Genomic DNA, 288,358 nt, shown 5'->3' on the forward strand with positions numbered 1-288,358 from the left:
ACAGAAACAGTCCCTTCAGCCCATCATGGCCAATCTGATCATCGAGAACCTATCTTTACTAGTCCTAGTTACCAGTATTTGGTCCATAGCCTTCTATGCATTGGCATTCAGGTGTTTGACTAGACACTATTTACATATTGTGAGAGTGCCTGCCTCCACAATCCATTCACACAATATACTCTGACCCTTTGGTGAAAAAAGTTCTTTTTCACATTCCTGTCTAAACCTCTTCCCCCTTCACCCTAAACCGATGCCCTCTACTTTTAGATACTTCTGCTAGTTTCCACTAACTATTCTGTTTATGCCCCTTGATTTTGTTCTTCCTTTCACTGAAAACTATGTAGCAGTACTGAAATTTATTCTGACACTATTTAGCTCTTGGAGTTTGAGATTTTCTTTCTAAATTTTCCAATTATTCTTAAGCATGGAACATGTGAGGAGGGCTCATGTTAACTCATTGACTCCAGGGAATCATGCACTGGTGATAATATTTTAGGTTCATCCAAATCAGCAGCAGGAAATCCCTGGGAAATCCCCACAAAATTGGGTGGAGACCCTGCTGTTTCATGTCATTCTAAGCAGAGTTAAACATTATTCACATTTTATAAACTCTATTAAACATTGCAACATTTCCATTAATTTGACCTCAGAAATTAATAATAAAGATTAGATACACACAAATTCAATACCGTTAATGTTCCAATACCTATAATAAAGTGAGGGTTTATAATGGTTCATGAAACTGAAGTTAGATTATTGAACCCAGTGAACCAAGAATAACAGACTACAAACTAATTCTAATTCTTGGCACTTTTCCAGCACTAGCAACAGATTAATTTACAATTCTTGTAGGAAACATATTTTTCCAAAAGATCACACCTTATGAAGTGTTTACCTGTTATTGTAAATTCACTTGGTAATATTTGTTACTCTATGAAGTTTTTCCTTGGATTAACCTGTAACAAGTTTGATAACATTATTGCAGAATAATAATCATGGGGCCAAATATAAATTCTGAGCAAACTGTGAAAATGTCATTATTCAGTCTTCAACAGATATATTACTCATTCAACAAAGTAACATTTTTGTCACATTTTGCAGTTGACAACTGAAAGTAGTTTGTGAATTTCATTACACCATGAAGAAATTAACCAAATCAAGGTATTAGTGTCTTCTTAAAACTGAACACTGCATTTTCACCTATTTGATCACTGGCTGAGTTGAAAGGAATAAAATACTGTTAAAAATTTATAATAAACTAATGAAATTTGTCAATGTTTCGCTGATTTTTTTCAAAAGGTTTTTAAAGTTGATCAGTATTGAAACGATAATTCTCTGGTCTTATCAGCTTGTTTTCAATATTATTTGTTATCAAATGGTATTCTTTGATGTTCTAGAACTATTGATTTTTTGAAATACATCCTTGAAAAGCTCTTTCCCCCTCCCTCACTCTCATGACCTGCCCATCTATTCCCCACCTCCTTCTCTTTATTCCATGGTCCACTGCCCTCTCCTACCAGATTCCTCCTTCAACCCCTTTGCCTCTTCTACTTATCACCTCTCAGCTTCTTAATCTCTGCCCTCCCCCATCTTCCTCCGTTTCCCCTCTCACCTTGACTCACCTATCACTTGCTTGCAATGTACTCCTTCCCCTCCCCCAACCTTCTTATTCTGGCTTCTACCCTCTTCCTTTCCAGTCCTGATGAAGGGTCTCGACCTGAAACGTCGACTGTTTATTTCTCTCCATAGAGGCTACCTGACCTGCTGAGTTTCTCCAGCATCTTGTGTGTATTGCTTGAAAAGCAGAAGCATTTTTTGACGGACAGGAATTCCCGATTTCATTTTTAAAGGCACTTCCTACTGCTCCCATCAAGAGTAGTTACCACTGCATCAGCTAATTTTCCCGTGTAATAATTAACTCAGCAAAAATAAAATCTTTTTAAATCAAAAATTCACATTTTTGCAATCTGAAGAGAATGCTACTATTGAGAAAGCTCAATAATTGTTTCAACCCTACTGAACTGGCTTTATAAAATTTATGTAATGCAACTGATTAAATTCATATGCCAAGACACAAGTTTTTAAATATTTAGCTATCACCTCCGAAGTCACCACTAAGCATGAATGTGCACTAGCTACAGAAGAAGATGCTATGAATGTTTTAGCATGGCCCAGATCCTTTATTGTTGAGTGTGGTATGGAAAATTATTTTAGTACAAAAGAATTGGATTCACCTCGTCAAGTTTCCATAATCAGGTTACCATTTGGCAATTGTCCACCCCAATCCCGTACACAAAATGCATAAATTAGGCAAAGTGCTGGACTTAATCAGTGTACAACGTGCATATGTTTTCTACAAAAAAGTGATATTACAATTTTACAGGATGTACGCAATTCCTGATTTTCTGTAGTGCACAAAGTCAAACTAATTGGTTTTCTTTAAAAAGTAAGACCAGCAGAGTTTTGGTGTAAAACTTGTAAGGTAGCAAATGCTTATCCTGTAAAGTAGAAAATGTCAATTAAAAAAAAAAGTTTGTCTATGTGTCTGCTGCTTGTTTCTTTTTTTCATGTAATCGCCTGAGATTCTTTTAATTGAAAAGTTGATTTTCAGGTGGCATTGAAGAAAGCAGCTCTCAATATTCAGTGTCTGAACCTTCTCCAGTGTCAGCATTCCTGGATAGCATGTAGTTGTCCATGTCAATTGATCTGCAGTTCTGAATAGCATATCGCAAACGTTCTGCCATCACCTGCTGGCTTGAGTACGGGGGTAGCCGAAGCTGGAAGAAGCAGGTCTGAGCTGTAGGAAGACCATCGACAGGCTGCACAACCAAATAAAACAAAAATGTTGAAAGTACAATAAAAACATAAAAATTGATGTTAAATTTGGAAATTAATTATCTGGAGGAAAAGATACAAGATTACATGTGAGACTATCTATTCTGATGCATCAATGTCTCATGTATGCTTGGGTACAAAATATTTGACCAGAAACAAGTACCAGGATTCAGAAATCCAGACACAAAGCACATTTTCTTCCATTGCGATGTGTCTGAAAGTTACTCACTGCCCGAGTGGAACACCATTTCTATCACTGAAAACCCAACTTCAAGAAATTGACTGGGTATTCCTGGTCATGATTCTCCTTCTTTGTGAATCATGTAAAAGTTGTCATGCCTGGTGCAATGATCCTTTGGAAAGTTGCCCGGAAAATTAGATCACACTTCTTTGTTTTGCACTGTTCTAAGGAGGGCCCATTACAGAGCATCCCTGGAAGTGTTTTCATGGCACAATTGCTTCTGCAACAGCAGCACTTAAAGGGGGGCACCTGGAGCAGTTGTGCCTAGTACTGGGAAACAGGAGCTGGTACATGTACCCTTTTTGTGCTTTAAAAATGCATCTGCTCTTCCCAGGCCCAACACAATCTTCTGATGGCCCACAACCACCTCCTCCCCAGGCCCCGATCTTCTTGCACCAATCCCACAAATCCAAAATGCCCTAATCCCCCTATATCAGCTTAATCGCTTTTCCTTACATCACAGAATTTTTCAGCGGCAGACTCATAACGAACACTGTTGTGAAAGTGCAGCACATTGCCCCTTTTGAATGCTTGTTATGGCTCAGATCAATTTCTAAGCCCAGGTATTTTCAAAATAAGGAACAGTTTGGACTCAGGAGGCTCATGTTTGTTTGAAATTCATTTAGAGCTAATAGAAGCATTATAAGCTGGACAGTTCTACCTTGCATCACAAGTAGGGCAGTTCTGTCAATGGTGGCAAAAACTACAGCCCCTTGAAATTTTTATTGAGTTAGTACAACTGGAGTAATCTGTACATTCTCCCAATCAGCAGTGCACTGTTATATACAATAAATCATTGATGCACTGCTTTCAGGATGCAGAATTTAATTTTCTTTTGAAGAACTGGACTTCCCCATACTATATTTTAAAATGTTTGGGTTCCCACGATTGCTTGATAAAGGGAAAACATGGCTGTCTGAGTTTTGTGCGTTAGTGCCTTGCAATTTAGTACTAGTAAGGTGTTCCATTCTACATGTGTGCGCTTACACTCGAGTGACCATTGTTCCATCATGCAGCAGGATAGTAGCTGATCAGAGCAAAGGATATGACCACTAGTCCAATCATTATTTAATGCACTTGCGCAAGGCAGGCAGAGCGATCCAGTTAAAGCATGGTTGATAACACCACTGTGGAATCAAAAAATTGAGGTGGACAAAAGTTTGAATGAGGCTCAACCCTCTGAAAGTACAGTAAAGCGCCAAGTATCCAGCATATTTGGGACTTTGATCGTGGTGGATTTTCAAGACTGGATGTTATTACAATTCCTGACAATTACAATGAACGTGTTCATCAGACCCAAATGAAGTCACTGCATTTTTCTTCATTCAACATATGTGGACATCCATTTATATCCTGTTCCAGCACAGTAGCCTGTTACAAATGGTAAAGTTTAAATACAATTCCAATGGTTAATTACTGTAATAGAGTTGGGTGCAATACATTTTTCTTACACAAACACACCTGCCTGTGTCTTTGCACACAAAAGTTTCCCACTTCCTAATGCAGTGCTGTTTTCACACTTTACCCTCGGGGACTGACTGATGAGAGTAGTTTTGCTTTATCAGAAGTACTGTACACTGTCACCAAACATGATGAGTCCTTGGAACAGCAGTTTTGCAAGGTCTGCATGGGTCATTTGAACGTGACAGCAAATCATGCTTCTGTTACAATACACGAGGCCAATGAAGAACTGCACTGAGTTATGACCATATGTAAGAGACACATAGTTAACGGAGCTAGGACCACTTTAACAGCATTCCTTCGAGAATCTAATTCTCTTACAACAAATATCAAGGTGCATTCTATTATAGATAACCATAGTAGTATCATGGCCTTCATGAATGCAATTTAATAACATCAAATACCACAAATGATTAGATTAGCAAATGTCTCCTTACTAAGAGTTGCATTCAGAATGGTGTTGCACAAACTCCAAAAAAAATCAAGGAATTATGTATGCTCTGAAAGCAGCATTCTTTATCAGCAAATGCAAGTGTTGTAGCCAACATAAATTTGTAACTATGACAATTACAGCTGTTCTTAGTTGTGTGCTTATTTCAACATGGCCCACTCACAAATCATATTTTAGAGGTGCTTGGATTTAATACTTCGCTGTGAAGTAACTGATCTTTGGAATCTGGAGCTAAAATTCTTGCTTACACCAGTTCAACAGGTGCCCATGTAGCATCAGACTGGCTAAAAGAAACTGGAACCTTTATGAGAATTAAGAGTTAAATTTTAATGCACTGTACATTCAATATCACCAAATATAGATCATTAAGATGTGCATTTGAGAAGTGGATAAATTTTTCTTCACCTAGGGAAATGTTGTGATCTACAACCCTCTTACTGAAAAGGGAGGAAGGGCCTGAATGCTTCATCACATTTAAGTAGCACTGTGATGTGCACTTGATATGCTGTGGACTGAGAACTGGAAGAAGGGATGGCCCATATAGTTCTTGATTTGGCTGCGTGAACACTCTGGCCCAAATGATCTCCTATGGCCTCAAATCCTCCTGTGTCATACAACATTTCTATGATTTTTACGGTATGATACATATAAAGCACCAGAGCAGGCTTTCATTGCAAGGCACCTACCCTGTCCACTTTGATAATCTGAAATTTCTGTGTGATATCGGCAGGGTTTGCTGGCAGCCTGGAGCGACCAGAGACAAAACGAAGAAATAAAACTCTCTCTTCATTAGAAAACTCTTGCAGTGTTTGCCAGAGCCAGCCCAGCAGCTGATGATTTTCAACAATGTCACGGTAACGGACAACTTTTTTTAAAGTATCTACATTCACTTCTGGCATCCCACACACGAGTTGTTCAAGCTGTCTTTCTGTAAGCAGAGACAGGAGAGGTACAGGGACTATAGCTGACATTCCCTGTCTTATTGCTGCTACCTGAAAAATGATCAAAACAAAGTAACACATATTATTAAAACTGGTTAACGTGCCTTCAACACTTCAAAAGGTGAGATGTTGGTTATACAGGTATATGCAAGCCAGGAACATCTGACATTACTAAGGTGAGTTATTGAGTGCATGTATAACTCTTTGCAAGGTCATTTTCTTTCAAGTTTCCTCCCTCTTATATGGTGTAGATGATAGTTTATGCACAATTGTGTGTTTATATCTACTCTTGTATCTAACTCAAGGTTTTACAATGTGGCAGAAAATTATTTGAAGAATGGAGGTGTCCATGAAAGAATGAATATTGACTGAACATATATGAAGTATAAGCTTCAGCACAATAATTTTAATGCAATCAAAGCTAGAGATGCAGTTCAGTCACAAGAGCCTACACCATTATCCTGGGTGAAATCTATTAACAATAGTGTAGATTTTGGCGTTCAAATCTTGGATCTCCCGATTTTCATTGTGATTTGATACAAAGCTGTATCTGTCAAGCTCAGCATTTATTGTCATTTCCTTATTCAGAATGAACTGAGTGGTCTGCTGAGTCATTTCAAAGGCCTGTTAAGAATCAACTGCATTGGTGGATCTGGACGTGCACATAGGCCAGACTGGGTAAGGATGTCAGATTTCCATCGCTAATTGACGTTAGTGAAAGAGAGATTTTGATAATGATTTAGCAATGTCATAGTCACCATTATTGATGCTACTTTTTAATTCCAGATTTATTTATTTTTTTTATATAATTAGTATGTGGATGTTGCAGCCAAGTCCAAGATTTCCTCAAAATGGAGTGGCTTGCTAGGCAACTTCAGAAAGCAGCTATGAGTCAACCACATTGTTTCAATTCTGGAGTCACAGAATGGCCAGATCTTGTAGGAATAGAGTGTTCCTCAAATAAATATCAGTGAACCAAATTATTTGAATTTGAAATTTCCTGCTTATCATGGTGGGATTTGAACTAAACTCTCTGGATTGACAGTATGGACTTCTGGATACTAGTGCAATAACTTAATCACTATGGTGTGGTGCAAACTACATTCAAGGGGGCTTTCGCCAACTTCATTGTCAGGTTGAAGAATATAGTGCTAATATAACACAAAGGTTTAAGAAACTATCTTCATATGACAGAGGTATTGGAAGTCTATTACTACATGTTCAGTCAGAAAATAAAATTGTTTCAAAGTGCCTGGATGCTCACCTGTTGATCCAATTCATGCAACCTATATTCAATTGCTCTCTCTACATACTCCTTCCTGTTTCCAAAAGTCAAAGGTATGCTGCTTCCTCCAGGAATTATTGGAACAACCCTACCATCCGCACTCTGGCCAACAAAAGAATCCAAGGGGATCATCTAATAAAATAAAACAAGTTTGGGAAAGTGATCACAATGTTAAACTCACTTGTGGTGAAATGAACTAAATTTAACCAGTAAGGCTCATGTTATATTTACCAATAGATATGATATGGACAATGTGCATTAAACTACAAATTGGTTCATTTGGCTAAGCATTAACTAAAAGCATTCAAGGAAAGCAAAAAATCTTCCAAAACCAGAGCTCTCTGAATTACTGAAGATAAAGAGATTAAAATGAGAATGCATGCAAATAGATTACATGGTAAAATAAAAGGAACCCAAGCGTCTTTTAGAAATGCTTATAGAATATGTATTAGAATGTAGCCAAATAAAGCGTGGGAATGATTAGGGACCAAAACTATAGTAATGGCTGAGTTATAAAATGAGTTTTCTGTATCTGCCTTTAACTATGAGGAAGATAATGTCCATATGAAAGTGAATGGGATTAGAGAAATTTAATAGTATGAACCAGTTAGAGAAGGTAGTTAAAGAGATGACATCAGTCAAATGAGAAAATCAGTGGGCCCATATTAGCTTGCTAAGGAAAGTAAACATGTGCATAGTGGAGGCTCTAACCACAATCGTTCCAGAGTGCTGGACGGGTGATAAAAGGGGTTATGGGTACACATGGCAACCAGAGGCTGATCAGTATAATGTTGGTGGGTAGGAAACTTGACTTGATAGAGGAGTACAAGATGATAAGAGGCATAGATTGAGTGGATAGTCAGAGACTTTTTCCCAGGGCGAAAATGGCTAATATGAGGGGGCATAATTTTAAGGTAATTGGAGGAAGATACAAGGGGGGATATCAGAGGTAAGTTTTTTTTACACAGAGAGTGGTGGGTGCGTGGAGCGCACTGCCAGCAGAGGTTGTGGGGGCAGATACATTAGGGACATTTAAGAGACTCTTAGACACATGAATGATAAAGAAGTGGAGGGCTATGTGGGAGGGAAGGGTTAGACAGATATTAGAGCAGGATAAAACGTTGGCACAACATCGTGGGCTGAAGGGCTTGTACTGTGCTGTAATGTTGTATGTTCTATGTAAACTAATGTGACAAAACTGCCATTTGGAAAGTTGGGTTATTAAATGACAGATGACATTATTTACTTAAAGGCAAATTATGTCTTACAACCCTCACTGATATCGTAGATGCAGCAACTGAGGGGTTGGTGGAAAAGAAAATAAAAAGCCTGCAGATGCTGTAAATCTAAAATCAAAACAAAAAAGTGTTGGAAATACTCAACAGGTCAGTCTGCATCCGTGGCAAGAGAAACAGAGCTAATGTTCAGGTCAACACACAGATGTGACCTTACCTGCTAAGTTGATGGATGTAGTGTGTTTAATGTTTTATACATTCAAAGGGTTTTTGATATGTGCCACACTTCAGATAACTTAGCAAAGCTGAACCCCTGGTATTAAAATGGACAATGGCAGTGCTATTACAAAATCAAGAATGAGACACGAAGCAAACATGAAGGCCTAGAAGTTCTACTGAACTCAAAAAGATGTGCAAGATGGGCATAGACACAACTGAGGCTACTGTGGTTATTGAGGGTAAAAAGGAGGATTGTGTTTACGCCTTGGGTTAGGGAAGGTTAGAGGGACGGCAGTTGAGAAGAGGGATGGGGATTCAGGATAGGTTTAATGACTAGTTATGGACTACAGACAGTGTTGAGATAAGTGGAGATGATAGGAAAAGAGTTGGGAGTTGAGGCCTCTATTCAAGTCTTGGGGAATTGTCAGGAGAGGGCTGTCAGTTATCAGGCATCGGAGAACTGGAGCCTGGACCTTGGGGATGAGCTGTGACTGGGGATGGGGGAGTTGGAATGTGGGGAGAGATCAGAAGAATGAACATGCCTGAAAGATGTCCCAATCCAGAAATTCTTGGGAAGAGCCAGCAGTTCCAGGAGTAACTGGTAGAACTGTGGGAGTACTTAGTTTTCAACATTCTCTTCCATTGAAACAAATAATTTACTTCCTGTTCCATGCTTCCAGGAGACATTGGAAGTTCAAATTATTGAAGGCAGGTGCCTGTATTCGTAATGCTACTATTCAGAAAACTGACATATTATATTGTTTATTTCAATAGTTCAAGTTTCTCAATGTTGTCATGTTTGGTAAAGGGGGTTAGAAAATTCGACCAGAAATGTGGCACAGCCCTCACCTCCAGAAAATTTTCTTCCGTTATCCCACTATCATCCAGATGTAAGATTCCATACAAGTTCCGAATGTAAAGCAAGTCAACCTCCTCCAAATCTTCAGAGATGAGTGGGATTGAGCACAGTTGTTTCCATACAAGTGGTGCTAAGTGTAGATCCAATGGTTTCTTGGTCCGAATAGCCACAGCCATCAGTATCCCCAAAAATTTAAACTGCTGGAGGTGGTCTTCAGTGCAAGCTGATGGGTTTAGTAAAAATCTTAAAGAGAAAGTAAAGGGGCATAATTTGAGAATTTTAATTTGTTTCCCAGCAAAACTTTAAGCCTTCTGGTTTCATATGCCATTTAAAAGGCCAGTAGTATTACTGACAGATTTGTTCAGAGTTGTTACTGCATAGGAGGCCACTCAGCCCACTGAATCAATGGCAGCTACTCAGATTGCAGATCCATCCATCCCATTCCCACTCCTCTTTTCACCATGGCTTTGCAATTTTTTTCTCTTTCAGGTGCCCATCTAACTCCCTTTTGAAAATGATTCCAGTCCCCTCACAGGAGATGAATTCCTGATACTAATTACTTTCTTGAGTGAAAAAGATTTTCTTATATTAAACCTTGTATTTGTTTTCCATAATTTTATATCTGTGCTCCCTGGTACTTTGTGGCTCCAAGCCTTCTGCATAAGATGCACATGAAATTTGATTAGCTATTCAATCTTCTCCTTTGACGAATTTCTTGCTTCTTTCAACATTGTGGCAAGATCAAAACGCACTAATTCCGATGTATACAGTATGTGAACCTTGGCATTTTTGCCTTTGTCAGAAGTTTAGGAGTTTCAGAAGTTGAGCAAGTAGCACTAATGGTGGTGCTGTATTATAGTTTAGACATTATATCAAGAAACTGTTTGAACAATCAGATAGGTATAAAAAATTCCATGGTAAAAGAAGGGGGCTTATTAGAGTGACTGACTATTGTTAGATATTTGTGGGGCCTTGCATTTAACAAATTGTTCGAAATTATTTACAACATTATACTATTTGAAAATGTTTATGCCATCTATATATTTGCCGATGCTTCCACTGTTGTTTGTAGAATCTCAGATGGTGACGAGATGTATAGGAGTGAGATAGATCGGCTGGTTCAGTGGTGTCACAACAACAACCTCGCACTCAAGGAATTAATTGTGGACTTCAGGAAGGGGAAGTCGGGAGAACACACTCCAGTCCTCATTGAGGGCTCAGTGGTGGAAAGGGTGAGCAGCTTCAAGTTCCTGGGTGTCAACATCTCGGAGGATCTATCCTCGGCCCAACACATTGATGCAATCACGAAGAAGGCACGCCAGCAGCTCTACTTCATTAGGGGTTTGAGGAGATTTGGTAGGTCACCAAAGACTCTTACAAATTTCTATAGATGTATGGTGGAGAGCATACTGACTGGTTGCACCACCGCCTGGTATGGAGGCTCCAATGCACAGAATCGCAAGAGGCTGCAGAGGGTTGTAGACTCAGCCAGCTCCATCACAGGCATAACTCTCCCACCATCGAGGACATCTGCAATAGGCGGTGTCTCAAAAAGGCAGCATCCATCACTAAGGACCTTCACCATCCAGGACATGCCATCTTCTTGCTACTAGCCTGGGGAGGAGGTACAGGTGCCTGAAGACCCACACTCAATGACTCAGAAACAGCTTCTCCCCCTCTGCCATCAGGTCCCTGAACGGTCCATGAACCCAAGGACACTACCACATTAGTCCCTTTTTTTGCACTATTTATTTATTTTTGTAATTTATAGTAATTTTATGTCTTTGCACTGTACTACTGCCACAAAACAATAAATTTCACATCATTTTAAGTCAGTGATAATAAATCTGATTCTGATGTTTCTTAATAATACTTTAAGCCTGGTATCACATGATACTTAGTGGCCAGAAACTTCACTGCAACTTGCTCATATTTACAATCACAGAATTGTTATGGCACAGATGATGGCCATTTGGCCCATCCAATGTATGCCAGCAACCAGTAGATCAATTTCATCCGTGCCATTCCTCACAGTTTCCCCATACCCCTGCAATGACTCCCACTCAAGTGCTTGTCGCTGAAAAGGGAAGTGCTAAGATTGTGAACAGTGCCTTTTAATGCAAGTTATTTTCCTTTCTTTTATAATTATAGTAAACCATTTGCTTTACCTGTCTCTGTTGCTACCAACTTCTGCAACACCATTTGGTGTTGAAATCAGTAGATCAACCACTCCTTTCTCCAACTCCTAGAAATTGAAAATAGACAGAAATTAAATTGTTGTTTAAATAAACTGCTGTTGTTATTGAACAAATTTGTTTAAACATTCACATTTCATATTAAATAAAATTGAGAACATTTTCTTGATGCGGTAGATGATTCTTAATAAAGAAATTTTAAAAACTGAAGCCAAATCACACAAATCAAAAATAATCAGAAATATGCAATAAGGGCTGATTCATATGAAATAACTACTTAGACAAACATACAAAGCTCAAATAGACATGCTTCAGGAACATCACTCCATCTTTTGCTTACTATCAATAAAGTGCTCTAAGTAATAGCTCGAAGTACCAAACCACAATTATTATCCTTGTATTCATTCTGCTGCATGTCTATTGTGACAGCCACAAGTCTTTCAGCAATTTTGCCAATCTGGTAAATGATTTATCTGAACAAAGAGCAGGCCAGTGATTCCTCTCAGCTAACAAAATGTCCAGGTAAACAAATCATAAGTTCAATATTCACAATATCCAAAGTATAAAATAAAATTGGATTGCTTAAGAAGTTGCTTAAATAGTTTGAAGACTTTTTACCATTCACATCAGAGCTTATGTGCTGGCAAATGGAAGGTTAAAGCTGAGAACTTGGTAAAAGCATGGCTTTCCTTCCCTTCATGATCACAATTAACTACTTACTGAATAAGGTGGACATCAGATTTAAACAAGTTCGCATTTAGCCAGTTTCTATTCAGAATATAATCAAGTCATAAGGCCAGGGAGCACCACAGACTGCATTTGGAAGCTCTTATCACATGCCATTAAGTCAAGGAACATCAATGACTACATTTGGGAACTTTCATGAAGGGGACTGATGGATCAATTATCTGCTATGGTGAAGGGAGCACAAAATTGTTATTAATTAGAAAGTCCGGAGACAATAAATCTGAAATGGTACTAAAGGTGCCCGAGTGGGTCCACAGTACTTAGTCTGAGAAAATGTTTACCTCAGGCTGGAGAAAGACAATGAGGATGTGTATCTCATTTCTCCAGAGAACCACTGAGGTGGATAGCAGTTCAGATTGAACTGATGAATGAAAAACCTGACAGTACTGGGAATTAACTCTATTTTTCGATTCTGGGGACAAAATTATTACTTCCAGTTTTGGAAGAAAAGAACAGAATGCCATGTTGATAGGGTGAGACAAAGTAAGGTGGTAGGAGCTACAGGGGGCACTTAAACACAAACTTCAACCTTTGGGCTGAATGGCTTGCTTTGATGCTTTGTATACCGTGTAATTCTTTGCAAATCAAAACTTACCTGGCACATTTCAGTAATTGTGTCATCAAATACTCCACCGGCATCATCAGCACCTTCTCCAATCAACTTCACTTTCCATGCTCGTGATGGAAGCCTCAGTTCTGAGGCATTGAGCTGCACAACTTGTTTGGCAATCTGAATGAAGATGGGCTTGGTTGACCGGCCCCTGAAGTAACATATGGACAAAAATAAACAATGACTGAACATTAGGAAATATGAATAAATTATTTTTAACTATATTTTGACAAAAGCAGTGCTGATTTTCAAAATCAAGTTGCCATTGCACGTGATGCAAAACCTGTTCGATCTGATCTAGCATTGTTGTGGCAATGTTCAAACAGAGAAAATTTTTAATGCTAGCAGGAATCGTGAAGTATATGAGTGGCAAATTTCAAGAATATATTCCATGGTGGGTTTGCTGACCTAATTATGCAAGTAATACTGAAAATGAACCAAAAAAACTGCTGATTCTGGAAGCCTCAAATAGAAACAGTAAATGCTCGTAGCACTATGTCAGGGAGTATGTATGGAAAGAGAAACTAAGTTAATGTTTCAAATTGAAGACCCCAAAGTAGAAATGGGAAAGTGAGAAAATAAGTTAGTTTTAAGTTGCAAAGAGGGTGGGTAAGGGTTGGATAGGACAAAGGGAATCTCTCTGAAAGTGTGAGGCCAGGGTTGCTGTGGTGATAAGCTGTGACCAAGCCATTGCATTGAAGGTTAATGAGGACAGTTAGGAGTGAACACAATGAAGGAAACGTGAAAGCTGTGAAGCGCAGAACTGTAGTAAGTGCACAGCAGGGTCACTGCTTCATCTGGATAGATTGTTAGGGTACTTGATTTCGGAAGGAAAGAGGTAAATGGACAGGTATTACATTCCCTTCTTCCTGAATGTAGGCTTCCCTTTGACTATAGTTGACAGAGCTCTAAGTCACAGCTCATCTATTTCCCACACCTTTGCTCTCAGTACTCTCTTCCTGGACAGAGGAGTTCCCAATTCCTTGTTTTCCGCTCCACCATACCTTCAATGAGATTCCGTCACATATTCCCCACTCCTTTCAGAATTCCAAAGGGACCATTCTTTTTGTGACTCCTGGTCCACTTTGCCATCCCCAAATGCCTGCCTTTATCAAGGCAATTTCCCTTGCAACTGCAGGAGATGTGACCCAAAAAATTATCTCTGCTTCCTCTTCCACAGATGCTGTCAGATCTGCTCAGCATTTCCAACATCTGCTGTTATGTCATTTTTGCTTGTAGTACAGATTTTCAGATGAAACTTTCTGTCTAGAACTTAGGGCATTTTCAAGTGTTTATATGCATAATTTTTGACAGAAATCTGAATATGAAATTTGCTTGAAATAACTTTTTGAAGATATCATTGTCATTTGACCTCACCCTTTATGAACATTCAAACAACTAAGTGATCACAGCAACATGTTCCTTTTATATAAAATCAAGTTAACCAGTTTCCAGGCCACTGCCCTATTTGATAACTTGCTCCAGTGATCAATTACTCACTCAAGGTAATACTTCTTGACACCAGTTTTAAAGCATCTTTTGTAACAATGAACTTTGTCCTACTCTGCTGGCGTATCAGAAAATATTTTTTTGAGTTTGCTGTCTCTCTCCTGTTAAATATTCCTTTATACCTGGTTAACTTCCGTTAATGAATTGAAGGGATGCCTATCATCTCCACTCTCCCCAATTCCTGACACTGAAGCAATTTACAGTGGCCCAATTAATCCACCAAACTGCATGTCTTTGGGACATGGGAGGAAATTGGATGTCAAGCTTTCTGAGTGAACTGAAATCACCTAGACACAAGGAGTATTCCATCATGTTCCTGGCATTTTGCCTGTTGACAGCAAAAAGGCTTTAAGGAGTCCAGAGGTGAGCCACTTGATAAAGAATACCTAGCTCCTGACTCATGCTTGTAGTCACAATTCGTAAAGAATTAAAAGCTTTCAGTCAGTAGTGATTCCCAGAATGTTTGTCAGGAATTTGAGGAGGGGAATGCTGTTAAATGTTCACAATAGATGGTTATAACATCCTGGTTCAAGGACAGTCATTGGCTATAACTTGTGTGGCACACATGTTAGCTTCCTGAATCGGCTCATGCCTGTATGTTGTCCACATTTTGCTACTCATGAACATCTCGATTATTGGAGATAATATTACAAATGAAATTGAATAGGATGCAATCATCAGCAAACATTAATAAATTTATGAAGGATAGTCATTGATGGTGGTACAGCCAGGGATACAGCTGCGAGAAACTTCTGTAGCAGTGATATGTGCTCAGATGATTACTCAATGAAGAACACAGCCAACTTCCTTTGTGCTGGGTATGCTACCAGCTGGTGGAGAACCATCCCCAGTTTTCATAGGCTTCAATTTCATTAGAGCTACTTCTTGCAACACATTGTCAAATATTGCCTTGAAGTCAAGGGTAGACGATCTTTCCACATCACTAGACTTTTGATCTTTCATCCGTTTAAGATTCGCAACGAGGCCTGGAGAATTGGGGTTCCAAGAGACCCAAATTAAACATCAATAAACATGCACAGATTGCTGGAGGCGGTGCACCCTCCTTTGCTTCCTCATCAGCTGGTGATTAACCGTAAGCTGACGAGGATGTAGGTGGTCAGATTTGATTTCTGTGGACAGGACATGTGTGGGTATTCTTCCATCCCGTCAGATAGTTGTGCTTAAGCAATTTGGTCTGAGATGTGGATTGTTCTGGAGCACATTATCAAGTGCTACAACAAAGGTTCTGTCAAAACCATCATATTTGCATTTCTGCAACTCCATGTGCTCTTATTTCTGTTGACAGTTTCCTTTAAGGAAGTACAGATTAATAACATCCACAGGCAAACGTTTATTTATCATGCTGGTGACCTCCACAAAAAATATGAATTCGATTCGTTAAACATTACTTTTACAAATCCACATTAGCTCCCTCTGATCAGTTCATATTTATCGAAGTAGTCAGTAACTTCCCACAACAGACTAATTATAGAGCTACAGGCCCATAATCCTAGCTCACCTTTCTGATCCTTCTTAAATAAAAATAATATCATATTACTACCAAGTAACATTGAAGCTGCTGCTAAGGAAACACACAACAGGAGGCTATTCAGCCCTCAAGCTTGTTTTAACATTAGATCATTGGGAAAAAAATCTAATGATCTTGATCTTTGGAAATTTCAATTTACCCAGCTTTTTAGGAGAAAGAATTCCAAAATGTGGGGAGCACAACAGAATTCAGTGGCCTAATTATGTTTTATTCCTCTCTTTATGATGCTAAAGTATATGTAATCCTAGGCTTCATAAACAAAGGCATTTAGTGCTAAAGTCATACAGCACTGAAACAGGCCGTTCGGCCTAGTTCATCCATGCCGACCAAGGTGCCTATCTGAGCTAGTCCCATTTGCCTGCATTTGGCCCAGATCCCTCTAAACCTTACCTATCCACATATCCATCCAAACATCTGTTAAATGACAAAATTGTACCCACCTTTACCACATCCTCTGGCAGCATGCTTCATATACCCATCACCCTCTGTGTGAAATACTTGTCCTTTCGGTTCCTTTTTAAATCTCTCTCCTCTCACCTTAAACCTAGGCCCTCTAGTTTTAGACTCCCCTATCGTGGGAAAAATAAAACTGTGACCATTTACCTTACCTGTGCCCCTCATGATTTTATATACCTCTGTAAGGGCACCTCTCAGCCTCCTTCGCTCCAGGAAAAACAGTCCCAGTCTATCCAGTCTCTCCTTATAACTCAAGCCCTCCAGTCCCAGCAACATCTTTGTGAACCTTTTCTGGACTCTCTGAAGCTTAATCACATCCTTCCCATAGCGTTATGACCAGAACTGCATACAATACTCCAAGTATGGTCCCACCAACATCTTGTACAACTGTAACATGACATCCCAACTCTTGTACTCTAGTGCCCTGATCAATGGAAGGCAAGCATGCCAAATACCTTCTTCACCACTGGCCCCACTTTCAGGAAACTACAGCAAGACAAGTTTTTCACTGTACCTTGGTACATACAACTGTAAGGAAAGAGTTAAATTAGCCAAAAGTCATTTCTGATTCCTCCTTAGTATGTGCAGTAGTGCGTAACACAAAATGGTGTCAGCTCGAAATGTGGGAATGTTTTGAGAACTTATGGGAGTACTGATGCACATCCTTGAGATTAGATACTGGTGAAGAATGCTTTCTTCTTTACAGACCTGTTGTCTCTGTTTCTAAGTTTGGCTTTTAGGCTGAAGGTTGTGAGTGATAAGAAGGTACGGGCTGGTACCATCAAGGAATGGAAAAGTACTGCAGTAAAAATTAGGTTAAGTTTTTGAGGGGTATAAAAGGGGGCACCTTCTTTGTGCAAATCGGGACCTTCCCTTAGGCTGGGTCATGGCCGGTGCTAAGAGACAGAGAGAAGGCTGCGTGAAAGGCTGTTAGACACCTGAGGTTCCCTCTGGCATTATATAAATCAATTCATTGATTGGTTGATAAGTATCAGTTTGCTTCCTTCTGTATTTTAAGTATTCGTCTTCCTTTGTGTATTTTATTCTTTATATAACTCTAATAAAGTAGTTTCTATAACCTTTAACACATGGATAGTGCCTCCTTTGTTTGTAAATAACTCTTGCTGTTGAATCAGGAAAGAACAAGGAATGCATTTTAAAATATTTTCGTTTCAGTGACAATAAAAAACCAATTTACTATGCACTTGTACTCCTATGTCTCTGTGTTCTACAACACTCCCCAGGACCCTGCCATTGAGTATGTTCTGACCTGGTTTAACTTCTCAAAATGCATCACTTTGCACTCATCCGAGTTAAATTCCATCTGCCATTCCTTGGCCCACTTTCCCACTTGTAACCTTAGACAACCTTCTTCACTGTCTGCTATACCAGCTGCACCAGCTCTTCAGCCAAGCAATCCTTTGCCTTATTCTCATATTTCTACCCCCTTGAGAATGTTCTGCAAACGCTTGGAGATATCCTTGACCATGGTGCCCGGGAGGCAACGTACCATCCTGGATTCTCGATCATGGCCACAGAATCTCCTGCTTGTCTCTCCAACAAGCGAGTCTCCTATAATTAAAACTTTCCTTGACTCCATCCTCCCATGCTGTGCATCAGAATCAGTTGTTGTGCTACAGACCTGGCTGCTGTCGCTGATCTCCTCTGGAAGGCCATCTCCCCCAACAGCGTCCAAAATGATATACACTTTTACGGAGGGGAATGGCCACAGGGAAATCCTGCAATCCCCGTTTACCCCTTCTACTCAACTACCTGTTGCCTGTACCTTCAGCATGACCACCTCACTAAAACTCTCAGCTATGATGCTCTCGGCATTGCGGATGCTCCTGAGTGCAACTTCATCAAAGCACATTCTCAGCTTGTCATAGCATCTTCGATGACTTGTGCATAGTTACTCCCTGGTTTCTTTGTTCCTGTATTTCTTTAGAATTGTGCCACTTATATTATCTCCCCACTGGTAAAATGTAACATCTAAACTCAAAGGAGTACAAGCCAAGTTGTATTCTCTCCTGCCCTCTTAACATGGCCAGGAAAGTCTGGCATCATCATTCTGCTACACCTGGGTGGTATCTCCCTCAAGGACAGATCTTTCTGAGATGATATATCGAAACTGAACGTAGGGGCCTTAGAAATGTGTCACTTATAAAACCCATATTCAGTTACACTGAAATATTTTTCTGTAGGGACCATTTTGAAACCATAACTTAATCCATCAATTGTTTACCCAAATTCAATCTTTTTCAAATTTATCTCTCAGAATATATTGCACATAATAAGAATTGAAAAAATGTTTCTTATTTTAAATATTAATAGCAATTTGATAGATTGTTAGCAATGTGTTTTCTACCTTGTGTCTCTAAGGTTTCCTGTGAGGTAAATTGAAAGCAAAACTATTCAATATCAATTAGCAGAGTTGCTCATCAAGCAATATACCTTGCAGAAATTCTCTTTACTGTGATCTGAGGTCCATAGGTCTTTCCCTGAATCATAGTTTTTCCTATTGATCGCACTAGTGGCAGAATGTTGACTTTTGGAGACAGGAGTCCTCTCAGCCGCCCTTGAGCTATTGCTGAAGCTCCGATATTATACAGGGATGCATTCATCTGCAGAAAAGAGATAAAAAACTTACCAATAACTTTTTTTTTAAATGTTTACTACAATTATATTTTGTTCAATTTAAAAAATCCTGCAGGAGAAAAGAAAACAATGCCATTTTTTATTAGACCTTTCACAGGTAAAAAAAAATTGATCGAGCAAAAATGCACATTACATGAATAATGGCAGTACGAAGGTGGGATGAACATAATTCCTAGGGAACTCAAAACCTACATTAGAAAGAATCTTGCAGATTGCTGTGCTTCCTCAGTTAGTGACTATCTACTAAACAAAGAAATAAGTGAATAAAATGATGTCTGGGTTATAAAACAGATTACAATGTGCTTTTTGTTAAAACTGAAATTGGATTTAAAGTTTTGAGGAAGGGACCCTGTTCTAAGGAATGGTCCCAGAGCCAAAAGGTTAACATGTTTCTCTTTTCACAAATGTTGCTTGGCTGGCTGAGTTCTTCCAGCATTTTTTGCTCTTGTTTAGATTGCAAATTCTGCAGTTTTATTTGTTTTCTCACATTTAAAAAGGCCACAGAACATCAGCCCTTTTTGCTTAGGTTAATGATGTATTTGTTCATCCATACCCTGCAATTCCTTCAGGCACTTGGCTAATCTCAGCTGGCAACAAGTCACCAATATATGATAGTGAGATACAGTATATCTCATGGTGTTACTTCCAGTTACTACCAAGCTGCAAAGATAACTTTATAGATTAAGGCATCTCTGGGCAGTATAAGCATCAGAATGAATTCCCAGTAAGTGCCTGCATCATTTCTAATCTGCTGCTTTGCTTGTTGAAGTGTATTCTAAATAGAATTGTTTGGAAAACAGTGGAAGCTACCAATGGTGAGACTGATACAATATAAATTTAAGCATCCAGCGTATGTCACCATTCTTGTTTTTGCAAGTGAATTTGGCCAACTGAATGACACTGGCAAAGTGAACACTGATTTCAAGAATAGGGTCTTGTTCTTGTTTTCAACTCAACATGCATAATACTCTCCCCTTACAAATTTCTCCTTACTCCCTGTGTGTTCCCTGCCATGATTATACTTAATGGACATGCTAACCCTCCAAGATTGTACTAGATTGGTATTGGTTTATCACTGTCATTTGTACCGGAATACAGTGAAAAACATGTCTTGCATACTGTTTGTACAGATCAATTCATTACACAGTGCATTGAGGTAATACAGGGTAAAAACAATAACAGAGTACAGAGTAAAGTGTCACAGTTACAGGGAAGTGCATTGCAGGTAGACAATAAGGTGCAAGGTCACAACAAGGTAGATTGTGAGGTCAAAAGTCCACCTCATCGTATAAGGGGACTATTCAACAGTCTTATCACAGTGGGATAGAAGCTGTCCTAGAGCCTGGTGGTATGTGCCTTCAGGCTCCTGTATCTTCTGCCTGATGGGAGAGGAGAGCAGAGAGAATGACCTGGGTGGATGGGGTCTTTGATTATGTTGGCTGCTTCACCAAGGCAGCAAGAGGTATAGACAGAGTCCATGGAGGGGAGGCTGGTTTCCGTGATGTGCTGGGCTGTGTCCACAGCTCTCTGCAGTTTGTTGCGGTCCCCTGCAGAGCTGTTGCCATACCAAGTCGTGATGCATCCACATAGGATGCCTTCTGTGGTGCATCGATAAAAGTTGGTGAGTGTCAAAGGGGACATGCCAAATTTCTTTAGCCTCCTGAGGAAGTAGAGTTGCTGGTGAGCTCTCTTAGCCGTGGTGCCTACGTGGTTGGACCAGGACAGGCTATTGGTGACGTTCACTCCTAGGAGCTTGAAGCTCTTAACCCTCTTGACCTTAGTGCCATTGATGTAGACAGGTGCATGTACACCACCCCCTTTCCTGAAGTCAACCACCAGCTCTTTTGTTTTGCTGATATTCAGGGAAAGGTTGTTGTAATGACACCATGTCACTAAGCTCTCTATCTCCTTCCTGTACTCCGACTCATCATTATTTGAGATAGAGCCCACTACGGTGGTATCATCTGCAAACTTGTAGATGGAGTTAGAGCAGAATCTGGCCACGCAGTCATGAGTATATAGGGAGTAGAGTAGAGGGCCAAGGATGCAGCCTTGTGGGCACCAGTGTTGAGAATAATCGTGCTAGAGGTGTTGCTGCCTATCCTCACTGATTGCAGTATTTTGGTCAGAAAGTCAAGGATCCAGTTGCAGAGGGAGGTGTTGAGTCCCAGGTCTTGGAGTTTGGTGATTCTTGGAGATTCCTGAAATTAATGATTTTTCTCAGGCACTGTTGCAGCCAGCTAAAAAAAAATCATACTGACATGTTCTTTTGCACTTTCCCTTTATTCCATCCTCTTGTCATAGAATGCAGACATTGGTGATTGGCTAAGTCTATAGCATCCAGCATCTGCAGTCTCTTGTGGCTCCATCAGCCAAGTCTACATCCTTTTTTATTGTGTAAATCAGAGGAGTGCATTATTCCATTACCGGTAGCTAGTTCTAATAACTTGTGAGTTATGTTGGAAGTCTGTCCTGCCTTAGTTCAGGTAAAAGTCTGGATGTAGTTTGAGCATATTCACTACAAAACAAAAAGTCTATACCTGTTGGTTTGGTTTGGATGGTAGAGCAGTAATTTAGAGTGGATATTTCAAATATGCCTGTTTGAGCTGTGGATGGATACGACAAAGCACCTTTCTGATCGAAGGTTATCAACTTGAAACATGAATTTTGTTTCTCTCTCCAGATGCAGATCTGCAGATCTGGTGAATACAGCAAGTTGCTTGGACAACAGTAGGAAGTTATATAGGGACATAAAACAGTTGAATGAACAAAGATTTGGCAATTATAATTCAATATGGAGAAAGAGACAAGTTCAATACTAACACAGTATACATTTTCTTTTCCAAATTCTGGCCTGGTTAGCAACAACTACATCCCATTAATGAATTATATTAAAAAAACTAAGAAACATCCAATTAATAACCACTATACCAAACTCATTCTTTTAAAATAAGAACAATGACTTCAAAAGAAATACCTGATTATTTGAGTTGAGATTTAGTAGTCGCCAAGACTTGTGCATCAGGTCAGAGAAGTGAAACAGAACCCGTAACCTATTTGTGAGGGTTTCTGGACTGCACTCTTTAAGCACGCTGTACTGAGGAGGTACCATCTGCGGCATACCAAGTTGAATGGGAACTGTACTTGCTTTAATTTAAAATAAAACATAAATTATATCTTTAAATTCATCCAAAGTTAATTCAGCTGTACTTCTACCACCCAGCAGAGAAAAATCAGCCTAGAGTCTGAAATTGTTCCCAAGTAAAATTATATTTTCTATAAATTAAAAGCTTGCAGTATTGTCTAAAGTGTCAGGCCACCCGTCTGACAAAAGTTCATCTTTCCTATAGGTTTTAACAGAAAGAAATGTATTAAATATTTTAGCAAGTGTTCTTTATATCAGTGTTACAAAAATATGTTGTCATTAATGATACAACTTTAGCTACATCAATGATAACAAGCATTCCATAAAAGCCAGCTTGACCTTAATATTATTCATTTAAAAGAAAATGTTCTAATGTTCTCAGGATGTAAATACCACCAGCAAGGATGCATTTGCTGTTATCTCAAAATGTCTTAAGCATGAACTGGGTGTTCTTCAATAACAAGATGCAGAATCAGCTCAGGTTAAGCGCTCAAACTGTACTTATGATGCACACCCAAAGGTAATGTGCAAGAAAGAAAAAGATCAAGTAAATACTCAAAGCCAATATTCTTTAAACTGTTGCTCTCATCCTTATTTCTGTGCCTTCAGCTCCCATGCCACCCCAACACCACAAAGTTTCCTCAAATGCTATTATCAAATTACTTCAGAAAGCCCATAATCTGATGAGAACTAATTACCTTCCAGCTATAACATAGAAAAACAGCAGGAGCAGGTTATTTAGTCCTCCTAGCCTGCTTCACCTTTTAGTATGACCACGGCTGATAATCCAGATTCAATTTTCCTTCCTGATAGATCTTACAAAAATATCCAATTCCTTCTTGAATAAATTTGCCATCAATGGCTCTGTGTGGTAGAGAATTCCACAGGTTCACCACAATCTGGGAGAAGAATTTTTTTCCTTATTGCAGTCTTAAGTGACCTACCCCTCTTCCTTAGGCTGTGAGCTCTGGTCTTGGACCTCCCCTCCCCCACCTGTAGCAAACAGGAACATACTTCTTGTATCTAACCTGTCCATTTCCATTAGAAGTGAGATTCCCTCTCAATCTTCTGAACTCTGGTGAATATAAGACTAATTGACACAATCTCCCTTCATACGTCAGACCTGCTATCCTAGGAATCAGTCTGGTGAACGCCCTCTGTAGCAAGAACACCCTTCCTCAGATAAGGAGATGAAAACTACACACAATACGGAAGGTATGGTCTCACCAAGGACCTCAACAATTGCAAAATTGCATGAACTATGACCATTGAATAACTTTGATACACTCTCAGTTCTCTACACTAAGCCATAATCTGATCATGCATGTTCCATATACTTCTGTGTAGTTTCATCAATACTTCTTGTGTCTCAAGATTAGAATAATTGTTACCAGGAGTTCTAGGTGGAGGAGGAGGGGTGGTCCATGCAGCACTGTGACACCGGCCAGCTGAAATCTGACGAATATTCTTCCCTTGAAGTGCAGTAATTAATGTTGGTTCTTTAACTTGATTGGTATGACTTAGACCAAGCTATTGAAATGAGTTTAAAAAGAACTGTATCACCATCTTACATTATGGCTACGTAATTTAGAGATTCCCAAATGGACAGAGGAAAAGATGCAAAGACGTTTTGATTAAAAAATCCCCAAAAGCTAGAAACAGAAAGCAGGCTAAATACAACCAAGAGCAACAAGGTCCATTCAGTTTAATTTCCACTGTTCTGGCTGTCATAGGATAAATCGATAATGGAGACCCAGATACAAGTTTTGGGAACCATGGACTTAAAATTACTGCCTGCTGCTGTTCCTGTACATTCACTCCAACTTTTATTTCATGAAATAAATACCATTTAAACCAGGTAAGTCATTATAAGTATTACAAATATTTGTTGAATAATTCTGCTTTCTCCATTTTCTTAAAAAACGTATTTTGTTTTAGGAGGAGATGGGAAAAAGAAACAGAAGTGGATGGGAATCAAATCTTTTCCCAGGAAATACAAAGCAATAAGTACCAAAGTTAGATACACCAGTGGTGATAATTATGGCTAGTTTTGCGAAGGCCACAAGAGAGTATAGTATAGGAATCCTATTTGAACATTCATTGCCCTAACAAAGAGGTGCTGAATCCACTGAAGTGTTTCAGCTGTTGTCCAATCAAATCATATAACTCAAGACAGCAGAAAAAAGAATATTTTTTATGAAATTTCTGGCTGCAGTGGCTCAGTATTATGAAAAACGGCACAGGCCAGATGATCAAAGGAGTTTAACGATTTTTCAGAATGCAAACTTCTACTGTTTTTGTTTTGTACTTCACTTTAGAACAATCATTTGGATGAAACTGGTTATCATTTCCAATGGGTTAAAATGCAACTTTGTAATGTACTGTCAAGTCCAATTAGGTAATTGTATTTTGAAGAAATAATTTCCTATGCATTGAATGTAGATAACCTACCTGGCCTTCAGAATTACATCCCCAAGCAAATATATCCCCTGTTGAGCACAAAGCAAGTGTATGCTCTGATCCTACTGCAACATCTTCAATGAACATCGATTCCAACGCAGGCACCTGCTGTGGGCGGTTGTGATTACGCAGCATTGAATCTGGTAAGCCTATAAGACGCTCTAAAGATAAAAAACAAAGTATTCTGAGGAGACTTCCCAGTTCTCAACCTTTAAATTATAGCTGGTTGCTGTCTGGTTTGGTTTTCTTGGAGATAATTTGTGTTTGGCTTCATGTAAGAATTCCCTCCAATATGCTCTGCTTTTGGCAGTCTGATGCTGTGGCCTCTTTGTGCTGCTGAGACCTCCTTTCTACTTGTGCACTGCTCTGCTTTGTGGAATGGCTACAATGGAGGCTAAGGCCTCAATAACACTGCAAGTTGTGTTGGCTCTAAAGATAGGTGCAGAAGGCAAATAAAAGGCACAAGTCAGGTCAAGCACATTCCAGTCCACTGATACGAGTGTAACATTTTCTAACCTGTTACTTTCCTGGTGGTCCTGAGTTCTGACATTGAACCAAGTGGCTTCAGAATATGAGGAATCACTCAAAGCACCTTTAACTGTCTCTACTAATTTACTAACTTAATGTTATATCATTATTACTTGCAATAAAATGACGAGACGGGAAGAGATAGAAATGTACCTTGTCCAAAAGTGAATACACGTCCATCCTTTGTTAGTACAACAGAAAACTGGGTTCCACAAGCTACTTTCTTCACTCCTTTATTGCAAAGGGCCTCAATTCTCTGCTTGGTAAAACAAAAAATCAAAGCTGGTGATAAAATATTGTCAGAAATTATCTATCAGCATATCAGAAACTGATTTAATCCTCAATTTAAGCAAAAAGAATTAGTACAGTTATCTATGACTTTTTTCATACAAAAAGATATGAAATCTCAAAATAGATAAAAGAACCTTAATCCCCAATATAAAAGAGAAAAAAATCTGAACCACTGTATTCAATGTGATCTTCATGCAGTGGTGTTAACGGTTACAAACAAGTTAATTTGAGAACAGTGACTTTATTCAAATCAACTATTAACAGTTTCCAAATAGTACCAATACCAGTACCAAATAGTAACACAGTACCAGTTTCTCCTCGACCACAATAAAATATATTGATTTTATAATTGGAATGGGAAACTTGAACAAACAAAAATAAACCTTTGCTCCCAGTTGTTTACACAATATTTTCTTGCTCTGTTTCAAGTTGTGCATTTTGAAAGCCAGGCTAATGAATCATTGCAGGACATACATTACAATCTTGCAGAATGTTCTGCAGTACCTATCAAAGCACAGTTAACAAGTCTGATAGTCAAAATTGTTGGTCATAGTCCAGTTAACAAAATAGCCGAGCTGTCAACAAAACCATGCTGATAGTTTTTTTTTCCCAAAACACCACTAGGTAAACTCTTAACATTGGATATCTATGCCAGAGAAAAGGAAGAAACAAAGTAATTGTAATTATTAGATGTTAAACTACTTTAAAATATTTTTAGATACAGTATGATAAACAACTACAAAGGCATTTTTGAAATTAAACCAAATACTTTATTGTAAAAGCACAAAGTGGCATTGGTCCTAGGAACTTCCAATAAAAAGCTGGCACTACATATGTGCTTTATGCAAAAGGCTAAGATATGACTCTTGTCTATATGTTTTATTCTCACCTGTGGACAGCATTTAACAGTACATGCTCCTAAGCCTAGCTTTCCATAGTCTCCATCACCAAACGACCAGACTGTCATTCCGTCTGATGAAACAACTAGGGTGTGATTCAATCCACAAGCCACCTGAGGAAATAAAGGAAACATTACCTTTGCTTTATAACAACATGGAAATAGCTTGTGAATTTACAAATAATACATTATTTGTATATTCACAAACTCTTTTAATTTTGCTCAGAGCCTTCAAATACCCTTTTCTATGATGAATATTGAATATTTGACAATTAATATGGGAATAATCTGAAAATTTCTGGTAACTCATGAATAGTAAGTAACGTGCCATTCATCTCCTGTAACCTGTTCTATCACTAAACTCTGGCATTTCCATAGGAGGAATTTCAGGGCTCCATCTCAATGACAGTTTTGGAGGTAAAGCCTCACTGGCTATCAAGACAGTTAGATATGAACAAATAAATTAGGAGGAGGAATACACCTTTCAAGCCTGCCCTGCCATTTAACAAGATCATGGCAGATCTTCTACCACCATGTCATTTTCCTGCCATATCTCCATATACCTTGATTCCTTTAATATCCAAAAAAGTACCTTGAATGAAGTCAATGACTACTTCTGCTTTTAAAAATATTCAGATTCTATTACTGCCAGTGAGGCAAGGGGCTCTGAAAACCCAGGACCCTCTGAACCGTTCCTTATGAGGCAACCAAGTATCAGGCTAGTAAACATTCTTTGAGAAAGTAGTCACTATTTATGCATGAAGACGCCCTGCATTTTGTCCGTCCTTGTCAATCAGCTTCCCAATGGAATGCACCTAGGGATTTGTTCCAGGTAAAGGCAAGTTTCCAGGACAGGAGGAAGATCCTTTTGAAAAAACAGAAGCGCCCATTTCAATTTTTCGAACATCTGTCCGATTTAATGCTCTTCTCATTTGTCATATTTTCTTATGATATAGGAAATGATCATTTGGCCCATTAAGTCTGTACCAGCTCTCAGAATTCCCATTTTCTTGTAACCTATTCTTTCTCTCAGGTTCCCATTAACACCTTCTCCCTCCCCTACACCCCCCAACTACCCCAGATTTCCTATCACCTATATACTCCAGAGGTAATTTACAGCAGTCAATTAACCTTGCAGCATTATCTGTGGGATGTGAGAGGAAGCCGAAGCACCCAGAAAAAAAAACAGGGAGGATGTGAAAATTCCACTTACACAGCACCAGAAGTCAGAATCTAATTCAGATCGCTGGAGCTGTTTTGCTGCAATGCTAAATACTGCACCACTTGCTGCCCAAAACCCTGCAAATTTATGCTCTTTGGTCATTTTCTCTTTCTTTTAATTTAGGAGATGAGGGTCATAATGGCAAAACTAGCATCCATTGTCCATTTACTGACCTCAGTAGCTATTTATGAGTTGTACAGTATATTGACCAGATGGGGTAGAATGGCAAATTACAATGAACTCAATCTGTTGTGGAGTGAATAAAGCAGATGAACTGAGGGTACTGATAAACACAAGGAAGTATGACATTGTAGCTGTTATGGAAATGTGATTTAAAGAGGGAGAAAACTGGCAACCTAATATCATTGATTGCAGAGTATAGCGGGGAGAGGGAAGATTTAAAAGGAGGGCAGTGTGGCAATACTAGTTAAAGAGGCAACCACTGCTCTGAGAGGGGATGATGTGTTAGAGGATCATCAAATAAGGCTATGAGATGGACTAATGAACAAAGAGGCAATCACTGCCAGGAGCTTACCGTACTTTGCCAAACAGGTACAAGGAAAGATAGGTGAGGAAATCTGCAAGCAAATTCCTGATAAGTGCAAGAGCACTGGGGCAGTAAAAGTAGAAGATTTCAATGAACCTAATATTAAATGGTTTAGAGTCAATAGAGGCACAGAATTGCTGAAGTGCAACCAAGGGAAGTCTTTTTGCTGGTATGTTTCAAATCAGTAAAAGAGTAAGTACTAAGTGGTTCATCATTTTAGGAAGTGGATAAATTACCAGGCCCAAATGAAATATATCTCAGGTTTTCAAAGAAGCAAGGTGGGTCATTATGCAATTGCACATTATAATTACTTTATAGATCTAATAATTTCTCGATATCAGTACCTGTCCAATTGAGTAATCTTCCAGTGCTGTCACCTTTTCAGGCAGCATTTTGTTAGATGTGCTCCTGAGACCCAAGCGCCCATAATCTCCACTTCCAAATGTAAAGAGCTTTCCATCAACTGTTAACACAGCGGAATGTTTAAATCCACATGAGAGCTGTTCAAAGAGGAAGAAACATCATTTAGTTCAATTTCTTGGAAACAACAATTAAGAATATTCCTTGAAAAGCTGCCCAAGTCCACAATCTGCAACATATTTCATTGACTTAATGGATAATGGATATAGAGAGCCATGCTTGTGGAGCTGAAACATTACTGCATCAGTACAATGACGGAGGGATAAAGTATGCCAATTTTGTTTGTGTAGTTGGAGATTACTCCAGGCCACCCTGCATAAGACCAGCATAAAAAAAGGCTCTGCACTCAACACCCACTGCGATGAGAGTATCTGTGTGAAGACGAAAAGTGTACAACAAAATTTTCTCATTCTTTTCAATGTGAGTGAAATAGTTTGCATACCTGCACTATGTCTTCTCCCTGCAGGGCCTCGATTTGCCTTGGTCTGCGCTGTCTTTCACTGTTTCCATGTCCAAGCTTTCCATAATCACCATCACCCCAGCTGAAAACCTCCCCACTCTCAGTCAGAGCCATTGAATGACCATCTGATCCACACGAGGTGACTAACTGTGTCACAACATAACCTGGCAATGAAAAAAACAAAATACTGACTTCTATCAATGGAACCAAGAGCAAGACAATAGAAAATAAACAAACATAGAATGCAACTGCAATATACACCATACGTCTATAAATATAATTATTTATAGTCACTAAGTAGTAATGTATCTGAACATTAAACCAAAACCAAATTCATTATAATTTTTACTTAAAACACAAGGAAGCACAACCTTATGCATTTTCCCAATTCTACTTTGCCACAAATTTTGAATTTCTCATTTCACAAGTTAATTCCCAATTCTGTGATTTCACCTTGGATTTAGTTATCAAAATCAAAGGCCCAGGTTTGAATAAGGATGAACTTGCTAGCCGAACATGCCACGCAAGAATGAAAAATATTGCAGGCCTAGAAATCTGAAAGCAGAAAATGTTGGAAATACTCAGCACATCAGGCAGCATCTGTGAAAAGAGAAACAGTTAATCATTCAGGCCCAGGACCATTCATCAGAACTGTTTTTATTTCAGATTTCCAGCATCTGCAGGTATTTTTGTTTGATTTTCATTTACTGTTGGTTTCATTGCCACTTCTCTTCCAGGATGGTAATATTGAAGAAGTTCCCCTCTTCAAGTTCCTGGGTGTTAATATCTCAGAAAATCTATCCTGGGCCCAACACGAAGAAGGCATGCCAGTGGCTTTACTTCGTTAGGAGTTTCAGATTTGGTATGTCACCAAAGACTCTTGCAAATTTCTATAGATGTACAGTGGAGAGTATTCTGACTGGCTGCATCACAACCTGGTATGAAGGCTCCAATTCCCAAGATCAAAGCAGGCTGCAGAGGGTTGTAGAATCAGCCAGCTCCATCATGGGCACAACCTTCCCCACCATTAAGGACATCTTCAAGAGATGGTGCCTCAAGAAGGTGGCATCCATCATTAAGGACCCTCACCATCTGGGACATGCCTTCTTCTCATTACTGCCATCGGGGAGGAGGTACAGGAGCCTGAAGACCCACACCAAATGATTTAGGAATAGCTTCTTCCCCTCTGCCATCAGATTTCTGAACGGCCCATGAACACTACCCCGTTTTTCCTTCTTTTTGCACTATTCATTTACTTTTGTAATTTACAGTAATTTCATGTCTTTGCACTGTGCTGCTGCCACAAAACAACAAATTTCATGACATACAAGTCAGTGATAATAAACCTGATTCTGAATCTTTTCTCCAGCTTCTATCCCACTGAATTTATGTCTTAAAAAAAAATCCCTCTTTCCCAGTTCTGATGAAGGTCCTAGAGCTGAAATATTAACCCTTTCCCTTTCCACAGATATTGCCTGATATGCCGTGTGTTTCCAGTATTTTTGGTTTTCATTTCAATTCTACAGTGCCTCTTCCAGTGGATGCTGACTGCTGCTTGAGTCCTTGATAAGCTTCCTTTCATTCTTGCTCTCAGCAAGGTGGGCACTTGGGTGCTAGGGGTGCAGATGATCATGACAGGAAAAATGAATCTATCACGTCATGGTTATCAACTCCTGCCCTCATTCCACCTGTCATCCGTTCTCTTTAGCTCTGTCAAACCCCCACCTTCAGATACCTTGAAGGTATGGTGCAGTTTCCAATCCAAGAATATTGTAATGACAGTTAATTAGCTCTTGGATCTCTTGGTCATTCTGATTAAACTAGTCCTGTTTTTTTTGGTAGGTAAGCCAGGAATCTTTCCTGGTGCGAATTATGGTGGACTTCAGGGCAATCCAGATGCTATGGAGAGACCATGACTTCTGCTGGCTGGGGTTGTCAGGTTGTTTGTGAAAGTCACTGTCAGAAAAGAGTTAACTCTGTTGGGTCCCTGAAACGTCCAACATTGATTTTCTTGCAGCAACTTTTCTGTTGTCTTTGTTCCTCTCACTGAGCAGATTAAGCAGTTGCCAATCCAACAGTACTTACCATGCTGCAGGTGATGTACCTGTCCTTGAGGTCTCTTGCTTACATAATAATACAATTTCAGGTGCTATTGCCTGAATGTGGAGTGATTTCATGAGATATTCTACTCATCTGTCTGACTGGATATTGGTTATGACACTCTTAAAGCATTTTGAGACAAGGAGAGCTCTTTTGGAGTTAGCCTTCTCTACTCCTTGCCAATTAAACCTTTCCAAAGGATTGTGTCTTTTTCGACCTTGGCATTGAAATCCTTCAGGAAGATCAGTTTGTTTCCCTTAGGATGCAGGCTGTAGTTTTTCTAATGTCAAAGTATAAGTCTGCCTAAGTCTTCTCTGTAGATTCCAGGGTTTGGGTGTTTGAACTAATGACTATGAGCAATGCATGTCAGATCTTTACAGAAATCCAAACTGCATAAAATAATTCTGTCTAACTAGTTATAATCTGGATTGAAAATTAATATTTAAGCAATTACTTCAACTGTGGAGTGTTGCACATGCTTACCCTGCAATGTTGCAATGACAGTGGGAGTGTGGAGGTCATCAGAATTTCCTTGACCTAAACGTCCATAGCTGCCTTCTCCAAAAGCTACAACAGCTCCATTGGCCTGAACAATGAAGGTACAGTTCTGCCCGCAGACCACCTAGTCACGAGACAAGCAATGGAAAGATTACACAGCATATTACATTACATAACACTTACTGTTTTTTTTAAAAATAGTGTTGGTGTTTTCTGAGGAGACAAAGACTTGAGTCAGCTGTAGTACTATGTGACTACATGTGAAACAAGACAGCAAAGGAACAGCTGGTCCACTGAGGCAAGGCTTCGAGGATTCCAATAAAATATTGAGAAGGCCAAAACCATTGCTTCAATTCCTGCCACAAATACTGCTCCCTTGCCGCTAACATCAGTGAGTGTTAAGCCACAGGCAGCACTATTTAGAATCTGCATTGCTCATTCCATGCCATTCTTTTTTGCTAACTAATTCCACAAGAAAACCTAACTCATCCACTTCATGGTCAAATACTTGTATTTAAATACTTCACTCTACATTGTTTTGCTGCTTTCCTTTTAAACTCTTAGCCAGGAAATTAGTAAAAGAGCCTAAAATGCTTCAGAAGACTGTTTTCAAACAAAATTTGGTACTGAGCCACAAGCAGAAATTAGGACATGTGTTCAAAAGATTGATCATGGAGTAGCTTTTAGTTCTTAAAGGAGATAGTTAAGTGAGAGAGAGAGAATTCCAGAACTGCAAGTCCAGGAAGCCAAAAGCATGGCAACCTTTTGTTGGCAGCTCCATAGAGAACCAATAGCAATGTCCTGTTCATCGGTTAGCTCTTCACGAACTTCTGCACTTGCACATTCAAATGCAGAAGCCAGTGCTGGACTCGGCATTGCACTTCACAGCTGGCCACTCAGCTTTATGTCAGGTGTGGCTGGCGTAATGTACTTTGACCCCATTCACTTGAATAGGGTCACCAACCCCAAATGAAGCAGTAAGTACAGATGGTATTTTATTTTACCTTTTTAAAATTTTATCATTATGTTTTAATTAATTTCAAGTAGGCTAATATTTTAAGTAACTGTATTTTTAGTTATTTAGATCTATCCGTGCTGTTTATGAATGTTTCTGATTATCAGAGACATTTGAAAATATTCCACACACCTTTGAAGTGGCTCAATAGCTCCCACAGGATTGCATAAGGTACATCCGCCAGGTGGAAATTACAGGGGTGAGCACAGGCTGGATTAAGCATGATCTGACACCATATAGTTGTAAATAAAAAGCATATTCAAGCTTTTCACAGATAATCATGCATAGATTTTTCCACAATATTCTAAGTTTCCTGCAATTAATTTTACTTACCTTGACTAAAATACAATTATTTCCCATTATGTAAGTAAACAAAAAGTTACACTACTACGTCAAAGTTTATCGTCAGTGGCAAAGGGACTTCAGCTGCAGTGCCGAGCAGCCAGTCACAATGAACCAGGGAGCAATTTTTAATTAAGTTTTAAACATTATAATGCAATAATAAGTATTGAAAATACACTTTAGAGGGCGAAAACATGACTTAATTTACCAATAAAAACTTAATTAGACCTCCTACAAAAAAGATTTCCAAGCTATTTTACTATGGGATTAATTCTTAAGATGCCTCAATTGATGTACGATGGTGGTGGCTGCAAATACTTCATTCTGTGAAGACATGTTGGATCATTGGCATCAACCTTGGGATTTCCATGTTAAAACAAACATGCAAGAACATCCTTTAGTTTCTGCCACTTCAAAGGAATAATGGCCCTGTGTAACTGTAATGATAGTTTCACCATCATTACCACAGCAAAACTGGGACAAGATTTATTCATAAAGATATTACCAGAAATTAGTACAAGTGAAGTTGTAATCATTTCCTGCAGCTACACTACAGATGTAATGCCAAGGACTCATTTAGAATATGGCTTTAGCCAAATGTGGAAAATATTGAGATCAGGAGAGTTTGAAGACAAAATTCAAGGAGTTCTCAAGTATGTTAGCTGCAATTGCTTAATTTTAATCTTAAAACTTTGTTTTACATTGAACAGTTTCTCATGTGGGACTTCTGATTGAAATAAAACAAAATCTTCACCTGCACAGCTTGTGTCAAAGATGGTGCAAGAGTAGGTACTAAAGCACTGCTTCCAGCATCAGCCAGCTGTCCATGACGTCCACCTCCCCACAGGAATACATCACTTTTACCACCTAGTTGCCAGTCCTAAATAAAGTAAATGTTACTTTATGCACATATGATGATAAGGAAAAGACGACGCAACTGATTATATACAAATCCTTTTGACTTTATGATATAAAGATGAGTACAATCTATTTGTAAGTTCTGTGTGCAAGGGTCCTTTATTAATTAAACTAGGTAGTCTCAAGCCCATTTTTGACACCTTTAACCTAACAGCATTGAATTGACAGAAATTCTACCAATCTGGCAGTCTTACTTAATACAACTAGCATGAAATTCAGGGGTAAAGAATAATCCTTTGAGCTGAAACATTAACCATCTCTCTCTACAGATGTTGAGTATTTCTAGTATTCTCTTTTTTTTACTCTTCTGAGGTAGTTACAAAGGTATTTTGAAGCAAAGGGCAGCATACAACCAGCTTTCCAGATAATGATACTAGACACAGAGTAAATAATGTTTTATGCCATCAAATATCCTGAGTCATATAAAATTAGGAAAATAATTTTCAAATGTCTGATATTGTGCAGATGTTTTAATGTTTTACCTCTGGTCTAGATGTGGCCCAGGTCATAAGCTGCTCATCCATTACATAACTCCATTTATTGTTCTCCTGTTAAATGAAAATATTTGCTGATAATCATTTGAAATAGGAAAAGGAAATCTCTTGAACAGTGGCAATTATTTGTATGATTGTGCCATTAACTTCATTATTATTGTTATTGTTTAATTTTATAGCTCAAAAGCTTCAGTTACCAATCTCAAATTTAAAAAAAAATGAAATTTTACTCCCTTGAAAGACTGTAGATAATTTAAAATATAGAAGTCGGCCATTCAGCACATCCCAGTTAATGGAAAACTACTCAGCCTAAATCCACATGCCACCACTTGGTCTTAAGCTTTGCAGGTCAAGGCTCTTCAAGTCTTTTTAAAAATATGATGATATATTCTGCCTCTACAACTATTCTGGTAGTGAGTTCCACATTCCTACCACCCTCTGGGTGAGAAAAAAATCCTCCTCTCTCCTCTACCAATCAGTTTAAATTTATGCTGCTTGGCTTTTGACCCCCTCTGCTAAGGCAAATAGGTCCTTCCCACTTTCTATCTAGGCCCATAAGAACTTTATACTCCTCAATCAGCCCCCATAAGCCTCCTCTATTCCAATCCAATCTTTCTTCATAGCTACAACTTTCCAATCCTGGCAGCATCCTTATAAAACTGCTCTGCAATCACATCTTTCCTGTAATATGGTAACCAGAACCAAACATGTTCAAGCTGTTGTCTAACCAGCAATAATCTCCCTGTTCTTATATTCTATGCCCCAGCCAATAAGGAAAATGCTTTTAAGCCTTTTTGCCTTATCAAACTGTTCTTATAAGGATCTGTGAATATATATACCTCAAGATGCCAGCATTCCTACACATCTCAGTATCCTCCAATTTATTGTGTATTCCTAACCCTTGCCTTGTTGAACCTCTGAAATGCATTACTTATTGCAAATGGGAAAGCAAAGATATTACTCTCCACAGAATATCTACAGACTACTAACTCTACCCTCCATATTTTCTTCCTTTTCCTAAAGGATCAACTTATGCCATAATTTCATAGGTATTGGACTACATTGCATGCATGAGTATAAGCAGTCTACTTGATTGAGAATGTGTAATTGGTTTTATCGCCAACATTGCCAGTTGTATCAAGATACAGATCTAAATATACTAAGTTAAACCTAGGATACAGCAGGAAAGCTACAAGAGTGAAAGGTTGTGGAATTCTGTTACTTAGGAAATGTGCAGCATTTTTAAATCTAAAGCGGGAATCACTCTGGATTCACTAGCCTTTTTGGATGTGCTTTACTGTAAAATATAAATCAGCAAATCAGATCATAAGCTAGCTGTTGGAATTCGATGGGAGTACCACAGGAACTTGCATTTGGATGGTACCTTTTACATAGCAAAATGACCATGACTCAAGTCTAGTGTGCAATCAGTTTTAAGAAGTGTATAGTCTGTTGACCTGAATGCTTTAGAAGTTTAGTCTAGAGTCTTTTCACGTTATTATTAGACAGCAGAAACTGCGGCCTCTACGTTTGTAACATTAAAAATACTTGTTGAGCCAATGTGTCTACTGCAGGATTATAAATCACAATACAACTTCAATTCAGCCAGTTTGTCATTTCTTTGTCACTTGCTTCAGAGGCATAGTGTAGAATAATTGCAGCTTATGATTTATTTTCTCATTGCCTGAGAGTATAATCACAAGAGCCACAACAATAAAAAAAAAGTAGTTACTCAGCTGCCAAGACAATCAGCTGGAAGAACTCGAAACAACGGATGAACAATGATCTGTGCTGAATTAACCAACGTCACTTAGTTGAGTGTGGGTGCCACAACTTTCCAGCATGCCTTGGACTACAAAGGAAACAATTAGAACCCTATTCTTATTTGATGATCTATAATCTTTGCTGGAAGTATGTGTGAAGTCATGATCAGGCTGAACAATGATACATACTAAAATTCATAGACATCAACATGTCAGTGGAGCATCGCTTGAGCAGAAGTCTGCTTCTTATGTTAAGAAAGTGAGATACATTTTCAAAATGGTATTAGTATTCTGAAACAGTGCTGTATCTAGGCAAATGTAACTGATACAGTACTCGACTGAATCTATCCCTTAGGCATACATTATTTCCACACATATGCAAACTAGCATAAAAGATATATATTTTAGTTTGCTTCTACAGCACCATTAAATCACAAGACAGTGGGTTTAACTCCAATTCCAAGATGTGAGCATAACAAGGCTATAGTTAGTGCAAAATTAAAGAAATACTCCAATTTTCCATTTCCTTCCCCAGGTAGAATTATAATTCGAAAAAAGAAAGTTTCTCTCATTAAAGGAATTTCTTTGAGACAATATTCATCCCTCAAGAAACATATCCAAAATCTGTTAACTTATTCTCATTGCTGTTTTGGGGTTCTTGCTGTGTAAGCTGTTTATGCCTACATACTCAGCAATAATTTCAAAAGTAATTAGCTGTCTGTGAAGTTTTTTTGGCAGATCCTGCAGATGTGATGGATGTTATAGAACACTATTTCTTTATTCACAGAAAGAAAACTTATTAAACTCTAGATTCAGCATTGCACATATGCAAACAATTTATCTATATTTCCTGAAGCTGAACAAATATAATTGTATTTTCCTGTCATTTGAAAATTAAGCCATATATAATCACAACTAAAATCTCAGATAGCAAGTTACTTAGCTATCAAGCTACTACAGTGATGGAAAGTACTATCACTTTTGCAGAAAAACCAAAGATGGATAGGAAATGTTGGGACTAGCAAAACCTTCACCATAACACAGTAAAAAAATGAGCATGATCATAGTTAATTCCGAAGTTGCAGAGTTAAGTTGACAATGTAGCAGTTGCCCATTAATAATTAAAGATGGTTGATAAATATAACTAATCATAACAATTCTTTTTTGGAGAGGGTAAAAAGAAAACAAATATCCATTCGTGGAGCGTACATATAAAAGTCAACTTTTAACATCCTACCAGTGCTTTGATGAATTCTGAATCTGAAACCTGACTGAAGTCTGGAACATTAAAGGTTTCTGGGAAGCTGGTTCCTTTTGCCAATGCTTCAGCACTCTTAATAGTAGCAGAGAAAGTTGCCAGCCAAGCCCATTCAGGTGAAACTGGTTCTGGGGTACTGATTTTATGGTGAGGTGGATCAGTTGTTCTGGAAAGGAACTGATCTAAACCAAGACCAACTGTCAGGGAGGACAAACTTTGTAGAAAGATGCTGTGCACCAGTTGATCTCCACAGGTTACATGCGGCTGAAAAGTAAAAATTCCAAACACATGAATTTTATTTCTACAATGACTACAGATACATTTTTAGCTGGTTATCAACAGCTGCCATTATCTCCAATAATTTACTGAAAAATCTATATTTATTTACCAGATAGGTCATCATGCAGACATATCACACTGCTGGAGTTTAATTATTTTGTTACGTCTATATAACAAAAATGCAAGAATTAGGTGGGCATTCCTTGCTTTGTTTTGCTTTGCAGTAAATTGGGATAAAAATTGATGTTTATCAAAAAAGTTTGAAATTTGTTGCTTCCGAAGGACTAAAAAAATCCAAACTGTCATGGATTCATGAACTAGGGGGTGAACATTTAGAGCCAAGATTTTTGAATATAAAGCACTGAAATTGTCACCCAATTATCCAGTGAAAATTCCTAGGTTTTGACTTAAAATTAATCTACATTATTTAACCTTGATCAAATGCATTGCAAAGATCATTTTTCAGAACTGCTGCCAAAGTGATTTTTTTTTTGTGGAGTTTGCTTTGCTGATGGGGAGTATAAATGAAAACCCACACAATTTCTACTAACAACAAATATTTAAAAAAGATGAGAAATACAACTGTATTTCTTGATGTTCAGCCAATGGTTCAGCCTTTTTGGAAGCAACACACACTTAGAAAATGACCACTTTAATGGTTACAAATTAATTCAGAATCCATGCGATGCTTGTCATAACCTTGAGTGTAGTTCTTGCACATATAGTCAAGAAACTACTTTTATTTTTATTAATCAACATAATCTTAAGTACATTTAATAGAACCAAGTACACAGATTCATTGTTCTAGAAAGTATTTTTTCAGGCTCTTGCACCAGAATTTGCCAGTTCTCTGCACTGAGCTGTGTAACCAGAGGTCAAATTAATCAACTGGTGCCCTTGACTTTGACATGGCCCCCTAGAGATAAAGAATGCTGAGAAATTTACCAGTGTTTTAAACGTGGCTTTACAGTGTTCTAGAAAAATGGTTCAGCACAACTTCCCTGCTTTTATATTCCAGGCCTGTATTGATAAAGCCCAGAATTGTGTATGCCTTAACTTGCCCTCAGTCTGTTCTTCTCAACTTGTACTTTCTTAACCTGCCCAACCACTTTCAGTGATATATGCACACATACATCCAGGTCGTTCTGCTTCTGCACTCCTCTTAGAAAAGCTTAGGGCAGCATGATTCTCAGCTCCGGCGACCCAGGTTTCACCCTGAGCTCAGTTATAGTCTGACAGCATGGGTTTTTGCTTAATAAGTTATCACTCTTCCTCTGAGAACTCCTTTACTACAGGGTAATTTGTTGATCCTGTACATCTCCACAATATTAGATCTAAAATAGCCCATTTTCTAGTTGGTTCCCCAACAGTGATCCAAAACAAAAATACCTTGATTGCGTTTCATGATCCCATTATACAAACCTGGGGAAAATATTTAGTGTGCTGGGAGAAAAAAAATTCATATGTCTGAGTCAGTGGATTAGTAAAAACATATCAAGGACATATTCATGATAGCTCTGCTCTCAGAGAAGACCTGAAATGTCAGCTGTTTCTCTACCCACTGATGCTGTCTGACCTATTAAGTATTTTCAGCATTTCCCCTATTTCAGACCGAGAAGTGGTTTAAACCTAAACAAAGGAGTGAGTCGAAACATTAAGTTTGGGAAAGGGAACATATAATTGTGCACAAGCAATAATATTTAATTCACAGAAAAGATTGTAAAAATTAGCAGCTTAATCCTTATGCATATATACAAACCAAAATCAAACATTACCTTTTCATATGCATATTGCGCGTGCAGGAGCAAAGGTAATCTTTCAATAAAAACCTTCATACATGGAGCCTTATTCAGTCCTACAATCCCCTGTGCTCGAAGAGCCATTCGACAGGATGGTAAGATGTGGTTCTGTGAGATCCACTCTGGCGAACATCTTATTAGGAGAACATCCTGTCAAAAAGGGACATACATTTAGAATTTGCACAATTCTCTGATAAAGTTTTCTCACGTATTTGTTACAACTTCGCCTGGAGTACTACTATTTTCTAATTTACAGCCATTTTAAAATTTTGTTCTGACCTTCCCATGCTCAAAGTCAAAGATCCTTTTTGCAATATTTTATTTGTCTTCTAAAGATTCTCAACACCTTAGGGTGAAGAACTTCCTTAACTCAGTCTTAAACAGTATTATTTCACTAAAGTTACTCTGGTTCTACAGTCTCAAGCCTGGGGAATCATTGTTCCAGAATCAATCATTTCTCAGTCTTCTAAACCCAGCGAGTAGGGGTCTATTCTATTTCTTGTCAAACTTTAATTCTCTCCACCCATGAATCAATCTGAGCAATTAGGAAGACTCCCATTTGGTTATCTTGTTCATACAGATCCCCAATTCCTGAATTCCTTCACTGTGAGATTGCAATTTCAGTGTAAAATATGAAACTAAACAGGCAAGATCAACTCTAACCAATGGCAGATGTTGTTATATTCACCCCTACAACAAACTGTGCTTATGTTTAACCAAACTACTACTCTAAAGAGTTTTCAAAATTTCATTTGTTTCACTTTCCAGTTAAGGAATGAATGATGTATCAGGATTGTGATATGGGGATACAAATTAAATTCTTGTAGATGGGCAAGAACCTCAGATGCATATGATATCTTCTGAAAATCAAACAGGGAGTTCCATAATGCATGGAATTTAAATATCCTTGAAAATAAAAAACAACAAACGTTAGAATAATTTTCATTACTAGATTGAGGAACATAACAAAAAACTGTTGATTCAAAATGAGTGAGATGCAACTTTGTGCAGAAAGTGATTCAAATCTGATTTACTAGCAAAATAGCTTATAAGTTTCTACACCCAGATTTCACCTGCAGCTCTCCAACTAAACTTTTCAAGAATACAATAATATGTATGTATCTAGGATCAGCAAATGGAAATTGTCTATTAGTAAGGAAGTTATTCTATGCCAAGCTGGTGCCCAATCCTTCAAATAACAACTATGAAGAGAGCTGCAGCAAATTTGCTCTTTCAAATGTCAGAGTACACCTTGTTTATATGAAATTGTTCTTCTTCAAAACAATGATCTGTTCTCCCCGCCCCTTCCCTGAGAATCGTCAAGATACCTTTTTAAATGTTGAGTGTTTCTGCCTGCACTGCCATCTCAGGCACTCCATTCCAAGTTCTAACCACCCTCTGGGTGAAAAAAAATTCTTCCTTCTATCACATCTGAACCATTTACTCCTCACTTTGAACCCATGTCCTCTGGTTGTAGACACTTCTGCTTTGGGAATAGTTCACTATCATCTACACCTCTCATAATTTTGTATACCTCTATCAGGTCACCTCCCACCCTCAGCCTTCTCTGCTCCAAAGAAAACAAACACAACCTATCCAACCTTTCCACATAACTGAGACTCTCCATCCCAGAGAACATCCCTGTGAATCTCCTCTGCACTTTTCCAGAACAATAATGTTTTTTCCATACTGAGGTGACCAAAACTGAACACAACTTTTCAGATGTGGTCCACCAATGTTTTATAAAGCTGTATCATTACTTCACTGCTCTTATATTCCATGCTCCAGCTAATGAAGACTAGTATCCAATATGTCTTCTTTACCATCCTATCTATCTGTGCTGCCATCTTCAGGAATCTTTGGACTTGTACACTGAGGTCCCTATGTTCCTCAATAATTCCTAGGGCCTGACCATTCATTGTGTATGTACTAGCCTTTTTGACGTCCCAAAATGTATCACTTTATGCTTATCAGGATTAAATTCTACCTGCTATTGCTCTGCCCAATGTCCTAGCTGATCACCAACGTTAAGGCTCTCTATAGACTGAGAAAAACAGAGAAACTTTCTTAGGGACCACTCTCTCTGCAACTTCCTAGTTCAATCCTCCATCCCCACCCCGAGGACTTTCCACTGCCCCCGCCATAGGTATAACACCTGCCCCTACACCACCTCCATCCAGGGACACAAACAGTCCTTTCAGGTGAGGCAGAGATGTACCTGCACCTCCCCTAATATCATCTACTACATTTGGTGCTCCAAGTGTGGCCTCCTCTACATTGGTGAGACCAAATGCAGACTAGGTGACCGTTTCATAGAGCACCTGCGCTCCGTCTGTAACCACAATCTGCATCTCCCTGTTGCCAGTCACTTCAACTCCCCCTCCTACTCCCATAACAGATGTGTCAGTCCTCGGCCTCCTCCACTGGTGGAAGAAGTCCAAACGCAAACTGGAGGAACAACACCTCATTTTCTGTCTTGGGACCTTACAGCCTAAACATCAAGTTCTCCCGCTTTAAGTAAACCACCCCACCCCACCCCCACCTTGCCTGTTCTTTTCTTTTCTAGTCTCTCTCTCTTTTTTCTCCTCACCATTTCTTTTTTTCTCTCCTTTTCCTCTCCTCCCCTCATGCCACCTGCCTCCATACCTTTGACCCATCCCCCGGTTGATCTGCTCTCCCCTCCTTCCCCGCATCTGCTTATCACTATCTCTTACCTGCATCTACCTATCACCACCTTGTGCCCACCCCACCTACCCTCTTTGGTCCACCTATCACTGCTCTGTTTTCCCCCTATATATTGGGCTTCCCCTTTTCCTATCTTCAGTCCTGAAGAAGGGTCCTGACCTGAAAAGTTGACCGTCTGCTTTTCTCCAGGATGCTGCCTGACCTGCTGAGTTCCTCCAGCATCTTGGTGTTTTTTCTATAGACTGAGAATATCCTCCCCACTATCCACACCACCACCAATTTTTGTGTCACCTGCAAACTTACCAATCATAGCCCCTACATAAGCATCTTAGTCTTTAATGCAAGTAGCAAACAGTTAGAGTCTCAGTACCAATCCCTGTGGTACAGGAATTGTACAGTCACAGGCTTCCAATCACAAAAGTAACCCTCTGTTATTGCCCTGCCTCCTATTACCAAGCCAATTTTGGATCCAATTTGCCTTGGATCTCATGGGCTCTAACCTGTTGGACCATCCTTCCATGTGGAACCTTGTCAAATGCCATTTTGAAGTCCATGTAGTCTACATCAACTGCACTACCTTCATTGAAGAACTCAGATTTGTAAAAGATCTCCCAAGCAGACAATTCACTGCAGTGTTTAGGGAGTTCAGGTTACATTTTCAAATGGAGGTCCATTTGAGAGGGTTGGTAGGATGTAAAGATCCTACACCCTCTATATAAAGCTCAGACCTTCTTGGGATAATGCCCAAAAATTATCAATTAACATTCCCTGAACAGATCATATAGATATTGGTGTTTGTGGGACCCATGTGCAAATTGGGCATACATTTTAACAGTGAAGTGACTGCATTTTAAAAATAAATCTTTGGCTTTGAGTGGTAGAATTCTGTTGTAATAATCATAATATTAAGCTTCACACTGTAATACTGGACTTGCTACTTTAATGATTAAAAATAATAATTATGACCAACTTACCTTTGATCTGCTGGAGCAAACCGTTACTCCAACGTCTGGAATCCAGGCTATTCCGACTACTGACCCTAGACCAGTTACCACTGTCTGCAGAACTGAACCATCCTGAGAGGAAGAAAGAGACAGGCACATTTGTTCTTAATTAACAAGCTGCTTGATTCAATAATTATTGCTATATATAACATTTCCTATGAAATGTAAAATTCAGAAGTTACAAAAGGAGAATAATCTCAAGGTAGATCTGCAGACAAAAGAGACTGCAGATGCTGGACATCTGGAGCAACACACAAAGGAGCTGGAGGAACTCAGCAGGTCAGGCAGCATCTACGGAGGGAAATGGACAGTCAACATTTCGGGTCGAGACCTTTCATCTGGACTGGCATAGATTCATACATGCTGGCTGACCCACTGAGTTCCTCCAGCTCTTTTGTGTGTTGCTCAAGGTAGATCTACAGTCTGGAAATTCGATTATATGGAACATCATTTTTGATACACAATCCAATTTCAATAAAAGCAATTGCAAAGGAAACGGTGGATCATGCAATCAGATTTTCCTCCACATTTTACATGTTAATACATGGAACACAGTCACATGCAGTGGCTTCCAAAACACACTGGATGTCACTTCTGTGACGTTGGTCAATGCATAATGTGGGTTGCTTATGCAAAAGAAAACATTCTCAATACTTGTTACTTAAAGACCAACCTGTGCTGGGAACCTGTTTCAGGTAGATTTTCTTTAATTAATGTACTTACCCATTGAGGTGGCACTCACTCATGCCCCATCTCTTCACCACCAACCATGACCCTCACTTCCACCACACTCCCAGCTATCGCCTAGTCTGACCCTTACTATGAACCAACCATACCAAGGGCCTTCCTCCTGAAATGTTAATTCTGTTCCTCTTTCCACAGATGCTGCCTGACCTATTAGGCGTTTCCAGCATTTTGTTCTATTATTCCTGAAACAATAATGCCTCCTATTTCCCACCCATTGACCTCCTGACTCAAGTTAACTAATGACTGCCTGAACCAACATCACCCCTGTCACTGCCATACTCCATGCCCACCTATGTCACCAACTGGTTCCCAAGGATCAAATCCCTTCTCAACTGATGCCCAGCAATGCCAACTTTCCTCTGCAATCCTCCTCCTATACCACTCCATGGACTGCAGAAAGGAAAGCCTTTTGTGGGTCTGAGTACGATTCTGTAACAAGTGAGGTGTTGGGACTTGTGCATTATTGACTTTTGCACTAGCAGGCTCACACACCAAATGGCTGTTGGCTGGCCACATACCACCTCATCAACATGCCCTTACAATTCTATCTTGGTTTAATTTCCTCTATTGACAGAACACAAAGGAATAAATCTGATATGTTATTTAAACAAAAACAATTTAAAAAAAGTTATTGGCAATGACAGACTTAGATTCTGTGGTCAATAGTTTGCTGCTGACCTTAAATCAAATAAAATTTGACTGAGCTTCTATTTTATATGGAATCAAATGGGATGGTCAAAAGAAGCCCATTCAAGCCCTTGATTTAGCATGAACTCTCAAAAGATTGTCAGATACTAAAAACAGCAAGTGGTTTTGAAACACTTAAAAAGTTTATAAAAACAAGGAATTTAAAAATTAAAAAAAAAATCCCTACAGATCTGGATCTTTATTTATCATGTATAATATTTCGTATACCCTACATCTTCTTGCATGTAAATTTCAAAATCAAACTGCAGCAAAATCCTTACCTGCAGAGACCAAATATTTATCAACCCTCCAATTCCTCCAGACAAAAGCGCTAATCCATTGGGACTGAAGGACACTGCTACCACTGCAGTTATGTGAGCATTGAGACGAAACACACATTTGGCTTTACCTTTGAACTGAAATCTCTCCTATAATAAATAAAAAGTTAGGTTAGAAAACAATTCCTACAGTACAGAATACCACCTTGATTTAAATTGCTATTCAATATTTAATTATTACCTTCTCAGAATGAGATCAATTCAGGTTTGAAAGACTCATACCACAGATCACAAAGTCACTTGCTTCTCTTACCTCAGCTTGCTTTTCTTGTAGGTCAGAAGAATGCAAGAGGTTTGGTAACGAAACTGCAGTTCCGCCTTGTGCTAGTGTCCAAACATAAACTAAGCCATTCTGACAACCCCTGGTGCGAAAATAAAAAAAATCATCTTTATCAGCTGAAATTTTAATTTCAGACTTTCTAATTTTCTTTTTAATATAAACATTTTAAGCTAGGTCGCTAGACCATCAGAACATTCTGCTTAACATAAAATTCTTTGCCATAATGGAAAGACGTCTTTCAGGACAAAGAGGTCCTTTAGGTCCTCTGACAAAGTGTCTTTGGACTGAAATCTTAACTCAGTTTTTCTCTCTCTCTACAGACGCTACCTGACCTGCTGAATGTTTCCAGCATTTTCTGTTTTTATTTCAGATTTCCAGCAGCTGCAGCTTTTTTGATTTTCAGAGATTCCAATTAGGCTTATGCTAGCTCCAACATGACATGTTTATGCTAAGTGTTTTGTGGAATGTGATAACTGAATACGTGTGCCAGGCAAGTCCAAAATACTTCAGTGTACTACTGACCATTGATCAGCCGGTCTTTCTTTATAGTTAAAAGACAGGGGTACAATTGGTAATTGTTTAATATTGTCACATGTATCGCGATACAGTGAAAGGCTTTAGTTTGTAGAATATAGTGTACAGTTACAGAGAAAATGCAGTGCAGGTAGACAAATAAAGTACAAAGGCCATGATGAGGTAGATTGGAAGATCAAGAGTTTATCTTTTAGTTTATGAGAGGTCCATTCAAGAGTCTGATAACAGTGGGATAGAAGTGATCCTTGAGTCTGATGGTTTGTGCTCTCAAGCTTTTGTATCTTCTGCCCGACGGGAGAGGGGAGAAGAGAGAATGATTGGAGAGGGAGGGGTCCTCGATTATGTTAGCGGCTTTCCCAAGGAAGCGGGAAGTGTAGACCGAGTCAATAGAGGGAAGGTAGGTTTGCATGACGGACTGGGCTGAGTTCACAATTCTGCAATTTCTTGTGCTCTTGGGCAGAGCAGTTGCCATACCAAGCTGTGATGCATCCAAATAGGATGCCGTTGATGGTGCATCTATATAAATTTTTAAAAAATCAGTAAGAGTCACTGTGGACTTGTTGAATTTCTTTAGGCTTCTGAGGAAGTAGAGACATTGGTGTGCTTTTTTTGGCCATGGCACCAATGTGGCTGGACCAGGACAAATTGTTGGTGACATTTACACCTAGGAACTTGAAGCTCTCCACCATCCCTGCCTCAGCACTACTGATACAGACAGGGAGTACACTCCAGCCCACTCCAGATCTTAAGAACTGACAGATTTGGGAATCTAGACCACCAGAGCGAGTGCAGCAGCTGGAAGCTCAGGGGAAGTTTCCATTGTCTCAGAAAACGTGGATGCTGGAGAGGACTCCAGGTAAAACTGAAGCGCAGGGCCCTAAGGCCCCCCCTCCCTCCCTCCCATCTTCCTGGTTATTGTACAGTCTCTGGAAAATAAAATTGAAGACCTCAGAGCAAGACTGTAGTACCAGAGGGACATCAGGGACTGTTGCGTACTCTGCTTCACTGAGACATGGCTCACTTCCAGCACTCCAGCCTGAGGGCTTCACTATCCTCCGCATGGACTGGACGGTGGCATCAGGTAAAGGCAGCGGCGTTTGCTTCATGATTAACTTATGGTGTCACAAACCAGCAACAAAAGAAACACACTGAGCATGATTCAGTGTTAAAAACTATTTTATTAATCACTACTATTGATAATACGTAAAATAAAAGTAAAAATGTTAGTATGTTAGAATTCAAGAATGTTAAACCTCGAACGTTAACCCCAAAACTAAACTCTTCGTGTGTGTGTGTGACAAAGTCCAAAACTCCCAGTTCCTGAATGGTTCTTAAAGTTCAGTTCCGCAAGCCATAAGGTGAAACATGAGCAAGGGCTTCTTCAACAACCACCGTTGTCTGAAGATAAGATGTAGATGTAGAAAAACATAGAGAGAGTACATACGAAATCCAAATGTTCCACGATGGAACCCAAACGACACTTCAGTGTTTACTCGGTAGTGACTTCCTCACCCCGAAAAGCATCCGAACCGTGGTCGTCCACATACAAATACCTGTTTCCTTCTACAGGTCAGCAACAAAGTGAACTCCACCGGATTACTTCCAACTTTTCCATACATGGATTTCAGTGGTAAACACAGTTATTGTTTCTCATCCATCGATAGAGAAAAACAAGCAGGCTGGTGTCTCTCTCCCTTCTCTCTCTCTCTTTCTTCTTCTTCTTCCACAACGTCATTACGTCCTTTATCTTCTATTGACGTAAGCACGCCCCACACACACATACACACACACTCTCTATCTTAAAGGGACTTTCACTGAGTCCGTAACACCTCCCACCTAAAAAAAAAATTTTTCCAAGAAAATTTTAACCGCGCATACAGTTAGTAATGTTAATAATTATCATGCTACACAACTACAGACTATCAGATTAGTACAGATACATGTTTCCCATTTAACATCGGGAAAGACAATCAGCAATCACATTATCTTTGCCTTTAATGTGAGTTATCATGAGATCAAACTCTTGCAAAATTAAACTCCAGTTTAACAGCCTTCTGTTCTTGTTTTTGACTCGGCTCAGAAACACCAATGGGTTATGATCTGTATACACAGTCAATGGTTTCTGAGCGGTGCAAACATATACACTGAAATGTTGCAAGGCTAAAACAAGCGACAGTAATTCTTTCTCTATGGTGGAATAATTCTTTTGATGCTCATTAAATTTCTTTGAAAAGTAAGCTACAGGATGGTCAATATCATCAAGGTCACCCTTCTGCAACAACACAGCTCCTGCAACTTCATCACTGGCATCTACTGCTAATGAAAATGGCTTTTCAAAGTCAGGTGTTCTGAGCACAGGATGGTAGCATAAAATGGCTTTCAGCTTCTCAAATGCTTCTTGACAAGAATCTGTCCAAACAAACTTTACTCCCTTCTTCTGAAGATTAGTTAGGGGAAGAGCAATATCAGCAAAATTTTTACAAAATTTTCGATAATATCCAACCATTCCCAAAAATCTTCTAACAGTCCTCGTACCTGTGGGAATAGGGAACTCAGATATTGCTTGAACTTTTGCCTGAACAGGAGCTTGCTTGCCTTGACCTACAACATAACCAAGATACGTCACAGTGGCATGGCCAAATTCACTTTTAGCCAAGTTAACTGTAAGGTTAGCCTTGGAAAGTCTTTCAAACAACCTTTCTAACGCAGAGATGTGATCTTCCCAAGTATCATTCCCAGTCACTAAGTCGTCAATGTAGGCATCTGTATGTTTTAACCCATGAATCACTGAATTAATCATTCTTTGAAATGTTGCCGGAGCATTTTTCATTCCAAATGGCAAAACATTGTATTCATACAATCCAGAAGGGGTTACAAAGGCTGAAATCTCCCTTCCTCTATCTGTTAATGGAACACACCAGTACCCTTTTAATAGGTCAATCTTTGTAAGAAATTTTGCCTTTCCCACTCTGTCTATGCAATCATCCACTCTAGGAATAGGGTAAGCATCTGACTTTGTTACAGCATTCACTTTCCTGTAATCTGTGCAAAATCTAACAGTTCCATCAGGTTTAGGTACAATAACACAGGGCGAACTCCAATTTGAAGTAGAATGTCTAATAATATCATTTTCCAACATGTATTTGATTTCCTGATCAACAAGTTTACTTTTTTCCACATTCATTCGATATGGGTGTTGTTTGATTGGTTTTGCATCCCCAACATCAACATCATGGGTAATTATCGATGTTCTGTTTGGAACATCTGGGAACAGATTTTTAAATTTTAAAATTAATTCTCTCATCTGTTGTTTTTGTGAAACTTGTAAATGGTCCAACTTCGTTTCAAGGTTCTCCATGATATTTTGGTTTTTCAGTTTCGATGGAACAATATTTGGTCTAAATTGGCCTTCCTCAACATCAACATCAGGCATTCTAGAAACAACCTTTACACCATCCACCAAGGCCACAACTGAATCCCTCTCATAATAAGGTTTCAGCATGTTTACATGACAGAGTTGTGTTTTCTTGCGTCTATCTGGTGTTTTGATTATATATGTTAGATCAGTCACTCGAGATTCAATAACATAGGGTCCAGAAAAACGAGCTTGCAAGGGATTATTTTGGCTAGGGAAAAATACCAACACCTTTTGCCCCACTGCGAATGTCCTAGGCCGAGCACGTCTATCAAAATATGTCTTCATTCTTATCTGGCTTGTTTTCAGATTCTCTCTCGCTAGCTGGCAGACTCTCTCCAACTGAGTTTTAAATTTTTGGACATAGTCCAACAGACTCAAGTGAACTTCCTCATTAACCCATTGCTCTCTTAACAACTCCAAAGGTCCTCTCACCCTATGTCCAAACACAAGCTCAAACGGACTAAATCCGATTGACTCCTGGATCGATTCTCTAACGGCAAACAAAAGTAAATGGATACCTTCGTCCCAATCCTTGGTGTTTTCAAAGCAATAAGTCTTCAGCATATTTTTGAGAGTAGAATGAAATCTCTCCAGAGCTCCTTGAGATTCTGGGTGATATGCAGATGATACAATCTGCTTTGCTCCCAGCTCATAGACTATTTGTTGAAAAATTTTTGACATAAAATTACTTCCTTGATCAGATTGGATTTCTTTTGGCAAACCAAACAAGGTAAAAAATTTTACAAGAGCCTTTGACACAGTCTTGGCCTTAATATTTCTAAGGGGTATTGCCTCTGGAAATCTGGAAGTGGCACACATGATGGTTAACAAATACTGATTTCCAGTCTTAGACTTTGGTAAGGGGCCAACACAGTCCACAATCACCTTCGAAAAGGGTTCACCAAAAGCAGGAATTGGCTTCAAAGGAGCCACAGGGGGTTTTTGATTTGGTTTACCTACCATCTGACATGTGTGGCAGGTTCGACAAAACATCACCACATCTTTTCTCAAACCAGGCCAATAGAATTGTTTCAAGATCTTCCCTACAGTTTTATTCACCCCAAAATGACCACCCAAAGGCATACTATGGGCCAGGTTTAAAATCTCATCCCTATAAACTTTTGGAACAACAACCTAATGAATAACTTCCCATTCCTCATTAACAGGAACATGAGGAGGTCTCCATTTCCTCATTAACACTCCATTTTTGACATAGTATCCAGTTGGCACCTTTTCAATCTCCTCACATGAGAGTGCTTTTTCTTTCAATTCTGTCAACTCAGGGTCCTTTGTCTGTTCCACCATAAAATCCTTCCTCGACAAAGACAAATCTTTAAATTCAGGCTCACTGTAAGGATGTTGATCCTCCAGTGAAGACAGAAAAGTCTCAGATAAGGCATCAAAATTTTCTTCCTGTTTAGGACTGTCACAAGGAACTACATCAGACTGCACCGGACTGTCTGTCTTGGCTAATTCTTTAGCTCTAGCTCGAGTCACCGCACATGATGGGTAAACATCTGAATCATCCTCAGACTCATCAATCCTTGGTTTGGTTGTTAACCGTACCACAGGATCACTTTCTCCATTTGCAAGGTCATTTCCCAATAACAAAGAAACTCCTTCCACTGGCAAACTAGGTCTTATCCCTATCTCGACTGGTCCTTCTACGAACTTTGACTTTAAAATCACCCTGTGAAAAGGGACAGACATGGTCTCACCTGTAACGCCTCGTACTAGATTTACTTCACCAGTGTCACTTTCTTCACCAAAATTTAAAACACTGTCCAGCAAGAGAGATTGACTAGCCCCAGTATCTCTAAGAATTTTCACTGGCACCTGGGGTGACTCATCATTCAGTGAAACAAAACCCTCTGATACATACGAACAGAATTCTTTTCTCACCTCCTCCAACTTTTCCGCTTTTCCCTCTTGCAAGGACTGATCTTTAACAGCATCTTCTAAACCTTTTTGATTTTTAATTGCCTGAAAACAAGCATTGGGCCCAGCTTCCTTCTTTTTCTTCAAAAGGGCACAATTAGATATCACGTGGCCAGGTTTCCTACAGTAATAACAAGTACGCTCAACAGGTTTCTCCAGCCCTGGCTTCTTTTCATCCTTCCCTTTTTGATTACCTCCCAATTTAATCTCCGGTTTACCTGGATTGTCTTTGTAACTCCTTTGAAAGGTTTTAGGTTGTCCCCATTTGGATTTATGGGTTAAAGCATAATCATCTGCCAACCTAGCAGTTTCTTGTAAAGTTTCCACTGCCTTTTCATTTAAATATGTTGTTAATTCAGCTGGAACACATCTTTTAAAGTCTTCCACTAGTATCAATTCTGTCAATTTATCATAATCCCCATCTACATTTTTAGCCAGGCACCATCGTTCAAAACATATTCTCTTTCCATTGGCAAATTCCATATAAGTCTGATCTGCAGATTTCCTCAAGTCTCTGAATTTTTGTCTATAAGCCTCAGGGACCAATTCATAGGCCTTCAATATAGCTTGTTTTACCTTGGTATAATCAGCTGCATCCTCAACAGACAAAGCAGAATAAGCTTTTTGAGCTTTACCTTTAATCACACTCTGTACCATAAGAGCCCATCCTTTCCTTGGCCAGTTTGAACTCACAGCAACCTTTTCAAAATGTTGGAAATACTGATCAACCTGATCTTCTTCAAACGGAGGGACTAATCGAACCTCCCTGCTGGCTGAAAAACCATCATCAGAATCAGATTCCGAACTCCTACGCTTCATTTGTAACTCATGCTGCCTCTGTTTCTCCTTCTCCTCACTATCCAGCTCCATCCTCTTCAATTCCATCTGCTTCATTGCTAGATCAGCCTCTATCTTCATCTGAGTTAGCTTTTGTTCGGCCTCTAATTTCTTTTGTTCGGCCTCTAATTTCTCTCGCTCGACCTCTATCTTTAACTGGGTTTGCTCTCGTTCGGCCTCTAATCTCTTTTGTTCTCGTTCAGCTTCTAATTTATTTTGCTCTCGTTCAGCCTCTATCTTTGCCAGCTGCACCTGTGCCTCAGAAATTGCTATTTCACTGCCAGGAAACTGTTTTAACACTTCCTTCTCAAACACCTTCTTTTCCACATAATGGCCAGCTATCAGTCTCTGAATATCTGCCTTTCTCATAGACTGCTTTACTTCTGTAAGGTTTAGCCTTGTAGCAATCTTTATCAAATCATCCTTTTTTGCCACCTCCAATCCCTTTTGGGTTGGTGACTCCAAAAATGCCTTAATATCCATTGCTGCTGGTTTCCACACACACAAGCCAATTAAAAAGAATTTATCAGACCTCCCTCAAAAATCTTTGGATTGAATCTCGAACAAATCTCGTCAATCTGGGGTACGATCCCAGACGACACTCGTTAACCTTGGGAACTATCCCGGACGAGCCCCCAATTTTGTCACAAACCAGCAACAAAAGAAACACACTGAGCATGATTCAGTGTTAAAAACTATTTTATTAATCACTACTTATGATAATACGTAAAATAAAAGTAAAAATGTTAGTATGTTAGAATTCAAGAATGTTAAACCTCAAACGTTAACCCCAAAACTAAACTCGTCGTGTGTGTGTGTGACAAAGTCCAAAACTCCCAGTTCCTGAATGGTTCTTAAAGTTCAGTTCCGCAAGCCATAAGGTGAAACATGAGCAAGGGCTTCTTCAACAACCACCGTTGTCTGAAGATAAGATGTAGATGTAGAAAAACATAGAGAGAGTACATACGAAATCCAAATGTTCCACGATGGAACCCAAACGACACTTCAGTGTTTACTCGGTAGTGACTTGCTCACCCCGAAAAGCATCCGAACCGTGGTCGTCCACACATAAATACCTGTTTCCTTCTACAGGTCAGCAACAAAGTGAACTCCACCGGATTACTTCCAACTTCCATACATGGATTTCAGTGGTAAACACAGTTATTGTTTCTCATCCATCGATAGAGAAAACAAGCAGGCTGGTGTCTCTCTCCCTTCTCTCTCTCTCTTTCTTCTTCTTCTTCCACAACGTCATTACGTCCTTTATCTTCTATTGACGTAAGCACGCCCCACACACACATACACACACACTCTCTATCTTAAAGGGACTTTCACTGAGTCCGTAACAATGGTGCCTCACAGCTGTGGCGGTTCTGTCTCAGTCCCGCTCCCCCGACCTGGAACATCTGGCAGTCAGGTGTCGTCCGTTCTATCTGCCGAGGGAGTTCTCCACCATCATCCTGGCAGTGGTGCACATTCCACCCTTGGTAAATGTCAAGCTGGCGCTGGAGGAGCTGAGCACCGTGATCAGCAGTCACAAGACAGCGCACCCTGATGCCTTCCTGATCATCACTGGGGACTTCAGGCCAACTTGAAGAAGTCTCTGATGAACTACCACCACCAACATGTCACCTGGGGAACCAGAGGAGTCAACGCACTTGGTCGCTGTTGCACCACCATCAAGGATACTTACTGTACCATCCCACACCCGCACTTTGGCAAGTCCGATCACCTGACTGTACATCTATTTCCAACATATAGGCAGAGACTGAGGACCGCAGCACCAGTGGTGAGGACAGCAAAGGTATGGTCAAGGGAGGTGGAGGAGCATTTACAGGATTGCTTTGAGTCAGTGGACTGGATCACTTTCAGGAATTCATCTTCGGATCTGAATGAATATGCCATAGCCAACACCGACTTCATCAAGACCTGCATGGATAAGTGTGTGCCTTCGAGAACATATGGAGTTTTCCCAAACCAGAAGCCCTGGATGAACCAGGAGATTCACAGTCTGCTGAGGACTAGATCTGTGGCGTTCAAGACTGGCGATCCAGAACCCTAGAAGAAGTCCAGGTACGATCTATGGAAGGACATTGTGAGAGCGAAAAGGCAATTCCGTGTGAAGTTAGAGACACAATCGAACACATGACAGCTGTGGCAGGGTTTGCATGCCATTACTTCCTACAAAGGTGAAACCTAACAGCATGAATGGCAGTGATGCTTCACTCCCTGATAAGCTCAACGCCTTTTATGCATGCTTTGAAAGGGAGAATAACACTACACTTCTGGAAATCCCCACAGCATCTGGCAACCCTGTGATCTCTGTCTTAGAGGCCAGTTAAAATATCCTTCTAGAGGGAGAACCCTTGTAAGGTATCAGGCCCTGATGGTGAACCTGGCAGGGTACTGAAAATCTGTGCCAACCAACTGGCTGCAGTGTTCAAGGACATCTTCAACCTCTCACTGTCATGGTCTGACATTCCCATCTACTTCAAAAGGGCAGCAATTATACCGGTGCCCAAGGAGAGCAGTGTGAGCTGCCTCAATGATCATCACCTACCATAATGAAGTGCTTCGAGAGTTTGGTTATGTCTAGAATTAACTCCTGCCTGAGCAAGGTCCTGGACCTGCTGCAATTTGCCTACCGCCGCAACAGGTCTATAGCGGGCGCAATCTTACCGGGTCTCCACTCTGCTTTAGACCACCAAGGCAGCAGCAAAACATACGTCAGTCTGCTGTTTATCAATAAAAGCTCGGTGTTCAATACCATCATCCCCTCAGTACTAATCAACAAGCTTCTAAACCTGAGCCTCTTTACCTCCGTCTGGATCCTCGACTTCCTGATTGGGAGACTGCAGTCAGTACGGATTGGTAATAATATCTCCTCCTTGCTGATAATCAACACAGGCGCACCTCAAGGATGCGTGCTCAGCCTACTGCTCTACTCTCTCCCATGACTGTGTGGTTAAGCACAGCTCAAATGCCATCTATAAATTCGCAGATGACAACACCACTGTTGTCAGTAAAATCTCAGATGGTGACGAGGAGGCATACAGGAGTGAGAGAGGTCGGCTGGTTGAGTGGTGTTGCAACAATAACCTCGCACTCAACGTCACCAAGACAAGGAATTGATTGTGGACTTCAGGAAGGGGAAGTCGGGAGAGCACACACCAGTCCTCATTGAGGGGTCAGCGGTGGAAAGGGTGAGCAGCTTCAAATTCCTGGGTGTCAACATCTCGGATGATCTACTCTGGGCCCAACACACTGATGCAATCATGAAGGCGGCACGCCAGCTGCTCTACTTCATTTGGAGTTTTATGTCACCAAAGGCTCTTGCAAATTTCTATAGATGTACGATGGAGAGCATTCTGACTGGTTGTATCACAGACTGGTATGGAGGCGCCAATGTAGAAGATCACAAGAGGCTGTAGAGGGTTGTAGACTCAGCCAGCTCCATCATGGGTACAACCCTCCCCACCATCGAGGACATTTTCAAGAGGCGGTGCCTCAAGAAGGCCCATCTATCACTAAGGACCCTCACCACCCGGTACATGCCCTCTTCCCGTTACTACCATCGTGGAGGAGATACAGGAGCCTGAAGACCCACACTCAACATTTTAAGAACAGCTTCTTCCACTCTGCCATCAGATTTCTGAATGGTCCATGAATCCAACCTCATTATTCCTTTTTTTGCACTATTTATTTATTTTTGTAAGTTATGGTAATTTTATGTCTTTGTACTGTACTGCTGCCACAAAACAACAAATTTCATGTCATACAAAATAGTGATAATAAACCTGATTCTGATTCCTGAAGTCAATGACCAGCTCCTTCATTTTGCTAACATTGAGGGAAAGGTTGTTGTCTTGACACCATGCCATTAGACTCTCTATCCCCTTCCTATACTCTGTCCTGTTGTTGGTTGAAATTTTGCCCACTACGGTGGTGTCATCTGCAAACTTATAAATGCAGTTAGAGCAGAATTTGGCTACACAGTTGTGAGTGTAAAGGGAGTATAGTAAGGGGTTGAGGATGCAGCCTTGCAGGGCATTGGTGTTGAGGGTGATCGTGGAGGAGGTGTTGTTGCCTATTTTTACTGATTGTGGTCTGCTGATTCAGAAGTCAAGGATCCAGTTGCAGAGGGGAATGTAGAGTCCTAGATCCAGAAGTCTAGAGATGGGTTTGTTTGGGTTTATGGTGTTGAAGATGGAGCTACAGTACAGTCAATAGATTGTGCACTGGAGTAATTCCTACTTGGTTCCAAATAACTTCAAATCATACTGTGTGGGACAGGGCTGCTGGACAAGTGCTGTGTCTGAGTACTGTGTTGTTTATGGTGGTTAAAGTCTAGCAGTATTCCTTGTGCGATTTTGGGGAAACTCAGCCTTTGGCGTGTCAACCTGCGCTGAAAACTCTTTGGAGTTAGGCAAGTGAAGAGACTTACTTCAAAGGGCAGGGAAATGAGTAAGAGGTTCTGATCAAACAAACAAAAGCATTACTTTGTAGTGGATTTCCCTGGAGCTTGGATTGTAGGTTTTTAAATGTTGGGATAGATTTGTGATCATGTTAGAGATCTGGGACAACAGACAAAATCTAATACCATCCTTTAACTTTTTAGTAGCCTTTTTTTTTACAGAAAGGTCTGTTCCTGTTTCAGTGTGGATTGCGAAGCAGGAAATTACATTAACACGATGAGAATTTAATTTATATTTTCATAAGCTTACTTCACGTAGTAATTCTCAGAATACGAGCATCACTGGCAAGACATCCATGTATTTACTAGGATTGCTCTGAGGTGATTGTTTCAGGGCTTCTTGAACTGCTGGACATAGCATGGATGCTTCCACAAAGCTATTTAATTATTGCTGCAAGTGAGTGGCACATCAGGCCACTTCAGACAGTAGTTAACAGTCAATCACTAAATAGCAGCCTTGTATTCAGACCACAGGAATGGAAGTAGGCCACTTAGCACAGTCATTGTATTCCACCTATCAAATTATGATTGATTTCCATTTTCCAGCTGTTCCTCCATAATCCTCGAGGCATTTAGGTCAGCAAAAATCCGGTTAACCTCAGTTTTGAGAATTGTAACTAATGTGGCATCCACAGCATTTCAGTGGACAAAAGGATTTCAGGTTACCACCACTCTTTACATGATTTTCAAATGCCCTAGTTCTAATTTTAAGATTATTCTTTTTTATTAGATGTCCCCACAAGACCAAAACTCTGATCAAATGAAGCATTACTTCTTCCTCTTTGTAATCCAATGACCTTGCGATTTTCTTTTAATCACTGTTTGATATGATGCAAATATCATTGGGGAATTCCAGTAGTTTATTCTCCATTCCAAACTGCCCCTGAACTGAGGAGGCAGTTCAGTGTCAATCACATTGATGCGTTTGGAGTCATATATAGGCCAAAAGGGTATGGATGGCAGTTTTCCTTCCCTGAAGGATATTAGTGAACCAGATGGGTTTCAACAACAGTCTGTCAGTTTTCTGGTTACCCTTTCTGAGACTAATGATTTAATTCCTAGATTTATTCAATTACTTAAATTTGTGTAGCGGTTAACATAACACTATTACAGTGCCAGCAACCCAGGTTCAATTCCAGCTGCTGTCTGTAAGGAGTTTGTATGTTCTCCCCATGTGTCCGCATGGGTTTCCTCCGGGTGCTCTGGTTTCCTCCCAAATTCCAAAGATGTATGGGTTAGGAAGCTGTGGGCATGCTATGTTGGCACCAGAGGTGTGGCGACACTTGCGCGCTGCTCCCAGAACACTCTATGCAAAAGATGCATTTCACTGCGTGTTTTGATGTACATGTGATTAATAAAGATATCTTATTTTATCTTAAATTCTCCAACTGTCATGGTGGGATTTCAATTCATGTCACTGAATGAATGGTACAGAATGCTAGTCTAATGACTTTGCAGATTTGGTACTGCAGTATTCAAGGCCAATATTCCATTCCATTAGTGTACGATTTATTTTCTCTACACTCGTGCTAACATTTAATGATTTATATACCCAGATACTTAACACCCTTTGTTGTTCTATAATTCTTCTTTTTTCTCTATTAAGGAAGTATGCTGAATTTGTCTTTCTCTGATCAAAAGTGGATAATCTTATACTTAAACCCAGTGTTGAACTCCTATATTTTGTAGTTTCATCCACTTAGACTGTCACTTACCAACTTTCTGCTCCAATCTACATGACTTTTTGTAAATTTGGATATATTTCTAGATCTTACAACTTACTAATGAAATATATATATGATTAAGTTTTGATCCCTGGGGAACAGAAATTGTCAATTCCAAAATTGTAAAAACATGTGATAGTTTTTGGGTGCTGCTCTGGAGTCTACTGGCCAAAAGAGCAATAGGTTTTAGTTTTAAGATATGGTTTTCCTTACATTAGGATAACATCAGATATATAACACAGAAACGGACAATTCAGCCTCATGTGTCTGCTGAGCCACGCCTAAATGTATTCACTTCAAGTATGGTAGCAAATTCCAAGGGTACATCATTCTTAGGGGAAAGAAGTTTTCTTTGAATTCCCCATTACATTTCTTGGTAAAATTGTATGTTTTTGTTTAAAAAACAGAAATGGCACATTAAACATATTTTAGTTTCCTTTGATACTTACACTGCAAGCATTAGTCTTGGATCCAGACCTTTCCCTGGAAGTGGACACCATGCTGAAGTATTGACCAACGCTGAGTGAAAAAGAGTTTGAACTGCAAGCCAGATACTTCCTATTCTTCCCCATACTTTCACCATCTCTTGCTTGGAAACTGCAAGGAGTAGATGACCAGTTGGATCCCATTTCAGGCTTGTTACACTTTCCTTCACCAGAAATAAGAAAAAGACAAATCCAACATTATACACCAAACTAGATCTGGAACATAGAAAAGCCTAAGACTTAGAGATCTTACTTTTTAAAATTCAACCACACAATCTGTTATATCTCTCAGTTACTCTGGTTCTGCAGATACTTCACTCATCATATTCATCATTTTCTGCTTTCTTTTCCAACACAGAAAGTAGCCAATTCTGAAGAGAAGTCATTGACCTATACTGTTACTTTGGCTTCAGAATCCACATATGGTGTCTGATATGCTGATCCTCCCAGTGTTTTTTGTTATTAATTTTGGCAGTGTGGCACTTTTGGAAAAAGAGGCATTGTTTAATTCTGGGATGGAAAAGGGGCAAAGAAAACTATGATTTACCTGAAATGAATCTAGTATCACTGGTTCTTCCACATTATGAGGTTCCCTTGTTCCAAGTAAAATTTTCCCATCAGAGTACCCAACTGCAATTGGTTTACCTTCACTGTACCAGGCAATGCACTGAACAGCAACTGAATAACAATTAAAAAATATATTGATTATGGGTTATAACACCAAAAGTACAATGCATGTATGCATCATTAATTAGTTTGGGAGGGGAATGTAAATACTTGGAAATACAGTAATACACATGTAAAGCTTGTCATAATTAGCCAATAAATAACTAAAATCTATGCCATTGTTATGGTACGAGTGCAAGATCTTGAATTATTTAAAGATCAAGCCACAAAATGCATGATATTCCCAAATTCCCCTCCAAGTTAAACACCATTCTGACTTGTAAATATATTACCAGGACTTCACTGATACTGGCTCCAAACCCTGGAACTCCCTATCCGACACTACAGTGGGAATACCTTCTCATGTAGTAGTTCAAGACAGCAACTCACACCACCTTCTCAAAGGCAATGGGCACAAACACTGTAATGCCCAGGTGCCAAAAAATGAATAAATAAATTTTAAAAAGTGACACTTAAAATTATCAAGCCATGTAACGCATAAGACCAAAATACTAGTATTGATGAAAGAAATTTTTATTGTTACTATGTTGCAATACCAAAAGTAACTTCTGGAGTCTATATGTGAGGTTAAAAGTGAAAATCCAGAATTTGCAAACAGCGATACCTTGTTCTACCTCGGGCTGTGCTGTGTTGTAATCTTTCCCAAAGTAATCATTAAAAAATCAGTGCTCTGTTGAGAACTTAAAATATCCAAGAATATTTCACTTTGTAGTATGAACTATGAGTCTTTAATGGCCTGATTAGCAACCTTCTAGCTCTAAACAGGAAATGTAACATTATTGACATTCCCTTGGATAACCATTTCAACATTCTCCCTTCCTAAAAGAAATATATATTTTGTTGAAAGTTTATGATACTTTAGCTTCCATGTTAAGCATGTATATTGCAAGTTGTATTTCATACTCCCTAAAATGATTCAAAATAGAAACTATTTTTTTACTTCTGAGAATTCTTCAATACAATTGGCTGATTGTTTGATGACATCACGATTGATGAATACTACAAAGCTCCTAAAGCTGACAGCAGCCAACATTGGAAAAGGTGAAATATCACATTAGAGTGATCACCAAAACTTAATGCGAAAGTGTCTTTCAGGCCAGTGACAAATACCGTCACTTTGTCACCGGCCTTAAAAATAAAACCCAGGCCATTGAAAATAGTATCTGGAAATACTAGTGTCTTCTCCCCATTTTGGAATGCAAATCAATGCATAGTTGACAGGATGGACAATTGGCCTGCTTCAGGGACTCTGCAAATCTGTGCCCATTGGTTATTGACAGTTCCCCTGTTAGAGATAGTTTCTCTTTACTTGTTCTATAACAGTCATTCATAATTTTGAACATCACTATCAAATCTCCTCTGTTTTAAGGAGAATAACATATGTTTCTCCACTTAACAGAAATATTTCAGTCCTGGTATCATTGTTCAAAATCTCTTTTGTATTCTTCATAAAGTGTAGTGCCCAGAATTGAACTGCTACTTGCTTCCTTCCAGTCTGAAAAGCAACTGTCCACTCTGCTTTCTGTCCTTACATACTCCCTCAACTGCAGTCCTTTAATCCAATGACATCGACTGTTTATTCCTCTCCATAGGTGCTGCCTGACCTGCTCAGTTCCTCCAGCATTTTGTGTGTGTTGCTCCAGAGTCCAGCATCTGCAGAATCTCTTGTGTCGGCATTAACATTAACAAGACTACAATATATGACTTAATCAGACTCATTCTGAAAGTCCATACATGCATCAACCATAGTACCCTCATCAACTGAAATCCATCAAGTTAGTCAAGCTCAATTTTCTTTTGACAAATCCAGGCCAATCTTCTTTTATTATCTTATATTTTTCCAAATGCTGATTAGTTTTGTCTCGGATTATTGTCTCAAAGTCTTCTCACCACTGATCTCAGGTTGACTGGCTTTCAGTTGCCATGCTTATGAAATGTTCTAAAATAAGCATCTAACATTTGCAATCTTTGGACCTTTGATATCATCCCTCTATCTAAAGATAATTAACAAAATGTGGCCAAAGTCTCTGCAATGTCTACTCTCAGTAATCTGCGATGCCCCCTTTTTAGAAAGGGAGAAATTTCTACTTTATTAAGGACTACCGATATCTTAAGTACCTCCATTTTACTGTTTATTTTATTCTGTTCAATACCTATTACCTCCTCTTTTGCTCTATTTTTAGCAAACTCTTGGAGAGGTGGCAAATGTTAGGATTAACATCAGTTCCATGTTAAACAATGATTGTTTGACCCAACTAAAAGGCCAAAGCTAAGTTGGTGCAGCTTTATGAAGAAAGACCCAAAATAAATGCACTCCCAAAAATTACATCACAAACTATTTGATTACAATTGCAAATGGATTCACCACATCTGCTACAGTGCAACAACGTTTTCAAGGATCAAATGATGTTGGCATCATTTAAAACATACCATCTTTTCTCTGGCAATGCACTAGGTCAATCGTGTCAGAAACAATATTCTCTGTAGCTTCGATGCAGCCAACTGATCCATCCAGTCGTCCTACTAATAGAACTTCAGCTTGTTTGTTATTGTCTTTATTTAAGAATGGTGCTTGGATGTCTGCCCATGTCAAAGCAGTTACCCAGGAAGGCTGAATTTTCATATGGATGTCATTCCCTTTGAAAGAAATATAACAAAAAGTCAACTTCTGGAGCAGCAAAGTATACAGGAGAGGCAGAGGTATACAGGAAGAAAGTGGATAAAGGCAGATATAGAACGGTACAAATACATGAAGGAATAATGAGAAAAAGACACAGAAAACAACATAATCAAATTGAAAATCGCAGAGAATAAATGAACTGATGCAGACAGGCATGTAAGAGCAGGTAATTGGGTAGGTAATGAATGCGTACTGTTTAAAGGTAGAGGCAGTAGGAGGTAATATCTTCTACGATTCTTTATGAGCAATACTCATGCATTGCTTCCAAATGTACAGGAATACATCTTTTTGACATGACCAGCCAGTTTTACTAAAAAGAACAATTATCTTCTGAGGAAGGGTCCCAGGCCTGAAACTGCAACTATTTCTCTTTCTAAGGATGCTGCCTAGCCTGCTGAGAACTTCCAACATTTTCTGTTTTTGTTTCAGATTTCCAGCATCTGCAGTTTTTTTGATTTTCATTTACTTTCTCCCAACTCTTAAGGCTTCTTGTCAAACATTAAAGCTATTTGGAAATACCAATGCAGCATTAAACTTGGCCATCTGTGTAATGATTATTTCAGCTTGCAAGCTTATTGATACTATTCAATACAACTTATTTGAAATAAACCCCTGACACAAAGCTCGTACTTATAATTAAGTAGACTATAACAGAAAAGCAACTATGATTGATGGGGAAGTAGCCTGTATCCAATTTTTGAATGCATGCTCTAGTAATTTCTAAAATGTAAAAAGTTTGTTTTTTTTAAAAATCAAATTCTATTTTCCACTCATTTCCACATATAGCACAAAAATGGACCTTTTTGCCCATCAACATTAATGCTATTTGCCCTCATTACAACAGTATCCATCTATGCCTTGCCTATTTAACTCTTGTGTATAAATGCCCCTTAAACATAATTCCACCACCTTTTCTGGAAACAAGTTCCAGAGATCAACCACTCTCTGTGTGAAAGACACTTTGATGCATTGGTGATGCATTTTGAGAAGTTAAACAGGGGTAGGACATATACAGTAAATGATAGAGCACTAAGGAATGTTGATGAACAAAGAGAGGGTCCAAGTTCAGAGTTCCATGAAAGTGGCAACACAGGTAGGTACGGTGATGACAAAGGCATATGGCATGCTTGCCTTCATAGGTCAGAGCACAGAATATAAGACTCGGGATGTTATGCTTCAACTTTACAAAACACTGGTTAAACCTCACTTGGAATGTTGTGTGCAATTCTGGTCACCACATTATAGGACGGATGTGGGTGTGCTGGAGAGAATGCAGAGGAGAGTCACCAGGATGTTGCCTGGACTAGAGGATTTTATTTATGGGGAGAGATTGCATAGGCTGGGCTTGTTTCCCTCGAGTGAAGGAGATTGAGGGGTGACCTAATCAGAGTTTTATAAAATCATAAGCAGCATAAATAGGGTAGATGGTCAAAATCTTTTTTCCCCATGTTGTATTTGTCAGGAAGACTGAACAGTATGAAGGAAGGCTGAGGAGTGACAGGATAGATACCTTTAAAACTATGGAAGAAAATTGTAGAGAAGATACTTCCTTTGAGTGAAACTAAAACCAGAACCGTTAACACTGGTCGAGACATTGATCCACAAATCCAGAAGAAAATTCTGAGGAAGTTTTTATTAACCAAGAAACTGGCTAGATCATGAAATTCGCTTCTGTAAAGGGTGGCTGAAGGGTATAGAAATTATGAATTTAATTTGAAGCTAGTGAAGCACAAAGGGGAAATGAACGAGCAGGATATGCAGATGTGCTTAGAAAAGGGAAAGTGAGAGGAGATTCCTGTGTATACACCCGCATGGACCTATTATGCTGAATGGATTATTCCTATACTGTAAAATGTAAAATTTTGTAATTGATTTAGGCTTTTGACATTTTGACAAAAATACTGCATCAACAATATGAAATTGATGCGACAAAAGGAGAATAAGTTTGCAGAGTATACAAGGGATTAATTTGCTTACCATCAACTTGATATACATTGATGATTTTATCTTGTGAAGCTGCTAAGAATCTGCCACTTGCACTCCAGTATACTGGAGACAAATTGAAGTCACCTGTAGGGCTACAAGGCCTTTCCTCTGAGTCCTCACTGGCACAAACATACAAGGAACAGGAAAAAGATTCATATTATCAAAAAAAAAGATAGCTCTCACCTTAATATATAAACAAAACTAAATGGTCTGTATGATTCTGGGAAGGATTATGGACCATTGGAAAATGCCATAAGAATGAATCTCCTCAGGCCTTTATAAAGTTAATAGGAAGAAATGATTAAAATGATGCCTCCCGTTCTTAGATTAAAAGGTGTTGATCACGTGGGCTCGTGGTATGACCACTTGGGGAGTGGAGTGGAGGGACAGTAGAATCGTTGGCTGAGAATAGTGGATTGATTGGAGGGATGAAACATCAAGAGTTAGGTGGAACTGGGCTTAACTAACATTGCACTGTATTACAACAGTAATGGTGAGATTATGGGTTGGGCTTGTGGGCCTGGGATCACAGACCAAGGGCCATAAGAAGTCCTTCTGAGGCACAGAAGATCCTGGGAGGAGCACAGGCTGTGGGACAAAATGTCCTCCATTGAGTTGTGTGAAATATCTTAATGTGAAAGAGGAAAAGGAAATATAATACAGAATATACCAATTGCAAGTTCCTGAAATTTGGCCATTTTTTGAAAAGAGAGCAGTCTTCAAAGTGTATTTTTCATTCAGAGGAAAGCTCTCAAGGTAACATTTTACAGCATTTAAAAAGCAAGCTTTTCACACCTTCCTCCAAGATGGCAAAAATTTCGCACTCACCAAGGTAAGGAAATTGATTCCTAGTGCCGGGCCCAGACTAGTCCCTAGGTTCCTGGCCCCAGGCCTAGCCAGGTCTTCTGATCCCTGATTCTAGGACAAATCAGGCCCTAATCTGGCAATGAGATAGGTTGACATTATGGGGCATCAAGTTTTCATCTTGGGTTTTCATCACAGCCTCTGTTGCTCCTGTTCAATACCTCCCTCTGGGCTTCTAAATTCACGTAGCTGCTGTGATAACATCATGAGCCACTGAGGAATTGAGGCTGGTCTCTTGACTTCAGGCCAAGCCCCCACAGCCTTTTTGGCTTTTAGAAACAGTTGCACACCATAACAATATCACAGGATCAGCCAATTTTCTTTTTTTTAACCATATGAGTTTTTAACCATACAAGCTTGCTTGCAACTCAAAGTGACCCACATCCTAGATTGGTGGGAGGGACTGGAAAGACCAGAAAGGCAATTAGAAGAATGAAATGGTAGAGGGGATGGGGGTCAAATGAATGATAGGTATGTAGAGGAATCCAGCTAAACTGCATTCATTGAGTTAAGTCAGACTTGAGTACTAAATGGAAAGACACTTGAAAGGTGATTACTTGCTTTATCTATCAGTGATCATTTCTGTTTAGCTGCCAGGTCTCTGCAGGTCCTAGAGACCTGTTCAGCCAGGATAAAATGTTAAGTGGAGAGTAAATCTGAGTCTGCTGCCTTTTTAAAATTCTGTCTCCTGGGAATGTGTTTATTGCCTTGTCCTCATTGCCAGGTTCTGTTAAAGTGAGTTAGCAAAAGAGAGTGTGGTTGTGGGTGTGGGGGGGGGGGGGGGGGGGAGCTGAGGGTGGGTTCAAGTTCTTAACTTCTTTTTATCCATTAGATCCAAAGCCACATATTTTATGGGGAATTAAATTCCATCCATCTGACGCTTGCCCCCTGAATCAAGATCCACTCAACATTTAAGTTAATGTGAAAGCTCAGTACACTACTGAAAGTATTCAGACAAGGATTCGTTCTGTCCTTCAGATGAGATATTGAACAGATGTCTAAAGAACCTAAACATAAAAAACTTCCATGGCACTATGTAAAGAATGGCAGGGGTATTATTGTTGCACTACAACAATAATTGGTTAATTATTTCACCCCTCCTGGTGGGATCATTTGTGAAAATTGTCAGCCATGATTATTTATTTATGAAATCATTAATTCACTGTGAAATATTTTGGGACATCAAAAAAATAGTGCCACTTCTCCTAAAAAGTCTTATTAGTTTAGGAAGTCACCTGAACATAGTATCAAAATGGCATCAGAAAAAAATAAGCAAAAAATATTGTCGCTTTAATCACTGATAGTAAACTACTTATTTTTGTTTTTTTGCATGTTATAGGGTAATAGAGTCATACAGACCCAGACAAACAAGACACCTTGTCTGCACTGGCCATCAAGTATCTATCTAAACTACTCCTGTAGCCTTCTATATCATGTTTCAAGTACTCATCCAAATACTTCTTAAATGCTGTGAGAGTACATGCCTCCACCACTCCCTCAGGAAGTGCATTCCAGATTTCAACTTCCCTCTGGGTGAAAAAATTTCTAGATCTCCTACCCCTCACCTTAAACTTCTGGTTATATACCTCTTCTAGGGAGAGAAGCTTATCAAAACCTACCCTCTCTTTAACACATGGGAGAAGGTTGTTCGGCTTATTTGAGTTTATGCTCTCTCACAGAGAAATCTCATTCACGCACAAATTTTCCCCATAATCTATTCAACTTTCATTCCCTTCAATTCTGTCACACTAGGGGCAATTTGCAGTGGCTAAATGACCTACCAACCCCTTGAGGTATGGGAGGAAATTGGAGCATCTGGAGGAAACTTATTCAATCACATCAAGAACATGCAAACACCAGGCAGACAATGCCCACAGAAGAGGATTGAACTAAGGTCAATGGCTCTTGTAACTTTTTATGAATTCTTCAGACAACAAAACTGAACAAAACATCATGCAGATCAGGAAACATTAGTGAAACGTACGAGGTTGGGATTATAAATCACGACTTTGACTTTTTGTCAGTTCTTATGCTGCCAGATCTTTGAAGTATTCCTGGTATATTCTGTTAATACTTCAGACTTACAGCATCTGCAGTATTTTGATTTCTAATTACAATTGTTTCTCTGAGAAACTTGTCCAAAACAAATCTCATTTGACAAAAATGCTGAGAACACAGCAAGCAGAGGTTTAGACATTTAAGAATAATTTACAGTGGTAAAATGAAGATTGGGGCAGTGTCATACAGTCATACAGCATGGAAACAGGCTACTTGGCCCACCACGTCCACACTGACCAGTGGGAACCTATTCATATTAATCTCATCTTCCATCACTTGGACTGTAACCTTCTCTGCCTAGGCAATTTAAGTGCTCAACTAGACACTCCTTAAATGCTGTCAGTGACTCTGCTTCCACCACTCTTTCCCACAGTGCATTCCAGGTACTCACCATTCTCAGGGTGTAGAAGGGTCCCCTCAGATCCCCTCTAAATTTCTGACCCTTTACCCTAAATCTACATCCTTTAGTTTTATTCACCTCTGGTAAGGGGGTAAGTTTCTTTTTTTTTATATATACCTCAATCACTTCCCCTGTTAACTTCCTCCCCTCCAGGGAAAACAGACCTAACCTCTCCAGGCTCTCATCATAACTGAAGCACCCCATCCCATCCAAAATCCTGGTGAATCCCCTCTGCACTCTTTCCAACATCATTCCTATAGTGTGGTGAACAGAACTGCATGCAGCAATGTTTTATAAAGCTGGAGCATTATCTCCTTGCTCTTGTATTCAATGCCCCAATTAATGAAGGCCAGTATCCCATATGCCTCTTTAACCATATTATTTAACTGCACTGCCACCTTCAAGGATCTTTGGTCTTGCAGGCTAAGGTCGCTCTGTTCCTCAATACTCCCTAGGACCTTACCATTCATGGTGTTTGTCCTAGCCTCATTAGTACTCCAAAAGTGCATCACCTCACATTTATCAGAATTAAACTTCATCCACCATTTCTCAGTCCATTTCACCAACACATCAATTATCATCCTGTAGCCCAAGACTACCCTCCATTCTGTCAACAACTCCCCCAATCTTCATGCCATCTGCGAATGCACTATATTGTGATAGAGTGTGAAGATGGTTGAAGCAAATATAGCTAGTGTTCATGGAGAACATGCCTAAAAATATATATTAACAGTGAGTCAGTTTATGTTAGAAAACACATATTTTCCTTACAGGATTCTCATTTACTCCAAGTTAATATTAGATACATTAAAACAAGATATTCTGCATTTTTTAAATTCCTAGGAAGGAAAACATTGGCCCACATCACATGGTTATATGTTATACCTGCTGTGATGTTTAGATGATGATCTTCTTGATATATACAGGATTCAGAGGGGGATTGACATGGTTGATGGTGAGATGCTGTTTCCTTTAGTTGCAGGGTCCAGATCTTAATTGGGGGGGGGGGGGGGTTGCTGAGGAAAGGAGAATTTCTAAATACAAACTGGCATTCTCAACCATAGAGCACCATGCTTGCTCAGTCATCAGGTGTATTTAAGGCTAAGATGTTTAGAGTTTTCAATACCAAGGGAAACAGTGGGAACATGGTGGGAAAATGGACAAGGTACAGAATCAGCCATGAATCTTCTTGAACAATACAGAAGGCACAAGGCATCACATGGCCTATTCCTGCTTTTATTTCCATTGCTATGTTCCCTTGTCCACATTAAAAGTAAAAAGAAATCATTGTTCCAATTTCTCCGATCCAGCAGCACTTCCCACCAACCCTGAGTTACAAATTTCTGCAAACATGTCATTTGCAGACTTCCTTACTGTGGACTTCTAACGTCGGGGAGTGTTTAAAACATGGAATTTGATTAAGTGGTAAATACAATAGTAGAGTCTGGAGAGAGTTGAAGGGAACGTGGGAAGAAAAAAAATGGGATTGGTACAGGATGTGTAAATGGGTGGATGATGGTTGGCACAGACTTGGTGGGTGAAGGGCCTGTTCCATTCTTATGACTCTATGATCAAATGTTATAATTTATGCTTCTATGGTCTCATTTTGGCATAGGTGATCTTAGTTGTGGCTCATCTGTTCATGTTCTCATGCCTTCATCAGGTTGTTTGTTCGTTTCACTCCAGAGACTTGAAAGCTTCCCCATCTATTTGTAAAATTTGCATAATTTGTAAAATCTTGACCTACACCGTACTGCATTGGCAAATGGTTTAATCACAATATGAAATGCAGAAGAGACTTAAAAAGGGAGGAAAGGACTGAGTAAATACAGCCTGAGTACAGTGAAAATTGAACAGAGTCCAAATTGAGTCCTGATGAAGGGTTTCGACCCAAAAGGTCAACTATTTATTTCCCTCCATAGATGCTGCCTGACTTGCTGAGTTCCTCCAGAATTTTGTGTGTCTTGGTATTGGTTTATTATTGTTACTTGTACCAAGGTACAGTGAAAGCTTGTCTTACAAACCGATCATACAGGTCAATTCATTACACAGTGCAGTTACACTGAGTCAGTACAGAGTGCATTGATGTAGTTCAGGTAAAACAATAGCAGTACAGAGTAAAGTGTCACAGCCACAGAGAAAGTGTAGTGCAATGAGGTGCGAGGTCACAACAAGGTAGATCATGAGGTCATAGTCCATCTCATTGTATAAGGGAACCGTTCAATAGTCTTATCACAGTGGGGTAGAAGCTGTCCTTAAGTCTGGTGGTACGTGCCTTCAGGGTCCTGTATCTTCTACCTGATGGAAGAGGAGAGAAGAGAGAATGTCCCGGGTGGGTGGGGTCTTTGATTACGCTGGCTGCTTCACCAAGACAACGAGAGGTAAAGACAGACCCCAAGGAGGGGAGGCTGGTGTTGCTCCAGATTCCAGCATCTGCAGAATCTCGTGTGTCTGAGTAAATAAATGTCAGTTTGTCTGATATCAGAAGTGGGCAAATTGTTGGAAAAAGTTCTGAGGGTAATGATAGATAATCAACAGAGATTTGTGAAAGGAAACCTGTGACTGACTAACAATTGCACTTTTATAGATATAGCAAGGAATGTCTGTGAGGGTAGGGTACTTGATGTAGTAGACATGGATATTATCAAGTAATCATAGATTGATCAAAACATTAATAGCTCATGGACCTAAGGAAAAATACCAAGTGAATTAAAAATCAGCTCAGTTGCAGAAAGCAAAGGGAATTTTGTTGACTGGAATGCCTTAGGGTTCATTACAAGGTACCTTGATTTTCATGATACAAACAATGTGAATTTAAATGTAGGGGCCATAATTAAGCAGCTTATTGATACTAGTATATTATATTGGCAGTTGATAGTGAGAAGGTCTAGGCTAAGGGCCTCATGAAAATGATTAAAAGTGAAGTAAACATTTTAAAAAAAGTACATAAATAAATATTTAAGAAAAAAACACTTTCCTGACCCATTATATAGACTGAGGATTTCTCATTCAAATAAATGGAGTCCCAGATCTTGCACCAGGTCTGACCTAATAGCCTAGCCTAGCAGAACAAGATGTCAACACTGGACTTCGTATGAGCTGCAGTGATGTTGTGTGGAGCCAGATCCCAACCCATCTGTTAAAAAGCAAGTTGTAGACTCACAGCAGATCTGTTTAAGTCTCAGAGTTAAACATATTGTTAAACAAGATTTTCCCAGCCACCCACCTCCTGCCCACTAGTTACCTTTCAATCAGCATCACTGAAAAAAAATTTCATCTCATTGTTGTGTGCTGTGGACAAATTAACAGTCGATACAGTACTTTAAATGTTCATTAGTTTAAAAGTGTGTTGGGATATCGTGAATGGGATATCGTGAAGGGGATATCAAAGGCCCCCTTGCTGACCTAGGGTACTGACACTGAGATCTTACGCTAGATCAGACTAGGCCCTTGGGGAGGAGGTTTAGTAGAGAGAGGTTAAAACATGGTATCCCCCTCTTTCTCCTTTGAAATTTTGAATATATTTTCCCTCAGGTCTCAACTTCTCTACCACTACTCTTCAAACCATTACCCGTGGATTAAAGAGCAGTTCCATAGCATGCAGATGAGGAAAGCAAGACAGTGAATATATTGCCATTTCAGGAAGTTTTACTTTATTGGGAAGTGAAGTTGGTGGTGAAGGGGCATTAGGTACTCTAACAAGACTCTTGGTGCTTGGACTAAAATGTATCCGTTCGTGTTGGAAAAAATTAATAAATCTACTGTCCATTTCACATTCATTTTTTGGCAAAGTATAGTAATTGCCTAACTTGAAGATTTCACACACTTGCATCTTCTAAAATAGTTCTGACGTATGTATCATAAGACTAAGAAATGACAAATTTTTAAACATCACAAACATACCAAGTTTTAAAGTAAACAGTCTGTATTAATGCAACTGCGTTTTTGGTTAAAGTCCACAGGCGAATGGTTCTATCCAGGGCACTTGTGGCTAGCAAACCCTTTGCAACTGACCAGGAAGAACTTGTAACCTGTTATTGAATCAAAATAACTAGAGATTATAACCTTTTTCAGCATTCCACAAACAAAATCATTATTACTACCCTAAGCTACACAAATAATACTATTCTGCCATATTTCCTCACTTATGAAATGTCAGCTTATTTAGCATTAATAATGCAACAGCCTAACTACATGTTTATTTGAAGCAAAACACATTAAGCAGCATTCAGTATGAAATGAATAAACCCTTATTTGATTTCTTATGAAAAACTACAATCAATGGAAGTTTTGAGGCAAAGTGCTGAGAACTTGCTTCTTCTAAAGTATGCAGTCTTCGGTCCAATCATTTGTCTTTAAATTATCTGTAATGTGAATGTTTATGTGCAAAATAAAGCTCAGCTTTCTCACAGAAACCACATGCATCACAGAAATCATTCAGTAAACCAGGATGGGTACAAACAGACAAGCATCTTGTTCCAAAGCACTCCACCTTATAACCAATTTAATAATATTAATTTGCAGATTATCTTAAACAAAATAATTCTGTTTGAAATTTATTTACATGTTACATATAACAGTAAAATCCATATCTACTTAAAATCTTACATTTTGGAAATTTCCAGTCTGTATCATTTAATTTCCTAATGTTATAATTGGATGCCAACTTTTCCTAGAACATAAATTCCTATATCTGCAACATTTGAGTTTTAGCTATATAAACTTGTCGCATTGAATGTATACATGAACAGAAACTTGGATATGTACAGCACCTCTCATCCAAAACTGTTCCACAGCCAATGAAGTATGTCAAAATTGTGCTAACTTGTAATGTAGGAAAAATGGTAGTCTAGGAAAACAAATAAAAGTGCAAATGCTGGAATCTGTAACAAAAACAGAAAATGTTGCGAGAAATCAGCCAGTCAAGCAGCATCTGTGGAAGGAGTAACCAGCTAATCAGATCAGGAACTCTTCCTCAGAAAATGGTAGTCAGTTTAAATAGAACAAGCTCTCACAAACAGAAATGCCATAAGACCTTAGTACCTGTTTTTGTGATGCTGACTGAGGGATAACTATTGGCAGTTCACCAGGGATAACTCTCCTACTCTTCACAGAGATAATGCTGTGGAATCTTTTAATGTGCACCTGAGGGGGCTGATGTTTGATGTCTTAATTAAGAGACTGATATCAGACTTGAGTAGGTACCAGCCTCAATTATTATGCGCAAATCTCTAATGCAAAACCTGAAACCACAATCTACTGATTTCTGAGGTGAGTATTCTACTTATTAGGCCACACCTGACAAAGGAAGACAGGCTGTCTGGTGGCATTTATTTGCAATCTGTAACTATCTTTTCAGTTTTATCCCAACTGTTTAAACTAAAGATGAATCTAGATATTGCTGAGAGAGAGAGGGGGGGGGGGGCGTGAGAGAGAGAGGGAGGGAGAGGGAGAGGGAGGGAGAGAGATAAAGTGATCTATTTCTATTTATTCTACTCACATAAACGGAAATCATCTACTCATCATCAATTATTCCCTCACAATGAAATGCAAACAAATTTATTTTCATTGACCACTGCAGCTTATCATTTTGTATTGCTGATCCTTTGTTACTGTAACTGCAGCTGACTAGCCACTCACACTTCAAAATTTGATTCACTGGTCAAAACTCAGATTTTCAGATACAGATTTATGATCAGGGCAAAATTGTGGTGGGAAGTGAATATTTTTCTCATTTTAGCACACAATACAGTAGACACTTTTAAGTTATCTTGAGTACTTTATACACTATTCCTCAGCATTCATAGAAACCTATTTCATAAACTGAATTGTTAATTTTATCTTTGATTTTTATGACCTCCAAGTATGACAAATAAAAACTTCAAATTCAGGTACTCGATGTGAAAATAGTTTTTCAATTTCCTGTACTACCCTGCAGTCCTCAACATTTATGCTATTTAGCATTTTAATTTAAGTGTCATAATGTAAATCTGGAGTAGAAATCACATTAAAATATTCAAAAATGGAACTGTACCCGGTTCTCATGTGCTTCCAGCTTAACAGTGGGGCATTTCCGAAGATCCCCTACCAAATCTGCATAAGTTTGAGGTCTAAGCTGGTTGTTCCTTTCTGATGTAGATAAGACCTGTACAAGATGCTGTGCGGCCCCACTGACGATGTCCAGAACTCAGTCTCCCAGACAGGCAGCAAGCTGCAAGTGCATTGGCTAGCTCCAAGGGTCCAACAAGCGATGATGAGTAAGAATATGCAGATGAAGTATGTGGAGCATCTAGAAAAGATAAAAATTATTTTCAACGTAGAATCATTGAATAAAATCTCAAAACTGTTCAATCAAGGAAGGAGCCAACTGAGTCATACAGTCACAGAGCATGGAAACAGGCCCTTAGGCCCAACTTATCCATGCTGACCAAGTTGTCTCCCTAAACTAGTCCTATTTGCCTGTGTTTGGCCCATAATCCTCTAAACTAGTTGATTCTGGTTCAAAAGCAATCTATTCAGTCTTTTTGAAAATCCTTATTGATTCTGTTTCCACCATCCTCACAGGCAGAGGTCCATACCATCAGCACAGGCAGAGGGCCATACCATCCTCACAGGCATACATTATCTTCTTTGTCCTTAGTTGGCCCCAGTCCTCTTTTGCTACCCATTTACTTTTTGCATGACTATGAAAGACTTTTGGGTTCTTCATGGTAACTGTCATTTTATTTTCATATCGTCTTTTTGCCCATCTTCTTTTCCTTTACTCCTCCCCTGTCAACTTATTATATGTATTCAGCCTGTATCTCAACTGAATTAATCAACTGACACAAAACCAAAAAAGTGTGAAGTAAGAAGCTATTTCCTTTCTCATCCAGGAAGCTCTGGCTTTGGTTCCCCTATCTTTCAGATTCCCTTATGGGAATGTGCCGAGCAGATCTTCACTTTTAAGGTATGATATTGCCAATCTTAGCTTCCACTTTACACTGGCCAGATCACTGTTCATTTCATCGAAGGCAACCCTACTCTATTTAAAAGGTTCTATTTTAGATTGGTCCCTGCTTTTCTCTATAGCCATTCTAAAACTTTTGACACAATCATATTTCTCCACATTTTTCCCACACTAGCCCACTCTAATTCCTCAGAATGAAGTCCACCAATTCCTCCTCCTCAGTTTCCTGAAAAATCCTGATCAAGGATCGTGTACACTTTTCTAAAATTCCTCCCTCAACTACATTATCTCAATCAATACTGTGATGACTGAAGTTCCCTAATATCTACAGTTTTTACATGTTTCTGTAACTCCATTGCAAATTCGCTCCTTGATCATCCTCTCACTTTTTGGTTCCCTGTAGAGTATCTGAGTAGTGTGAAAACACCCATCTTGCACCTTAACTTTAACGATATGGATTCTGTCCTTTAATGTTTCTCTGTATCTCAGTTCATGAATTCTTCACCATCTTTCTTAACAGTGGATGCTAAATGGATCAACCTCCATTTAGCATCCTTATAAACAATTTCATTAAGGTATCTTATTTGGTTTACTGAACCGAATATATTTTACTCATTTCCGATTACATCTAAAAGGTTTAAAGCCCACAATTATTGGAACAATCGAGTGAAACTAATGCTCTTCACTCTTTTTTGTTTACATTTATGATTTTGCAGTCACCTTTGGGAATTAATATGTAGCAATGTAGGTTTCACGCATTCAGTTTGTCCCCAGATATTTTAAGTGCTAGTGCTGGGATTTCCTCTCCAGATAACATTCATGAATATATTCTACAAAGCATGGAGAGTTCCAAATCATTTTCATGGCTAAATATCACAATAATAACCCAGTAATATCTGACAATACAGCAAATATTTTAATGAAATCCTATTTACTTGGTTGCCTCATATTTTATTACCTTATGGCAATTGGAATGCTATTTAGCTCATTAAGTCTGCTAGCTCTCTGAGTAAGCCTATTCCCACATTTTCCTTTATTTGCTCTCACATGCCCATCAACTTGACCCTGATTTTCACTTGACCCTGATTTTCCTGCCATCCACCCACATTGGAAGTAACCAATTAGCCGATCAACCAAGTGTTTATTTCAGGCTTCCAGCATCTTCCCATGCCCCTTGATACCTTCCTTGTGTCTAGATACCTATCTACATCGTTCTTAAATATATTCAGTGACTTTTTCACCACTTTCTGTGGTAGAGAATTCCATAGGTTCACTATCCTCTGCCTTAAAAAAATTCCTCTCATGTCAGTCCTAATCATCTTACTCTCTATCCTGAGACCGTGACCGTCTTGTTCTTGACTCAGCAGGCAGGGGAAACATCTTCTCTGCATACGGTACATATAGTTTCTGTTAGAATTTTGGATGTTTCAATGGGATCTTCTCTTATTCTTCTAAACACTAGTGAATATAGGTCTATTTTATCAATCTCTCCTCATGTGATAGTCCTGCCATCCCAGAAATCAGTCTGGTGAATCTTCACTGCACTCCCTCTGTAGCAAGTGAATCCTTTCTTAGGAGAGGAGACCAAAACTGTGCACCATGCTCCAGGAGTGGTCTCACTAAGGCCCTGTATAATTGTAGTCATGTATTCTTGTTCCTGTACTCAAAACCTCTTGCAATGAAGCCAATCTACTATATTTCTTTGAAATTGCGTGCTTCAATGATTGAAAGCATACTATATTGCTTCATTGACAGATATTGCTTTCAGTACTTTGGATATTAACCTGGAAAAATATGGCTCCGATCATTTAGAAAGCATATAATTTTATAGAACCTGGTATGAAGTCATTAAAAGTGCAAAATGCTATTAAAAATGTCCACTTACAGTTACTTCACATATTAGAAAATGAGGTCTGACATGTAACATTCCCTACCCTTAGATTCTGCTTCTTCCTTGTCACGACTGGATTGATGTCGAAAACCTTTCTCTGTAAGCAATGCTACCAAGGCTTGGGTTACCAGGAAGTTGGGAGAGCCAGAAAGTTTATTGTCTTTTGCTGGTCTACGGAAAAGGTGAAGCACCCTGTTCTTTTGCTGCACATCACGAATTGCGCCTATATGTAGGCCTGTTGCAGCAGCAATTAAATCCTTGGGAAAGAAAGAATTAGAATAGAGATGTTTAAATTTGTTTTTACTACGAGGCAACACAAACTTTCACAGAATTTAAACACTGTTACTTGTGAAGATACTTATTTAAGTACGTTGCTTTTTACCATAACCAAGCCTCGGGTAGTTGATGGAAGTCATACATTCCAGCCCCAAACATTGCTACAGGAGTTGAAATGGATATTGATAGGATAACAAAGTGGGTGAGAAGTTGGCAGATGGAGTATAAAGTGGGAAAATGTGAGGTAATCTACTTTGGAAGGAAGAATGATAAAGTAAGTTATTACTCCAATGAAGTGGGACTACAACATATTTTGGTACAATGGGACCTACAGGCCCTAATAAACATAACACAGTATCAGTAGACAAAGCAGGTAATTAAGGCAGCTAGTGGTATGATGTCCTTTATTACAAGGGGTATGGAGTATCAAAGTGGGGAAGTTTTGATGCAGCTTTACAGAGTGTGGGTGACATTTTGATCTTCATATTTATTAAAGATGAGCTTGTATTGGAGGCAGTGCAGAGAAGGTTCATTGGATTATTTCCTGAGGTGAAGTGTGAAAAAAGGTTGAGCAGGTTGCATTTTACTGAAATATACAAGATTCTGAGGGGTACTGACAGGGTGGAAACAGAGACGATATTTCCCCTAGTGGGGTTATCTAGAACCAGGGGCAGAGCTTCAGAATAAGGCGTCATCCATTTCATATGGAGAGGAGGAGGAATTTCTTCTCTCAACAGGGTCAGATATCTTTGAAATTCTCTATCCTAGAGAGCCATGAGAGTGGAGTAATCAAATAAATTCAAGGTTGAGACTGATGGGCATTTAAGTTGAGTCGGTGGCTATGGGTAGACAGCAGGAAAGTACTGTATTCAAAATCATAGAGTTATACAGCACGAAAAAAGGCCTTTCAGCTCAGGCACCCATTTACACCAGTTCCATTTTTTATTCTCTGCACATTTCCATCCACTTCTCCCAGATTCTACCGCACACCTACAGACAAGGAGCAAATTCCATGCAGACAGCACTGGAAGCAGGATTGAACCTGGTTTGCTGAGCTGTGAGGAAGCAGCTCCACCAGCTGTACCACTATGGTCCCCAGGACTGGATTAGCCTAGAAGATTAGCCATGATCTTGTGTAGACTCATGGGACTGACCAGTCTACTCTTGCTCTGGTTAACAATGTTCTTAGTTCCTCAGGTCTGTGACCTAGGCCTAACCATTTTCAGCTGCTACATCAATGAATTCCCTTCTCTCAAAAGGTCAGAAGTAGCAACATTTCACAGATGAATGCACAATGTTCAATTATATTCACAATTCCTCAGCTGGTAAACCATTCCATGCCTACAGGCAGCAAGGCCTGCATAACATTCAGGAATGGGCTGTTAAGTGGCAAGTAACATTCATGCCACAAAATCGCCAGGCAAAGAGCATCTCCAATAAGAGATTGTCTAAACACTTAGCCTGATATTCAATGACATTACCATTGTTGAGTCTTTCATCATCATTCTGTGGGTAACACTTACCAGAAACTCAGCTGGACCAGCCAGATAACTACAGTGGCCAGAGATCTGGTCAGAGCCTTGGTATCTTGTGGCAAGTAACTCACATTTGTCAACTCAAAGCCTTTCCACCATTTTCAGAGTGTGACGGAATACCCTCCACTTCCCTGCACGAGTGCAGTTCTAACAATTATTCAGAATCTTGATACTATCCAGGACAAAACAACTTGCTTGAACTGTACCCCACCAATGATTCCTTCCATGACCAGTGCACAGTGAGTATGATCTACAAATGCAATGCAGTTACTTGCTAGACTACTCCAGCAGCACCTTCCAAACCTGCATACTCTAACACCAAGAAAGAAACGAGCACCAGGTGCATGGGAACACTGCCAGTTGTAGATTGGAACCCCCAATGTGCACATCATCCTGATATGGAAATATACACTCCATCCTTCATCAGGAGTGTCAGGAGAATAGTTAACTGCCACAGGACACCCAGCCTCTGATGGGCTCTTCTAGCCACAGCATTAATGTGGTTGGTCCAGTAGAGTTTCTGGTCAGGGGTGACCCCTAGGATGTTGCCGGGTCTAAATCCTACCAGAAAAACTACAATGAATCTAAAAGATTGTTTACCACCAAGTTCTCAAAGACAGTTCAGGATGGGTAATACATGCTGGCCTTACCAGCAATGGTCACATCCTGAAAAATGAATTAAATAATGCCTCCAAAATTCAGAGAATATCAGTTATAAATCTGGATAAAGTATATTAGAAGAACTGCAGTACTAGCTATTAAAGAACACATCTACAAATATAGCACTGTCACAAATAATTTCAAGTTGATAAGGTGACTTAATATGATTAATACTATAAATTAAAAATAAATTGTAAGTTGCAAGACCATGATCATTAAATTGAGAACAAGTACCTTTACCTGGAAAATACAACAGATCATTTTATAACAAGTCCAAATAGCATTTACATTGAAAGATTGAAGTTAAAATGCTACAAACACTTAGCAACAGGTCAGGCAACCTCTGTTGAAATAAAGGTTTGTATTTCAAATCACTGTCCTTTCATCAGATCCCTAAGGATATTGAGCTGAGACTCTGTGCTGTCTGATCTGCATTGCTTGCAGCATTTTCTATATCATTTATAGGTCATTTTGTTCCTCATATTACCTGAGTACAGACATTAACCAATGCCCTGTAAGCTGTGGGGCTGTTTGCAACTAGACAGCCAATAGCTGAACTCATGTACATCAAGCAAGAGCTTGTACTCCACGTTGTTCCTTTTGAAGGTCTAAACTGAGTACTTGAATATAAATGTTCTGTTCCACTATTTGCCAACTGAGCCCTGCCTCCAGCTGCAAGACACATCAATCGAACCAAGGTACGGATGTCAGTTAATCCAAGAGCTTCCAGTCCACTTGTCTGACTGCATACAGAACCACTGTAAAGGCATATTTTGAAAGAGAAACATTTTACCAAAGTTTTATTACTATTGTATACTTCAATATATTCTAAGGGACTTTATATTTATGTAAATAACAAAGCAAAAAAATCATGCCAGGACTGAACTACTTACATTGCCCTATAAGTTTTAGATTTGGCTTTGCTTTAATATGCTTCTAAACTACTTGGTTTCCTTTTCTCTGAACCCATGCAGCTTTAATAGATGTCATTGTTATATACTGTAAATAACAGGTCACATTAATTATAGGTATTCCAAGAATGTTTATGTGAAATAATGATGGGTGGATTCTTAAATATGTCACAAACTTCTTAGTAAGAGAGGGTTGATCTATCTTTCCTTAAGAATTAATGCAATTGTCATCTATTCACTCCCACAACATTAGAATCCTGGAACAAAGTAAAGGATTTAACTGTACCAATTAAATCAGTGTCCAAACTGCTGTAGCTGGTCAAAGGCTGGGTATCTCATGCTATATAGTTCATCTCCAGACTCCCCAACACCTCTCTTCCATTTACAAATGACATGTCAGTTGTGGGATGGAATTCTCTCCACTTACCTGGACGGCCAGCTACACAGAGTGTCAATTACTTTTTACTGAGTCTTTTTTTAGAATGCTGAGAGACTTAAAGGTAGTCAGAGTGACCTGGGTGGCCTTGTATATGAATCTCTGAAAGTTAATAGGCAGGTTCAGTTGGCAATTGAGGTGGCAAATAGTAAAATGGCTTTTATTGCAAGAGGAATGGAAGATCAGCGTAGGGATGTCTTGCTCAAGTTAAAGAATCCCTGTGAGAGCTTGTGTTGGATCAGGTATCCCTACCTAAGGAAGGATCCACTCTGCAATTGAGGGTGTGTAGGCATAGACCAATTCCAGGGATGGAGGGTTTGTTATGAAGGGAAATTAAGCAGACTGGGCCTATACTCTCTAAATTTTTGAAGCATGAGAGTTATATCATTGGAATGTATAACATGTTCTTATGTTCTTCATAATGTAGCAATTAATACTGATTCAATGGTATTGACATTTACAAAGTAAATCAAATAAAATTTCATCAGTATTGATTAAACACTGAGAAACTGTATAGTTTCTGACATACCTCACAGAGATAAGTGATAAAGCTTTCATAACCATGGTGTGTGCTAAAAGAATTTGCATCGCCATTGTGATTCGTTGGAGAGCAAGAACTCTTTCTTTGGTGTCTTGGAGAGATGCAGCTTGCTCACCCAAAGTCAGTCTAGAACATGTTTTCTCATCAGACTTGTCCACACCTAACAATGGAAACATATTAAGATGCCTTCAAATCCTATGACAACACTAAAGCACACATTGAAATCAGATTCAATTTCTTCTATCACAGAGTAAAACTTTTATTCATTACTGGACTACTTTCATGCAGTCCTCATGGTCTGTTTAGAGAAATCTGTCAGAGGCTTAGGAACACACTCCTTAATCTCCTGGTCATATGAGTTAGTGGAAGTTGGCAGTGAAGGAAGCAGTGGGAGGCATACATTCTTTGCTTCTTTGGTCAACTTTAGAAGATAAATTATCAATTAAATTGAAGTGTGGTGAATATGTACAGAAAGCTAACTTTTTTTAAAATAATGAAACAGGTGCTTTGCAAAATCTGGTGTGATCCAGGTATGCTCTGTGTTTCATTAAGGGAGTTTGCAAAAGTTCCAAACTGCCCGGTGCCTGTAGCAACTTAAAAACCATTGCAACTAGTGACAACTCAGTTTTTGTATCTCCATGGCCTTTATTTATTGCCTCTGGGCCTCAAATAAGTTGATTAGTAGGTTACATTTTACTAAACTATGATGTAATTTCATTAATAGTGACACAAGGACAGTGGCATAGACATCTTAGATATATCAAAATGGTTTCAGTTACCTTTCTTTAAAAGTATCTCTTCTGTATTATCAGTGGTAATTGATGCTCCAAGAGGATCCTGTTCTGGAAATTGGACTGGATCTGGAATCAACTTGCTGTCATTCAAACCAAGTGGCCCAGCTAACGAGGCAAAATCTTCCAGTCCTGTAAGCTGCTCATTTCCTTCAGCATCTAATATATCCCAGTCCTCTGTACAACAAAAATGAATATCCAAGTCATATATCAACAGGTTTAAACAAAACAGTATAATAGCTAGAATATGTAATAGAAGTCTAATTGCAAATTTGTTTCCCAACAGTTAAGCAGATATGTGGCAAATTGGCTCAGAATTTGTGCTCAGCACTCACCAATGACTGGCAATAAACATTCCCACCAATTTAGCTTGCATAGTTTCCTTGGCAGGAACTTGTAGAGGGAAGTTTATGCAATCCTCAGCTACAAGACCCAGCTTTGTATATGACATAAATCCCACTGCAGCAGGAGAGGGTGGCAGATCAAGTCCCATTCACAAAACCGCTCCAGTAAACTTTGTTAGCCAGCTAAATGATGCCCTATGGCTTAGCTGGCTGCCAAAATGGTTAACGACAATGAATATTCCTGCGATCCAGAAACATCAATATTATTCAAATAATTGAATTTAAAATTGAAAGCACTTAAAATATTCAAATCATTATTAAAGGAACCTGGAGGTACAGTAGCTATATTTACTTTGGTTCCTTGCAGCTATTCTTCTCCACTCAAATTAAGGGAAATAAAATTGTTGTACTATATCTAATCTGCCACAGAATGTTGAGCAAATCTCTAATGCAAGTAATAGCAAACTTCCACAACTTCATGCTTCTACTCTTAACTCCACAAGGAGTCCAATGGTGACATGTAGTCAAGTAAATGCTGTCAGCAAGTTCAGGACTTCCATGCCATGCATGTGTGCTGAATCTGGTAACATTTTGCTGCAAAACCTTGGCAATGGACCCCAACTCAATCCTATAATTTATCTTTATGGATTGTGTTTTCAAAATGTGCTTTATCTACCAGTCAATCCATTTACAGAAACATTAATAATACAAACCAAATGAGACTTTTGGTTCAGCTATTCAAGTAAGTTTACATTTATATGATCATAGAATGATCTGGGAAGGGTTTCATGACACTTAATGAAATTTTCATTTCTGCACAAAATTCTTTTTTATACACATTAATGAAAAGTTACTCTTTAGATCTATAAACTAAATTATATTTAAACAAATCAAAAAAATTTACTCAAAGACATAGAAGTAACAAGGTCAGAGGATTACTTTAATCAGACATAACGTTTTCAATTTAGCTAAATGAATGTTCATCTTCTGTTAAGACGTGGACGTATGTCAGATGTGTGTATGTAATACTGATACTTGAAACAAACTAAATTAGATAATATTAGTTACTGAAATAAATAAAATTTAGTTACATAAGGAGGATTGTAGGCCACACTAACTGAATGGAAAAGTTAGCAAAACATACATTAATTAGCAGAGGAAAATTGCCAGTAAGGATAAAATTGCAATAAATATTCCTACCAGTTGAGGTATGATGCACAAGTAAATTAGTAAATAGAAATTAAAGGTAAAGAAAAAACTTTGGAGACATGTTATAGAGCTGAACATATGAAATACATGTAATGCCCTAAAAAAATGTTCTTTGTGTCCTCTAGATGGAATCTGCATTTACAGCGTCAACACTGGACTTCTTATTGGGAATTGAGGCAGGGCAAGTGACTGAAATGTCAGTCAGGGAGCACTTTGGGACCAATAACCATAACTCTATTAGATTTTAAATAGTTATGGAAAAAGATAGGACTGGCCCACAAGTTAAAATCCTAAATTAGGGCAAGGCAAATTTTAAAGGCATTAGACAGGAACTTGCAAAGGTTAATTAGGAGAAGCTGTTTGCGGGTAAAGAGACATCTGGCAAGTGGAAGGCTTTTAAATGTGAGATAGGGAGAGTTAAGGGGCAGCACATTGCTATTAAGTGAAGGGCAAGGCCGGCAGGATTATGGAACCCTGGTTGACAAGAGATATTGAGGCTCTGGTCAGGAAAAAGGAGGCATATGTGAGGTATAGGCAGCCGGGATCAAGCAAATCCCTTGAGTATAAGGACGTGGTTGTCTATGTGTAGAGCCATAGGGGATGGGCAGGTCTTAAATGAATATTTCTCATCTGTATTTATCATGGAGAAGGTCATGGAAGCTGAGGAATTAAGGGAAATGAATAGTGATGTCTTGGAACATATCCACATGACAAAAGTGTTGGTACTGGCAGTCTTAAAGCATATTAAGGTGGATAAATCCTGGGGGTTGACTAAGTGTATCCTTGGACATTGTGGGAAGCTAGGGAAGAAATTACAGGGGCACTGGCAGAGATACTTGCATCATCTTTAGCCACAGGTGAGGTACTGGAAGACCAGAGGGTGGCTAATGTGTCTTTATTTAAAAAGGGCTGTGAGGACAAGCCAGGGAACTACATGCCGGTGAGCCTAATATCAGTAGTGCGAAAGTTACTGGAGGCGATTCTGAGGGACAGGATCTACCAACATCGGAGAGGCAAGGACTGATTAGGGATAGTCGGCATGGCTTTTTATGTGGGAAGTTACGTCTCAGAAATTTGATTGAGTTTTTTGAAGAAGTTAATGAAGAGACTGATGAGGACAGGGCAGTGGATGTTGTCTACGTGGACTTTAGCGATGCCTTTGACAAAGTCCTGGATGGTAGACTAGTTCGGAAGATTAGATCGCATGGGATCCAGGGTAAGCTAGCCAACTGGATACAGAATTGACTTGGGGAAAGGAGTCAGAGGGTGGTGGTGGAGGGTTACTTTTCAGACTGGAGGCCTGTGATCAGTGGTTTGCCACAGGGATCGATGCTAGGTCCACTATTCCTTGTCATCGATATTAATGATTTGGATGAGAAGGTAGTTGGCATGGTTAGTAAGTTTGAGGAGTTGGTGGCATAGTAGACAGTGAAAAGGGTTTTCTAAGACAATGAAATCTGAATCAAGTGGGGAAGTGGCAGATGGAATATAATTCGGACAAGTGTGAGGTATTGCACTTTGGTAAGATAAACCAGTGAACCACTTGCACAGTAAATGGTGGGACCCTGGGTAGTGTTGTGGAATGGAGAGACCTAGGGGTACAGGTACATAGTTGTCTGAAAGTGGATATGCAGGTAGACAGGGTGGTGATGGCGGCATTTGGCACACTTGCCTTCATTGGTCAGGACATTAGGATGTCATGTTACAATGGAACAAGCCATTGGTGGGACCATGCTTGGGAGTGTTGTATGCAGTTCTAGTCGCCTAACTATAGGAAAGATGTCATTAAAATGGAAAGGATGTAGAAGACATTCACAAGGATGTTACCTTGATGGCTTAAGTTATAAAGAGAGGCTGCATAGGCTAGGACTTTTTTGCCTGGAGCGTAGGAGGCTAAGGGGTGACCTTTCAGAGGTATGTAACGTCACGAGGGGCATAGATAAGGTGAATGATTACAGTCCTTTTTTCCCAGGGGATGGAAGCATAAAAGTAGAGGGCATAGGTTAAGGTGCAAGGGGAAAAATTTAAAAGGGACCTGAGGGACAACTTTTTCCACACAGAGGGTGGTGGGTATATGTAAGGAGCTGCCAGAGGAAGCTGTAGAGGCAATTACATATGTTTAAAAGACATTTATACAGACACATGAATAGAAAAGTTTAGAGGGATATGGGCAAAACACAGGCAAATGGGACCAGCTAAGGTGGACAACTTAGTCGCATGGGCTGAAGGGCCTGTTTCTGTGCGGTTTGACTCCAATGATCTCTAAGAAACTGAAATGATTACTTCTAATTAAACCCAAGATGACTTATGTGAAACAAATCATTCCTACAAAAATAACCCAAGACAAATCAATATCATCAAGTACTTTCAATGAGTAAATAAAATTGTTTCCACAGGGTCAGTAATAATTGGGTGCAGACTTAAGACAACTGGCAACAGAGCCACAAGTGAGATGAAGTAAATAATTATTAATCATTTTAATTTGTTAATGTTTTATAAATAAATTAAAAACATAGCACAATAATAAATTTTATTAATAATAAAAATTATTTTATTCTTTTTATTTTTGTTTATAAAAACGCAGCCAATTCTTGTGATCCTATGGCCTCTTTCAGTGTTCTACCTACCTTCAGGCATATTTTCATGCTTGTTGATTAAATCAGGCGCTAATCCTTTTGCTTTGCTGAGGATGGAGATGGGGATGGGAGAAGGAAAAGAAACGATGTTAGGAACTAGATGACATTCTATTATACATGTTTCAAGAATATTCAGCAAGCAATGCATGATGTCAGTGATTACTCCTTTCTGTCACAATTACTTTTAAAATGAATTAGAAGTACGACAAAGTCTCTCAGATGGTGCTTGTTGGTTGGAGTCAGCGATTCCAACAATTAAACATTTTTAACAAAGTCCAAGACTTTATGACTGTATGGTAGTGCCACATCTATCACTGAACTGTTAGATTCTGCATGGAGCTCAGTGGCAGAGCTCTGCTTTCTGGGATTCTCCAGCATTATCCTGGGGGAAGGGGAGGGGGTGGGGGGTGGGGGGTGGAGAGAAATCACCTCCCTGATCCTAGGCCAGGTCAAACCAGGCATAGGATCTGATACCCCATTAACTTCAAAGGTGAATTTTAGGCCTTAGGAAAGCAGAGGGCAGATAAGTGCTTTTATACATTTTTTTTTGGTTTTTGTTTAATCCTTCTAGTTCCATGTGCTATGTTTTTAATTTATTTATAAAACATTAACAAATTAAAATGATAAATAATTATTTACTTCAATTTTAATAGTTGTTAAACGGTGGCACAGGGACACAGTGGTTAGCACTGCTGGCTCATAGCTGCAGAGATTTAGGTTCAATCCTGATCTCTGGTATGTTCTGTGTGAAGATTGCACATTCTCCTTGTGACCATGTGGGTCTCTCCCAGGTGCTCCAGATCCCCCCACACCCCAAAGACACGATGGCAGATGAACTGGCTGCAGTAAATTGGTTGGAGAATCAAGGGTGTGAGGGGGAGGCAGTTGATGGGCATGTGAGGGAGAATAGATTGCAGAGAAATAAGTGGGGCTATGGAACTAAGAGGAATCTGAGGGCGAGCACAGACTCAATGGGCTGACTGGCTTCCTTCTGTGTGAGTGGCAGAGTGGTGCAGCAAGTAGAGCTGCTGCCTCTTAGCTTCAGCCACCTGGGTTCAATCTTGACCTTTGGTGCTGTATAGGTGGATGCTGCATATTCTACCAATGACCACGTGGGTTCCTTCCGAATGTGATTAAACTTTGCAGTATTTTGGATGTATCATGAAGATATGAAAATAAAATTTCTTTTTATACAGGATACTTCCAATGAACTTCTGTTCCTGGCACAAAGTTTCACCTGCTGGATAACAAATTGGGAATTTAGGTGCAGAATTTCCCATCCAATAATGTCACCCGAGAAAAAACTAGAGAAGGTCCAGGACACACAAATTTGTATTATAGCCTCTGACTACAAGGTTTTTTGATGAAAATGCAATTTATAAAATCCATTCCAGAATAAATAGGGAATACTAATTATTAACTATTATTCTATTTTAACTATGTTACATTCGGTAGAGATCTATTAAAGTGCCTTTGCAGAACTGTCAGTAATGGAGGCATCCACATTTCATGGAGAAATTGAACTACTATAGAATTAGATAATTTTGTATTTAAAGAGAATGTAAATACCAGAATAAGATACCTGAATACTAACCTCTTCACCTCAAAACTTACATAAAGTTCTTCCAGGGAAGCATAGATTATTACTTCATTGTGTTTAGTACCTTCAATACCTGTCCAAACTGAAGGTAATGACATCAACTTCTATAGACTAATTAATTCCAGTCCAAAGTCAAGTAGTAACCAGACTATAATGTGCAAAAGGGACTGGACAGAAGACTAATGGTTTCTATTTTAATCAAATTTCACTAATAAAAAAGTGTAATTTAGATAAGCTAGAATAATTAATACTATAAATAGAAAATGCTGGAAACACAAGCTATTTTTTGATCTTTATTTATAATAAGAATAATTAAGTTTGATATTCTAGATCCACCCACAGCCCCCTTGCTTAATAATATATAATTTATAATAAAACAGATCAGAGGTAATGATAGTTGGAAAGTGCAGGTACAGAAAAGGACCTGCCAATAGAGCTTCTATCCATGGAGACCTTGCACTGATTCATTATTCAGAAGACTATTCGTCTTGTAAAATATCCTAATCAAAGTAAACTTCAGGACAGATGAGAAGAAATTTCCTCACCTAGAAGGTAGCAAATCTTTTTTAGAATTCTCTATCCACGAGAACTGTGGCCACTGAGTCAGAGTACATTAAAAACACCGATCAACAGATTTTTAAAAGATATTTAGGAAATCACGGTATATGGGGTTATTTCAGGAGAGAGGTGCTAAGGTAAAAGGTCAGTCATGATGGCACTGAATGGACGAGCAGGTATGAGGAGTTGAATGGCTTAGTTCTGCATCTATTTTTCAGCATATTTAAGTAATTGTTAGACATTTGCATAACCACAACAAATTCACTAACAATTCTGATCGAGATGCTACACACTTCTTTGTACAGTGGTCTCAGGGAACTTTGAAATAATATTCTGCCCTTAATATACAGAATCACAATTAAATATTTAATTAACACTTGTTCAAGCAGACTACACTTTCTTTTGCAAAAGATCAAAAGTATTTTGCCACTTGGAAAACCACAGCAATTTCTCTAAGTGAACTCAGTATTAGCTTGAACAGATTCAATGACACATTTGTTCTGATAACAATAATATCAGGCAAAGTTGTTGATTGGTCACCTAAAGATAATTTTTAAAATATAAAAGTTATTACCCTTTATTCCAGCATTTTCCAAGTTATAAAGATACCTCTACAAAATATTAATGGTTAATTCAATTACTCATTTTCATTTTTGGATTTTTATGAATTATAAAATAATATTGACTTCAAAAGTTTTAGAATGTTGTCTTCTTTGCACCTCTTAATTGGGCTAAACATTTTAAAAAACTCAACAAAAATGAGGATCAAGTTAGTTTTTTAATATCCTCACCGATTTAATTTGACTTGCTTGTGTCTTGGTTTCTCAGCCAAATATTTTCCATGGCAACTGTTGCACATCAGATAGTATGGGCTCCCTGTGCCACACTCTCCTCCAAACCAACCATCAACATAGGCTCCATTACTTCGATATCCCATGTGGCCTGCACTCTCTCCACAACCAGGGTGATGCCGTTTCATATGATTGTTGAATTGCGTTGTACGAGTATCACACAGTTCACAAATCACAACCTCCTCTGCATCTGAGCTATCCTGGCACTGAATGAATGCACAAAGCAATTTGAAGTTCCTTTAAAAAATAGCAAAAAAAAAAAAAAAAAAAAAAAAATAAAAAATAGCAAGAAAATCTACAAATGCTTTAATGTATTCTATTTAGTGAAGAAATTCTAATATAATTTTCCATTTAATTTAGGAAATATTACTAGTAAAATGCCCCAAGCAATTCCAGTCACTTTATACAGAAATAACACAGTAATTTAAAACACATAGAATGAACATCTGAAATAACTTAAATGGTGTTTTACTGTTTTTTGTTTTAAAAGATGACACGAAACAGAGAAGTTTAAGATCATTAATTATTTTGGTCTCTGTTTTTAGCTCCTGTTGTGAACTAATTCACAGTGCAGTGTCAGTGAAAGCCAGCACTGTTAAAATGGCATTTACCATGTGCCTGCTGGACAGCATAAACAGGCACCACAACGAAGGGCTGTATGAAGTTTATTTAAGAAGGATCTACTGTGTTGTAGCTCCTTATCCATGATCCTCTGTCTTCCTCCCCAATTGGGATTACAGAATTACACTGGGATTATTGAATGTAATCTTTTCTTGGCCAATATTCAAATTTTCCACCAAGGACCATTTAATTCAACAGAAAAGAATGGAGCTGTCGACCTTCCGATCTGCATTGCTAGGTGATCCATTAGCCAGTAACACCCATCATATGTTCACGGGAGCTCCTGACAGCAGGATATTACTTTAAGAAACACTATTCTACACTGCAGTAAATTACATTTCCATGAGCCGCAGAAAAATGACTTTGGGCTCCTAATAAGGAAGCTCGAGTGGACAGCTTCTTAACTGGATGAACAGTTATTCGATCTTCCAAATGTGGACATTCTCTCAATGAAGATGGAGCAGAATAGAAACAACACTCAACCTGGAGAATTTTTTTTTGCTATATAAATCCGATTCTCGCAACGAAAGCCAAGAGAAGTAAGAAATATGTCAAGAAAGAAAAGATGCTTTTTTGAGATTAAGCCCAAGAGAAAACAGGGTTAGATTGTGTTTAATACACTATCTAATTCTGTAATCCTGATGGGGAAGGAAGACAGAGGATCATGGATAAAAAGCACAGTAGATCCTTCTTAAATAAACTTCATACAATCAGGACTTGGAATTACCTGTCCTTTTCATGTACAAAATAGCATATTTTTCCTTTTTTTCTGTATGGATGATAATAAAGATACTCATTAAGTGCAACAATGGATACAAATACCCTGACTAGTTATTTGAAAGGAACAAAGAATTAAACTACACAATAAAAGTACTGCGATTTTACCATGTTTGGCCAATCCATCATCTCAGACAACCAAATGCCCTGTGCTTCATTTTCAGTACCACATTCAGAAGGAAACATATCCTCAACAGAACCTTCAGATAGTGGATCCTCCGAAAAACAGAGCTCCAACTCTCCATCCAGATTGCGGTCAGACATTGCATCAGTTTCCTGCCACCCTGCAGTTTCAGGCTCTCTTCGTAGCGATGACTGTACCATCGGAGGAGATCTGGATCCTTTACGGGACATAAGTATGTTATGCATTTGCTCATCAAGAACGCAATATAGTAGATTTAGTCAATCATTATAGGGTTAATCAATAATAATATATCATCTATGTAATTCTCCAAACATCAACATCGAAACAAAACATAAATGTATAAACTATTGATACTTTGTCTGAAAGAACAACTTGAGCAGTGATTAATTTACTTCTTGGAATTCTAGTCAAAGAATTGATGGAATACAAAGCAGTGTCAGTTGGTATCTATGTAGAGAAAAGGCACAACCCTTGGAAAGAATGCTTCCCCACAACTAAACAAGTCTTTTTTTTATCCTCCATGTACTTCTACTGCTTCTGCCTTTGTTTCAGTTTTATAACGATTGAACTTCAGTTTCCTTTCAGTAAGATTCTGCACTCATTATAGGGAACAATGCAAAGTCAGGGAACAGAACCATTTTCCACTATGTGTCTGGTATAGTATTATTCAGTAAAATGTCACGGTGAAATGCCACAGTGCCAAGGACTCTTGTGTAAAACTAAATCCATCCTTATCACGAAACTATATTTAAAACTGTTAATTCAGTAGTAGTTAGCATCAACAGAAATATCTCTGTCACAGACTCAGACTAACTTGAATCTAGACCAAACTACTCAAAATAACTCCAGTTGGGAGTTACCATTGGAGAATGTCACTGTGTGCTATAGACTTCTTTGTGCATTTTCAATCCTGAATGAGTTGGAATTTTCTTACGTTAAAGACTGGAAAAACAAAAATATCTTTAGTCCCTGTCACAAACTCCATACCCTCACCACTTATCTCTTCATCTAATAGGCCACTACTTCACACTGCTACATTGCTTCGCAGTTAATTTCATTTCAGCAAGATAGTCTGCTTCCATATCTACCTCAGCAGATCTGCTGCCAAAATCATCAGTGGGTACAGGCAGGGTGGAATTTTGAAATCCAAAAATGATTGAACTTCTGTTTCTCGTCAATTCAATTTCAGTAAAACTCCTCTCTCATAGAGAACAGAACCATTTTCCACTTTCTGTCTAGTATATTATGCAGTAAAATATCATGGTGAAATGCCAGAGTGCCAACCACTCAACCGTAAAACCAACTGATCCAAAAATATCAGTTTGATTGGGGGCCGAGGGAGGGAGAACAGAGGAGTGGGTGGAAATAGGGTGAAAAGTTTAAGGTTCTGATCCCCAATCTGACACCTCCAGATTTTCGGGTCAAAGTACAGGGAACTAACTCACCAAAGAAGCAGTTTGACAATTTAAATGTTTTTTTAAAAGACCTGATTTAATTTATTTTGCAGGTTTAACATTGGTTGCCTGGGTTTTCAGTCAATAGGAAACTCAGCAGACAAAACAAGACAAAGGCAGACTCATGAAGGCAAGTGCCTTTCCAGCATTGATTTGGACCAGAAGTGCTTTCCCTCTGGTTCCCAAACTTACCACCATAAAAAAAAATGGGTGGGAAGTTTGGGAACCAGAGCTTCAGCCTCAATCACACATCCCCTTCCCTTCCATCCTATCTCCCTTGGAACTGGAAGTCACATTCTATCTTGGGGGATTTGGGTCCTGTGGTCTGCTCTGGAGAACTACCCAACTCTGCTACTCTTTTTTAACCTATTCCCTAGACCCATTATTCCAATGGTGTCCTGACTAACCTCTCACTCTCCTTTCAAGTTTTAACTCATCCAAAATTGTACCTTCTATAATCTATCCACTCCACACCCATCACTTTATCATTAGCTGACCCAAATAAACTCTCAGTCTCCAAATGGCCCAAATTTAAAATTCCCATCTAAACATCTCCCTTCTATCAAAGTAATCTTAACTGGACTCAGGACTCCTATGCATTTCCCTCTCTTTGACCCATCACCAATGATAATCTGTTCAGTTTTCCGGTCTCACACCTCAGAAATTCCTCCCTATATCCATTGGCTTGAGACCTCATTTAAGATCTTCATTTAATTATGTATCTTTATGCTCACTCTCTTCAATTTCTTCCTCTAGCATCCATTTATATCTCTGCAGAGCACCATGGGGCATTTCCTTCATAGAAGCAAGCAGTTTTACTTGCTCTACTAGACAAAACTTCAACCCAATCGTCCAGTCTATGGTTAAAAACCAAATACCAGGATGGAAAGTTCCAATCAAAACCCTGAATTTCTGCCTTTAAAATGATTATTTAATGTTATTCAGCTTGTTACATTACAGTCGGTCTTTGCATTTTTGTAATTAGGTGCAGATAGAATTCCAATTAGAACTTGATAAAAAGCAACAGTAGGATCACAACTCATACTACTGGCTTATATAACCACGTCTTACCAGCCCTTATGAAGGCAGATCTCTGTCCTTGGCTTGCTCTGTGTCTTCGAGCTGGTGGAGGCCTATTTCTAGTCAAATGCACATCAATAAAGTTTCCTCTTTCTATCTGATCCAAACCATCAGTAGTTCTGCTTGTTGATGATAGGGAGCAGGGGAGAGGGTGTGGTTATGGGATCAAAGGGAGTTGAAGGTGAAAAGAGACAGGTTTGAAACACGACATCAATAAATAAACTTTGTAGCATGAAAGCAGCAACTACTTGTATACACTACTGGTAGTTTTGCAGTCTTCAAATTTCTCTAATTTGTAATGTTAACATAAGAAGAATGATAAAAAAAACATAAGAAAGGGCCATTGGCCCAAAAAAACAAAATCACAGAAATCTATGACACAGAAGGTCATTATGCCTATTATGACTATGCTGGAATATGATTCTATTCCAAACCACTGCATTTATGTGCTGGTTACCTTGCTTAAAAATTATTCCATTATTAAAAAGCAAAGATTTCAGTTGCATTCTTGCGCTCTGTTGAATTTACTTCCTTTACGCTATTTAATACTTACATGATGCTTCCTATACTGCCCGTTGGCTTAAATTTCCTTATTCCTTCCTTACAGTTTATCTCCTTTATATCTGGGAGTCCTGTTTGTTAAACATCATTTTTAACTAAAGCAGATCTTACTCTGGCATAGTGACTAACAAAATCTAATCCTGTTATTTTTAAGCTTTAGTCTGACATCTGTAAACATGTTTTACTCTTCTATGTATTCCAGTATGCTGCTACATTTTTTAAAACTTAATTTTGTTCACTGTGCGGACAATGTATTGATGTGCTCATTACTACTTATAAACCTCTGTGTTCCACACATTGTATATCCATGTCTGTCATTTTTTTTGATCCCACCCATGCAAATTTAAACATAATGTGTCATCTGTCTGCCTAATTGAAAAACCTATCAACTTCCTTTGTAAATCTTTAACCATCTATTTTGTCTCTAGTGTTCTCCTTACTTTCTTTGTTACCAATTTGGTACATACATCTAATCATTGCACTAAATTATATTCGACAGACACAAATGTTAATCACAAAAGTGGTTAAATGTGTTGTTTTACTGATATGTTTTACATAAAGAAATCCAAATGTGATGATTTGGAAAGTAACTTACAGACTCTAGGTAAGTAATCTTCCACAAGATAAACAGACATGGGCTGGTGACTCCCAATTGTATGTTTGCTATTTTACAATCCAGCATGCATCACTGTATAAGGCCTACCATTCACACGGCAAAGCTTTTGTAATGGATTTGGTTAAAAAAAGGCCTAAGAGCATGCGTGTTATTAAGGTTGTTTTATATTCTAGCCCACTTAGACATAAATTATAGGATGCCAGAGACTCTAAAGGACATCCCCACTTTCTCAATTTTACTCCTCTACCCTTTAGAACATTTATTTCATGTATTTGTCCATTTCCCATTTGCAAGTTATTTGGATACTGTGTCTGCACTGTTTCTTACAGGGCAATCCATGTAGTAAAATTTTAAAAAGAATTAACCTAATATTTCAGTATTTTTTGTTGGCCGTTTAAATTTATTTCCTCTAGTCCACTAACAAAAGGGAAATATGATTGATGATTTATCTTACTAAAATATCTCAGAATTTTTCTTACTCATTTTTCTTTATTCTAACAGGGTTATAATTTGTTTTGCCCTGGTTTACAACCAAAGCCTTTTTTGATCACCAACTTCAATGTTAATTCCAAACTCCCACTGAAAATTTTATTTTTAATAAAATAAAATGAGGATGATGATTTACTGTGATTAATTTACAAATAGATCTTAGCCAATATTAGTTGGGGGGGGGGGTCGGGGGAGGAAGGGTTGACAATAGTTCAAAGACCAACTTTTACACATTTGGATGCTTACCCTTCAACCGCATCTTCCCTATCAACACTGTCAGGAGACACAGGCGTAGTTGATCGATTGTGCACTATAACCTCAGACACCACAGGTGGCTCCAAATCATTGTCCATAGTTGCTGAGGAATAGACAATTACTTCTTGTTCTTCTGCTAGTGGATGTTCTAGCATCCAGCTGGCTAATTGCTCAATTGATTGTGGGTCTGCATCTCCAGAAATTCCTGCCCAAAAGGAAATCAACAAAAGTCACCTAAATCTGTACACACTGGTTAAAAAGGCACACTATAAACACAGATAGTGAGCCAGAGGAATGGTATCCACATCTGAATCTCCCTTTTACTGCATTGCTATTTCCACTCTAGTAGAAATTAGTTACTGGATCCTTCTGGTCTGTTAAGAGTCAGGAACTCATGAACCATCCAGCCTTCATATAAAAATTAAAATCAGAGGATTGAGGATTTGGAGTCAATAGGCTTAGGTTGATGTACAGGCCTCACCAGATGCCTGTGATTTGGTGGGGCTCCTCAATCCCTCCTTGGACTCCTGCCCCACTAGCCCCATAATAGGATAGCCTAGTGCTTTGTCTCTCCACTCTCCTACATGGTTCAGTGTCTGCCAGCTGGTGACATTTCTCATGCTATCATGGTCTAGTCTTTATTCTGCAGTTGCATCTGCATCCCCAAAGTCCATCTCTGATAGATATGTATGGATCGCCTCCACCCTTCTCACCTTTCCTTCAGTCTCTGACTTGTATTCATCACTACAGCCAACCCCATCCTCACCCTGGAGACACAAGAGACTGCAGAAGCTGGGAAGTGGAACAAAAAACAAACTAATGGAAGAACTCAACTGTAGTACCCAGGCTTTAACATTATGGGTCTTGATCCATATTATGAATTCCTCCAACAGTTTGCTTATTGCCCCATCCTCACTCTCCCAGTCCCCTGCCCTCAAAATCAAGTTACATTCCAAGCTAATTCAGGTACAATAGACAGCTTAAAAGATGACTGGCAAGGGACAAGATCACATTGTGACATTGATCAGAAGTAGTGTTGGTTTTGGAGATGACTTATGATCTGGAGATCATTGGGAGGGTGAAGGGATAGGTTATCAACTGTGAAGATGATCAGGAAAGTTGGTGGAGCCTGTGGGAATTGGTGTTAAAGGAAGAAGTCAGTTGAAGGGATGAGAGAGGCGTGGTAGGGAACCAGTAAGAGAATCAATTGTTGGGGATTGAGAATATTAGCTCAGTTCCCTGGATTTCAAAATAGCCAAGAAATCTCCCTCATCCTAGAAATATAATGACACAATTTCCTGAGGTGGAGAATTCCAAAACCAATACTCTGAGGGAAAAACTTCCACCTCATCTGTCTTTTATCATAAGGCTATGACTCCTAGTTCTAGATTCCTTCACCCGAGTTCTTTTTAGTTTAAAAACTATGCCACTGCAAACACACACACACACACAGAGAGAAAAAGCAAGCCCTGCACTACCTTACCTTAATTCTAACCTTTTCCTCGGCCACTTCAGGCTGAATCACATTATTCTAACTTCATCATACTTTTGATTCTAAAAAGAGCTTCCTACGAATATTCCCCTTTCCTTCATCAGAGTCTACCTACTTGTGCAATATTTCTCACCTCTGCCCCTACCTCACCAATGTTTTGCTGGTTCTTTTCCTGTCCTCCTCCCTGCTTAATTTTATTGAAAACTGTGCCAGAGTCCAGCTCTGTGATGGGTCTTGAAGACCCATCATCCTTACTGACTCCTGTGCACCAATACCTAAAATAAAAGCTCTTTTTCTCGTGTTTAAATGCTCCCATAGCCTTATTTCTCTCGTTCAACAATCTTTTCTAAACATATGAACCAACCTAATCTCTGTTCCTTTGATTTTTCTCTTTTGTTCCTCCACCATTGACTGCTATGGTTTTAGCTTTCTAGATCCTAAATCTGGAATTTCCCCTTTCAATCACTTTATTGATCTCTAAATTCAACCCTTTCGACTAAATTTTTTATCTTTCCTCCTAATCCAGGTTAGTTCATTTTCCCTTGGCAAATCTCCTTACATTTGGGATGGGCTGAAATGTAGCAAATAAATGTCATAACATCCTTGAGTAACAAACATACTGATCTTCAGAATGAAAACCTGACAACACTATATAGAAATATAGTTACACTTGATATAATGCACATTGGGATATTTGTTCTTTCCATTAATTGAGAGTGGAGAATATTGAGGAGATCTTTTAGTGTCGTATTGCTGGGTACCGTTTTTGTGGGATTAAATAATATTGGAAATTTATGGGTATCTCAAAAATGTAGTATAATAAAATGTCATTAATATAAGGTCAAATAATTACTGAATATGCATGAATAATAAATGCACATTGCCACGAGATTTATTTGCTACCAATACAAATGTGTAAAATCATTAATAGCACTACCCTCTCAAACTGATTGGCTGTACCTGCAGCATCAACTGCTTTGCAAATGTGTCTCAAGGAAAAACCCATTTCTAGTAAGGGGACAGCAACAGGTGGTGGATGCTCAGGAAGATCACTTCTAGAATCTATGAAAGTGAAGGAGAAATTACGGATTAGAATTTACACTCTATTAAAAGGTTTATCACTTATAACTGAAGATGTCAAAGGTTCTCACAAAAAATATTGTGAAATTTCCTTACACAAATACAACTTGCTCAAAAAACTTAAGGTATTTTGCTTTCAAAGTGGAGTTGAAATGATGGTGAAGCTACAGGCAGGTTCAAACAATAAATTGCCCGCATCATTGTATACATCTTGAATATGGTATTATTGTGATTTTAAAACAGGCTCTCCTAACTGTTTTGTGAAAATAATCCTTTAGGTAGGGGAAAACTAACTACTCTACTGTTGTTTGCCCATAACTTAATTACAATGATTTTAAATATTTAGAGAGATCAGCGTAATGCAAACTATGACCTGGGGAATACCCAAGTCATTGGCTATTTAAGTCAGGTGGTACAAGCAAACAATCATAAGGCCAGTAGCCTGAGGCCCGAGATCAACCTGAAAAGCAAAATTAAAGAATAAAGATTGACTGATTAGTAGAAAATAACTATCTTGTTAAAGGTAATGCAGTTTGCTCTTAATGGTGTGGTGTTGCTGATTTCTACATTCCACATTTCTACATTGTAACCTCTGACCAAGTCAATTAATTCCTGCTTGTCAGTATAAATCAAGTCAGGAGAGAGCATAATTGTTTTAAGAAATGATGAGAAAGGAGAATACACAGAAAAGTATACAGAATATTCCGAAAAAGTAAAATATACTGAAATTAAACCATGATAGGAGACATAAACCACCTTTTAAAATGACTGCTGTGACTTACCAGGTGAACTACATTGTCTGTCAGAAACAGAAGGAAATGAAAAATAATTCCTTTGCTCCCCATCATCATCTGAAATAGCAGGTACCACATTCAATCCAGGGAGTAATAAAGGATTGTTAAGCAATCCAGAGAGTGAAGGAAATCTGACAAAAACCATTTGTCTGTGTGGAAAAACAAAATGCAAAACAATTTAATTAAGGCTTTAATTTTAATTAACTTAGAAATTATACACAAACAAACTAAAAGCTATTCAGGCTTAATATACAAGCGTGAATAACACACTCAAAAGTTTTGTGTAAACTTAAACTTTCTAGACTTCTCTATCAAAAGGCCAGAGGACTTGTATGCCAAAAATTTAAAGATACTCTAACATGGCATGTTTGCATGCAGCATATAGATTCATGTACATTTTTTCTAACATCAAATTATTGAGCCATTTTATAAACCAACAACAATGCACTGTTGGTGATGCTTGTTGGTGATGGCTGGAGGTATACAAGGCCTGCTCCAGTATGACTCCCATTCTGATTTTCCTCCCTGAGGAATTCAGGAAAACATCAAAAAATGAATAAGGGTAACTGCTTTCCTATCTATAATTCAAATCCAAAGCCTATTTTGTTAAAATTAAAATTTCCTATTCATCAGAATCAGTTAATCAGAAATATGATTTATACTGAATTGAACTGAGACTTTTAATTGATCATGCATGCAATCTCATTTCTCAAACGCTATTTTAATTATTGAGAAATGGAGGCCTCTATCCCCACTGTAACTCATTACTAGCCAATGACAACATGTTATCATTGTTAGTAAATCTGCTGACACTTTAAAATAAAATACAAATTGTTTTACAATTATACCAATACAAAAACAAATTTAGGCAGTATTATAAAGCTATTATTTTGTACTGCTGCCTCTGACCTCACTAGCTGAGTTGCCTCAGATGTCACTGGATCCATAGACCTAAAGGAAAATGTTGAAACTGAAATCAAGCTGACAATCAATAAAGAACGTGGAAGTTCATACAACAAGTTACAACTGAGGAATGAATCTTACTGGAAACAAACTGTGTTGTTAGAGTGCCCTCAATTAAAGCATACATCAGCTGTGTGTTCCAAAATAATTTTTTTATTAAGGAAACATACATTCTCTATTCTACCAGCAGTGTTTGCAACAATGCTAAATACTGAAGTTTAGAAATGGATCTGCAATCTTAAAAATAAATCAATAAGATACTTTAAGCAGCACACTAAACAGGTTAAATGTTTTCTATTGATCAATAAAACAATAGGATTCAGAGTATAAAATGCATTACCAATCTTTTACTCACTGTAAGACATTGACAGGCAAGAAAGGATTAAAATTTTCCAATCCATTTGCAGAGACTAAAGAACCCAAATTAGTGGCCGAAGAAGAATTTGAAGCTGGCACTGAGATGGGAACACCTGTACTTTCCTCAGAAGAGTTAGAATACAGTGAAACTGTACTAGATGAAGTTGATGCTGCTTGAGAGTGAAGTTTGGAATTTTCTGTTAATGATGCATCTAAAGTTAGGATTTAAAAAGCAAATATTTGAATCAATATTTCTTTTAAGCAAATGATGCATATAATTTTACACAATGAAGAAAAAAAATGTTGTTGACCAATGGGCTTTAAATCTCTAGCTGTAAATAAAACTCAATGAACATTTCCTGCTGTTAGTTTTTTGTGACAGTATGTCCCCTTATGAAACTCTGGCACATCATATACTAGAGGCTCCTAACAACCCTGGTGTCTCCTTTGTCAATACATGTTTTGTAAATTAATGTAAAAAATGTCCAGCAAAATTATAAAATATTGTCTGATCTAGTCATTTGTTCCTAGTATACTATAAATCATAAAAAAAAGTCCACTTAATTTTCTGTAACTTAACCATACTTAGAAACATTATTGAATTCTCCATTTCTTAATATTATGACTCAATTATGTAACTTGCATTATTTCTGCTAGATGGAAACTTTTTTTTCCAGTAACTGAAAGTCAAAAAACTGCCAGTGCTGAAAGTCTGAAATAAAAACAAAAAAAAACTGAAACATTCAGCAGGTTAAGCAGCATCTGGGGAAGGGGAAAGAGAAAATGCTCCAAAGATGCAGTCAGCTGCTATCGATTCTGCTGCCACCCATCTACACTGGGAGTAATTTACAGTCATCAATTAATCAGCAACCTGCGCGCCTTTGGGACTTGGAAGGAAAGTCACACAATCATAAGGAAAACATACAAGTACACACAGACAGCATCAAAGGTCAGGGTGGTTGCAATCCAGAACACACGGGCTCACAAGGTGATGGAGGCAAGTATTCTCACAACAATTGAAGGCCTTGGTGATTCACAGGCTGGTAAAGGGGATTAGGATAGATGGGTACTTGATGATCAGCACAGACATAGTGGGCCAAAAGGCAAGTTTCTGTGCCCTATGACTCAATGACACCAACAACTTGCAAGAAATATACAGAATACACTGCACTGTGGTACTTCACGGGGGACTCCAAAATTCTGCTCTACAAATTTGCAAAAAATGAGATCTTTATGGAGTTGTGACAAATAGCATTTGGGTGACTTACAATCCTCTTATAAGGCCCTTAGAGTATGATAAAGCAATTTCTAGGTTGGGAAATATTTCCATACACCAATTGAACTATTGGATAAATAGAGGTTTTATTCTTTTTGATCAACAATATCCAAAATATAAAGTCAAGCTGAAATAGCCCAATGGATTACCAATAAAGACTTGCATTTATACTGAGCCATTTATGACTTTAGAAGGTCACAAAACCCTTTACAGCTAATTAAGTATTTCCAAAATAGTCAATGTTGTAAATTTCAGAAATGGCTGTCAACATGCCCATGGTAAGCTTCCACAAACAGCAACATAATATTGATCACTTATCCTGTTTTAGTAGTAGTGGTTGAAAAATAAATATTTTACACCAGCAAGAATTCCCCAAGTCTTTTTTGAAACAGTGCCATGGGATTGTTCACCCTTGACTTAAGAGGGCAGAAGGGATCTCAGTTTGATATCCCATGTAAAAAAAGCATCACCAGCACTCCAAAGGTGCTCCGAAGTATCAACCTCAATTTTGTCTTTTGTGTGTGAATTGAACTCAAAAACCTTTTGACAAGTGAGCCGTAGCCAAACATGCATTATAACCATACAAAAGACTGAACTTTGATGATATAATATAAAGTTCACCAGAACTTTGGATGTTGTTAACCCTAAATATACTTAACCTTGTTAGTGTGCACATATTAAAAAAAACACTTAATGGCATGTTCATGAATGTCCGGAAGTCAAAAACCACTTACTCATTCTGCCACTTATGCAATTAAGAAAGCATGAATGGAATTAGGAAAGGCATTTGGAACCAAATGAACTAGTTCCCCGAAATAACCTCAAATAACTTCAGGCACGGTAGTGTAGTGGTTAACATAACGCTTTACAGCGCCAGTGACTCGGGTTCAAATCCGGCCACTGTCTGTAAAGTTTGTACATTCTCCCCGTTGGTTTCCTCCGGTTTCCTCCCACATTCCAAAAACATACAGGTTAGGAAGCTGTGGGCATGCTACGTTGGCACCGGAAGCGTGGCAACGCTTGCGGGCTGCCCCCAGAACACTCTACGCAAAAAGATGTATTTCACTGTGTGTTTCGATGTACATGTGACTAATAAAGATATCCCATAATAGTATACTACAAAATTATTTAAATGAGGTTTCTCATAAGAAAGTGTCATGTCAGAAACTGGGTCCCAAAAACAGAATTCTGGCTAAATCTTTCTTACCTTTACTCTCTTTGGTCCTGTAATCTTCCACCAAAGAACCCAATGCAGATTTGAATATCATGATATGCGCACGTTCTAGATCAGCTAGTGAAACTACCCGTTTAATTGGACATGGTCGTACTGCCCATTTTACCATACACCTCATTATATAATGAAGCACCACTCTTAGTTCGGCATTCTCTGGGGAGCCAGCAGTGGCTTTGGCATACTCTGAAGTACATGGGCTGCTTGCTATGATGCTGGGAATAAGGAGCAAGTCTGCATATTTGCTGTAACTCAGTATAACACTGAGTGTCTTCATGGCCCCAACAGACAAGTATGAAAGTTGCACAGCTCGTAGTTCAGCTAAAAATAATTCATATTTTTGTACAGTTCTATCACATGACTTTGGGCAGGTTTCAATTAATTCAGCACTCCCTTTTATAGCACATCCTTTACGAGCCTCACTTTCTTCATTAGGATCCAGTAAGTCTTTGGAGAGAACATTTGAAGATTCTTCACTTTGTATGCTGGAGGGATCTTTGTGGTCATCATCTACCATAAATTTTGCAATTTCTTCATCCAGCTTTTTTTCCATTTCATTCTTGACAGCTTTCTCAGGAAGGTCTTTATTTTGTGTCATCTTGTTGCATATTTCAGGCTCTTCGTGTACTCCTGTCAAGTAGGTCAGGTCTAATAACATGGATGGCATAAGACCATGGAATCTAGTCATGTCAAAGCAACAAGACTTGCAGGGTTCCAGAGAGGAGAGTGATGTGTCACTTGGAGAGCAAGAAATCAGAAAACTTTGTTAGCATATATTATAATACAATGAAGAAATGAGAATAAAAGCAAAAAGGAAAAATAAAAAAATGAAGAGGGAGTACAAATAGACAAATACCAAATGGTGTAAAAAGGAAAATGCATATACATAGAACGGTTGAAAATTGGACAAGGGAAGAACTAAATTACATAGAAACAACACTCTTATTAATCATTCATAATGTTCATCAGTCTAACATTTTCTGTATTTATCTATGCAACATTGAAAAAGTGGATTTACAATAATTATATTTGTTTTGCCAACTGTGAAAACTGCAGCATCTACCCTCCTGCTAAAATGTTGCCAGTTCAAACGAGAGCACAATCTAAAATCATTCTACACTCAAACCACCAGAGGTACTGTTGAGTAGTACCAGAGATGGTGAGTCAGAAAAAATTGGCAGAGATTGGCGAACCCACCTCTCAGCTGAAATGTATTCTTTGAAGTAAACTGAGACCTAAAGGGCATAAAGTAAGGCAGTCTTTGGAACAGTCAAAGTCACTGTTAGGCGTAAATATTTGCCTGGTCCAGTCGAGTGGATGCTACAGCCAAGAAAGCACACCAGTGCCTCTATTTTCTCAGAAGGCTAAGGAAATTTGGCATGTCCTGATGACTCTTACCAACTTTTACAGATGTACCATCGAAAGCATCCTATCCAGATGCATCACAGCTTGGTATGGCAACTGTTCTGCCCAAGACCACAAGAAATTGCAGAAGGTTGTGAAAGCAGCCCAGTCCATCACACAAATCAGCTTTCCCTCCACTGACTTGTCTACACTTCCCTCTACCTCAGGAAAGCAGCCAATATAATTAAGCACCCCTCCCACTCCGGTCATTCTCTGTCCTCCCCTCTCCCATTGTGCAGAGGTACAGAAGTTTACAAAAGCTTGAGAGCACGTACCACCAGACTCAAGGATAGCTTCTATCCCGCTGTTATCGGACTCTTGAACGGACCTCCTATATGCTAAAAGACTAACTCTTTATCTCCCAATCAACTTTGTCATGGCCCTTGCACTTTATTTGTCTACCTGCACTGCACTTTCTCTGTAAATGCAACACTACATTCTGCATTCTGTTTTTCAAGTTTACTACTTTGATGTACTTATGTATGGCATGATCTGTCTGGAAGGCATTCAAACAAAAGCTTTTCACTGTATCTCGGTACATGTGACAATAATAAATCAATACCAATACACAGACAGAGAAATACAAATAGCAAATAATGCGAAGGTTCCATTCAAGAGAGGAAGATAACAATTTGGAGTAAATATTTTGATTTGGTCACCAACTAGATCCATCCAGTACTAATCTTATTTCAGAAGTATCTCAGTCTTCCACATAGAACATTTAGGATGCACCTTTCACATCTGTAGTCAATAAGGTAATTTTGAAGTCTAATCACTGCTCTATGCAGGAAATGAGTACTCAGTAATGAGGAATTACAAACTGAAAACATAAATGACCTGATAATCTGCCCCTGCAGTGCTAACTGGGGGATAAATGTTGGTCAGAACACATGCAGAATTAACTCCCTCTTCTTCAAACAAGTCAATGACAGCTTCTATGAATACAAACAATTAGCCTTAATAGCTCATCTGAAAGATAACTCTGCTGTCAGTGCAGCAGCACCATAGTACTTCAATATGAAATAGTAGTACTGTTCTGGGTAAATATCACTACAAAGACAATATATCTATAATATTTATACTAAAAAATGAAAACAAAAGCTGCTTAAGATAAAAAAAGAACTGCACACACTGGAAATCTGAAATAAAAACAGAAAATGCTAGAAACACCTAGCAGCATCTATGGAGGGAGAAACAGAGTCAAGTTTTCAGATTGGATACCCTTTGTCAGAACTGGGAAAGGGAGAAAAATTAGCTTTAAGTTGCAGAAGAGGTGGGGGTGGCTGAATAGGATAAAGGGAATATCTCCAATAGGGTGAAGCCAAGTTGCCATGGTAATAAACTGTCAATGAAACCATTTCTTTGAATGATTATTGAGGGCAGTTAGGGAGAGAGAGAAAAAAAAGTAACATGTAAAAGCTGTGAAATATGGGTCAGAGCTGGAGGAAATGCCTTTCAAATCAGGCAGTGTTAGTGGAGAGAGAAAAACTGAGTTAACCTTAAAGCAAAACTGACCAATTCTCTGATACAAACAGAGAAAGCGAGTTGGCTGAAATTGTTGAATTTGATATGGAGTCCTGAAGGCTGCAATGTACCCAAATGAAAGATGAGGTGCTATTACTCAAGCTTAAATTGGGCCTTGTTAGAACAGTGCAGGAGGTCACTGACACACGGCTCACTGTGGCACAGGGATGGGGAATGTAACTGGGAGCTCAGAATCATCCCATCAGATAGAACACAACTGCTCTGCAAAGCTGTTTCCAATCTGTGTTTGGTTTCTCAAATACCCTAGATTGGAAGAAGTGCAAAGGAATTGCTACTTCATCTGAAAGAAATACTGGGTCCCTGGATATTGGGAAGGGAAGAGGTAAAAGTCCAGGGAATGTGCCATGAGAAGGGAGGGGCTGACGGAGATGGAAGAGAGGATCAGGGAGTTGTGAAGCAAACAGTCTCTTCCAAACACTAAAAGGGAAGGGAAGGGGAAGATGCATTTGGTACTGAAATCTCATTGAAGGTGGTGAAAATCGTGAAGAGTGATCTGTTGAAGTTGGAGACTGATGGGGTAGAAAGTGAAGACTCAGGAACTCTATCCTTGCTTGTTCCAGGAGAGGGGGTGAGAGTAGAGCTATGGGAAGCAGATGAGATGTGGTCAAGGCTCAGTCAAATATGCTCTGAAGTGTCTTCCTTCTTCCTTAATCATGGCTTGCTGCTGAAGTGCTGTGTACAAGGTGCAAACCGAAGACAAAGGATTTGAGGAGAGAATAATGAGAGACGAGCAGATAGAAGTGAATAGTGACCAATGAAGAGGTTTCAAGGAGGAAATGAGCTGCAGACATGATGACAGATAAAGAAAATTATTTTGGACTCAAGGGAAAAATGTCCTTCTTATTTGCTCTACTTAATCTCCTCATAATTTTGTAATTCAATTAAGTCTTCCCTATTCCAAAGAAAACAACACCAGCCTTTCTCATCTTTCCTCCTCACTAAAATTTTTCACTTCTGGCTGGCAACATCCTTGCAAATTTCCTCTGCATCAGCTAAAGTGCAATTGCATCTTTCTTGTAAAGAGTTGCACAGAACTGCACACAATACTCAAGGAGTAGCCTAACAAGAATGAATCTCATGCAAGTTCCCTGCTCTTCTCTACTATGCTTCAGCTAATTAAGAAAAGCATCCCACATGCCATGTTAATGACTGACCTGTTCTGCTATTTGAGAATCCGTACGCACATTTTGTAAGGTCGCTGTGTTTCTCCACATCTCTCAATATTCTCTGATTTATTGTATATTCCCTTGTCATGCTATACCTCCCCAAATGCATTACCTGACACTTCTCTAGCTTCAAATCCATTATAGATTTAAGATCTGATGGGAGAGATTTAAAAGGGACATCACGGGCAGCTTCTTCACACAAAGGATGGTGCATATTTGGAATGAGCTGCTAGAAATAGTGGCTGAGGTGGGCACATTAGCAACATTTAAAAACCATCTAGATAAGTACATGGATAGAACAGGTTTAGAGGGCTATGGGCCAAACACAGGCAGATGAGACTAGCTAGCTGGGCCACACAGTCGGCAATGGATGAGTTGGCCAAAGGGCCTGTTTCCATGCTGTATGACTCTATGACTCTACTCTTTTGCTCAAATGACCAGATCATCCACTTCATCGGGAAGTTGAAAGCTTTCCTCCTAATAACCACAAAGCCAGTTTCTGTATCACCTGCAAACGTCCTTATTGTATCTCTCATACACAAGGTTGAATCATTAATATGTTCAATGAACATCAAGTGACAGGGTATTGAGTGCTGTGGAATCCCACTTATAACAGTTCACTAATCACAAATGCATATGTCAATCATTACCACCTGCTTCTGGCCACTGAGTCAATTCTGGATCTAATCTGCCACTCTTCCTTGGTCTTGCACACCTCTAGTTTTCTGACCAACTTGTCATGCAGGACCTTGTCAAAAACCTACTGAAATCCAGAGAGTATCAAACATAAAATAAAATCATTAAGACTAGCCAGAGATAATCTTCCCTAAATAAATCCATGTTGAATGTCCTTGATTAATCTATCTTTCTAAATGAATTCTCTTAGAATTGCTTCCATTAACTTGCCCACCACTGACTGCTCTGCAATCGCTAGGTTTATCTCTTCCTGCCTTTTCAAGTACAAGTATGGTGTTATCAGTTCTCTGATCCGTCAATGCTCTAGCACTATTCTCGTAGCCAAGAATGAAAAATAATGGTCAGAGCGCTACAATTTCTACCCATGTCCCCTTTTTTTAAAGCAATATGACATATTTCATCTGGGAACAGCCATTTCTTCACTTTCAAAGATGCTAAACCTCTTTTACTATGTTAATCCCATCAAATATTTCACACTTTCTCCTTTACTACAACATCAACATTGTTCTCTTTCATAAAGATAGCTGGAAAGTATTCATTTCTTGATCCTTAGTGGACCTTATCCCTAGTAGACCTCAGTTGTTCTTTATTAACTGAAATAATCTTTGGATTTTCTCTCATTTTATTTGTCATTTCATGTCCTTTTTTGCTCTCTCAATTTTAGTTTTAATTTCAACTCGACATTTCCAATATTCTTCTTGGCTTTCTGCAGTTTTTAGTTCCTGATACCTGACATAAGCTTTTTGTTTATGCCTCATACTGTCCTCTGCAGATTTGGCATCCAGGGTCTTTGGATTTGGCAGCCCTGATCTTTCTCTTTGTGGATATATATTTAACTTGAACCCCCTGAATCTCCTTCTTGAATACCTCCCATAGCTCTGTGACTGATTGACCATTCAATAGATGTTTACAGCTCACTTTTGCAAATCACTTTTCAGCCTTATTCATTTTAGAATTTTTTTCTCCTTTTTATGGTTGTCCTTTGCATTGGTGTATCTATTTCCAGAAAATTCTGAAGTATTTGTTAATGGCAGGTGCCGAAAATTCTAATGATTATCGCTTGGTATTTATGCTTAATGATGGCATGTGCCATTGACCTTGAAGGGCATTCTCACAAAGATCTACTGATCTCTTTGGTATAGACTTCCCTTTCCCCAATCTCATTTGTTGACAAACATTTATTTGTTCAATGAGATTCCTGACCTCCAGTAACAATGATGTTATCAAGCTGGCTGAGCAGTCAATCATACTGAAGAATTCTGGTAAACAACAAAACAGGAAGTTCAAATCATCCATTTGTAGTTGATTTGTATTTTAAATATTTTGCAAAGCAAGAAATAAGACTGGAACTCAATTAAGATGGAAGTCAAAATATCTCAATCAAGTTTCTTTAAAAACAAAAGCTAACTTAAAGTTCCATTTTATTTTGAAATATTTAACTGAGGGGATTACAACCTGCCTATATTATAGGTTTTTGTATCGCTGGTAGCAATTTCAGGATTTCCTATCAAACTATCCACATGCATAAATCGATAGATTGACAGATTTGTGGTGTTATGAGGGCAAACGTTATCAGTGTCTTTGCATCTGCACACAACACACCCACATTTTCATTGACTGTCAAGAGGATCATTGCAGTGTCAAGCTACATAGGACAAATCAAAAAATACCTACAATTGGGCAATGGAATTATGCCTGGTCTCTGTTTAAAAAAAGGAGACCGTTCTGCTTACTGCATCCTCTCTGGCTAAAAATTATTAGACAAATTCAATTTCTTGTCCATTTACTTTTTAAATGCAATAAGATGATTGAGGAAAAAACTTTCAGGTTGTGACTTACAGAATCCCCCCCAACCCTAACCACTCAAAAATTTTGAGTGAAAATTGTTTTCATCACAATCCCTTTAATCCTTTTACCAATGGTCTTGGATGTGTCCCTAGCTATTCCTGTATTAGGCCTGTTTAAAGTTTATAATTTTATAAACTACAATTAAATCTGCCCTCAGACTTCTTTTTCCTAAATCAAAAAACACTTTCTCAAATAATCTCATAATCAAGACTTTCCAACCCTCTGAGATCATCCTCATAAGAATATTACTGCTAAAATCAAATCCTTAAATATTGCATATAACATCACTTGTCTCAGATCTTTACACAATGTTTTTACTAAACTGGAAAGGAACATTGGATTATTTTCCTTCTTGACATGACGGCAATTCCTATTTCTATGTGGAAACTGGACAAATAATGAAGAATGAAATCAATAAAGTCAGAAGCTGCTGGTTAGGTGCAGTGGAAGCACACGTGATTCAGACTGATGACCTACCATTGGAACTCATTTATTCTGTTTCCCTCTCCAGAGAAGCTATTCATCTCTTTTAAGTATTTCCAGCATTTTCTGCTTTTATTTCCAAATGAATGAGGAACAATATGCATAAACTTTCACTTTTACAATTCTACTCTCTCCTGGTCCTTCAGATACTCGTCACAACCTGCCATCAACCACCCCACCCTCCCACATCCCACTGAGATTCCATCTTTCCACGACAGATAGTGAAACTGAATGGCCTCCTCCCTAATATTTCTTGGGTACAAAATACATTTCGTCCAGTAACATTCATTTCTAAATTGATGTGATATTTGTACCTGATGGCAATTTCTGCATCTTCCCACTGTAGTCTTGCAAAGGTGCCTCCTGCTTTTGTAACTCCTAAAAGGGTTGCTTTGCGACCTGAAGGCCTATGTAAGCATTGACCACCAACTCGGAGGCCGCCATCTATTCCACCAACAACTGCCAGAACAGGCCAGACTTCTCTGCATAGCATTCGGAGTTGTAGTTCAGCTAAGTCTGTGATACACTGGATCTTATCTTCATCCTTTAATAGGTTGTCCTCCTGCCCTCTCAACTCTCTTTCCTCGAGGGTGCTTTTCTTGATGGAATATTTACCTCGAGTCTTATTCAGTTTCAAAATTTTTGCTTCTTTCATAATAGAACCAATCAACTCTAGCCTACAAAGCATATGGTGGTTAATTGCAGACATCCAATTGTCATTTCCATGTAGTTTTCGGATCAACTGTACAGTTGCCTCTGCCAGTGCAGTCATAAGAGGACTGCAAAATGGTTCACCAGGTAGAAGGTCTCGAGGCATTCCACGCATTTGCATGTCACAAAGTGCCACCTGAAAGAAATGGAAAAATGTCAAGACTTTCCATGAAAAATCCTGTAAATCGATTGCACTCATGATTGTGGGTAAATCATAGGCCTGCATACCTAGACTGTGGCCTAAGTACAGGATGAAGATTATAAACCTAGAAATTCAATTGCGTTAATGCTGATTATTTTTTTTTAAGAAAGAGTCTTGTGACTGAAGATTTACTTGGAGAGAAACATGATGACAGTTTCTAGATCATTTCACATCTCTCTATAAATTTGATCAGGCACTTCCAGGATTTAATGTGGGCAAATAGGATTAGTGTAGATGGGGAAAAAGACTGGCATTGATATGGTGGGCTGGAGGACCAGTTTCTATGCTGTCCAACTCTATGACTATGTCTGACTCAATTTCTGCAACAGTCACACACTGGATGATCTTATTTCCATGTGGACTGTCATGGAGGAAATAAGTTGTTGTAGAAGTAGCCATTTGAAGAACAACTTCGTGTTATTAAAATAGCACAGAATTGGACTGTGAGGCATATCCCAAATAATCTTTGATCCTTCAGGGACTACATCCTCCAAATCAACTTGGTACCAACCCACCCCTTCAACCCACCATTCTCCCCCACTAAGCTGATACTCAGGCCCCAACCCTTGAAGGCCATGATTCCCCCCCATCATTTGCTTTCCATACAATGACCTCCAATTGACCTGCCCCCCAATTACTTACCTGATAGTTACTTGTCCTACTTGCAGACCACTGCCCGCAACCACCACCCCCCCCCCACAACTCAGATGCATATCCAGTTCCTCTTGGGAACCATATTTCCAGCCCTGATCCTTCTTACAGGCCCCTCAGACTTCCTGAATATTTACTTTGCTTGTCAACACAATCTCAGACACAGATTGGGCTGATGACCGTAAACCCTCTTTCAATATTAGGCCTTAGTCTTAGATGGCATATTTTCAATTATGAACATGTACAATACTCTCTCAGAAACACCTGCGACCATTATCAGTATCTCACTGAATTTCTAGGCCATAATCCTTAAAAACAAAAGTGTTGAAAATTCAATTGGATGTAAATTGCAATTTAGCACAAGTCTATTATGTTGAATAATTAGCATTTAATTTTCACAATTAGATAAGTAAACCGAAATATGCAAATAGAACATTGATACCTAAACAAGATCACAGAACTGTTGTAAGAATCATAGATGCAATGTTTATGGACCACAATATAAACAATGATAATTTGTTATGAATAATTAAAACACAGATTTATATCAATCAAAATTTACAATATGCAAATCTCTGAAAGTTGTGCTGGACTATTAATTTACACACACATAATAAGAAAAGTACTGTGAATGCTGGAAATCTGAAGTAAAAAATATAAATACTGAAAATACACAGCTGGTCAGACTCTTTGGAGTACTAAACAGAGCTACAAATTCATGGAAGATGCAAGCTTGTGGCTAGGGCTGGGAAGAACTTTAGAAGAACAACCCAATGTGTTGGAAGAAGGAAAGGAATCAAGAAAAGACAGCAGACCAAGATTACCTCAATTTTAAAGACAAGGAATCAGTGAATCCTTCATGCTTATTATTGTTGGAGGTGGGGTGTGGAAATGAGAAGAGAAAGAAGTACAAGGTAGCTATTTGGATCAAAGTAACAGCTGCTGGGAAGATTTATTAGCTTTGGCCGATGACAGTAAGGTCTAATTGAGCTTTGTGCATTCCTGTCAGGCTAAACCAGTTGTCCATGACATCCATTTAAGTCGACATCTCTTGTGACGTGTGATTAGATGCGAGTGATCAATTAGTGCAAGTGACCAGAGTGAGAGTAATGGTTTTAATGGAACTGGGCATGAAAGATGAAGCCCAGTGCTGGTTGAGCTTATCAGTAGCTGCAGAAATGGTGTAGCAAATGAAAAGCCAAAAATTTGACAGTTTAAATGTTGAAATTGGAACTGGAAGTGAATTTTGGTAGAAAGAGAGAGAAGTGAGACTGGAAGAGGGATGAGGATGGAGAACATTTTAAAGTGCAAGTTGTCACATGGTGCAATGATGAATGAGGAAAACAGTGGTGGCAGGTTGGAGAATATTTTTTCTCATCATAAATGGTTGGGCTGTGGAGGATTAAGTTTTTAAAAGAATGGGTTAAAACAAGGTGAGATGCTTGGAAAAGAATAAAGCATCAGAGTAGCAGGGAAGCAGTGCTAGCGGTGGCACAATGGTACTGCAGGTACTGTAGCAGTCTCAAAGCTCTAGCAGCTCTGGTGCAGTCTGTGTGGAGTTTGTATGTTCTTCTTTCAACTGCATGCGTTTCCCATGGGTGCTCTGGTTTCCTCCCACATCCGAAAGACATGTTGGTTGGCAGGTTGATTTGGCTACTGTAAATTAAGCCTCGCTTTGTTGGCAATATTATTGGGCCAGTGAGAGAACAGATTGTGAAGGAATGGGATTGCTGTGAGCTGGAATAAGCTAACGGCTTCTTCTATGTCATAAGGAAAATGAAACAATAATTAAATTTGCTGATAAGAACCACACTGTTGCTGCAAAGGTTTGAGCAGGGCAAGTGTAAGAATGTATAGCCATGCGTGGAGCCTACAATTTTAGGGAAAATGTTATTACCAACAATCAATGCTTCCCTTAAGGCCACAATATGTGTGCAATCATCCACAATAACCTTATGAAGGATTTAGGCTTTTGGAGGACCTCAAGACTGTTGAACCATTGCTAATAGCATTGTTTATATTCATGAACTTACTTGAATACATGAAAATAGATAACTCAGTTACCTTTTCTCCAGGATTACTGCTATAAAACATCACACAAGGATACAATTCAGTTGCATCAACATCTTCAAAGGCTAATTTTGGTTCCTAAAGCAAATAAGAACAATCACTTTTACTATAATGGCTGGTATACTTCAAAAAGTCACCAAGGGCCCAAAGTGGAACAATTTTCCCATCCTTTTCTCAATGCAAGTTGAAGTGACATTTGCATCCTTGCTAATAAAAGTAATAAAATTTGCAGGGCCATCTATCTCCTAGATGTGGGAAAGGTGAGGAGAGGCAGACATGAGCTGCATTACAAATATTGGAAAAATTACACAAAGTTTGTGGTGAACTCATGATTGCACCTACCTCAGAACTTGTGCTACAAGTAACTGGATTGGCATTCCCCTGTCACCAACAGAAGGTGCTTCAGGTATAGCTCATGAAGAACATCAAGGAATTGTGAAGACTAAGCAACCAATAAATGTGTGGTATCCAGGAACAGATCAGTTGGTTGGATACAGAATTAACAAATATCTAGAATATCTAGCAATCACAATGCAATTATTTGGCCCAATAATTTGATAATGAATCTAACATTAATGTGTCAATCACTTCCCATCTAATTAAATTAATATATGAAGCTTCAATTAAAACATGTGTATAGTATAATAATACTATTTTTATAGACTAAAAATTCTGTACCATGAAATCATGAAGCATAATTTTGTATTTAAACCTTTAAAAAAAACCACATGATTTCAATGAAGGCAAACCATTACTTGTTACACAAGGATCATTTTAAAAACTCTATTTTTGTGATCAGATTGTGCTATATGTTGTCATCACATTTGTGCGTCAGTGGGAAAATGCTGCACGAAGAAACTAGATTTATTATTAGTCTTATTAAGCAATCTCTTAAAACAAGACATTTACCTTACCTCATCATTCTTTCCAAATGAAATTGTTCTTGCTTCCACATCCAGAACACAAGTTATACAATCTCCTTGTGTATAGCTAGGTAGAGTACAGCCTTGCTCCCCATTGTGGTAGAGATTCCCACTATAAGCTCTGTAGAGCCACATATCTGATGTTGTACGATGATTGAAATCTCTGACTGGCCACCGTGAGACTCCGACACATGTACCTTCATTACCTTTATTTTCCCTGGTTACGTAAAACTGCACACAAATTAATGAGAACAGAATATAGACTTATGTGTGGGAGTGGATTACCGACTGCCTCATCAACTATACCATTGAATAGTATTAATCAAGAACATCCATCTTATAATAGTAATTGAGGGGCTTTAATCTTCATATAGCCTGGACAAATTATAATGGCAAAAGTAGTTTAGAAAGCAGGTGAATTGTTTTCAATTCATTCATGAGTTAAGGGGGTGACAGCAAGATCAGCCTTTGATGTTCATCCCTAATCACTCTTGAGAAAGTGGTGGGAACCACCATTTTGAAATGCTGCTCACTACAGTGTAGTTAATTAAGGGCATTCAAAACCATTCATAAAACAAGGGCAGCTTCTCTCCCACTGTCATAAGACTCTAGAATGCACCTCTTGTACGATAAGATGAACTCTTGATCTCTCAATCTACCTCATTGTGGCCCTTACATCTTATTGTCTACCTGCACTGCACTTTCTCTGTAACTGTAACTTTAACACTATATTCTGCATTCTGTTATTACTTTTCCCTTTGTACTACCTCAATGTATTTATGTTTTGGAATGATCTGTATGGATGGCATGCAAAACCAAGTTTTTTCACTGTACCTCAGTGCATGTGGCAGTCATAAACCAATTACCAATTACCAACATGGCAGCAATGCAGTTAGGAAGGGAATTCAAAAATCTTTACTGCTGTTACAGGTGGACAAGCCGTGGGCTGTCATAAGGTCTTTCAGCTGCTTAACGTGTGGGCTTTGTTCCGGATTGGCCACATTGTGCGAGGCAGAACCTCACTGTTTCAAATCCTCACCTTTCACCAAGTTTTTAATCAGGAAACTGCAAAATGCGAACTCTGAATTTTTTTCCACATGTCAGGGCAAGAATGTATGGATTACAACTGTGAGCGGGTTCTGGTCCAGTTTATTTGGATTTTCAAAAGATGTTCAAAAAGGTCCTACATAAAGGGCTACTACATGAAATAGTTCACGGGGTATTATATTGGCATTAGTGATAGGACATGAACAAATTGGCATGTTTATGGTGCCACAAAGATCACTGACAGTACAGTAAATAAAACTTTACTTGTATAGGATAGTATGGCAAAAACATCTCACGCACCTCAAGAGTGTTATCAAGCAAAGAATAAGAGGAGCTGGGATCAAGAATCAGCCATGATATTGAACTGCAGAACTGACTCAAGGGGCCAAATGGCCTACTCTTGCTATTATTTCACCTTATAAAGCATTTATGGCAAATACACATTGAAGATTGACCAGCACATTAAATAATTAAACATCTCAAGTAATTTTTAATTGATATAATTTATAAATTAGATCACATCCTCAATCTATTGATTGAAAAAAAACACACTGAATTGGTGGCACATGTTTTTAAAGGTATTTGAATACTACTAAAGGTAAAACTGATTATAAGTAAAACTGATAAATTAGAGTGTAGGTCAGTTCATTATTGTCTACTATCTATTATTTAATTTCTTTATGTTACACACTTGCCTTCCATTGAAAACATCCAGATGTTATGGCTGTTGATGCTAAGCCATATCCTTTACCCCCTGTACCATGAGATAAAACATTTCCTGCTTCCATTACACAGCAAACCATTTTTTCCGGATCAAAGGAAAATTCTTTAATAGGTATGTTGTCACTTTCTTTATCCTGTGTTTGAAACAAAACGAAAAAAATAGGCCAAAGGGAAATCACATTCAGGTACTAATTTTAAATTTCTCTGGTGTGGTCAGAATTTTCTAATCTATTGGAAAGTCATTTCTTGAAACTGTTTTGAATACCTTCTGCCTTAAAGGACTACTTCAACCTTTATCAGATTTAAAAGCTGATTTGACAGAAATGGCAAGTTGGTGAATGTGATACAAATTCAAAAGGAAATCGAATTTCAAATAAAGTTCTGTGGAAGGAGACAATATGAAACATTTGGAAAATCCACTCTAAAGTACTAAACATACAGGTGCAGGCTTATACGCAAATATTCACTGTTCAATGAACCTTCATTATGTGATTTTTGAAATACTTCATTATTTTAGTTACAAGAAACCAGCTCAGAGAAAAGTAAGGCTATGCTCATTTCTTTGACATAAAATTATTGATTTGAATTTATTGTAAAATTAATTTAAGCTATATGGTCAATCAACAAACATAGAACCTTATTGAGATCTCCGTAAGAGAACTGTGGAATACTGGACTCTGCACTATAGAAAGTTTTAGAAAGGGCACAAAGGAAGTTTACTCGTATGCTGCCTGGTAAGAAAAATATTAAAATACAAAGGATGAATAATCCAGTCCTTTAAAAAGTAACAATTCTAAATGATACGAGTTTTGTAATTATGGATGGATGAGATAGACTAGATGACAGCATACTATTTTCAGTAAAGACTCTAGAACAATGATCATAGATTTTGATCAAATACACAGATTTGAAATAAACACTTATGTAAAGTCAAGGCAGTCAAATTCACTTCCAGAGTGAGATGGAAATTACATCAACTTTTGATAGATAAATGTAAACAAAGACAATTCAAGGGACACAGGAACATGCTATGTACAGTCAATTTTGATCATTTGCTTGCCTAGTAGATTAATATCTACATGGATTGACTATAACTTGCCTCCATTCCATGTAATATTTAACAAAGTTGTGTTCTATAAAATTCAGATACCTTTACCCTTCAGAAAATATTTCTGCCGTACCTCAAATGATTTCTCTACTTTTTCCAGTTTGCTTAAAGCAAGTGGCATGTCCCACATACAAGCAGAAAGTGAACTGAAGAGTCCCTCCAAAGTCTGAAATAAGAAACTTGATGAGCAATATAATTTTGTTAAAATTGTGTTCAGTGATGATAAACTGTTGGAAATGATAGAAAAATCAATGAAAATCTAGAATAACCAGAATTATAATCTGCTTTCAAAACACCATTATTTTGCTACTTTTTTCTAGGAATGACACTTCCAACCATAAATCGCTAATTTCAATTAAAATCACCTATTAACATAAAGTATCTCTATTCACTGGTATTACATTTGAACAACGTCTCAGATCAAGACGAGTCCTTCACTGTGCATCCCTCTTTTTTCACTTCTTTCCCCCTTTTTGCAACCTTCCAATTCCACCCCCTCACCCCATTTTTCCACTTGTCTCTGTAACTTGCGGTTCCTATTTCATCCAATGCTGCTACTGCTCATGATAGGAGTGGGAAAGAGAAAAAGACCAAGGATAAATATGGAGTGGTGTTATGGCAATATGGGTAATCAAGCTAATAAAGTAGCCCAGAGCCCGGAGATATTAACTGGAGATAGATGGATTTGAAGTTTTCTGATCCCCATCCTCCCTAGGTTAATAAGTAGATCAAAATTATGAGGTTTAACTCCTTCTGCCACATGGACCCCAACACTAACTACTATCCCGTCTCTCCTCATAACACAATTAGTAAGTTTTCAAATGACACAAAAATGGGTAGAGTTGTTGATAGTGATAAAGAAAGTAGTAGGCTATAGGATGATGTTAACCATTTGGTAAGATGGGCATAACAATGGCAGATGGAATTTAATCCATCGCAGGCAAAATTCTGGTGAATCATCTCTCTATCCTCTCCAGTGCATTAACATCCTTCTTACAGTGTGACGACTAGAACTGTACACAGTACTCCTGCTGTGGTCTTTATAAAGTTGTACCATACCCTCTTATATTCTATGTCCTGGTTAATTAAGACAAGTATCCCATATTTCCTCTTCACTAGCTTATCAACTGGTGTAGCCACCTTCAGGAATCCTTGGACTTGTACATCAAGATTCCTCTGTTCTTCAACATATCCCAAGACCCAATCATACATTGTGTATTTCCGACCCTTATTAGTCCTCCCAAAGTACATTACTTCATACTCATCCGGATCAAATTCCATCTGCCAGTGCTTTGTCCATCTTACCAAATGATCAACATCATCCTGTAGCCTACAATTTTACTTATTGCTAGCAACCCTACCCACTTTCGTGTCATCTGTGAACTTACTAATTGTATCTCTACATTCATATTTAAACAGTAATAAACAGCAAAGCTTCCAACACTGATGGTCACAGGCTTCCAATCATAAAAACAATCCCCTGCCTCTCATTACCAAGCTAATTTTGGATCCAATTTGCCAATTTGCCTAGGATTCCTTGCCTAAGCTTTTTGACCAGTCTCCCATAAGACCTTATCAAAGGCCTTACTGAAGTCTATGCAGACTACATCAACTGCACTGCCCTCATCAATAGACTTTGTTGGATCTTCAAAAAATTCAATCAATTGGTCAGACAGGATCTTCCACGAGAAAACCTTACTGTCTTTGATAAGTGCAGATCAGTTCTATCCCTCAGCATTTTTTTAAATCAATACTTCTCTACTGCTGACATTAGATTCACAGGACAGTAAAAATCTGGCTTAACCCTGCTGCCCTTCTTGAACAAGGGTACTGCATTTGCTATTCTCCAGTCATCAGGCATGTCACTGTGGCCAGTGAAGATTTAAAGCTCTCTGTCAGAGCCCCAGCAATCTCCTCCCTTATCTTCTATAGCAGCCTTGACACACTCATCAGATCCTGGGGATTTATCCACCTGTAGGTCTGCTAAACATCTCTTTTTTAATGATAAGATGTTCTAGAATTTTGCTGCAACAGCCCACCCCTCCCCGCTCAGTCACACACACACACACACACACACACACACACACACACACACACACACACACACACACACACACACACACACACACACACACACACACACACACACACTCTCTCCTTTTCCTTAGTGAAAACAGATGAAAACTACAGGCAACTCCTGCATTATAGCCATTCGGGCAATGGAAATTTGACCTTAAAGAATTCACAAATCACCACCCAAAAATTTGCGATACGGAATAAAATTCCCTCTCAAGGAATTTGTGTAAAAAAAAGTAGATAAATAAACAAAACTTTTTTTTCAACTCGTGTTTCTTGACACATGCACAGACGATGCAGCTTTACAGAAAATTGAGGCAAGGACCATTTTCTAGGAACTCCCTCCCGTAACACGGGGGTCACCTGCATTCATTTAAGACCTCACTTGTGTCTTTTGGCTCCATGCACGTATCACCATTTTGATCCCAAATAGGCCCTATTTGTTCCCTGGTTACTGTCTTGCCTTTAATATACTTATAAAATACTTGTCCTTAATCTTGTCCAACAGTAATATTTCATGCTCCCTCTTTGCCCTCCTAATTTCCTTTTTTAAGATGAAAGTACCTCCCTCTGCTCTTTGTACTCATAAAAGGCCTCCATTGTCTTCAGTTCACTACACCAGCCATATGCTTCTTTTGTTTTCTTTATCTGGCCCTCAATATTCTTTGACATCCAGGATTCCTTGGGCTTACTGTCCATACCTTTCACCCTGGACTCTCATGATTTCATTTCTAAATTACTCTAACTTATCTGATACAGACCTACTTGCAAGTAGCTGCTCCCAATTTACTTTTTCCAGGTGTTGTCTTATGATATTGAAATCAGCCTTCCCCCATTTCAAGACTTAATTTCTGGACCATTCTCATCCCTTTCCATAATTACGTTAAAACTTAGAGTTATGGTCACCATCTTCAAAATGTTGTCTCACTGTCACTTCAACCCAATGCCTGGCTAAATTCCCTAAGATTAGGTTCAGTACTACCTTTAGAAGAACTATCTACTTATTGAACTATCTACTTCAAAAGAATCTCCTGGACGCATTTTAAAAATTCCACTGCCTCTACAAGTTCCACACCAAAGTGAATCCAGTAAATATTGGGGATTCTGAAATTCCCTGAAATCCCCTAGTACTACAACCCTATCACTTTATAATCCTATCTCCCTGAGATTTGTCTACATATCTGCTCCTCTCATCTTCTGCTGACTGTTAGGAGGCCTGTTGTATATACCCCCAGCAAAGTGATCGGCCCCTTTCATTCTTAAGGTTTATTGCTATGGCCTCATTTGAAGAGTGTTCTAGGATATTCTTATTCATTACTGTGGAAAAGGATTTCTTAATCAACACTGCAATCTTAATTCAGGGAAGTATACTCTAGGATCATAGTGAAATCTATCCTTTTTCGCTGAGCAATCATGAATGTTTAAGTGCACCAATAAATCTTACCTCCTTTATTTGGTTTGGTTCAAAACAGGCAGACAACAGCGACTCCAAAATATGTAATGCTAGCAACTTGGTGCGTAAATTATGGATAAGTGGAACACCTGGGGGATAAAGTTATTGTGTAATTTTCATTACTGGTTCATTAACCCATGAAGGAAATCAGAAATCCTATTTGGTACTTTTTGAATGAGAAGTCTCAAAATTAGAAATGTTTAAACTACGTAGCAATCTAATCAAGAAACATTTATAATATAGCACAAGTTTAAATTAAACCACTGAAGCAGCAGGTAACTAAATGGGTTGTAAGGGGACATTTCTGTGATTTAGGTTTCTATGATTCTTTGAACATCACAAAATAAATACATCTTGTATTTCATATCAGATCAATAAATGGTTTTAAAGAACATTTCACTACTTCCTTCATATAACATGTTTTATACTATAATTAAACATTCATTTAACAAAAGCTACAAAACTAATGAATCAAAACATGCAAACATTTGTTGGTTAGTGCAATAATGCTGATCATCTCAGCCGCATAGACAAAAGCAGATTCATGATTACTTGCAAGCTATTTTCTTGAATTTATGGTTTTATTCATTTGTGCAATTCTATAATATCAATATTTGCAGATTTTCTGGAACTATATAATGCACACTACTTATCTCTCAGTACAAGCAGTTATTGTAAAAGGGAAAAGGACTTTTCAGATTACCAGAGAAAAGTTAAAAAAAAAATTGCAAAATATTTTGTTCTCATATAATTAAAAGAACCATTTTCCTGTAAAAATGCTGCATTGTTACAGACATTGATTTTCAGTACCCAACTACAACAGCAACCTGTATTTATATAGCAGTTTTTAAGAAGCAAAATGTGACAATGCACCTCTTCAGAGTATCATCAAACACAACATGATTCTGAGCCACAAGGGGATAAGGGCAGATGACCAGCTTGATGAATGGGTGGAATTTAAGGCATCATAGAGGAACGAGTTGCTACAGAGGTGAAGAGGTTTTGGAAGGGTATTCTACAGCTGAAGGCAAGCCTATCAACAGTGGAGCAATTAAATTTTTTTTGGAGCGGGAGCTTTGAAAAGGGGTGAGTCTCTGACCGTGTGCTTGTGAGTTTCACCTTGCAAGAGTCTCAAAGAGGCACGTTTGCAAATTGTTAATAGTTGATTGGCTAATTAACAGCAGTGAATAAAAGGAAGGTAGACATAAGCGGAGCGGCCATTATTGGAGTGGGTCAGGGTTAGAGTGGAGCACTTGAGGCTTTGGCTCAAGGGGCTTTGGCGAGAGGAGGCGGAGGCTAAGGTAAGTCTCTGATAAGTTTCTTTCTTTCTTTGGTGTTTCCTTTAGTGCCAGGCTCGAGTAGAAAGAAAGGCTCCAGGGTCAGTGGTGTGTTCATTTTGTGAGATGTGGGAGTTCTGGGAGACCTCCAGTTTCCCTGATAGCTAATCTGCACGAGGTGCATCCAGCCGCAGCTCCTTACAGACCATGTTAGGGAACTGGAGCTGCAGCTGGATGATCTTTGGCTCCTATGGGAGAACAAGGAGTTCATAGACAAGAGCTACAGGGAGGCAGTCACTCCTAAGCTGCAGGAGGCAGGTAGCTGTGTGACTGTCAGAAGGAAGGAAGGAGAATAGGCAGGTATTGCAGTGCACCCCTGTGGCTGTTACCCCGAATAACAGGTATAGCCCTTTGGATACTGTCAGGGGGCACGACCTACCGGGGAAAGCCAGAGTGACCAAGTCTCTTGCACTGAGCCTGGTTGTGTGGTGCAGAAGGAAAGAATGGAGAAGAGGAGAGCAGTAGTGATAGGAGATTCAATAGTAAGGGGGGCAGACAGGAGATTCTGTTGATGTGAAAGAGACTTCCGAATGGTACATTGCCTCCCAGGTGCCAGGGTCAGGGACGTCTCGGATTGGGTCCATGGCATTCTGAAGGGGAAGGGTGAACAACCAGAAGTTGTTGTACATATTGGTACTAATGACATAGGTAGGAAAAGAGATGAGGTCCTGAAGAGGGAATATAGGGAACTAGGTAGGAAGCTGAAAAGCAGGACCTCAAGGGTAGTAATCTCTGGATTGCTTCCTGTGCCATTTGGGAGATGAATGTGTGGCTGAGGAGTTGGTGCAGGGGGCAGGGTTTCAGATTTGTGGATCATTGGGATCTCTTCTGGGGAAGGTACGACCTGTACAAAAGGGACGGGTTACACCTGAACTGGAGGGGGGCCAATATTCTTGCAGGCAGATTTGCCAGAATTATTGGAGAGAGTTTAAACTAATTTGGCAGGGGGATGGGAACCTGAGTGATAGGTCAGAGGTTGGTGCATTTAGTATACAAGTAGATGCAGAGTGTAGAAAGACTGAGGAAGGATAGGCAGTTGAAAGGGCAAAATTGCAGTCAGTTGGATGGGCTGAAGTGTGTCTACTTTAATGCGAGAAGTATCAGGAACAAGGCTGATGAACTTAGAGTGTGGGTAAGTACGTGGAACTACAAAGTTGTGGCCATTACAGAGACTTGGCTGTCACAAGAGCAGGAATGGCTGCTGGATATTCCGGGCTTTAGTTGTTTCAAAAGGGACAGGGATGGAGGTAAAAGAGGTGGGAGAGTGGCTTTGCTGATCAGCGGCAGTATCACATCTGTAGAACAGGAGAATGTCCTGGAGGGATCATCCACTGAGTCAGTGTGGATGGAAGTCAGAAACAGGAAGGAAGCAATCACTCTATTGGGAGTATTCTACAGACCCCCCCCAACAGCAGCAGAGACACTGAGGAGCAGATCGGGAGGCAGATTTTGGGAAGGTGCAAACAGAACAGGGTTGTTGTCATGAGTGATTTCAACTTCCCTAATACTGATTGGCACGTCCTTAGTGTAAAGGGGACAGATGGGGCAGAGTTTGTTAGTAATTTCGAGGAGGATTCCTGTTCTAGGGGAAGTGCACAGCAGAAATATGGAGATAGGGGAGGTTCTTAATGAATACTTTGCTTCAGTATTCACCAGTGAGAAAGACCTTGATGATTGTGAGGATGGCGTACAACAGGCTGATACGCTAGGGCATGTTGACGTGAGGAAAGAGGATGTGCTGGAACTTCTGAAAAACATTAGGATAGATAAGTCACCGGGGCCAGATGGGATATATCCAAGGTTATTATGGGAAGCGAGGGAAGAGATTGCTGTGCCTTTGGCGATGATCTTTGCGTCCTCACTGGCCACAGTAGTGCCAGATGATCGGAGGATAGAAAATGTTGTTCCTTTGTTCAAGAAAGAGATAAACCTGGGAAGTACAGGCCAGTGAGTCTTAGTTCAGTGGTGGGCAAATTATTGGAGAAGATTCTTAGAGACAGGATTTATGGGCATTTGGAGAAGCATAAGCTGATTAGGGACAGTCAGCATGGCTTTGTGAGGGGCAGGTCATGCCTCACGAGCCTGATTGAATTCTTTGAGGATGTGACAAAGCACATTGATGAAGGTAGAGCAGTGGATGTGGTGTACATGGATTTTAGTAAGGTGTTTGATAATGTTCCTCATGGAAGGCTCATTCAGAAAGTCAGGAGGCATGGGATCCAGGGAAACTTGGCTGTGTGGATTCAGAATTGGCTCACCTATAAAAGTCAGAGGGTGGTTGTAGATGGAGGGTATTCTGCCTGGAGGCCAGTAACCAGTGGTGTTCTGCAGGGATCTGTTCTGGGACCCCTGCTCTTTGTGATTTTTATAAATGACTTGGATGAGGAAGTGGAAAGGTGGGTTAGTAAGTTTGCAGATGACACGAAGGTTGGTGGTCTTGTGGATAGTGGAGAAGGTTGCTGGAGGTTACAACAGGATATTGATAGGATGCAGTCCTGGGCTGAGAAGTGGCAGATGGAGTTCAACCTGGAAAAGTGTGAAGTGATACACTTTCGAAGATAAAATGTGAAGGCAGAATACAAGGTTAATGGCAGGAATCTTAGCAGTGTGGTGGAACAGATAAATCCTGGGGTCCACATCCATAGATCCCTCAAGGTTGCCACGCAAATCGATAGGGTTGTTAAGGAGGCATATGGTGTGTTGGCTTTCATTAGTTGGGGTATTGACTTCAAGAGCCGCCAGGTAATGTTTTAGCTCTATAAAACTCTGGTTAGACCACACTTGGAGTATCGTGTTCGGTTCTGGTCACCTCATTATATGAAGGACGTGGAAGTTTTAGAGAGGGTGCAGAGGAGATTTACCAGGATGCTGCCTGGATTGGAGAGCATGCCTTATGAGGATAGGTTGAGTGAGCTAGGGCTTTTCTCTTTGGAGTGAAGGAGGACGAGAGGTGACTTGATGGAGGTGTACAAGATAATAAGAGGCATAGTTCAAGTGGACAGTCAGAGACTTTTTCCCAGGGGAAAATATAGCCAACACGAGGGGGCATACTTTTAAGGTGACTGGAGGAAGGTAATAGAGTGGATGTCAGAGGTAAGTTTTTTTTTACTCAGAGTGGTGGATGCATGTATCGCACTGCCAGCAGAAGTGGTGGAGGCAGACACATTAGGGACATTTAAGAGACTCTTAGATAGGCACATGAATGATTGAAAAATGGAGGGCTATGTGGGAGGGAAGGGTTAGATAGATTTTAGAGCAGGATAAAATGTCAGCACAACATTGTGGGCTGAAGGGCCTGTACTGTGCTGCAATGTTCTATGATTGAGAAAGCACAGATCTTGGAGCATTATAGGGCTGGAAGTAGTAACAGGGGCCGAGCAGGGTAAGGAAAGGCCATGTAGGGATTTAAGAATAATAATAACCTAATATTGTTAATGAACCTGGAACTTTTTGTCAGTGTGCAGAGCAGGAGGAGTGATGGTCGAGTGGGACTCTCAGAAGAGACCAAAATCACAAACAATCTGGTTTAGTTGTAAACAACTGGTAAGGAGAGGGATGGAGTCAATGCCTAGGGAATAGAGCTTGGTGATGCGACAACATCAGTTCTTGCAATATTTTGTAGGATGAAATTTCTTCTCATTCAGTACCATGCATCCAACAAAACAATTTAGTGACTGTGGAGGGACAAAAGAGAAATGAAAGTACTAAAGGTGCATCCTTAAGAGCACCAGCGGTAACAATACAGCTATAAGTTTGGAATACACATGGCCAAGTTAGATTCTACCCAGCTGGATGATCGAAGAAAGGCACTTGAGAAAGACGATGTGGTCAACTGTGTCACAGGCTGCAGGTTCAGAAGGAAAACCTGGAATGGATTACCTTTGTCACTAGTTGTCAGGATGTTGTTAACTGCTTTAACTGAGAGTTGCTTTTGGTACTGTGGCAGGGTTGCAAAAAACCAGCTGAGGAAATTCAAAGTAGTTCGGGGAAAGTTGGGTACAAATTTGGGAGGGTACAACACTTTCAGGAAAATGGGGCAATAGTTTGCAGGATTAGAAGTATAATTATGAGGATAATTTAACCATCTCACCTGATGCACTCATCCCTGAAGCTATCAATAAAATTGGGTCAATCCATTTCACAGAAACCATATTATTCTGCATGCTTCTGATGGAGATAACACGACGCAGAAAAACAAGGAAGTCTCCCAGCTGGGTTTCTACAATTCTTCTGTTATTGACAAAATCTATTTAATGAGAGAAAACATAGAGGTGTTATTAACAAGGTAAAGTAAACCTGGTATGATTAAGTTCATAAAATTTCTATTTAATAAATGCATTATAAATTTCACATAAAATATATTGAGGATGCATTGATTTAATGTCCTAGTTTAAAGATGAAAGTATATGCTTTGTGTAGCAATGGGAAATAAATACAAATATTGATCCAATTGCTAATGGGCATGAACAAAATACAACTCTGCTCTTAATGCAACCCTTAAAAGGCAACAGCAAGGATATTTTATGAAAAAGGAAAATGTAACATTGATTCTATAGGATTTGTTGTTGAGAAGTTGAGGTCAAGGCATACGGTTGAGTGCAAGGAACTGTGCTTTACCAGGTATTTTTGGGCTGGGAACATCACATGTTAGGATGGGATTCCAGGCATTTGCAATTAATCAGCACACAAGTACCCGTCCATTGAAAACAGCATTGCTGACTCACTCTGCACAAATAAATATACCATGTTCCATCTTCCTCATCTTGATCAGTACAGAATTCAGAAAAAAAGTGCACATTTCCCAGGTAGGTTAAGTTGATTGTACATCATATTCTAAAGCTACTCCTGGAATAAAGGGTCACAGACCTTCAAATAGCCAGAACACATTTCCAGAGTTGTCAACAGTACCAGATGCAATTTAAATATATTGTAAAAATATTCTTAAGTCTATTCAAAGGAAAATTACAAATGCTTAAACTGTTATAAATGACATACCAATCACCATGTTTCTCTGCTCAACTTTTTTCCCGTGCTTGCTTAACAAAGTAGCTCATCCCAAGCCATCAGTTGTAGATTTTACATTATTTCCAAATAAAATGATTTTGTTTATATTATTTCATATGCTTTGTATTAATGGTGGTTAAAATTCATTCAAACTGCAGAATGCTTTTGGTGTAGTTAACATCTCACTTTATGGATTCCGATGCAAGTCAAATAATCTTTTTCAAAGATTAGCCCCATATAAACCAACATACTCATTTCTTTGGGGTTTCAAATGCTGGCATTGCTGATCAAACAACAACTGCATCAGAATTGAGTTATGGATTCACCTCTTATTAACAAATAACCTTTGTGCCATATAAAAACCAAGTGCTGGAAAAATTCAGCAATCTGGTGGATTTTCTCTGATAGAGTGAGGCCTGGGTTATCCTGCGGATAATCTGTGGACAAGGTCATCAGGTTGAGTGCAGTTAGAGAGAGAATGTGAACAAAGGAACAAAGAAAACACTGAAATGAGGGCAGTTAGTGAGAAATGGAACACAAACGAATGTAAAAGGTGTGAGAGACGCAGAAATGGAAGAAATGCCTGGCTGGTCAGGTCATGCTAACGGTAAAAGAAAAACTGAATGATATTGCAGATGGATGACCAGCAGCAGAACTGGGCGGGTTCTGATACGGAGAAAGTGAGTTACCTGATGTTGTAGAATTTGATAAAGTCCGGAAGGCTGCAACACGTCCAGACAGAAGATGAGATGCTTACATTGGCCTTGTTATAACAGTGCAGGAGGCCACAGATAGGTCAGTGTGGGAGTGGGAGAACAAAAGCGGCAGGAAACGAGTAGTTTAGGGTCACTCCTAAGGACTGAATACAGGTGCTCTGCAAGGTGTTCACCCAATCCGCATTTAGTTTCTTCAACGTAGAGGAGTCCACATTGGGAGTACCAAAAGCAACACCGAAGATTGGAAGTGCAAATGAAACATTGCTTCATCTGGAAGAACTATATGGGTACCTGGATGGCAGGAAGGGATGAGATTAAAACAGCTGTTTCACCTCCTGCGGTTGCATAGAAGGGAGTGGTTGGTGGAGGTGAAACATTGGCCTAACCTTTATGCCATGTGTCAGAATGAGAAGCAGCAGCATTTCTCTTGACCAATACCTTCAGTGGAGATTGTAAAAGGAGAAATGACCACATCTATAAATAGGCTCTTTAATGTTTTTTCCTGTCTAACCAGCAAATATTAAAATTGTATAAAACTGGTTTACCAATGGAAAAGGAAACTAATTCCAAGGTGGCTTTGATAACATCTGGTTTCCGGTTATTTTTCAGAATGGAAGTCACCTATATTTCATATGCAAATGATAGCATGAATTATATGGAGCCTAAAATATACAATAGGACAAATAATGCCATCTACAGTTGGCTGCCTAGTCTTTTCAATTTATGAAATACAGAAGACAGGTCCATAATAAGGAAATTCAGACCTCTGAGTTTGCTTGCTGCTGGACTGCAAATGGAGTCCACTGGCATAGCCCAATCTTATTCAGATTCCTCAGCATTATGCTGAAGAAATCGCCACTTGGGTCCTGTACTGGAATCTAAAATACAATTTGTAGGGCACAGCTCGGAGACAATGGGGAAGCAAACACTTTTTTAAAATATTGCTGGAAGAACTGAACTGGACAAGTAACACCTGTGGAAGAAAAAGATACACGTCCATGTTTCAGGTCCAGCCCCTGCATTAGGTCCTGATGCAGGGTCTAAAACTGAAACATCAACATTCACCTTTTGCCTTCACAGATGCTAAGTTCTTCCAGCATTCTATTTTTTTATTCCAGATTCCAATATTTGCAGTCTCTTTTGTCTCAGTCTTTTTTAAAAAATAGTATTTGGCTTTACTGTTTATAGGCATTTCTAAATGTTGCGCTATAGTCAATTGTTTTTTTTTAAATTTTACTTTATTTACTTCAATATTAGTTTTTAAAATTTGACCGAATGTCAGAAGATTTAAAAATTAAAATCAATGACAGTTTTGACAGAAGGCAAAACTCCACTCGCAGATTTCCAGGCTTCTTTTGAACAGGGCCTCTGTATTATGCTGCCTTCAGCCCAGTCATTGTCCAGGCCATATGTGTGGAGGCAGCAATTCTGGCTGGGGGACTCAGTCCATTGTCCCTCTGCTAACTATTCTAACACATTTGAATGTAATAATAATGGTCCAAACTAGATCCAGTCCTTGTGGCACTGAAATAAACAAAGAAATAATTTGTGGTAACAAATAATAATTTTAAGCCCTTCCGGCTCAGTGGAAGCTGAACAGCATAGGCCGCTAAAATAGAGTGGGGGACTTGCTCACTGCCCAGTTATCCTGAAATGGCTAACTGCAATCTTAAATAACAAGGTTCAAAGATATCAGTACCACAGCTTAATTTTTGACTCCACTCCCACCACCACCACCACCACCCCCTTCCTCCCCAACTTCCTGCCCACCTCCCAACCCCTGATTGTCAAATAAGTAGCAATTCCCAAGAGGTTTGGGTGACAATGGAATTTAGAAATTTGGGGCAGTATGCAAAAACATCACCAGTCTTCAGGCAGTATCAGCAGTGAGCTTGTTAATCACCTTGTCCTGCTATCTCCCACAATGCATCTCTCCTTACCTAATAAAGATAAGGACATGCACAATAATGCTCTGCTCCCTCAGTAATATAATGATGTGAGGGTCTAATGATTTAAATTTAGAGGTAAGCATGCCACAAATTGAGCCATAGTCAGCAGTCAGTCACCAATAATTTGGACAAATGACTGAAGCTTTTATCATACAAGAATTCTTTAATTTACGAACATTCTAGTACAAATTTTCACTATAAACCCACTGATTCTTTACAGTGCTTATCCTTGATTTATGAATCTATTTCTTCCTACAACAAACAGCATGCCACTCTTACAGAAATACATTACTTCAAAATATCCATAATGCATTTTTAATGCATGAAATTTCATTTAAAATGATTTCTAGGAATACAATTCCCTTGTAGATCACAAATGCCTGAATAAACAGAAAAGGCTGAAAATATTAAGTAGATTGGGTAGCGTCTGTGAAGACAAATAGAGTCAACAGCTCAGGTTGATGAATTTTCATTAGAAATTTCCTGAAGGCCGTTTATCACAAAAATTAACTCTGCTTCTCTCCCCACAATTACTGCCTGAACTGCTGAGTATTTACCTCATTCTTTCATTTCTGATTTCCCTCATCTGCAGTATTTTTCTCTTAGATCAGAAGAAAGACCTGTATTTATATATAAATGCTTTAAATAATAACATTGGACCCAAATACCTTTCTTTAATGCTGTGAAGGTATAGGAAGTACACCCGGGGACGTTCCGTACCAATGGTTTACCATCTAGCCTAGAAATAGAGCAGAACCTTCCCAATCAGGACAAAAGCACTTTATCTATCTAAATGAATACTCTTGAGCTGGGGCTTATTTCGGTCATCTAACAAGTTAGTTGGAGCTTTTGTCCTAATTTGGAGAAAGCCTCCACTTTAAAAGTAAAGTGAAAATTTGAAAATAGCAGCAAAAGATATTATGCAGGTCAGATATTGGTTCAGGCACTTGCTGATGATGACTTAACCAAGATTCATCTGACTGGTTAGGGTTCTAGGTTGCAAGGAAATCAAACTACAATGAAACAAAAGCAAAAACACAGAGTACATCACTTCCATCAGCAATGAAAATATAGAATACACATTAACTGGCTGGATAGAATGCAGCTTATAAGAGGAAGAGTGGTGATAATGCTAAAGAAAACAAATCAGGTTCAAACTTGAACAAAGCTTAATGTGCAGGAAAATTGGTGAATAGGCCATGATCTTAAATGATTTACCATGATGGAATGATTAGACCACATGCAAACAGATGTGCAGTTTAAATTGGCATCATGCTCAGCACAGACATTGTGGGCCGAAGGGTCTGTTTCTGTGCTGTACTGTTCTATGATCCAAGTGTGAGACTGAACCACTGAAAAACATTCAAATCTCAACACAGAGAGAACAAACCATCTCGCTATAGAGGAATTTGATTACATAGAAGCTTTTATTTCACTTTAAAATTTAGGTAAGGAAATTAACAACGAGGATGGCTTTGATGGCTAAACAACAATGAAACCAACCAAGACACACACATGCACATATGCATATTGTGCATTGTTCATCCTTAACATGGCATCATGGAATTCTGCCATTGTGACAGTGCAAGGTGCAGCACTTTGCATGATTTTAATGGAGCAGGCTTGTTACTCATAATTACAACATAGCAGAATTTGTCACACCAAGGGGAGATTTAAACAAAATATCCATCGACTATTTTTAAAATGCAGATCTAAAGCACAGAAAAATTGTACCAGGGGGTCTAGATAGATCTGCATGGTACTTACATCTCCTTTTAAGCTATTGTGGTAGAGAAGCAGCCAATTTGTTTGGAAATACATCTAACTATAATATTTCATTCCCTTCATCGCCACAGAAATCTGATTAAAATAAAATCAAATGCCTCCACAAACTTAATCAGTGAATGACATGCTGAGAAATCGTGGTAAAAGGTTGAAAATGGAAAATTAAGACAAATGCAGTCACTAAAACAGCACTGGCAGCACTTTAGAATCACAGTGGGGGAAAAACACATGAGATTTCAGAACCAGAGGGTCAAGCATTCCAACTTTACCAGCAAAGCAACAGAGGCACAAATGTAATTAATTAGAAATTGGTCTGCATGCGCAAGGAGGAAGTCACCATAATAACCTTACTGGTTCCACATACTGTATTTCTTGCTTAGTAACAGGAGAAAACAAGAAATGTACAAAGGAAAACAGATATGACATACCAAAAATAAAAACAGGAAAGGCTGGACATACTCAGCAGGTTGGGCAGCATCTATAGAGAGTGAAACAGCAATGGAATTCCAGGTCACTGACCTTTCATTGGTTAGGTCATTGCCCTATAGCATTAATTCTGCTCATCTCGCCACAGATGTGGCCTGACCTGCTGAGAATGTTCTTTTATTTTAGATTTCCAGCAGTACCAGAAAGTCTTACTACAAGAGTGCTCTAAAGAAAATGTAAAATCATAAGTGGTCTTACTGAAAGTGTATCAAAAGTAAACAAAATTATATACATACAGATTAAGTGAACAAAGGGCCTGTTGCTTCAGAACAAAATGATTTGTTTTCTTTCAGTCCTGTCAAACTTTTTCTATTATCTCATGTCCAATATTTTTTCCATATTTAAAAACTTGCTCCATAAATTAAAAACATTATAATTTCCATAGCAATTTTTGGCCATTTCTAGTGTACAACAGCTCCTGAAAATATCATATATGTAACCGACTTTACTTCAAACCTAAAGAATCAGAAGGAAGACCTTTTCCATCATAACATGACCAGGCCAAAACAGTATTTTGGTAGAGTTGCCAGTAACAGTGGTGGTCTTGAATTTTTCTCATTTAGTGAGACAAATGGAAAAACTTCACCAGCTATAGTGGTAGAAGCAACATATTCAATCTTGCAGTATAAATAATGTAGGGTTTCTACAGCATATTAAAAAAAAGCCAAATAATGAATAGACTTGCACAGTCAGCTGTTCAATTCTTATACTATATTTCAAACCTACTAGTTATATCGTGATTCCTTGATTAAAGATATGACTGTTTAAATATAAACAGATCATCATTGCTAAGGTTGGATTGTGGCTAAAACCCCAGGACAAAACTGAGCATTTAAATTCAAAATACACAAAAAATTTTGTCAGTAAATTTGAAATAAATTTTGCAATATTGTTAAATCTTTCAACAATACTTCAGGAGCAGTGCCCATAGACAATGGCAATTTTGCCCAGAAAGACACAACACTATTCCCACAAAAACTTCAATCATATCACTACTTATGTTCAAATAATTTTGAAGAAATCATTGAAGTTTTATTTCTTATAATTTAACTTTATTCAAAAATAATTAACAGGAGCTCTCAGCTATTCCAGAATAGAGCAGTAACAATCCACCTCTTGCTTCTCAGGGCTCCTCGCTTTATTATACATCAGTGAATTGCTTTCTTCCATCCATTACTCCGCAGCATTATAGTCTTTCAGGGTTTCAGCAGAAAGAGTTGAATTTTATGCTATTTTCAATCCGGCTTCCTCCTGCTGAGTCGGGAATGAATTGTCCCCTTCAATGGATCTCTCAAATAAGCAAAACCCTACTGTTTTATAGTCTTAAATCCTGTCTATCATCCACTTAAGCTCTGCTTTTCAGTCAGGCATTACATACTAGGAAGCCTATTGATAGGAAGAAAGTTAGTATGCTGAAACACATGTAAAATCAAAAGCTAATGACGGTAAAGTGGTATACAAAATGTACCAAATATTCCACATACATATTAATCAGAATCAGCGTCACATCTCCTCCATTCCACAATTAATAAAAAAAAGCTTAGCATGCTATTGACTTTTTTTTAGTACACAGATATTAGTAGTAACAGGCAGTGCATACATTTGAGACACAACTCCCCTCAAATAATAATATTCCATCTGTTTATTAATAGCAAATGACTGGTTGAGGTTGGGAAATTAACCTCAGGGATCCAACACAATGCTGCCAGTAGACTCAAGCAAACATTCTGCAAAAGATCCTTTGTTAGTGGTGCCTGAAATGGATCTTATAAAGTGGTCCATTTGCAATGCTTTCAAGATATTTTTTTAGAAAGTTAAATTGAAATACTCAGATGATTGCTTATTTTGTTTTAGCTATGCTCTACTCTAAACCAAAACGAAAAACATCTTAATAGGCCTCCACTCTTATAATAGTAAGATCTAATGACATTGATAAAGCAGTTTTAACAGTGCTTTTATTTTCAACATTATTTTTCTATTCCCACCTTTACTTTCCGATCTGGTGCTGGCTCCACAGCCATGTGGCTCTTTGCATTTGTCTCCAGTTACTTCACATTCTGCATTTCCACACATTGCATGCAAAAAATTTTGCAACTGGCAGCACAACACGTCCATTGGTGCTTGAACTACTTCTGGGCACAAAGTATCTGCATAGGAACTGAACATAGCAGAATAAATCTAAATGAGTTTTTTTTAAAACATGCAATTTACAGACTAAATTTAACTTTGCAATATTTTCAGTGCATAAAGCATCTGGAGATTTACGAGAATGTTGCCAGAATTCGAGGGTCCGAGTTACAGGGTGAGGTTGGGCAGGATAGGACTTTATTCAGTGTTTAAGAGTTGGGTTGTCAATTACCTAGGTGGAATATAAGGTGCTGTTCTTCTAATTTGTGTTTGGCCTCATTCTGGCAGTGGAGAAGGCAGAGGGCAAACAGGTCAGTGTGGGAATGGGGAGGGGGTTGAAATAGCTTGCAACTGGGAGCTCAAGATGGCCACTGCGAACAGACAACAGACACTTGCCAAATCAGTTGCCCAGTCTGCGCTGGGTCTCATCGATGTAAAGTTGGCCACATTGAGAGTACCGAATGCAATAGATGAGGTCGGAAGAGGTGCATGTGAATTGCTGCCTTGCCTGGATGGGCTGTTTAGGTCCTTGGATGCTGGTGAGGGAGGTGGTGCAGGGACAGCTATTGTACTTTGTACAGTTGGATCTATGTTCTAGAAAGAAATGGAAGGTCCTAAGGCATTCCTGATGGGGAATGGAGGTGTATAGGGACTGGACGCTCATGGGGAAGATGAGGCAGTGGGGGTCAGGGAATTGGAAGTTGTTAAAATGGGTTGAGAGCATGAAAGGTGTTCCGGATGTAGGTGGGAAGGGACTAGACAAGGAGAGATGAGAATTCAGTGGGGCAAGAGCAGGCAGAAACAATGGGCATACCAGGGTGGTGCTACTTGTGGATCTTGTTGAGGAGATAGAAGTGGCATCATGGGGCAAGGGAACTATCAAGTTCGAGGCTGTGGAGAGGAGATCTGATGTGATGAGGTCTGTGATGGTGTGGGAAACAGCTTGGTGTTCATTGGTGCGGTCATGATCCAAGGGTACAACTGAGGAGGAGTCTGAAAGCTACCATCTAGCCACTGCAAGGTAGAGGTTAGCCTGCAGAAATTTGGCAGTAGAACCTTTGGTGCAGCTAATAAGTATACACAATTTTTAAGGTTATAGCAAACCATTGAAGATTAATGACTAATTGTATGTAGAAATTTAGATCTGCATTAAGGTAACAGATACAAGCAATAAAATTAATTTCCCTTTGAGTAAATCAAGTCAGCCAGTGTTCAATTTACTATTCTAGTTAAACCACAGCAGGCCAGGAAAATTGAAATTAGATACTAAAATGGCAAGTTATGTGCTACATGCAGAATTAAATGCAAACCCATATATGCAATCGCGCAGGTAGAATTTTGCAGTCAATGGATTATTTGCAAATACAGTGGTCCTTTGGTTAATCCCCATCAAGTTTCAGCACCGTGTATGGGCTACCTACCTAGCAGTGATAGCCAAAATCTGCAAAAGCCTCGCACCAGCCAGTTTTAATGCCAGATTTAGCTGGGAATGGCCAGACACTGAAGCCATCAACCACCGCTGGTTTACCAGAAGACAGGAGTTTGTCAGCTTTGAAAGAGCGTCTAGAAGACCACTGTTAATGACTACTGTTATGTCAGTAGGTTGGTATCGTATATTTAAGGCAAATATGGTAGCCAACAACAGATGCTGCTGGGCTCCTGCAACAGTAAACACAATTTTATGGAATTCAGAGAAACAAAGATAAAACCATTATTCATTAAATCATAAAAATAATTAAATAGTATCAAGTCTGAAGATAATTTACAACTGTCCTAAATAAATGTATTCCCGTCTAATAAACTTAAAATTAAATATGCAAGTGTAACTTAAGAAGATTGTTTAAATAAAAACATGTTAGCACTTAGTAACTACACACTTTAACAATTCATTGGTGCAGGGATTAATAGATGGTGAATGACCATGGTGGTAGGTGGGGGGAACTGAATCATCAATTTTCCACCTCCCCAACGAGTGATTAAGATGGAGGCCTACTATACTGAACATGCTATCCTCCTTGCTTCAGCTTTCCTCTTGAGCTTCTTTGCCTTCTATCATTGTCTACATCAGTTTTGTGAAACTTCAACTAAAATGAGGAATGATGCACATTTTCTGTTTTTACCTCCAACCCTTTGTGACTTCTTCTGTCTCACAGATCCTGACAATTAGGATCACTTACTTATGGCTAAGGAATAAGTACTAATTATCCAAATATCAATTAAAGCATGTGGATAACTAGCTTTAATACTCAACTTTTGGTTTGAATTGAAAATAGAACAAGATACATTTTCCAAACATGTCTTGAACAAAGAAATTGCAATGAATATACAATCCTATCCAGATGCCTGAAAGCATGTACCACAGGCTCAAGGACAGCTTCCATCCCGCTGTTATAAGACTATTGTACTATCCCCTTGTACAATAAGATGGACTCTTGACCTCGCAATCTACCTCTTTATGGCCTTTCATCTTATTGATTGCCTACACTTTATCTGTTCTCTGTAACTGCAAGACTTTATTCTGCATTCTGTTATTGCTTTTCCTTGATGAAATGATCTGTATGGATGGCATGCAAAACAAAGTTTTTCACTGTACCTCAGTACATGTAACAATACTAAACCAATATGCCAATCATAAATCCCTCTCTCACTCTTGTACATAGGCTTACTATTGAGTTGTGTAAAACATCCATTTATTTGTTATCTTAATTTCTGGAAAAGCTAAATTGGAAATGTTTAAAATTAAAGAAAAATACTGCATCTGCTCAACTAACTACACAGTGCTAGTTCTTTTCAGGCAGACCCGTTCCTTGGGATTGTGGATGACTTGCTTCCAGCTCCAGTTCAGTGAGTTCTGAGATGGCTGATGTGGGACCTGCAAACTCCACAAGAAGTGGCAGTATGTGCTTGATGGATCAGGCAAGTAGGTAGCTTGAGCGGTGGTGCTTTCCACCCATCGTCAAAGCTGGGCTTCTGTGCACTACTTATGCCTGGCCGCTCTCTTCCTCCATGGCATGGGACTTAACAGTTTTACTTCAAACTCCATCAGATGCCTAATACACTCTTGATGTTTGCAACATTGGATCCTTGAACAAAAAAACTGCTCACCTACCGCAATGCACATTTAACACAACTTTCCAGGCACTGTAGAATTTTCTAGGTGACCAACTGTAGAAATTTACTTCCTGTAAAACTTTACAGAAAGTATGGGAGAATGGAAATGTTGTTGTGTTGCAATTAGATATAAAATGTAGCATTATTTCCTGGTGTATTAAATACACCTTTCATGACAATTTTTTTCCACTTCTTGCATTTTTTGTGAGATTGGTCAGGAGGGGAGTGAGGTAGTGTTTGAGCACATGGGTTAAGTAATAAAAGCAAAACTGGTTCAAGTTCATCCCTTTATTAATGACTAGTAGATAAAGTTATTTTAATTTATTAAATCATTATTATCCCCAAATTAATACAATGATATTTAAACCTGAGAGTTCATTTCCAGTTGCAAGTCCCCTTTCCAGAGCAGAAACCAGATGCTGGTAGAGCTTATGTGCTGCAGCCTGAAGCTCCTTCTGTGTACTTCCACAGGCAGCATGTGTTACATCCTAAGGCAGAAAAGAGATTTCATAAAGAAAGCAACAACTGTTATCTCATTATGTGGCCAAACAAGTCCCGACTGAATTAATTATATTCCCAAGCAAGGAACTTGCTTGTTGCCATTTAAGGGAAATGAATAATATATACCCATATTTTAATTCAACACACAATACCAGGGGTAAATAGTTACATTTAAATCATGCATTTGTCATCTTTCTCCTTTGTAGGATTGAGATTTTTTTAACCTGATAATGTTGGAGCTTTCCACAATTCTGCTTGATGTTTGCTGTGTTTGCTGTTCCCAAATCAAAACAGCCAGTAAGAAATTGTAGCTGCACTGTTGTTAGGAGACCAGTAGACTTCAATGGTGCATCTGAAGTGTCCATAGAGAAGTCACTTCTACCCTCCATTTCAGAGAGAAAAGATGAAATCTGACAAAGGGCTTCAAGACGAAGCTGTAAACAACAAAAGCAAGATTTTACTTTCAAATTCAAATAGAGAGATAAATTACTAGATAGCAGTAAGAAGTCAGTTAAGAGAACATATGAATTAAATAATGAAATTCATCACCGGCTCAAATGCACCCGCATAGTCTTTGGCCTTTTGATTAAAAAAAGTGATTGAAGATTAAGATCTCAAAACTGGCACAAAGTTCATGGTCTATCAGAGTTGAAATTCCTGTTCTCCAGAATGCACCTCAAGACACCAGACAGGCATCATCAATGCTGCCTCGGCAAGATCCTCAAAATCGACTGGCAGGAGGAGCAAATTAACATTAGCATCCTATTCTTGGCCAACACCCCAACATCAAGGCTCTAGTTATACTCAGGCAATTCTGAGGGAAGGCTGACACCAGATTCCCAAAAGTAAGTGCTCTGAGCTCCATCACACCAAGATAATTACTGGGATAGAGGAAACTCTTTAATGATGTTCTCAAAACCTCCTTAATATGATGCAACATCCTTACTGGCTCCTGGCAGAGTCTGCAGACCCCATATTAGCCTCATCGGCCATCTCAAACCTAGAAAAGTGGAGTGAAAGCACGGCAATCTTGACCCAGAGGGAATGCCTAAGATGATGTCCTATACCAAAAGAAAATTATATGACTTCAGAATTATGAGTTCTAACAAAAAGAGAATAATTATAACTATCGGGCATAAGTTTAAGAGCATTATGAAACAATATGCAGAGGCTAGATAGGACAGAAGGCTGAGGAGAAGGAGATTGCAAATTAAGCAGAGGACTTAACTGATAGTCCCCCTTCAATGTAGTATTGGACGGATCTAGTTGTCCTGGGGCAACGTGATGTAAGTACCTCTGCAATGTTCCAAAAGGAGCATTGATTGAAGAATGAAATCTTCTGTGCGGCTCAGAGACAGCTATTACTTCAGCATCATGAGGGTGACTTATACTTGGAAGTAAGTGGTTGAATTTCCATAGTGATGTGAAACAAAACCCAGAAATGATGGTTGTTGCATTTCACTTCCGAAAAAAAAATGATTTTCATTTGGATTCTAACAAAAAACAAACATGTCATGCAATTGAATTTCTAGGCAGAGATGTCCTATCTGAAGCAGCAGTGTTATCAGAAGCCATAATAACTTTTAATGGGGACACAGATCAACAATTAGAGAAAGAAAAGTATTGAGAGAACTCATTAAAAACTTTCACAGAACTATGAAATGAAATGAAATGAAAATGATATGAAACTATCATTTCCGGCTACAATTCAGTGAAATGTTACTCATTAGTTACTGTAACAATATATTGAATTGAAATTAATAGTGGGTTAAATATACCAATGTGATAGTTTTTACAGAATCAATCCAAGAACCGTTTCTCAATGTCCCCATTTATTTAGTCATACATATTTGTAATATCTGTGGAAAAGATATTCCTGACAACTACGCTGATATTACCAAACAGATTAGCATTCCTACCTCTGCTCTTTTTTGCTGGTGACCCATTGCTGTGATAACCACCTTAGGGTCAGCCTCTTTGCCAGTTTCTTGTTCTACTAGATTTGAGGGTTGAGTAAGATGCCCACACAGGAACTGAAAGATATCATTCAGCAATGGAGCCAATGTAGATGCTTGGGTACTCTCTGGTGGGCTAATACACTGTCGTAGCAGGTGCCAAGCATCTTTCATAATGCCTCGTGAACACAATGACATTCCTGTATATAACAAAATTTGATGAAATATAAACAATTTAATCCAATAAGATCATAATCAAATTTAAAAAATGATTCTAATTTAATTCACGCACTTGCACTTTCAAAATTTATACTATATCCCAAATTTAGTTTAGGAAAACTTGCATAGTTTTATAATCAAATATTCCACTACCCTCTTACATTGGCTTAAAGTTTCACATTGAATAGTTACTTCTATTATTAAACAAATACTTGCATTCACTTTTCTTAGAAAATCTAAATTATTCAAGGATTACATGGTTAATAGACACAGCTGATAAGTTGTTTGGAAAACATACCTAGTGTGTGGTCAGATGATCTTGTCTGTGTTCCTGTTTGTCCTTCGGTAATCTGGAATACAAGGCATTGAATCATTTTTAGTCTACAAGATCCAGTGAAAAATAATACATTAAGGCATCAACAAGAGAAGTGGGAGTGGAGAGTCAAATCCTCAAACACTATAACTTCTATCATAACAAAAACCTGTTTGTGCTCCAGGAGCAAATACAAGAAACAGAGTAGATATCAGATAGCTATTTCATGCAAAATCTCTATATATTCAATAACTATGATGATGTACCTTACGAAAAACAAGGACCCAGTCAATAACAAAAAAACATTCTGAGATTATTTATGCCGTGTTTCCATTTACAAGTGCACTATTGATTGTGTTTCTAATAGCTGAGAAAAATTCCAAGAAATTTTCAACAGCTGTTTGATATCAGTAGTGCAAATCAGATCTCCACTCATTTTAACCATCAATACTGCAACTATTATATCCCTGACTCACATAAACAGATTCAGATAATCAAGAGAACACATAGATGGCACATTATTAAACAGGGATCACTAATGTTGTGGGTAACACCAGAATGTAATACCTAATTGAAGGGGGGCTAATTTCAGTGGGCTGAAAACAGATCAGAAGTCAAACATCAGCGGGCAAAAGTGTAAACGAATAATTGTTAGCTATTAAAGAGATGGTATGGGTACAATAATATATTCCCAGAACAAGGAAAGATAGGGTAACCAAAGCTAAAGTGAGCTGACTGAAGGAAAAGATAGAGAGAAAAATAAGTGCCAGATCACTGCTAGGTAATACAGGCGAGAATCAAGTATGGAAAGATTGGAGGGGAAGTGTAAATTTATATAAGTGGGAACTAAATGCGAATATGAGAGTAGAGTGACAGCTAACAAAACAAAATTCAAAAATCTTCTAGGAGTACAAATAATAAATTTCTTTTTACATTTTGGTTGGGGGAAGAAGAACATTGGGAATCTGGTTGTAAATTTAGAACAGATTAATGGGATGCCACTGCCAAAGAAAATGACAAAACAAATCACCTACAGCTCCATTAGTCTCACTTCAGTCATACAGCCTGGAAACAGGTCCTTCAGCCCAACTTATCCCTGACAACCAAGTTTCCTACCTGAGCTAGTCCAATTGCTTGTAATTGGCCCATACCCCCCTAAACCTTTCCTATACATGTACCTATTCTAATGTCTTTTAAACATTGTAATTGTACCCACATGTACCACTTCCTCTGGCAGCCAGTTCCACATACCTACCACCCTCAGTGCGTAAACATTGCCCCTCAAATCCCCTTTAAATATTTCCCCTCTCATCTTAAGTCTATGCCCTCTAGATTTAGACTCCTTATCTATGCCCCTTATGATGTTATAAACTTCTATTAGGTCACCCCTCAGCCTCCTGCACTCCAGAAAAAAAAGCCCCAACCTGTCTAGTCTCTCCTTATAACTCAAGCCCTCCAGTCCTGGTAACATCCTTGTGAGTATTTTCTGCACCCTTCCCAGCTTAATAACATCTTTTCAATAGCTGAGTGACCAGAACTGTAAACAATACTCCAAGTGTGGTCTCACCAACGTCTTGTAGTTGTAACATGATGTCCCAACTCTTGTGCTCAGTACCTGACCGATGAAGGCAAGTATGTCAAATGCCTCTTCACCACTGTCTACCTGTGTCGCCACTTTCAGTGAACTATGTATTTGTGCTCCTATGTGTCTCTGTCCTACAACACTCTCCAGGGCCCTGCCACCTATTGTGCAAGTCCTGACCTGGTTTAACTTACCAAAATGCAATATTTTGCACTTGTCTGAGATAAGTTCCATCTACCCACTTTCCCAGCTGATCTAGACCCTGTTGTAATCTTAGATAACATGGTTCAGTGTCCACTATACCACTAATTTTGGTGTCATCTGCAAACTTACTAACCAGGCCAATTACGTTATCATCCAAATTGTTAATATGGATGACGAACAGTAGTGGACCCAGCACTGATCCCTGCAGCACACCATTGGTCACGGTCCTCCACTCTGAGACAACACTCCACTATTGGTATCAGTATTGGTACTGGAACAATTATAGTAAGGGTAGTGAGTACATCTGTAGAGAGCAGCTTGTAACAAGTCACCACGCACCTTCTAATTCAATTTTGTATCCAAGATCAAGACTTCAAGACCATGAATTATCAGCAGAAAACTTGAGTATTACTTATGCAATAAAAACCCAGTAAACAATATTAAACATGGATTCAGAATAGAATTAACAACCTTCTTGGCATAAGACGGTGAAAACTCATGAAATGTAGTGGAATGGATATCTAAAATACATTTGACAAAGATCTAATAAAAGATTTAACGGTTAATGGGAATGCACAAGTTTGGGATAAAAATGGTACATACACATGGTGGAAAGCAGGGGATTGTAGATTTCTTCCAGGAACAGCATTAGGATTATTATTGCATCCAAATTAAATCAACATTTTGGATTCAGTAATGTAATTACAATTTGATTAAATATAGAGATGCTAACAGCTGATGCTAAAGCAGAGCTCTTATAAAAAAAAGCCGCTAAACAAATATAGAAGTAGTCATATCTACAGATCAATTAATATGCTTTTGACAACAGATTGGCAGCTTTGAGTGATCAGTGGTCTGTACGTTACTAGATCCATGCAACACATACTTCTTTATTCACTTGTTTCCTTGCATCGGAATCACTTTGATTTTGTCTAAGTCTTGCCCGAGATGACTGTTCCTCTTGGGTAGAAGTTTCGTTTCTATGAAAAAGTACAATGACATCTAATTTACATCTTCCAGCCATCAAAATGTTTGGTCTGCCACAAAACAGAAAGGAAGTCCGAAGAGATGACAAACATTTTTGTTTAAAACCTGTCCCCACTTTAATTTCCACCTACAAGCAACGCAATAGAAACAGAAAAGATAAGTTTGACATGATACAGTCAAAGCACCTGATCCAAGTAAAATTAACCCATATTGCTTCCCCAAAAGAAAGTGTTCTGCACTGTTGGTCTTGCTTTCTAAAATGAAAGAGAAAAATGAATGAAGCAAGAGAAGCAGAAACAACTGGAAAAAAGAGCAAGTGGAGAAAGGAAAATATGTGGTAGGAGCAGGAAAAAAAGAGGAATTTTGGTGACTTACCTAGATTTAACTGACGTTGTCTCTTCTTGATATACATTTTCCCACCACATGGCCCTTACTCCAAGAATAAGGAATGCACAACGAACAATTACGTAGTGGCACACAGAGATAGGGGAATACTGGTCTTCTGAATCTGTTCTTTTCTCTTTTTGAGCAGCTTCACTTTCTGGAACTTCCACACTGCCTGTACTGTTGGGTCGGGTGCTTGTGCCCGAATATTCATACACGGTTTCATTTTCATGACAAGCTGCCTTTCGAGCAAGGAAACACTCCAAAACCTCTGCAACACAGGGGATGACAATTAACGTCTTAACTACTTAACATCTCTTTTCGCAACAGAAATTGTAAATAAAAATTGAAAAGCAAAAAACTGTAGATACCAGAACTGAAATTAAAAAAGGAAATGCTAGAGATACTCAGCATGTCAGGTAGTATCTGTGGAGGGAAAAAGAGTTTACAATTCAAAACAATGATCATTTGATTATTGGTCATTGATACAAATTATCTGTTTCTCTCTCCACAGATTCTGAGCATCTCCAGTATTTTTTTTGTTTTTAATAAAGATTCATTCCCATTTTCTCTATTCCCACCACCCCCCCCCCCATGTTAAATTACTACAGCAGTATCATGGAAACTTTCTGTATAATAGCACATTCTATATAATAGCTTTCAGATACTTTACATTAACTAATACATATTTCATCACTGCATCCCTGTCAGCATTTCTTTTTTTTTTGAGCGTCAGGTAAATCAGGACATCCACTAAAGTGTACATGAATTTAGAGGTTCCAATCTTCCTCCCAGTGTGGCAGCACAAATTTGCTCACTGAACCTACACCGTGTTAGGCATATGGAGCATTCATTTCAAGATATGCATCAGATAAATCACATTCTGCTAAATTAAGTTTACTTAAAATGTTAATTTTTTTTGGTGATTTACTTTTTCATACTCTTCTATTTATGTTTTATTATCTTTAATAACTTTTGATGGCACTCATAGCTAACTTAGTCACTTTTCCTGTATTTTGGTAGGTGGTGCTTGTTCTAGTTCCACCATGTGATGGGTCATGTGATCATTGTGAAGTTTTGTGGAGGATCCACATAGGGAAGGTTGGACTCAGCAGGTAAGTGGGTAGTAGGCGTGGGTGGCTTGCTATTTCAAAGAAATTCTTGGCCCAATGATTTTGAGAAGCATTATAAAAGGCTACGTTATTTCTTTATTTTGTACACGATAAATGAAGTTTTAGAAAACCTTTGTAAATATTTTCAATATAGTGTGTGGATGCTACACTTTTGCACAGGTTAAGAGGGATATTGCACATCAAAGGAGTTATAAAGCTGGCAAAAAATTCAAGGCAATCTCCGTTTACACACTGCTTATCTTTGGAAAATCCTCTGTGTCCAGTAAGACAATCTCCCTTTCCATATTGTACTGTGGTTCTTCTGATCGTCTATTATTCTCATTTGGCTTAGCAGAAGTACTACAATTTTCTTGCAGCTCATCCTCAACATCATCTGAGATATCTGAAAGCTAAAAGAAATAGACCTTAACATACAGGGAACACTAAATGCATTACATTTAATTAATACTATATTTCAGGTTTAGCACTCTTTCTCAAAGTATAGCCATCCTCTTCAATCTTTGATTACATTGGTTTGCAGTCACAATAAGTCTGCTGTCTTATAACAAAATTCACCTGGCCAACAGCCAATCTGGTGCTTTTGAGTCAGTATCAATTGTTAGTGACTTGATGGGAAAAACACCAGTAGCATTTTATGAATCTCATTGATCTTCTTTGCTTCTCCTCTTCTGTTTCCTTCTATTTTATCATCGAATCACAGAAACAGGTTGGCAGTGGTCATTTGGGCTCCGAATCCATGCTGGTCATAGAACGGTACAGCATAGAAACGGGGTCTTTGGCCCACGATGGCTGTGCTGACCACGAGGCCAAATTTAATCAACCCCATCTGCCTGCATATGATCCATATCTATCCATTCCCTCCATGCTCACGTGCTGTCTAAATGCGCCTTGAACATCTCCATCATATCTACTTCTACCACGCACTCCTGGCAGCATATTCCAAGCACCTACCACTCTGTTTAAAAAAAACTTGCCTCGCACATCTCCTTTAAACTTCCCCCTCCCACCTTAAAGCTATGCCCACTAGTATCTGACATTTCCACTCTGGGGGGAAGAAGACCAGGACTCTCTATCCTATCATAATTTTATAAACTTCTATCAGGTCAGCCTCCAATGCTCCAGAGGAAACAATCCAAGTTTATCAAACCTCTCCTTACAGCTAATACTCTCTAATCCAGGCAACATCCTGGTGAACCTCTTCTGCACCCTCTCCAAAGCCTCCACATCCAACCAGAAACTAACTGCACACAATACTCCAAATGTGGCCTAAACCAAATGTGGCTTTATACAGTTGCAACACGAGTTCCTGACTCTTATGCTCAATGCCATGACCAATGAAATCAAGTGTGCCGTATGCCTTCCTAACCCCCCTATTTCTTTGTGTTGCCACTTTCAGGAAGCTATGGATTTGCACCCCAAGATCCCTCTGTATATCAATGCTCCTAAGCCTACAGCCTCCCAAAGTGCAACACCTCACACTTGCTCCATCTGCCATTTCTCAGCCCATATCAACAACTATTCAGCTGTATCCTTTGACAATCTTCTTCATCATCTACAATTCCACTGTTTTAGTGTTGTCTGCTAACTTACTAATCAACCATTCACATTTTTGTCCATATCATTTTTATATATCACAAACAACAGACACCCCAGCTGTGATCCGTGTGGAACACCACTGGTCACAGACCTCCATTCAGGCAAACACTGTTCCACCACTACCCTGTCTTTAATGGCCAAGCCAATTTTGAATCCAATCTACCAAGTCACCGTAAATGCCATGTGTCTTAATCTTCTGGATCAGCTTACCATGAGGGACCATGTCAAATGCCATACTAAAGTCTATGTAGGTGACATCCAGTGCCTTGCCTTCATCATCTTTGTCTCCTTCTTAAAAAACTCAATTGGTTTGTAAGATATGACCCGCCCCTCACAAGCTCTTTGCTGAACAATTTGATTAGTCCCATTGCCTGACTCCTTACTCATAGCCCTGCAAATTATTTTCATTGTATACCAAATCAATTCCCTTTTGAAAGCCCTGACTAGGTTTCCATCTCCTTTACAGCCAGCGAGTCCTGGATCATAACCATGATCAGATTAAATGCTTTTCTTCCAAAAACATTATTTTCTTACATATCTCCATCAAATTTCCTCTCCACTTTCAGTCTAGCCCTACAGCAGACATTTCTTACCCCGGAACTATTCTAGTAAGTCTCTTCTGCACCTTCCCTTGGAGTTTCACTGGCCAAACTGCAGTGACTTGAAATACTCAGAACTCCCATCTTGGCCTAACAAGTGTTTTATAAAGCTTCAATTTAATTTATCCACTTTTGTACTCTGCACCTCTATTTATGAAGTTCAGGACCCTTTGCGCTTTACTAAGCAATCATGGAACATGCCACCTTCAAATATTTACATACATGTACACCCATATTCCTCTGCTCCTACTGACTCTTTAGATCTGTGCCTGCTAGTCTAGATTGTCTTTTTCCCCTCTTTCAGCCAAAATACATCACTTCTCACTTATCTGCATTAAATTCCACGTCTGGTCATTGTTCTGCCTATCTTTGTTTTCTAGCAGTTTATTACCACTTTCCTCACTGTTTATCACAACCTCATGTTCTGCAGATTTGGATATGGGTGTAAGAATAACATGACAAAGTCACTTATGTAATAAAAAAGGAGTGGCACTAACCCATGGGGAACACCATTGGCTAAGACCCATCTGAAAAACAACTGTTTATTGTCACTTTCTGCTTTCCTTCCTTGTCAATTTTTTAAATCCATTTTGCCACTGAATCTTTTATTCCATGGGCCTCAATTCTTTAAACCAGTCCTTTATGCAGGACTTCATCAAATGCCTACTGAATATCTATCTAGGGAACATTCATTTCATAAACCTCATGAAAGATTTCAATCGGGTTAGTTAAACATAATTTATAAGATGTAGCGGTTGCTACCGCAAAATAAAACAAGACGCTAGTCGGAGGATTGTCGAACAGAAGTGGTTTATTTTCCCGCCTTGCGCGGGCCCTTTAAGGGAGACTGTTCCCGCCCAAAGCAACTGGCAATGACGTAAGTACTACGTCATCAAGACTTTCCCGCGCACGGGTTCTCCCCGTCGCTTGGGAAAGATGAGGCCCGCCGCCATCTTGGGCCTCATCGCTCGGACGCCGCGCGACCCGACTGCCGAGCCAGTTCGCCCGACTAAACGGTGAGTCGCCACAAAGATAAGATTTATTAGTCACATGTACATCGAAACACAGAGTGAAATGCATCTTTTGCGTAGAGTGTTCTGGGGACAGCCTGCAAGTGTCGCCACGCTTCTGGCGCCAACATAGCGTGCCCACAACTTCCTAACTCGTATGTCTTTGGAATGTGGGAGGAAACTGGAGCACCCAGAGGAAACCCAAACTCCAATGAGAAAAATCAAACTCCTTACAGCCAGCGGCTGGAATTGCGCTGCAATAGTGATACGCTAACTGCTACACTACCATGCCTTTAATAAATCTGTGCTGGATATCTTTTTTAACTCGACCTTCTCCAAACACCTATTAACATTTCCCTAATGATATCTTCTAAAAGCTTTTCACCACCAATGTTAATCTGACAGCCTGCAGCTACCAGGTGCCCTCACAATCCTTTCTGAACAAAGATATACAGTAATTTGTAGAATAAAGGCAATTCAATGGATGTGGTGTATTTGGACTTTCAGACATCCTTCAGTAAGTTGCTAGAAAAATAAAATTATTGAGCACATGGGATTGACAATAACATGCAGGTGTGGACTGAGGATGGAGAAAACAAAGTAGGGATAAACAGGACATTTTCAAACTGGGGGTGGCTGTGACTTGATTAGTGTCACAGGGATCAATGCTGGGTGCTCAGCTGTCCACAATCTATATCAATGATTCAAATGGGGTTCCAAGTTTACCGATGCTACAAAGTTGGGAGGCAGGGTGAGTTACAAGGACAATGCAGAAGAGTTTCAAATGCATATCTTCTTTTCAGACTGTCAATGACATTGAGAATCCACATCAGTTTTATGGGTTCTAAGTGATTGACAAGGCCAATGTAGGAGCCACAGACTCTCCCATAAATGCAGTAGGAGGGGGTTGGGAGGGTGGTGGGGGGAGACAGAATGTTAATTAGCAAGGACATGACAGATAGCATATAATCAGGAACAATATGAAGTCACCACTTTGGTAGAAGTAGTAAAAAAAATAAAGCGGAGCATGTTTTAAAATGAAAGGTGTTGGTGTACAGAGGGATCTGGCCATCCTTCTATATGGATCACTAAAACACTAAAAAATTAACCCAAGACCACAAGACATAGGAGCAGAATTAGGCAGTTCGGCCCATCGAGTCTGCTCCGCCATTTGACCATGGCTGATTTATCTTTCCCTCTCAAACCCATTCTCCTGCCTTCTCCTCGTAACCTTTGACCCCCTTACTAATCAAGAACCTATCAACCTCCACTTTAAATATACCCAGTGACTTGGCCTCTACAGTTGTCTGTGGCAACAAATTCCACAGGTTTAATCACCCTCTGGCTAAAGAAATTCCTCCTCATCTCTGTTCTCTGAGGCTGTGCCCTCTGGTCCTAGGCTCTCCCACTACTGGAAACATCCTCTCCACATCCACTCTGTCCAGGCCTTTCAATGTAAGGCAGCAAGCAACAAGACGACCAATAATTCACTTTTTTTGCAAGAGGATTGTGTGCATGAGTAAAGATGTCTTCCTGAAATTATATATAGCCCTGCTGAGGTCATACCCGGCATATTGTAACCAGGTCTGGTCTTCCCTACACAAGAACATACTTGTCAGAGGAGATATTATGCAAACTATGCTCTTTAAAATTTGGGAAAAACGGGAGATGATCTCACTAAAACGTACATTAAAAAAAGGGCTCAATAGGGGATAACTTTCCCTAAGCTGAGGTTACATTCTCAGAATGAGGGGTTGACCATTCAGGGCAGAGGGCAGAATTAATTCCTTTACCCAGAGGACAGTTAATCTTTGGAATTCTCCACCCAAGGCGGCTGTGGAAACTTAGTCATTGAGTATGTTCAAAACAGCGATCAATAGTAAGAGAATTAAAATATTTGGGAGCAACACAGGAAAGCAGTGCATAGGTAAAAGATCAACCATGATCTTACACAGTAACAGAAGAGTTGCAAAGGGCTGAGTGGCCTGCTTCCACTTTCATTGTTGCCATGATGTCATGTTTTCCAGTTTCCATTCCTCTGACACTCCCCATATTGAGGAAGGACTGAATGATTATGACAATCTCCATCCCCATTTAATTAACCTACCTGGGTTGCATACTATCCAGACCATATAGCTTATTTATCTTAATCATAGCAAACCTTTCTGATAATAATTCATCAATTTTCACATCAATATTTCTAACACCCCACTGCTTCTCCTGAGATGTTTGTATTCATCTTTATAAAGAAAGAGGATGCTACTAAGTACTCATAAGCATTCTACTTTGCCCTTGTGTCTATACATATTCAACTTCTTTGCCCCCAATAGGCACCACCCCTCATTTACTACCTATTTACAATTTACATTCCTTTTATGCTATCCATCATTCTCTTCTCATTCTTTCTTTGCTTCTCTTATTTTTCATTTCATCTCCCCTCCCTGCTTACCACATTAATTGGGTTTCACTCACATTATACCTATGCCCTATTTTATTTTGTTTAACCACATGTTCTCTCATGTGCCAACCATCTTTCACTTCCTAACTTTCTTCCCCTAGTAAAAATATATCCTTATCTGAAATATCCCCTTTTTAAAGACCACCTATTGTTTTATTAAATTTTATCTACCAATCTTTGGTTCCACTTTGTCCTTTGTATCTTTTCTTACCTTTTCAAATTAACCTACTTCCATTTAAGAAACTCTACTTCAGGTTGCTTCTTCATTTCTAATCTAAAGCTTATGAGATAATGAATTTTATTCCCCAAGTGTTCTCTCTCAGCACTTGGTTCATTCTTGATTTGTGTGACCTAAAAAAAGCCTCACATTAAGGATGTTCAGTCTCTCAGTCCAGTCACTGACCCTCTGAGATGCAAGTGTAGAAATACGGTGCCCCCCAGCAAAACTTAATGAGCAGATTGATGTGTTGTGTTCCATGTTTTGGTACTCGTGGCCAGGGTTGTGCTTTGAGTCTATTTATTGAACAGGCAGCCAAGTAGTCCATGACCTGTGAAGATTCTGTTGAGGCTTATTCACCATCTATGAGGGAGGTTGAAGCCAGAGACTTGAGTAGTGGGGTTAGTGACAAGATATTTGTTCTCTAGATTAGGTAAGTCCCACAGTTCCTTCCATCTGGAAAGTGAATTTATGTCTGCCCCACAGATGTTAGTGACCATTTCTCAGGACAGCTGGCTTAAAGGAGCCAGCAACATTCAACCTGCCTCATTTCCTAAATCCAAGAATAGTTTATGAGGATGTTGCCGGGACTAGAGGGACTGAGTTAAGGGGAGAGGTTGAGCAGGCTGGGACTTTATTTATTGGAGCATAGGAGAATAAAGGGTGATATTGTAGAGGTGTATAAAATCATGAGGGGCATAAATATGGTGAATGCACACAGTCTTTTTCCCAAGGTTGGGGAATCAATAGGTTTAGTGTGAGAGAGGAGAGATTTAATAGGAAACTGAGGGGCAACTTTTATGCCCAGAGGGTGGTCCGTATGTGGAATGAGCTGCCAGAGGAAGTGGTTGAGGCAGGTACATTAACAACATTTAAAAGACACCCAGACAAGTACATGGATAGAAAAGATTTAGAGGGATGTGGGCCAAATGGGGCTAACTTAGCTGGGAATCTCAGTCAGTATGGACCAGTTGGGCTGAAGGACCTGTTTCCATGCTGTATGATTCTATAACTCTAATAGTTCCTTCCTGATTGGTAGAAAACACTTGATCAAGGAAGCTCTCATCAACACATTTCAGAGAGATTGCTCCTCTGTCTTTTTACATTAGCCCAAAGTTCGGTAACTAATATCTCCCAATATCATATTATTCTCATATTTCTCATATCATAGGAAGAGACTATCCTGTTCCCCCAATTATTTCCCAATAATCTGTTTTCTTTCATGCTCTCATCGCTACCCTGCAGGTCTTGTGTATTTTGAAATTGCCGACAAATCCGTTTCTTTCTCCCTCTCACTACAGGAAAGCTCTGATAGTCTGCTATCTGATTATTCAGAAATACCAACAGTTTGGCTTCCCACCCTTCCCACCTACGTCTGTGACACATCACACACTCTTCAACTCTTCCATAGCTTTAAGTTCTCTGGCACGCACAACCTCATCTTCACCATGGCCATACAGTCCCTATATACCTCCATTCCCCATTATGACGGTCTCACCGCCCCCCTCTTCTTTCTTGTCCAGATATAGAACTTGTCCCCATCCACTAACACTCTCCTCTGCCTGGCTAAACTCGTCCTCACCCTAAACAAATTCATTTTCAATTCCTCTCACTTTTTATAGACCAAAGGCGTAGCTATGGGCACTCGCATGGCCCCCAGCTATGCCTGGCTCTTCATTGGCTGCATTGAAGTCTACTCTGGCCCCATTCCTCAATTCTTTCTCTGCTATATCGACGACTGCATTGGTGCCACCTCTTGTACCCATGCGGAACTCTCCAGTTTCATAAATCTTGCCACAAATTTTCACCCTGCTCTCCAATTCACTTGGACTATCTCTGAGACCTCTCTCTCCTTCCTTGATCTTTCCATCTCCATCTCAGGAGATTCCTTATCCACCGACATCTTCTACAAACCCACAGCTATCTCGATTACAGCTCCTCCCACACTGTTTCTTGCAAGGACGCGATCCCTTTTCTCAACTTCTCGGCCTCTGCCACATCTGCTCCAATGATGAGGCTTTCCACTCCAGGACATCTGAGATGTCCAACATCTTTTCTAACTGAGGCTTCCCCCCAACTGTGATCGAGAGAGCTTGCACCCGTATCTCTGCCATTTCCCGCACCTCTGCTATTTCCCACACCTCTGCTCTCACCCCCACTCTTTCCAGACCCAACAGAGGGATAGGGTCCCCTTGTCCTCACATTTCATCCTATCAGCCTATCATTCTCAACACATCATTCTCTGCCACTTCTGCCATCTCCAACGGGACCCCACAACCAAGCATATCTTCCTCTCCCCACCCCTTTCTGCCTTTTGCAGGGACCACTCTCTCCATGACTCCCTAGTTCACTCCTTCACCCCCCCCCCCCACCCACCCACAAATCCCTGCTCCACCCAGCTTTCCACTGCCCCTGCCATAGATGCAACCCCTACACCACCTCCATCCAGGGACCAAAACAGCCCTTTCAGGTGAGGCAGAGATTCACCTGCACTTCCCTTAATATCATCTACTGCAATCGGTGCTCCAAGTGTAGCCTTCTCTACATTAGTGAGACCAAAGGCAGATTAGGTGACCATTTCGCAGAACATCTGTGCTCTATCCGTAACTGCGATCTGCATCTCCCCATTGCCAGTCACTTCAGCTTCCCCTCCCACACTATCACCGATATGTCAGTCCTTGGCCTCCTCCATTGCCAGGAGAATTCCAAGCGCAAACTGGAGGAACAGCACCTCATTTTCCGTCTTGGAACCTTGCAGCCTAACGGCACGAACATTGAATTCTCCCACTTTAATTAACCCCCCCACCACCAACCATGGTTCTTCTCTTCTTCCCTTTCCTAGCCTCTCTTTTTTCTACCCCTTTTTTCCTTTCTCTCCTTACCTTTGACCATCCTCCAGTGGATCTGCTCTTCCCTCCTCCCCCGCACCTGCCTATCCCTATCTCTTACCTGTATCTACCTATCACCATCTTGTGCCCACCCTGCTTCCCCTCTTTTGTCCACCTATCACTGCTCTGCTTTTCCCTCCTATATATTAGGCTTCCCCTTTTCCTATCTTCAGTCCTGAAGAAGGGTCCTGACCCAAAACGTTGACCTCCTGCTTTTCTCCACGGATGCTGCCTGGCCTGCTGAGTTTCTCCAGCATCATTGTGTTTTTTCAACTAGATTCCAGCATCTGCTAGTCCTTTGTTTCTCTTCAACAGTTTGGCGTCTGGCTCACAGGTTATTTCCCATGTTCTCTTAAAACTCTCTGGGGCTCCAATTCCCCTTGCAGCCTTGAAATTCACTGGAGCCCAGTTCCTATTCATCTTTAAAACTTACTGGGTTCACTGGAAAATTTATTTTAATACTGTGTAACTTCTAAAAAGTGAATTCAAAGTGTGTTGAGGAATTCATAGAAGTAACCTTTTAACAGTCCTGTAAAATCTGTCAGACTAGCAACACCAAAGTTCCGATTGTGGCACATTATCGGAGTTTTACTGTTACTAGTTGATCTGAAGTATACATCCAATAGTGAGATAGAGTTAAGCAGCCAAAAGAAAAGGCACGATGAAAATGGATTCTGTCCTTTAGCCTCAAGGATATCTTCTTACCCCAACACTAATTTAATTTGTATAGCTACACTGCCTCTCATTTCCCCTTCCCTATCTTTTGTGAACACTTTGTATCCAGTAAGTGCCCATCCCTGCCTTTCTTTGGAGTGTTTCAGTTAACATGCATTGTGCCTGTTTCAGGTGTTCCAATATATTTTAGGTTCTGATCAAGTATCATGGTCTAAAGGGAACAAATAACTGTAGTTGCTCAGGAGCAAATAGTTGCTTCTCTTTGCTGATTTTGGGCATCTTCTCCAACACAACATTTCATATTTTTATCATTTTTTCAGATTCTTTCAATATTATCAGCAAAACCAATGCTGGCAACATCCTTATTTTAGTTGTTACACTAATATTTTCATCTCCCCTTTACTTTGAATGCCCATGTTCTTCCTAATATTAAACTTTATCCGATATCTTCAGTGCACTCTCCCCATTTGTCTACTTAGGCTCCCGTGAAGTCAAAGCTTTTTACTATCTCCACTTAGACATTAATTACTTTGAATTCTTCTATCATTCCAGATAACATAACCTTTTAATGTTCAATAACTAACTAGCTCTGGCACAACATTATTAATTTCTAAAATCAAAATGACAAAGGAAGGGGTATATAAGTGTGGCTGGAAAATTGGCTCTATTTAACCTGCATAAACAACAACAAATTGTAACAATGTAATAACATGAAGAAAACATACATTTTGCAATGCAAGGTGTAAACAGATTTTGCCTTGTAGGCATCATTGATCCTTCACAAGTCTTGCTATTTCCACTGCATTCGCAGTATCTCCAATGAAAATAAGGTCATGAGGGACACAAAACATGTTTTTGATTTACTATTGTCCTACTGTTGATGTTGGAATTTATCTTTACGTGCACCAGTTTTACTAGCTGAGCTAACATGCCCATTTGCTTCATTAAAAAAACAGCTGGGTACCACTGAACCTTTAACTCTTGGATGTCAAATGACTGTGAGACTTGAATTGAAGTATTTAAATCAGAATTGTGAAATTAAAGGCTTATTGATTTAACTTCAAATAATGAAAATTCTAAAAAACCTAATAGATTCTGAAGAGTGCATTTTACATTACAAGTGGAACTATTAATATTTTAATATTTCTATCCAAAATTAAAGACACATCCATTAGGAAAGGAAATCTCCCAACCTTAGCTGCCTAGCCTATACGTATATGACTGCAGACTCTCAAATGGGGTTAACTCCTAACTGCACTCTGAATTGGCCTGGCAAATCACTCAGCTTCAGAGATCCTTCAGTACAGTCAATAAATATTGGTATTGGTTTATTGTCACTCGTACCAAGGTACAGTGAAAAACTTGTCTTGCATACCAATCTTACAGGTCAATCCATTACACAGTGCAGTTACATTGAGTTAGTACAGAGTGCATTGAGGTAGTACAGGCAAAAACAATAACAGAACAGAGTAAAGTGTCACAGCTACAGAGGAAGTGCAGTGCAGGTAGACAGTAAGGTACAAGGTCACAACAAGGTAGATTGTGAGGTCAAGAGTCCATCTCATCGTATAAGGGAACCATTCAATAGTCTTATCACAGTGGAATAGAAACTGTCCTTGAGGTAATGCCATCCTTGCCAACAACATCCACAGTCCAGCAATAAATAAATTATAATACTAAAATAATTGGAATAATTGGAACAAAAACCACTGCTACAAAGCAACAAATATTTATGCAAAAAGGTCTCAATGCATTTAACAAATGGAAGCAGACAGAAAACTCAGCATGGTGGAAATAATTTGAAGGAATGACTGAAGGTGCTGTCAAAAGAGATAGAATTAATGGTCCCTACATTTCCATAGGAGATACAGTACATCTCTTAGAGCTACATGATACATCATGTACAATTATTTAATCTCTTACCTGTCTAGACCAACTAGGCAGCTGGATATTTGCAGTATCATAGGCAACATTCTTTTGAGCCAGGAGTGCACTTCTAACCCTGTAGACACATTGATATATTTCCACAAGTCTTTCACTGGACTGGCAACTGTAAAATATGTGGAACATCTGGCAAATAATGTCTTCCAAGTTTTGGGAGTCTTAAGAACAATGATTATTAAAAAATGTGTGCCTGTACCATGTTTCTGACACCAGCACTGATTAAAATGTGTTTTCAAATACTCTCGGACTTCTGCCTTTTTGTCCCTCATCACTGCTTTCTAAAATCAGACGTATAGGGGGTTATGATTCTGCATGACTGACAGTTCTTAGTGTCATTTAAAATGTTCAAACTCAAAATTTCTAACACCAAATAATAAGCTCATGTTATAATACATCACAGAAAAAGACCCTATGACCCGCCGAGTCTGTGCTGACCAACAAGCTCCCATTTACACTAATCCTATTTTATTTCCCCCTCATTCCCATCAACTCTACCAATTCTACCTATACACTCAAGGCAATTTACAATGGCCAATTAACCCACCAACCCATGTATGCTTGGGATGTGGAAGAAAACCAGAGCATCTGGAGTTAACCTAAATGGTCACAAGGAGAAGGAAAAGCTTCACCCAGTTTGTACCAAACCTGGGTCAATGAAGCTGGAAGGCCACTGTACTGACCACTGGATACCAGCATTGTGTTGTTTTTGTGCTCCACACTCCTGTTATTTGCATATACTTCTAATAGTTTTCTTATCTCAGTATGTTACCTTCAAAGAATTGTTTGCATATATCCCCGGTCTTTGTTCCTATTTCCCAATGAAATTGTATCAATTGGTTAATATTACATCTCACCATTCTTTTACAATGCATCACTTCAATGCTCTGTACTAAATATTAAAGTTACTATGTTTCTACCCATTACACTAGTCTGTCTCTTGACGTTTACCATTATTCTCACTGCCTACAATATTTGGGGTTGGCAAACAATGAAATTATCCCTGGTACACATTATTATATATTTCCTTTAGTCTCAAACTACTGTTCTTCACTAGCTCCAATTTTAGTTATGGTGCCACTGACTCTTTTATCCCATGGACTAATGAGTCTGTTTTGTAGTACTATAACTACAGCATAAAAGAACTAACTACAATTTTCCTTCACAAATCTAAACAGCCGGCAACAATTAATTCTGTCCTTTATTACTGTCTTTTCCACCAATGATGTTATCTTTATTGGCTATAACACTTGCAGTCCTCTGGTACCATTCCTATTCTTGAAATAGTTTATGAGACACTGGAAAATCTGGAGTCTATCTTCACTTTTACTTCCCCTTCAGCAGTCCAAAATGAACTCTGCTGGTCTGGGTTACATTTCTGCTTTCGAACTTTGCCAAAATTTAAGCATCTCTAGTTTTTTTTTAATTCTAATTTTTCTACTACTCATCTCTTTACATTGACAGCATCCTCCTTCTAAAGATTTGTCAAGGGCAGATGCAGAGTGCTCAATTTAATACCTTTTGACCCCCATCTTTCCTTTGATTACCCTTTTAATATTTATGTTAAATAGAAGTCTTTTATATTCCATTTTGTTACTGCTAAACTATTCTTCTAAAACTCTAATTTGCTCCTAATTTCTTTTTTGTTCTCTGCTGTAGCAACAGTCTTCAGCTTTCTTTTCAGTTTCATTCTTAATTCTACATCTTAATTCTACGTTCTCTCTTTACTTTGAATGCTGATGTTCCTCCTAATATTAACTTCTAATTTCTTTAGTGCATTCTCCCCCATTTGTCTATTTAGGCCCCCACAAAATCAAAGCTTTCCACTATTTCCACTTAGTCCATTAATTACTTTGAATTCTTCTGGATAACATAATCTTTTAATGTTCAATAACTAACCAGCTCTGGCACATATCAGTTTCTAAAATCAAAAGACAAAAGAAAGGAGTATAAAAAGTGTGTTGGAAAATTGGCTCTATTTAACCTGCATAAACAAGAACAAACTGTAACGATGTAATAACATGAAAAACACATACATTTACCAATGCAAGGTGGCCCAATACATTTCTTTTCACTCTTGTAAGAACGTGTCTAGATTTTGCATAGTTTTTAATTAAATTACCAGTCATCTTTGCAGGCTTCTTGCAATAATCCTGTGTGTTTAAGTAATACTGCAAGGACAAATCGTGAGACAACGTCCAGCAAATAATCTCCATTTGCACTGTTCTCCCACTCTGAAACAAAAGGAAGAATACTTACATAATTGTTCCGGAAAAAAGTACTCCACTACTAATAAAGCTACTATTAATAGCTCTGTTTAGATATGAATAAGATTTCTCATTGCCCAAGAGTCATTAAAAGCCTAAAATAAATTCTATTCTGCAATATTGTATTGTCCAGATTGGGGAGTTTTAGATTCTGTTCCTTGAATGTTATTAGTGGACAAGTTTAATCTTTATAACCATATAGATTTCACAATGAATTTCTGGGGTCAACCTACAAAATACTGCATTTATTAATAACCACCTGCTTTGGGAGAATTTGAAGTCATGGCTGCTGGTTTGCTCCTTACCATAAAGTGTACTTTCAGAAGCTGTACTAAAAGCTTGTTTGAAGAGGAGGGTTTTAAGGAGAATCTGAAGAGAGATAGTGGAATTTGGTGAAGAAATTTCAAAGTAAGGGACACCCATGGCCAAACCCACAGCTAATTACAAAGGACGGCTCGGTGAAAGCAAGTGACCTGTTGAGGCTGGGTGGTGGCCAGGAATTGGGCATGTAAAGGAAGGGATAATGGGATTAAAGGACTAGAGACAAGGAATGATTTAAGGAAAAGAAAAGGGTGGAATGGAACTCAATACAGAACAGCAAGGAGTAATGTGAATTTGGTTCAGGATATTGTGTTCTCAAAGATGCTATTAGATGACAGAGATATACAGTGCAGGAAAGATAAAATTACTTGGTGATCCTTCAGTTAATTAAATTGGTAAGTGAATAAGCTATGGAGGTTAGTTTCTTATAGGAGTAAAGGCAGCAGACACTGTCGAGGATCCGAAAGGTCAGTTACAGCTCAAGACAAGACACACTTTGACATGCAGTGAGGAATACAAATTTTCAAGTAAATATTGTTGTTCAAATGAGGAGCTTCTCACTCTCCCCCTTACGCAATGATTTGTTAACAATGATTTGATATAGGTAAAGCGAAAATAGCCTAACAGTCATTAAGTTTATTGGAGTTTGAGTAAGGGCGAACATATTTGCTACACGGTTGTCTAGCAGGTCACGGAATGCCCATGGGTTAATGAACTGAAGCTGAAAACCTGATCAACACCTCACAGTACCACTGTTATCTATTTAGAAGCAATAAGGAATAAAGAGCCATGGATGTAGAGTGAACACCTAGAGTTAAAACTACCACTCATTCAGAGGAGAATACAATGTGGACTCTATGGCTAATCAGATTTTTCCATGTTGTAATTTCTATGTAATTCAAGATGGTTATAATATTCAAGCCAATCAGTTGTGATAGAAGGAAACATGATGTTGGGAATAGGGAAGATAGTCATTCATTTTTTTTTACAAACTCAAAATGACAAAGTAGGAACATAACCAAAATGAGCATCAAATATCAACGGCTTGAAATAAACATGAACACATCAAATCTGACTCACTCCTGAAGGAAAAAACTGTACAGTTGCTCCCCGATTCCTAAGGAAAGTCTAATTTAAGTCCACACTTACACAATTTAACTCAATCTGCCATTGACAACATTTCTCTTTCCATCTAGTAGCATAGGACTGAGGTACTTTTAATTGTATGACTATAACAGAGTTCCCCCAAAAAAATTCATTTTTAAGAAATTAATATTAAATTACTCTGTAATTAAATCAAGCCAGTATACAATTAATCTTAACCAAATACTTGATTTGTAATGAATAACAACAAAATAACCATGCAGAAAAATTAGAGGAGAAAACAGCATTAAATTACATAATGGGTGAAAGGTACCGTTGCTGATGGCCGTAGAGCTGCATTCTGCTCCAGATTTTGAATCCTGGCTCTATTGTGGTACCAAGTGCAATGTCTATTAGTACTGCAGTGTCTTCAGAAACCCGAAACTCAAATGACTTCCTTTCCACAGAGCGAGCCAAGGCCTTTGTGGTGAGACTATTAATGTAAGAGTCTTTGGGAAGGAAATACAAAGATCTTTGAGAAGTATCTTAATAAATTTTTATCTACTGAAAAATTTGGACTCATGTAATAAACTGGTAAAAAAAAGTATTTGTTTGACATCTTGCAATATCACATTTCAAAATCAAAGATGCAACATAGAAGACTTGCACATATAAGAAACAGAAGGTAAAATAATTTTAAAATGAAAATATCCACGGTCCTCGAAATAGGGTCAGAGGCTTATATTCCAGATTCAAGAGGCAAGCCAAGTTTTGACTACACTGTGTATGTGGGGAGGCGGACTTGGGGGGGTGGGGGGACAGGGACAGGGGTGGGGGAGGGAATATGATACCACAAAATAAAGAGCACAGTGAAGGGAGGTCATGTGATCAACACCTGGTCAGTATCAATGTGAGGAAGCAGAGTTGCGCTGACAAAGCTGTGTGAGCTGACCCTGAGCACAAAACAAGCTGATACGGATGTTCTGGGAACTGACTTCTTATGAAAGAGACAGTCTGATGAACTGTAAAAGCACAAGCAGGCACTTCTTAAATTAAAGAACCAATGGTTGAGCCTAATGGCATTGGTGGGCATTTGACGAAGTTAAAGAAACATGTATTCATATGGATAAGGACTGGACTTCTAGCCATATAACTGGCTATAAAGAACTAAGCAATGTCTGGAAGGCAATGCAAAGAAATATATCAAAATGTGCCTTACTAGATAACCAGCAGCAATGACTCTGGGGACAAAATGCTGAAGATGACCCTAAGTCAGGTTCACCCAGAACTCCCCAGGTCTAAACCCAGCTAGGTTCATCTAGAGTGGGTAATATCTAAATGCTTTTGGAAGTTGTGTTACTGAAGTTAAGAACCACATTACAAAAGAGTTAATGAGTTTCGTCTGAAAGTACAGAATGAATCTTTGAGTTGTTTGTACTATTTGTGATTAAAAAAGTACAGTTATTAGGAAAAGTCCGGTGTGGCTTATCGTGTGTTACATCGAATTGGCAACAATTGGATCCATGAAAATCTTAAATAACACATCTGCATTAACCTTAAATAGCCATTTTGCCCAAGCAGAGGTGAGGATCTCAAGAGCAAATCAATTCTGCAGAACAGGAAGGGTAGAAAGGTTCCACAAGTCTACATCCCAGAAGGTGGTCATTCCACAGATTAAACGAAACAAGATAATAATAGTGAGGAGTGTAATGGTCAGGTAAGCACAAATGATTAAGATGTTGGAGCTTGGACATTTAGTATGATATATCCTTATTGTTCATAAATCAATATTTATTCAAAAAATTAAGTTTAATGGAAAGTTGCCTGCTCGTTTGGTGATATTATCTATGGAAAAAGACACAAACATTGGCTCTGGTGCAAGAGCTGATCTGGGAATAATGTGATAATTAAGGAAAACAAAATCCCATGATAACCAGAACATTTATGAAGATTACATAAAAGTGAAAGTGCAAAGGATATTATATAGGATTCAGAGTAGCGTATTAAACATTCAGTTAGAATCTTGGTGCAAACCTTTCTTTTAAAGTGACAAATGAGGATAAAAATATTGGCTTACTGAGCTGTTTCGCCGTCAATTTCAAGGCCATTGCTGAGGAGTTTGGCTTTGCAGCCAGTATGCTGAATTTAGTTCTTCTGGTGAACAAAGAGGACCTTGCAGCATTTCTCCAAGACATTGCCCAATAGTGAAGGAAATGGTGCGTTCCATATCAATCAACCAAATCAAGACTTCACATCCGCAGGAATGGATTTTTCAAAATTGTTACCAGGTTCTAAGGAATAAAAGTTATGCAGACTTTATCTTTACTGAATCATAATATGCATACCTTTAGTTACAGCAAGTGATAAACAATTCAACATTCAACTGCCATAATTTTCTGTGCATGTAACAGTGAAGCGAACATTTCTTGATGTTACCCATATACAACTGCTACAGAAACTTCAGGGGAGATCAGATGCCAAGTTAAATCCAGAAATCGCTGGCCAGATGTGCATTTTCCTTCAAGATTTGTAAAAAGTGATATAATTTTCGCTTGAACATTGAAACCTGAAGTGGCTGCAGAACAAAATTTCCTGAAGAACATTAAGCCTTTTCCATTCCCAGGCAAATACCCTTTTAAATATGTGATATATATGCATTCATTATTCCCAGCCAACCTCTTTGACAATGAACATTAATTATTCCAAGTGTGAATTTTCATTCCTTCAAGTTTTAATTATGATTGGAGATGTTAAAAATAGTTGACTTTTTAAACTCATTTTCCTCTCTCATGTAGCCTTTCCCTTTCTATTGCACTTTTTCACCTTGATTCACACATTCTAACTTACAGTTCCTTCTTAGTCCTTGCATTGTTTCGCCAACTTGCTATCTGACTAGTCAAGGAGACAAGCCTGATTCACTTACATGCAGATACCCCACTTTCCTGGCTGTGCAATGAACAGTTTGTAGTTCTGTCAACTTGCCACACAAGGTTTTAAAAACATTAATACGCAAAGGCAAATCCAAGGATAGATGTTTTTAAATATGCAGGCAAAATAAATGACATACTGTCAGACTCTCTGGTAATTCACAGCAGCATTTCAGTAAATAACACAGTAAACTTTACAATAAAAATGTTACTTGTAAAACAAAAAAACAATTCTTCATTGACAAACAGTATAGGTTGATTATTTGATAAATATTGCAACCTGATACAACAGTTAAGAAATAATTCACTCTGCTTGGAATTTGCAAAAAGCTACATTTTGGCTTAGTGCCTCTATCCCAACTGAAAGGGTTAAAAATAAATGGTCTCATGGATTTGTGACTAACAATCTCATCTTGTATTGGAAACGTTAATAACGTCCTTCAAACTGATCCATGTTGGTTTTGGGTCACCTTATTAATTGCCTCCAATAGGATGATGTGGGATGACAGTTCTGCCCCGTAAGATCATATGCAGCCAATGATCCTGCAGTAATGGGAACCTCCCCATTCTAGCTTTTGACAGTGCCTCAGATGCTTTATGGGCTGAGCAAGTCAATGCAACCATTACTTATCATAGTTCTTAATTTTAGTTCAGATCCACATACTTTGTCTGATTCCCAAGTACACGAGAACTTTCTGCTCCATAATAACATTAGTCATAAAACATATATTGTCCAAATAGTTTCACAACAAAAACTCATACAGTGCAAGCTTAGATTTGTCCTGTTGCCAAACACAAGTGACATTCTGTCATCATTTAGAGAACAGTGCATCAATTGAACTGGTTTGTTTTTGCAGACAGACTGTTATATGAAGATTACCTAATCTATCTTCTAAGAGTATATGAATATTATTCTCCTTGCACATTGTTTCTACACACCCCCTCAAGCTTGATGATTGGGTTTGGTGTTCCCTGTTCCAATTATCACAAACTATAATCTCAATTTGTCAAAGCTGAAGCACTGAAGATTTCTGTTGTCATTCTGCTGGGCCATATTCTGCCACTAAGCTCCCCTCCCAGAACAACCATCACACAATGAGGACTATGGCCCCTAAACTACTCAAGATTAAATCTAAGAGTGCAAAGGCACCTACTTCCATTACTCTGAATGATAATGATTTCCTTCTTGCAGTAAGGTACTTCTTCCAGCCCAAATGAATTAAAAAAAGATTATAATAATAGAGCAAAAATAGCAAGCTCAGTGTGCAACTTCCTGAACAAAAAACACTTCAGTAGGTTGACAAATGAAATAACCACACTAACCATGGATCACCCATTCAAGTTCTTGTTCCTCCAATAACAGTGCAGCTGGTAAAAGCCTGTTTAGACAATCCAGAGGTTGAAGAAGATCTAGAAGACCGCCAAGCATAGGTCGTACAATACTAGCAGGTAGCAGCAGAAGAGAATAGATCACCTGACACAAAATACTTCCAGCTGCAGAGTTAAAAAGAATCCCTAAAAGAAAGAAATGATTTAAATGAGAACAAAATACTCACCAAAAAGAATGCTGTCTTTTAACTCTCATATAATTGATTACTTTTTATTTCATTAAATTAGACCAGCATACACCATTAATTCAAAATAGTCAGTGATGCAAAATATTAAATTGAATATTTAAGCAGTGGTAAAATAACTTACTACAGTCAAACTATGCTATATTTCTCATCACGTAAACCATTGTTACAACTAAACACCGAATACATGTGCTTTCTGCAAAAGGTTAATTTCTTGGATAACTTGGAAATTACTTCCACAGCTTGCTTTCATTAAGAACAATGTAAATATAGAGTTAATACTTCCATACATATATTGGCAAGATAAGAAACTGCTCTGGAAACAAGGAGAATTAGGATGTCTTGAATTTGTTCATCATCTTTTGGTGTGATGTCCACTTCCATTTTCCCATAGATTCAGAAGTTAGTTGAAAATACATGAAAAGTAATGCCATGGCATTTAGCACACCAGTTCACTTGCTATAACAGGGCTTTGGTAGTTCAGTCAAGACCCCAGTTCAGAACTTAGAGCTGCCATGTCACTACTGACCACTGGGAAACAATTCAGTGCTTTAAAAAACTTTCACTTTCACATCCTTTTAGAAGAATGGCAGAAAAGGCTGTCATGGAGGTCAGGTAAGAACATTGGGAATGAGGAAACAGCAATTTTGTGCTCTAGTTTATCTGGGCATTTTCCAATGCAATGAACTAGTGCAATCACAAGTCACAGGAAGACCAATGAGCCAGTGATTGCTGGTTGTTATGATGTGACAGTTAAGAGCCTTTGAATTATTGTCTCATTCTTGAACCTGAAGTGATTCTCTCGGATTTTTTTTGGAGAATTAACAAAATTTGTAGGTTTCCCACGACAGATCCAACATCCACCAGCCGTGACAGAGTCATACTGCATAAAAACAAGCCATTCAGCCCAAGTGGTCCATGACGACCAAGATTCCCATCTAAGGTAGTCCCATCTGCCCTCATTTGGCTCATATCCATAAACCTTTCCTATCCACATACCTGTCCAAGTACCTTTTCAATGTTGTTAATATACCTGCCTCAACAACTTCCTCTGGCAGCTCACTCCATATACTGACCACCCTCTGGGTGAAAAAGTTGCCCCTCAGGTTCCAATTAAATCTCTCCCCTCTCATCTTAAACCTATGCCCTCTAGTTCTTGATTCCACAACTCTGGGAAAAAGACTATGCGCATTGATGCTATCTATGCCCCTTGTGATTTTATACATCTCTATAAGGACTATGATTTCATGATCTACCTTGTTGTGACCTTGCACATTGCACTGCACTTTCTCTGTTGCTGTGACACTTTACTCTGCACTATTATATTGTTTTTACCTGTACTACCTCAATGCACTCTGTACTAACTCAATGTAACTGCACTGTGTAATGAACTGACCTGTACGATCGGTTTGTAAGACAAGTTTTTCACTGTACCTCGGTACAAGTGACAATAATAAACCAATACCAATACCAAGATCACCCCTCATTCTCCTATGCTCCAATGAAAAGAGTCGCAATCTGCTCAACCTCTCTCCAGAACTCAGTCCCTCGAGTCCTGGCAACATCCTTGTAAATTTCCTCTACACTCTTTCCAGCTTATTGGCATCTTTCCTGTAGCTGTGTACTGCGATTGATCCATGACATCATTAGCTAAGAAGCTGACACCAGGCATATATTAGTTATTCCAAAATGAATCAAAGTTTCCCGATGGACAATAGTCAAACCAGAAACTATCACTGGCATGACCTAATGTTTACAAGATGTATTCTTCCTCCAACAGTTCCATTTAAAAAGCACTCAAACCAGCTAAGCAAGCATATGGATCCTTGGTTTAATGTATCATGTGAAGGGTGATGCCATTGGTGTATTACAGACACGGAAGCAGGTGGTATTGATACATTCAACCTAGGGTCAAACAGAATGCAGAGGTTGCACGCTTTCTGGTTCAGTTGAGAGAAAAATGTAGACAGCAAAAAATACACAATTGGTGCTCGAGGCCAATGAACTGCTTATTTTAGGATGAACAAGAGCTGTAATTTTTGGTGCTAACTGTACAACATAAAGCAGAATTCTTACCGTGTAATTTCTCTGTAACACTTCTATCCACTAAGCTTTCTTTCAGAAGAATAGCAGATCGTCTGTAAGTATCAGACGCATACAGCAGCAACAAGTGCAAGTGTTTATGCAGCAAATCTACGCTTAACTGATCCTATAATTAAAAAAAGTGATAAACTGATTTGTAAAATGCTTGGTAACAATAACTAACAAGAATTACAAAAATAATTATTTCTTTCTTCCTTAAGCTAGTTAACTGTCAGCCTACAAATTTCTGCTGAAGCCAAGTTAGGCTTATTATGGACATTACCTTAGCAGTAGAATTTGAGTAACAGTGAGCCAGCAGGTGTTTATGTAATGCAGACAGCAGTTGATGGACATGTGAAGGTGGTCTACTTTCTGTATTTGTTGTATTACTTTGTTGCTTATCACTGTTCTTTTCCAGCTCTCCAAAAGCACGCTCCTTTGGAGACAGACAATTAAGAAAACTGAGATAACAATGAGAGAAAATATTAACTTCTTGTTTAAAATTAAATTCTTACAGTGTAGAAACTGATGTTCCTTAATAGAGTTTTTAAAAGGATCTCTGCTAAATGAAAGTGGTCGATATTTCCAGCATTGGTTGAGTCCTGATCCGAAACGCACTTCTGCGAGAACCCTTCTGTTATGTCAACAGGTGAGCTGTAACCTAATAGAGATGCGATGTGGGATTGATCCTGTAGGCTGGTCAGAATGATATCCAACTGCATTTTCTATTTAAGAAAAAAAATAATAGTTAGTTAAAATCTGGCGAATGCATAATTTCACAGATTATGCTTTTCGAATTTTCACAATTTGAAAATATTGCTCCATGACTATGATGGTATAATTCATAGAGATATCTGAATATTGCATGACGGTATAGGTATCTGAAGAAATTACAATTTTCCCCATCAATATTAATCGTTTAACAACAATTGGTTAAAGTTTTGGGCCAGAAAATAAACAATAGACCAATAATTTGAAATAATGTACAAAGCTATGAATAAAAACAAACAATGGAATTTAATTATAGTACAGATGCTAAGAACATTGTTCTTATCCCACTTAACAAAAGAAAAACAAGATAACCCAGCCAAGGCCCACCAGGTACTAATCCAAAGAGATTAAGACATTATTCACATAGTTTTGATCTGTGCTTACTTCATTTCAATATTGCTAATTATACACCATTCCAACTGGTTTTGGGGAGGTGGGGCAAAGAGTGGGGACAGAAACATGAAAAAAATACTCCAAGGATCCTGGCCTTCAGCTGGTGAGTGTCATTTAAGGGCAAATTTAACCTTCAGTTGAAATGCACCCTCTGAGCTAATGAATTCTAAAAGATTCGCTCCCATGGCACCAGAGTTTTTAAAGAAACGAGGAAAAGGTCATTTAGCACATCATGCTTGCTAAAATTGAAATTTGTGTTAAAACAACTTCCCAGCACAGACTTGCAGGTTATGGCTCTTCCAGTGGTGCTTAGGCACCAGATCTTGTGCCTCAAACCAGAATTCCCTGATGGCCTTCAACAGCAGAAAGCTGTCAAAGACCTTTTTGACTGTTTTAAATGTACCCAATAACTTGAGCCAGTTTAAAAATTAACCTGTGCTGCACTTTCTCTGTAACTGTAATATTTTATTCTTCATTCTGTTATTGTTTTTCCCTTCTACTACCTCAATGCACTGATGTGAGGAAATGATCTGTATGGAGGGCATGCAAAACAAAGTTTTTCACCGTCCCTTTGACAATAATACTACCAATTTTGAAATCAAGGTTAATGACCCTATTCAAAAGAATGTGGTCTTGCTACTAAATCCAGTCACTGGGGTTGACAATAAACTGGCATGTTTGTTTCATGTTGTCATTCAACTCCACCTCATCCCTAATTTCTGCATTTTAACGTATATGCACAGAAGTCAGTGACAGCTTCACTCACACACTGCTGGCAGTTTTCTACAGAGCCACTGACCAGAGGGAAGCAACTTTCTTTTCTTTATGGTGTCAAACCTATTACAGCTGCAACTTGAATAATTCATGTGCATTATTCAATCATCTAACTGTTAAACATATGCATAACACTGAAGAAAATGTCATAGAATGCAAGTGTAAATAGATGAGGAAGGAATTAAAATTGTTTTATGGATTAGAACATAGAACATTACAGCACAGTAAAGGCCCTTTGGCCCGCGATGTTGTGCCGACATTTTATCCTGCTCTAATATCTATATAACCCTTCCCTCCCACACAGCCACAGTGTTATAATTTTAGCTGAACCAATGTCCTCTGTAATCTACTACACCCATTCATGGATTATACAAGATAACAAAAAGTTATCAAACCAAACAGAATATAAAATAGCAGTGTATGCATATTTTGTCAATATTAGTACTAGTAATGTCATATATATCATTAGCATCTAATGACAGCAATGCTTACTTGTCCTTTTGATAAACTTTCCCATCTTTCTGGACCTTGAGGTAGAAGATTGTGTAAAAGCTCAGTACGTTCCCTGAGTGGAGGCAACAGTAAAGATGCACCAACTGAAAGTGTTTCATTGACTGCCTGTGTGACACAAGTACAGCTTTTAGTCAATAACCATGAGCTACAATCTGAAAATAGACTATTTGTAGCAGAAAATAAACTAATGAATTGTTAGATCACTTTCATAAACACAATTTAATGTAAAATAGTCATGTTCATTTTTCCATAAAATTAGGTATAGGATCATGAACAGAATAATCCATGCCTCCATATCTCCTAAACTCACAATCACCTACCCCTCAGTACCCATCCAATTCCCACCGTCTACTTTACAGTGCATCTATCTGTTGTTCATTCCACACTTGCAATATTTCCTTTTCTAATGTTCAGCCACCAAACCTTAATTCTAGAATTATCTCAAATTCAAAGAGAGGTCCAATATTTCTATTCTCGGAATCCTAAACACTTTGTAATTAATTTGTACTCCCCTACTGGAAAACAAAAAAAACCTGCAGATGTTGTAAATCTGGAATAAAAACAAAATGCTGTAAATACTCAGAAGACCAGACAGAATCTGTTGAGAGAGAGCAACAGTTGTTGACCCTTCATCACAATTGGACAACTCTGACATAACATGGAAAGGCTGGTTATCTGAATTCACAGTTATGTCTATGTCCTGAAGGCAGTAATATCCACAACTTGGAAAATGAAATGTTACTTCTCAAGCTTACAAGGTGCTTCTTGGAAGTGCGAGTTAGAACAGAGAAGTCAAAACTGTAGTGGGATAGAAAATTAAAGTGGTAACTGGAAAGTTCAGAGTCACCCATGCAGACTGAATTGAGGTGTTCTCTAAAACTGACATTTCTGTATACTTCCTTGCTGAGCTCTGAGAGGGATCAGATACTTAATGCATGACTTGTCACAGGCTAGTGGGCAGGTCTAGGACAATTGAATAAGGCAGTTATGTTTCAGTTTGACAGAGCATTGATGGGACCATATCTGGAGTACTGTGTACTGTATTGGTCCCTACACTCAAGGAAGGATATAAATGCATTGGAAGCAGTTCAAGATTTACCACACTAATAACTGGAATGGGCAGGTTGTCTCATGAGGATAGGTAAGACAGGCTAAGCTTGTATTCACTGGAACTTAGAAGAGTGAAGGGGGGGGGGGGGGGGGGTTGATTGAAACATACAAGGTCCCGAAGAGTCTTTAGTAGAGAATATGGAGAGGATATTTCTTCTTGTGGGAGAATTTAGAAATCAGGATCACTGTTTAAAAATAAGAGTTGCCCATTTATAACAGATTGTGTGAATTTGTTTCCCACAGTAGGTTTGAGAGACTTTGGAACTCTTCTTCACAGAATGGTGAATATTTTTAAGACAGAGGTAGAAGGAGTTGAGGTTGCAATTGGATCAGTTACACATTTATTAAATGCTGGAACAGGCTTGAGGCCCAAGTAGTCTACTCCAAGTCTTTTGTCTACATGCTGATCCTTATACCTGCACCGTCAACTGGAATATAACTTGACCTTATTTTAAGAAAAAGTCCCAGGCAAGCCATCTGATTTTTACTTGGAACCTTGCCGTCAATGCTGAACTGTTCAATGGTTGAAATGTTCAATGGCAGTAAGAAAAGAGACCATGAAATCTTCTTCAGAGAGTGCATTAAGCTAAAGAACTCATCTCCATACTCAAGCTTTAAAATACAAAGCAACCTTCCTATACCAAAATCAATCTTTTATTCGATCATGGTATAAAGCATGGCAATTTCCGTAACACCTTATGTTATTCCAGTTATTCATTGGACATCACTGGCAATGCTGGCACTTATTGTCTGTCCCTAATTGTCCCTAACTGAGGCAGTTTAGAGTCAATCACTTTGGTGGGTCTGGTGACACATACAGTGAAGTAAGGACAGCAGACCTCCTTCCTTGAAGGACATCAGTAAATCAGATGGATTTTTTTCCACAACAATTCAATAATTTTGTGCTTACTGATTTATTTTTAAAGATTTATGTAATTACTGGAATTTAAATTTGCAAGTTGCCATGGTGGGATTCATGTTTCTGGATCAGAAACCCAGAACTCAGACAGCTAGTCCAGTAAATTAACCAATTGATATTGTACTCATAGGGACAGATAATAATAATAAAAGAACATCATAGACAGATAAACACAGTCAAACTTTTCCATTTACCTCTTCAATGGAATTTGGGACATCAGAGTCTATTAACCGAAAAAGCAAATTCCTTAGTGGTCTACCCTGTTGGCCAAGGACAGTAGCACCAGTTCCTCCAGCTTGAGCCAGGGAAAGATGAGTAGAAAGCAACTTCAAACAAAGAAACACAAAGTGATGGTGCTCCCTGTTAAAAATAAAATACAAACCTATTAGTGCGATCTACATGGTTCTGAATCAAAGATTTTGAAAGAATTTTAGTGTGCCATCAACTATCATCCTACTTTCAATAATGCAGGCTAGAATCTTTGCCTAACAGGGTTTTGTACAAGGTAATACCATTACATGGATGGGCTAAAGTCCTGACCACGAGAAGACATAAAAAATCTTTCAAAAAGCTGTCAAAACCACAACCCCCGCAGGTTTTCCCAGTAGTCCAAGTTCTTAAAGACTTGAATGTTTCCATTTCAAAAACATTCAAAAATTATTAAAGGGCAAATAACTAAATGTTTAGAACATAAACACAAACAAAAACACTTAACAACATTAAAGAAACAATTAAAAATATAAAAGCTTTTATTCAGACTTGTCCCTCAAAGCCACTCCTCTCCACTCACATGAGAGGCGTGTTGTTTCTGTGCCAGTGCAGGAATAAGCACATTTATTTTAATGGAGAGGAATGGCTTTGAGGTCTAACCTGGCACAAGTCTGAAAGGGAAATTTGGAGAATTCAAGCAAGTTTGTAATCTGATGTTGAAATTCACACAAAGAAATGGAAAGATCATTAGAAACAATAACAAAGGTTGGTTTTTTAAAATCATGAAGCAGTACAGAATAAAAAGAGGATTAAAAAAAGGATCTTTATTAGAAAGCATCCAAGACTTATCTTAGATCAATTATTACTAAATTCTAAATCTGTATAGCAGCATTATTCAACATTTACCTTTGAGAGAAGAAAGGTTGTGGAGGTACCTCACTGTTAATGCCATCACAGTACCTATCCAAAAATGTTTGCAAGTAACTAAAAGTACTTTCTTCCAAATCAACGCAGAAAGGTCTGTGCCAGGCTACTAGTTGTCTAAAGAGAAAGATAAGCTGTTAAGTTGTTTAAAAAAAGTGACAAGCATTTCTATTTACCAATATTCCCCTAAAGAAGGCAAAGAAAATAAGTTTAGGACTGCCTCTTGCAAAGGCTACTGATTTATACCTTATAGTCTCATTAAATGTTTACTAGGCACTATTAATTTATTTACTACAAATCCAAGATCTGTTAGTGTGGTTTACTCCTTTCCCACTACCAAGATTCCAACATGTCATCAGAAATTATTAATTTTACAAGCCGTGCAAGGACTTTGCATTCTTGCGGTATGAAATCCATGCTTGAACCATAATTGGTATTATAATGCAAAACCACCCAAAATCCTAGGCAGTCCCTGGGATCAAAATGATGCACTTAGACTCCAGTTTTGTGGGTTCTGAGGTGGTTAATGAAACCAATGTGGGAACTGCAGACTCTTCCACAGATGGGGGAGGAGGTAGCTGACAGGGGGGTAGTTTGTGAGGTGGTCCACCCGTTTTGCTGGGTCTCTGTGTGCTCCAAACGTTGCATTTTGACACATCAATGAATCTTTTCCTCCATCTGCCTGGCAATCACTTCTCATGACAGAGCCTGGAATGGAACGCCTATTTGGGAGTATGGTATTAGGCCTGTGAATCTCATGATCTTGCCCAATGTAGCTGACTGAGTGTGGCTGGAGCCTCAGTACAGAGGACTTATCCTTCCAGTGATGAACACAAAATGCTGGAGGAACTCAGCAGGGCAGGCAGTATCTATGGAGGGAAATGAACAGTTGATATTTCAGGCCGAGACCCTTCATCAGTCCAGAAGGGTCTCAGCCTGAAACGTCGACTGTTCACTTCCCTCCATAAATGCTGTCTGACCTGCTGAGTTCCTCCAGTATTTTGTGTTCGTTGCTCCAGATTTCCAGCATCTGCAGTCTCTTGTGTCTCCTTCTATCCTGAATTACACTAATTAATTGCTGGAAGTTTTAAATGAACTGAATTTGACTAGGAAGGTTTAACTGGAGATAATTAGAGATAAAACTAAAAATAGAACACAAGAGAGGTTGATAAGTCATCACTTTCAGTATCTGCAAATTGGATAGGTAATTAAATGCTAAGTGTTCATCACTTCCGGGAGTAAAGTACAATAAGAGCTTCTAACTGCTGCTATAAGGGGCAGTTGCCAGCAAGCAAGGGTCTATAATTCCTAAACTGCCATGTTGGGGACTGAATGGCGAAGTGGGTACCAGGAATACAAACTCACAATGGAACATTAGAGGAAAAAAAAGTTGTTGAGATAGAATAGAAGCAGCTTTACTCTGAATCTGCAAAATTGCTGAGTTGTCAAATTTTATGTCAAGACACGGCACTAACATTGATAACCTTTTAAGCACAATAAGGATATGCACATTGTTATGGACTCAGTGAAAGTCCCTTTAAGATAGAGAGTGTGTGTGTATGTGTGTGTGGGGCGTGCTTACGTCAATAGAAGATAAAGGACGTAATGACGTGGTTGAAGAAGTAAGAAGAAGAAGGAGAGAGAGAGAAGGGAGAGAGACACCAGCCTGCTTGTTTTCTCTATCGATGGATGAGAAACAATAACTGTGTTTGCCACTGAAATCCATGTATGGAAGTTGGAAGTAATCCGGTGGAGTTCACTTTGTTGCTGACCTGTAGAAGGAAACAGGTATTTGTGTGTGGACGACCACGGTTCGGATGCTTTTCGGGGTGAGGAAGTCACTACCGAGTAAACACTGAAGTGTCGTTTGGGTTCCATCGTGGAACATTTGGATTTCGTATGTACTCTCTCTATGTTTTTCTACATCTACATCTTATCTTCAGACAACGGTGGTTGTTGAAGAAGCCCTTGCTCATGTTTCACCTTATGGCTTGCGGAACTGAACTTTAAGAACCATTCAGGAACTGGGAGTTTTGGACTTTGTCACACACACACACGACGAGTTTAGTTTGGGGTTAACGTTCGAGGTTTAACATTTTTGAATTCTAACATACTAACATTTTTTTTTTACTTTTATTTTACGTATTACCATAAGTAGTGATTAATAAAATAGTTTTTAACACTAAATCATGCTCAGTGTGTTTCTTTTGTTGCTGGTTCGTGACAAAATAAACAGAATATTTCTTTAAGTAATACTTGCTTCTTGCCTTACAATGCATTGCCATCACCAACTTTTAGAATTATAATCTACTCTTGTAATCTCTGCATTAAATCCATACACATATACTAAATAGAGTACAGAGAAATGCTACAGAACTGATGCCAAGAATGAGCAAATCTGCAAAGGACATTCCAAATGCAGTGGCATTCAAAAAACAAGAAATTAGGGTACAATGTGAGGTACCATAGAATTCACTCCTGTACAATAAAATACACACATATTTGATACATATTTAATATATATATATTAAATATGTGTGTATTTTATTGTACAGGAGTGAATTCTATGGTACCTCACATATGTGTATGCATATATATATGCATACACATATATATACACATACATACATATATACACACACACACACACACACACACACACACTATTGAACAAAAGTGCCTGCTAACATGTTTGTAACTCATATGTGAAGTGCATGGTAGATGCGGAAGGATACCAGAAGGCAGATAATGGAAAGTTTAAAAAGCTAAATGTCAGCATAAAATACAGAAGGATAGAAACTGAAGAGGGTTTGCTATGCCTAAAAATGGAGGCAGTTCTGTCATTATTTACCCACAATCAACATTAGCTTAAGAAAAAAAAATCAGGTAATTTAGTTATTAACACAATAATATCTGTGCGATATAAATTAGTTGAGTTTCTTACATTACAACTGTGACTATGGTTCAGAAATACTTCACTAGCTTTGAGACACCCTGAAAGGGAAGTAAAACATTCTATGTGAGTCTCTATTCCTCCATTGTAAGCAGGAGAAGAACAGAAAGCGACTTTCCTGAGACAAGATAGTGGACATCCTCACATGGGTCATTAGCATGATTGGTTAAGCAGAATTTAGATTTAGTACTATAATAGGGAAATAAGAAATGCATCAAGGGCAATAAGTGCCCAAGACTATATGAAGAATGTTAAGGGACACCTGCCAGATTAACCAGAAACACAAATCAGATAATACAGATAAACATAACTCTGACTTTACCCAGAATATAATGTAACAACATTCAATCGTATTATGAAAACTTCTATTCAGAAACTGTAATGTGTCTTATCACTTGCACATGCTGAATAAAATGTAATCATTGTTCCTAACACTATAAATTATTTAGAATTAAGGTTTGATTAAAAAGCCAAATATAGACACACATTATCCTTGATCTCCTGCTCATTTAATATTTAACAGTCCAACAATTTTAACAACTGTAAAAGAACTTTGCTCAGCTAACTTATCATCTTATAGCTGCTATAACTGTAAAGTTACCTCATTACCTATCAGTTGGAGCAGCTGTCCAAGCTAGGCTGTGAGAAGTTCCTGCAGTGATTTGTTGTATAGGTATTCCCTCCAAACCAAGTACTTTCTTCGGTTTAGCAATTGGGGTTGACGTATGCCCCTGTCCACATTGACCCATTGCATTATTACCCCAAGCATAAACTTCATTGTCTATTAGAACAAAAAAATAAATTCTATTGCACACTTCAGATGGCACAAGAAAAGTCTACTTGAATTACATACGAAAGTGAACATATCAAAAAATATAAATGCATCATAGTTATCTAAGTATTAAGTGTCTCAGTGTCTTAACTGACTTTTCACCTAATGCGGACCGAATTCAAAAACCAATACTTCAATACTACATTCTGTTCTGTCCTGTTCTACTGATCCATCATCCATACCCAACATGAATTACATTGCATCTAACTGAAAACTCTCAACCTTGTGTTTATATTTTGCCATGGTCTCAGAGCCTACAAGAATGCAATCTTAAACAAAACATATGATCAATATATTTATGCATCCTGAACCTTAGTTCTATCGATGGCAACTGTACCTACAGCCTCGAAGGTTCCATCCTCTGCTGCCTAAAACACAGCAATTTGCCTAAGATTACAGTCATTTCCTTTTTTTATTCAGCAGTTAGCTCAGTTTTGATGCTGTTTTTGAAGAACTTTGAAGCATTTTGCGTATTAAAGAAAATGGAATCCAACATTTCTTTTTGCAATTTCATTTTTCTCCAGACTTAATGTTGAAGTTATTGTCATTTCATATGCTGACCTATCTGCGTTTTGTGATAGCACAGGCTTTATCATCATTTTTATGATTTTTATTTTCTTTTGCCAGGTTGAATGTGCCTTGGGTTTCAAAAATACAATGTTGCTTGAAAGGATAACGATTAAGTTATGAAATTTGCACGAGCAGCCGTCACAAAACATCAGGTACTATCTTATGGTAGTCACATAATTTTACATGCAGCGGTATTTTCTAAAATTTAACTAATGACATATATTATCCATTCCCAATTTGGCAGCAATGGTTAAAGTCTTGAATTAAGGGTTTCAATTGAGGGTTACTGTTAAAGGCATATTGGCAAGCTGCAGTTCTGCATCTTGTAAGTGATACAACCAATGTACTCCAATAGTAGCAAGGTGAGTGGTGAAGGCGATGGACTGGATAGTGATCAAGCAGGTTGTTTTGTTATGGATTATGTCTAGCACCTCGTGTATTGTTAGAGCTGTACTCAACCAGGCAAGTGGAAAGTTTCCCATAATACTCCTCCTGAACATGTCTTTAGAATCTTGGGGTTACTCACTGTTTTAATTGATTAGCAGTGGTTTATCATAAGACTATTCTGAATCAAAAAGGTAAAAACAAAACAGCTGGAGAAAGATACTGACAAGGCATTTCTCCTTGCACCAAATTAGTACATAAAAAGTGACTTTTTAAGCAGTTGATTTATAGCCAGACATGTAGAAAACATAGAAATGGTGGCCATCTGTTCTGTTGTGAACAAAGGAAGGATCCAAAAATGAGGAAATAACTTTAATATGATGTAATAATTAAAGTTTAGATTTATATCAAAATCCACAATTACATTATTAAAGTATCTTCAAATAGGAATTTTCCATATCCAGAGTTATATACTCAATGAAATTAAATATGTAGTACCGCTTTGCAAATAAACTAAGAAAACCAGGAAAAAATAGAATGTAGGAGCTTTTCTCTGGCTGCAGTCATTCTGAGTATCCTGGACACAGAACTAAACAAAAGATATAAAATGGAAACTTTTTGATTGACCCCACCAGTCCATGTTGATTTTCAAGCACAACATGATTAATAATTCTAATTTTATGTTCCCATCCTGTTCTTTTTTGAAAAGGTCTCTAGCCACTTTCTTCAACCACCCAATTGGCCCATTTGTAGATGTGCTTTGCTTCAATCACCAAGGCACCTTGGTCAGCATGGATGAGTTTGGCCAAAGGGCTTGTTTCCATGCTGTATAACTCTATGACTCCATAAGTCTAACTCTAATTCCAGTTGTACATTACAGAACTTCACAAACTGGGCTTGCAGGTACATTACCATTCATAATGCAATTACTGATCAGGCTTATTACTGGATCTAGAATTCAGTTTTTTAAATGAACTATCAAATCACATACAATCTTTGTGAGATTATGAAATGTAAGATTTGCATCTTACCATGAGTTAGTGCCAAACAATGGCTATCTCCACAAGAAATATCGATGATTTTGGTTGAATTCAGCTCCTCAACTAGTCGTGGTCTAAGAGCTGTTGTTTCTGAAGAACCACTACCTAGGCAAGAGCCACAGCCCCAAGCAAACACCTGAAGTGAGAGAAAATATAATCTGGAATAGAATTCATTTACTACCTTACAGACTACGACCTTTAACTATAGACAATCCACGTCATTTCCTACATTCTGAATCTTTACTTGCTTTTTAATACTAAGTAGCTTTTTAAAATTACAATTACAACATTTCAGAAGCGCATGGAGCCAATAGTGGTAAAGAGAGTATACAAAAATAATGTAGTATAATTTATAAAAACAAAATAAGGAAGGCACCTTTGGGAACAGGTAAAGTCAGGGGAAGGAGCCAAACAGGGGCAGGGAGGTCGAGGGAGGTGCGAAATACAATTCGTCAGACTTCAAAACCAACCACGTGAAAGGGATGTGACACAATAAAGCATTATGCACATTTGTTTTATATATACACAGAAGGAGGAACTTTATAACTTCAGAAGTGAATGCAATTTGTTTGAACTCAAAAATATTGGTACAGGTAAAGCTCTGAAGCAATTTCACTGAGATCAAAGTTCTCATATGGTTTCCAAAATTCCAATTTAAAACCAAACTTCAAACGCAGCCACTGCATTTTGCCATCACTATACTATGAAGGTGCAATAAATTTAACTTTCTAGTTACTGACAGAATAAAACAAGTATCCTCAAAAAACACTTAATAAATATCATATACAATTTAAGTCGAAGTAATCATTTCTCATTTATCTGCAAATAGGAGCTATAAAGTGTTTTACTTTGATATCCAAATTCTAATTTACCAATGGAAAAAAAGTTATGAAAATGTATGCCCAGATACTCTATCATACAAAATTAAAATGTAGGGAAATAATTTACATTCTAGCCTAGAAATTTTACTAATATTAAAGATTTTAAATTTCTCATCATATGTCAAAACTAGATTGATTCAATTTTTTCAACACAAATTCACTGATTAATGTTTTCCCATTCTGGGGGAAAAGTGACTGTGATTCTCCACAGATTTCATGTATACAGGATCAGCATAAACATAGATCTCAGACCAAGTCCACCACTGAGTTATCTCTTATCCATATCTGACTGCTTCTTACCTGTCCAGCAGAAGTCAATGCAAGTGAAGACTGGCTTCCAGCACAAACCTTCCTAATATACAGTCCCTGGAAACCTTCAATTACCTTTGGCCGGTACACTCGGTTAGTATCTCCATGACCAAGCTTACCTATAACCAACAAAAGGACTTGTATCCTTATCACAACATTCACATTTCTTTCAAATTGTCCCAAAACATTGACATATCTTTTAAAGCATTAATATTGCAAAACAGGATTTGTGCTGGCCAAATCTGCAGATAAAAGCTCCCACAAACAATGACATTATAATGGCAAGATAGCGTCTTTTAGTAATATAGATCGAGAGCCAAGGAATCAGTATTGGCCAGGACATCCAGGATTATGCAACTGCTTTTCAGACCGGTGCCATGGAACTTTTTATGTCCACCTGAGAGAGAAGAGGAATTGTGCTTATTATTACACCTGAAAGATGGCACTCCAGACTTTCTGCTCAAGCCTCTGGAGTGAATCTGCAAACATCTGACTCGGAGGTGAATGCAAACACCCAAACTACAGCTGAGATCCATTAGGTAATTGTTCAAGGTGTGGATGAAGAAGAGAAAACAGTCATAAAGGACATTACAGTGTTAAATTCAATACAACTTTGTGCAACCTGTAAAAAGAATATTTAAAAAATATTAAAATCATTTGCACAAAGCATTTTTTTAATTCATTACCTCCACCGGATATTGCCCAACTTGGATCACTGTAAATAGTGAAGGTTATGGCAATCCATTACATTATTTCATAGTGATAGCCCACTGAGATTAAGATGTGTTGGGAATACTTACACAATTATTAAATCCATGTAATAGGGACTATATTTTCTGGTACATGAATATCAATATGCACAGCAGTATTAACACATAGCCTGACAGTTGTTAAGGTGTATTGATACTGAAGCACTGAGATGATCAACCATCTGAAAGCTAAAGACTACCTCCGCTCCTATGGAAGATGTTCTTGCGTGTACAAAAATCTCACTATCATTTACTATCCATCACAATTTTTTCATTTTTTCTTAAACAAGCCAGCAATATGGTAGATAGTCATTTAACTACCAATAATGCCAAGGACCAAACAGACATTAGGCTTGACAGATTAGATGCAAGCTGATATTTCCACAGGCCTCAGTGTCTAGAACCAGGGGTCACAAAATCACTATTAGGGGTTGAACCTTTAGGACTAAGATGGGAAGAAATTTCTTCATCCAGAGGCTGGCTCATGTTTGGCATTTTTGACCCAAGAGTCCGTGGTGAATCAGTCACTGAGTACGTTCAAGGCAAATTGTTAGATTTTTGCATATGAAGGAAATCAAAGGATACTGGGCAGGTACAGGAAAATGGTACAGTTGCTTTAAAGTAAAAGATCAGTTATGATTGTACTGAATGGTTAAACCAGTGTGCAGGCCAAATGGCCTCCTCCTTCTATTTCCTTGATACTTAAAGAAAGAACAAGACTGGGGTTAAGAAAAGGAATGCTAGAACTGCCCTAAATGATGAAACAATTAAGTTCAGGGATGTTCAAGAGCTAGAATTACAAAAAAAGTTATTTTAAAAGGGACATAAGGCTGGAGGGGACTACAGAAATAGAAAGGACCATTACCTCCGATGGGTTTGAAAACCAGGGTGATAAGTATAAAATTAAGGTGTTGCTTATCTCTGGCTATAACTGACATTGTTGTTAGATAAATAAAAATGGAGAAGACTTACCATTGTCTCCCCCTCCAAATGACCAAACTGTCCGTCCATCCTGAGATACAGCAAGAGTGTGAGAGCTGCCACAAGCTACTTGGCCAACACTACTGATATCTTTAACAAGAGCTGGTAGATTGCGACTATGACTGTCACTATGTCCTAAAGTTTGAAAGAAACAGATGAGTTAAATACCAGAAGGATACATAGCCTTTAAGTGTTGCCTGACATATTTAGCAAACTTGAAATTAAAATTAGAATAGCAAACAACTATCCTTTGAAAATGTGCTTTGTGCCAATTACAAAAAAAACAATGTTTGCAATTCTACATTTAATGTTGAATCAATAAAAAGCTACTCATTTCCCAATGGACAGAAACAGGGCTAATTCTTTCCACATGGAGCAAGGATACAGATCCGCAATGATCAAACCTGCGGTCTTAAGTGAACTGCTCCGATGCATGGGCTTGGGACCACAAATGATGAAATGAAAACTAACAAGAGTTTAACAGGCTGCTTTCATTCAATTCCTAGTGTTCACCTCTTAACATTTCTGACAGCTACACATCAATTTCATGGATTAACTATATTTTAAAATGCTAAGCAAGATGTAACATTCCATTCCAATCAAAAATCAGGAGAAACATAATTGAAAGAATCACAATTCTTATTGCAGAGACTGAATACTTAGTGGCTACCAACATGATACAATTTCTGAACCTCTATCTACCATTCCATCGTTCAGAATTGATTTTTTAAAAAACTTTAAAAATGTCTTAATGTCTCCCCATATATTTTTAAGACTGAAGCATGAGAATTAGCATTTTACTTCAAGTCCAAAGCTCAGAAATTAGTCTGAGTTACTACATTCTACCTACAGTTATTATGCACATTAATAGGGTCAAAATGATCCCCTTATATATTACTGCTCTCTAGATATACACCAAAAATTTCCGAGCGATCATTATACTTTTATTATTAACCTTCAGGCTCCTTTTTCTACTGGACTGATGAACTATATGTTTATTAAAAGTTATTTCTGCCCAGTTTTGAATTGGACATTGAGTTAAGATGGTTTCTCATCACATTGCAGAGCAATAAACTAGAAGAAATAACCTGGTCTACAGCAAATACTGACCGAGTCTGCCAAAGTCTCCCTCTCCCCAGGTATAAAGTTCCCCATCGGATGTTACTGATGCACTGTGCCTGTATCCTGCTGACACACAGACCACAATCTACAAAAGAAATACATATTATTAGTGACTGTCCTTCTTTAACTAAGCCCTCACAAATATTGCTGTTACAAATAATTTCAACATTACAACAGTGACAGCACTTCAGAAGTGCCTCCTTTGTCCTGGATATCATGAAACTGGTTAGATAAATGCTTGCTCTTTTATGTTTAAGATATTATACTACATCATTATCCATAAAAATCAAATATAATACTCGACCAGTTTACTAAAACATCTTTTATTTCACTAATGCCTTTGCTTATTGCATACAATGTTAACAACTGTCACAAGAATTGCTCTTCCATTTTATTAACGGTGCATTTTCTTCAATTCTGAATTTTTATATTGCATCACAGACCACCAACACGAAACAGCAATACTCCTCGATTACTAAATTTTAATTAAAATAAATAAATACTGGTTAGCTGATATTAAACAATTTTAAGGAGCATTTTAAAAGGAAGAGGGAGCAGTGTTAAAGACTAAGGTGAAAATCCCAGAGCTTAGGGCCATGGCAGCTAGAACCACGGCTAATAATGATGGAGAATTAAACTCTGGAATGATAAAGAGGTCAGAATTGGATGACCATATATATCTTACAGACTCATAGGGCTGAAGGGAATAACATACAGGCGGAGGTCAAAATTGGAGGAGAACAGATACCTTTGAGGTTTGTAGGGTTGAAGGGTATTACATATATAGGAAGTGGAGAGGCCATTGAGGGAATTAAGAAGAGCAATTTTAAAAATTGAGACATTGCCACAAAAAAGGAGCCTATGAAGGTTAGAAAGCACAGGAGTGATGAGTGAATGGATTTGGTGTTTATCCTGTACAGAGGTTAAATAGATCAGGGATGTGGGTCCCAGCAGCAGATAAGTTAAAGCATACACTGGAATAAAGTCTACTTTGGCGGTAGAAACAAGTGGTCTTAGTAGTAGCGTGGAGATCCAGTCTCAAGTTTGATCTGCGGTCAGATTTGACACAAAAGATTGGAAGAGGTCTGGTTGAGTTTCAGAGTTGTCATAAGGAGGGATAGAGAACTGCAGATCTACAGCTTATGAAATAGAAAATGCTGGAAACATTCAGCAGGTCAGGCAGCATCTATGGAGAGAGAAACAGAGCTAATGCTTCCAAGTCAATTACTTTTCATTAATTCTCATGTTTCTCTCTCCAAAGATGCTACCAAGAGCTGCAGCATTTTACTTTAGTCTGATAAGATATAGGAGGGCCAAATGGCCTGTTTTCTGTGCTGTAGTTTTCTATGGTTCTATAGACAGTCAGCATTTTAACTAGTGATCAGTAATAAATTCTAAAAGGTAAGCAACTAATATTGCCCTATAGGGGATGAAGGAAGTGAAAAAAATGAGGAAGAGAGAAAAAAAAGATATTTCATTCACAAAAGAGATAGATGATTGGCCTGTCAACATTGCAGTACAAAGCTTTTAATCAATGTTAAAAGACTTGCACACAAGTCCTCCCTTTCAACTTCCCAGGGGCTAAAATATTACTTAAAAGTCAAAACAGCTATTTACTTATACTACTTTACCATTTATTATACAATATATGTTGTTTTCTCTATTGGTTCCTCTGCACCCAGACCACCAAACATAAAGCATTGAAGTACTTCTCCATTCAGTTCCCAAGCAAAACTTTCTGACCTCCTGAATATTTGTTTATTTTTAAATTCTCTACAGTACTCTTGTCTCTGTCCTTGATTGATATTGTCCCAATGAGCTTAAGTTCTAATATCAGCCTACATCTTTTGATCATATAGGCTTCCTGATTCAATATTTATTGGAGTTTAATAATTTCAGAAAGAAAGCCAATGTCTCGAAATTTTGGAGTGGGAGGGTGCGGTGGTCAATAAGTGTTGATAATGATCCTGTAATTTTCATTTCTACCACTTCTATATTTCTTTTGCTTCTTTACTTATTGCAATTCCATCCCATTTTATTTAGCACCATCACCCTTTCTGACACCAAATCTCTCTTGCTCTATAATTGCATAGACCTCCCCTTTTGTTCTTTACTCTCTGAAGGCACCCCTTCTTTGTTTCTGTATCTAAGTTAAAATATATTACATCTTTCACATTCTTCAGTTCCGGACAGAGGCTGTCCATTTGAAATTTTGATATTTTCTTTCAGAAATAGTGCAATGGTGGTTAAATTACACAACCAGTTCAGACCTAGACGGATAATCCAGAAACATCAATCTGATCAACTGCCATAGTAAAATAACAAGCTGCTGTCAGTAATTGCTGCCATGAAACCACTTCTTCTAAAAAATGTAAAAGCTCAAGTTGTTAACAAGTGTCCTTTGAAACAGTAAATCTGCCATTCTTATCTGCTCTGGTGTACATATGACCCTAAATGTGACTACCTTTCTCACTATGTATATAGAACACTACAGCACAGTACAGGCCCTTCGGTCCACATTGTTGTGCCAACATTTTATCCTGCTCTATCTAACCCTTCCCTCCCACATAGCCCCCTATTTTTCTATCATTCATGTGTCTATCTAAGAGTCTCTTAAATGTCCCTAATGTATCTGCCCCCACAACCTCTGCTGGCAGGGCGTTCCATGCACCTACCACTCTCTGTGTAAAAAAACTTACTCCTGCCGCTTATCATCTTGTACACCTCTATCAAGTCACCTCTCATCCTCCTTCTCTCCAAAGAGAAAAGCCTTAGCTAGCTCAACCTATCCTCATAAAACATGTTCTCCAATCCAGGCAACATCTCTGTAAATCTCCTCTGCACCCTCTCTAAAGCTTCACATCCTTCCGATAATGAGGCAACCAGAACTGAACACAATACTCCAAGTGTGGTCTGACCAGAGTTCTATAGAGCTGCAACATCACCTCAGGGCTCTTGAACTCAATACCCCGACTAATGAAGGCCAGTACTCCATACGCCTTCTTAACAACCCTATTGACCGCAACCTTGAGGGATCTATGGACATGCTGGTTCACCTACCATATAACACTTTAATTTAAACAACTGACAAAGCACATATATTGAAAACTTACTATAATATGCATTGTCAAAGCTAAATACAGAGACTCTGCAAGTGATGTTGAATTGAAACTATTTGTTTTGTGAGAGAATTTTTATGTTGAAAAATTGAAGAAATTATTTGAACACTGTCCTCATATGTAACTTTTCACATGTGTAAAATCAGCAGTCATTTCTTACAAAAATTGCAAAACAAATTAAGAATTTAGTGAAACTGAAATACTTTTCTTTCAGTTAGTACCTTTCCTTGTAATGGTCCTTGAATCAATTTGGGATATTTCTGGGTCGCACTATTTCCGTGTCCAAGCTTCCCATAATCGCCATCTCCCCAACTGAACATTTCTCCTTCTGTAGTTACTGCTAGCGTATGTCCGTCTGAACCTTTTGAGGATGATATTTTACGGATGCTTCGATGAGGTTCAAATGTGAGCTTTTTTGCTGCTGACTGGTTGTTGGAGTCACCCAGTCCAAGTCTGCCATAGCTACCTTTTCCACAAGCTTTCACAGAGCCATCCTCTGAAACTGCAAATGTGCAATACTGGCCAGCCTCAATCTGGAAGAAAAAGTAGTTTTCTAAACTTGACATTAGAAAAATCACTTGTAAACTACATGCTTTGTATAAAGAGTTGACATAAAAGTTCTTGTCAAAAACAAAATATGACTTTCCACCTATTTATTGAGTTGTGACTCTTGATGCATCAGAAAATACATCCAACTAACACCTTTACGTAGTTATTTTCTTAAGTGCCTAAATATTTTTCTCTCAGCTGCACCTGCAGTCCATTTTTATGCACTGTTACAGATATTAATTCATTTGTATCCTCCGTGCTTCAGTCACAAATCATTTAATTAAGTCATCTCCCATCCTGTAAGTGATGGAGAGACAACTGACAAGACATTCAAAAGAATTTTTTCTTCTCAGATGAAAAAAGCTTGAACATTTTTAGTTCATGGTTATGAAGATGAAATTAATTTCATTCAATAATGAATGCATGGTAGGCGCATGACCAAGATTAGGAGACAGATTGGGGACAAACTTCTGAATGGATTTCATATTGCCTTAAAGAAAAAGCAAAGATTACGGATGTAAAGGTTAATTAGTCAATTTACAGGAAAATGGAAAGTGGTGTTCTATTCTGCCCTGTGCTGGGACTGCTATCGATCACAAATTTGTCTTAATGATTTGATCTTAGAAATAATTTCCACAATTTCCAAACTTAAAAATGATAATAACTTTTGGGAAGGAGTGATTTTAGTAATGGAAGGACATGTATACAAATGCAGAGGAAGAATAAAAAGTAATACAGTAGAAAACTTGCAGGATGAGTTGCAAGGTGACTCTCTTCATTCACTCCTTAAAAAGTGAGAAACTGTATGGGATAGAAGAACAAAAGGGATTCCTATTCTACCTATTCAATATTAGCAGGATTAGCTATAAACACAATCTAGAACTATCAAAGTAAATGCTAAAAACATAATTTTAATAAAACTGAAATGCAGTGGATAAACTGCATGAAAAGAGAAATAATTGAAAATAAACTTTCAAAAGAAAGAAAAGAAAGTTACAGGTAACTTCCAACATTTAGAGAATGTGTTGATGCACTAAATACAAAAGTAAATGAATCCTGAGATCTAGAGTCAGAAACAAAGTACAACTCCACAAACTAGATAAAACTATAGGCAGGTATTAAAAAAGATATTTATAAACTGTAGCAACTCACCATCTGAGCAAGCGAACCGGCTCGGCAGTCGGGTCGCGCGTCGTCGGAGCGGCGAGGCCCAAGATGGTGTTGGGCCTTCGTCTTCTGAGAGCGACAGGGAGAACCCGCGCACGGGAAAAGTTTGATGACGTAGCGCATACGTCATTTCTGTTTACGGTGGGGGGGAACCGTTCCTCTTAAAAGGCCCGCGCAAGGCAGAAAAATAAATCAGTTTTTGTTCTGCAGCCCACCAACTAGTGTCTTGCTTTCACATCGCGGTAGCAGCCGCTACATTGGTGACCCCGATGGTCCAAATGGATTCTGGACCCACACAATGGACGACAACGCAGCAGCCAACGCAGTGGCACTCAAGCTGCCCACCTTTTGGACACTTCGGCCCAGCATCTGGTTTGACCAGGCTGAAGCACAATTCCAACTTCGACAGATCACCTCCGACTCCACAAGTACTACCACGTGGTCAGCTCTCCGGACCAGGAGACAGCCGTCCAGGTCGGAGACTTCATCCAGTATCCTCCGGAGGAGGATAAGTACCTGGCTTTCAAAGACCTTCTTACTCAGACCTTCGGCCTCTCCCGTCGCGAGCACGCCGCCCGCCTGCTTCATCTCGACGATCTGGGGGACAGATCCCCATCGGCCCTAATGAACAAGATGCAGGCCTTGGCTGAGAGACACAAGCCTTGCCTAATATTCGAACAGGCCTTCCTCGAACAACTACCCGATGACATTCACCTGCTGTTGGCCGACGCCAATTTCAGCAACCCACGTGAGGTAGCTGCCCAGGCATATGTCCTGTGGAAGGCCAAACGCGAGAGTGGGTCGTCCATCGGCCAAATCGCCAGGCTGCGAGCCCAACGCCTACCTAAACCAGTCCCAGCAACCGAATGACCACACCCCAGAAACACAGATGACGACACTGGCGACCAGCTGTGTTTCTACCATCAGAGGTGGGGCGCGGAGGCCCGTTGATGCCGCCCACCCTGCAAGTTTCAAGGAAACGCCAGGGCCAGCCGCCGCTGATGGCTACGACGGCTGGCCGCCAACACAGCCTCCTATTCGTTCGGGACAAGCAGTCCGGGCATCGTTTCCTCATCGATACTGGAGCAGAGGTCAGTATTTTGCCCCCGACCGGCCGCGACACTCATAACAGGCAACAAGGTCCTGTACTCAGTGCTGCAAACGGCACAACGATACAGACTTTCGGTACCCATACAGTTCAATTACAGTTCGGCGACAGCCATTTTACCTGGAACTATACCCTTGCCGCCATCATCCAGCCACTCCTGGGAGTCGATTTCCTTCGGGCCCACAGCCTGTTAGTCAACCTGCGAGGGAAGCGGCTAGTGCACTCCAGAACTTTCCAAACCTACCCCCGGGAGAAGCCAGACTACCAGCCCCGCGTCTGGACTCCGTTTCCCTGTCTGGCAACGAGTTCACCAAGCTCCTAGCTGAGTTCCCATTGGTTTTGGCACCTCAGTTTACGAATTTGATGCCCAAACAAGGGGTGCAGCACCACATCATTACCACAGGGCCACCCCTTCGTGCCCGAGCACGACGACTACAGACAAGCTCTGCCTGGCAAAGGAAGAGTTCCGCCGCATGGAGGAGCTGGGGATCATTCGCAGGTCAGACAGCCCCTGGGCCTCCCCCCTGCACATGGTCCCGAAAGCCACCGGCGGGTGGAGGCCCTGCGGCGACTACCGCAGGCTGAATGATGCCACCACCCCGGACCGCTACCCCATCCCTCACATCCAGGACTTCGCGGCAAACCTACACGGGGCCCACATCTTCTCCAAGGTGGACCTCGTCCGGGGATATCACCAAATCCCAGTCCACCCTGACGACGTCCCCAAAGCTGTGCTTATCACTCCATTCGGCCTCTTCGAATTCCTTCGTATGCTGTTTGGCCTTAAGAGCGCCGCGCAGACTTTCCAGTGGCTGATGGACGCGGTAGGCCGAGACCTGGACTTCGTGTTCATTTACTTAGATGACATACTAATTGCCAGCCGTGACTGCCAAGAACACCTTTCCCACCTCCGCCAACTGTACTCCTCTCTCCGTGATTTCGGCCTCACTATCAACCTGGCCAAGTGCCAATTTGGACTTGACTCTATCGATTTCCTCGGCCGCAGAATCACCAGCGAAGGAGCAACACCCCTACCCGCCATTTTGCCAGTCCCAACACGGTCAAAGGCCTGCAGGAATTCCTGGGGATGGTCAACTTTTACCATCGGTTCATCCCTGCAGCAGCCCGCATCATGCGCACTTTGTTCTCGCTGATGTCTGGCAAGGGCAAGGACATCGCCTGGAACAACAAGGCTGCAGCTGCCTTCGTTAAGGCCAAGGACGCCCAGGCAGACGCCACGATGCTGGTACACCCTAGGACAGACGTCCCAACCGCCCTCACGGTGGACGCATCCAACACCACGGTTGGTGGAGTACTGGAACAACTAATCGAAGGCCGTTGTCAACCCTTGGCATTTTTCAGCAGGCACCTTAGACCACCCGAACTGAAATACGGCGCTTTTGATCGGGAACTTCTAGCGCTGTACCTGGCGGTCCGACATTTCCGGTATTTTTTAGAAGGCAGGCCTTTCACCGCTTTCACTGACCATAAGCCTTTGTCCTTCACCTTCTCCAAGGTCACTGATCCCTGGTCAGCTCGTCAGCAGCGACATTTGTCCTACGTTTCCGAATTCACAACGGATACCCAACATGTCTCCGGAAAGGACAATGTCGTTGCTGACACGCTTTCCAGACCGACCATCCACAGCCTGTCCCTGGGTGTTGACTACTCGGCCCTGGCTGACGCACAGCATGCCGACGACAAGCTGCCCAGCTACAGAACTGCAGTCTCAGGCCTGCAGCTCCAAGATGTCTTAGGCGGTCCAGGTCAGCAGACCCTCCTTTGCGACATCGCAACAGGTCAACCCCGCCCTATAGTTCCTGCAGCCTGGTGGAAACGCGTTTTCGACTAGGTACACGGGTTGGCGCACCCGTCCATCAGATCAACTGTTCAACCGGTCGCCAGCAAGTTCGTCTGGCATAGCCTGCGCAAACAGGTCAGTGAGTGGGCCAGGACTTGTCCGCACTGCCAGACATCAAAAATCCAACGACACACCAAGGTCCCGCCACAGCAGTTTGAGCCTACCCGTAGAAGGTTCGACCACATCCACGTCGACCTCGTTGGTCCTCTACCAGTTTCAAGAGGAGCCCGGTACCTCCTTACCATCGTGGACCGGTTCACAAGGTGGCCAGAGGCAATCCCTCTATCTGACATCACAACTGATTCCTGCGCCCGAGCACTGCTCACAACTTGGATCTCATGTTTTGGTGTTCCGGCCCACATCACTTCAGACAGGGGCACCCAGTTTACCTCCATCTGAAATCAGCCCTGATGGCCTGCCTGAAAGGTCCTAACTGGGTCGACGAACTGCCTTGGGTCCTGCTCGGCATATGCACTGCCCCCAAGGAAGATCTCCATGCTTCGTCAGCTGAACTCATGTACGGTGCGCCCCTGGTCATCCCAGGGGATTTCATACCTGCCCTTTGGGGCCAAGAGGAACAACCCACGCAGTCCTGGAAAGACTGCGCGAGAGGCTCGGCAGCTTGGCACCGATTCCCACTTCGCGGCATGGTCAAGCCCCATCCTGTGGGCCCAAGGAACTATGAGACCGTTGCAACGACCATACGCGGGGCCGTTCCGGGTCATCAGGAATAATGGGTCCACCTTTATTTTGGACATTGGGGGCAAGGAAGAGGTTTTCACGACGGACCGCCTCAAACTTGCCCATTTAGATCTACAACGACCGGTTGAGGTCCCAACACTGCGACGCAGAGGCTGACCTCCTAAGCAACGGCTAGCACAGCCCGCGAACCTTGGGGACTGTATCGCCAGTTCTGGGGAGGGTTGTGTAGCAACTCACCATCCGAGCAAGCGAACCGGATCGGTGGTTGGGTTGCACGTCGTCGGAGCAGCGAAGCCCAAGATGGCGTTGGGCCTTCGTCTTCCCCGAGCAACGGCGAGAACCCGCACGCGGGAAAAGTTTGATGACGTAGCGCATACGTCATTTCTGTTTTCAGTGGGCGGGAACCATTCCTCTTAAAAGGCCTGCGCAAGGCGGGAAAATAAATCAGGTTTTGTTCTGCAGCCCACCGACTAGTGTCTTGCTTTTACATTGCGGTAGCAGCCGCTACAAAACCACCTTAAAGATTACCTTTGCCAGGAGTGATCAAAGACTGCACGTGTAGTTTACTACTTATATCAACCATAGAAATCGCCAGAAGTTGGCCCAGTTTACTCACACATCCAAAAACAAAAAGCAGGTAATTAACATGGTGAGAGGCAAGGGATAGTATATTGCATATCATCACCGTAGCAAAAATATTTCACTAATAAACAGCAAGACTTTAATGATTCATATCCATTAGTTCAGTAAAATCATATCTCATTAATTATCCATGTCAGCTTTAAGTTTAGCTTCCAAACTGTAACACACATAAACCAGACAATTTGCAAGTCAGAAATGCAGTCATGAACCGAGTTCCCAGGCAACAGAAGATACCCGCAGCTCCACAGCAGCTGTCTATCCATCCCACAGATCTCCCAAATGCTTGTTCATATGTACGGGCTGTGCATAAATTGGGTGTTTGTAACCTTGGGGCAATCTGTATAGTTATCAAAAACTAGACAATAATTCTCGAATTGCTTACCGTCTTTGCATTAGCAAATCCAAGTGCTAATTTGGGCTGCAAGATTTTCTCCAGAGTCCCTTCTGCTAACTGATGGCTGCTGTTACTTCCCCAAACATACACGGCACTTGTTTCACAATCATGACTTTGAGAGTTATGAGAACTGGTACTGCATAGGCAATCTAGTGCTAAGCTGCAAATCTGTAAAGAAGAAACGATTACACATAATAAAATTACATATTTAGTATAATACATGCTCTATAGTATACACTTGGTAACTACTTTCTCAAAATCTCCTGCTTCTTCAAAGATCTATACACATGAACTCCTAAGTACCTCTGTTTGTCCTTTTTATATCTGTGCCATGAAGTCCATATTGCCTCTTCCCACCTCATACTTCTCTCTATTAAATTCTAGTCTGCTCATTCTGCTAGTCTAGCTGTGTCCTATTGTAGTTGATCAGTGTCATCCTTACAATTTGCCGCCTCAAAGTTTGGTATTGTTGACAAATTTTAAACATATTACTCTATTCTAATCAAGTCATTTAGGTACGAAAAACAGTGGCCTTACCACTGACCCTTGGAGAACACAAATGCTTATTATCCAAATAACAATTTACTACGGCTCACTGTTTTATATCCTTGAGCCAGTTATTTTTAAACCCAAGCTTACATTGGCCCTCCTATTCCACAAAACTCTGATTTGTTAACCAGACAATGTGACATTATGTCAAACACTTTCTTAAAATCCATTGGTCTACATTCACTCCATTCCCTGCATTAATCTTCTGTGTTACCATTGAAGAACCATAGAACAATACAGCACAATACAGGCCCTTCGGCCCACCATGTTGTGCCGAACTTCAAACCACTCCTAAGACTATCTAACCCCTTCCTCCCACATATCCCTCTATCTTAAGTTCCTCCATATGATTATCTAACAATCTCTTGAACTTGACCAACGTATCAGCCTCCACCACCACCCCAGGCAGCGCATTCCATGCACCAACCACTCTCTGGGTGAAAAACCTCCCTCTGACGTCTCCCTTGAACTTCCCACCCATTACTTTAAAGCCATGCCCTCTTGTATTGAGCATTGGTGCTCTGGGAAAGAGGCGCTGGCTGTCCACTCTATCTATTCCTCTTAAGATTTTGTATACCTCTATCATGTCTCCTCTCATCCTCCTTCTCTCCAATGAGTAAAGCTCGAGCTCCTTTAGTCTCTCCTCATAATCCATACTCTCTAATCCAAGCAGCATCCTGGTAAATCTCCTCTGCACCCTTTCCAATGCTTCCACATCCTTCCTATAATGAGGCAACCAGAACTGGACACAGTACTCTTAAGTGTGGTCTAACCAGAGTTTTGTAAAGCTGCATCATTACTTTGCGGCTCTTAAACTCGATCCCACGACTTATGAAAGCTAACATCCCATAAGCTTTCTTAACTACCCTATCCACCTGTGTGGCAACTTTCAGTGATCTGTGGATATGAACCCCCAGGTCCCTCTGCTCCTCTACACTGCCCAGATTCCTGCCATTTACCTTGTATTCCGCCTTGGAGTTTGTCCTTCCAGAGTGTACCACCTCATACTTCTCCAGATTGAACTCCATCTGCCACTTGTCAGCCCAGCTCTGCATCCTATCATTATCCCTCTGTAAGCTTCAACAGCCCTCCACACTATCCACAACACCACTGATCTTTGTGTCATCTGCAAACTTGCTAACCCACCCTTCCACCCCCTCATCTAAGTCATTAATAAATATCACAAAAAGTAGAGGTCCCAGAACCAATCCCTGTGGGACACCACTAGTCACAGCCCTCCAATCCGAATGCACTCCCTCCACCACAACCTTCTGCTTTCTACAGGCAAGCCAATTCTGAATCCACACGGCCAAGCCTCCCTGGATCCCTTGGCCTCTGACCTTCTGAAGAAGCCTACCATGCGGAACCTTGTCAAACGCCTTACTAAAATCCATGTAGACCACATCTACTGCGCTACCCTCATCAATCTTCCTGGTCATTTCCTCAAAGAATAGGGTTCTTCCCTTCACAAAGCCATGCTGGCTGTCCCTAATCAGTCCATGATTCTCTAAATGATCATAGATCCTATCTCTAAGAATCCTTTCTAGCAGCTTACCCACCACAGACTTAAGGCTCACTGGTCTGTAATTCCCTGGACTATCCCTACTACCTTTTTTGAATAAGGGGTCAACATTTGCCACCCTCCAATCCTCCGGTATCATCCCCGTGGACAACGAGGACTCAAAGATCCTAGCCAACGGTTCAGCAATCTCCTCCCTCGCCTCACGAAGCAGCCTGGGGAATATTCCGTCAGGCCCCGGGGACTTATCTGTTCTAATATTTTCTAACAGCTCCAACACATCCTCTCTCTTGATATCTACGTACTCTAGAACATTACCCTTACCAACACTGTCCTCAGCGTCATCAAGACCCCTCTCCTTGGTGAATACTGAAGAGAAGTATTCACTGAGAACCTCACCCACTTCCACAGCTTCCAGGCACATCTTCCCACCTTTGTCTTTAATCGGACCTACCTTTACTCTAGCCATCCTTCTGCTCTTCACGTACGAATAAAAAGCCTTGGGATTCTCCTTAACCCTACTTGCTAAAGCCTTTTCATGCCCCCTTCTTGCTCTCCTCAGCCCCTTCTTAAGTTCCCTCCTTGCTACTCTATATTCCTCACGAGCCCTGTCTGATCCTTGCTGCTTACACCTTACGTATGCTGCCTTCTTCTTCCTAACTAGTTGTTCCACCTCTCTTGTCACCCATGGTTCCTTCACCCTGCCATCCCTTCTCTGCCTCACTGGGACAAATTTATCCCTAACATTCTGCACGAGATCCCTGAACATCGACCACATCTCTACAGTACACTTCCCTTCAAAAATGTCATCCCAATTTACACTCGCAAGTTCTCGCCTTATAGCCTCATAATTCGCCTTTCCTCAATTAAATATCTTCCCGTCCTCTTTGCTCCTATCCCTGTCCATGACAATTCTAAAGCTTATGGAGCAGTGGTCACTGTCCCCCAAATGCTCACCCATCGATAGATCTGTCACCTGACCCGGTTCATTATCTAAAACTAGATCTAATATGGCATTTCCTCTCGGCCTGTCAACACACTGTGACAGGAATCCGTCCTGGACATACTTAACAAACTCTACCCCATCTAAACCTTTGGCACTAAGCAGGTGCCAATCAATATTTGGGAAGTTGAAGTCTCCCACTACAATAACCCTGTTATTTTCGCATCTTTCTAAAATCTGCCTCCCAATCTGCTCCTCAGTATCCCTACTGCTACCGGGGGGCCTATAGAATACTCCCAGTAGCGTAACTGCTCCTTTCTTGTTCCTAACATCCACCCATATTGACTCTAGAGAGGATCCTTCTACATTATCCACCCTTTCTGCAGCTGTAATAGTGTCCCTGACCAGTATCGCCACCCCTCCTCCTCTTCTCCCCCCTCCGTATCCCTTTTAAAACACTGAAAACCAGGAATATTCAATATCCATTCCTGCCCTGATGTCAGCCATGTCTCTGTGATAGCCACAATATCGTAGTCCCATGTACTTGTCCAAGCTCTCAGTTCATCTCCCTTATTCCTGATGCTTCTTGCATTTAAGTAAATGGACTTTAGCCCATCTGCCTTACTACTTTTATAACCTGTACTCTGCTTCTCCTTCCTCAAAGCCTCTCTACCTGTTAGATCTGACTTTTCCCCATCCCCTTCTTCATCTGACCTACTCCTCCAACTTCAACAAAAACAAAACTTGGAATCCATGCTGGCTCTCCTCAATCCTGTTATTTTTGTTTCCCCCTGATTATTGGTTCTAAAACCTTATCCGCAAATGGATGCCAAGCTAACCAGCCTGTAGTCCTACAAAAGTCCTTGCATTCCTCTTGAATAAAGATGCCACATTTGGCATAATCCATATCTTCTATGCAGCTAGAAAGAATGCAAGATTATGGCATGTCCCTTAGCAACTTCAGATGCAAGCCATCGGAAGAGGGAACTTACCACTCTGAGCAGAGGCAGGATGTACTAGAAAGGCTGACTATCAGTTTTTACCCGATACATTAGCTCTACAATCTCTGCATTCACCAACAGTTTACCAGCATCTAGTTTTTTAGTAAATATTGAAATAACATTCTCATTAGGTATGTTAAGTCATCTGGTGGTAAATATGTGGAAACTCCCATAACACTATAGAAACATAGAAAAGCTACAGCAACATTCCGGTGAACTTCTACCGGTGTGCGGTGGAGAGCATCCTGACATACAGCATTACTGCTTGGTATGCCAGCTGCACTAGGAAGGAGCAGAAGGCTCTGCAGAGGGTCATCAAGATGGCCCAAAACATCATTGGGACCCAGTTACTAGCGATGGAGGACATCTGTCAGGCTCGATGTCGGAGCAGGGCTTTAAACATCATTCAAGAACCAGCTCACCCTGCTCACTACCTTTTTAAACTACTCCCCTCTGGCAGGCAATACAGACAATACATGCACACACTACAAGACTGAAACACAGCTTTTTTCCCAAAGCTGTTAAATTGTTGAACATGAACTGACACCTCCTATACATACATACATACACATACTATGTCTTCTCCCCTTTACCGGCTGGATTCATCATGGTGTTATTTAATATACTGATATTGATATGCTGCTGATTATTATTATTATTATCATGGTTCATTTGCACACTGTCTTTTTATTTTTTTATATACTTTATATTTGTGTAAGTATGTTTGTTTTATTTTATAGTTATAATTGCTCTTATCAATTTACTGTTTTGGTTTTTATTAGGCAAGGGAGTGCCATCGTAATCTCGTTGTGTTGTTGCAACAGTACAATGACAAATAATAAAGTTTATCAGTTTAAAGTTTATCAGTTTTATCAATTCAGGCCCTTTGGCCCACAAAGCTGTGGCAGGCTGCAATACTATTCACCTGCCCAGATAACTGCAACTACTATTTATCCTGTTAACTTGCAAGAATGCTCCCTGAAATGAACTCAGATTCTGTTATCTTAGAAGCTGTCCTGCTGGCAAAGTATTAAATGCTCTGATATTTTCAAAGGTGAAACATTAAATGATCGCGACTGTCCCCGCATGGGCTGAAAGAAAAATAATATATTTTTGAACCAACTAACATGGGAAAGAAATCAAACTTGGTTCAACCTCATATGGTTCTCCAGGTTCCATGAGCATTTTCATTCCTGTCAACCCATTTCCCAAATCCCTCTTTATCTGGATCTAATTGCTCCCACCCATCTTAGTTTTTAAAAGTTTTACCTAAATACTGCAATTTGTCCTGAAACACCACTGAGAAACTAATTGTCTAAATATGTTGTTGAGTAGACTGCAACATAATATTTAGTTATGAAATCCAATGAAACTGCTATGTCATACAAGTTCAAAAGTAACATGATAGTATATTATATCTATAGACATAAATGTTAGGATTTCTCAGTGCTAATATCAATTACTAATAGTGGGCTAAATTCAATCTTCCATTTTAAAAACAACTTCTATGGATGTAATTGCCTAAAAATACTTTTGCTTCAGAACTGGAAGACTAATTCAGCAATTTGTGATTTACAAACGCCAATTCATGATGGTGCAGCAGGGTAGAGGTTATGGATCTCAATTCCCTGCAAAAGTGCAGAAAAGGTTTCAGATACCAGTGCTTCCACTTAAGGGAAGCAGCAAGTGTTGTATCAATTAAGCACCACATTTAGCGCAGGTACCTTCCACTTACTGTGTCAATTCATATCAGGACACCATTCTTAAGGGACACCCTACAGTACATCATAGCATGACAACAAGTGTTACATGTTGGTGCTTTTGGCTGCAATGGCACAGGGGCTGGGGTCTGTTTGGCTTATTCTTTTAGATAGATGTCACTTTGGTACAGGTTAAGTACAGAACGGAAACTTACAAAAATTCGTGAAATTAAACATGAACAGCCTGAGAGCTTGTGAAACGTGTTTTGTCATGATTACTTGTTAAGCACTAGATGAGTATTTTTAAATGTTATTGAACATTTAGAAATTAATTGATGTTAAAGATAATGTGAGCAAGTAGGAATGGATTAGGAAGAGAAAAATAGATCAATTGAGTAATCTTATTTTCAGTAAATGCAAATATATCAAGGGTGGAACATAAACAAAGAATGTTAATTGGGCATTTAGAAAAGAAAGAAGAAACTACAACCTTCATCTTTCAAGATGAGAGCAGAGTTAATAAACCTTCTCAATTTGCAGTGCCACACTGTATGCAATTCCTCATTATTTCCTATAACCTTCTGTTGGCAGGCAGATGGGAAGTTTCCTAATATTTCAATGAAAATGATGGCACCGTTTGCTGCTTCTCACAATTTCTTCAAAGCAAGATTCCCATCTCAAATTATTAATTGCAAGGGATATACAATAATGGGTGGCCATGGAAGAACCCAATAAATTAATCCTTAATCTAGGAGTGTACAGAAGTCAATAAAAATCACAAAATATACATCAAAAATATCCATGTTAATAGCAATTAAACAAAAGGTTAGAACAATTTAAGACTATACTGTCAGAGTAAAAAATGGACAAACAGTCACAAACCTCTTCAAAAAGACAAATTGCAGCATGAGACAGGGAACACAATCCATCTGGAGTTTTTTTGAGGTCTTGATTTTGCAGATTATCTACACATGTACTCTAAAAGTTCAAACAGAAAAATAAGTCGCACTTTGGACAAATAACATTTGTTTTTAAAGAAAAAAGCAGTGATTTGTATATTACATAAGCAAACTAGAAGAATGGAGAAAAGCAAAGATTCGCTCGCCCACAGAAAACAGAGGGTGGTGGTAGATGGAGCATGTTCTGCCTGGAGGTCGGTGACCAGTGGTGTTCCGCAGGGATCTGTTCTGGGACCCCTGCTCCTTGTGATTTTTATAAATGACTTGGATGATGATGTGGAAGGGTGGGTTAGTAAGTTTGCTGATGACAGGAAGCTCAGTGGTGTTGTGAATAATGTAGAAGGTTGCTGTAAATTACAGCGGGACATTGATAGGATGCAGACCTGGGCTGAGAAGTGGCAGATGGAGTTCAACCTGGAAAAGTGTGAACACTTTGGAAGATCGAATCTGAATGCAGAATACAAGGTTAATGACAGGACTCTTGGCAGTGTGGAGGAACAGAGGTATCTTGGGGTCTATGTTCGTAGATCCCTCAAGGTTGCCACACAGGTCGATAGGGTTGTTAAGAAAGCATATGGTGTGTTGACCTTCATTAGTCGGGGTATTGAGTTCAAGAGCCACCAGGTAATGTTGCAGCTCTAAAGAACTCTGGTTAGATCAGACTTGGACTATTGTGTTCAGTTCTGGTCGCCTCATTATAAGGAGGATGTGGAAGCTTTAGAGAGGGTGCAGAGGAGATTTACCAGGATGCTGCCTGGATTGGAGAGCATGTCTTATGAGGATAGGTTGAGTGAGCTAAGACTTTCCTCCTTGGAGAGAAGATGGATGAGAGGCGACTTGATAGAGGTGTACAATATGATAAGAGGTATAGATCGAGTGAACAGTCAGAAACTTTTACCCAGGGCGAAAATGCCTAACACGAGGGGGCATAATTTTAAGGTGATTGGAGGAAGGTATAAGGGGGATGTCAGAGGCAAGTTTTGTTTTACAGAGTGGTGGGTGCATGGAATGCACCGCTGGCAGAGGTTGTGGGGGCAGATATATTAGGGGCATTTAGGATACTCTTAGATAGGCATATGAATGATAGAAAAAATGAGGGTTATGTGGGAATGTCGGCACAACATTGTGGACTGAAGGGCCTGTACTGTGCTGTAATGTTCTATGTTCAAAGTTCTCTCTTTATGGTTTGGATAAAGATTCAGATTGGCATATAATTTGTTTTAATTATAGATGGGGTTTCCTATGATTGAACAAAAATCCATGACCAATTAAAGTAAAAATATAGTTAGTTGAATTTACCACATAGAAAAAATGTACTCTCTTTGTAGAAAATGCAGTTAATAATCATTAGTTATAAAGAGAGTTTCATCTCCCTTCCAGAATGTTCCAAAGCCAATAAAGTAATTTTGAAGTTCTGTATTACAGGAAACAAGATAGCTTGCACAATGTAACTGGATAACCTGTTTTAGTGATGACCAAGGGATATATATTGACCAGAGCATTGATGACTTTAGAAGAATTAGAGAAAATCTCAGCCAAAATTCTTAAAAGGACTTGACAGACTAGATGGTTGAGGTGTCCATGAATGGGGCCACAATTTCAGAAACAGGGTAGGATTTTCAGGACTGAGACAAAGAGAAATTTCTTCACTCAGAGGGTGGTGAACTCTGGAATTCTCATTTCTCCTGGGTTGTGGAGGCTTAGCCATTGTGTTCAGAGATATATAGATTTTTGAATATTATTGGAATCAAAGGTTACAAGGACAGTGCTGCAAAATGGCACCGAGGTAGAAGATCAATCACAATATTAATGAATGATGAAGTAGGTTCAACAGGTGGAAAAAAAACTTTCAGGCTTTTTGCAGTTCTGCACTCAAGTTCCTGAATTTGAATTGCACTTATATGATTGAAATTGTAAAAATTGTTGTGTAATTATTTAAATTGCTTATTTTTTTATAATAAATATCAACTTTGAATAAGACAGACTGTAAAATTGTAAAGGGAAAGCTTGATAGCAATTTTAAATTTTAATTTTACACTACTGACGTACATTTTCCAATTTCTGAGGTTCGAGGCAAATAAGAGTGAACTACATTGGGTCTGGAGTCAGATACAGTCTAAACTAGATAGAAGTGGCATACATCCTCCCTGAAGGATATTAATAAACAATATGTGTTTTAATGACAGATTAGTTTTATGCTTACCATTACTGAAACTAACTCTTTTGGTCTTCCATTGAATTATTTTACTTGTCAATTGTTTTCCTCTCAAATACAATTTACAAAGTTTGAAGATTTTTATTTCACACCAAGCTTGCGAAAGCAATAATTTTTACAAATCAGAAAGTAGCGTATCAATTACTAAACTTAAATGCTAATCACTACCTGCTCACGTTTAAAAATAACTAACAATTGTAGGTCTAAGAAAAACATACTCACTGAAGAATGTCTCAGTTGTTCCAATGATTTTAAAAAACAATCATATCCAATCATTCCTTCTTTCTCCGGTTCAAAAGGTGGTTTTGTAGCAGCTGCAGAAGCTGCCAATGCTACTTCAATCCATTCAAGTAGGAACTTCAAGGAACCACGCTGTACTGCAAGACCCAATAATAATTCTAAAGCCAATCTTCGCCCTTCGTTGTCAGCCCCAGAACTAGGCATGGTCATTTTCTTCAGAAATGTTGTAACTTGTGCAAGGCAGTCCAAACCAACTTGTGGGATTTTGTTTTCATTTGCTAGAGAAAGTGGAGGTAGAGAATTGATAATAGTGCAGGCTGTGCACAAAACATCATTGCACAAGCTTAAGCTTGGATCTATCCTTGACTGTTGCCAATTTTGTTGAATTAGTGCAAAGAGCAGACTTAGACCAGTCTTCACTCCCATTTCTATTAGAACATCAGTACCTGATTTTATTCTCTTATTCCTGGCCAACGTGTCACCTAGATCTAATCTGCTGTCAGAACTCTGCCTTTGTACTTGACGCTCTGGTCTGAACCGATCGTGGTACTTGTTAGAAAGTGCGTAGAATATCCTCTGAAGTGACACCAAACGCATGTGTAAGGCAACAGCAAAAGGTGAATTCCCAAAGACCGTCCTGGCCAAATTTTGTTGGCTGTTAAGCAGTGCAGAGAGATAACGCTCACGTTCTTCCACAGCTGAAGATTCATATTCAAAATCTGGCAATCTTGGACCTATCAGATTTTGCGCCTGGTGAGATATCCCTACCACTTCTTTGTTCTGGAGTAGTTTTTCATATAATGCGGAGGCACCTTCTCTTGTGGCTGTGGACTCACTGTCTTCTAAGGCCCAGGAACTATTCAGGTGTTCAAGCCACTTTAGTAGTACATTTGTGGGACATGTAACCATTTTATATTGTTGATCTGGAAGAAGAAAGAAAAAAATGATTCCTGTGTTTTGTAAGCTTCTCTTTCACTCGCTGTACAATACCTATACAGTGGGTATTGACAAAGGGTCTCTGACCTGAAATGTTAACTCTGCTTCTCTTTCCGCAGATGTTGCCTGATCCTCTAAATGTTTTCAGCATTTTTTATTTTCATTTGAGCTTGCCAGCAACTGCATTTTTTTTATTTTCACCTTTACTGTAGGATTTACTATTTGGTACAATAGAAGCTAATTATAAGCAAGAAAATTCATGGGAAATAAATAGCACACAATTTAACTTCATTTTAAACTTTTAAATTTAGAGCACAGGCCATTGTGGTTAAGTGTCTTTCTGCTGGTTTTAAAGGTTCATTTTTGGCTCCTCCCACCTTATTAGCACATCCTTCTACTCCTTTCCCTGTCATTTCCTTTCCTAGTTTCCCCCGACTACATTTGTACCATTTATCCCAACTACTTCATTAAGATTTGGTTTACTGCATAATCAGAGGTTCAAAATAAGCACTGGAAAGCACAAGTGGTGGAGATACAAAACCATGAGAAAAATAGCTAACTGTAGCTATAAAGGATTGGATGAAGAGGATAACAAAAGACAAAAGCTGAGCCATTATTGCATTGCGATAAGAATTGGTGAAATAGTAACTATAAACCATGTGAATGGAAAAGAGAACAACAATGAAAACTGAGAATAGAACAAAGATAAAAAGCAGCATAAGAGAGAAGATAAAGTGAAACTGAAGCAGGGATATACAGCAGTGAGAGTTGAGCATGAATGAAGCAGGAGTATATAGCAAGGGAGCATAGACGAGCAATTGCAGCAAGAGTATAAACAGCAAGATGGCAAGAGCCAAGCAGAGATATAAAATGTCAAGAGAATGAGAGCAAGTGTTGAACATGGAGAATGAGCATAGCGTAGTGGTTAGCACGACGCTATTACAGTGCCAGCAATCGGGGTTCGATTCCTGTCGCTGTCTGTAAGGAATTTGTACGTTCTCCCGTGTCTGCGTGGGTTTCCTCCGGGTGCTCCGGTTTCCTCCCACATTGCAAAGATGTACGGGTAGGTTAATTTGGGTTTAAAATGGGCGGTGCAGACTCATTGGGCCGAAAGGGCCTGTTACCACACTGTAAAATAAAATTTAAAATTTAAAAAGAATGTTGAGGATATATATTGGGCTGAGATTAAGAGCTAAGAGTGTGAGCAGAGGGGATATTAAATGGCAAAAAAAATTGAATGATAGGAACTTAAAGTGACAAGAATACGTAGGATATTAAGTGCAAGAATGGGAGTTGAAAATAAGTGTGGGTGGGTATGGGTGAGGGTGGGTGTTATGGTGATGATAGCCAGGAGCAGTGGCAATAAAAAAGAGCAACAGATTAATAAAGAGATACAACGCAGCAAAAGCTAAGCGGTTGAGGATATAAAACAACCTGAAAGAGAAAGCAGCAGATACATAAAACAAGTGGTAAGTGCAAAATGAAAGCAGCTGGGATACACAGCCCAGACTGTCAAAAGTAATTGAAGCATGATGTCACACAAAAGTTATTACTTTGTAAACACTACCAGTTTTTCCTTTTTTGCTTTTAAGGTCAGGCAGTGGTTTAAAAGAAGAGTTGGAAAAATGAAACTATTACTTTATTACATAAATAACAACAAAGATTAACATCCATACAAATAGCGAAGAACTTGGTATTGGAGGGGGAAGATCCAATTGCCATTGTTCAAGTAGGGACCAGTAGCGCAGGTAACACAGGTAGAAATGAGAACTAGGTTTTATTGTGGAAGTCCGAGCTAGAGTCAAAAGTAAAGAATCTTATCAGTAATGTTCTCTGGATTGTTAACCACATGGAAATTGGAGGAAGGTCAAAATGATCAGGAAATTGAATGCAAGACCCAAAGTGCTGTAGGCTGCCAAAGGTTTCAATTCATTGACAATGACATCAGTGCAGGGAACAGAGGGAGCTGTTCAGTTGAGACAAACTATTTCAATTAGACTGGGATCAGTGTCCTAGCAAATCAAGTGAGGCTGTAGATGGGTTTTTAAAGTTATGTGGGATGCGGGATAAAGGGTTCAGCTGAGGAGTTCATCAATTTAAGACATTTTTAAGAAGTCATATCCATGTAATATATCCATATCATATCCAAGTAATTAATATAAAAATGCCAGAGTTCAGCAGAAAGAGAATGTGAATTTGATGATAATATTACATCAATGAATTATGTCAAATCAGATAACAGTGTAAAAAGTTAAATTTTGATCTGAATGCAAGACACATTGTAACAAGATGGATGAATTAATGACAACAACAGTGATAAATGGGTTTCATCTAAGAGCCATTAGAGATACGACTACACGATGATCACAGAAACTAAATACCCCAGGGCACTGACATTTTGAAAAGACAATATGGAAAAGGCATATGGAGGGAGGGGTCGAGAAAGAGCCCTCCAACTGTAGAATGATAATTAAGTCAGTATTGAGGAAGGCTTAGAAAATCATGAAGTTGAATTATCATGGCGGGGATTAAATAAAAAGATGTAGGAGTGCCTTGGAGGCCCTTAACAATGCTACATTGTTAGGTAAAATATTAATCAAGAAATAAGAGAAACATAATAAAGGTAATAGCATAATTGAATCATTGATATAGACCTAACAAGTCAAATTTGAAGCAGATTGGAGGACAAATTTATAGAACACCTTTGACAGTTTCCTATAGCATTATACCAAAGAAACAATCAGGGAGCAAGGAGAATAGCATGGAACCAATCAGAAATCAGGTTAATGAGACAAAGTCAATTAGTAATCTCATGGTAAGGAATCCTATTGGGAAGTGTGATCATTACACAAGAAAATAGCATATTTAATTTGCTAGTAATGTGCTTATCTGAAACTAGAGTCTTAAACTTGAATAATTATATGATATTAGGTGCAAGTTGGCCGAGAGAGAATAGGAAATAAGTTAAAAAATAAAGCTGTAGATAAACTGAACACATTTAAAGAGATTTCCCAGAGTTTTCAGTAAATACATTCTATTGAGCTGAAGGGTAGTTACTTTTGGCCACCTTTGGACAAAGACCGTAACAAATGATCCTAATTAATTTTCTCTTCATTATAACATTATTCCCAAGGAATAATGCTTAGTCCATCTGTTTGGAGGGGAGTGGGGGTGAATTATCTCTTACTCACTAGCCAATGCCACAGTATTTTACACCCAAGGCAAACACGAACCTGTTCACAGGTTCTACTTCTGCTACAGTTGACCTGAATGCTGGCTGACAAAGAGTCAAACACTAAATTTCCTTTCATTCCCACAGAGAACTCAAGGCAATAACTTAACATCTGTTAAATACGGCAACTAAGATCAGCTATTCTGTGGCAAATCACCATGAACGTCAATGCACCACAAAACATTAGTATCTCCTCTACAGTTTAAAGTACAAACAGTTGAAAATCATTTGGCATCAGCTGTTATGACTGATTGAATTACAGCCATAAAAATAGCAAACTATTACAACATAAAAGATCATAACCAACAGAGTTTGAGTTGCAAGTAATGATCTTTATATGGTAACAGATTGGGTCTGAGAGAGTAGCAGCTGTCTAAGTGACCTTAAAACTTTGAACTATGGTATATCAGGTTCAATAATTTTTCAGTAATTAAAGTTTAAAATCCATTAAGTTTAAATAAAAAGCAGAATATTTTCAGTTTCTGAATATTCTAAAGAAATTAACAAACTTCTTGCGTTACAGTGAAAGAGCAAATAAAGATATTTTAGGCAAACGGAGAATAAACATGAAAGCATTTCAAAAGAGTGTTATCAACTACTCAACTTGTAACAAACATCAAAACATGATAAAGAAAAAAAGAGAAGATAAATGGAGTACAGAAGAAACTACAACGCAGACAGGATAGAAGTACTAGATCTCCTGCTCAGTCTTAAATCTCAATTTTGAACTACCTCAGCTTGCTCTAGACCCATCGGTGTCTCTGCCCCATTCCTTCATAGTTTCAAATAAGTTAAATCATGCCACAATATATCAAACAATGATTTTAGTGAAAAAATACCATCTTATACACATCTATTTCATTTCTCCTATACTCCTTTTTGGTACTGATTTTATCTGTTTTGGCTCAATATTAGTTTCATTTACAAACTTTCCTGATTTTGTGATCCTAGGCTCAACATTGAATACCATTTCAGTAGTGGGAGAATTTGGGGACGGGGGTGTGTGGGAGGAGAGGAGAAGTTGGTGGGAAAAGGTTACAGGGAAAGAATTAATGCGGGAGGGGGTTAAGATTACTTTGTGAGCTGGTATAGACTCGACAAGCCAAATGGCCTCCTTCTATGTCGTAAGGAAATGCAGAAAAAGCAAAACCACAGTTTTTGACAATAGTCAAAGCTTTGCCTTAACTTTGACTTCTGTCAAAAGCTGCCTGGGCATTTTGAGGGCAAGGTCGCAACAGTATTGGGTCCAAAGGCTGACTTGAGGGTGGTTGAAGACTGCTGATGGCAAGCTGAATCCAGCACAATTCAGGCCAATAGATGTTTCCAACACAGTTCAGAACTTTAGACTAATTTATTTCCTCTCCTTCACCCTCACCACAATCCTAGTATTCCTCCATTTTATTGTTTAAAATGAGAAGGTATTCACATCACCAAAGTATATGTATACCATTACCTAGTGTTTCTCTTAGTCAACATAGGTTTCCAAATCAAATTATATAATCTTGTGTCACAAAGTGCACGGCGTTTTTGTACACAGCGACAGTGGTGCAGTTAGTAGAGCCACATCCTCTCAGCTCCAATGACACAGGTGCTGTGTGTTTGGAGTTTGTAGTCTCCCTATGACTGTGTGCGATTCCTCTGGGTATTCTGTTTGCCTTCCATATCCCAAAGAAATACAGTTTGATTAATTGGCCACTTAAATTGACCCTAGTGTGCAGGTGAGTTGTAGAATCTGACAGGAATTTAAGGGAATGTGGAGAGAATTGATAACAAGGAAGATTAGTGGAGGAATGGGATTGCTGTTTGAGTGAGCATAGACTCTATGGGCCAAAATGGCTTCCTTAGGCCCACAGTACTGAGTATAGTATTGGAATCTGCTTCAACATGAGCAGTGCATTGTATACATGGGAGTGCTTTAATAATCAATGAGTTTCTGTCTCTGCTCTCCCCATCAGATTTGCAGGCTGTCAAAGCCATCAGTGTGGTCAGGGCAACTGAATGTTTGTAAATGTCTGATATTCCCAAACATTCAGTAACAACAGAGACAAGTTATTTTTTTTAATTTAAAAAACATTGTAATTTATTTTTACATTTAAAACACTAGAGGACACATTCATACACTAAAATCTACTTCAAATATTGAAACTAACCGAAATAAATAATAAAAGCAAAATTATTTGTCATTTCCTGGGACCCAGTATCTCTCACTTAACTGAAGGGGGATTGCTAGATTTAACCAAGCACAGCTTCCAAGTGCCAACTTCCCAGTCTACTAACTAGGAAACCTGAAGAAGATCACACTACTCTGTTGAACTCCATAAAGAGTCCACTGGGAAGCACAGTGGCAGGGTGGAAGATGTCACTCAACTACATTTCCTCCATTTCCCACATGTCTGCTCTTACACACACCCCCCCCCCCCCCCAGGACAAAATGAAGAAAAGCCGCAGTGTGGCCACCTCTACACTGGAGAAACCAAATGCAGATTGGCTGATCATTTTGCAGAACACTGTGCTCAGTCACAGAAGTGATCCTGAGCTTTTGGTTGCCCACTTACATTCTAACCTCTCCGTCTGTAGCCTCCTACACTGTTACAACAAGATCCATCATAGGCTCAAGAAACATCTTATTTTTTGTCACGGAACACTGCAGCCTGCAGGACTCAATATTGAATTCTCTAACCTCATAATTTGCTCTCTCCGTTTGCACCAGTGCTTCGAGAGGTTGGTTGTGGTGCAAATCAACTCCTGCCTCAGAGGTGACCTGGATCTGCTCCAATTTGCCTACCGCCACAGCAGGTCAACAGCAGATGCAATTTCTCTGGCTCTTCACTCTGCTTTGGGCCACCTGGACAACAGGAACTCACACGTCAGGCTGCTGTTCACCAATTACAGCTCGGCATTCAACACAATAATCGCATCCAAACTCATTATCAAGCTTCAAGACCTGGGCCTCTATACCTCCCTCTGCAACTGGATACTCCTCTTCCTCATTGGCAGACCTCAATCAGTGAGGATTGATAACAACATCTCCTCCTCGCTGATCACCAACACAGGTGCACCTCAAGGCAGCGTACTTAGCCCCCTGCTCTACTCCATATACACACGACTGTGTGGCTAAGCACAGCTCTAACTCCATCTTCAAATTCGCCAATGACACCACTGTTCTTGGAGGAATCTCAGGTGGCGATGAGTCAGCTTACCTGATCAAGATAGGACAACTGGTTGAGTGGTGTCGCAACAACCTCTCACTCAACGTCAGCAAAACTGAAGAGCTGATTGATGACTTCAGGAAAGGGAAGGAGGGCGAACATGCGCCAGTCTAAATTGGGGGAAATCGGTGGTGGAGAGAGTCTGCAGCTTTAAATTCCTGGGCATTAATATATCATATGACCTGTCCTGGGCCCAGCACATAGATACAATCATAAGGAAAGTGCGTCAGTGTCTTTACTTTCTTAGGAGGTTAAGGAGGTTTGGCTTGTCATCGAACACTCTAACAAACTTACACAGATGTACTGTTGAAATTATTCTGACTGGTTGCATCATGGTCTGGTACGGCAATTCAAATGCGCAGGAACGTAAGAAACTGCAGAGAATAATGGATTCTGCCCAATACGTCACGGGCACATCCCTCCCCATCATTTGTTGTATCTACAGGAGGTGCTGCCTCAAGAAGGCAACGTCTATCATCAAAGATCACCACCATGCCACCTTTTTGCAGCTACCATCGAGTTTAGATGTGATCTAGAACACACATGTATAGATTATACTTTATGGGCAATACCTCCAGAACAGTCAGAGAGTGAAGCATCCAGGTATTAATTTTAAAATATTATGTTAATACCACCAACTATTGCTTGTTCCTGGGTCTCCCTTGATGTATCTTATTTTCTGGGAACGAAACAACAGCAACATTTGTAGTTTCACCTTGCAGAGTCAGGAGTTGGAGCAAGATTTGGCAGGACCTTTGAAAAGAGATGAGTCTCTGTGTGTGTGTGCTTGTGAGTTTCACCTTGCAAGAGTCTAAATAAGGCACAGTTGCAAATTGTTACTAGATGATTGGCTGATTAACAGCAGCAAATAAAAGGGAGGTAGGTATAAACAGGGTGGCTATTGTGAGAGTGGACCAGTGTTAGAGTGGTGGACTGAGGCTTCAGTGAGAAGGGGTGATGGCAAGTCTCTGGTAGGCTTCTTTCTTTCTTTGGTGTTTCCTTTAGTGCCAGGTGAGAGTAGTTAGAATGATTCCAGGGTCAGTGGTGTATTCAGCTTGTGAGATGTGGTAGTTCTGGGAGACATCCTGTCTCCCTAATAGCTACATCTGCATGAGGTGCATCTAGCTGCAGCTCCTTGCAGACTGATAGGGAACTGGAGATGCAGCTGGATGACCTTCAGCTTCTATGGGACAATGAGGAGTTCATAGATAAGAGCTACAAGAAGGCAGTCACTTATAAGCTATAAGAACCAGGTGTCTGGGTGACTGTCAAGAGAGGGACTGAGAATAGGCAGGTAGTGCAGCGTACTTCTGTGGCTGTTCCCCTCACTAACAGGTATACCACTTTGGATACTGTTGAGGAGGGGGACCTACCAGGGGAAAGCCTCAGTGACCAGGTCTCTGGCACTGAGCCTGGTTGTGTGGTGCAGAAGGGGGGGTGGAAATGAAGAAGAGGAGAGCGGTAGTGATAGGGGATTCAATAGTAAGGGGGGGGCAGACAAGAGATTCTATGGATGTGAAAGACTTCCAGATAGTATGTTGCCTCCCCAGGGTCAGGGATGTCTCGGGTCAGGCCCACAACATTCTGGAGGGTGAACAGCCAGAGGTTGTGCTACATATTGGTACCAATGACATGGATAGGAAAAGAGATGAGGTCCTGAAAAGGGAATACAGGGAGCTAGGTAAGAAGCTGAAAAGCAGGAGCTCAAGGGTAGTAATCTCTGAATTGCTACCTGTGCCATGCACTGGTGAGGGCAAGAATAGGTTGATTTGGCAGATGAATGCATAGCTGAGGAGTTGGTATAGAGGGCAGGGTTTCAGATATGCTGATCATTGGGATCTTTTGTGGGGAAGGTATGACCTGTACAAAAGGGATGGGTTACACCTGAACTGGAGGGGGATCAATTCTTGTAAGCAGGTTTGCTAGAACTGTTGGGGAGGGGTTAAACTAGTTTGGCAGGGGTATAGGAATCACAGTGATAGAGGTTGGTGCATTTAGTGTACAAGTAGATGTGAAGTGTAGAAAGACTGAGGAAGGATGGGCATTTGAAAGAGCAAAATTGCAGTCAGTTGGATGGGCTGAAGTGTCTACTTTGATGTGAGAAGTATCAGGAACAAGGGTGATGAACTTAGAGCATAGGTAAGTAGATGAAACTATGACATGGTGGCTATTACAGAGACTTTCCTGTCACAAGGGCAGGAATGGTTGCTGGATATTTCAGGGTTTTTATGTTTCAAAAGGGACAGGTAAAAGAGGTGGGGGAGTGGCTTTGCTGATCAGGGACAGTGTCACAGCTGTAGAAAGGAATCCCTGGAGGGATCACCTACTGAGTCAGTGTGGCTGGAAGTCAGGAACAGGAAGGAAGTGATCACACTATTGGTGGTATTCTACAGACCTCCTCAATAGCAGTAGAGACAGAAGCAGATTTTGGAGAGGTGCAAAAAATAACAGGGTTGTTGTCACGGGTAATTTCAACTTCCTAATATTGATTTGCACATCAGTGTAAAGGGGATAGATGGTGCAGAGTTTGTTGGGTGTGTCCAGGAATGATTTGTAACACAGTATGTGGACAGGCCAACTAGAGGCCATTCTGGACCTGGTACTAGGCAATGAGCCTGATCAGGTTTCAGATATCTCAGTGGGAGAGTACTTTGGAGATGCAGACCACAACTACTTGACCTTTACCATGGCCTTGGAGAAGGATAGGAGCAGGCAATATAGGAAAGTATTTAATTGGGGGAGGGGGAATTATGATGCTATTAGGCAGGAACTTGGAGCACAAATTGGAAACAGATGTTCTTGGGGAAGTGCACCTCCAAAATATGGAGGTTGTTCAGGGAGTACTTGTGTGGGCTTCTGGATAGGTTTGTCCCATTGAGGCAGGGTAAGGATAGTAGAGTGAAGGAAGTGGTTGAAAAGAGACATAGAATATCTTTTCAAGATAAAGAAAGAAGCTTACCTAAGATTTAGAAGACATGGATCAGACAGGGCTCAAGGGTTTACAAGGTAGCAAAGAGCTTAAGAATGGACTTTGGAGAGCTAGAAGGGGGTATGAGAAGGCCTTGAGTAGGATTAAGGAAAACCCCAAGGTGTTCTACACTTATGTGAAGAATAGGATGACTAGAGTGAGGGTAGGACCAATCAGGGATAAGAGGAAACATGTGCCTGGGGTCAGAGGTAGGGGAGGTCCTTAATGAATACTTTGTTTCAGTATTCACCAGTGAGAGACCTTTGTTTGTGAGGATGGCATATGACAGGCTGATATGCTAGGGCATGTCAATGTGAGGAAAGAATGTGTTGGAACCTTTGAAAAACATTAGGATAAGTCACTGGGGCTGGATGGGATATATCTTGGGTTATTATGGGAAGTGAGGGAAGAGATTGCTGGGCCTTCGGTGATGATTTTTGTGTCCTCACTGGCAGGAGTAGTGCCAGATGATTGGAGGGTGGGAAATGTTCCCTTCCTTTAAGAAAGGGAGTGGAAGTAACCCTGGGAATTAAAGACCAGTGAGTCTTTCTTCAGTGGTGGGCAAATTACTGGTGAAGATTCTTAGACAGGATTTATGGGCACTCAAAAGCATAGGCTGATTAGGAACAATCAGCATGGCTTTGAGTGGCAGGTCATGCCTCATGAGCCTGATTGAATTCTTTGAGGATGTGACAAAGCACATTGAAGGTAGAGCAGTGGATGTGGTGTACATGGATTTATTAAGGCATTTGATAAGGTTCCTCATGGAAAGCTCATTCGGAAAGTCAGGAGGCAAGGGGTCCAGGGAAGCTTGGCTGTGTGGATTCAGAATTGGCTCACCCATAGAAGAAAGATGGTGGTGGTAGATGGAGCATATTCTGCCTGGAGCAGATTCTGCAGGGATCTGTTCTGGGACACCTGTTCTTTGTGATTTTTATAAATGACTTGGATGAGGATGTGGAAGGGTGGGTTAGTAAGTTTGCAGATGACACGAAGGTTGGTGGTCTTGTGGATAGTGGAGAAGGTTGCTGGAGGTTACAACAGGATATTGATAAGATGCAGTCCTGGGCTGAGAAGTGGCAGATGGAGTTCAACCTGGAAAAGTGTGAAGTGATCAAATTTGAAGGCAAATACAAGATTAATGGCAGAACTCTTAGTGTGGAGGAATAGGGGGATCTTGAGGTCCACATCCATAGGTTCCTCAAGGTTGCCAGGCAGGTTGTTAGGAAGGTATATGGTGTTGGGGTACTGACCTCGAGACGAGGTAATGTTGCAGCTCTATAGAACTCTGGTTAGACCACAGTTGGGAGTATTGCATTCAGTTCTAGTTGCCTCATTATAGGAAGGATGTGGCAGCTTTAGAGATGGTGCAGAGGAGACTTACCAGGATGCTGCCTGGATTGGAGAGCATGTGTTATGAGAATAAGTTGAGTGAGTTAGGGCTTCTTTGGAAAGGAGGATGAGAGGTGACTTGATGGAGGTGTAGAGGCATAGATTGAGTGGACAGTCACTTTTTCCCAGTGTGACAATGGCTAAAACGAGGGGGCATAATTGAGGAGACTCGAGGCAGGTGCAAGGGGATGTCAGAGGGAAGTTTTTTTAGTGGTGGGTGTGTGGAATGCACTGCTGGCAGAGGTTGTGGGGGCAGATACACTCAGGACATTTAAGAGACTTAGATATGAATGATAGAGAAATGGGAGGGAAGGGTTAGATATTAGAGCAGGATAAAATGTCAGCACAACATTGTGGGCTGAATGGCCTGTACTGTGCTATAGTGTTCTATGTTCTATTTCTGCTCATATCAAGAATTTAGTTAAGATTTACAACTCAATTGGCATCTTGTGGTGTCTTCAGTTGGTGCTCCAATCCATTGTGAATGAGGAAAACAATATAAAGTGTGAACTAAGTACTTGTTCTAATCCTATTAAAATTAACATGTGGTCCTAAGCTACTTTAGATATGTCAGCAGTTGCTTGGTAACATGCAAACTAAGTTTGTATTTCTATTTGGAATTAATAAAAATTGAAATTATGAAATTAAGTATATGAAACAAAGGGAAACAATGTTACAAAATAGATTGTATTAAATCACACTTGAAATTGCACTTCATATAATAAAATTATTCTGATTTATTAAGTTTAACCCCACTACCAAAACTGAAGCTTTGTTTTTCAAAAAATCCTTAAAGCTTTAGAACTTAGTGGCCACATTTGACTACTCAATTTATGAATATTTTGGCACAACTATTATATGAAGATATCAGTATCATTTACAAACAGCCCTTTACAGTTTAGGCATGGAGATGAAAGCTCAAATCCCTATTCATCACAAACCATGGATTTGTACAGACAGTCCATGGGACTCAACAACTCCCTCTGTAACTGCAGTCTGTTGGTCAGAAAGTCAATGATCCAATCAGTGAGGATAGGCAGCAACACCTCCAGCATGATTATTCTCAACACTGGTGCCCCACAAGGCTGCATCCTCAGCCCGCTACTCCCTAAATACTCATGACTGTGGCCAGGTTCTGCTCCACCTCCATCTACAAGTTTGCAGATGATACAAGTAGGCTGTGTCTTCAAATAAGGAGTTGGAGTACAGGGAAGGAGAGAGAGCTCTGTGACATGGTGTCATGACACAACCTTTTCCTCAATGTCAGCAAAACCAAAGAGCTTGTCATTGACTTCAGGAAAGGGGGTGGTGTACATGCACCTGTCTACCTCAATGGTGCTGAGGTAGAGAGGGTTGAGAGCTTCAAGTTTCTAGGAATGAATATCACCAATAGCCTGTCCTGGTCCAGCCACATAGATGCCATGCCAAGAAAGCTCACCAGTGCCTCTACTTCCTCAGGAGGCGAAAAGAAATTTGGCATGTCGTCTTTGACACTCACCAATTTTTATCAATGCCCCATAGAAAGCATCCTATCTGGATGCATTACTACTTGGTATGGCAATTGCTCTGCCCAGGACTGCAAGAAACTGCAGAGAGTTGTGGACACAGCCCAGGGAGTCATGGAAACCAGCCTCTTGCTGTTTCTTTAATACACCTCTTATTTTAAACCACATACTTTTAAACTACCTCTAACTTCTGAATCCTGTTACTATTAAACTTGCCTATATTTTTTATTTAACTCCCAAAGTTTTCTCATTTTTGTCTCCAAGGAAAGTGCTCTTTATACAAAGCTTAGTGTTATTGAGTTCATTGCTTTGAATTGTATGTTCTCTGAGAAGGAAATCCACTAAGCCCTCTCACATGCATATCACTTCCAATGCCAGGCCAATATCAAGAATAAAGCCATATATTTCAAGGATTTATTTAAATCCTTAGGATCCTGGGTGGCCGTTGTCAGCTTGTCAGGATTAGAATCCAAAACTATAAGTTTTTTTCCATATTGGAAATGAAGTAGACCAGAAGCATTTCTTCAGTAGAAGCTTTTTTGTTTTGGTGTTGTCTACAATTCAGGGCTTAGAAAGACTAACAGCTTAAAAAACTAAAGTCAATATTAGTCAAAATACATTCACTTCATTATGGAGCATTTAATGAAAACACTTCCCCTCCAACACCAACTTCATGTTTTTAATTAACTGTTTTCCTTTTGTTCTCAGTAAACAATGTTTAATTGCAGAGTAATTTAAAATGGTTGGGATAAGATGCATCTACTATTATGCAATGTTAACAGTTATTTAGATGGGGAGGGGGGAACTTTAAAACTTCCATAAAGAATAGTGCTATACAGATGAGGAAGGAAATCTTCAGGAAAATTGCAGGTGCTGTGCACCTCCTGACCACCCCCATTATCCCCCCACATCAAGGCAACATGAACTATTTAACTATAGTCCAAAGTTTGCATTTGGGGTTTGAATGCATCCTTCCTCTCTTTTCATTACTTAGCTTGATGTTGTATTCTGGATCTACCTTTCCCATATTGTTTACTCTTTTATGTCTGAATATCATCTGTTTCTTTTTATGGCTGCAAGATCTTGAAATCTTTCATGGTAACTCAGTCATCTGATTCCGGGGATCAGTTTCATCCACTGCACCGTATGATCTTAAAAATTCCACCCAAACCCTCCCAATCTTTAAGAACAGAGAATGAACCCCAAACTTACTATATCATTAGCAAAGTGAGTACAAAAACATGTCCAGTTAGTTCATCCTAAATGATGGGATATTCAACCAAGAACATAATGGAAGTTGAAGAAAGGAAGAAAATCAGGAAATGTGTCATGTTAAAAGTTTTGAGAAAAAATATGGCCAATAGTGATATTTACATGAAGGCATACTATATTAATCTTTTTGGTATCTTGTTAATGTACAAAAATTCATAATTTTGCATAATAAAATTGACAAATGTCCACAATACCTTAAGACACTGCTGTGAAATTCTCTATAAAACCCTAATTGCAACAAAAGTGACTGTATATAGTTTCAGACCAAAAGGAGTTGCACTGCAGGACATGACATCTAGTAAAGAATCCTCCAATAGAAACAGAAACAAGAGAGGTACACACTGTATCAGAAGAACTATTTGAGGAGTTAATTTTATATGCTGGAGTACAATGGGAGAGCTATCACAAGACTTGCAATTTATTGACTCCATTCAAAGTAAACAAGTGTTGGCAGTATGCATGGAGTACATGTATTTTTGTACTTACTAAATGGAAAATATTTAGCTGAAAGCTGAAAAATGTTGACAGCAGCCAACATAATACCAATAGGAAAAGGGTAATAATCACAATCTGTATAAAGAAAATATATTGCATGTTAGCACACTGCTTCAAAATGCTTCATAAAGAAGCTGCATTAATGAAAGGAAATGTTTTTGTTATACTGTATATTTTTTTAAAAAAACACAAAATGAGATGACCTAAGATTACATTTGTGAAGATGGTCAAGAGGATAACCAACCAGGATAACTGAAAAGTCCATGCTTCACAAAATTTGTGGGTTATTATAAACCAATGAATGGAAACACTTCCTGAATAAAATGTCACATGAATAGAACAGTATTTTGTATATAATGTGCCCTAATTTTAAACTTAAGGATCCATATCTGTTATGAATTTGATCTCAATCTGAAATGACCTACTAGTACAAGTTACAGAAAATGAATCAAATAAGAAATAGAAGCAAGAGCAGATGATAAACACATTGAAATCATTTTGCCTTTTAGTGAGATATCAGCTAATCTGTTCTTAGATGCAACTCTATTTTCCTACCTGATCACCATAACCCTTGGTTCCTCTGCAATGCAAAGGTCTCTGCATTTCAGCCTTGAATATACCTATTAATTGGATTCACAGCTCAGAGGTTGAGAATTCCAAAGCTTCACAGCACTAAGTTATCTTACCTTAGCACATTTTATCTTAACATGTTTAAGCACCTATCTTAAATAGGTGACCCTTCATCCTGAAACTATGCCCCTTGATCTAGATTTCCCCCAAATAAGGAAAAGTTCTCAAAGCATCCATCTCTGTAAGAACCACTCAGTACACTACATCTCAATGAGATCACTTCTCATTCTTCTAAGCATAAGCTTGATTTTTTTTTCCTCATTAGATAACTCTTCCATTCCAGGAATCAATTTGGTGAACCTATTTTGGAACATACAAGTATATGCTTTCTTATGTAAGGAGAACAAAACTGTACTCTGTATGCTTGTACAATTCTCGCAAGACTTGGAATTCCATTCTTCTTGAAATAGAGACCAACAAACCATTGCCTAGCCAGTTACTTGGTGTAACAAATACAAGCTGCTGGAGGAACTCAGCAGGTCAGGCAGCGTCTATGGAGGGAAATGCACAGTCAATGTTTCGGGCCAAGACCCTTCATCATCAACTGTTCATTTCCCTCCATAGATGCTGCCTGACCTACTGAGTTCCTCCAGCATTTTGTGTTTGTTGCTCCAGATTTCCAGCATCTGCAGTCTCTCGTGTCTCAGTTACTTGGTGTACCTGAATGCTGACTGAAGCAGCAGTGGATACTTCAGTCACAGAAATTTATTTCAGGACAATAAGCAGTGTCTGCACACTTTAACACTATGACCTTCAGGGCACTAGCTTACAAATGCTTATGTTTAGTAATGGATTTAAAAATTATCAACATAGAACATATTTTGTTTAATTATCATCTATATTTAGAACATAACAGTACAGCACAGAACAGGCCCTTCAGCCCACAATGTTGTGCTGACATAGCTAATCCCTCCTACCTACAAAATGCCCATATCCCTCTATTTTCCTCTCATTCATGTGCCCATCCAAGCCCCTTTTAAAAGCCCCCAACGAATTTGCCTCCACCACCCTATCAGGCAACACATTCCAGGCATCCACCACTGAATTTTTTTAAAAAAAATAATGTACCCCTCACGTCTGTTCTGAACCTACCCCCTCGCTCCTTAAATGCATGCTCTCTGGTATTGAGTCGCTCAATAATGGGGGAAAAAGATGTTGCTTGTCTGCCCTATCTATGCCCCTCATAATTTTATACACTTCCAACAGATCACCCCTCTGCCTCTGCCGTTCCAGTGAAAAGAGCCCAAGTTTGTCCAGCCTCTCCTGATAGCACATGCCTTCTAATCCAGGCAGCATCCTGATAAACCACCTCTGCACCCTCTCTAAAGCCTCAACATCCTTCCTGCAGTGAGGTGACCAGAATTGCACACAATTCTCTAAATGTGGCCCAACCAGAGTTCTATAGAGATGCATCATAACTTATTGACTCCTATACCCCGATTAATAAATGCAAGTATTCCATAAGCCTTCTTAACCACCCTGTCTACCCGTGTAGCAGCTTTCAATGAGTTATGGACTTGTATCCCAAGGTCTCTCTGCTCTTCAACATTGTTAAGGGTCTTGCCCTTAAGAGTGTACTACCTCTTGACATTAGTCCTACCAAGGTGCAACACTTCACATTTATCTGGGTTAAACTCCATCTGCCATCTCTCTGCCCACAACTGCAACTGATCTATATCACGCTGTATCTATCGCTAGTCTTCTACACTATTCACAACTCCACCAATCTTGGTATCATCTGCAAACTTACTAACCCATCCATCATCATACTCATCCAGGTCATTTATGTACATCACAAACAGCAGAGGTCCCAATGCAGATTCCTGTGGAACACTACTCACAGGCCTCCAGCCCAAGTAAGTCACTTCAACTACCACCCTCTGTCTTTTATGGGCAAGCCAGCTCTGGATTTCTACCACCACAGAGCACTAACATCAGCAGTCCTGTCGGACCTTAATCCAGCCAGTTGGAAAATCAAGGTTAGACTACAAAGGCAATTATGTTCCCATTCATCTTGTTTTCTGTTGTGAACTTGGCAGAATGTGCAAAATAGCCAGTGGACTCTTCCTCACATGAGCAAAAAGGTTTTACATATTTTTAAATTTGATCATTGGTACTGTCTAATGCCTTTCAAGACTAAAATATCTTTTAGGATATTTCAAACTCAGAACTGTGAAACACCCTCACTAATTTTGTGGAAAAGTGGACTGTCAGTCACAAGTATCATAAAAATTTATGACAAAAAGCAACCATTATTAAGATTTTCCAATCTTCAAAAAATCTGGATCATCTTTTGTTAAAAAGCTTGCATTAAATATAATATTTTTGGGAATAGACGATGGAAAGTGTGGTATTTAAATACACAAATACATATCTTTATCCATCAAATTACTGCCAAATGCCTTTCAAAACAAACAATTTGTACTGAGTTGTAACAGCTGCACCTTGATAGAGGTGCTGTGAGATGCTTTGATGCTAAAATCTATTTCAGATGACTGAAATGTACCCAAACGAGAATACTAACACATTTTTTGCATAATCACGCATGGATGCACAACCCTCCCATATCCTTTGCACAAGTGGGTAAATTATCCCAAGAATTGTTACATCTATTGCTAAAATTCATTATCAGAATGAGATGCTATATTTGTAAACTAATATTTGCTAACAAAATAGGAACCTGTAAATTGCTTTCGATTGTTTTTTCAGAGCATATTCAATAACTCAGCAGTTTAATTTTCACTGCAACATTAAATTGCAAATAGTGTGTCCTCTAGATTGAGAGAGAGATTTCATGAACCAACTCATTTATAGTCCCGACTACTTTGCCATGTTCAAATGTTTACGCATAGGAGACCATCGCATTTGTAAAGTATCCAATTCAGTGTATTCAAAAAAAATCTAGATCCTCTTTTTTGATTAAAAGTTTGCATCAAATACATTATTTGGGGGGTTCAAGTAGATATAGGGTAGATGACTAGGAAAAGCAGCTCTGCATTCTAGCTTGATTTATGACAGTGCAATCATTCCTTTGCTCATTTCCGAGGGTTATTTTTTAATTATAAGATATTAATTATTCCAAATGATTCAAGTATCCGTAAAAAGGGGGCACAATCAGTTCTACTGTGTGGCTGGGTTAGTATCCTCTTAGACCAAAGCTGTCACTCACAATCACTGTTTAATGGGCCATCGGGAACAGGCTACCGACATGCAAGGAGAACCCAGCCCTGCCCCGGCCCCGGCCCTACCTCACTCCGCTTCTCCTCCCAATGTTGTGGATGAAGAGCAGCGACCGGTGGCGCCCACGACTGCACAGAGTCACACACGTCCCCGCATGCGGACCTGGTGTCCACCACCTCCTGTCGCTGTGGTCACCACCAGCGGCTCGGCCTCGGCGTCCGCTCCCACTCCGCACTGAGCGGCTTCAGGCTCTCGGTGGCCGCCCCCCCGCCTCGGCCATTGGTTGTCACAGTACCGATTGTTGCCATACACGCACACCACAATGTGACGTCACGCCGCACCTCCCCGCCCCCCACGCACACACCAGGCAGACGCTGATTATGACGCCAACGCGACTGCCTGTTTTGCATACGCATCTCCCGCCCCGCCCCACCCCACCCCTCCCAGAGCATTATGAATTTTCCTTAATTGGTCGTTTTTGATGGGTGAAAGCTTGCTGATGAGCCCAAAACAGGTGGTCTAATGGACAGTGAAGTAGGTTGTCCAAACTTACAGTGGGATCTTGATCAGCTGAGTAAAAGGGCCAAGGAGTTGCAAGTGGAGTTTAATTCAGAGGGGTTGGGGATTTTGGAACGTCAAATCCAGGTAGGATTTTCACAGTGAGCGGCAGGGCACTGGGGAGTGTTGTAGAACAGAGGGACCCTGGAGTCCAGGTACGTGCTTCCCTGAAAGTGGAGTTACAGAGAGAGAGAGAGGTTGGTGAAGGCAGGTTTTGGAATGCTGGCCTTCATCAGTAAGGGCATTGAGTATAGGAGGGCATGGTGTGGTTGTACGGGTCACTGGTGAGGCTGCAGTTGGAGTATCGTGTTCAGTTTTGGTCATCCTGCTATAGGAAAGATGTTATTAAACTGGAAAGAGTATAGAAAAGGTTCACTAGGATGTTGTCAGGACTCGAGGGACTGAGTTAAATGGAGAGGTTGAACAGGTTAGGACTTTATTCCTTGTTGCATAGGAGACTGAGAGGTGATCTTATAGAGGTGTATTAAATCATGAGGGGCGTAGATGGGGTGAATGCGCTCAGTCTTTTTCCCTGGGTTGAAGAATCAAGAACTAGAGGACATAGGTTTAAGGTGAGGGGGAAAGATTTAATAAGAACTTGAGGGGGCAATTTTTTTCACACAAGGGTGGTACGTATGCGAAATGAGCTGCCAGAGGAAGTGGTTGAGGCAGGTACAATAACAACTTTTAAAAGACAGTTGAGGCAAATGGAACTAGCTTAGATGGGAATCTTGGTCAGCGGTCCCCAGTTGGGCCAAAGGGCCTGTTTCCATGCTGTATAACTCTATGACTCAAAATGCAGTTGTGACAATGTGTTTTACCCAAGTCTCATTGTTTATTAACTATTAATATTGTTTATTAAGTCTCATTAACTATATTGTTTATTAACTATTAATATTGTTTATTAAGTCTCATTAACTATATTGTTAGGCATAAGTGCACTTTTTCGTAAGTGCAAATTAAAAACTGCAGATGCTGGGAATCTGAAATAAAAACAAAATGCTGGAAATACTCAGCAGGTCAGGCTGGATCTGTGGGAGGAGAAACAGTCAATGTTTAAGAACACAGAACATTACAGCACAGTACAGGCCCTTTGGCCCACAATGTTGTGCTGACCTTTTAACCAACTTTAAGATTAACCATTCCCTCCAACATAGCCATCCATTTTTCTATCATTCATGTGCCTATCTAAGAGTCTCTTAAATGTCCCTAATGTATCTGCCTCTACCAATACCCCTGGGAGCACCTCTGTGTAAAAAATCTTACTTCTGACATCCCCCTTATACCTTCCTCCAATCACCTTAAAATTATGCTCCCTCGTGTTAGTCATTTTCACCCTGGGGAAAAAGTCTCTGACTGTCCACTCGATCTATGCCTCATCATCTTGTACACCTCTATCAAGCCACCGCTCATGCTCCTCTCCAAAGAGAAAAGCCCTAGCTCGCTCAACCTATCCTCATAAGACATGCTCTCCAATCCAGGTAGCATCTCCTCTGCACCCTTTCTAAAGCTTCTACATCCTTCCAATAGTGAGGTGACCAGAACTGAACACAATATTCTGAGTGTGGTCTAACCAGGGTTTTACAGAGCTGCAACATTACCTCGCAGCTCTTGAACTCAATCCCCTGACTAATGAAGGCCAACATGCCATACAACCTCTTAACAACCCTATCAATTTGCACTGCAACTTTGAGGGATCTATGGACTTGGACTCCATGATCCCTCTATTCCTCCACACTGCTAAGAATCCTGCCATTAACCCTGTATTCTGCCTTCAAATTCGACCTTCCAAGGTGAATTACTTCACACTTTTCCAGGTTGAACTCCATCTGCCACTTCTCAACCCAGCTCTGCATCCTATCAATGTCCCATTGTAACCCTCGACAAACTTCTACACTATCCACAACACCACCAACCTTCGTGTCATCAGCAAACTTACTAACCCACCCTTCCACATCCTCATCCAAGTTATTTATAAAAATCACAAAGAGCAGGAGTCCCAGATAAGATCCCTGCGGAACACCACTGGCCACCGTCATCCAGGCAGAATACGCTCCATCTACAACCACCCTCTGCCTTCTATGAGCAAGCCAATTCCGAATCCACATAGCCAAGTTTCCCTGGATGCCATGCCTCCCGACCTTCTGAATGAGCCTATCATGGGGAGCCCTATCAAATGCCTTACTAAAGTCCATATACACCACATCCACTGCCCTACCCTCATCAATGTTTTTTGTCACACCCTCAAAGAATTCAATCAGGCTTGTGAGGCATGACCTGCCCCTTACAAAGCCATGCTAACTGTCCCTAATCAGCCTATGCTTCTCCAAATGCCCATAAATTCTGTCTCTAAGAATCTTCTCCAATAAATTGCCCACCACTGCAGTAAGACTCACCGGTCTCTAATTCCCAGGTTTATCCCTACTCCCTTTCTTGAACAAAGGAATAACATTTGCCACCCTCCAATCATCTGGTACTACTCCTGTGGCCAGTGAGGATGCAAAGATCATCGCCAAGGGCTCAGAAATCTCTACCCTCGCTTCCCGTAGTATCCTGAAGATTGTCTTTGTAAGTGCCCTACACTTTAATATTTGAAGTGCATATGCATTTGTACCAATCAACATGTGGTCTGAATGAGGAACCATATTCTGAGCAATAGATCAGAAGTTGGAAATTTAATTAACAAATATTGCTGTGGAAAATATGAGTGATTTGTTGCAATGCTTCAAAAACAATTGAATGCATTGAAGTCACAATGTTCTTATGCAAATGAACACTTGACAAATCTCTGTAGAAATAAAGAGTGCCGGTTTAGGCACCTGCAGAGAGTGAAAAACAAAGGTTCCAATGAAAGGTTGTTAATCTGAAACATCAAATTGATTTCATTGTTCATTGATAATACCTAACCACACTTCTCTGTTTTATTTCAGATAGATAGCATCCATAATATTTTGCATTTATAATCTCTTCATTAGACCTATTTATGGCAATAGCCATGTGTTTGGTTACGGGATGTCATTTCAACTTACCTGATACCATGCATGGTTAGAATGTATTTCCCTGCCCACAATGCCAATAGCTCCATATGGTGTCTGTTCACTTTTTCTGTGCCCATGTTCAGTTTGTCAGAACCATTAGGTGTGGAGGCATCACAATCTTGTTTTTTAAAACATCAGTTATACTCTGTTTCCTATTCAAAATTACCACCGTAACCGAAAGCTGTGAATTGTCCACTCAACTTTCCAGCAATACATTTTAATTCCACTCACATACCAATATAAACATGTTTCTTGACCCAAAATGTCAACTTACAGCTTTTTCCTTCACAGATGCTGTTTGACCTGCTGAGTTCTTCCAGCATTCAGTTCTTTTGTTCAAGATTTCAGCAAATGCAGTCTATTTTGTCTTCATTTTTCATTTATTCTCTTCCAAAGTTCTACAGCGCACCACTTGGGGGGGGGGGGGGGGAGATCTCTAAACATATCAAACTTAGACATTAGTATGTAAAAGTTTGTACAAGTCTTAAATATGTAGTGTAAGCTATTATGATCAAAGTGTATTTTATCTACACACAGAAGTGGTCATAGCTCAATGATATAACTATTATGACATTCATGTTTTTGCACGGCTCTGTCCATAAAGCTGACAAAGTCAAAGGATGTATATGCGTAACATAGTTCAAATGATGAGCATTATAACATATTAGCATGTTAGATAGAAACAAGAAGTCAATGTGAATAATCATTTGAATTCCCCTTTTTCCATTATCTTTACTGATATAATCATACAACAAATATTTTAACATAATTGAAATCACATCATGCCAAATTAATTTCACGGTAAGCAATAAAAGTTTGATTAAAAAGCTAAAACTGAAATTGCACCCAATTCAAGTAAGTGACACTGATTATAATAGTACATTTTAATCTGCAAAATTAGAGTAAGTGTTATTGGCAACAGCTGTTTGATGTAGTGATATTATTATCTCAAATGAGTTAAATAAACAGAAACCCTGAACAAATATTAGAGCTGTGAACACACACTGGCTCAGCAGAGAGAGACAAGGAATTCATTCTCTGTGACTTGCCTATCTGCCAGCTATTTTTTTGGTTGGAATATGTAACCTGTTTCAGTATGTACCTCACTCTGAAAATAAAAATAAATACTCCTCTGTATATATTTTGATAATTTGTAAATCCTTTTCACTCTTTGTGCTCAAAAATTTCATACTGACTACAGTTCAAGTATTGGCAGCACCACTTTTCTAACTATAGGTAGTACACAAGAAGTGCCTCATTCACAGCAAATACTTTTAGATATTCTATTCCTTGCTGGGATCACTCTGGGACCAGTCAGATACTGCTCTAATTTTCACTAGAGGCCAAGTAAGGTTTAAATCTAAAGTTAAACTCTTATTTCACTGTCAACACTCCTCACTCTTACAATTTTACAACCTCCCCCCCAACTAACCAAAATAAATTATCTGACTTGAAGTAATTCAATCAAGACTTTTTTTCCCAAGACTTTTTTTTCTGCTTGTCAATTTCCAAAGTAACTCATAAGTGTTCCTTCAGTTCCAAATTGACTTTGCGTAATAAACAATTCAGCGTGTGCAATACAAATAGTGTTCCCTAATTCATCAGCTGCGTTACATCCAATTCACATTATGGAAACATGAGTTATAGCAGAACTACCTGCACTATGTATGCAAACAATGTGCCATTTTTGGAGAAGGCACGTTACTATATGATTAAACAACATTAGGGAATAAATATTTCCCCACTGAATGTTAAGCACTTGAACTTGAAGCTAACTGGTGGAGAGTTCAATTTTGCATGTTCTTCAAAATAATCTCTACTGCAAAAGATGCAATGATAGACGTGGAAAAAATTACCTTGCAAACCTAATACAGCACGAAATATTTAACTAGTAGTTTATGGTGTTTAAAATAAAGTTTCAAAATTTCCTGTCTACTGACTATGGTGTGAATATGTCCTTCATCATCTTGGTGGTCTCTCATGATCGTGGATGATTTACTTCACTTGGTGTTATGGGTTCTGATGTGGCTTTTAAGGCCACTGGGGGAGTGTACCCTCTTTCACAATGGAGCTGATGGAACAACCAGGTGCGTAGTTGCAAGGTGATTGCACCTCCTACAACTTATGTTTGCTCCCAGTGTTTCTCAATAACATCCCCAATGTTTCTTCTTCATTTGGAGTGGTCAAGGGCCAGAGATTCCCAGGAGTGTGTGGGAATGTTGCATTTCTTCAAGGAGTCTTTAAGCACATTCATGAATCTTCTCTGTCCACATGGTAGAGCATGGAATAGAATGTCTATTTCAGGAGTCTGGTATCTAGCATGTGAACAACACAGTAATCCCAATGTTAACAGTGCAGGAGTCAGATGGTGGAGACTGAAGCAAATGGCCCAGTCCTCAGAACACATGGCTCTGTGGTTTTAAATTCAGAAGTCTCGTCATGTATTCTGTTCAGATAATTTCCCACCAGAAACCAGTGGAAAGTGGTAGGTGGCTAGTGAGAAACAATAACAAGAGTTTGTTGGTGAGGACTGAACAAATGATCCACGGGACTCAGGTGAATTCTGTGTATAGAATTACCCAAAATTATTGTGATCCATAAAAGGTGCATCATGGACAGGGTAGGATTAAACTTTTGTTACAGAACACTTTTATTCCCCATGGTCCTTATCGCTTTATGCTTATTCTTCTCCCATCATCTTATGTCAAATCTCAATTACTTACCCAATTAGGATACTAATAAAGTAACACATGGGTCCCATTGACTTTATTGCAGCCTGATCTGCCCATTTGAGGGGGAAAAATCCCTGCTGGGTTTCAGTCAAGTGTCCTTGCTTCCTTCTCTGATGGGATAGGAGCTTGATAAATTTAATAGTCAATTTATAATGTTAGACAGCATGCTTTAGTCATTTTATTTTGTTTTATTGCATTTACACATTTTAGTTTATTGATGGTTTTTTGATAATTAACTTCACCTGAATCAAAAAAAATCTATAAACTTCAAAATGTCACCAGGATAGACTTTTACTTTGCGCAGTAGTGCAAAATGGTTGGTGGTAAATCTGCAGCTTGTGCAAATGAGCCTAAAATTTAATTCCACTGCAAATCAACATCATAATTTCCTGTAATCTGTGAATTTAACCAGTTTGCACTCATCAGTGAAACTGACATAAATGAGGAACTTGCATGTTCCTATTTTCACTAGCCTGACATTGTCCCTTAAACCCTTATCTATTATTTTCTGATTTTTTTCATCCAATATTTTAACAATTTCTAAGCCAAATCTTTGCACCTAATTACCAAGCTTTCACAATGAAGTTGATCTACTGTTATTTTGAAAGAAAACCCGTCATTCTTTACCCTGTAAACATGTTATGAGTTAATTAAAGAAATCAGAGAGAATGGAAACTTCTGTTTCTAAAGCTACATTGACTAATGTCCATTAGGTGGCATTTGTATAGTTAATACGCGGGTTTACTCCTAATAATTAGTTCTATAATTATTTGTGAAAGTGAACACGAATGGGTCTATGGTTGCTGTGTCCATTTTTCAAAAAATTATTTTTCAATAAAAAGACCTTACTTTTAATGGAATGGTACTTTTCTCCTTTCCAATTACTCTTTAATAAAGATAGACCATAGCTAGATAATGAAAATAAATTTGTGATTTAAATGACATCCTCATTGTCATAAGCAGGCCCTTGGGATCGAGGACAACTTGCTTCCTCTCAGGTTCTGTGGGTGCTGGTGAGGCCAATGTGGGAGCTGCAGAATCTTCCACTGATGGGGCAGGGGGTACCTAACAGGGCAAGGGAGTGAGGAGATAGTGAAGTGGTGTGCTCCTATCCTGAATGCCCCTTCCGCACTTTGAGTGGTTGTGGATCAAGGATTCCCAGGAGGCAGTGGAGAGGCTGTACATTTTGAAGAAGGCTTTGACCACAGTCTTGAATCTTTTCCTCCGATAATCCTTTCCAATTATGGAATTCAGAATAAAATGTCAGTTTTAGGAGTCTGATGTCTGGTGTGCAAACAATGTGGCCTGCCCAATGGAGCTAATTGAGTGCAATTAGGGCCTCAGTTTTATTTATTTATATTTTTATATTCATTCAAGGAATGTTGTCTTCTGTATAACTTAAAGCTATATTGATAATCACAAAGTCTTTACTCCTCAAATAAATATCATCTGGTATATAATAGATGTGCACTGGCTGCATAAAACATGCTTCAGTATTTTACAGAGTCATGGAGTTGTACAGCACAGAAATGGACCCACCATGTCCATACCAATAATTTGCTCCTCTACACGAATCCCATTTGCCCACATTAGGTCTATATCCTTCTATGCCTTGTCACAAACATGTATATATGAAATAAATGAATTATTGTTATTGTTCCCAATTAACTTTTTTTGGAAATTGGATAGAGGGAAGGTGTGTGGAAAAAATTAAATTTTTAAATCATGGGATAAATGTAGCGCACAGTAATTTAAAACTCTTGCCAAAATGGTGGTAGTTCTGAAACAAATCTGAAGAAATGGTAGACTCTTGAGCAGTAATTATGGATAATTATGTTGCTTTCTTTGCTGAAAATCCTTAGTTCTCTGCAGGGTATTTCAACCCTTGTTATTTAATTAAAACTGATATGTTTGACTTAGTTGAACATCATGTTAAAATTACAGATTCTGATCATGCACCCTTCCATGGCAGTATGATTTGTGATTATGGATGTTATTTGTCAGATGTCACATGCAAACTGAAGAACAATTTGCTTTGCATTTCTTTTCTGTTTGACCGGTTTACTTAGCAGGCACAGGTAAACTTATACAGTGTTTACAAGTGTGTCAGCTGATATGGTATCAAAACTGTTGAATATTTTAGTATTGAATCCAAAATAGTCCCAGCAATCCTCTACTCCATAGATGGTTAACTTTGATGCCTGGACTGATTTAAAGTTCTTACATTTAGGAATTGGTGACTAGATTTTTCATTTTTGAATCATTCTGACTTCTTTGAAAATGAAGGATAAGTTTGGATGGGACTTGAGGTAATTTTTTTTTGGTATAACGTTTGACATTGTACATATTGTTTTACAGAATTACTGTGTTAGTCATCTAATGACATACAAAAAGAATGTATTGAACACATAGTAATGCAATTGCAATGAATATTTTCAGTAAATGACAAAAAAAGGGGGAAAAGAGTTGATAAGACATGTTAGAGAGGGTGGGCTAAAGGGAAATGTGGGGGGGATAGGATTGCTCTGACAGCTAGCAGACACTCAATGGGCTGAATGGGCATATGTTGTAAGTAAATTATGGCTCACTGAAGTCATTTCCAGCCAGTGATACTGTTTAACTCCTTAAAAGAACATTGCATATTTTTGTTTAAATGTCTTATTCATTCCTCAATCTTTCATTTTTATTTACAACTCCCAACCCATCCATTGTGGTTGACTCTTAAATGACCTCTGAAGCGGTCTCGCAAGTCATTCATTTGTATCAGCAACATTCCTCCACGCTGTTATCTCTTTTCCAAGGAATCAGATTTCTTAAACACACTGTGGATGGCTCACCAAGTGTAATCCTCACAGAATGCTTGAGATCATTGCACTGCCTTTCCTTTGCATCTAGATTAAAAATAGATGCCTTGCTTTACACTATATTTTATTATTATAACATTATTTATCTTTGGATGTTCTATTTACTTCATGGATATAGTCTGACTTTTTAAGAAAAAGAGTCAAGTTGTATGGCAACAATTCACAAAACAACCTTCATACTTTAAATCTTCAGTAACTGTGTAATTTTCTACACTTCCCATGTCACCCAGATTGGAGCCTCACACATTATTCCTGCAAAGGAAAGAATTTACAAAGGGATTTGGAAGTCCTGTTTTGGGATTTTTTAAGGAAAAGTGGCCAAGAGTTCCAGCAGGGCTGCCACTGGAAGAACCTGGCAAGAGGTGGCTCAAGTTATCTTCACAGGAGTGAGAAACAACTTATAATTGAACAATGTTTGCAAGAAATGTCATGTTCTCACAAGATATGTTAAGGTGAAGTGATCTCTAGTGATTAAAAGGTGGAAATGGGCTAAAACGTTGCAGGTTGTGTTCTACGATATCAACGGATGAAGAATTTTGGTTAGAAAATTCACACCTATCCACTGAATGGAAATTGGCTCAGTTTGAAAGATGTTGATGTGTTATGGGCAGCATCTCAGGTTGATAAGTCTGCCTCACCTTTGCAGATTATTGGGAGAGGTTTGCTGCTTAAAACAGAAGGAAACAGGAGGAGAAGGCAGAAAGACTGGAGGAAAAGGATGAGGAGGATAGGATGATGATGATAAAGATGATGAAAAAATCCATCATTGTGTCTGACACCAGAGACTGGCATTGTGAGGAATGACCAAAATAGATTAGAGGGACATATGTCATAGGGAGATACACTGGGCACTAGGAGGCTGCAATCTGGCAGCAAGGGTAAAGAATATTGTGTGGGGCTCACTAGAGGGAGGGTCCACATATACGTATGTACTGCCTAAAAGGACTCAGATGAGCACCACGAATAGGATACTTCCATGATGTGGCCATGTGGATACACAGGGAGATAGTGAACATGCTGTCAGGCCTACCTCAGTGCAGGAGATGTCAAGTAGCATGCAGAAGTTCTCACAGTAAGTTGTTCAAAACCAGGAAACCATGACCTCCAGAGATCCTATGCATTTTTTTGCTGGTTCAGGTGACAGCTGCTGTGGAGGTGCAGGTGGAAGCCTTTCAATGTCTTGCTGGTTTGATCAGTTTTACCATGATCCATATAGATCTCTAGCTTTTACCATTAAGGAACAGCTTAAGGCTCTTCAGGAACAGCAATATGCCATCCTGGAACAGCTTGATTTCATCAGTGAGCAGATCACTGCTCTCAGTAGACACAGGGATATTACCCAAAAGCAGCTCATGTTTTCCAGGAGCAGAGGGAAGAGGCAAGGGAGTAGCTAGTTAATTCCTGATGTAGGGTCCACACCTGAAACCTCAATCTTCCCTCTGCCTCCACAGATGATGCCTGACCCGCTGAGTTCCTCCAGTAGTTTGTTTTTTGCTTCAGGTGACAGCATCTGCAGCCTCCAGCTAGCTAATTTGCATGAACAGAGAGATGCTGCATATTAGCACAAGAGGGTTGCCACCTGTGAGATTACTGTCCAACAGGAAGACAGATGTGGACATGGGAAACGTCTATTCTGCAGAAGCAAACTCATGCCCCTGTGCCCACTCCCACATCTCTTCATCAAAAGCAGAGCCTTGGTCAGGTTGCAAAGGAAGACAATTTCAAAGACAAAAGGAAAACAGCAAGAACCAGTCGTCTGTGTCTCAAGGTCTGTCAGCCATCTCAGCTCTGGGTCTGGAGGCTAAAACAATGGTTGAGTGCACAGAATGTCAGCAGATGGTTGCATTGTTGTCTACCCAGTCCATCAAAGTGCACCCGCTGTGTCAGTTTAGGACATGATGTCCCTCACATAAGAGAACTGCTTCTCTGGGAAACTGACTCACTGTGTCCCACAGCCAGCCATCCCAAACTTCTCCTTCAGTTGGTCTTGGGCAGCAGTCTGATTCCAGCACTTTGTGGGAAAGAGTTTCTCCTGGGTCATCAAGGAGCAGCCATCCAGAAGCCAACTGCAACTACACAAGGAACCCAGCTATGTAGCACTAGGACAGTAAAGCCCACATTTAAGGTTGTCAAACAGGAAAGGCATTAAGGTGAGAAAGTTTAGATTAATTTATATTATTTGACACCCACATTGCTCTTAAAATGCTTATGACATCCATCTTTGAGGTAGGGAATTCTAGGAGAGACATAAAAATGCAAAGGGAGTTGCATGGTTAGATCGTACATCTGAAGTGCATTGTCCATTTTCTCAAAGCTCATCTCACGTTATGAAGTTGATTCAATGTGATAGGAATAGATGAGAGAGAATTGGTGAAAAGTGATTGCTTTTTGCAACAATGTATGATAATTCGATGTTCAGATCAGATTGTTGCAAGTTGAGTGAAACACTGAATATATTGCTGCTAGTTCATTAGTTGTGCCCCTTGACCTTTAAATGGTCAATTGGTGCAATGACTTAAAATGAACCTCAATTGGAGTCTTATGAGGGATTACCCTTGTTGGATAACTGGAGTCTTCATTGGCTTAAAATTGTAGCCCGTCAGTACTTCCACTCAATGCTAATCTGATTGATATCTTGTTATCTGCATTACTTTCGACTGCTGTGGTTTTAGTGCTAAATACCTACTATTGATGTTGAACTATGGATCAATGGGTTTTAGATCTTAAATAAGGTTTATACCTTTACAATTTAGCTGATCTGAAAAAGTGTATATGGTGTTGAGGTCAGAGTTCTTTAAACTAAGTGTAACTCACCAGAAAACACATGTATAAATATCGCAGGTGGTACTGCAAAGAAGAACGTGAGGATTTATTATCTGGATGATAATTGATGAATTATGTTGGTGTTAGGGATTCTTCTCTCAGAGGGTGGTGAATCTCTGGAATTCTATGCCTCGGAGAGTGGTGAAGGCGAGATCATTGGGGATATTTAAAGAGGAAGTAGATAAATTTTTGAAAGATCAGGGGATTGAGGGCTATTGGGATCAGGCACAGAAGAGGAGATGAGGCCTGGGCAGATGAAACACAAGAAACTGAGTGACCTACTTCTGCTATTTTCTTATGATATGGAGAGAGTAACTTGTTCTGCATTGTAAACTTTCATTTAGTAGGTGTCCCAAGAAAAGTATCTCCCTTTCTCTCTCTATGAGGGAGTCCCTTTACAGCATTTGCAGAAATGGACTCCCTTATAGAAGCAGAGCAGAGGTATTTGGAATTTATGGATAATTCATAATGTGCATCAATCTCAGTAAGTTGAAACATTATTGCCTCTGAAGCATGGTAAGTGCTTTCAGCTAAAATCCTGATATATCACTGAGTACAGGCCATCCCTGAATTATGAATGCCTGACTTGCAGACACCTGTACATATGAATGAGCTCCCATAATTTTTCTATGATCCTAGGGAGATTGTGCAAACTCCATACAGATGGCATTGGAAGTCAGGATTGAAATTGGGTTGCTGAAGCCTTGAGCTATATTCCTGTTGCAGAATTCACTTGATGCAAACCAATTTGTAAGAGGATCTTGAAGTCAATTCTTTTGTCCACTTAAGTGAGTGAAACTCCAGTAAAGCAGCCTTGCTGAATTTATAAACGATGTTCCCACTAAGCTTGGAATATTTTCTGTTTCACTCATGGTCATTGAGAACAATTACACATTAGATTGAATGGCCAAATAGGGGACAAATCTTATTCTGCTCCAATAACCACACCACTCTGACCCACAGGAGAGCACTCCTTACTACTTTGATGTGGCATTTTCCATTTTACACCACAGATATTCTAAAGAACTGATCTAATTTATCAGTTTACTGTAAATTGAAAACTATGATGACATTTTTGTCACAAATTCCAAGGACAAATATTTCAGCTCTGCTCTGGAATTGAGCTGAGGTGGCTGAACCTCCTTTCATGCAGGTTGTCCACAGTTAATAAGTAGAAGAAATCTACATCCTTTTGTTTTTAGCTGGATTATACCCCCACTCTCCAGAGGAGAAAGACAGTTTGTTACACGCCATGTTACCTTGTTTCCCATTTATTTTAAAAAATTGTTTCTAACTTGACAGCTACTATATAAACCAAGGTGACAGTATATTGTCCAGTCTAAAAGCCAGTTCACCGTATATGGGTGTAACTGAATCTGCACCATGTAAATGGAGCCTAATGTTAGAAATAGTGGTCTCTGGGTAGATTAGGTTATTAAGATATTTGCCTGTTATGTAGAACTATTAAGATATTTGCCTGTTATGAAGCTTTTTGGCCACTACCCCAAATTTAAAGTTTGAATTAAATCTGAAGTATGGAAGAGAGAGAGAGATAGAGATTGTCACATCATGGAAGCAGTAGATAGTGAAATGAACATTTAAAATTACTTAAGTATTTTAAGTCAAGAGGGAAAAATTTATTTGGAAATCCAAGATCATTTGAATTATGTCTTGGTTTTGATTCACTTTGGTTATATCTTGACTTACAAGATGTAAAGTGATAATTTAGTGTGTAGTGGAGTGCTTAAATCTTGATGATATCACAGTTAATTTATCTTGCCGTTTGTTTCTGGGTTTGTAGAAAACAAGCAGTGATTATGTTAAATTCATGGCATTATTCATAGTTAATTGAAATTATTTGTCTGTGTTGCTAAATACTTGAAATGGAACACTCACGCTTAGCTGGTCAAATAAATAATATTTAGTATATGAGATTTTCCACTTTTAAATGAAATTGTCAGCTCATACTTTTTGATGTTGAAGCAGTTTGATTTTAAATTTGAGTGATTTTACATGATTTTACTAAACATTTCGTTAACATCCTCCATCAGAGACATGCTACTCAAATCAAACTTTAATAAACCTGATTTTCTGAAGGTCTAACACAAATAATATGGCTTCTTCTGGTGTCAAGGAACATTAAACTCTCCTCATACACACCAAGAGCTTGCTTTAAATAACCCCATTCCCTAACACTGTGAGCATTTATAAATCAGGGCTTTACAGCAAAATAAATGTTAACTGTGAAAGATGAAAATGATAAATCGTCAGCTGGGCATTGCCATTGCTATGCAATTGTTTAGATTGAAACTATTTTTGCTTTCCTGGGCCTCATGTTGTTAACATCCCCTATTAGAGTCATGTTATTCAAATTAACTCTTGAGGAATCACTTGCACGTACAATATATGCTACAGCTTCTGGCAAGGACCTCCAAGCTGTCCACAGAAATGACAAGACCTTATTTTATGTGACTGCATTTGCTAAGCCTGTGAAGTTTTGTAAATTAAGTGAAGTCTGTCCCAGTATTCTAACAATTGGAGCCTTTATTACTGTCTTACTTATGTCAAGCTTACTTTTAAACATTACTTTAATTAATAAACATGACTACAGATAATATTGCAACATCTCATCATTGGCCACTAAACACAGACAGGGCAGATAAGTACAGAGTAATGGAGAAACCATAAAAGAAGGAACCCAATAAAGCAAATTGACATAGCAGAGCAATTTCGACCATTAAATGATCAGATGGTGCAGAAACATGCACTTACAACTGATTGGCACCAGATGTCACTATTGTTTAAACACTAAATATACCAGTAACTAACACTGTAACTGTACCCCAAGGTCTGCCATGATGTGGAACCAGTGATGTGGGTAGAGTAGTTGTGGAGAGGGATGGCAGAGGATGGGCAGATGAGGCACAATTATTATTCAACACATTAAGGATGAATGCACAAATATGTACAGTATGCATCTGTTTAAAGTGGTCCTCCAATAGATTTAATTGTTTGTGCACATGCCTGTGGAGACTTCCCCTTTTAATACCCATTACTGTGCTGAAATCTTGTGGTCAGAAGATATTTGGAATTTAGAACAATCTCTTTATCGATTTGAATGGTTTTAAAGTGTCCTGCAGATATAAAAGGTTGATAATTTCACCTAAAACACAATATTGCAAGAACTGGAACTGCAAAGTGAAAATTGAAATACTGAAAATACTCAGCTAACTAGGTAGGTCTTGGTAAGGTAATTGACCAGAAATGTTAAGTCTGTTTCTCTATTCACAAGTGCTGCCTGACATCTTTTGTTTTAATTTGTGGTAATTTAATCTGTAATGCTTCAAAATAATGTTAAGTTCTGAGGTCAGTATCATAACATAGAAGGTGATTGATGTAAAGCTTTTCACTGATAGAAATAATATGTCTTCGCTGTTGGAGCCAACTCAAAAGCTTGATTGCAGAATTGATAGTTCACTTTTTCTTAAGGGAACTTCATTACGTGACAGAAAATGCTTGGAGGGGAAATACTATAAGTTAACTGTAATAAATCAAAGAACCAATGATTTCATGTCTTCAGTCTAATCTCGGAATTAAACTGATATGCTTAGTAAATATGAGTTTTACCCTAGTGCTTTTGATGACATCTACCAAATCTTCCATTAAAACCCTTTTGTGTATTAAGTTGTGGTGTTCATAAATATAAAAGTGTAAATTGAATAAAAGCAATATATTGTGGATGCTGGAAAACCAAAACAAAAGCAGAAAATGTTGGAAGTGCTAAATAGCGCAGGCAGCAACTGTGGAGAAATAAACAGAGTGAATGTTTCAGCTTGATGGCTTTTCATTTAGAACAAAAAAGCATGTTGCAGTTCAGATGAAAGCTGTAATTACCTGAATATTGCTCTAAGTCCTTAGAATTCTTTTTAAATACTCACAATGCCTTTTTATATGGGCAATTCATTTCATTATAATCTTGATTGTAATGTTGATTCTAACTTTAAGTATATTTTATACTTACGGATTTCTGTAACTGTAATATTAATTAAGAAACAATCTGCAGGTCTAAATTAGAATCAAACAGCATAGAAGAGGACCCTTTCAGCCCACCTCCTCCATGTTGACCCACATGAGGCCTGTATCCCTCTATGCTTTTCCTATCCAAGTACTTGTCCAAATATCCTTTAAACATTGTAATTTTTCTGCCAGAAATATTGATCTTTTCTTTCTCTATCAGATGCTGACTGACTTACTGTTTATTTCCAGAAGTTTATGCCTTTTGTTTAAGATTCCCACCAGTAATTTTACTCAGGCAGATTGATGGACAGGGTATTAATTGTTTTCCTTTTCTTTAGGATTAATACATTTATATTCTGGGAGATTGCACCTCTAGTTACTCATTTCCACGTCAGAATAAGTGAACTTGATTTATTGATGACCTTATCAGCCTTCAACATTTTGCAGTAATTTCTTGTGTTGTTTGAGCTTTTTTTCTGGGACATAACTTCTGTAGCCATCAGAGCTACCTGACAGGAAAGCTGAATAGGATTCTCGTTCTGATTTTTTTTCTCCCTTTGACTCCCACTCTTAGTTTGTGTGATCCAGGACTCACTTATGGTGAGATCTAGTGATATTTGACTACACAGAAACTGTTGAATTAAAGTGAAAAATAAGAGTGATTTGAATTGCAGTTCAGTGAATACAGACCTGCCACACTTCTGCTAGAGCTACTAAATGACCTCAGGTAGCTTAGTTTAAATTAAAATTTGATATTTCTGCAGAATATATACTGTTTTAATTTATGAGTGCAGTATGTTTTTCTTGGTATATTTCCTGGTGTTACTTTAACCATTCTGTCATAAAAAGTGATCAGTGTGAATTTCCATAGTTAAGTGTTCTATCTAAATTTAACAACCAAACTGGGAAAGATTAAACTTACCATACTTTATCTCTCAGGAAATGCTTTAGCAGATGGTATGCCTGACTATTTGCTCAACAATACTGTCTGAGCTGGCTCCAGCCTTAAGTATATATCAAGTTATTCCCACGCCTGTCATTTGAAATATCAAACCACTTACCTCTTCTGCTTTAGTGTTAGAAAACATATATTTCAAATTTTAATTAAGAAGGATTTCTCATTCCTATAATTGCCTCTGAGCGATTTTACAGGCTGATTGGTTACTTAGTTTGCATGGGAAATTATAACAAAAATAATGATTAACATTCCTTTAATAAGAGTCATTTCTTCACAACTTGTCAACTGATCTTTTGTTTCATGGTACCCCTGGATAGGTTAGTTATTGAAACAGTTTCATTGAATTTCATTTCATGTAAAAAGTTGTGGAATATTATCATGTTAGAATTTATACTTTAAAATAAACAAGCAAACTGGCATGATGTTAAAATATCCTTTGTATTAAATAGTACAGAACCAATCGGTCTCTGGATATTATTGATTAATATTAATAAAGCAGAATTTGAACAGCTTCTGATATATTGTTTGGCACTTAGAAAAGGCATCGTAAATATTTAAATTTAAATTTGGCAAGAGGTGGATTAAAAGAACATAAAGAGAATAAAAGCAAATTGAATCAATTTGCAAACATGTAATGTGGGTGACACACCATGTGTAGAATGTGGATAACTGACCATTTTATGTGGAAATAAAGCAGAATGCATTCTTCTTATCAAAGGACTTGAACGATGCAATTGACTTCAGTGAAATTATGGCATTTAATGAAAACCTCTAACATTGGATCATTGCTCTCAATTGAATTTAATGAAATAGGTTATTAAGTAGGAAAAAAGATTGTATTTCACAGTCCCTGATTATCCCAAAGTGCTTTACAATTAATGATTTTGTAAATTGGCTACTGAGTTCCATCAGGCTGCTCCTACTTTATTTGTGGAAAAGCTTCTGGTCCCATAGTGGCCTTATCAGATCTCTCAGATCCCACAAGGGTGGAATCAAGACATCCCTGAACCCGAGGGACTGGCGAAGAAAAGGAAAAGTTCCAATGTGGTCATGATTTAGTTAATCTGCTAACTTGCAGTCCAGATGAAGGGTCTTGACCCGAAACATCGACTGTCCATTTCCCTCCACAGATGCTGCCGGACCCAGTGAACTCCTCCAGCAGTTTGTTTTTTTTGTTTGCTTCAGATTTCAGCATCTTCAATCTCTTGCATTTCTAATGTGCTTTATTATGTGGATTAAGGGATCAGCATTAGCTAGGATAACTTCTTTACTTACTTCAAGTGATGATATTCATCATCCTGAAAGAATAGACAGGATCTCAATTGAGCACCTCATCTGAAAACCAACACTACATTCCCTCAATAGTGGACAGAGGTTTTGTGTTCAAAACTGTGGAGTGGAAATTGAATCCACAGCCCTGAGATCCAGAAACCAGACTGTTACCAAATAAGCCGGGCTGACATGAAATTTATTGTGTAAAATTGGTTTCCTTCTCCTCTGTTGCAGTCTGGTTGTTTGGCTGTTTTATATCTGATTGTGGATATAGCTTGAAGCTAGAAGTAGTGTGGACTGTTAGACAAAGAATATCATTAATTTTAATTACATTACAGATAAGGACTTGCAATTTTACCAATTTACCTTTAGCAAATAGAGTCTAATGGATGTCCAGGAAGTAATTAGAGGCTGATATCAGATTAGGGGTACGAATGACATCATAAACTGCAAACTGAATGTGACTTAACAGATAATATTTCAGCCTTATTTTTTAGCTCCCACATTTTGATTTTTTTTTTAAAGAATCATGCCATGAGGCTTGTGACTTCATTTGATTTCAATACTTGTTATTTTTCCAGTGGTTCTTCATGTGGCCAATGTGCAATAGCAAAGGTCACAAAATATCATTCATCCATTCTTACTTCTGCTTCATCCATTACACATTGATTAGTATTTCTCGGAGCTATTTCCTTGTCCTCTCCTTCCTAACTTCCACATATGCCATCTTACATACTCTTCCTCCTTACTGCAACCCCACTGAGTTAAATATTAGACTTGTGTAAATGTATTTCTCCAATATTTCAAAACTGGAAATGTCTTCCTATCTTCTTTCTGCAATTTACAAGCTTTTAAAATCCATCCCGGAATCATCAGGTCATTGCTTCTCAATATTTTTCATTTTAAATCTTGTGAACATAAAGTTAAAGAAATGCAGCAAAAGCTGGAAATCTGGAACAAAAACCAAACCTCCTATAAGCATTTAGGAGGTCAACATTCAGTATGTTATTTCAAGTATTCTTTCCATAACTTTTGCTTGATTTGCAAAGAGACGCATTTCATTGTGTTTCGATGTACATGTGACTAATAAATAAATATCTTATTTGATGAATATCTCCAGCACTTTCTATTTTTATTTCATTCTAAATGATTTTAATTCATCTTTAGTAATGTTCTGCATTAAATGCCATGACCTTTCACAGAGGAAAACAAGTACAACAATAGTTATCTTCTGATCTACACTTCTCCAAAAAGACAATACATTTGTACAAATAGCTGATAAACCTGAACCTGTGGACAATATTTCAGTGATCTTTTATCCTTCTAGGCAACATCATTAAACATGTGAATGTTACGTAAACCTATTTTTGATATATTCATTTAATCTTGCTATGTTTGAATTAGTTAATGAAAAAAGCACCCTTTGAGATGATAGTTTTGTCAGTGAGCAAAATTTATTTAAACAAGCAGCAGAATTATGTTTCCTTCAAGATACTCAGCAATATCACGTTTTAGTGCAAGTATTAATTTACTATATGAACCAGCTTTAAATTGTTGACAAAAGAGCTCAATTAAAATCCAGTTGTAGCCTCTTTTAAGAGATGTACCTGGTCCAGTGTTATCAAAATTATGTTGTATTTCAGGTCATTGCTACAGAGCTGTACTTTAATTAACTGATTCCTGACAAAGATGACATATTTAAAAACTTTTAGAAGGGTGCATCTTTTAAAGGTTCAAAGTCGAATTCATTGTCATAAGCACAGGTACATGTATACCCAGGTGCAATGAAAAACTTGCTTGCAGCAGCATCACAGGCACAACATTTACAACAAAAACATAAATTAAATGTCACAAACCAGCAACAAAAGAAACACACTGAGCATGATTCAGTGTTAAAAACTATTTTATTAATCACTACTATTGATAATACGTAAAATAAAAGTAAAAAGGTTAGTATGTTAGAATTCAAGAATGTTAAACCTCGAACGTTAACCCCAAAACTAAACTCTTCGTGTGTGTGTGTGACAAAGTCCAAAACTCCCAGTTCCTGAATGGTTCTTAAAGTTCAGTTCCGCAAGCCATAAGGTGAAACATGAGCAAGGGCTTCTTCAACAACCACCGTTGTCTGAAGATAAGATGTAGATGTAGAAAAACATAGAGAGAGTACATACGAAATCCAAATGTTCCACGATGGAACCCAAACGACACTTCAGTGTTTACTCGGTAGTGACTTCTTCACCCCGAAAAGCATCCGAACCGTGGTCGTCCACACACAAATACCTGTTTCCTTCTACAGGTCAGCAACAAAGTGAACTCCACCGGATTACTTCCAACTTCCATACATGGATTTCAGTGGCAAACACAGTTATTGTTTCTCATCCATCGATAGAGAAAACAAGCAGGCTGGTGTCTCTCTCCCTTCTCTCTCTCTCTCTCTCCTTCTTCTTCTGCCTTCTTCAACAACGTCATTACGTCCTTTATCTTCTATTGACGTAAGCACACCCCACACTCACATACACACACACTCTCTATCTTAAAGGGACTTTCACTGAGTCCGTAACACCTCCCACCTAAAAAAAAATTTTCCCAAGAAAATTTTAACCGCGCATACAGTTAGTAATGTTAATAATTATCATGCTACACAACTACAGACTATCAGATTAGTACAGATACATGTTTCCCATTTAACATCGGGAAAGACAATCAGCAATCACATTATCTTTGCCTTTAATGTGAGTTATCATGAGATCAAACTCTTGCAAAATTAAACTCCAGTTTAACAGCCTTCTGTTCTTGTTTTTGACTCGGCTCAGAAACACCAATGGGTTATGATCTGTATACACAGTCAATGGTTTCTGAGCGGTGCAAACATATACACTGAAATGTTGCAAGGCTAAAACAAGCGACAGTAATTCTTTCTCTATGGTGGAATAATTCTTTTGATGCTCATTAAATTTCTTTGAAAAGTAAGCTACAGGATGGTCAATATCATCAAGGTCACCCTTCTGCAACAACACAGCTCCTGCAGCTTCATCACTGGCATCTACTGCTAATGAAAATGGCTTTTCAAAGTCAGGTGTTCTGAGCACAGGATGGTAGCATAAAATGGCTTTCAGCTTCTTAAATGCTTCTTGACAAGAATCTGTCCAAACAAACTTTACTCCCTTCTTCAGAAGATTAGTTAGGGGAAGAGCAATATCAGCAAAACTTTTACAAAATTTTCGATAATATCCAACCATTCCCAAAAATCTTCTAACAGTCCTCGTACCTGTGGGAATAGGGAACTCAGATATTGCTTGAACTTTTGCCTGAACAGGAGCTTGCTTGCCTTGACCTACAACATAACCAAGATACGTCACAGTGGCATGGCCAAATTCACTTTTAGCCAAGTTAACTGTAAGGTTAGCCTTGGAAAGTCTTTCAAACAACCTTTCTAACGCAGAGATGTGATCTTCCCAAGTATCATTCCCAGTCACTAAGTCGTCAATGTAGGCATCTGTATGTTTTAACCCATGAATCACTGAATTAATCATTCTTTGAAATGTTGCCGGAGCATTTTTCATTCCAAATGGCAAAACATTGTATTCATACAATCCAGAAGGGGTTACAAAGGCTGAAATATCCCTTCCTCTATCTGTTAATGGAACACACCAGTACCCTTTTAATAAGTCAATCTTTGTAAGAAATTTTGCCTTTCCCACTCTGTCTATGCAATCATCCACTCTAGGAATAGGGTAAGCATCTGACTTTGTTACAGCATTCACTTTCCTGTAATCTGTGCAAAATCTAACAGTTCCATCAGGTTTAGGTACAATAACACAGGGCGAACTCCAATTTGAAGTAGAATGTCTAATAATATCATTTTCCAACATGTATTTTATTTCCTGATCAACAAGTTTACTTTTTTCCACATTCATTCGATATGGGTGTTGTTTGATTGGTTTTGCATCCCCAACATCAACATCATGGGTAATTATCGATGTTCTGTTTGGAACATCTGGGAACAGATTTTTAAATTTTAAAATTAATTCTCTCATCTGTTGTTTTTGTGAAACTTGTAAATGGTCCAACTTCGTTTCAAGGTTCTCCAGGATATTTTGGTTTTTCAGTTTCGATGGAACAATATTTGGTCTAAATTGGCCTTCCTCAACATCAACATCAGGCATTCTAGAAACAACCTTTTCACCATCCACCAAGGCCACAACTGAATCCCTCTCATAATAAGGTTTTAGCATGTTTACGTGACAGAGTTGTGTTTTCTTGCGTCTATCTGGTGTTTTGATTATATATGTTAGATCAGTCACTCGAGATTCAATAACATAGGGTCCAGAAAAACGAGCTTGCAAGGGATTATTTTGGCTAGGGAAAAATACCAACACCTTTTGCCCCACTGCGAATGTCCTAGGCCGAGCACGTCTATCAAAATATGTCTTCATTCTTATCTGGCTTGTTTTCAGATTCTCTCTCGCTAGCTGGCAGACTCTCTCCAACCGAGTTTTAAATTTTTGGACATAGTCCAACAGACTCAAGTGAACTTCCTCATTAACCCATTGCTCTCTCAACAACTCCAAAGGTCCTCTCACCCTATGTCCAAACACAAGCTCAAAAGGACTAAATCCGATTGACTCCTGGATCGATTCTCTAACGGCAAACAAAAGTAAATGGATACCTTCGTCCCAATCCTTGGTGTTTTCAAAGCAATAAGTCTTCAGCATATTTTTGAGAGTAGAATGAAATCTCTCCAGAGCTCCTTGAGATTCTGGGTGATATGCAGATGATACAATCTGCTTTGCTCCCAGCTCATAGACTATTTGTTGAAAAATTTTTGACATAAAATTACTACCTTGATCAGATTGGATTTCTTTTGGCAAACCAAACAAGGTAAAAAATTTTACAAGAGCCTTTGACACTGTCTTGGCCTTAATATTTCTAAGGGGTATTGCCTCTGGAAATCTGGAAGTGGCACACATGATGGTTAACAAATACTGATTTCCAGTCTTAGACTTTGGTAAGGGGCCAACACAGTCCACAATCACCTTCGAAAAGGGTTCACCAAAAGCAGGAATTGGTTTCAAAGGAGCCACAGGGGGTTTTTGATTTGGTTTACCTACCATCTGACATGTGTGGCAGGTTCGACAAAACATCACCACATCTTTTCTCAAACCAGGCCAATAGAATTGTTTCAAGATCTTCCCTACAGTTTTATTCACACCAAAATGACCACCCAAAGGCATACTATGGGCCAGGTTTAAAATCTCATCCCTATAAACTTTTGGAACAACAACCTGATGAATAACTTCCCATTCCTCAGTAACAGGAACATGAGGAGGTCTCCATTTCCTCATTAACACTCCATTTTTGACATAGTATCCAGTTGGCACCTTTTCAATCTCCTCACATGAGAGTGCTTTTTCTTTCAATTCTGTCAACTCAGGGTCCTTTGTCTGTTCCACCATAAAATCCTTCCTCGACAAAGACAAATCTTTAAATTCAGGCTCACTGTAAGGATGTTGATCCTCCAGTGAAGACAGAAAAGTCTCAGATAAGGCATCAAAATTTTCTTCCTGTTTAGGACTGTCACAAGGAACTACATCAGACTGCACCGGACTGTCTTTCTTGGCTAATTCTTTAGCTCTAGCTCGAGTCACCGCACATGATGGGTAAACATCTGAATCATCCTCAGACTCATCAATCCTTGGTTTGGTTGTTAACCGTACCACAGGATCACTTTCTCCATTTGCAAGGTCATTTCCCAATAACAAAGAAACTCCTTCCACTGGCAAACTAGGTCTTATCCCTATCTCGACTGGTCCTTCTACGAACTTTGACTTTAAAATCACCCTGTGAAAAGGTACAGACATGGTCTCACCTGTAACGCCTCGTACTAGATTTACTTCACCAGTGTCACTTTCTTCACCAAAATTTAAAACACTGTCCAGCAAGAGAGATTGACTAGCCCCAGTATCTCTAAGAATTTTCACTGGCACCTGGGGTGACTCATCATTCAGTGAAACAAAACCCTCTGATACATACGAACGGAATTCCTTTCTCACCTCCTCCAACTTTTCCGCTTTTCCCTCTTGCAAGGACTGATCTTTAACAGCATCTCCTGAACCTTTTTGATTTTTAATTGCCTGAAAGCAAGCATTGGGCCCAGCTTCCTTCTTTTTCTTCAAAAGGGCACAATTAGATATCACGTGGCCAGGTTTCCTACAGTAATAACAAGTACGCTCAACAGGTTTCTCCAGCCCTGGCTTCTTTTCATCTTTTCCTTTTTGATTACCTCCCAATTTAATCTCTGGTTTACCTGGATTGTCTTTGTAACTCTTTTGAAAGGTTTTAGGTTGTCCCCATTTGGATTTATGGGTTAAAGCATAATCATCTGCCAACCTAGCAGTTTCTTGTAAAGTTTCCACTGCCTTTTCATTTAAATATGTTGTTAATTCAGCTGGAACACATCTTTTAAAGTCTTCCACCAGTATCAATTCTGTCAATTTATCATAATCCCCATCTACATTTTTAGCCAGGCACCATCGTTCAAAACATATTCTCTTTCCATTGGCAAATTCCATATAAGTCTGATCTGCAGATTTCCTCAAGTCTCTGAATTTTTGTCTATAAGCCTCAGGGACCAATTCATAGGCCTTCAAAATAGCTTGTTTTACCTTGGTATAATCAGCTGCATCCTCAACAGACAAAGCAGAATAAGCTTTTTGAGCTTTACCTTTAATCACACTCTGTACCATAAGAGCCCATCCTTTCCTTGGCCAGTTTGAACTCACAGCAACCTTTTCAAAATGTTGGAAATACTGATCAACCTGATCTTCTTCAAACGGAGGGACTAATCGAACCTCCCTGCTGGCTGAAAAACCATCATCAGAATCAGATTCCGAACTCCTACGCTTCATTTGTAACTCATGCTGCCTCTGTTTCTCCTTCTCCTCACTATCCAGCTCCATCCTCTTCAATTCCATCTGCTTCATTGCTAGATCAGCCTCTATCTTCATCTGAGTTAGCTTTTGTTCAGCCTCTAATCTCTTTTCCTCTCGTTCAGCTTCTATCTTTAACTGGGTTTGTTCTCGTTCAGCCTCTATCTTTAACTGGGTTTGCTCTCGTTCGGCCTCTAATCTCTTTTGTTCTCGTTCAGCTTCTAATTTATTTTGTTCTCGTTCAGCCTCTATCTTTGCCAGCTGCACCTGTGCCTCAGAAATTGCTATTTCACTGCCAGGAAACTGTTTTAACACTTCCTTCTCAAACACCTTCTTTTCCACATAATGGCCAGCTATCAGTCTCTGAATATCTGCCTTTCTCATAGACTGCTTTACTTCTGTAAGGTTTAACCTTGTAGCAATCTTTATCAGATCATCCTTTTTCGCCACCTCCAATCCCTTTTGGGTTGGTGACTCCAAAAATGCCTTAATATCCATTGCTGCTGGTTTCCACACACACAAGCCAATTAAAAAGAATTTATCAGACCTCCCTCAAAAATCTTTGGATTGAATCTCGAACAAATTTCGTCAATCTGGGGTACAATCCCAGACGACACTCGTTAACCTTGGGAACTATCCCGGACGAGCCCCCAATTTTGTCACAAACCAGCAACAAAAGAAACACACTGAGCATGATTCAGTGTTAAAAACTATTTTATTAATCACTACTATTGATAATACGTAAAATAAAAGTAAAAAGGTTAGTATGTTAGAATTCAAGAATGTTAAACCTCGAACGTTAACCCCAAAACTAAACTCTTCGTGTGTGTGTGTGACAAAGTCCAAAACTCCCAGTTCCTGAATGGTTCTTAAAGTTCAGTTCCGCAAGCCATAAGGTGAAACATGAGCAAGGGCTTCTTCAACAACCACCGTTGTCTGAAGATAAGATGTAGATGTAGAAAAACATAGAGAGAGTACATACGAAATCCAAATGTTCCACGATGGAACCCAAACGACACTTCAGTGTTTACTCGGTAGTGACTTCCTCACCCCGAAAAGCATCCGAACCGTGGTCGTCCACACACAAATACCTGTTTCCTTCTACAGGTCAGCAACAAAGTGAACTCCACCGGATTACTTCCAACTTCCATACATGGATTTCAGTGGCAAACACAGTTATTGTTTCTCATCCATCGATAGAGAAAACAAGCAGGCTGGTGTCTCTCTCCCTTCTCTCTCTCTCTCTCTCCTTCTTCTTCTGCCTTCTTCAACAACGTCATTACGTCCTTTATCTTCTATTGACGTAAGCACACCCCACACACACATACACACACACTCTCTAAAAGGGACTTTCACTGAGTCCGTAACATAAACATAAACTATACAGAATGAAACAAGAAAGACACAATTAGAACAAGAAAGAGCAAAGTCCATTGCAGTGCAAAGTAGTCAAAGTGGTCATAGTATTGCTATACTGAGGCAGTGATTAGGGTTGTGCAGGTTGGTTCAAGAACCAAATGGTTGAAGGGAAGTAGTTATTCTCCAACCTGGTGTTTGGGACTTCAGGCTTCTGTACCTCTTCATGATGGTAGCTGTGAGAAGATGGCATGGCCCAGATGGCGGGGATATTTGATGATAGATGTTGCTTTCTTGAGGTAGCACCTTATGTAGATATTTTCGATGGTGGGGAGGGATGTGTCCGTGATGTATTGGGCAGAGTCCACTACTCTCTGCAGCATTGTATGTTCCTGCACATTCAAATTGCTGTACCAGACTATGATCACAGGTGCTAAAAGGGTCATAGGTCCCGATTTAATAATAAAGGGTTAACAAATATTTAAAGGGGAAATGATGCTGGATGATAAGAATAGATTAGGAGACTGGTGGTAATTGGACATAATTTTCTCAGTAGAGCAATACAGCATGGAAACATGCTCTTTGACCTATTGGGTCCATGCCAACAAACAAACACTAATATAGACTAAACCCCTTTTATTCTTCCCACATTCTCATCAACTCCTCTAGATCTTAGAACTTGCCTACATGCTAGGGGAAATTTACAGCAACCAATGCACACACCAATCCACACTCCTTGGGAATGTGGGAGGAAACAGGAGCACCCGGGAGAAATACTTGCAGTCACAGGAGTTTTGGACTGAACCATAGTCATTGGAATATGAGGCAACAGTGTTACTAGCTGTGATGCTGTACCACAGTATGATTCCATAAATGCTGAAAGGATAGCTTTGGGCTTGATGCCCTTTGCAATGTTGATACCAGAGACACGAAAAGTTTCTTTTTCCCAGCATTAGTGAGGGCCAATACCAATTATTGCTTTGTAAGTGCAACACTTTAATTTCTATATGGCCTTATACAACTGCCCCATTTGTAGCCCAGTATATTTATCCACATAGTCCACAAAAAATAGTTGGCCATGCCAATCATGGCTGGTTCTTTGCCTCAACTCCATTTTTCCTGCTTGATGGCCAAATGTCTTGATATCTGTTAGAGATATACAAAAAAATCATCGTACTTTGTTTCCCAATTTGACTCAAGTTCTGGCATAAAGAAAGGAACAGAGATCTGGCATAACTGTCTCCTGCTCCAATCTCACTCTTTGCTTGCTCATCCCATAACATATAAATTTGAAGCTCCATTAATATACCCAAGCTGTCCCAAAGCTCATGTCAGCCAAATATTTATATTTGTGGTAATGTTGTGTAAGTGAATTACTTATTGGCAAAAACACTCAGTAGAATCACAAGGTTTGGCAGACTTCTTTTGTTTCAGCTTTCCATGAAGGGAATTATTTTATGACTCAGCATGCCTACTCCAGGCTATTTCCTTTCCTTAAATTTTAATGAATGAAAAATCAAAGGCATGTACCTTAATTACCTGAAAAACCCAGCAGGCTAGGGAGGCTCCCTAATGGTAGAACGAGCTCAGAAAATTACTCCCAGTTACCATTATGATTGATGAATTGCAGATGATTCCATGAACAAATTTTATGTGTCTCATTTAACAGAATTCATTATTTTCTACTATTTTGTTGCAATGACATAAGAAAGACTAATCACTTGATTTTACTGTGGTGAAATATTGAATCATTTACTCCAACACACCAGGATGAAAATTCAGTCCAGGTATCCTTAAATCTTGGGAATCTTATCCTTGTAAATATGGAGGCTGTTGCTTCTGTGGACACACTTTCAAATGGTCAAGAGAAATACATTCCTGGTTGTCAAGGATGGAGCATGACTGATAAATGCTGAACCTGAATGAATGTATTGTGCGCACTTGAAATTTTTAAAAAGGTCCATGTGCAATGCTTCCAGAAAGTTAAGGCAGGTACTGTTACATTTCAAAATGTCCCAAAGTATAGATCTCCTTTTATGGAACGCTTGCTGAATGATCTCAAATAATTTCCATTATGGTAAGTGCCTGTAGTTTGTCACTGTTGATGTGATACTAACTGGCTTTCAGTTCCCAGAGTTATGCCTGGTCACACGAGAAGAATGGAATTTGTACTTCTTGTACCACCCAAGAAATCCAAACACAAAAATTGTGTCAAGTCTACTGCCCTTAATTCCATTAACACTCCTGCATACATTCCATCTAAGATGAATTTGCAATTATTTCTTAAGCAACATATCTAATACAATTGATATTAATGGATTAGAACTAACCTTGGTTGTAAATGATTTACATAATCTTTTTCAACTTTGAAATGCCTCTTGCACAACTTCAGGCTCCAAAATTGGCATTGCAAAGTTAAAACATATAAAATCTGGAGGCTGTATATGGTATGGATGTTTCCTTTTCTGAGAGAATCTAGAATTAAAAATAATGGGCCATCCACTTAAGGCAAGAAGAGAACTTTTTTCGCTGAGGTCTGTGAAACTTTGGAACCTTCTTACTCAAAGGCCAATTGAATATATTGAAGCAGGAGTTGTTAGATTCTTTGTAAGCAAGGGGTAAATGGTTATTAAGGATAGGTGGGAATGCAATGTTGAAGTTACAATTATTTCAGTAGTGATCCTACTGAATAACAGAGTAGGCTCAAGGGGCTGAGCGTTTTTTTCAATGTTTATCCACTGATGAAACTCTGTGCTGACATTAAGTACCAACTGTGCAGAATCAACATTTCCATTCAATTTGCTTTAACGATGCTACATGCATTTTTTAAAAGGCAGATGTACACACTGGTTTGTGAGATGCATCTGTCAATGGCGCAATAGTGGTGAACTGGGAGACAGTGTAAATTTTAATATTGATATGACTATTGATGTGCATAAGCTTTTACTTGTACAAATTTTATTTTGGTTGGATTATAGAGAACTTTGTTGGCAGTGTATTACAAACTTCCCAACAGCCAACCGGAGAAAGAGGAACAGATATGTAAGATACTTTTATTAGTCACATGTACTGTACATTTAAACACACAGTGAAATGTACCTTTTGCCTAGAGTGTTCTGGGGGCAGCCCGCAAGTGTCGACACGCTTCTGGCGCCAGCATAGCATGCCCACAACTTCCTAACCCGTATATGTCTTTGGAATGTGGGAGGAAACCGGAGCACCTGGAGGAGACACACGTGGAGAATGTACAACCTCCTTACAGACAGCGGTGGGAATTGAAGCCGGGTCGCTAGCACTGTAATAGTGTTATGCTAACCGCTGCACTACTGCGACTGCACTTATTTAGAGATGCAATAAAAATAGGATTACTGAACTGGGGGATTTCAATTTCCTAAATATTAACTGAGATTGCCTAAGCGTTAAAGACTCAGAGGAGGCAGAATTTTTGAGGTGTGTCCAGGAGAGCTTTTAGACGCAGTATGTAGATAGACCAATGAAGGAAGGAGCATTACTGGACCTTATCTTGGGGAATATAGCTGGTTAAGTGGAGGAAGTGTCAGCAAGAGATTATTTTTGAGATGGCGACCACATATAGTTTTAAAGTGGTTAATGGAAAAGGATTGAGATGGACCAGTAATAATGGTCAAATTGGGGGAAGGCCAATTTTATTAACGTAAGGGAGAAACTGGCAGAGGTGGATTAGGAGCATCTACATGCAGGTAAGTCTACATCTGCTCATTTGGAAGCATTCAAAGGAGAATTAGCAAAAACTTTTTTTTTGTTCTAATTGTGTTCCTTCTTGTAAAAACTGTGTAATTAATGTTTAATTCATGTTTTTCTTGTGAACGTTGCTTGTATGATGCTATGTGCCTGTGATGCTGCTGCAAGTAAGTTTGTCATTGCACCTGAGCATACATGTACTTGTGCATATGACAATAAACTTGACTTTTACCCTTACAGAAACATATTAAAGTCAAAATCAGAGATAATAAATGTAGGGAACCCTGGATGTCAAGGGATATTGAGGGTTGGATAAAGAGATAAAAGGAAGCATGTGACAGGTATAGGGAACTAATGACGGGGGAGGCCCGTCAAAAGTATTAAAAGTGCAGAGGAGTCTATAAAAAGGAAATTAGAAAGGCTAAGAAGGGTCATGAAAAGTTACTGGCAGACAGGATTAAGGTAAATCCAAAGGTTTTCTGTAAGCATATTATGGGCAAAAGAATAACCAAGGAAAAAGGTAGGGCACATCTTAGGTAAAAGTAGGGTACATCTTAAGTGAATACGTTTCATCAGTATTCACAATGGAAACAGATTTTATAGTTGGTTCACATATACAGTGAAGGGGTAGGTGAAAGTCCAGTGCAGGTCTCCATAAATAAAGAGGAAGTACTCAATGCCTTAGTAGGCTTAAAGGTGGATAAGTCTCCAGGAAGAGGTAGATAACATGGTTAGGAAGGCACTTGGAATACTGGTCTTCATTAATCAGGGCATTGAATACAGAAGTAGAGAGATTATGCTCTAACTTTGTAAAACCTTGGTCAGACCTCTGCTGGAGCTCTGTATGCAGTTCTGGTCACCATGCTATAGGAAGGATGTAACAGTGCTGGAGAGGGTGCAGAGGAGTTTCACCAGGATGTTGCCTGGGATGGAGCAGTTCAGTTATGAGGAGAGGCTGGAGAAGCAAGGTCTGTTCTCCCTAGAGTGGAAGAAGGTAAGATGGGACATAACTGAGATATATAAAATTATGAGGGTTATAAATAGGGTACACTGCAGGAAATGTTTCCCCATGACACAGTTAGATAAAACTAGAGGATACAGATTAGAGTAAGGCGGAAGAAATTTACATGGGACATAAGGGGCTCTTTCTTTACACAGAGAGTGGTAAGTACCTGGAGTGCACTGCCTGAGAGTGAGAGAGAGAGTGAAGCTGAATCACTGATAGCATTTAAAGAGTACCTAGATAAGCACTTGAATCGCCTAGGCATAGACCACTACGGACCGAGTGCTGGGAGATGGGATTAATATGGAAGAGTGCCCACTGGTCAGTGCGGGTGAGTTGGGCTGAAAGGTTTGTTTCCATACTGTATTATTCTATGACTCTATGAGTCTAATAGTTGATGTACCTCCTTACTGAATATTTTTAATAACTGAAAATATGCAATTTTGCTAAACTAGCAGAAAAAAATACTTTGGTCGTGTTTGGGGTGCTTTGCAGTGTTTTTGCCTCACATATTTGACTGTTTTGGTAAGTGTTTGGTTGAATACTTGTAGTTAATTTTGATTTACTGAATGTAAGCTGAGCTTATTACTGAGGCTCCCAAGTATTGTAAGGACTTCAGCAAAGTTCTGCTTAGTTTGCAAGAACACTGTGCAAAAGGCACACAAGAGGGATTATGACATGTGAAGTTTCGGTAAAAGAAAGAGGAGGAGAAATACGTGAAGTGACTGCTTTTCACCAGGGAGTCAGTCAAGTACCCAAATCACGTGGAAAAGAGACTTGGAACCCAACATCCAGATATGCAATTTATTACCTGTGGTGGTGAATGTCATCTCTGCTGTAAACCTTTGTGCCTCTGTTATCTTCTAAACTCTTTCTGGCAAGCATGCTGGATATCTAAAATAAAAACAGAAAATGCAGTACATTCTCAATAGGTCTGGTAGGATCTATGGAGAATTCCTCCTCCTTCTTGGTGGTGAAGGTCTTGACCGTGGGAGCCTAGGCTGTGGAAATCTTTGGAGTTGGGAGCTAAATTAGAGAGTGGAAAAACAGGGATAGTAATCCTTGGATACTTGCCTGAGATATATGCAAAGTGATGTATAGTACACTACCCGTATATCTGGTTAGGGATTTGAAGTATTGGCAAGAGCAAAATCAGTACAGCAGACATGGAGAGGTCAGTACAGCTGGTCCTATGGCCTTGTTCCTGAAGGGAATCTTGAATTTTATTTTAAAGCAGCTGTTACAAAGGAGATGGAAGTGCAAAAGACTGCTGACTGGGAGAGCAGAATCATGCAACGATAACATTTTTCATCACTCCTCAATTCAGTGCAGTACTCATAGCATACCACACACTAATTGAACCAACAGATTAATGACTGAAATAATTTTTTTATATTTACTCAAAGAATGTTTGTGATGTATGTAAATGACCTGGATGAGTATATTGATGGATGGGTTAGTAAGTTTGCAGATGATACCAAGATTGGTGGAGTTGTGAATAGTGTAGAAGACTGGCAACAGATACAGTGTGATATAGATCAGTTGCAGATGTGGGCAGAGAAATGGCATATGGAGTTTAACCTGGATAAATGTAAGGTGTTGCACCTTGGTAGGACTAATGTCAAGAGGCAGTACATTCTTAAGGGCAAGACCCTTAACAGTGTTGAAGAGCAGAGAGATCTTGGGTTGCAAGTCCATGACTCATTGAAAGTGGCTACACTGGTAGATATGGTGGTTAAGAAGGCTTATGGAATGCTTACATTTATTAATTGAGGTATTGAGTATAGGAGTTATGATGCATCTCTGTAGAACTCTGGTTAGGCCGCATTTAGAGTATTGCGTGCAATTCTGCTCACCTCACTACAGGAAGGATGTTGAGGCTTTAGAGAGGGTGCAGAGGAGGTTTACTAGGATGCTGCCTGGATTAGAGAGCATTTGCTATCAGGAGAGGCTGGACAAACTTCAGCTCTTTTCTCTAGAACAGCAGAGGCTGAGGGGTGATCTGTTGGAAGTGTATAAAATTATGAGGGGCATAGATAGGGTGGACAAGCAACATCTTTTTCCCATTATTGAGTGATCCAGTACCAGAGGGCATGCATTTCAGGTGAGGAGGGTAGGTTCAGAACAGACGTGAGGGGTTTTTTACTGAGAGAGTGGTGGATACCTGGAATGCATTTCCTGATAGGGTGGTGGAGGCAAATTCATTGGGGACTTTTAAGAGGGTCTTGGATGGGCACATGAATGAGAGGAAAATAGAGGGATATGGGCATTCTGTAGGTAGGAGGGATTAGCTATGTTGGCACAAAATTGTGGGCTGAAGGGCCTGTTCTGTGCTGTACTGTTCTATGTATGTTCTACGAATGTGGGCTTTATAGGCTGAGCCAGCATTTAATTGGCCATCCCTAATTGCCCTTGACAAGATGGTGGTGAGCTGCCTTCTTGAACCGCTGCTGTCCAATAATCCCAGCATTACAACAAGAACCTATTACTAATGAAATATATTTTTTCATAAGATCCTGAGAAAGCTTGTCGATTTGATCTTGCTACACCTTCCATGCAGTAAGCCTTTAAAGATATGTCAATATTGCTAAATGATTTAATTATTTCTTGAATGTAATGGGTAATTTCTTTGCCAAAATTTGAAAAACCAAGTGAGAAATGGAATGAAATCATTTAAATCGTGCCTTTTTTGATCTCAAAACATCTCAAATGACTTAAAAGACTATTTGCAATGTTGTTGTTGAATTGTGGGAAATACCACAGCCAATTTGTTCTTAGGAACTTTGTATAAATTGCAATGTGAATATAATAACCAGATTGGACAGCACAGTGGCAGTGCTAGTAGAGTTGGGTTCGATGGTACTTTCTGTGTGGAGTTCACATGTGTCTCCTCTGAGCACTCCATTTCCTCCCACATTCCAAAGATGTTCAGGTTGGTAGGTTAATTGGCCAGTGTAAATTGTACCTACTGTGTAGTTGAGAGGTAGAACCTGGGGAGAGTTAATGAGAATGTTGGGAGAATAAAATGGAACTAGTGTAGGATTATGGTAAATGGATGCTTGATTGTTGACCCAGACTTGATGGGCCAAAGGACCTGCTCACTTGCCCTGTGACTCTCTGACTTGGTATTCTGTTTTAATGGCATTGATTAAGAGATAGATATTGGCTTGGATGTAAGGGATAACTCACTGGCTATGCAAAATGACATACTCCAATGTGAGACTTGAACTTGTAGCCTTCTAAATCAGAGATGAGGTTGCTACCAATAAGATCAGAGCTGATACAGAATAACTTATAAAGTTCCAGTAGGAGAGTACCATTGTACAGAAATTATCTAATGATACTCGTTTCAGACTCCGTAAGGAATTTTGCAATATATTAATAAATATTCTCAGATGTGAATAAAGGAACATCATAACTCTCAGTCAGTTTGTCCACAACAATCTACAACTTTACTATTTCTGAAAGAAATACTATAACCTATTGCTATGCATTTAATGAATTAATGGAGCAAATATGATTGCGGGGATGGAGGGAATGAGGTGTGAGAAATTATTATATAACCTGAAACGTGAACAGCAGAAGTAACTTGCCCTTATTACATTCAATGATTAATTTATTCATACAGGCAACTTGGCTAACGCAAATTCACTCTGAGAATTCACAAATCAGCACCATAAAATTTGGAGTACAGAATAAAAATTCACTCATGACATCTATGTGAATAAAAATAATTACACAAAATGTATTTTTCTTGACCTCGCATTTTTTCATGCATGGTGTGGTTTTGCATTATGGAAACACTCAATACGGACCGTTTTCTAGGGACACAACCCCCCTGTAATGCGGGGGTCACCTGTATATGTAAGTGGAAGGAAGCTATATAAAAAAGAATATCACGGCAGTACCTATTTGAATTTCCATTTCTCTGTTATGTAAATGGTACTTCCAGTTTGATGCTGCTGACATTATGGTACAGGGCAAGAACGCCATGGCCAAAATTTACATTCAGTGGTAAACTGCACTGACCTATGAGGAAGTCTGCACTTACCTGGTGTGATTCGAACAGTACCAAGGCTGTCCCATCTTCAACATCCATTGCATGGCGACAGGCCCTGCTGCACTGTGAACGCCATTGTGTGGTGGAGCCAGAACAGCTTCCCTTAAAATAGCTGAAGAGCCCTCTGTTAGCCAGCTGTCGAAGCTATCGAAACACTATAATGTTTTTGAAAGTTTCTGACATTCAGTAACATTCCAAAACATTCAGGGCCTATTAAAAATTATTAAAACAATTAAAAAATATATAAAGACTGAGAATGTTAAGAAGAGTTGAAACACTTAAAACATTTAAATGATTCAAATATTTAACAATATACTGTATAGTTGACCTTCTTTAGGCTTTCACAGCTATTCCCTTCCAATGGACATCCACCCCTGTGCCAGATTCAACTTGGCACAGATGTTCAAGCTAATCCCTAACTGTAAGTGTGAGGGTTTTATCACAACTCTGCACTCCCATGCTGGACTCCAGCACTGAAGTGTTGGCAGAAAACCTGTCCCAAACTTCAGGATTTCCACATTCACATCAGTTAGTGTATTTCCTACAAAATCAAGGCCCATGTGTTTGGAGGTGTATCCACATCACTGAATGTCTCACTGCATAATAGCAAAATGTAGGGGTATTTTCTACCCATGGTCTAATTAGATATCCATGGGGTGGGGGGGGTGGTGAGGGGAAATATCTGAATAACTGAATATCTTCTTGAGTCTAGTGGAGCACTTCTGGTTCAGAAGCAATTTTATAAAGGCAGCTACCATGTGATTCAGTCCTTCTCACCTCCTCTCAGCTGAAAGATTCCCAAAACTAGTGAAACATGGCCGACAAGAGTTAAAAATTGAATGAGTATTAAAATGAACTTAGGCAGCCTCGTTATATATTTGAATGACCATCTGGCATGCTGAAAACTAATCCATTGCTTTTTCCTGCTCTCTCTGTTAAAATGGAAGCTGGTTTTCTGCTTCAGTGTTATAGCATTTTAACTGCTGACTCCATCCTAACTCTTCCATTTTTAGGAGCTGAGACTCCTGCCAATGGGCATATGGTGTTAACTTTTTCCTATAGATTTCAATGTTAGGAATAAGCTAATAAATTATAATCTTTGAGAAAACTACCTTTTATCAGTGTTTTTCACTTAACATGTAAATATAACGCCTCATCCTCTCAATTGAGAAATGGTCAAGAAAGGACCCAAAAAGGCACTGATGTGTTCTTTCTCCATATATGCATACCTGCAATTATCTCTGCAGAAGTTTTTCTAATTGATATTCAGGGGTCGGTTTTCTAAATGTATGCTACTGGCATTACAAGTCCATTGCATGCAGCGAGGAAGTGAATGAAACAATTTTCATGCTGTTTTATCTGTGCTAGGAAATTGTGGGCAGTGTGTATGTGATTTCTGGTTATAAATTGTTGGCAGGTAAGGCTTCCTCTTGTAAAATTGGCCCCCTTATGTATTTTCATAACTGGAAAATTGTGTTATTATTATTGTGCTTTAGCCAATGAAATGCAAACTTCATCAGCCACAGGTCATAAAGTTAGGAATAGCATGTAGCATGTTGTGGTTGCAATTGTTTTGTTGTATTTAACTTGCTGTATACGGATAATGAGACAACACAGAACCCATGATTCGATTGAGTTCCATCCAAATTCATCTGAGTTCATTTTCAGTAATTTAGTTTGGTATGAATAAAATGTTTCTGTGTTCTTAAAGCAAGTATAGCAAAAAAAAGTGTGCATTTATATGGCAAATATAAAACAAATCCCATGGCTGACGTCAGATTCTAGTTTAAGAAAAAAAGTAAAGCTATAAAAAATAAATGCCTATATTTTGTTTGGAATTGGGAAAGTAAAACTACCTAGGCATAATACTTAAAAGAGAAGAATCACATGGTGAGTACTGATGGATTATCCCATGACCACAGTTGAAAGAAATTGTTGTTTATCTGGTGACAATAAATCTGCTCATAATTTCAGTGAATTGTCTTTTATTACAAGCTTTATTGACATTGATCAGTAACAGGTTCATTTTTATCCAAGTGTTTTACAGTACTGATTAAATGAGAATAATGCAATTGAGAACGCAAATAATACAATCTGGTTCCCAGATCCAGAATGATCCAGAAGCCTTAGACTTCTGATTGAATGCATGAGTAATTTATACCACAAGGGAACGACATAGTCTAGTTTCCAGGTTCGAAACAACTAGCTTCAGTCTGCCACTGTACCTATGTGTGGCTCCAGACTGCTTGGAGAATGCTCTGCAGTTTTTGGGAGGAGCAGATTCTATCCTTGCGCTATAACATCATCTTAAGCTAGATATACCGGCAGCATGTTATCTTGTTACCTGCTTATGGAGCTGACGTGCAACTGTTTACCTACTTCTGTTTATTTCAGCCTTTTACTGTATGCTTTGTTTATTTGGCTGAACATGGAGACCAATCTTTACCTTTTAACCTGCTCTGTGGTGTCTTGGCAACAAGTTTCTTATCAGAGTGGGAAATTTGACTAGACATGGGTATTCATTGTTTTACATTTCCAACATTGCTTTTCGCTTACATAGAGACAAGATTCAAATTTCCCTTTTTTTCATATTTGTTCTAATATTAAAAAGACTAAGGAAAAAAGAGCTGACACACTATTGCGACATTGAAATCAAGACCTGTTGAATTTCCATCTTAACTTATTCTTCCCCAGAACCTCCTGCAACATATTTCATACTCAAGCTTATTCATTACCTTGAGTCACTTTATATTTTTGCGCACTTTATGTTTAATGCTGTTCTGCATCTGGAGTTTATCATCTAGGCTTAGATCTAGGCTTTCATCTAGACATTTTCAGTTAAAAAATTGTAATGGTAGGACACATTCTTTGTTCTGCCAGAAACAATGTGCCAAAGTCCAATGCAGAGAAATGAAGACAAATACAGAAAGAAAGTCCTTCTCACCTTTGTTGCCTAGGTCAGGTGATTTGTGTGGTTGAGGAGGTCCATGTCCAGGGTGTGGTCTGGAACCTGGAATTGCCCCGTATTTCCTTGCAGACTTGCTGCACTGTCTGTTGATGACCTACCTATTACCAAAGTGAATAATAGATCCTGTCTTCATTGCCTCATGTTCACCTCAACCACTGTGTCGGTGAAGCAAGCTTCTCTTATCTGTGATATGTTGCTGCAGTTCTCATTTGCTCAAAGCTGAATGTGACCTCACTATAAAGAGATGGATAAAAGTTGTAGTGTCTATTGGATATACCAGCTTCACAAGAAGGCGAGCTTAGAAACAGGAATAGGCCATGTGGCCCCTCAAGTAAGATCATAGCTGATCCTGTGCTTCAAATCCACTTTCCTATCTGATCCCCAAGTCCTCTGATTCCCTTAATGTTCAAATCATCTGTTGTTCTCAGCCTTGAACATACTCAACACTGAGCACCTACAACCCTCTGAGGTAGGTAATTCCAAAGATTTACAATCCACTATGTCAATGAATTTCTCATTGTTTCAATCCTCAATGGTGATCCATCTTCCTACGATTACGTGCTGAGATAATCTGTCAGTCCCTACATCATAAATCCCACTCATTGGGGCAGGGTGACTGTCATTGTCAGTAATATGACAATAAAAATTAGATGAGGTCCAACCACCAGAATTGGCTGGTGCTGCTGTTGACAACATTAGGCACTTTCCCACGGCTCTGCCTGAACAATAACCTCAGTGAAATCTACCCAAAAGTGCATAAAATGGGGATGCTGTCAATGAAGTGGAAAGAATTAATAATAGTGAACTATTGGTGTAGGTGCTAGCGACAAAGACAAGTTTCTAAAGATAAAGTCAAACCGTGATGGTTTGCTGTTTCACTACTTATATTTCAGAGTCATAGTCACAGAGTCGTACAGCATGGAAACAGGCCCTTTGGCCCAGCTCGCCTATGCTGACCAAGATGACTATCTACGCTGATCCCATTTTCTTGCACTTGGCTCATATCTCTCTGTTCCTTTCCTATCCACGTACATGTCCAAATGCTTTTTAAATGCTGTGATTGTAGCTGCCTCTACCATCTCCTCTGGAAGCTTGTTCCATATACCCATCACCCTCTGTGTGGAAAAAATTACCCCTCAGATCTCCTTTATTTCCCTTCTCACCTTAAACCTATGTCCTCTAGTTTTAGACTCCCCTACCCTAGGAAAAAGACTGTGGCCATCTACCCTATCAATGTCCCTCATCATTTAATAAATGTCTTTAAGGACATCCCTCAGCCTCCTGTGCTCCAGTGAGAACAATCTCAATCTATCCAATGTAGATAAACCCTCCAGTCCAGGCAACATCCTGGTGAATCTTTTCTGCACTCTTTCCATTGTTACAACATCCTTTCAATAATAGGTTGACTATAGAATAACTGATTATCTCATCAGTGGTTGTAAGATGTCAGTACGCACAGCTGAATGCACATACATAAAACTCTCCCTTATTCTCTTTTCCTACATCTCATTTATTCTATATTTTAGTTTTTCACTGTCTAGTAAGAGACTGTCTGCAGGTACATGGATAGGAATTATTTAGAGGGATATGGGCCAAATGTAGGCAAATGGGACTAGCTTGGATGGGAATCTTGGTCAGCATGGACCAGTTGGGCCAAAGGGCCTGTTTCTGTACTGTATGACTCCATAACTCTAAGAGAATTGTATTTTAGTACTTGGGATTTAGGTGACACCTGCAAGGCACTATTCATTTCCCATCTGTAGTGGAATTATCATAGAGTTATAGCACATAGAAGTGGGCCCTTTGGCCTACCATTTCTTACCAACCATCAGCAACATATCAATGCTAATCCCATTTTTCAGCAGTCAGCCCACTGCCTCCTAGGCCATGGTATTTCAAGTGCTCATCTAAATACTTCTTAAATGACGTGAGACTACCAGCCTCCACATCACCTTAGGCAATGCATTCAAGATTCTGACCATATTCTGGGTGAAAAAGTTCTTCATCAACTCTCCTCTAGGTCTCCTACCCCTTACCTTAAACCTATACCCTCTGATTATAGACGCACTGCTAAGGGGAACACTTTTTCACTGTCTATACCCCTCTTAATTTTGCATAGCTCAATCAGATTGTTCCTTAATATATGCTTCAAGGAAAACAAACATAGCCTTTCCAGTCTCTCCTCATAGTTGAAATGCTCCAGCACAGGCAACATCCTGGTGAATCTCCCTCTGCAACCCCTCTGGTACATTCACATCCTTCCTACAGGATGGCAACCAGAATTACACACAGTACTCGAGCTGTGGTATAAATAATGTTTCTTACAGTTGTACCTTAACCTATTCTATGCCCCAAATAATGAAGGCTAGTAACCCATAACTTCTTAACCATCTTATCTACCTGTGCTGCTGCCTTCAGGAATCTTTGAACATGTACACCAAGGACATTCAATTCTTCAATATTTCCTGGGGTTCTCTCATTAATCATGCATATTTTAGCCTTATTTGTCCTCCAAACATGCAACACCTCACATTTTCCAGGATTAAGTTCCATCTGCCACTTCTCTGCCTATCTTACCAACTGATCAAAATCATTCTATAACTGATGGTGACCTTCCTCACTATCAACAACAACACCAACCTTCATGTCATATGTGAATTTATACTTCCCACATTCACATCCAGAGGCACTGTGGACTTCAGAGGTCAACTGCAAAATGTGGGATTAGAGTTACATGAAGTCAGACTGCTGAAATGACACTTTGTCTGCCTGAAGATTCTCATGACCATTTTATCTGGTACTAATCCAACAAATGCTATGTTAATTAAATTCAATTTCCACACTCATTGCAGTGGGATTTGAATTTAAACAATAATCACTGGACTTCACAGGTAGAACCAGCATAAGAGAAAATGCTCTGTGAAACTAATGTATTCTCAGAGAAGATTGCTGTGGGTTTGATCTCCCTTTTTAAGTCAGAATTGGGAAGCATATTGTTTTGAAGAGATCTCTATAGGGGTAGTTTTCTGATTCTACTCTGGCAAGGAACATCACTAGTACAGCATGCAGGTCAGAAATGTGAATTTCTGATGCGTATAATTTTCAATCATTTAAGTCAGAATGTTACATGCAACAGTCTGGAATTTCTATTACGTGTTCTCAATGGACTGATCTTTCCTTGTGAGTATGGTTGGAAAATTCCCACTGTCATGTCTCCTTGGCTTCTTTTATCTGTCTATTTAAAGTTTAAAACATAAAAGCAAAGAGGCCTGAGAATGGTTGGATTCTTGCATCTTTAATTGTATAGGATTTCAGTAAATATTTTGTACTTTATTTTGTTTCTAACCAGACTTTAACTCACCTATTTTTATATTATTATCTGATTTCTCTTGTTTTTTGTCCATCCTTTATCTATGATTTTTTTAGAAACATAGAAACATAGAAAAGCTACAGCACAATTCAGGCCCTTCAGCCCACAAAGCTGTGCTGCACATGTCCCTACTCTAGAAATTACTTGGCTTACCCATAGCCCTCTATTTTATTCAGCACCATGTACCTATCTAACAGTCTCTTGAAAGACCCTATCGTATCCGCCTCCACCACCGTTTCTGGCAGCCCATTCCACGCACTCACCACTCTCTGAGTAAAAAACTTACCCCTGACATCTCCTCTATATCTTCTCCCCAGCACCTTAAACCTATGTCCTCTTGTGGCCACCATTTTAGCCCTGGGGAAAAGCCTCTGACTATCTATTTTGTTCATATTTCTGAATCATCCTCTCACTCTCTGATTCTTTTTAGTTCATTGTATCTGTAAGACCTTGTCCTATTTTTAGGCCTGCAGTATTTCACATTGTAAATATTTTCAAACTGTGATCCAACTGTTTAGTTAATCCTAATGTGACAAGAAGACTAAGGTGTTATATTTAAAGTGAGAAATGCCAGATCTCACAGGAATGGGGAGAATTCTTGATCAGAAACGACCTTGTCATCATTATTGCCCCTGAGTGAATCTTCATGACATCATGATATCATTTGTCCTCTTGCAAATTTCTTTCCTCAGTTCATCTATTACTCAAGCTCTCATCCATACTTCTGTTTATTCTGGACCTGATTATTCCTTCATTACCCAGATGGTTTCCCTCATTCTTCCCTTTGTGACTTGAAGTCATCTAAAATACTCTTCCTGTGCCTTACCAGTGCCAGGTCCCATTCACCCATCACCATCTGTGCTTGATGACTTACAATAGCTCCAGGTTAAACATGACCTGTTTAAAAAATAAATCTCAATGTTGTTTTCAGATCTGCCCCTCTTCTGCTCTGTAATTCTTCCAGTTCTCGGACTACAGTTCTCTGACTACACTACGGTCCTCTGAGAAACTGAGGCCCTCCATTTTGTGCCTTTTGATCAGCACCACATTTAATCATACCATCACTGGCAACTGTGCCTTTAGTCACTTAGGGTCCAAGCTCTGCTGTTTCCTCTCTAAACATCTCTGCATTTCTACCTCCCTTTTGTAGGTTTTCCTAAATATTACCATATTTTTTCTTTGTTATTGTTGCTATGAAATGCCTTAGAACATTTTGCAATTTTAAATATGCTACATAACAATTCCATTTCTTCTTCATCATGAATAATGTGATTAGTAGCTCTTCAAGGATTGTAGTCAAATTGGATTTCCTCCTGAAAATCCCAACAAAAAGACCTGCAGATTCTGGAAATCCAAAGTAAAAACAGAAAGTGCTGCAATTACTCAGCAGATCCAGCAGCATCTGTGGAAAGAGAAACAGAGTTACTACATCAGATTGAAGACCTTTCAGCAGAAATGGAAAACTTTTTCTGACTTGCTGAGTGTTTCCAGCATTTTCTGTCTTTATTTTGAATTTCCTTACAGATGTCCAAGCTACAATTAGAAGATCATATTACTAGAAATAGAATGGAGATCACCAATTGCACAGTGGAAGTAAACAGACTGTCTTATATGGGACTACTGCTCATACAATCCATGCTGAATCTTTGAGTTCTTCTTTGCTTTAGAACTGAACAGGCATCTTTCAATATTTGAACCCACTGACTCTGACAGAAAATAAAATTACAAATTCACACAAGGTACTTGTATATACTAGGTGGTATCTGTCAATAGCCTGTTGGGGGCAGGCTTAGCACATGAAACAGTTCTGTGCTTTAAGTTGCTCTTGAACGGTGCCAAATTTAATATTGATTTAATTTTCTTGTGCACAACTTTGACATTTTCTTTAGTGCAGGCCTCACTAATTTAGAATCTATTTTATTGACTTGATGTCCAAACTAAGCCTTCTGTTAAATTGACAGATTATTTTCTCAGTTCTTGTAAATGGTGTTAAAGATTGCAGCCTGTGTGTTGGATTTTACAGAAGACTGGTATGCTTGAATAAAACATGAGAATGTATGGTGAACACACTCCCTGCCACTCATCCATTGATGTAGAAGACCTGCTTATTTTCACTCACGGGCAGATTTTGACTTTTTTTTCTTCTGGACATAAACCATCATTATGGATATTATTCACATGCAGAGATCAACTTCTCCATTTTCTTTGACATATTTACAAAAAATATGTTAGACAATAATAAAGTAATCTTTGGTTGAAAAATGAGTCTAAATAATTAGATCCTCAAGCAGAATATTTTTTGTTGCTTTATTCTTTGATATGAAAGGTAAAGGAGAAGATTCTCCTGAAGGTTGCCAGAATATTCATTTGCTACAGCTTATATTTACATAAATAATTCTGGGGAGAATACAAGGTTTTGTAAATGGAGATTGCAGTTATTTCTGAATTAAAAAGAGACACAGTATTTTTGGAAAACAACATAATATACATATTTATTTAGTACAGCCTGCTATTGTTAGAGATGATATAAGCAAGCGAAAACATTGGATTCTCACAAATTCTCCAGTAAAGTGCCATCATTCCCCACTCAGCAATGCCATTTTTCCAGCATGATATCTCTTTTGTCACAATTTTGGTATATTCGAGAGGCTGGTCATGGCACACAGCCTCCCAGACAACCTCGACCCACTGCAATTTGTGTACCACCGAAACAGATCTATAGCAGACGCCATTTCCCTGGCCTTACACTCATCTCTGGAGCATCTGGACAGAAAATACAGCTAAGTTAGACTATTGTTTATTGACTATACCTCTGCCTTCAGTACTGCAATTCTAAGCAAACTCATCTCCAAACTCCTGGACCTGGGACTCAACACCTCCCTTTGCAACTGGATCCTTGACTTCTTAATCAACAGACTGCAATCGGTAAGGATAGGCAGCGACACCTCTGCCATGATTATTCACAACACTGGTGCCCTACAAGGCTGTGTCATCAGCCCCCTACTCTACTCCCTATACTCTCATGACTGATTTTGCTCTAACTCCATCTACAAGTTTGCCGATGATACCACCCTAGTGGGCCATAACGATGAGTTGGAGTACAAGAAAGAGATAGAGAGCCTAGTGACATGGTGTCATGACAACAACCTTTCCCTCAATGTCAGCAAAACAAAAGAGCTGGTCATTGACTTCAGGAGGGGGGAGGGGGGTTTACATCAACTCCTGTTTACATCAACTCCTGTTTACATCAACACTGCTGAGGTTGAGAGCTTCAAGTTCCTAGGAGTGGACATTAATAGCCAGTCCTAGTCCAAACACAAAGATGCCATGACCAAGAAAGTGCACCAGTGCCTTTACTTCCTTCAGAAGCTAAAGCAATTTGGCATGTCCCCTCTGACCCTCACCAATTTTTACTGATGCACCACAGGAAGCATTCTATCCCGATGCATCATGGCTTGATATGGCAACTGCTCTGAACAAGACTGCAAGAAGCTGCAGAGAGTTGTGAACACAGTTCAGCACATCACGGAAACAGGCCTCACCTCCATGGATTCTGTCTACATTTTTCACTGCCTTGGCAAAGCAGCCAATATATTCAAAGACCCTACCCACCCTGGACATTCTCTCTTCTCCCCCCTCCCATTGGGCAGAAGATACGAAATCCTGAAAGCACGTACTACCAGGCTCAAGGACAGCTTTTATCCCGCTGTTATTGAGTGGTCCCCTAGTATGATAAGATGGACTCTTGACCTCACAATCTACCTTGTTATGGCCTTGCACCATATTGTCTACCTGCTATGCACTTTCTCTGTAACTGTAACACTTTATTCTGCATTCTGTTATTGTTTTTACCTTGTACTACTTCAAATGCACTGTTGTAATGAAGTGATCTGTATTGATGATATGCAAGACAAGTTTTTCACTGTACCTCGGTACATGCTATGTTGGCGCCGGAAACGTGGTGACACTTGCGGGCTGCCCCCAGAACACTCTACACAAAAGATGCATTTCACTGTGTATTTCGATGTATATGTGACTAATAAAAATATCTTATCTTATCTTAATAAACCAATTTACTTCAGTGAAAGTGTCTAATAAGGTTAGAAAGCTAAGCTGTTTCTTCCATGATCCTATTTTAAACTATATTTGTTTTGTTCAGCAATATTTCAGATGTGTGAAAATGCTTGAAGAATTTCAGAGCTAGACTTGAATTGTCTTGATATTGTCTTGAAAGTGCATCAATGTGACTGATTAAAGAGCATACTGTTTTCCCCATAGGGTCAAACCCGATCAACTTGGGCACTCACCAGCAAAAGCCAAGGACTTCCAAGGGAGCGTAAGGATAATATTGAACTTTAAGCAGTTTAAATCACCCAGCATACCAGTGAATGGCACTGAAGAATTTCCCATCCACCAAACACCATAGGCCTACCATATACTCCCTTGCTTATGCTATGAAACACAGTAGCGTGATCGAGAATAATTAAATATCAATGGAGCAATTTTGATCTTATGAAGAATCTGTGGAGCAGACTAGTGCAATATGAAATCACACAACAAACAACTCTGGAAGCATTTATGTTGCTTTCATCCATTTTAATAAGGCATTTTAATTGGTGCCTCATGAATGTCAGATGTATGACCCAGAAACCATGGGACACAGAGCCAAGCTTAGATCTTATTACCTCCAGTATTCTTGTTCAAATGTCCAAGTGAAGGATGATGGGAAAGTTACTGTATTGCTGTGCTAGATGGTAGATAAGGCTTTTACATCATTACCTCATTGCCCCAATTTTTTTTGCATCAATCCTATCATCTCAAAGTAATAACTTCAACAAAGCTGTAATTATCCTCTAGCCATAGTCAAATATGACAGTTGCTCAAATTCCAAGCCTATTTTAAAATTTTAGTAGAGCTTGAATTATCTAAAACCTTATTTAATTAAGAGCAAAATCTGCTGCCATCACAGCATTGTCTACCTAATCAAGTAGGTATTAAAAATCTCATTGTGCTATTTTGGAAAAAAGATGCTGTTAAGTCCTCAGACTCCTGTTCAACCACAGTTATTGGGAGAAAGGGATTAACTGCCATCAGAATCAGATTTATTACCACTGATTTAGATGATATGAAATCTGTTGTTTTGTGGCAGCAGTATAGTGCAAAGACATAAAATTACTATAAATTACATAAATAAATAGTGCAAAAAAAAAGGAATAACGAGGTAGTGTTCATGGGTTCATGGACCGTTCAGAAATCTGATGGCAGAGGGGAAGAAGCTGTTTCTGAATTGTTGAATGTGGGTCTTCAGGGTCCTGTACCTCCTCCCCAATGGTAGTAACGAGAAGAGGGCATGTCCTGGGTGGTAAGGGTCCTTAGTGATGGATGCCATTGGTAGGATTTTGTTACTGTGTTTGCAAGTACATCAACAGTCTGCATTTTATATCAGTGCTTGCTTAGGATGTGTCTGAAAGCTGATATAAATACAGAATACTTCATTTTCCTTTTACTCTTAATAGCTTTGGCTCTGTGGTGAATTAAGTGGAAGAAATAGATATATTGATATCCTTTTGCAGTTTTCAAAGCTTGCAATTCTATTGAAATTGAGCACCATAAAATCATAGAAATTTATGGCACAGAAGGTGATTTTACCCAGTATTTCCATGCTGAGCAAAATAAGAGCTGGTTCATTTCATAGCTGTCTAAGCAGCAACCATGGATACAGAACTAATCAAATTCAAGCTGATTTTGTCATTCTGCTGGTACGGTGACAATGTGAGGGCTGGCTTTTGTGGTGGGGAGCTGGTTCTGCTAACATTATACCCATGTTCAGATACTCCTAAAACTTTCAGTTCCTGCGAGTAAAGTCTATTTTTCTACCTGTCCCTTCATTCATGTTGATGAGTAAGCATTTGAATTCTTGTCCACTCCAGCCCCTTTTACACAGAATTGTGACCAATGTAACCAACGTACATATAACAGAGACGAAGCTGGATTATCAGGAGACCCCTTCATTGGAAGTGATCCATGTAAAGATTGATACAGCCTGAGCAATCTTTGTTCATTTTTCAAATGTAGTGCATTTGAGACTGAGAAAATAAAGTCTATTACACTATGATTCTCAATCTACAATCCCCCCACTTGAGGAGAAAGTAACTGGAGGAGAATATAAAAGAAGGATGAGGCTGATCCGATCATTACCCCAGAGCAACGAGTATATTGTCCATTTGGCATTTACAAAGAATCTCTGCCTTCAGCATCTGACTTTGTTAACAAATCCCGAGATGAGCTGGGCCACATTCTACACAGCCCAACAAGTAACAGAATAATTCTGCCCATAATCATCTCAAATTTAATGCCATATGTCCCTTTCAATTGGAACTGTTTTTTTTAAGTTCATATTGTGAGATGTAGGTAAGGCTGGCAAGACCAGTGCTTACTGTCCATCCCTCAGTAGCCCAAACAGAGTGGCTGATGACAATTCATTAGTCATGTGGTCACCATTACTAAGGTTAGCCACTTTTGTTTTAATTCCAGATTATTAATCTAAATTTAATTTTTTCTGTTGCCGTGGTGGAATTTGAATTCAGGTTTCTGAATAGTTAGTCTGGGTCACTAGTTCAGTAAAATCCTGTCATGAGTTTTCTAGACAAAACACCAATATAATCTTCATTGTGCTGTGTGATCCTACTTTGAAGTCAATTTATTCCTTGAATAGAAGGAGATTTCAATCTATTAACAATTATAATGAATCCAATGTAAATGCACAGGGAGTGGTCACATTGCATTCATAATTAGGAACTCCCTCCTTTCAACACTTTTGAGGAAAGACATTAAAAGATCAGGATTGCTGACAAAGGCAACTCTGTGGAATTTAGGAACAGAACACTACAGCAGTAAATTGCATACATTCTTCAGATAGGTTACTGAGAGGATCAAAGAGTTTACTAGTAACAGGAACAAAAGGCCATTTAATCTTTCAAATTTAGTTGTTGTTCAGTTCAATTGTGCTTGATCTATATCTCAACCTCATTTACTTGCCTTTCATCCCTATCCCAGTAGCACCCTTATCTCATAAAAATTTGGTAATCTCAGTCTTGAAAATATACAAATTGCTTCCTAATTTTAGGGTTACAGTATGTCCCATTGTTTAAGGTACCCTATCACATAATGAATTACATCATCATTGGACAGAATCATAATTTAATAACTCAACTATTAAAATCTGAATGAGTACAAACCAAATTAATGTAATCTAATCTCACAATTTATGTGTTAGAGAACATGGCCTTCCTGCATGTGAAATGCAAATCGAATTTAGGAATTAGTTTTTACAAAATATTTATCACATAATTTAAATAGCAAACTGTAAGTATGTGAAAAGAAATACTTAAATGACTTCATTTATATATTGTAAGTTTAAATCCTTTTTCACAGGCTCTTTTATAAGTAGCAATTCTTTGGCTCAAAATGCAGTTTTCAAATGCAACACACGATAATTTGACCCCAAATAATTTCATTACATAGGTCAGGTCAAAAGCCCAAACAAAATGCAAGTAAATGAAACAACATGTCAGTGATGTTTATTTAATACTTGTTGCAACATAGTGTTGTGTGTTGTACTGCGCTTTTTTTGTTTTTTTTCCCTAGAATAGTATCCTTCAAGAATTCTTGCTATCATTCAAGGAAATTAATCATGTTAAATTGGCTTTACTGCATTGTCAGATTAAAAAAGCTTTATTTATTTTAATAATATTTTTCATATTTCAAATACTTATGATATAGTCAATGCCAACGGATAATTTATTGTAGCCAATTAATTTATCAACCAACACATTTTTTAGATGTGGGAAGAAACAGAAGTCCTGGGTAAAGTAACATGGTCCTAGGGAGAACATGCAAATTCTGTATGTTGTGTTCAATTAAGCAACTAATCAAAAAGCTATAAAATGGCAGATACTAGAAATCTGAAATAAAAACAGATAATGGTGGAAATACTCAGCAGGTCAGGCACCATCTATGGAAAGGGAAACAGAGTTAATGTTTTAAGTCACTGGCTTTTCACCAAAGCCATTTATGTCACATTTCACAGTTTTCAGATACTGAATGAAGTTCTTTTGAAGAATAGTAACTTTTGTAACATGTGGAAATGTGGCAGCCAATTTCCACAAAAGTAAATTACTGGCCTGGATCTTGAAAGGAAATGCTGGCAGCTCTGAATGGAAAGATTGGTGTTTCCCTGCCTAATTGCCTGTGAATGTTTGATTGAACATGGAAGTCTTGAACTTGGTAGCTGCTCTTTGCCAACATTTTACCAACAGTTTTGTGATATTAGACTCCTCATGGAGTCCAATTATGGAATGTGAAATTATGGCAATTACTGAGCATTTTTGTTGGGGAATCTGTCTGAAAATCCTGTACCATTTCTAACAACATCTCTGTGCATTTGAATAAAGAGGAATAGCTGTGAGGTACCAAGATAAATATCATATAATTTACATTTTTTGATTAATTAAGTTTATTTTATTTTGAGAAATCTGATGATTTTTAAAACCATTAGAACTTTTTGAATAACTTAGAAGTAACTTGAATGCTTTTGAATTTACCAACTGTCAATAAATTGTAGACTTTTGCTGCAGCGACTTTAACAGTGTGTTGTCTGCTAACTGGCATCACTCAGATATGTTCAGCAGCCTCTGTGCATCAGTGCATCATACACTTGGAGGACCATGACTGGAAAGGGGAAGCTTGTTATCAATATACAGAGTCCACTGTCAGGTTTCAGGTAAAATTCTGACTCCTTACTGCATAAAAGTGAGACAGAATTTCTAGGCTGGTATCTCCTCAAACCCAGCAACTAATCATCAACATTGTGCTAGGGCTGTAAGGTTTGTGGGCCAGATGACCATCTCATTACAAAAGCATTATGTCAGCTTCTGTACACCAGACATTCAGTTGCAAAAAGTCTTTGTCCTTGCTTGTTAACTTTGTTTCTTTTTCCACAGATGCTACCTGACTTGCTGATTTCTACCATATTTTGTTTTGATTTTAAATCTCCAATATTTGCAGTCTTTTTTGATTTTCATTCAGTTGAATGATGAGCTGCCTATGTGAGCTTCACACTGAGGTAACAGAATTACATGCTGTTCCTTAGCAACTCATTGCTACCCTGGTTCCTTAAACATGGATAAGCCCATGGTCCTGTTTACACTACTTTTTTTGTGGCTTTAGTAGATGGGAAATGGTCACACTTCACAATATGGAGAACCTCAGACAGTGCAGAGGATTGTGAGGATACAATGATGATGAGAGTACAAAGGATATGGCAGCCTAGAAGCTGATCGTAGAATTAAAACCAGGTGCTTCAGTGAGCTCGACTGCCAAAGGCTATGCTCTGGCTATGTAGTGAGAACCGTCCCTTCTTTCAATGAGGCCTCAGGTCTCTCTGATAACCTCCCTGGAAAATTTCTAGGAAGATGTTGATAGAGTGTCACTGGTCTTGGCAAAAGTATGTAAGACATACTTCAGCATGTCTTACAACGTGTATCAATAATTCTCTTAATATGAAGTTTAGACAGTCGATCTCAATCAATGTAAACAGGGAGAGCTGGAAGCGACTTTAAATAGAGATTGTAATCCTAACTAATTTCTTTCCTTCCGTTCAGCTGTTAGGAGATTTAACTAATTGCATTGCTGGCTAGAAAAATGGTTGAACCTCATTAGTGAGCAGTAGGAGTCAATTTTATAACAAATGGAGGGGCAGGGGGTTGTTAATCATCCTAAGGGTGATCATTCGTATCCCTAAATTAAAATAGAGTTAACTCAGGCTCTTTATTAATTAAACAACTGATGAAAATAATTCCCTAATTTTTTTTGTTGTTTCCTTATGTTCCTGTTGGGAGTTTTGATAGATTACTTATAACATCCAAGTGGGTGGTACTGCATGATGTGGAATCACCAAATATATCAACACACTTGGATACATTTCTTTATACAAGGGTGATTATTGTTTCTATATAAGCTTGATTTTGTTAACATAGGCAAATGGAGTAATATTGGAGAGCTTGATTTCAACCCTAAAGTTTCTTGCTCCTTCATTACACAATTCATTGATTTCACAACAGTCTCTCTTGTAACGTGCTGGTGCTGGGGGTCCTGGTGGAGGCACCTGCACTTTCCTTCCTGATACATCCAGCCTGGTCGAGAATTCTTCACCAAATTTCCGGGTGCCTTCAACAGGCCTGTGCTACGTGGGTTATATAAATTTGACGGATTCCTCCTCACCTTCTGGAATGTGGAGAGAGCCAGCTGTGGAGATCAGGTGCATTATCCTTGGTTTTGTGGATCTTGTAGCTTTTCAATTTCTTGATCATCCCATTATTAACTTTACCCCTCCTCTTTCTTCACACAACTCAAACATTGTGAGGATTTATTCCTGGGGGTGAGGGTTGCATCTGGGTGGCCTTCAAAAGTGGGTTTTCATTATACATAAGCTTTGTTGGTGAAAGACAGTTGTTTGATTGTGGGGGGATAACTTAACCATGATTCTGTCTTTAATCAATATCTGCACAGATAATCAGGAGAAATCACCTGAATTAAAGGATTCTGATGCCAAATGTGGCATTGCCTTTTGTTGATCAGACTTACATATCCAAAGTGTTCCTGGCTTATATGTGTCAGCTAACCAGCAAAACTGTCAGTAGATGATGTCCGGAGTAGTTAATATGCAGAGACTTATTGCTTTAGCAGATGTTGATAATTTAATGTAATTGTGCTCAGCATAAACTTAATACAATGAAACAGGAAATGTTTTTAATATCACAGACAGCTAGTTAGCCCTATAATAGACCCAACATTTTGTGTGGATTATGTTGTGATAGGAATACAATCCACTCTGCAGAACATTTGGATTTTTTTAAAGTCTCATGGTACCAATTCAATTTACTCATCATTTTCATGGCAGAGTTAACTCAGCAGGGACTTTGGGAAAAAACAGTAACTTGCTCTAGAAACTAAAAATAAATGTATTGCATAAAATCGTTTCCCAGTACTATTGGTGAATATATTGAATTGGCAAGAGGAAGTTTTTAATTTTGTAAACAGATTTTTTGGTGTTATGTTTTTCTTCTCTTTTACATTTGATTCCTGCTCAACATTTTTCCCCTTTTATCCTCTAAGGCTCTGAAGTTCCTTTCGTAGAAGCATCTGTTAATTCATTGTTACTAATGGTGAATTTCAATTGCTCAAGGTGGCATTGAATTCTTTCTCTCCCTCAAAGCCACATCTCCTGTCTCCCTTTCCTTTTCTAGGTCTTCTAAAGTGTTATTACCTCCCCAGATCCAGACTCACTTCCCACAAAACTCTGTGCTCAACTCCCAACAATGCAGTCTCCACAAAAGCGATCCTAGCCAAAGACATGAATGACGTTCCATCTGATTGTGGCACATTACTTTTCCTCATCCTTTCTAATATCTTGACAGGGATCAATATGATTGATCAGTATCTGATCTCTTGCTCTACCTCGATTTCCATGTTTCAATGCACAGGTGCAAGAAATAGGAGATCAACTGACCAGTGAATACTGGACAACCAATACTTTCTTGTGGAAACTGGCCCTTCAGCCTGTTGAGTCTGTGCTGACCATCAGACAACCATTTTTTACACTAATCCAATTTCATTCTCCTCACATACCCATCAACTCTCCCCAGATTCTACCACTTACCTACACATTCGGGGCAATTTACAGTAGCTAATTAAACTACCAACATGCATGTCTTTAGGATATGGGAGGAAACCAGAGTACCCAGAGGAAAGCCACACAGTCACACAGTCAGAGGGAGAATGTGCATATTTCATATAGATCACAACGGAGATCAGGAATGAACCCTGGTCCCTGGAATTATAAGGCAGCAGCTCTACTTGCTGCACTACTGGGCTGCACGGTGGAACTGCCAGCCAATGGTAAATACAATCTGATACTTTAACTCTGAGCTGAGGTTAAAACTTAATATTGCATCCATCACATGATTCTGTACTGCACACTGCCCGCCCCCATTCTTAGAATTATCTCTGCTCAATGAAATCCAAATACGTGCTTCATCACTGCCGACTCAGATTCAGTGTTCTCCTTGCTGGCTTCCAACATGTACACTGTGTCATCATCTCCAACACTCTGCACAAATATCCTCTGCAGATGCTCATCACCCTATTTCCCCTGAATGACTCTGCCTTCCTGACCCTCACTGCATTCCAATTCCAGATCTATCTGCATTGCTCTGTTAGTGTTAATCACATATTTATTGTTACCAGTTGTTATTTGCTTAAGCTTCACATTGAAGGCATATTTTGTTATAAAAATATTATACTATGGATGCTGGAAACCTGAAATAAAGACAATAAAAGCTGGAAGTAGTCAGCAAACAGGCAGCTTTTGTGGAAAGAAAAACAAAGTTATAATGTTTCATGTATTTTTGGACAATAACAATTTTCTGCATGACAATGGCGTCGCAGCTGATAAAATATATTCACAATTAGTGCGATTTTTCTTAATGTTTTGCATGCATTTAATCTGTTTGGTTTGTGCACTTTATTTTCTTGGGCTTTTGGCTTCTGTTCATTTTCAGTATGATGTCTTTTTAATTACTTTGGGATATTTGCTAAATTAAAGGGTTTATATAAAAGCAGGTTTTGATAAAACGGAGTCAGCTGGTCAGCTACTGGAGATAGAGGAAGGATGCCATCTCTTCCACAGGCTAATCCTGATTGTATTTGCTTTGATTTCAGGAGGCCCCTTTGAAAGAGTCTTTGTAGGCTTTTTATTTTCCAATATTTAGCCAAGGTTTACGCCAGCAATTGATCTGCTGGCCATCTGCTCCCTACCTAATGGCATTGTATCTATCCTCATCACTCCTACTCTGTCAAGTGCTTCTGTTTTATCTTCTGCTTCCTTTCGAGCATCGTTGGGAATTTCTTTTGGAAATTACTGAGGATTAATGAAAGAATGAACTTGTATTTATACAGTTTCATTTATGAACTCAGAATGTGCCAAAGTGTTTTGCAGCTAATAAAGCAGTTTTTGAAATGTAGTCTCTGTTGCAATGTAGGAAATGTTGTAGCAGCCAATATGCACTCAGCATGGTCATTGAGATATTGAATATTTTGAGGGATAAGTATTAGCCAAGGCATGAGGCAATTGCTCAAGTGGCATTTTCTCAAGTGGTACCATGTAATCTTTAGCATCCACCTGAGAGGGAACACAAGCTTTATAGGTTCGTGCTCCAATTTTAAAATACAGCACCTCCAATAGTTCACCCCTGCAACAAGTGTCTTTTGAGGTATATTCACATTACAAAAAGAATATGCTATATATTGACTAAATCATGCAATATATTTGCATTCTCCAGGGAAAGCATCTATTATTAACAACAGTCCAATATCTGTTAGGTACTTTGTGACATGCCAGAATTACTGCAATATAATTCAAATTTATGGCAAGGAAGTCATGCTCAAAGGCAGTGGGGTGTCAGGAGATTTACTTTGAGGTAGATTTCCTGGATTGGTATCCAGATGGAGTGGGTTGCCAAGGTACAGTAGATATCAGAAAATTAGAGCATGAATCTATAAAGGATCCTATCCAATTTTTCTCCATTCAATTCAGTAAAACAATATTTCTCATAAGAAATTTGCTTCTTGCATAGGGTATCTTGATAATCTGCCAGGATATGTCCACTGAAGTATCATTGTCAAGCTGAAGTAGAATAAGAGAGATAAAAACAAAAAAAAAATGCCAGAAATACTTTGCAGGTCAGGCAGCATCTTTGGACAGAGAAACTGTTAATATTTCAGTCAGAATTTCTAGCATCTGGAGTTTTTGTTTTTAGAATGAATGAGATCCACTTTTATTACTTATCTGAGTTCTCCAAAGGCAGAATTGATTAAAATAAGAGCCAAAGTAAATCATCTATTATTTTTGCAGCACCATGTGATATTCTTTCTCCAAATCATAACAAATCTTATTTGAAATTATGATCCCAATTAAAAAAAAGGCCCTGAATGAATGCCAATTGCTGACAGATATATTTGCTTTTGCATTATTATTGCATGGTCCCAATGCAGATATTGTGTAAAATAATAATCAAAGAGTTATGGGGTGTTTTATTCAGTTGGGGAGAAATGTTAATAGCTACTCGACTTATTTAGTTCAGTTACAAAATATTCAGTTAATTAAAACAATGAGTTCTTTTGTAATGGACAAATAACAAACGGCTTCTTGAACATAATTACTTGTGGCAGTGGGCAAATGAAATGGATTCTGTTATGGACTCAGTGAAAGTCCCTTTAAGATAGAGAGTGTGTGTGTATGTGTGTGTGGGGCGTGCTTACGTCAATAGAAGATAAAGGACGTAATGACGTTGTTGAAGAGGTTAGAAGAAGAAGAAGAAGGAGAGAGAGAGAAGGGAGAGAGACACCAGCCTGCTTGTTTTCTCTATCGATGGATGAGAAACAATAACTGTGTTTGCCACTGAAATCCATGTATGGAAGTTGGAAGTAATCCGGTGGAGTTCACTTTGTTGCTGACCTGTAGAAGGAAACAGGTATTTGTGTGTGGATGACCACGGTTCGGATGCTTTTCGGGGTGAGGAAGTCACTACCGAGTAAACACTGAAGTGTCGTTTGGGTTCCATCGTGGAACATTTGGATTTCGTATGTACTCTCTCTATGTTTTTCTACATCTACATCTTATCTTCAGACAACGGTGGTTGTTGAAGAAGCCCTTGCTCATGTTTCACCTTATGGCTTGCGGAACTGAACTTTAAGAACCATTCAGGAACTGGGAGTTTTGGACTTTGTCACACACACACACACGAAGAGTTTAGTTTTGGGGTTAACGTTCGAGGTTTAACATTCTTGAATTCTAACATACTAACATTTTTACTTTTATTTTACGTATTATCATAAGTAGTGATTAATAAAATAGTTTTTAACACTAAATCATGCTCAGTGTGTTTCTTTTGTTGCTGGTTTGTGACAATTCCCTGAGTGCAATTGTTCATGTATTACTCTGCATTTGAATGTGTGATTCAGAGCCAGGAAAACCCAAGTGTTTGCATTTGTGCGTAATCTGTGTGCAGCTGAGAAATGTAATATAATGGAAAAGGGAATGTTGGGGGTTAAAATAATTCTAGGCTTGTGTTTATACAACAAAATAATGTCTTGCCTATTGTATTATTGCATTCTGAACTGAAGCCATAACACTGTTACGGGTATAACAATAACTGATATTTCTGACTGTTTGATTCTTTAAGTGCATTCAGTTCAGATAACATGGATTCTTCCAACTGGTAGCTATCAAGATGGTCATAACTATCAATGTCTAAGCTAAGGCCTTCTAGTAAGGGTCTGGGGACTAGATAATCAGCCATGTGGCTTGGGACAGATTGGTTGTTCAGGTGGTATAGAGAAATTTCACTGAATCTGTGGTCCCTGTGGTAAGCTATGCTTGAAGTGAATTTATATTGGAGATAGAGTTGCTATAATTCCAGCTGTCCAATTTGTTCTGCCATTACATTTTACTCCCCTGCTGGGAGTGTGGGATTAAAATCATTGGAACACTGAAACTTATTTAAAACAGAGAACACTGGAAATATTTAGTCGATCGGACAACATATGAGGAGAGAGAAGCAGAGTTAACATTTTATGTTGGTGACTTTCATCAGTACCAAGAAAAAATAATAATTAACTATGCTTTAAGTTGCTGAGAAGAGGGAAGGGTTGAAAAAAACAGAGGAAATGTTTGCAATAGGTGGAGACCAAGACAGCCTGAATGGCACATGTGGTGCTGTCAGCTGAGAGGGTTGGCAATCATTTGTTAATCACAAATGGAATGCTTGCAAGAGATGTAAATAGAATGACATGAATGAAAACAGTTCAGGAGAGACAAAAAAACAATGCTGCAGTTGTGAAATACAAACAGGAGAAGCAGAATATTACAAATGCTGGAAATCTGAAATGCTGGAAATACTCAGCAGGTTAGGCAGCTTTTGTGGAGAGCAGAAAAGGGTTAACATTTGAGGTTGTTGGCCTTTCATCGAAACTGACTGTTTCTGATTTAAACCAGAAAGAATGGTTATCTGAAATTGTTGAATTCAGTGTACGGCCTGTAATGTGCAGAGTCAGTTTATTGAGGGCTTAGAAACATTTATGTAAACTTCCAGAAATCATCTAATTAAATCATCTAGCTAAAGTTAGAGGTCGTGAATTGACAATAGTGATTGATCTGGCTAAGAAATTTGTTGAACGGCTTGAGAAAATGTAAGGATAAAGGGCAATAACTCTCTTTGGAAGGACGTGTCAAGAATCTTTGTTGGGGTCACAGCTATACAGTATCTTTATAAAGAATTTGGACACATGTCTCTCTATCATCTAAGTGTTGCATGATTCAGTAGAGTTGTGAATAGTGAAGATGTATATATTAAATTCCAAATTAGAAATTAATAGATTAAGTCAAGAAGCAAAACTATAATAAATTGATTTTAACATAGGAAAATATGAGGTCATGCATTTGTCCCTGGAAAAAATTTACTTTCTAAATAGTGTGAGGTTAGAGGCAGTGGAGGTCCAATGTGATTTAAGGGTACCTGGACCTAGATCATTAAAATGTCATGGACTGCTATAGAGAATGGCTGATGAAATGTTAGCATTTGTGTCTATCTTCAGAAATACAAAGTAAGGACATATCTGGAATGCTATAGACATTTCTGAGCATCCGACCTAGAACAGATAGATAAGCCTTAGAGGTAATGCAGCATGGATTCACCATCATGTCCCTGTTTTAAGAGTTAAATTATAAAAAGAGATTACACAAACTATGGCAGCATTTACTGGAATATAGGATGTTAAAGGGTGACTGCATGTAATTATATTTTAAGATATTAAAGGAAACTGATAGAGTAGAAATAAATTATTTCCTCTATTTGTCAGTCTAGGAATAATGTGAAAATCAATGGCAAGCATCTGAGGGTGCATTTCATAAGCACATCTAGATGCCAATGCTGGCAAAAATTTTGAAAGGCCATTTGTTAGAACTCTTTTGACTTGAAACGTTACCTCTGTTTCTCTGCCCCCATGTATTCCTAGCATTTTCTGGTTTTATTTCTGATTTCCAGCAGTTTTTGGATTTTCAAAGGTATCTAATAATTATTTGACCATTTTATAGCCGCAGCCACATAGAGACAAAATGTTTACACAGAGTATATATAATCACTTAATTTCATGTATGTATCCTTAGCTAATCAATAAAGCATTAAAATGAAAGCAAAGATTTAAAACACTTTAAAAACACTGTAGCTCCATGAATACAACCTCTGTACTCCCATTATTCAACATCCAACATCCAAAGTGAGGGCTATTAAAATGGCTGGAACAAATGCTCAGAGTGAGGTCTCAAGCTTTGGACTCCCATTCCTGCGATTAGTGGGGGATGAGGGGAGAGTGGATGTACCTGATTTTCATTCAAGGAATTTAGGGCACAGGGCTTGTTACAACAACATTCACCATATGGTTGAATGGTGGAAAGGTGCAGTGTGGTGGCAAGGTAGTCACAACCACCTCATACTGTGCCATTTACACTTCAATAGACTTAACTCAAGGGCTGTGGTGTAGGGTGTTTGTCAATGTTGTGGGTTTGAATTTTACCTTTGATAATTGTGATTACGATGGAGCAGGGTGAAAACTTGCCCAGTGACTTCTTATGATGGATCTGTGGAAATTCCCGCTATTGCCAGTGTTTTCTGCCAGAAATGAAGACAGACTCTGATATGAATATCCAAATATGGCCAAGATTTTAAGCTAAGTTGTGCCGTTACATTTCCCACCATTACAGCAATGCTGGGCTCAAGTAACAACAGTACAATCCTATGTACAATCCAGTGTTGGCAAGAAACAATTGATCTCTTCTCACATAATATTTAAAATGAAGGTTTTTGGAATGTTTTCTCCCACAAAAGTATATAAATAGAAAGTTCCAAAGTATTGAAAGCAAACTAAACCAAAGACATTCTATAAAAGGGTCCTCTGAACACTACAGCTAAAAAAAGTGCACAAAGCCTGTTATATTTTACAAGGTGCCAATTACTCTAAGATTTCTAAGGGAATGTGGAGCCAGGAATACTTAACAGCATGATGACTGTGTTGTGAAAGCAATGCATGTATGTTGAGGTATATTTATATTTCCTCTCGTAAAACAAAATCTGAATGTTGTATGCATATTTTAATTTTATATGACAGGTTTTATATCTTAACAACTTTATGATTTTTCATGTTTCTCTGCTCCTTCTGTATTGTTTTTCTTTATCTGCTGTCCCCAGTAGCTCTCAGCTCCATGCAGTTCCACTGCAGCTGCATCGATACAATATATCCAGGATCCAGTATTCCTGCAATCCATTTGAATTTACCTTCTAATTTATGTAAATAATAATGGAGAGTTTCAAAGTTTCCATAAGGTCTTCAAATAAAGTATCTCAGGAGAGTCTGATGTTAGAAGTAACAGGAAACAGATGAGCCAGCTTGATAAATGATAGCAAGTGTAAAGATTAATGGAATATTACTTTAATTACTATTTAGTTATTATTTTAGTTACTATAAGATTTATAAAAAATTGGCTGTTCTTTTGCATAAATTTCAACGGATTATGTCATAGCATGGACTAAATGGCTGTCTTTAAGATGTAAACATTCATTGCCTAGAAATTGGTTGGCACTTACAAGAGAGTGGTCCTCAATCAATTTGCAATGGGTTGATGAATCTGGGGATGGAGGTAATAGGTGGTGGCTAGATTAGTAACGGTAGTCAAGGTTGGGATAGGGTCATTCATTGGAGCTGTGGGGAGTGTGTTTGACCCAAGGGTGGGGAGTATTAGTGATGAGGAACGTGCAACATGTAATCAGGGAGGGGTTGGTTGATAATGGGAAAGTATCACCAATGGAAAATATAATAGTCTATAGGTGTTTGAGAAGTGGGTTTTCGATTTGGTCAGGAAATGGAGGTCAGAGTTAAATTAGGGAAGAGATGTGAAGTTGGGGTGTGGGATCACCCAGGATGTGAAGATGGCAGAACAGATAGTGAGAGGGACTGATCCATACACAAGGGTTTCATTTTTTAACAGAGACTTTTTAAAACTTTTTGAAAAAACTTTTATTTATACAGCACGGTAACAGGCCCTTCCCTGCTGCACATTTTAAACCCATGTTAACCTCCCCGTACATCTTTAGAATGTGGGAGGAAACCGGAGCACCCCGGGGTAACCCACACAGACACGGGGAGAACGTATAAACAGACAGCGACAGGAATCGAACTAACTTGAAAGAGAACCTACCTGAGGCAGGTTCCCAGACCTAGCCTGGGACCTTATATAGGCAGACCCCCAGAGCAGACTTTACAAGCACAGTGAAAGACTACTTCTGCATGTAGTTCATGTACAACATGAGCCAAACACGTGCCTTTAAAAATAATGCAAGTGGCATCCTGGTATATATCATAACTCTCATTATGTATTCGATGTTCAACAATATTTGATGTGATGTTGAAATTCAAGTGCACAGCGTCCACAAAATGCTAAACTGCATGGTCCACTCCTTGGTTTAAGCCTTTAGGATGAGGTGTTTAATTACATAACTATCTGCATAGTCAGGTGGGTAGAGAGATCTCAGTACTTCTTGTATTAGAATACAGGAAGTTATCTCAGGTCAGAACATTGGGATGGCATGATGGCACAGCAGTTAGTGTTGCTGCCTCACAGCCCGGATGACCTGAAATTGATCCTTACCCCCATTGTGTGGAGTTTGCACATTCTCTAACCTAGAATGTGCAAATTCCACACAGAGAGCAATGGGGTTTGGTGCACCTGGTGGAGAGCCATGTTATCACAGCGAGAAGGTTAATAGTGGTCTATTAACCTTCCAAGATGGTTGGAAGGTTAATAGGCCACTGTAAATTGCCCATATTGTAGTAGAGTGGCACAAGAGTCAGGGGGAATGATGGCATGTGAGAAAGAGTAGGTTAGCGGGAAATGAGTGAGGGGATGGGATTGATTGCAATGCTCTGAGAGTTGGCATAGGCTTGATAGGCAAAATGGTCTCCTTTTATGTTATAAGGAAAGATGAAAATATGAAACTGTGGGATTATGTACTACCCCAGATTGGCCATGTGACAACAACTCAAGACTGTGTCATGCTGCCTGTAAGAAGTTTGTACGTTCTCCCTGTGTCTGCGTGGGTTTCTCTATTTCTTAAATTTTTAAAAAAAATTTATTTACAGCGTGGTAACAGGCCCTTCCGGCCCAACAAGTCCACGCCGCCCATTTTAAACCCTCAAATTAACCTACCTGTACGTCTTTAGAATGTGGGAGGAAACCGGAGCACCCGGAGGAAACCCACGCAGACACAGGAGAACGCACAAACTCCTTACAGACAGCGACGGGAATCGAACCCCGATCGCTGGCGTTGTAATAGCGTTGCACTAACTGCTACGCTACCGTGCCGCCCCTGCTCCGGGTGCTCCGGTTTCCTCCCACATTCCAAAGGCGTACAGGTTAGGAAGTTGTGGGCATGCTATGTTGGTGCCGGAAGCATGGCAACACTTGCGGGCTGCCCCCAGAACACTCTCTGCAAAAGATGCATTTCACTGAGTGTTTCGATGTGCATGTGACTAATAAAGATATCTTATCTTAACAAGGAAGGTCTTACAACATTCAAATTCCATATTGTGGGCGTTTGAGTAATTCATTTGGGAAACTCTTTAACATTCATTGGGTTTTCTGAAAACATCAAGCATCCACTGATGAAAGCTACTGACGACTTACTTAGTATGATGTTTCACGAACATAGAAGTATTACATAATGGGACATGTGGCAGGAGATGAAATATGGTGCAGTATGTACTCAAGCTATGTAAAGTGTATCATGAAGTGATTTCTCATAACACTACACATGAATAATATTTACCTCTTATGTGCATAGTCTGAGTTGAAATGTGTAGTGTAGTACCAAAGGAAGACCATCAATTAGGTGAGACTATAAAGGAGTCACAAATGAAGTTCTGGTTATTCAGTTAGGTACTAAAAATTGCAGCCATGCACATTAGTGAGTGAAATGCAGAAAGTACATTAAGAGTAAGCATTCTCATAACTAACAAATATTGATAATTAAGTTAAAAAAATTCTAACAAACTGCTGGCCATGGAATGTTAATCATCTTTTCTTTAAAATGGGCACCATCAAAATGGAAGTTTTCAAAGTAGAAATTTGAGAATTTGCATTGGAGCGTTCAAGAAATTTCACGTCAAATTTAATGCTGCAGTCAGACTCTTCTGCCTAATGTGGCACTGGTCATGATTAACATGATGCTGGCTCTGGTTGTATTGCAGTGAAAGATTTACTGCCCACTTTGCAATCCACTTCAAGACCTTTTTTAACCTTTTTCAATTTGTACTACTCTAGCCCGAACAAAGAACTCAGCATTCTTTAGATGATACCCCTTTGACACCCATTGTGATCCACTTTCCTCAACAACGAGTCATGTTCACCTACTTTTCATGTGTGATGGGAATAAACTAACATTACTTTTCAAAGTATTAACAGGAATACAACAAGGTTTTATCATTCCCGACAATGGATTGCCTTCAAATGGATGTGAGGTAGGGAATGTTCAGGGACTCAATGTTCAGTTTAAAAGGTAAAGCAGAGACAGGCCTTCGGTTTTGTTAACATTGTTTTGTAAGTGGTAATTGTTCTCTCATATGAATCTATTGCAGTATTCTTGGTGACTGCTCGATGCAGCTGGTTTTTGTTTTAAATGAATTTCTACTAAAGAGTTCAAGCTGCTCAGGGATCAAGGGCCAAAATCTGCTCAGTCTTGTCACATTGCCCAAGTTTTTAAGTAAAGGTTTTTTGTACAGTGTTTCAGCTTTTATTTGCTGATATCATACTTTGTTTCATATTTTCTGATGGTGTGATGATAACTGGGTGGAAAGGAAAGGGAAAAAAGATGAATTCAATGCTCATTAAAAGCACAGGAGAACACCTCAGACAAAATGACTTCCCAGCTGATCTTTCTTCCTGCAGGGTCACCACAGATTTCTGGTGTATGTAATCAGTTTTAGTGACTTTACTAAAATGAAAACCTTGTGTATAGAAGCGGTAAGTGTATATTTACAAAAAAGGCTACGGGCATTTAAAAATTTAAGTTTTAATACTTTTACTTGGAAATATCACCTTAACCCTGTGGTAATCATTCTGAAAACACATTTGAAGAAGCACCAAGAGAAGCAAAAAATGCAAGTCTTATTCCATTACATTTTGATTTGCTGCTTTTGGAAAGGGAATGTTACAAGCCTTCTTCTTTAAATTAAGCTATCTTTATTAGTCACATGTACATTGAAACACACAGTGAAATGCATCTTTGCGTGGAATGTTCTGGGGGCAGCCCGCAAGTGTCACCATGCTTCTGGCGCTAACATAGCATGCCCACAACTTCCTAACTTGTACGTCTTTGGAATGTGGGAGGAAACCCGAGCACCTGGAGGAATATTACTTAAAATTAATTTTTACAGTGGTGATGACATTTTGTTTTCACTGTCCATCCTTTGATGATCTTTTTGTTCACATGACTAGGAAGGTCCAAGCATATTGTCGATCAGTAATTACACCCAAAATGGTCTTGCTATGCTATTTCAAAGGGGCAGTTGTAAATTTGGGGGCTGTAATCACATATTGGTATTGGTATTGGTTTATTATTGTCACTTGCACCAAGGTACAGTGAAAAAGTTGTCTTGTTTACAGATCGTACAGGTCAATTCATTACATAGCGCAGTTACATTGAGTTAGTACAGAGTGCATTGATGTAGTACAGGTAAAAACAATAACAGTACAGAGTAAAGTGTCACAGCTACAGAGGAAGTTCAGTGCAGGTAGACAATAAGGTGCAAGGTCACAACAAGGTAGATTGTGAGGTCAGAGGCCACCTCGTCGTATAAGGGAACCATTCAATAGTCTTATCACAGTGGGATAGAAGCTGTCCTTGAGCCTGGTGGTATGTGCCCTCAGACTCCTGTACCTTCTGCCTGATGGGAGAGGAGAGAGGATGGGGTCTTTGACTATGCTGACTGCTTCACCAAGGCACCGAGAGGTAAAGACAAGAGTCCATGGAGGGGAGGCTGGTTTCCATGACGTGCTGGGCTGTGTCCACAACTCTCTGCAGTTTCTTGCGGTCCTGGGCAGAGCAGTTGCCATGCCAGACTGTGATGCATCTAGATAGGATGCTTTCTATGGTGCATCGATAAAAGTTGGTGAGAGGCAAAGGGGACAAACTGAATTTCTTTAACCTCGCGAGGAGGTAGAAGCACTGGTGAGCTTTCTTGGCTGTGGCATCTACGTGATTTGACCAGGACAGGCTGTTGGTGATGTTCACTCCTAGGAACTTGAAGCTCTCAACCCTCTCAACCTCAGCACTGTTGATGTAGACAGGTGCATGTACACCGCTCCCTTTCCTGAAGTCAATGACCAGCTCTTTTGTTTAGTTGACATTGAGGGAAAGGTTGTTGTCGTGACACCATGTCACTAAGCTCTCTATCTCCTTCCCCTACCCCAATTCATTATTATTTGAGATACGGCCAACCACGGTGGTATAATCTGCAAACTTGTAGATAGAGTTAGAGCAGAATCTCGCCACACATTCATGAGTGTATAGGGAGTAGAGTAGAGGGCTGAGGCTGCAGCCTTATGGGGCACCAGTATTGAGAATAATTGGGCTGCCTATCTTCGCTGATTGCAATCTGTTGGTCAGGAAGTCAAGGATCCAGTTACAGAGGGAGGTATTGAGTCTCAGGTCTCAGATATAGGCCAGATTGTGTGACAATTTCCTTCCCTGAAGGGCATTAGTGAATCAGATGGGTTTCTGTGACAGTTCAAAAGTCTTATAGCCACCATAGATGATACAAGCTTTTTATTCCACAGCACGGTAGTGTAGCAGTTAGCATAACACTATTACAGCGCCAGCGACCTGGGTTCAATTCTCACTGTTGTCTGTAAGGAGTTTGTATGTTCTCCCTGTGTGTCTGTGTGGGTTTCCTTCCGGTGCTCCAGTTTCCTCCCACATTCCAAAGACGTACAGGTTAGGAAGTTGTGGGCATGCTATGTTGGCGCTGGAAGAGTGATGACACTTGCAGGCTGCCCCCCCTGCACATTCTCAAAAAGACACATTTCACTGTGTGTTTCGATGTACATGTGACAAATAAATAAATATCTTGTATCTTATATCTTATCTTATTTGATGACGACTTTAAATTCCCCAGGTGCCATGAGGTTTTTAAACACTTAACTCTGGACCTATAGTCTAGGTCTCTGTATACTTGTCTGATAGGTTAACCACTAGGCTACTATGTCCCACACATGCACATGTTCTTTTAGAAAGATGCAGTCTGATGAAAGATGCCAAAAGACTAGTGATGGGGCCTTTGGGATAGGGCAAATATCTGGTTCTCTGAGGGGGCAGAGGGGAGAAAACTATTTCCTGGAATCTGAAACCTATCCAGAGCCTTTTCCTTGCCATATTTTTATGATAACAACTGATAGAAGAGAAAAATAAAATGAACTTCCATGTAAATTTATCTTCAAGTGTTCTAAACCACTCAATAGCCATTCAGCTACATTTGGTGTAGTCACTGTTGTGCAGACAAATTCAGTATCAGTTTGCATTGAGAAAGGTCCAACAACTGGTAAGTGAAATAACCTGATTTAATTGTTTTGGTTGATGATTAAATGTTGGCCAAGACAAAAATGCTGCATAGCGCCGTAGGATTATCAACACTAACTTTTTAATTCATTCTCAGGAAATGGGTGCCACTGGCATTTATTCCTCAACCCGAGTTGACACGAAGTGGGCTAGTTTACAGGCCAGGATTCTTTCCTTAATGGACAAACATGAAACAGTTGGGTTTTTACAACAATCTGATAATGGGAACAATGTAATAGCAAGCTTTTTACTTCCAGCATTCTGTCAAGTTAGGATTATGTACTCTGGTATTGTAAATGTCAGACTACAAGTCCCCTCAGGGCTTTAGTTCAACATGTCCTCACAAATTCTTCCTCAATCACCTGTGTAAGTGCACGTGTGTTGCACCCTAGCTCCACATTTTAGTTCCATAGAATTCAATAGTCCAACAAGCATGTGGTCTTTAAGACTTACTGTAGGGTGGTAATGTGATACATCTCTCCAATCCTGAATATGCTGCCAAGGAGACATTGCGATTAAGCTCAAGGAACATCTGGGACGGCAATGTGGTTTTCAGGCAAGGTGCTTGCACCATAATGCTGAGACAATGAAAGGTACCTCAATAGCATTGTGATCATTCAAACTTGCTTCTGCTGTGGCAGCTCCATTCACCTGAATGCACCAGGGTTCAGTGGTGAGTAAGGCTGATGTGAAATCAATTCTATATAAATATTGATACAAGAGGGGTTTTCAAACAGAATGGATGCAAGGGGGTGTCAGCTTTGTTATTAAAAAATCCTTTGATGAAGTGAATAGGCTAGAATTTCTGGAAGATATTTAGAAGAGATCGGGACAACATTTCCACAGTGGGTCTCCCATGTCTCGCTGTGTTAAATTCAAGATCAGTGGAAATCTTCCATGAGTGAAATATAAAGCAGAAGCCTTATCCTAGTTAATTTAAGTCAGGAAAGACAACCCATTAATGTGATTAAAGTAGTCTGGCATATTTACTTGCTGTGAAATATAGAAATGGGTTGTGCTTGTCCAGTATGCCCACCTGGACTCACTGCCCACGGTCACTCTGCACCAGCATTTCCTGATGCCTGCCCACATCCTGATATCCAGCAGCATGGTCTGGACAGCAAAATGGCTTCAGGCAGTGCATTGAGGAGACTGCATCTTGGAAATGTCATGGACAGACTTTGACATTCAGAGACATTTAAATACTATTAAAATAGAAGTAAATGATTGAAGGTTTTTAAAGCTAATTAAACAGATAAAATACATTAATAATTAAAGATGTTAAAATTAAGCCAAAATAATTTTTGAAAATAAATTACTTTGCCTATTTCTTCCTAAGCCTTTGCCCTACATTTCCCATTGAAATTAATAGGATTTGGATTCTGTGCTAGGCCTGATCTTGTGCAAGATACAGGAGATGTTTTGCCAAGATATCCTGGGAAATCCCAGCAAAACTTGACTCTTCCACTGTTGTTCTGTGGATGAACGGAAGTCCAGGACTTCAGTTTTAATGGCTGTACATCAGAAATTCAATTTGAACCATTGGTAATAGGCAGCATTATTTAGCCAAATGGTTCCAGGTAAGTATTGCCTCACAATTGTTTGTCTGTTCTACTTCAAAGGAATCAACACCAACAAAGGATAGGTACTCAGGTTGATACGACACCACTGAACTAGAAACATCTTCTGCAGATGGCTATTTGATATTTTTTAAGTTGTGCGACTGCTGCTTCTCTTGAGCCATTGATGTAAGGTTGATACTTTGTGTGACACAATGTAATATTTGGTTGAAATTTTGGGAGTCATTCGCTGTTTTTCCATTACAGCAATCTTGCTTGGCAAACTCATTTTTCAAATTCTGCACTGAACCCTTTAAACAAATGTTGTTCCCCTCGCAAATAGATTAATAAACATTTTTATAAGACTGAAGATAATTTGAAAAATTGTGTCCTTTCTATCCATTGTATTGATTATGGTAATTGATTACCTAATTTTGATTTACACACATACAATTTTTGTGTTTGGTAAATTATAAATTACCACAGCCTATTTGCTTGCATTAAACATAAAACATGGTTAATTAATTCTTTGGAATATATGAATGGGATATTGGGATAATTTTAGACAGTCCCTAGGGATCGAGTAGGATTTGCTGCCACTCAAGATTTGTGGGTTCTGACGTTAATGTGGGAACTGCAGACTCTTCCACAGAAGGGGCATGAGTTGGCTGATGAGACAGGCAGATGGATACTTTGCAATGTATTGTGCACCTTCTGCCATTTATATAAGGATTTGTGTACTCCTGCTGAATGGACCTGAGGTTCTCGATACCATCCCTTCTCCACTTTGAGTGGTCATAGGCCAGAGGAGGCAGAGGAGATTCACCAGGACGTTGCCCAGATTGGAGGACTTTAGATATGGAGAGACTTTGGATAAGCTGGGCTTGTTTTTCCTGGAGCAGAGGAGGCTGAGAGATAACCTGATAGAAATATATAAGGTTATGAGAGGCATTGATAGGTTATGTAGTCAAAAACTTTTTTCCTGTGGGGGGGGGGATATCAAAAACAAGATTGCATAGGTTTAAATTGAGAAGAAGGAGTTTTAAAGGAGATCTGAGGGATAAGATTTTAATACAAAGAATGGTAGATAGGTGGAACATGCTGCCAGAGAAAGTGGTGGAATCAGATAAAATGACTACATTTAAGAGGCATTTAGACAGACACTTATCTGGGCAAGGCATAGAAGGATATGGTCTTAATGAGGGAAATTGGGATTAGTGTTAATAGACAAAAAGGTCAGCATGGATGTGGTGGGCCGAAGGGTCGTGTATGTGCTGTACAAATCTATGACTCTATGAAAAAGTAAAGTCCTTGCACATAGATCATTTATTGCCAATAAGCACCATGTCTAGTTAGCCTAGGAACAACGGACTATTCACTGAGTAAGCATCCAAAGGAGGGGCCACGTGATTGGCTTGTTGAGCCAACTGCCTGGGGAAGTAACAGATTGTTCATTCTGAAGATAAGTGAAAGGATGAAACAGATGGGGCAGAAGTTGGAAAGGGCATGCCTTGTGCACATGGTTCCCTGCAGCTGGACCAACTGGGAGGATGCATGTAATTGATTTAAAAGTTCATCAGTCAGAGACAGTTGGACTAAAAGATTCATAAAGCGAGAGAGAGGGGTGTGTGTGTGTGTGGGGGGGGGTGGTGTTAGGGGGATGGGAATAAGAAGGAAGAGATACACTGAGAAACAGAAGGAAGAAATGGATAGACTGAACCATCCTCAAGGTGTAACCACTGAAGAAACCAAATATTCTTGAGTGACTTCTGCCACATGCTGGAATGTTGATGTGTGCAATCTTTTGTGTAATGCATGGCAATGGCTGCCTCGTGCAATTTTTTTTTCTGTGATCTTCACTTGCTTTTGATTCAATGAAGCTCACTGTTAATTAGAATGCTATGATCTATTAAGCATAAACCTTAGAGGCAGCATATTGGATGTTAAGAAAACTTCTGTATGAATATTCCCTTGGGTGAGACATGTCTCTCTTTTCA

General features: G+C 39.1%; 1 protein-coding gene across 1 annotated transcript; it reads right to left on the bottom strand.

Annotated features, from left to right (window-relative positions):
• Positions 1-1,632: 1,632 nt before the first annotated feature.
• Positions 1,633-218,612, bottom strand: LOC127580693 (probable E3 ubiquitin-protein ligase HERC1). Its single transcript, XM_052034452.1, is given in 81 exon segments — positions 1,633-2,819; positions 5,675-5,980; positions 7,194-7,346; positions 9,518-9,770; positions 11,696-11,772; positions 13,065-13,230; positions 19,048-19,217; positions 22,229-22,398; positions 23,788-23,926; positions 24,848-25,017; positions 25,538-25,640; positions 26,565-26,687; positions 28,687-28,842; positions 29,205-29,386; positions 31,806-31,944; positions 33,932-34,057; positions 34,578-34,643; positions 37,590-37,874; positions 39,665-39,838; positions 43,348-43,449; positions 45,093-45,239; positions 45,403-45,511; positions 58,804-59,003; positions 59,387-59,517; positions 61,957-62,163; positions 64,184-64,311; positions 71,418-71,545; positions 73,549-73,680; positions 73,682-73,803; positions 76,398-76,611; positions 79,313-79,583; positions 80,702-80,873; positions 81,493-81,681; positions 85,685-85,740; positions 88,643-88,908; positions 90,209-90,441; positions 92,771-92,898; positions 94,692-94,905; positions 97,153-97,254; positions 98,055-98,215; positions 98,976-99,017; positions 99,385-99,598; positions 101,870-102,630; positions 109,350-109,882; positions 112,664-112,747; positions 113,584-113,823; positions 115,335-115,496; positions 116,544-116,636; positions 119,991-120,088; positions 125,427-125,582; positions 133,262-133,434; positions 134,825-135,062; positions 136,882-137,002; positions 137,240-137,449; positions 138,935-139,170; positions 139,488-139,539; positions 142,175-142,268; positions 142,651-142,930; positions 144,025-144,181; positions 155,159-155,285; positions 157,299-157,410; positions 159,246-159,379; positions 160,925-160,968; positions 160,970-161,094; positions 163,098-163,289; positions 165,425-165,557; positions 165,714-165,866; positions 165,946-166,155; positions 167,861-167,986; positions 170,105-170,270; positions 171,027-171,161; positions 174,607-174,778; positions 176,815-176,959; positions 178,005-178,132; positions 179,735-179,878; positions 180,854-180,950; positions 184,206-184,517; positions 190,396-190,575; positions 197,002-197,097; positions 199,516-200,456; positions 218,421-218,612. Coding segments are annotated over 80 exon segments (14,358 nt in total). The 5' UTR covers positions 200,443-200,456; positions 218,421-218,612; the 3' UTR covers positions 1,633-2,633.
• Positions 218,613-288,358: the final 69,746 nt, after the last annotated feature.

Source organism: Pristis pectinata, chromosome 2, assembly GCF_009764475.1.
Source record: "Pristis pectinata isolate sPriPec2 chromosome 2, sPriPec2.1.pri, whole genome shotgun sequence".
Lineage (NCBI taxonomy): Eukaryota > Metazoa > Chordata > Chondrichthyes > Rhinopristiformes > Pristidae > Pristis > Pristis pectinata.